The sequence below is a fragment of the Triturus cristatus genome, chromosome 3_1, assembly GCF_964204655.1.
Source record: "Triturus cristatus chromosome 3_1, aTriCri1.1, whole genome shotgun sequence".
Classification (NCBI taxonomy): domain Eukaryota; kingdom Metazoa; phylum Chordata; class Amphibia; order Caudata; family Salamandridae; genus Triturus; species Triturus cristatus.
The window spans coordinates 899728687-900017044 of record NC_140583.1 but is presented as its reverse complement, the minus strand read 5'-3'; the positions used below and the strand labels follow the sequence as shown (position 1 = coordinate 900017044).

The 288358-nt window shown below is 41.1% G+C and overlaps 1 protein-coding gene across 2 annotated transcripts; it reads right to left on the bottom strand.

The window, feature by feature from the left end:
- Window positions 1–98405: 98405 nt before the first annotated feature.
- FIGN (fidgetin, microtubule severing factor) lies at window positions 98406–284147 on the bottom strand. Of its 2 annotated transcripts, XM_085645415.1 has the most exons (4): window positions 283557–284147; window positions 282718–282891; window positions 128032–128130; window positions 98406–102576 (listed from the first exon to the last, which is right to left on the bottom strand). In XM_085645415.1, exons 2-4 carry the CDS (start codon window positions 282740–282742, stop codon window positions 100364–100366), a joined length of 2337 nt encoding a protein of 778 aa, XP_085501541.1. In that variant the 5' UTR covers window positions 282743–282891; window positions 283557–284147; the 3' UTR covers window positions 98406–100363. The 2 variants fall into 2 exon arrangements, with proteins under 2 accessions (XP_085501541.1, XP_085501542.1); XM_085645416.1 differs by lacking the exon at window positions 128032–128130 and having other exon boundaries at window positions 98409–102576.
- Between the last annotated feature and the right edge of the window lie 4211 nt (window positions 284148–288358).

The following is a 288358-nucleotide window of genomic DNA, read 5'->3' as shown; positions in this document are numbered from 1 at the left end:
GGGGTGCAGAAAGAAGCAAGTGAGGTGCAGAAAGAGGCAAGAGAGGTACAGAAAGAGACAAGAGGGGTGCACAAACAGGCAAGAGAAGTGCAGGAAGAGGCAATAGAATTGCTGAAAGAGGCAACAGGTGTTGAAAGAAGCAAGAGAAGTAAGAGAAGTGCAGAAAGAGTCAAGTGAGGTGCAGAAAGAGGCAAGAGAGGTGCAGAAAGAGGGAAGACAAGGGTAGAAAGAGACAACAGGGGTGCAGAAAGAGGCAAGACAGGTGAAGAAAGAAGCAAGAGAAGTGTAGAAAGAGGCAGGAGGGGTGCAGAAAAAGGCAAGAAAAGTGCAGAAGGAAGGAACATAGGTGCACAAAGAGTCAAGAGGTGTGCAGAAAGAGGCAAGAAGGGTGCATAAAGAGGCAAGAGGGATGCATAAAGAGGGGTCAGAAAGAAGCAACAGAGTTACAGAATGAAGCAAGAGAAGTGCAGAAAGAAGCAACAGAGGTGCAGAAAGAGGCTAGAGAAGTACAGAAAGAAGCAACAGATGTGCAGAAAGAGGCAAGAGGAGTGCAGAAGGAGGCAAGAGAGGTGCATATACAGGTAGGAGAGGTGCAGAAAGAGGGAACAGGGGTGTAGAAAGAGTCAAGAGAGGTGCAGAAAGAGGGAAGAAGGGTACAGAAAGAGGCAAGAGGGGGACAAGAAGAAGCAAGTGAGGTGCAGAAAGAGGCAACAAAGGTACAGAAAGAGGCAACAGAGGTGCAGAAAAAAAGAAAGGTGCAGAAATACGCAACAAAAATGCAGAAAAAGGCAAGAGAGGTGCAGAAAGAGGCAAGAGTGGTTTGCACATCATTAGTAGCAGTTTAATACACACATTTAGCAATAAGTAACAGGTGACCCTTTTAGGTTTGCAGAGGGCCTTCCACCACACTGAAATACTTGTCGCTGCATTTTTGGTAGCGTTTGAGATAGAAACAAGGTTTTTTTTTCGTTCAAATCTGCAGATTATGCAGCAGATGATGGATTATGTAGCAAATACAGAAAATGTATAACTGTGCAAAAGTCGGTGCAGCCAAACAGTCACATAATTTCAGTGGCCCTGCTCATACCTATGACTAGGTCCAGAAGTGCTCCTCTGTGATTCCTTCCTTTTTTGTCTCATTGAGTTTATAGTTTGCTTCTATGGAAACAAAGAAGACTAAACCTGAGGTTACCACCCCACAACACAGTCTACCATACCACATAATTACTCTCCATAACACGTAATCTCACTCTACATAATTCCTATACACTAAATACCACATACTTTCAATCCACATCAAAGTCAAAGTTTATCCACATAATTTCACTACATATCATACCACATAATTCCACTACACACACCCTACATCCACTCCACTCCACTCCAAGAAACATTAGTAAACCACTTTTACATTTACAATGCCTAGCTCTAACTCTCGCACATGTGAAACTTATTACATTGCAAATGCTTCTTTAACTAGTAGTCACGTTTGCAGAGAGGTGGAGAAAGGGGGCTGGGCCTCCAACCAGCACTCAGGTATTCTGCTGTATAAGACTTACAGGAGGTACCAGAAGGGCTTCTTGGCTCCCAAAATCCCTCAGGAGTAAAGTGGACTTCATCCCCCAACCAGTACGGTGCCAGGACGTGTGTTTGCAGAGTGGTGGAAAAAGGTGAGCATGGCCTCCAAAGACCTCTTAGCAATCCCACTGTGTGGGACTTAGTGTAGTGGAGGTAACAGGAGAGGTAGTTGACCCTCCTATTACCTCCTGTAAGTCCCACACAGCAGGAATGCTAAGTTCTCATAGCAGGCCACACCTCCTTTCCCCACTACTCTGCAAACGTGTTCCCTGGCACACTCTTGGATGGGGATTAAAGTCCACTTTCCTGCTGGGGGTCCTTAAGGGCCAACTAGCCTACCTGATATCTCCAGTATGCCCCATATAGTGGGATTGCTGACAGGTGGACACAGGCCATGTACTCTTTGTCCACCACTCTGCAAAACTTGTAGTGTTTAGCTGAACTGCACAATCAACTTAAGCTGACTCTGACCATAGTAAATAAAGACTAACCCTGGGCGGAGTATGCGTTGTGGAGCTCCGCGCAGCTCCACGTAGTAAAAAAAAACCTCTGTGGAACTACACGGAGTAACGCTCCACAACGGTACCATCAGCAATATAATTCTTTTTTTTAAAACACCACTTACCTTGTCTTCTGCCTTCCCTGCTCCTCGCCGCGGTGTCTCCCTTCTTCTCGTGTCCTCCTCCTCATGTCCCTGTAGGTATTACATCTTCCATGAACTGCGCATGCGCAGTTCACGTATGGCGTAATGCCTACAGGCAGTGAGGAGGAGGATGCCGGAAGAAGGGAGATACCGTGGCGAGAAGGAGGGAAGGGTAGAAGACAACGTAAGTGGTGTTTTTTTATTTTTGGAATATGGGGCTAGCCTCGTACTCCGCTCTGCCACAGAGGCGAAGATTTTCCCAACTTCGCCTTCCAAGCCTACAGGCAGTGAGGAGGAGGATGCCGGAAGAAGGGAGATACCGTGGCGAGAAGGAGGGAAGGGTAGAAGACAAGGTAAGTGGTGTTTTTTTATTTTTGGAATATGGGGCTAGCCTCGTACTCCGCTCTGCCACAGAGGCGAAGATTTTCCCAACTTCGCCTTCCAAGCTGAGCGCGGAGATGGTGAATCTCCGCAAACTCCGCAGGCGGAGTGGAGTATGACACCCGGGGTTAATAAAGACGTTGTTTTGTATACTGTAAATTGCAGAGGATACAATGTTATTCAAACTTTAAATATGGGTTGAGAATGTATTCATATGATTATCCACAACATCAAGTACTTTTTCTAAATTACCTTGATCTACTTGCCTTAAACATGCAGGAGCTTCCATTGGTGAAAGTGTCCAAATTTCATTATATGCAGCATAAATTAACCTTTTAGAACGTGGAGACTTAGGACCTAACAAGAAATCTTCCAAATCCATGATGTACGAAAGGAGATAAATATGTTCTTTTACTACAGACATGATGGAATGTTGCAACCATTGCTCGCAGAACTTTCCCACAGAATGGATTGTAATAACCCCTGAGTGTTGAAACTGAATATACAGAGGGTCTGGTCTGCTAGCTTTATAGCCTTGCGTAAAGTTAACAAATCATGCATTATAACCATTTATGTCCTCTGGCCACAAAAATCACCCATTAGAACCTGAAAGTGTAAAATTGCATGTACCATACTATTGAGCTGTTGCTCAATGTAATTTACTAAATGTTGTCAGTTGTTAAAAGGGGCAATAGAGGCAATGCTGGGCAAATTAATTTCTTTAATTTTGGCTATACCCAAGCTTATAGTCTGCAGTATTGGCTTATTTAAAACAATCATATGCGTTGGAATCAAACTGGCATTAAATAAAATGTCTGTGCCCTGCACTTGCCAGTGTGTAGTTCCCCAAACTGATTTTAAATCAATAGCGTCTTTTCAATAATCAGAGCCTTTTAGGGCCTGTTGGGAAATTAATGGATCTGAAGAAATCAATTTTTTTTGGGTGTGCATATTTGTCTTAGCTTGTGATGGGGTGAGTTTAAAATAAAAGGAAACTTAGTATATAGGATTATGATGTGAAAAATATAAAAGCTTGTCAATACATGTTTTGGCGTTACCCACTGAAAGAGTTGGGCAATGTTTGCATTGTGTAAAATTGAAAATTGTGCATGGAACACTAGCTCTGTGTAAATAATAATGTGCATAGTGATGAAAACAAAACATATATCCATAATTAGCAAAGTTAAGGTACATATTTTCACTTTCAAATACAGTATAATATTTACGCTCTGAAAGCATTGAGGTAAATATTTTTTTTATAGTCAATCTTATTTGCATTTAAAACAGGAATAAACATAAGACCAACATTAAACAGATACACTGATACACAGACAATGTATGGCATCATCGTAATACCATACGGCAATTCATGGGAAAGGAATGAAGCGAGCAGGAGGACAGAGTAAATTCTTATACCAAGTCTACAGATGCATAAGTGTAATGTTATTTCTCTATTGCCCCCAACAATTTGCCTCAGACTTTACGATATTTAGCTGGGCATCCCATGGTTTTGTACATGGGTTTTTCTTGTGCTGCATACCAGTCACTCCTCTGCGCCACCGCGCTATGTTAGGCACAGCAGGGTTCAACCAGTTAACCGCTGTTTCTCTCTTGGACACCATCATGGCAGTGTGCAGAAAGAGTTTGTCGGCTCTAGATCCATCCAATCCCTCGGCAACACCCAAACGCACATTCAATTGCCTATGCGGAACCTCCCAGCCCAGGCCTCGTGAGCTCCCTTTCTATGGAGTTACAAAACTGTGTAATGACGGGGCGGAGCCATATCATGTGGAGGAAGTCAGATTGTTGCTGGTGTAACATGGGCATGATGCGTCTGGTCTTAGCCCTGTTCTGTGAAGGAGCTTTGTTGTGAGGTATGTGGCATGGAGATAATATATTTTAACTAGACGGAGCCTCGCGGAAGTGGTGATTGTTTTGGGTGTCAACAGTGCGTCCCCCCAGTCCTCTTCCTCCAGAGGTCCAATCCATCCCTCCCACTGGCACCTGAGTTGGTGTATTGAGGTGGGAGTACTGTTTGTTAAGGAGCGATAGATTCGGGAGACCCCACTCCTCCCCAGGTCACCTGTCATGATTTGGGCTTCTGGTGGGTGTATTCGGGCAATGCGGTACCATCTGATATGTGGGTACGGTGGGCGTGGCGCAATTCCAAATTCCTGTAAAACTGGGAGGGGCGTAAAGAATACCAGGTTTGTAGGTCTTGAAAGGTGCATATGTGATCACCCCCCATATGTCCCCAAGTTGCGAGATGCCAATAAGATCCCTACCCCTGAATCCTTCCAGGTTGCTGACCTCCTGGAGCCGGGTGCCCTGCCAGAGTGGTGTGTATTGAGTCAGTGTGTTTGACCATTGGATATGACACAGAGAAGCTCGCCAGGCCAGGAGAACCCCTTGCGTTACTCTGGGCAGGGATCTGGGGATAGCTTCCCCGTACATCATCCCTTTGATCTTAGATAGGCCCAGGGCATTCAACTCCACTCTATACGCGGGGTCCGACCTGCCGCAGTTGAACCAATTGTGCATGGTGAGCAGTCGAGTTGCTAAGTAGTACAGGTTAGTCACGCCCATTCCTCCGTCAAAGGGTGGGATCTGGCATTGGGCCAGAGCCAGGCGAGGTCTCCGACCCCCCCAGAGGAGTTTGGTGGCTAGTCGGTACATCTCTTTGAACCAGGCTTGTGAAAAAAGGAAGAGTGCATTCTGAAGTATGTATAAAAACCTGGGTGATATCATAATTTTGAACAGGGCTATTCTGCCCAGGGGGTTCAGCGGTAGTGTTTTCCATCTGTGGAGGTCAGCACGGGCTCTCTTCACTAGTGGGGTTACGTTCAGCGACCATGCGAGGTCAGGAAGTAGGGCGACCCAGATCCCAAGGTATTTAAAAGACTGCCTCCTGATGGGTATTGTAGATTGCCAGTCAAAGCAGGCTCTTGAAATGTGGAGGGGAACTAGGACATACTTGGCAGTGTTTAAGCGTAGGCCGGTGGCCTGCCCAAAGAAGTGCCCAAAGGCAGCGGGGTCTAAATTGAGCCGGTTCGGCCAGAAAGAGCAGAACGTCGTCTGCATAGAGAGAGATTTTATCCGTGTCCGCGCTGGGCCATTTCCATCCCATGATCCAATTGTCCGATCATATGAGGCAATCCAGGGGTTCCATCGCTAAGGCAAACAGGAGTGGTGAGAGGGGGCATCCCTGCCTCGTGCCTCTCTTAATAGGGAAGGGCCCTGACAATGCCCCGTTGACAAGCACACGTGCCTGTGGTCTGTTGCATAGTATCTTAACTAGCTTGCGGAAGTGTTGCCCCAATCCCAACTCTGCCAGCACCTCCTCCAGGTACCGCCAGTCTACAGAATCAAAGGCTTTCTCAAAATCGATGAGAAGGAGCGCTAAGTAAGGGGTCAGTGGCTGGTGGTTCGCTAGGGCCAGATGTGGTATCTGGGGCAGGGCCTGGTGCCCCTGGAAGGCATGAAGCCGCATTGGTCGGGGTGGACTAGTTTGGCTAGATATGGCCTTAAGCGGTTGGCTAAGACCGATGCGAATACTTTGACCTCCAAGTTATGAGAGAGATGGCCGGTATTCAGAGCAGTGCACAGAGGGAGGCTGGGACTTAGGGATCACCACGATGGAGGAGGCATCTGTTTCTGGTCAAAACGAGCCGCTGTCAACTGCCTCGCGTATACGTCTAGGATATGGGGAACTAGTGTATCCCGGTAGGCGGCGTAGTACTCCTGCCGGAGCCCATCTGGACCCGGGATCTTGCCAGACGCAAGGCAGAATATGGCATCAATAATTTCCTCCTGAGGTATGGGGAGGTCCAGATCCACTGTTTCGGCTGCTCTGTGGTGCAGGAGAGAGATATGTTCTTGGTGAAGCAACTCTGGGAGTGAGAGGCTGGGGAGCAGGGTGGTGTAAAGTGCAGAGTAGTAGGTGACAAAACATTAGGCAATTGCCACAGGTGAGCACTGAGTAGAGCCGTCTAGGGCTATAATTTCTGGAATTATGCGGTTGACCAAGGGGTACGTGGCCAGCCGATGAAGGATCTTCCTGTTTTTGTCCGCCCACCCATACACTCTAGCTACAGGGGACCTCCACAGTAGCCTGGCGGCCTCCAGGGAGGCCTGTCTGATCTCGTCCCTCAGAAGTTCCAGTCGCCTGTCTTGCGAGTCGGTTCGTTGCTCCAGTGTTTGGTTTTCAAGGAGGGCTGCTTGGGCCTTTAAGAGGGTTATCTGTGAGTCCTATGCAAGCCGTTTGAGTTTAAGCTGGCCTTTGTCAAAGCCGCGAATGGTGGCCTTGCTAGCCTCCCACAGGGTGCCTTGATTAGTGATAAAGAACTGTTTGAGTTATTTTCCCACTGATTTCTTAAAACCTTTATCTTGGAGGAACCACGCGTTCAGTCTCCAAATTGGATGCAGTATGTCTGGGGGTCCTTCAATCCCATCACCAGGGACGAGTGATCAGATATACCCCTAGGAAGGATGGAGATGTCTCTAATTTTCCGGCAGTCGAGGGAAGGCATGAAGATGTGATCCAGTCGTGTGTGTGTATGGTGCGCAGCTGAGGTGTCTGTGTGTATTGTCTGGGCTGGAGGTGCCAGACACTCCAGGCATCACAGACTCCCAGGGTGTTTGCCCAATTCATCAAGAGATGAGCCTGAGTGGTTCTGGTGGCAGACGAGGTGTTTGAAGTGTCGAGGACCCGGTCCATAACTGCATTAAAGTCGCCTCCGATTATCGTCCGCAGGCGTTTGAGGGTGGGAGCTAGCAGCGATGGTGGGGAGTATATGGACATTAGATTAAGGAAAGTGTCTCCTATGGTACCTTCTAGGGCTAAGAAGCAACCCAAGGGATCGCTAGTGGCTTTGGTCAACACAAATGGGAGAAATTGGTGTTGCTCAAAAGTTGCAGAGGAATTTACTGTAGGGTAGTGAGAGGAGTCATGGAGCTCCCCAGGAGTCCTTATGGCCTACTGTGTAGTACTGGCCACATGATGCAAATTTACATGATCAATTGAGACAAGTCGTTTGTCCTTACAGCCAGCAAAATTACGATTCTTCTACCTTGAATGCAAAGGATTGGTACCGGTGCATGGTAAGGTAGGCCAAACTCCATCTTTCACTGTAATCTCTCGAATTCTTTGAAAGTTCAGTAGACCATCATCCTGAGAGTCGTGTTGTTTCTGTAAAATAACAAAACATTAATTTATATCAAAAGATGTAACCCCTGCTACTGTGCCTGGACTGTCAAGATCTGGAATGTTTTTCTGGATGCCAAACAGGGCCTCGCAGGGGTTCTGACCACTTAAATATCATCTAGGAAGATTATGTAATGATCTCTGGACTCCATGTAAGTGATGGATCCAACTATGACCTGAATCAAATACTATAACTGTTAAGGATTGCTTTAAGTTACGGTTTTTCCTTTCGACAATTGAATTTACCTCAGGATCATATGGAGGGGAATAATGCACAGCAACGCCCAGGGGTCCTATGGTATCCCTGTAAGCCTTAGAGGCAAAAGCAGAGACCTGGTCCGATTGGAATGCAGCTGCTGCATATGTCCCAAAGAAGATTTGAAAATCTTTAATAACAGTGCGAGAATCAGCTAATTGCTGTGGCAACACCCATAGGAATCTAGAGCAGGAATCTACAGCAAGTAGAATAAAATTAAATCTACCATTCGAATTTAAAGGACTGCAATGATCGAGGTACACACATTGGACTGGTTCATTTGAAACTAAGAGGGATTTCTGCAGTGTACGTGCAACGGAGGAGCTTTTAACTTGTTGACAAATGTCCCAACTAAGGACAAACTGTTTTGTCTGTTTGCACAGACTATGCCACCAATTGTGCTTCTATGTTAGAGAAACTATGGCCACCACACCAGCATAGGTAGATGCTACATACTCATGGGCAGCTATTATTAATTCTATCCTGTGGCCTTGGTTGGAAATCACACAATCACCCACCCTAGGGATTGAACCAAAAGGAATATTTTGGGCACTTAAATGGTAGAAACATTTTGTTGGATATTTGTTAGGTAAAGTGGTGGTGCTGTGCAAACTATTGACAGCAGCCATAAGAATCTTCATCTACCCTTTAATAAGAATGAGTAATCGCAGCTACTATAGCAGTTTTAACTGCAGATTTGGCAGCTTCATTAGCCAATGGATTCCCTAACACGTGTAATCTAACATGCTGATGAATCAATGTGTATATCATATGAGTCCTTGGTAAACTGCCTTTAAGTTGTGCCACCTTTCCCAAAAGCAGCTTATGCTTTATAATATTCCCTTTTGAGTCTGTGAATCCATTCAGGTGCCAGTAATGTAAATTCTCATTAAATGACTGGACTCAATATATGAATTGCACACTATAAGTGTGGGGAATTCTGGATCCGTATTTTCTAGTGCCAGAATCAATGCTTTCAATTTCACCAGTTGTTCAGTACAATACAGAGTATTGGTATCTCGTGCCTTTAGTAGGCTGGGCTGAACCATCAGTATATATTATGGGCCTTATTTACGAGGAAATAACTCAGCACGGTTCCGCAATCCACTTTCAAAGCACAGCAATGCATCATATCTACAACAATATGACAGATCCCTGTGCTGCAACCTGCGCTGGTGCACAATTGGCTGCCATGTGCTGACGCAGGCACCCTTGCACCATGGTGCAAGAGTGCCTGCATTGTGGGGAGATTGTTACATAGAATGGAAAAAACGATGAGAAGTAAAAATCATTTCTCCTCGTTGCGCCTCCCTATTCCTCCCCTGGGGAGGCGCAGCATTCTGGCGCATTCCCAGGTTTATGATTTCTCAAAAATCTGGGAATGTGTCAGGTTCCATGGGTGCTGTGTGGGAACACACACAGCAACACCAATGAACTGCCCCTTTCACAGAAAGAGTTGCATGAAAAGGGGCCGTATTCACAAGAACACAAAAAGCCACGCAGGGTGTCTTTACGTGTCCTTGTAAACATGGGGCAGTAAAATGCGCCGCTGGTCCATCTCAAAAAGTGAATCACCCGTGGCGCAGGGGTTGTAAATATGCCTCTATGTGTGTATACTGGTCAAGAGGCAATAAATTACTAGGCATGGGTTATTCATGTTCATATTGGAGAAAGTCTTGAATTTGTAAAGTAGGGTCGAAGACATAGTCTACATCAGTAGCCATCAGGGAAGTGGCCCATTGCATCCATGTAGAATGTAAGGCTTTAGCATTAGGAATGCTAGCCTTTGTAACAGCCTATAAGGTTGGAATGAGAGTAACAACAAATATGCGCTTACCTTGAGCCAAAGATCTTTCCTTTAGGACAGGCATGTGAACTGAAGTCAATATTTTTTCAGTGGATGCAAAACAAATGACAGCATTAGAATATAGATATGAAATATATGTAATCAGCACCGTGTCACCTTCATTGAATGTGACATACGTGAAGCCAATGGCACCCACATTTAAATGGATTACCAAGTTTGTTTTGTTGACAAGGGTGTGTAAGTGTCTTAATGCAAGCATGTCCGTCTGTAGTGATCTAAGTATTTGCGTATGTTCTGATGTCCAATGTGTACTGGAAAAATCAGGGTGAATAAAATCATATAAAGGTATTATTTGTTGTGCATAATCTTGTAAATATGTTCTGCCAAAATTGAAGAATCCTAATAAGGATTACAATTTTGTAGTGGTGTTATAAGGCTGTAAAAGAGGACATTGCTCTAGGAAATGTTGTGCCAGGCTCTTGCTCCCCTCATTTGATAACTCATATCCTAAAAATAGTACACTGAGAAAGGCAATTTTTTTTATTGAATTTGAAGCTATATTCAGCATATCCCAAAACATTTTGATCTACTCTGGCTAAGTGTGTGTTTAAGTCATTTAATCTGTTAGATATATATCATCAACATAGGACAATGCTTCTGGGTCAATATCATGTAAAATTGACATTACTTGGGCATCAAACATTCCAGGACTGTTCCTATAGCACTGAGGGAGCCAACAAAAGTGGCGTTGTGAGCCCAGTGCGGAGAACGCTGTTAGTTCTCGGTTTTCAGATGCCATGTATTGGCAGAAAAATAAATTGGGAATATCCAAGGTTGTTTTATATTTTTAAGGACAAAGTGGTTCATTAATGCCATACTGTGTGAATTTAGAATTGCAAATGTGGTGTATAACTCTTTAGGTGTCTGTCATCTAAGATTATGCAATAGGAATTATCTGGTTTAGCTACCGGAAATACGGGATTATTCATAGGAAATTGACAGGGTTCAACTAATCCGTGGTGCTCTAGCTGCAAGAGAATTTCTCTCACAGGAGCCGTCTCTTCATGTTTAATTGGTTATTGTGGTTGAACTTGCAAGCTGGACCATATGGTTATCATTTCATATGGTGAGTCCTTATCCCAGCCTATATGGTTGAGGTATAATATGGGGAATTGTTCAAGAGCCCATACTGTGGCATTCACTTTTTAGCCTCTTCAGTGACAAGCACAGAGAAAGAAAGTAAAATTACCTCCTCTCCTTATGGAGCTGTTCTTACAAACTTCAGTGTCCAATCGACCTGTGCCAAGAGAATGTCATAGCTAAGTGATGCATTTTCTCAGATGATTACCCTAAGGGTCCACATTATGTCACCCTCAATCTGTATGTTTAATTTATAGAGTCTGCCTGGAGGGCCGATGTGCTTATCTGGGGTTTCAAATTCAATAAAGTTGTTAGTTTATTTTGCTTTCAGAAACTCTTGAAGATTCTGGCAAACTATTGTGACCTCTACCATACTGTCTAGCAGAGTCACTTCCCATTCCTTGTTCCAATAACTTTCTTCTTTTTGAACTGAGGCATTTGTTGTGGAAGTTTCTCTTCCTTTGTTATGATAACGTCAGACAAGCATTGCGAGTCCATTGTCGGTTTCACATAGTCTTCTTGTCTATGATCTGATGGTCACCCTCTCCCAGATCCTTTGTCTCATGAGTCCTGAAAGGAACGAGAAGATCATGCACTGATATCAGGCTGTTTTATTGTATCACAGCTATGTAACTTATACCATCAGTCAGAGGTCTCCAGTTGCAGAGATCTATCTGGGGATTTTATTTTTTGTTTATTTTTTTGTTTGCCCAGATGTTTTTAGAAGACTCAGTTGCTTGATTGGTATTGTCCTTTTCATAACTGCCTTTAAGCTGTGGCTTATTTGGTCTGGATTCCAGGTTATCTCAACCTATAGATGTATCAGGGTATAGGTGTTCACAATAATTCTTGGTAACTCGTGCTACTGGTCGACTACCACAACTTGCAGGAGATAATGATGAATGGCCAGTGCTGCTGCTTCCCCTTTAATGTTGCTTAATATAATTGAGGCTACTGTAGCAAAATTGCCAATTAATTTCATCGCCAAATCCAGGGCAGGGGCAGCCCTGTATTTCTTTTGAATCTGTTTTAGCACTTCAGGCAAAACAGCAATTGATGATATACCATGATTTATGGTATTGATTGCAGCAAAGACTGCACCCCAAGAGGCACAGTCATCAATTGGTGGAACCATCCTATGTGGCAAGCACATGGTGAGAATTCTATGTTTATCCTGTGTTCCTGTAAGGGGAAACACTGCTTCAAGCCGATTTGTTTTTGTGAAATCCAGAATGGAATTTCCTCTCTTCTGGTGGGAATCTTACCTGTAATAGCATTGATAGTTACCATATTAATTGTAGGTACAGCTAACTGTGGTTAGACAGCTTGAACAGCCCTAACTGGGGCAGTTGTTATTGTGCACATAACAAACTATGTTAAACATCTGTAAAGTCTAAATAGACCATTCTAGAGAGTGAGCAATTCACCCACATTTAATTGTTCTATATTAGGATACAGTGTGTAGCCTGCTAGTACTGGCCATATGGCCCCGTCATTGTTGAGGCGAACAAGTTGAATATTGTGTAATACATGTTGTAGTGCACTTTGGAACCAATTTTGATGTTCCTTAAATGATACTGGAATTTCTGAGTCATTATAAGCTCTGCATTGGCCTAGTAAGGCAGCATCAATGTACGTGTTAAATGTTTGTGTATTAGAATGTATTGATGAAAAAGTGACCCATGAGTAAAATACTTCATTTTTGTAGACTTTCTGAGCCTAAACCACAAAGGTAACATCTCCATCTACATTGGGTAGCCTATGTAATTTTAAATGTGCTGTAGCAGCAGGTCTGCAATTCACAGAAATATTAGTTAAATGTGCTATTGTATTGAATGGAATTCCAAGAGGAAATTACTATAGTTGGGCATCATTTTAAATGTTCAAGCTTAAATGACATACAGACAAAAAATATATCCTTCCTATAATGCTGAGGAGGGTTCGTCCCTAACAACACAGATTTCTCAGTTTAAAGGTGAACAGGGGACCTTGAGCACACACAAAAACTACTCAGGTGACCAGTTAAATAAGTAGCTGACCTATAAAAGGTGAGACTGCATATTAGGATGACAGAACTTCAGAATGTAGGGACTGAGTCCATGTACACCATCAGAGACTGTCGGTCCAATTCCTAGCAAGCTCACAGTGGCTGAATCAGTGACCCATAAAAGGGTAGTGCACCAATTATATAATACAAATTCATACTGTTACAGGTACAGCACTGATGCAATGATATGTGTAGATGTTAGAAGCAGGCTCCGAATGGGCAACGCAAGCACTAGGATTTCTTGTTCTATCTTGTTCTTTGTTGCTAGCCTTAAATGGAGTTTACTGATTATGTAGCGAAAAAGGCTTTCCTAAAAACATGCGACATGTACAGCATATTCTCAGAAGAATATTGTGCAAGCAAAACATGTAAAAATAACATTGCTAAAATTATGTCAGCTAAAATGTGTAAATTAAAAAACTGAACAAGAGAACCAAAGTGGGCTCAAGAAGGCCTAAAAACAATATACATTTCTGAGATTTTTACTTGGTAGTAACCTTGCAACAGTTTGACAAACCTCCACAAAACTTTGCAGATCTATTCCTTTTTCTACATTGGAAGATGATGTAAAGTTTTGAGGTGATTAGTTAAGGGGGTGCAGAAAATACAAAGTCTTGTGTAGTTCCTATGAACTTATATAGGATCTGCACGTTTAGACAACATAGACTTTGGGATTGGTGTCCAGACTGATTACAGACACCCACACCAGGAATGTTTGCCTGTATACCAGCTAGCTCACAGTGCCACTGTAAACTCCTCTCACCAAGGAGAGAATAGTTCTTGGCAACTATCGAACATGACAACTTTGTCCCATCAAGGATCGTGGAAACAGTACAGTACTTTTCGCTAAGTCAAGTGTGCTCACTTCATCTCAGAGATATGCACTAAAATAAATGGTGGGGACGTTTTAAATAAGTATTTATTGAACCAGAGTCATTCTACTGTAAAATAGGTGTGCTGACACAACCATAAGACAAACAAATATAAATGATTATAAGCACCAACTGAGTAAATGGATGGTAGATTTCTACCAGTGTTAAAAACTGAGACTATGTGCAAGCATATAAATACAATGCAGTAACAATGCGTACTTCTACGATGCAACCCTAACTAGATGTACCTAAGTGTATCTAGAATGTATGTAGGCGAGAGCCTAGAATCCCCCTACGATGAAGCCAACCCCACTACCTGAAGTGGGAGACTGTGGGACCCTGTCTTGGTCTCGAGCTGGATACCGTGCGAGGGATGTCAGACCACTGCGAGCTGGAATGTCTGAATTCAGGAACCTCAGCATCTTGTATCAGTGTGTCAGCATGGAAGTCTTTCTCCTCTCTCTACCCTGGCAAAGATGTGATGTATATATACCCAAAAAGCTACCCTCATGGAAATCTACATTGCTGTGTCATGTCGGCCGAGGATGATGGAAGGGATGACCATTCTCCATAGTTATTAAACAGAAGATGGTAATCTTGCTGTGATTCTGAGACTCCTTAGGCATAATTGATGAGGCTAGTTTTTGGGGAAAACCACATGGCATGTATGCAGCGCTTAACTAGGTAAAAGGTCAATACCAAAACCTGCTATGTAGTGTAATCGTACTGTGAATGTAGGTGAAGGGTTAGGGGACTACTCATGCCTATACTGGGGTGAAGCACCTTTAAAATATATTGGGGTACCCTATGAAACATAACACCCACTCCTCATCCGACCGGACGACATACTAAAAAGGGAATGGCCTTCTAATTAAGCATGTAAACATTATTAAAAAGAAGCGATTAAAAAACTTCAAAAAAATTCATAAAATCTCTAAAAATTAAACTCTAATAGTCCCTTAAAATATATTCATATACATAGTCTGAGACGCTGAATTTGTTTCAAAGCCATGGAGCTCCGTAATAGCATAGAAGGAAAAATCTTTTTGTTGAAAATTCCAAATTTTGGTTGTTTTGAAAAAGGCCGAATTCTTCCCAGCACACAGAGAGTCAAAAGTTTATGTGTCCTGTGTGTAAGACGCACCATCACTTCTGCTTGAGTTTGCAGACGACGGTCCCGGTAACACCTCACAGATCGAGTCAATTGAGCACAGATGATCTTCCTCAGTTCCCACAGCTGATGCTGGGGAAGCATTTGTAACATCCAAAGCTTGTTTGCCTGTAGTAGAGCCAGTATCCAGTCCAACAGGAGCTGAAGCATCCTGTGGTGGTTATAAGAATGCCAACATCAACATTAGAATACGCTGGGGACACTGCAGTACATGGACCGATAACGGGTCCAGCAATTCATCCACGTATGGGGCGCAAGCAATGGAAGTGCTAGATAGAGGTCAAACACGCATTAATAGCTACAGAACAAACAACGGAGCACAGGCAGAACACAGTCAGTCCAGACTGGTTGAAACGATAGGAACCAAGATTCGCTTAGCTCCCGAAGTTGAGGTGTGCAAAGATGGAGTACCATGTCATCACGGTAACATCGCCCAAAAGCATTTTTTCCATTTACTTGATGACTGAGATGTCCATTGCGTAGCAGAAAAATTAAAATCAGGATACCCACTATTAGTAGCAGGATTAGCGGAAGCCCTCAAAAAACGCTTCAGAATACGGAGTGCATGAAGGTTGGAATTACTCTGAAGATTGTCTGAAAGGTACTGAACAGACCAGAACCTATGGTCTTCAATAGTTGTAATATACCCTTCATATCAAACATGTTAAAGATACGCTGTACCATTTCTCCGAAATGGGAAGGGCAGTTAGTTTGTATTAAAATCCTGTATCTCAGCTGAAGTCCTTGCAACCTGGAGATCAAAAGTCTCTCATGCTGAGGTTAAAGGCATGGTTTCATTCAGCTCAGAGCATCAAACTGTATAAAGGAAACATTTAACAAAGGCCATAATGGCGCATCCCTGACTGTGCGGGTCGGTGGAAGCAATACTTGCATACAACAAGTAACCCTGGAACTTACAGTGACAAGACACGCGATATCTGGAAGCATCCAGAAACAACCTTCATCATTCAGCATTAAGTAACTCCCATTTGAGAGCAGCCTGAGCACTGGATTAATCACAGCAGCTGGGGAACCTTTCAAATGACACGGTAAGTTAGCTACTAAACCGTTACAGGCTCGTGTAGCATAATATCTTGGCAAATGAAAGATCCACTCAAAGAATTCTCACTGTCTGTACCTCTGAGTAATACTTCAGTGTCCGCGTTTCGGCATCTAAATCTATACTGTGATTCTCAAGATTCATGGATGACTTCCCTACTCACTGCTTCCTACCTGCCTTCCTGGTAGTATTCTAGGCAATACTGAAACTGGAAAGTTGTTACTGTTAACGGTATATGGCCATTAACTAACCATTCTGTGGACAGTGATTCTACCACGGTGAAAGGTAATTGGTCTAATTTTTCAATGCTCAGCATTGTATATTTTGCATCTCTTTGTGCGATTGCTTTTCAGTCAAATTATATGCAGAGAACAGAGATGTACTGTTAATTTATCTTCAGGGCACATAACCAGAGCGCAGGGACTGTAGCGTCCAGCTTAATAACATAATAGAATGTAACTGCGATTGTCCATGTTGTAAGATGGACAGGTCATGTTCCATTATATCTATAGCAAAGATACAACATTGCCCAGTAAATAAATTCTGGAAGTTATTGTGGTAATGCCATTGTCAACCGCAGCCAAAGCCTTTTCCAAGTTAATTCTGTCAATTTTGCGTAATCTCTCTGCAGCTTCCTGTTGGGAGGTTTTCCAAATTTCATTATAAACAGCATATGAGAAGCGTTTCTGACATGGCTTTCGGGTACCTAGTATAAAATCCCTGAGACCCATGTAATCTGACAGTAGGGACAAGTGTTGTTTCACCTAGGACAGTGTTGAGGTTCTTAGCCAATCTAGGCATATCTTCCCAACACAGTATGATGTCACCACCCCCTGATGTTCTTTCTTACATAGCGTAAGTCAAGCTTATTGATACTAAACCATTCGGTGATACCCCTGAATCTTGATTGACATTTATGTTGATAGGCCATACTAACCATTCCTTCCAATTGGGGTCTGTTGAATTGTATGAAATACCATGCATGATGTCATCTAGGGTACCCTCACCCTTTTCTGTATAATTTTGCCAACCCCCCAATTGTAAACGCGAGGGAATGCAATGTGTGTTGAAGTCCTTGATCTTGGCTAACCCAAGACAGGAAGTCTATTGCACAGTGTCATTTAGAAAAATCATTTGTTGCGGTATGAGGCATGCTCTAAATAGAGCTTCGGTTCCCTGAACCTGTCATTCTTTAGTCCCCCAGACTGATTTAATGTTTATAGTGTATTTTCATAAGCCAAAACCCTGTTCAGACAGTTGGGCAATAAAGGATGTAGAGTATATCTGTTTTGTGTTAGTGAGAGTACTTTTCTTTGCAGATGAAGGTGAAAGCATATAAAAATATGAGCGTAAATCTGATGTATTGAATCCAGAAAAATAAGCAAACGTTTGTGCAAATGGTTGTGAACTACCTTTTGGCGGTGTTGGGCAATGTTCCCATTGGTGGTATGCGAAAACATTACGCGGTGCACTTGTTTTATGCAAAAAATCATGACCATAGTGGTGGTAACAGTACATTGCATTACAATCAGAAGAGTCATCAAACATTTCATATGTTGAAAATGCTGCAGACAGTTCTAAATCAGACAATATATTATTAACAGTTTCAAAATCCCAAGCGTCAGAGTATGTACTTGAGGTGATGATATCATTTAAATTAGAACACATGTGGCATTTTTAAAAGTTCAGTGGGACCAAATACATCATAAGAAACTCTATCTAAAACTATTCTGTCAGGAACGGGAACTGCTGTAATGTTCACATAGGACAGGTCTCTTTGTTCACGATGAGATGGCATATGGGGTTTCAATACCAAGTCCACTTTTGATTCTGCAGAGCATTCTGGTAGATCGTGTCCATTCACGATCGAGGAAAAGACAGTCAATAAACCTATCCAGAAAAGTAGGAACAGTATACCAGTGATTATCCAGAGCTGTAGCTATGGTGAAACTAGATATGCCTTTTTTTTAAAAAAAATAGAAATGGTGAAATTGCTTTTTGCGGGAAACTGGAGCTGGCAGCGAGTCAGGTTCACTTGGATCCAGAGAAAAATTGTTGAAATCGATTGTTCAATTTCAATAGGAATGAGTTCCATTTCATTGTTGGAAACTCCATTACTTCTAGTTGTAGACTATTCAAATGTTGTAAGTCTATCCTTCTGAACTTCTTGTATGGTAGCGAGGGGAGAGCGGCAGCTACCCAGGAGCCCATGTGGCCTGCTATTTAGGATTGGCATCATAGTGTGGTTTGATCAGATCAATTGAGACAAATCTCTTTTCTTTCTTGCCGGCAAGAGGCAGAAGAAATACTGTTCTTGTTCCTTGGACAGCCAGGACAGGCACATGCTTTTTGTATAATGGCCCAAATTGTTTTTAGTCCACAATCTTTTCTCCGACCAGATCCTCGACTTTTGGGAAGTCTTGCCGTGACTGATTTCACTTTCCCAGTGGCTGTGCATTTTACTTGCACATCGCTGTGTAGCACCTGGAGTGCATTAAGATCCTGTAAAACAGCAAAAGGTTTATCAATATCAAAAGGTTTTTCATCTGCCACTGTGCTTTCATAATTGAGATCAGGTACCCACATTCTCATTCCAAATAATACTTCATAAGGGATGACACCTCCCAGGGAACTTCTTGGCATATTATTGAGTGACCTCTGGACCCCATATAGGTGATTGACCCAACTACCACCCGAACCTCATACCCTTGCTGTTAAAGATTGCTTTAAGTACCGGTTTTTCCTCTCCACAACCAAATTTCCCTCGGGATGGTATGGAGAGGAGTACTGCAATGCAACACCCAAATTTCCCACAGCTTCCTTGTAAGCCCAAGAGCTAAACGCAGGACCATGCTCAGAATGTAATGCCCGAACTGCGTATGTCCCTATGAAGACTCGCAAATCTTTTCTAAAAGTTTGAGCGTAAGCCGAGTGCTGCGGCCAAACCCACAGGAATCTAGAACATGAATCCACTGCCACCAAGATGTGTTTGTAAGCCCCGTCAGATTGTAACGGGCTGCAGTGGTCCAAATAGACACAAGCGAGAGGTCTGTCTGATATCAGTAATGGTGTTTGTGGTGGGCATGACATGGTTGAACCCTTCATCTGCTGAGATGTCGCACTTAAGTGCAAACACTTTTATCTGTTTGGTTAGACCTGGCCACCAATAGTGTTGTTTCAGTAATGATACAGTCACATTAACCCCAGCATGTGCAGAGCCCTGACCTTTGTGTGCAGCTAGAATTAAACCTAACCTGTGATCTATGTTTGGTATTACTATATCCCCCACTCGTGGAATTTGAGCATATGGAATATGTTTGGCATCTAACTTGTAGGACTACTTGAGTGGAAAACCTTTCGGCAAGGCTGTGCTGCTTTTGCATGAAGCAATGACAGCTACCATTGTGCGTCCGTCTGTTCTCATACTAGAATGAGTAATTGCAGTTAAGACAGGAGTTCATACTACCCTTTTGTGGATTCATCAGCCAATGAATTCCCTACAGCGTGAACGCCATCACGTTGATGACTCAGCATGTGTATCACGTGAGCTCTCTGCAAGTCTTTTTTCAACTCTGCCATTTGTTCGCAAAGCATTTTGTGCTTTATTGTGCAACCTTTTGAGTCTTTAAACCCATTCTAACTCCTGTAATGAAGATATTCATTGTAAAACTGGACACAGTAAAATAAATCGCACACTATGAGTGTGGGGAATTCTCAATCAGTTTGTATTAGTGCAGTAACAGTGCTTTTAATTCTGCAAGCTGTGCCATGCAATCTCCTAGTGACTGCATCTTCATACTGCTAGGATGGAACTTGTCGTCCTGCATACTTCTGTTTACAATCACACAAGCTGTGCTGTATTGCTGTTTACATCCTATGGCAGGTTGAGCAGAACCGTCACTGTACATAATGTATTCATACTGATCTAGAGACATTATTTCATGTGGGAGAGGATATTCTTGTTCGTATTGCAGAAAGTCTTACTTTTTAGTGTAGAATCAAATTCGTAGTCTACATCTGTCGTAGTGAGAGAATTAGCCCATTGTATCCATCTCGGATGGAAAGCTTTAGCATTTGGAACGCTTGCCTTTGTAACAGCCTCTAAGGCTGGTACTAGAGTTATGACAATTATTCATTTCCCCTGAGTCAGTGCTCTTTCTCTCACTACAGCAGTCTGTACTGCTGTCAGAATTTTCTCTGTTGAAGCAAAATGCATTTCAGCGATTGTGTACAAGTGTGATTTGTATGCTATGGGTACTGTTCGGCCTTCATTGAAGGTTAGGTAAGTGTACCCTGACTGTCCCGCTATTACAGGTATCACCAAATTTGTGGTATTTACACACGTGTGTAGGTGTTTTGAAACTATCATGTCAGCTTGTAACGAACAAAGTATATCTGTGTGTTCCTGTGTCCAATGTCTAATTGAAAAATCAGGTCTGATCAAATCGTAGAAAGGTTTTACTTTTTCTGCGTAATCAAAAGTGTATCTTCTGTCAAAATGTAGGAATCCCAAAATGAAGTTTTTCTAAGTTTCTGGGGGTTGGAGCAGCACACACTTCTCTATAAAGTTCACTGCTAGGCTTTTCTCTTTACTTGACAACTTGTATACCAAAAATTATGTTGCTCACCCTGGTCAAATGATCCTTTAAATCATCATTCATCAGATAAATATCATCTACTTAGGACAATGCCTCCTCATCCACTTTTTGAAGTAACTCTTTTACCCTAGCTGAGAACAACCCGGGGCTATTCTTATACCCTTCGGGCAGTCTACAGCATTAATGCTGGGAACTGAGCGCTGAGGTTGCAGTCAAATATCTGCTTTGAGGCGCTATATTTTGGCAGAAAAATTGATTTGAGATATCTAGTGTTTTCCAGATAATGTTTTTCATTAATGCGGCGCTATGTGCGTTCTGTACTGCAAATGTCTTTGTGCATGTGTTCAGATGTCTGTAGTCTAAAACTAGACAATATGAATTATCAGGCTTCATGATGGGAAACAAAGGTTTATTCATTGAAGAGCTGCAAGTTTCTAAAACACCTTGGTATTCAAGTTGATCTAAGATCTCCCTGACTTGTTTCTTCACTTCTTTTTTACTAGGGTACTCTCTCTGTGGAGTTGGAGTTGTTCTTACTGGGATAACATGGTGAGGTGACTCAGCATCCCATGGTTGTAATATAGGTGGAAGCAAGTGCTACTGCCCAATCCTGCGCATATGTATGTTTTAAGTGTATTGGAACAAGGTCGGAATAAGACAGTAAAATAACTGTTTCTCCCTTTGGGCACTCCATAACAATTTTAGGCCGCCAATCTTTTTCAGCTAAAAGGATGTCATAGCCATAAGTCAGGGTCTCCCTCCATTTAGAGTGTAATTGCATATAACGGGTGTGTGTCTCCACCGTGATATGTTCATTCAATGCCAGTGTCACCACAAATTCCATCAGGTTCTGGCGAGCTATTGTTACTTCTGCTGCGCTGTCTTGCATCATCAGAGCCCATTCCCTGTTCAGAAGTTGAGTCCTCAGAATTCTGGGTATGTCTAACTTTAAGACCTGCTACCTTCTTTTTAAATTAAGGTTTTGATTTTTGTTTAACTTCTTTTTTGATATTATAGTCCAAAGTATGCAGTGTGTCTCTGGGCTTAATCCAATTTTCTTGTCTGTGTTCTGACTGTCCTTCTCTCTCAGAGATTTTTTATCAATCCTAAAAGGAACAAGAGGAACGTGTATCAGTAACCTGATACCTGTCAGGTTTTTTTTAGGTTATCATGATTCCTAAGATTGTACCTTCTTTCGGGGGGCTCCTGTTGAGGAGACCCTCCCCTGGATTGTGACCCATTCCCTCTATTCTTTTGCTTTTTAGTGTCCCATTTCTTCCTGGAAGAATCAGGTGCTTGCTTAGTGTTGTCAGGACCACCCATGAGTTGAGGTTTTGTTGCTCCAGCTCCCAAATTATCTATGCTTAGTTCAGCATTTGTGTATTCCACAATTTTAGGTAACTCACGCTCCTGTTGTAAAGGAGTGAAGTCCCTCAAGCCTTGGCATATTACCATTGCTGCTGCCTCCCCTTGTATTGTTTCCTAATATAATAGTTGATACCTGGGGAAAAGTTCATAACAATTTCATCTCTAAGTTCAGAGCAGGTTCTGCTCCGTATTCATTCTGTATTTGTTTTACTACATCTGGTATTACTGCTATTGAAGGGAAAGCATGAGTTCTGGTATAGATGGCAGCGAAAACTGTACCCCAAGAGGTACAATACTCGATCTGGGGCGCTATCCCCATTGGCAAGCAGATTGTTAGCATTGTGTGTTTTTCTTGAGAGCTTGTGTGTGGAAACACTGCCTCTAGCTGTTTTATTGTCTGAGCTATACAGAACAGCATTTGCTAATGTCTATTGGGCATTTTACCCGTTTAGCATTTGTGGAGTTATTTTAGTTGTAGATCCCTGAATCTGTCCTGCTGGTGTAGCCCTTGTTGATTGAAGTGTGAGTGTTCTCATAACGAACTGTGTCAGTTTTCTGTAAAGTTGTATTATTTCTTAGTGTAGCGGACGTCGGTCTTCTACCGGCATTGTGTCAATGTCTAGGTGTGGTGTATAAGTCGCTAGGACCACCCAAGAAGCTCGGTCTCTGGTGAGCGGACCGAGTCTTACTTTATCTTTTGTATGTGGGAGGGCGCCTTTAAACCAGTTTATGTGCTCATTGTAGGTGAGCGGAACTTTAATGTCCTCGTACGGACAGTATTCCTGTGGTGTGTCATCTTCAGTGTAAGAATGAAATGTATTTGGGAGTGCATCTGCTGGTGGGAATTTAACCAATTATTAGAATACCTCAGTTCTATTTGATTTGTGTACCTTAATCACCAACGTTACTGTCCCACCCCGAGCTGTGACTCCATAGTCTTCTAGTTTTGAAGTAAGGGCAGTTCTGACATTTTCTAAAATGTTTATCTCGCCTTCTTGTTCTCCTTCCTCCCCTGCATTTGCAGGGTTGTCTTCGTCAGCCATTGTTGAGAAATGTTCAAGTGAACTGGGTTAAGGTTTTATGCACAATAGGAACTGTTTGTCCTTCAAGCTTGAATAAAAATTCAGCCAATATATAGGATATGAATACTTAGCTGTGGCGGAATATTTCCCTCCCACACCAGATGTCTCTGGAAAAATGTGAGGCGGGATCTCTGAGAAAAGCACGACTGATCTACTCAGATTTGACCATTAAATAAGTACCAAACCAATGTTGGTGGCGCCATGTCGTGTAGTTCCTATCAACCTATATACGATCTGCGCGTTTAGACAACATAGACTGTGGAATCGGTGTCCAGACTGATTACAGGTACCCCCACTGGGTATGTTGGTCGAGTGTATGGTTGTGATGTTTTAAAGAGTGTTGATGACCCTGTTATCCTTTTATTCTTTTATTGTTAGAGCGGTATTATGACGCTCACATGGGACGGTCGGTACCTTATACCAGTGGTGCCCAAATCTAACCATAGCACTTACCGTTTCTCATTACTTGCAGGTATTTCTCTGGGAGTAAGTTACGCAATATATTTGGCCTGATTACTCACTCAGACTGTGACTTTGCTCTACTCCACAAGGTAGGAGGTAGGGAGAGGGCTCAAGGGATCTATGTTTATAGTCCTGATAAAAGCCGGGGGCAACGCATTAGCCAGCCGAAACATGTCGAAATTTTGCAGATTGGAGGGGTAGTGGGTTCATTATAGCCCTGCGTACCACCATCCATTGGTTTTGCAAAACCTTTTTAATCTGACCAGGGAGTCCACAAATAAAGGGTAGTTTGGAGATCCCTGTGTTAGTTTTAATAACTTTCGTCTCTGCACCTTTTTTCCTCTGGATCCCACTTAGTTTTTCTTTATGTTTGTTTTGTCTCCCCCTCCCTATTGCTTCACCTCTGTCGTGGGCTTGCATGGAGGTGTGTTAGCAGCCCTATGATGAAGCATGCCACAGATTTCTGTGGGTGAGGGCAGTATTAACAACGTGTGTGTCTTGTCAACTTACTTCTATATAATAGCGACATATTTTGTATAAACCCATTTCTACGTGTGTGTAGTGTTGTATATCAAGAGGTCGGAGTGGGGCTTTTCCTCTCACCCCTTATCTATCATGTGAGAAATGTTTGCCTGTATACCAGCTAGCTCACAATGCCACTGTGAAGAGAATAGTTCTTGGCAACTATCGAACATGACAACTCTGTCCCATCAGGGATTGTGCAAACAGTACAGTACAGTACTTTTCGCTAGGTCATGCATGCTCACTTTATCTCAGAGAGATACACAGAAATAAACGGTGGGGACGTTTTCAATAAGTATTTATTGAACCAGAGTCATTCTAGTGTAAAATAGGTATGCTGAAACAACCATAAGACAGAAACAGATATATTTGATTATAAGCACCAACAGAGTAAATGGATGGTAGAATTCTACCATAGTGCTAAACAAAGTGAATACATCAAGCATATAAATACATGACAGTAACAATGCGTACTCCTGCGATGCAATCCTAGCTAGATGTTCCTAAGTGTACCTAGCATGTATGTAGGTGTAGAGCCAAGAATTCCCCAAGGCTGAAGCCAACCCCATTATCTGAAGTGAGAGACTGTGGGACCCTGTTTTGGTCTCGAGCTGGACACCCTGCGAGGGATGTCAGAACACTGCCTGCTGGAGTGTCTGCGTGCAGGAACCTCAGCGTCTCACGGCAGTGTATCAGCATGGAAGTCTTTCTCCTCTCTCTACCCTGGCAACAATGTGATGTATATATACCCAAAAAGGTACCCTCATGGGATTCTACCTTGCTGTGTCATGTCGGCTGAGGAAGTTGGAAGGGATGACCCTTATACATAGTTATTATACAGAAGATGGTAATCCTGCTGTGATTCTGAGAATACTTATGCATAATTAATTATGTTAATTTGGGGGGAAAACCACACTGCATTTATGCAGTGCTTAACTAGGCAAAAGGTCAGTACCAAAACCTGTTATGTAGTGTAATGGTACAGTCAATGTAGGCAAAAGGTTAGGGGACTACTCAAGCCAATATTGGGGTACCCTATGAAACATAACAAAAGGGGGTCCTAAAACAAATGTTTCCACTAATGCATTTTCAATAGACTTTTTAAACCGATGTTGCAGCAAAATGGTTGAACAGATTTTCATGAAATGTGGCAGGAATAAAGATTATTGTGTGGAAAAGGTTCTTTTTGTTATTCGATCTAAATTGGTTGAGTAGCTTTAAGTAATAGGGGAGAAAAATGTAGAGATAGATTGGCCCCCGGCATACTGCGGTACCTGGTGATGAAGAAACACAATTGAATTGGCTAATTAAAAGTCTTGCAAAATGAAAAGGTGGCCATGGTGTTCAGACCACACTTTGTCTTTATTCTATGTTTTATGGTGAAATATAGGTTGTTACACTTGTTTAAATGTGTAGGAAGAATTGAGGCAGTATAGCAAACTCCGTAGAGGTAAGGAAAAGTAGTTTAATTGGTTTATATATTTTGAAAAAGGTTTACGGAGTATGCTAAAATAGCTACAAAGTACTACAGTACTTATTAAAATGTAAAAAATGTATTTATATATGACAAAATATAATTCTACATAATATAGGGTGGGTCTTAAAAGAGCTTTTGTTGCTTTTTTAACTAAACGTATTTAAATAAGATTGTCAAGCCAAGTTTTAAGGTTTGAAATGAAAATATGGTTTATATAGGTTGTAAAATGTAAACCATTAGGACAACACAGTGATGCATTGGAATTCTTTATTTTCTAATGGAAGACATTTCATCAATCTCAAAGGAATGCTGAGACTACCTCATCTGAGTATTTTCAAACGTAGCAGCATTTAGAGTAGACCCCTTGCAGTTTTGTCTCTGACAAATATTTGAGGACACAAAATGTGCGTTCAGAAACAGACATTAAGGTGCAAGATATAATCAATCTTGAGCAAGCAAATACCATCCCATGGTTAACATATGCTAAGCAGTCTTTTACAACTTGGGCCTAGCTTTCTTGTATACATCTTGTATACATCTCCCTCAAAATGCTTATCTTTCTCTAAAACCAAGTTAAGAGAGGCCTTTGTTAATGAATGCGAACTAGAAGTTTTTTTTACCAAACCTTGCCTAGAGTGGCCACGGGACATGATTCCTATCTCTCCTTTGTCACTAATAACCTGCACTGATATTTATGAACTAGGATGTGATTTAGCTTTTTTCCCGCAATGGTAGGTTACCCAGTGCAAGCATATTACTTAAATTATTTATCGCAATGCCCTTGTGATGACTGATCCCCACAAACTATGTTACAAATTTTATTTTTCTGCAATTTCTATAAAATGTAACGAAAAAATGTATCCTCCCACTGGAAACAAAACTGAGTTTAACATTCCATTCTTCAGCCCTTGCAGTTAGCAATACACTGGAAACCCCTTTCGTCTGATTTATGATGGCAAACGTTTTATATTCAGTTCTGCAAACCAGGAAAGGTTCTTCAGAGAGGGGGGTTGTTTTATTGGAACAGTTTTAATAGATTGCTTTTAATTGCTTAATAAATGGCTTTATGGATGTTAATATAATAGCTAGAGTTTAATGTGGGATCGGGTAGAGCTTGCGTAGGAGTGGTATTGTTTACTTATTCGTCATCTTAAAAACTTGTTTTTACTATCTTATCCTTTGAAAAAGAATTGTCGGGTGGTTTTTTATACCCTAGTATTGTGCGTTTTTAGCGATGGATATGTTTGAGAGCTTCAATATTTTTATCAATTAATGAATCAAATTAGTATTTTAATATGTTTTTGCTTATCTTGCACTGTGTTTTCTCATTGAACTTTTATGCATTTATCAAATGTGAATAAAGATGATTGAAATGAAGTGACTCTTCCTCTAAATTTCCAGTCTAACTCAAGTTAAGTGTCCTATATCCTTGCTACCACAGTGGATATCCATAAAGTGAGAATGGTCACTTTTACTAACCGAGGAAATTAGAGAGAGTAACTGATTCCATTTCAAACCTCTTTCACTACTTCATGTTATTTCAACTTCTTTCTAATCAATTTTTTTCCACATCTGCATTTTTGGCATGCTCTCTGACCCAAAAAAGTAAACTGAGCCAAACAAGCCAAAGCCTAACCATCTAGCACATACACTGACATACACGTATGAGGAACACAGAGGCAGACAAACAAATGCATAAAGAGTTAGATGATTCACCATTAGGAATGTATATATTATCAATAGCTTAATTTTGAAAGGAGGACAATTATTGGCTTATATACATTTTGGGCTACTACATAGCACAATACTACCAAACTCCAAAATGAGGTAAGAAAATAACCTAGTCTGCAGCAATGGAGTTTAACAAGTATTTGAAAGGCATTTGAAACATACATTTCTGTTCACATGACAATGAAAAAGAATAGAAAACTAAATATGAAATAAAATTAAGAAGTAAAGCATTAATGTGATCGGTTATTAACACAAAGTGGGCTTTAAACACAGGCAAAAAGGTAAACTGTGCCAAACAAGCCAAAGCCTAACCATCTAGCACATGCACTGACATACACGTATGAGGAACACAGAGGCAGATAAACAAATGCATAAAGAGTTAGATGATTGACCATTAGGAAAGTATATATTATCAATATCTTAATTATTGTTTTTTTTAAAAAAAAATTTGTCCTCCTCTCACCATTAGCGTCTGCAATATCAACGAAAAGCCCATTCCGACCTAGGCACCCCCGGGCTTCTGTTGCTGCATTGGCTTTAGGCCAAAACAGGCCAGCTTCTTTATACGAGGCTTGGTGTAATCATTGGACCCAAAAGAGAGCTTTAGACCAACCTCATTTTGATGCCCCAAGATAAAAGTGATGACCAGATGTTTTGGTTGTTATCATTCAAATGTCTCTGGCCTAAACGAGCCATACTAAATGCAGCAGCCAACCAGTTCTCGTACAACGGGGGCCTAGAGTCTTTCCAGAGTTTACAAATCTCCCTCCGAGCAATTATGATCAGGCAGAAGAGTAAACCCTTTTGTACACTAGAAAGCGAACTTGTTAATTCATCATCCACCCCAAAGAAAACTAATGCTATGTTCAGTTTAAGCTTACATCTAAAAATAGCCTCAAGAGCGTTCTCCACGTTATTCCAAAATCCTCTTAAAGAGGTACATTCAAAGAATATATGTACATCATCCGCTTCAGCACACTCACATCTTGGACACCTCGCGGAGGAGCAAGGGGCAAATCTCGCTATTTTCTTGGGGGTATAATAGAGTCTATTAATGACAAAAAAATGTTTTTTTTTTAAGAGAGGCTGGCCTGACATACCTATTTAGAGTTTGAAGGGATGAAGCGTTCAAGTTGATAGCTATTTTGCCCAATACAGATTAATTCCAGATAGAGTGAGGTGGAGGGATATCTACATCATCAGCATCGAGTAGGCACCTATACCAAGAGTCCAACCTCCTTTTTTATTAACTTTGTATTTTGCAGACGGTGTTCAATTTCCCAATTGCCACTTATAAGTTCCTTCTCAGCTGTAAACCAGGAGCACAATTGCAAGTATTTAAATTTAGAGAAAGAACTGCCTATTTTTGATCTTAAAATTTCCCAGGGGAGAACACTGTCTGATGTTAAAAGGCTAGACCAGATCGTAATACCTGCTTTTTTAATTGGTAATGCAAGACTATCTTGCAGGCATAACGGTAACCCAGGAGAGTCCCAGATGGGAGCAAAGTCAGAATGATAACCAATCCCCCATCTCACTCTTACTCTGTACCATACATTTAATGCTGTTCTTAGACATTTTAGACGGACCTTCTTAAAGAACCTTGGTGCCCCAAACTTATATAGGAATCCGACCCCCCCGCCCCTCGAAGCTGACCATCACGCTCAAAATCTTCCCCCAGTTGGTTTCGCCTGTGCTAGTAGGCAGGGAGCGTATATTTTTAAACTGAAAGGCGACAGAATACCAGAACACATCAGGAAGAGCCAGGCCGCCCTTAAGGAGCCTTCATCTCAGCTTCTTCCAGGATAGCCTGGCCTTTATATTGGACCAAACAAAACTTCCAATTTTACCTTGTATCTTTCCTAGAAGTTTACTGGGGAAGTCAAGGGGAATAGTACTGAACAAGTAAGTCAATTTTGGCAAGATAACCATCTTGACGAGGTTTACCCGGCCATAAATAGTCAGAGGCAAATTCTGCCATCTAAAAAAGAGGTGGTCAATCTCCTTGGCTACCTTCCTCAGATTTATCAGAGGAATATCAACTGGGTTTTGAGCTATGGTTATCCCCAAATATTTTAATTCCTTGCTACACCTTCCAACCCAATTGTCTACACCCTTGGACATTACCTCTGTCTTAGAGGGGTTGACAAGATATCCAGAATACAGACCAAACTCTTCTAGAATAGCCTCCACCCTTGGAAATACCTCAGCTGGGTTGTTGGTATACACCAGCAGATCATCTGCATAAAGGGCTAATTTACAGCTGTAATCCAGGACTTGGAAGGGGGTGACTTGATTGTCCAGTCTCAAAGCATGAGCGAGGGGCTCGATATATATATCAAACAATATAGGCGAAATAGGGCATCCCTGCCTTGTTCCTCTTGTGATATTAAAACTAGATGTCAACGAGCCATTCAGGTGTATAACTGCAGAGGCACCCTCATAGCATCTAGTAAGCGTCTGAATGAACATTGGACCAAATCCCATCAGTCTTAAGGTTTCCTAAAGAAAGGCCCAATTGACATGATCAAAGGCCTTGGCTGCGTCAAATGCTCCGACCGTGGCATAACCAAATCGATGGTATCTATTAGCTGTAACGTTTGTTCCTGGATAAACCTTCCTGGGATAAAGCCCTTTTGATCTACATGGATCAGCTGCATGATTATCTTGACCAATCTCCCCGCTAAGATGCTCATAAAAATCTTATAATCAGCATTAAGCAGGGAGATTGGCCTATAAGAGTCCGCTTTGAGAGGATCCTTCCCCGGCTTTAAAATAAGGACAATTGTGGCCTCCCTCCATGATCTGGGGATCCTGCCATTGGGGCTATAGATGTAATTAAATAATTCACACATTCTGGGAACTAGCTCATCCTGGAGGACCTTGTAGATTTCCACAGGAAGAGCGTCTGTCCCAGCAGCCTTATTATTCTTGATCTTTTTTATATATAATTTAATTTCATCTTCCGATATTGGGGCATCCATAATATTTCAACCCTCCTCCGTTAAAACTGATAATGCCCTGTTCCGGAGCCACTCTTGGATATTCCCAGGACTTGAAATTGTCTTCTCTTTGTATAACTTAGAGAACATGGAAAGAAGGCACCTTTGCATGTCCTCCTGTTTACAGGAGGTTGCTCCAGTTTCATTGATGATCAAACTATTGATGTTATTCTTAGTCCGATCGGCCCTTACTTTCCATGCCAAAAGAGCACCCGCTTTTTCGCCGTACTCAAAATTTTCCATATTATGAGCCAACCACTGTGCTCTTATTTTGTTATCGAGCTTCCTCGTATACTCCAGGCGTAGACGTTCTAGATCGCTGAGGATCTGTATCAGGTTGGCAGAGTGACAATTCAATCTATCTCCTTCCAGCTTGGAAATCTCTCTTTCCAGAATCTGGAATTCCAGAGCCTCTTCCTTATTCTTGGTACATATCAGGCTAAGTGTCTGCCCACGCAGGTGAGCCTTGAATGCATCCCATACATAATCTAGGGAATTATCCGTAAAGTAATCTGTTGTTGAGTTTTTTAGGGCATCAATAATTTCAGAGTTAGACAGCATTGCCCTTTTCAATGTCCACCTGGGGTTGGAACTTGGCCTATTCACTAAATACGAGAAGGAAATTGGCGCATGGTCAGACAAGATGCTTGGAAGGACAGTCATATCAGCTAAGTTCTCCAACCTTAACCTATCGATGAAGATATAGTCGATTCTGGAACAATGGCTATGTTTTTTACAAAAAAAGTTAAACCTTGTTCTGCACCTCTTTTTGCCCTCAAAGCATCAACTAGGCCAAGCTCATGGATCATGTTGATCATAGCCCGATGAGCACGGGGGCAGCAACATATTGACTATAGTTAGACCTGTCCTGGAGAGGGTAAAGGAGAACATTAAAATCGCCTCCGATTATTACCGGGGTGGTGGCCTCTATTAATTTGGTCTGTATTCTGTACAAATAGGCCGGATCATCCGTATTAGGACCATAATATGACACTATAGTTAGATCGGCCCCCCAATGACCGACTGCACTATTATCCATCTTCCTGATTGATCGGTTGAGACTGATTTAATAACACCTCCATTGCCTGATCTAATTAATATAGCTACCCCCTTACTATGAGATGTCTGCTCAGAGGAGCAATAATGCTCGACCCATCTATACTTCCCGAAGGTAGCCTTACACTCAGAACTACTCAGATGAGTCTCTTGTAGGAGGAAGATCTGAGCTGTAGATTGCTCAAGAAATTTCATGACTAGCCTTTGTCTACGTGGACATCGAAGCCCATTGATGTTCCACGAGACGAATCTTATCTTAATAGTCATTATGTTTTACAGACCCTTCCAGCTAACCGGGTCTTAATCATATACTCTGGGAATACCCTACATCTTAAGACGCAATTGAGGATGAGAACTATTTTAGCATTTTTCTCCCACTGCACCCCCCTCTGTGCTCCCCCACTACCTCTCCTCACCTTCACGCCCCCTCCAAGTGACCCCAGATAACCCTCTCCACCCTGGGGAACCCTCCCTTCTTCTCTGGGCATAAGCCCTATGGACGAGAATCTCCTGGATGTGATCGTAACAAAACTTGACTATAAAGAAGGGCCCAATTCCACCAGTATCTATACGTATACTAGATAAAACTCTTTTTTTTTTTTGAATAGATGCCTATACCCCCCTATTTTGGATCTGCTCCATTTCCACTTCTTATTTTGTCTATTAGGTCGTCAGCATTCCCTATTTGGTGTATATTATACATGTGGTTATTCCACATGATCCAAAGGGATGCAGGAAACCTCAACTGGGCCTTAGCCCCCAATGAATTTAGGGTAGTCATTCTTTTGCCCAGCTCCCATTGTTTTGTTGCCGTGATGTGGGAGATATCTGGCCGAATGGAAAAAGAAAATGGCCTAGAAAAGGAGTTACTCTTAACCTGCCCAGCTTTCAGGGCCAAGGACAAAAAAATGTCCTTGATGGCTTATGTAAGAAAATTCACCAAAATTTTCCTTGGCCGGAGCTTTTCTGGGTTCCTCCTATATGGATCGCGGTGGATCCTTTGGATGTCAGAAGTCAAGTCTATTTCCGGTAGGTCTTTTAAGATGGTTGCCTTTAAGAGGGAGATTACAAAGCTTTGAATATAGCTCCCCTCTATTTCTTCGGGGACGTTTAGTATTCTCATGTTATTTTTTCTTGTGGGATTTTCCAAACGCTCCATATCATCCTTAAGTTCCTTGTTTTGCTCAACCAGTTTGTCAATCAAGCCTGAAGAGGAGTGTAAAGTGTTCTTAATCTTTGGAATCTCCACCTCGAGGGCGTCCGTTCTCATCGAGACGTCTTCGATTTTCTGTGCCAATGACTCACAAGTGGCTTGTATATGGCTTGGTTAGATTCTGAAGTTGTAAACCTTCTCCTGATGTCTTCTTTTAGACTTAGCAAAATATCAGCCAAAGAACCATGAGGAATCACAGTCGAAGAGAGGGAGGGTGTGGACGTCGGTCCGGCTAACTGGATCTCATATGTGGAAAGAGAGATACCCACCTTCTCCTTCACTAAAGGGGCGCCAGGGATGTTTTCAAGGTCGTCTAATGCGGAGAAGCTATTAGATAGCTCCACTGTAGGATGAACAACCACCTGGAGGCCCGAAGCCACGCCCGTCTCCCCTATTACACCCGTAACAGGAATGATAGGAGATTGACAATTTTCTTTAGGCAGACAATGGTCAGACGAGGTGGTAGTGGTAGTGGAAGTAGAAGCCATAATGGGTTTTTTATTCTCCCTATCGAGGGTGGAATTGGATAAAACCTTATAATAGGTCTTCAATGATGGTGTTATTCTGAGTATAGAAGACGAACCCCCTTTGCCTTTCCTCCTCCTCCCCCTTCCCTTACCAGGGGGGATACTCTCTAAGGTTGCTCTCCCTTTGTCCTGTTTAGTAGTAGCCTTAACTTCTGCAATCGCAGGGGAGGCTGAGGGGGACTCAGACAAATCCAGAATGAGATTGGGGGCTCTGTTGCGCAGAGTATAGCGACTAATATCTTAATTTTGAAAGGAGGACAATTATTGGCTTATATACATTTTGGGCTACTAATGTAGCACAATACTACCAAACTCCAAAATGAGGTAAGAAAATAACCTAGTCTGTAGCAATGAAGTTTAACAAATATTTGAAAGGCATTTGAAACATACATTTCTGTTCATATGACATTGAAAATGGATAGAAAACTAAATATGAAATAAAATTAAGAAGTAAAGCATTAATGTGATCGGTTATTAACACAAAGTGGGCTTTAAACACAGGCAATAATACTGAACAACAGCAACAACAATAGAGACTCTGATTACTGTTGGAAATCATACAGCTCTATGTATTCAAAGATATTACAGACTGAAAATTATACCTCATCATCTCTGTTTCTACACATGCCACTCCACTGTATGACATGCCACGCCATTCTACTACATTCCATACAGCAACACAAGACACCGCTCTACAACATGACACTCCACTCTAAAACACTGTTCATCATGCCATTCTTTGAGACGCCACTCCACTCTACTGTACAACACAACATTCCACGCTATGCAACTCCACAACATGTCACTCCAATCTACGACACACCAGTAAATTAAACTCCATGTTATGGCATGCCACACACACCACTCTACTACATACCACGCCACGGCACTCCACACCCCTCCACTCCAAGACACACCACTCTGTCAAGCCACTGCACAACACTCTACTCCACTCCATTCACTGACACTCCACTCAACAGTTACAGCACTCCACTCGATAGCACTCCACTCTATGACATGTGACTCTGCTCTATAACATGCCACTCCCCTCTATGTCCTTCCACTCTAAAGCCCTCTAGAAAACACCACTCAATGAGACGCCACTACACACTATGACATTTAACTTCACTCTATGCTAATCCACTTTACTCCACTCTATGACACTCTACTCCACTCTATGCTGTTCCACTCTATCACACTGTAGGACATTCCACTCTAAGAAACAACACTCTACTTCACTCTATGCCAATCCACTCTACAACATTTTACTCCACTCTATGACACTACATTCATCAACTCTCCTCTCAACAACACACCACTCTACTTTATGCCACTCCACTCTATGACAGTGGACTCCACCCTAAATACAATCGGATATCACTGTAGTGGTCTGTTATTAACTTAGCTTCTAGTATGAAGCCACAATAAGGCACATGTTCAACTTACCTTACACTTACCTTTCATTTCTATATTTATAGCAATTTTGTAGTTCTGATACATGAAAACATATGATTAATATTGGTACAACCTCTTTATCTTTTGGTAAAGTTAGTTCTGAAAAATAACTTTTTTTCTTTTTAAAATTTTTGTTTTTTTAAGGTCAACATAGCCAAAAAAAGCAATAGTCTCAACAGGAGTAGAATAAATAAACAGATTTTTTTTTAACTAAGGCTGTTGGGGAGGAAACTGGTGAGCCATGACAAGCTCCTGATGTATGGTCAGATCTCTCTCTCCTGCAGCAATAGCAGTATGGCATAGGAGATAGTATGAAGCAATACTGCCATACTGTTCAATAATTGCTCTATTCTGCCTAACAGATCTATTTGCACCACATTACCAGGAGCAGGTACTGATGCAGGGACAGATGCATCAGGTGTTGGAAGAGGTTACCAGTTTGGAATTCATCTTTTTTTCCCTTCAGGTGGTGATCAGAAAAACTCCTGCACAAACAAATCCTTCACTTTCTTCCTCTGTTCCTCCTCTTCATCCTCCTCCTCCAGCAGGATAGAATTTTCTTGTTGAGCCATTGCTGGTTTGCAAAATCTCTATGGTGGCTTCTGAACACAATACTGTCCCTCATGGAAGGAGTACAATCTTCACCTTTGAACATCTTAACTGAAATAAGTAAAAGGGGTGTACACTAACTGTATTATAAAATGGACTGAGTTCCAAGCCAATTAAATGCTTAAAATAAGAACATAAAAATTCAATAAAAAAACTAAAGGTTTAGCATTAGTTTTAGTTAGAAAAACTTAATGTAATATTTTTATAAAAAGAAACTACTACTCCTCAAACTTATATAATATCTGGGACTGACCAGGCCAATGCAGATCACCTTTCAGGAAGTCCCTCTTTTTGCATGATCACCCCGAAGGTTTTGGACTGATGCTGCTGGTTTTCCAACTCTGCGCGAGCACTAAGCCCTGTTAACCAGACCTCTGTAAAGGGTTATAACACTGGCACTAAGTATATGCTGAATTGGCTACCACCAATTGGCCCTAGGGAAGGTTGCTGTATATTATTAAGCAACTTTTAGAAACTTGCCACTCTGTTGCCCAGTCATTCCGGTAGTCTTTCAAAGATGATGGCCATCAGACAGCCTTCTACACTCCTGGGGTATAGTGCATTTGACTCTCAAGAACAGGAACAATAGATGCCTGCCCCAGAGAGGTGTTACCTCCCCCTCACAGGAAGCCACATGAAGGGTTATCCCAAAAGGCGAGCTTCAAAGGGGAAGCCACCTTTGATGGACAAACAGCAACCCACTTGGAAGTGGCTGCTCCGTTGTGCAGGTAGAGGGCTACCATGCTCCCCACACCAATTGAGGGGTGGGCAGAATAGTGCAGTCTGGGATAGCTAAAATACCACACATAGCCAGAGGTTGTTGTAAGGCAGGAGGGAACCTGGAATCCCATTGGCTAGTGGCTGCTTCATCCCAGAGGGTGTTCGCTAGGAATAAATATGGTGCACCCTGGTACAGAGACCTCAGATAACATCTGGACTGGAGAGAGGACTGAAGGACTGCCTGCTAACCCTGGACCTGGCAAGAGAAGTGGCACCAACTGCTAGATTTCACTTTCTATTCCTTGGGCTAGCAAAGAGAAGGCTGTGCCTGTGATGCCTGGCTCATGGAAAAGTTACTCCATAGCCCCTGACAGAAACTCCATGAGTCAGTCAGTGTGCTGATTCCATGTTGTAGCACCAGGGCCCTGAAAGCTGAAGTAGCCTGTTCTGTCAGGCAGTAGCCTCTTTCATCGAATCACCTCTGACCACCAACATGCAAAACAGATGACTACTCTTCAATACTCAAAAGTTGCACTCAAGTCCGTTGGATACAAGAGAGTCACCAGAGTGCAGATTGGTTGCGTAAGACAGACACTAGCCCTCACTTAAACAGGAATCGCAGGACCTTTTGCAACCAGAGACCATTAGTACATTTGTAACTGAGTTTCTGCTGGACCATGGAGGTCTTTGAGGGACACCAACCACTGTAACCATAGTCGCCCCCCCTGAACCGTACAACGAAGAATAGCCCCAGGAAGCCCCTTGCCATGCGCTCAATGTCTTCAGAATCAGGACTGCTCCATTGAAGTCTATGGTGGTCCATGCATCAAGTGTGGAACTGGATTTGAGACTACTTTGGTGATCAGCCAGCTGCGCCATAACTCTATACTGGCCACCAAGTTTAGAAAGGAGTTCCACTCGCGCACTCAGACCATCAGGATTCCATAAGAGTTTTGACAACAAAAAGGGGGTTTATTCAAGTCATAAACCCACCGTGATGCGTTTCACCCTCAAAAGGGCTTGTTCACACAGCGATGTTACAAGTTGCAAAGCATTACATACTCATACTGTATTAATACACAGGACTTGGTTGTATCATTGCCGTATTATGGTAGAGACCCAATTGGTGGGAATGGGCGCAACGTGTTGTATTCCACTTAGCGGTAGCTCAATGGATTAACCATGTATGTGCACAATGTTCCCTTGTTAGTAGGAAACAAGTAAGGACTTCTATTATCATTGCGTTTTAAAGCCATGATTAGATACCCTAATAGTGAGATATCGTATTTTGAGTATGCCTGACATTATGTTGTATGTGGGGCAGGCTATGACTGTATCATGTCTTAGAAATGTATTCATCCTGTCTCTGTGCAGGGAATAAATGGGACATGACCGGAAAGAGTCACTTTGTATTATCTTACAGAAGATACTTCTAGGTTACGTTGCTTTTTGCTCACCCCCTGTGTACTACCCCTAGTGCTTCCAAATAAACAATAACCACAAGATAAAAATCTTATCTGCATCTTGGAGTATAGCAGGAAGATGTGCGAAGAAATGGGTAGGGATCCCAATGCCACTGGCTTGAGACATAATCCCTTCATAATCCGCGAGGCCCCCGCCCTGCCATAGCAAACTGCAGTGTCCTGGGGTGTGCACCCCGGGACACTGCAGGAGCTGGCCCTGGGGGTGGCAGTCCCCAGGGCCATCAAGTGCTCCAGGAGGCCCCCCTCCCACCATTTACAAAGCCCCGGGGAGGTGGTGGTCCCTGGGGCTGGGGGGTCCGTAACAGACCCCCCAATTTGCATACTTAGTGCCCTGGGGAGGTGGCAGTCCCCGGGCGTGTGGGGGGGGCTCAAGCCCCCCAACAGAGGTTTGTTTATTAAAAAAAACAATGTGCCCCCGCAAATATTTTAGAAAAGCCCCAGGGGGTGGCGGTCCCCGGGGCTTGCGGGGGCCTTTGAGCCCCCCACCCATTTCATTCAGAAGCCCCGGGGGTGGCAGTCCCTGGGGCTGCGGGGGGGGGGCCATGAGCCCCCCACAAATTTTTTTGAAAAGCCCCTAGGGTGGAGGTCCCCGGGGGCCCCCGTTACAATATAAAGATTGCCCCCGGGTGTTGGCCCGCCCGGGGGCTAAATTATAGTGCATACCGCGATTTAAAAAAAATATATATATCTTTTTTGGGCCCTGGGGGTCCTTGTGTGAGTGTTTCTACCCTGCCCCCTTTTCGTGTTTTGCACGTTTGTTTTTTTCTTTTCTTGTGCCTCGGTTCTACCGAGGCACAAGGTGGCTGCCAACATTTCCTGGTTTGGAGTGTTGACAGCCAATTAGCATGAAGCTCGTGATCGGGAGGGTGCGCAAATCCTCCGTGCCTCTAGATATCGCTATCTTTATTTCTTAATTTCTCAAACACTACTTAACAGATTTACACCAATATTAAAAAGGTTGCTTTCTGAGCCAAGAAGTACCCTTTTGCCAAATTTGGTGTAATTCCGTTTAGCAGTTTTTGCTATAACCAGGTCTAAAGTTTCCTATGCAAAAATGATTTTTTGACCACTATTTTTTGAATATCTCAGGAACTACTGAACAGATTTACACCATTTAAAAAAAGACGCTTTCTGAACCAAGGGCTACCCTTTTGCAACATTTGGTGTAATCCTGTTCAGCAGTTCGGGCTGTAGCCGTGTCTAAACTTTCCTATGGGAAATAACATGGGGAAAACGTGTTTTAGGACCCCCCTTTTTTCTCGGCCCCCGCTTGACAAATCACAACCAAACTTTCAGGATAGGAGCTGACCGGAAGGGGCCATTAGTTTTGAAAATTTCGCGAAGATTCGTCAACCGGCGCCAAAGTTATTGGGAATAGAATGTTACGATTTTCCTATGGATAATAGGTCCTAACTATAACTACCTACTGGCGACCGCCAGTAGGTAATATTACCTACTGGCGGTCGCCAGTAGGTAGCTATAGTTAGGACCAAGTTTCCATAGGAAGTTTGTTTGTTTTGCTTATAACTTTGGCGTCGTTTGATGAATCTTCATGACATTTTCCAAACTAATTCCTTGTTCATATCAGCTCCTATGTGGGAAGTTTGGGGGTGATTCGTCAAGGGGGGGCTGAGAAAAAAGGGGGTCCCAAAACATGTTTTCTCCATGTTAATTTCCATAGGAAACTTGATACAAGGCTACAGGTCGAAGGGTTGAACGGAATTACCCCAAAACTTGGCAGGGAGAAGGGTCTTGGTCTAGAAAGCATGCTTTTGTTTATTTGGCATAAATCCGTTCAGTAGTTTTTGAGAAATATCGAAATTTACAGATATCGATATTTGGGTATTCTGCCATCTGATTGGCTGAGGCGTTACGAGCACGAACTTGCTGCTTATTGGTTGTGAGCGCTGCGAGCGGTTGCAACTAGGAAGTGTTGGCTGCCATTTTGTGATTCCATTGAAGCGAGTAGGGGAGAAAAGGGTGAAAAGAGTAGGAAACAGGAGGATAGGAGCACTTTAACCTCTGTGGGGGAGTGCAAAGCGAAGTATTCACAACTACTGGTCTGAAAGTGCGGTGTTGCTCAGAGTGACATGGTGCTGAGATGAGATGATGCTGCTGTGGCCGCTGTAGTATAACTGTAAGCAGTATTAGTATGCGTTTATACTATACAGGGAGTGGGAAGCGGGCTACTCAACCCAACTGGTCTGAAGACTCGGGGATTAAACCGTGAGCTCATTGCTGTAAAGTGATGTGCTCTGTGTACTATTTCAATGTAAGTCATAGTACAATGTTAGTATGTAATGATACTATAATGTAAGCATGTAATGTTAGAATGTAGGGCTGTCATGAGGGGAATCTTGGGGAGTTTGTACACGGTGCTGGAGAAGACGGATGCCTTGGTGTCTGGTCCTGTTGGTGGCTGTTTAAGCAGTCTTCTTTTCTGAAAAGAAGGAAGCACTCACCAAGATTTTGCGCTTGCTTGCGTTGTGCTGAAGACCAGTTTTCTTGGTGAATCTGTGTCTACTCATCACAGAGTCGTGTGCTGAAGTCCCTTTTTCTTGGTGAATCTGTTTCTACTTATTCCAGGGTCATCGGCTGATCGAACTATGTGATTCTACCTCTGGTAGGTTTTATATTTTTTGATTTTGGGCTTCCTCTGCCTCTTCACTACACTCTGGTTGCTGTACCACACGTGTGTATGTAGTGTTAGTAAGCGTTTATACTAATTCTGTAGTTATGCATTAAACAAAGCATCATGGTCCCATGGAGCGCCACCTCTCAGGCGTAGGTCATACAATGTCCCGGGGGTGCAAGAGCGGGACATTTATGTTTGCTTTTACAGGGCGGGAGCATTGCTTGCACCCTGTGATAGTAAATTCTTGTTTGCCTCATTGAAGCGAGAGGAGGAAAACCTTGTATAGTTTCAATAAAGCGGAACCGGATGGTAAAAAGGGAGAAAAAAAAAATGAAGCGGGGTCTCACCAGTTCATTTAAATGAGCCCACTGGTGGGTAATGTTCCGGGGCCAATCCTATTATTCTATTGCAGGGTCTCTGCAGCACTGGGGATCTTAATCCCACATGTAAATTAGGCGTGGGAGGGCACAGAGACGTTTCGCAGACTAGGGGATCAACACATCCCCGGGTATTGTTTACGAATTGTTCGGGAGGCTTCAAGGCCAACTCAAGACCGGGGATGGGCAACCTCCGGGGCTTTATTGAAATATGTAGGGTGGGCCTCGCCAGTCCTTGAAGCCTCGGTGGCCCTAGGCAGTGACTTATTGGTTCTGAAATCGCACGGGCAGTACTCATGGTGTTATAAAGTGATACACTCATAGAACTCTTGCCATTGTACAATTACCCAGGCTTCATTTATGAAATTGTCTGTTGGTTTATATTTGGTAGGTGCACCGGAAAATTAAACAAAATTTCCATTATAACCTACTATCAACCGCTGATTTTCACAATAAACTACAAGTGTTGTCAGAAAAAGAAGACCCATACACTCAGATATTTATTGGTAAAAAAAAAAAATAACTTTTATCAACGCAATACAAATAAATGGAAATGTAAGTTTATTCGAACAACAGTAAAACATGAAAGAAGTGGGTGGGACTCCTCTGGAAGCAGCGTACAAAACCTGCAAGACAAAAAAGAAACAAAAGTATGTGTGTCACGTCTAAGAGAAAAAGAAAGGTAGTGAGAATTAACAGAGGAAAGTGAGAATGGGACAGAGAGCGAGTGGGTGGAAGGGAGAAGGAGAGGGAGAGTAAAAAGAACAGAGGGAGGAGGAGACAGAGCGCCGGCCTACTGCACCCAGCCCTCACTGTTCACCTCTTGTCACCTGTGTGTCTGAGACACTGGGGTCCGCGAGAAAGAGTGTGGTCCAGCAAATCCTTAAAATGAAACAGAGATATGAATGAGGCCAGAGATTACATTCTTATTTATGGCAACATCGCTTGCCTGCACCTGTGCACCCAGGCTGCTGCACCCCAGCCCCTTTCTCCGCTCTGTGCTCAATTGCAGCTCCTGCGTGCCGAGGCTTGACTGCTCACCTGCCACAACCGGTGTGTCCAAGGACGTGCCAGTGCGAGCTCCAACTCCGGGGTGCCACTATCAGGGTGGCCCAGCAGGTCTCCGGTCGGGGACGGTGTCTTGATACCACGGTGGAAGGTGTCAGAATGCCCAGGGCATAATCACGGGGTGAGCACCTGCTCTGCCCATTTTGGCTCCACTAACCCAGTGTCTGAAAAGGGAGAAAAAATATAATGTTGGAAACGTCTTGAGGTAAATGAAGGTTTCTTTCAACGTTAATAGAGAACACCAGTTGAGTGCATCCTTCCTTCTTGAAGTACGATCTTCGAACTGTTAGTGGTAATCGTGAGTTGGAGTGCACGAGAATACACAAGGTTAAATAAAATTATGTTATGCCAACGTTCACATACAAAGGAACAGAGCACATGGTAGAAGCATAATGTACGGGTGTAATGCAGTGGCGCAAGCCTGTGTACATGTACATTTAGTAATCAGCTCACTACAGTGCCCCAAAAGCCAACGCCACGTGCCCTCTGGCTCAGGCCTACAGTACGGTCCAGCAGGTCCTTAAAATGAGACAGACATGTGACTGAATGAGGTCAGAGAACACATTATTAAGCAGGGCAATATCGCTTGTTTGTACCTTCGCACCCAGGCTGATGCACCCCACCCCTCCCACAACTTCGCGCTCAATTGCAGCCCCTGTGCACCCAGGCCCGACTGCTCACCTGCTGTTATTGTTGTGTGTCCAAACACGACGGGCAGCAGTGTTCACAATTCAGGTGCAGTGTTGATTGCGATGATGGTGTATGCCTTAAGGATCCCTTTTTTATTGCGCATTGTGATATGCGAGGTGGATGCAGCCTTATCACCTGAGGCAGTGTAGAAGAACTGGAACATGTGGTGTCGTCGTTATCCTATTTATACATACGCAAAGTGGGCTGGGCTTGCTTACGCCAGGCGAGCGTAGGGGTGTGAATAATAGTTCCGGGGACCTGGGCGTTGTTCAGTTCCTGCCTGGCCAGGAAGTGTACTTATGTGTGTTTCTGTTGCAGTTTTGACGTCGCAGAATGCGGAATTTACATTCATTTAGCTTGTACCGGGAGGGCGGCAACTATCACTAATGAGATGCTGTTTGAATACATTGAATGGCCAACATCACATGTCGTTGTCAAGGTAGTGGCTATGCGTAGACACGCATGTCAATGGTGTGCGGTATTATTGAAAGTTTTGTATCGCGAAGCGCACACATGTGAATGTGCTCGAATGGAGGGAGGATCAGCAGTGAAGCAGTTCCTTTGTGGTCGAGCTGCTCACACAACTATTGACACACCCACTTGGACACTTAGACACTCAATCACACACTCAGGTATGCACACACCCACTAACAAACACACTCACTCATGCACCCACTCAGAGACCGACATAGCCACTCACAAAGCCACTTACAATCCCATTCAGATACTCATGCACCCACTTACAGATCTGCTCAGACACATATACCCACTCATAGACGTACTTAGATACTTATGCACCCACTCACAGACCCATACAGCTAGACACACAGCCACTCACAGACCCACTCAGAGACAAATGCACCTACTTACAAACCCACTCAGACTAATGCACCCACTCACAGACCTTCTCAGACACTCACTCACAGACTGACTCACACACTCATAGAGGCACTCACAAACCCACTCAGATAATCTCACACACACTTACAGACCCACTGAGACACTCAGACACATATGCACCCACTCAGACCCTCACATATCCACTCACAGACCCTCTCAGACTCTCACACACCCACTCACACAACCAGTGAGACACTTATGCTGCCTCTCCTAGACCCACATAGACACTCACACATGCATTGAGACACTCACACACATACACACCCACTGAGACACTTGTGCATTCACTCTCAAAGGTTGCAGTTAGGAAGTAAAATTTAAAAACCTTTAAAATTCAAAGGTTATAGGGATATTATAGTTAGGAAACAAAGCAAAAAACCTTTAGAAATTCACTCAAAAAAAACAAAGGTTAAAGGGACGTTATGGTTAGGAACTAGAATAAAAAAACCTTAGAAATTGAGTTGCCATTTGCAATGTCATGAGTGATGTAATATGTGAGGTCATAAGCAATGCTTTGCGGGGGCATTAATTATAGTTCACTCAGCTAACTAGAACTGCTGAATTTCACTGGTTTTGCACAAGTGTAATCTGAGACTAACTATAACGTCCCTGTAACCTTTGTTTTTTTCAGGGAATTGCATATTAAATATTTTTGGTGGGGGCAAGGCAAGGGTGCCGAAACGTGTTACAGTAGAATAATAAAACACTAAAAGAAAATACGAAGTTTAGCCCCTGTGCCGGTGTCTAATTTGTATTGTGAAATTGGTATATATATATATATATGTGGAGGAGTGTGGCTCAATGGTTAGAGCGGCAGACCCTGAAGCAGAGTTCTGGCCAGGGACCAGGGTTCGATTCCCGCCTCGGCGGGGTTCAGGCTCAATTTCCTCGGACCTGTCTATTCTCGCCTCGGTGCCTATTCTAATCACGGGCCCCACGCTGCAACTCTGGGCAATAGCTTGCTTAGCCTCCACACCGGCCCCAACAGCGCTAAGGATGCCTGGCTTCACCCTGGGGCGCCCAGGAGTGGACACTTCACAGGGAAAGCCAGGAGGGGTTCCACAGCGGTATGAGTATCCGCGCCAGGAAACCGCAAAGGCGACACCGCAAGGTGGCCGTCTGGTGACAGTGCTCTCTATAAGTACCTTGACATTTACATTTATATATACATATATATATATATATATATATATATATATATATATATATATTTTCACCTAAAAAACCATAGGTTTCACACATGTTATAGTTAGCTGGACATTTCACTCGTAAAAAACCAATGAAATTCCCCCGTTATAGTTAGTGCAGGCAACTATAACTCACGCGACCGTAATCCTCTGCTGATGACGTCAGATATTACATCACTGTACTTAGACACTTATTTACCCATGTCTTCTTCCATTAATCTTTAGCTATACATATATTACAAATATTTATTTTTCATAAAGACACATATGTCATCAGTGATGTAATATCTGACGTCATCAGCAGAGGATTGCGGTCGCGTGAGTTATAGTTGCCTGCACTAACTATAACGGGGGAATTTCATTGGTTTTTTACGAGTGAAATGTCCAGCTAACTATAACATGTGTGAAACCTATGGTTTTTTAAGTGAATTTGCAAGGTTTTTTAAATGCTAATTCGTAACTATAACGTGTGTGAAACCTATGGTTTTTTCAGTGAATTTGTATGGTTTTTTAAATGCTAAGTTATCTATTTATTATTTTTTTATTTTTCAGGTTTTTCACCGTGCATGCACCGTAAAATTATTATTTTTTTTTTAATTCGCGAGGTGCGAGCACCCTCGGTTCGCAGTGCGTGCCGTGCACGCAGGGTGCGTGCACCTCGCGATTTTTAAAAACATTAAAAATAGTTTTTTTCTCCCTTGGGGGTCCTTCTGTGACCCCCTGACCAAGGCTAGGGGGTCAGGCACTGTCCACTCTGCCCCCTTGTCACGTTCTCCAACTTTTGTTTTTCACCCCCTCAGACTGCGAGAGACAAAATGGCGGCCGACACTTCCAGGTTTCGACCGATTCGAATGTTTACCGACATCTAACAACCAATCAGAATTGCGCTCGCGCACGGCAGGATGCGCGCACAGTGCGCGCACGGTGCGCGCGTATAGATATTGATATGCTTTTAAATGCTATTTTCTCAGGAAATACTGAACAGATTTACACCAGACCTGCAAAAGGCACTTCCTTGACCTTATGGCTACCTCTCTGCCAAATTTCAATTAATTCTGTTCAGCTGTTCGGGCTGTAGCTGTGTCTAAAGGTCCTATGGAAAAATGCATGGGGAAAACGCGTTTTGGGACCCCCCTTTTTTCTCGGCCCCTGCTTGACGAATCACCCCGAGACTTTCAGGGTAGGAGCTGAGCGGAGCGCCCCATTAGTTATGAAAATTTCGCGAGGATTCGTCAACCGGCGCCAAAGTTATTCAAAATAGAATTTTGAGATTTCCTATGGAAACTAGGTTGTAACTATGACTATCTACTGGCGACCGCCAGTAGATAATATATATATATATATATATATATATATATATATATATATATATATTCAAATTGCCTCGCGCTGCCACAAGAAGGAATGGCACTCCAGGTTTCTTTTCAATGCAAATTTAGTAGAGACTGACACATTTTGACCTCCCCAGTCTTTGTCTGAGTCATGGTCCAAACACGGATGTGCTCTATTTTTGTAAAAACCAGCAGTAATTGTGAAAACATAGAAATGGAAGACAGACCTCATGGGAGAAAGAATTGATTGCATTCTCAAAAAAGAGAAGAAAACATACTGCTTTTCCACTAAATCATACAGAAGTCAAATTATTTGGCAATATTCTACTAATTATCTGTGAAGAATGCAAAAATTCTAAAACGCTCCAACTAGGCCTTATTTAACCTTAAAAAATCACAGTTAGTCGTTCAATATTGCTGAAGAGGGTCAGTGCCCTTATCCATATATACTCTCTGTCTAGTAATCCCACTTGGTCACAAATATTCATATTCTCTAATTCATATAACAGTTTGTGATTTTTCTTTTTTTTTTAAACCTCGCAGTACTGTGTCACATCGCCCAGTAGTGGATCCACTCCTATGATACATGCTGTATCCCATAAAGTAAGTGTCTCCCTATGTACTTATCAACTTATAATAAGACAATAGAGCAAAAAAATAATTTGATCAAAAAAACTGTCTAACATAAATATAAAGCACCCCCTTGCCCCGTGTGCAATTCATTCCTATCTGTTCTGTACATGCGTTGCTGTATTCCTGATCATTCATAATGCAGACACAAGAATCCCTGAGAGGGGATGTTCCATCCAGAGATGGCTTCCCTAGGTAAATATGGAGTTCCTCATCGTGGTTGAGGCCACCAGGGTAGTTGCTTCCCAAACGGATTATGTAATCCGACTCCATTCTTCTCAATTTCCTTTCTCTATCTCTCCCCTTGCGTGACCTGGAATCCTGTCAATACCAAAATACAAACATTTTGAGGATACATTGGCAAAAGACCCATGTGTCAATTCACAATGTTTTGCCAGTGAGCACGTCATATCCTTATTCCTAACAGCACGAAGATGTTCAAGAATTCTCTTTTTCAATGGAAAAATGGTGCTGCCCACATACCTGAGACCACACATGCAAACCAGGACATACACAGCATAGTCTGTATTGCAATTCATAAAGTTGTGATTCTTGGAAGTTTGACCTGTAGGGAGCAAGTACTTTTTGATATTGGAACTGTTGACACACGCCTTGCAATGGTCACACTTGAAGAATCCTGGGTGTTCCCTCAACCAGGACTCTGTTTGGTTCGTATTTTTGCTTAAGTAGCTATGAACCAGAATGTCCCTCAGGGAGCTGCACTTCGGTATGTGATGTGGGGACTTGGGCTTACCAGTCTGCCGATGGTCAAATCAGACCTCACTAGGTGCCAGTACTTCCTCACTATGCTGTGAATAGCCTTAGACTCATGGTTGTAAGTGGTGATCAATCTCACTTTCTGTTTCTTTGTCTCTTTGGGTTTGGGCGTTAGTAAACTCTTTTTGTCCATACTCGAAGCTTTTTGTATGGCTGCTCTGATGGTTTTCTCTGTATAGCCCCTAGATCTAAAACACCTAATCAGTGTTCTCTTCAGCTACATATGCCTCCCTTGTGCTTCAGTTCCTCTTTGCTCTTAAAAGTTCCCTGTAGGGGATACTCTGTTTGAGATTGTCTGGATGGTAACTTCGGGCAAGTAAAATACTGTTCCCAGCTGTTTCCTTCCTGTGTAGTCTGGTAGTTATGGCTGCATCTCTCACCTCAATTTGTATATCTAGAAACTATATGATGTCTCTGTGAGTTTTGCTAAGGAATTTTAAATTCAAGTCATTGTTGGCTATGCTCTTCAAGAAAACATCCAATGAATCCTGTGGACTGTCCAGATGAGAAATATATCTATGTAACGAGTCCACAGGATAAGGTGCCCAAGCCATTCTTCATTTCTCTCATTCCAGATGTGCTCAGCCTCCCACCACCCCATAAACATACAGGCATAGCTTGGAGCAAAGCAACTCCCCATCGGGGTCCCAGTTACTTGCATATACCACTGGTCCTCAAAGAGAAAAAAGTTATTTTTCAGGCAGAAATGCAACATTTCAATTAAAATCATAGCGTGATCATATGTGGATAGAGGCCTATCCCTGAAAAAGTATTTACAAGCTTCAAGGCCTAGTTCATGTTCAATGCAGGTGTACAATGCCACCACATCCACAGTTGCAAGTATGTATGCATCCTCCCAAGGGATATCCCTAAATCTTACAAATAAAATCCATACTTTCACTAGAGTATGAAGGGAGATTGACGACATTGGGGCATAGAAAATGATCAAGGTAAATGGATAAGTTTTCAAGCGGACAGTTATTAGTTGATATAATTAGTCTGACAGGTGGATCTGTGGGGTGTTTGTGAACCTTGGGCGTGACAGGGTTCTTCACCATAAGGAACTCCAGCTCATTAGTACTGAGCATTCCTCCTTGGTGCCATCTGCTTAGTAGATTATGATAAGAAATTATTGTTCTGCTGTACTGGGCAACATTGGATCTCAGGTAGTCCCCGGAATACTCAAGTTGTCATTTGGCCTCAGCCCTGTATTTTGAGATCCCACAAGACAACATTCCCCACTTTTGTGTCAGAGGGTTTAATTACAAAGATTTCTGATTTTCTAAGCGCTCAAGGTCTTTCCTCTGCCCCTCTGTTAGATTACCAGCAAAGTGATTCTTGCCTTGTTTCCATATTTACATGAGGTCCTGTAAGATCACCTCATAGAAGGTGCCAATATTGTCATGTAGGGTCACCATATTAAATTTAGATTTTGGTTTAAAATCATTTCTACTTCTGCGGTTTGACGCTATCCCCATGCTACTCAGCAATTCCCTGTCATTTTCCCAATCCTTCATCCCCTGGTCCATTTCCCTCAGGGATGCCAAAGTCTCGATGTCCCCAGGGGAAAGTACATCAGCCACTGTATCAGGGGTAGCCACCAAAGCCTCCCTTGGATTCCCTTTTTCATTTCTAAGGGCATGTATCTTAAGGAGTTTCAATTTTCTCACAAACAAGAAAATGTCAATGCGTGTGCGTGAGAATTCAAAATTGGTGATGGGACAAAAAGACAAGCCCATTTTTAAAACAGAGCATTCATCGCAAGTTAGAGCATATGTGGATAGATTAACTATGGTACGGTTGTTCTCACCCATCATTACTTGTTCCGTTTGCTCTGCCATGTTCCTCTGCCACGTGGCTTCTCGCTGTCTTTGTCCTGTGCCTCCTCTCCTTGTTTTTCACCTCCGTTGTTTTCTCCTCTTCCTCTTGGTGGCTTCTTTTTCATAGTCTGGTGTTGCTGTAAAAAACGGTATTTCTCCAGTGTAGTAAAAGGCCCCATTTCTGCTGTTGCACTTCCACCTTGGTCCTCAGCGTCTGACTGGACATCTGAGCTGGATTCTGAGGTTGCAACTTCCTGTTGTCTCAGTGATTTAGTGCACCAAAAATCCTTTCTGGGCCCATCATACTTCTTCCCATAAGTGAGTATCCGGCTCTTGACATAGTAATTTTTATCCCGGATGAATTTCCACAGTTTTTTATTTTTAATTTTTTCTTTGTACTTCACCAGTGTGCCCTCCATTTCCTTCATAACTGTCTCAATTTCATCTTTGGACACATGTTTATCCAATGTCTCCTTTAGTTTCCTGATTTCTGTCCCCACTTGGTCCAATTCCACTGCTGCATATTTTGATAGTAAGCCAAGCATCTGTCAGTATGTAGATACCATTAATATGGACCATTCCTCCAAGAGCTTTGGGCTGGGGTTCTGGTATGTTGGTGTTATCAGGATTCTTAGACCTCTTGGGACCCTTCTAACCTCTATGTAGTTATCCAAGGAGATAACCTCCCAACTCCTATTCAACTCTTTCTTGCACAATCTCTCATACAGGAACAGGTCCTGCTTCAATGATCATGTCCCTCCTGTGTCACCAGAAGCCTCCCCCGTTGCTGTGTCCTCTGGGTGATTGCCCACCTCGTTAAAAACAAACTTTTTGCGACGTCCAGTCTCTTCCGGATTGCTTTGCACATCGTACGATTGTCGCTGTACTTTGGTTAGAAATGACAAAGTATCTTTTGAAATCTTTTTTTAAAATCCCTGATTCAAAACCTCCTGCCGCTTGCCGAGGAACAAATGTTTGTGTTCAGCGGTAGCAAAAGCCCTTCTGCCGTTCAATAATTGTTCTCGGTTTCCTGGTTACCAAAAAGCGTCTCTTCGGTTGAGAAGCCTCACTCCGCCCCATTCCTGGGGTTACGTTTAGCCTCTCAGTCCTGGGTTGGCGTCTTTGGTTTTTCTCACAAGTGAGACCCACACGGGGGGTCCGCAGTTACAACAGCGGCGGGAGCCGGGTGAGAATAGGGTGATGCAAATCACTCCTGCTGGTGAGGGTTCTGCGGGCGCAGGACCCGCAAAATATTCAAATCGCGTTGCGCTGCCGCAAGAAGGAAGCGCTCTCCAGGTTTCTTTTCAATGCAAATTTATTCCAGACTGATGCGTTTTGACCTCCCCGGTCTTTGTCTGTGTCATGGTCCAAACACAGACGTGCTCTATTTTTGTAAAAAACAGCAATGATTGTGAAAACATAGACATGGAAGACAGACCTCATGGGAAAAAAAAATGATTGCATTCTCAAAAAAGAGAAGAAAACATACTGCTTTTCCACTAAATCATACAGAAGTCAAATTATACGATAATATTCTACTAATTATCGGTGAAGAATGCCAAAATAAAAAAAATCACACCAAGTAGGACTTATTTAATCTATAAAAATCAGTTAGTGGTTCAATAGTGCTGAAGAGGGCCAGTGCCCTTATCCATATATACTCTCTGCCTAGCAATCCCACTTGGTCACAAATATTCATATTCTCTAACTCATATGACAGTTTGTGATGTTTCATTTTTTTTTAAACCTCGCAGTATTGTATATGTTTACATCATTTATAGAGCACATGGTGCCTGAAGGTATCACAGCACTGAGTAAGAGGCAGTATCCCAGCTGAGCAGACCAAGCGACTCAAGGATTCAGCTATATAAAGAACCAGATTTTTATCACTTTCCGGAAGTGTAGCTCATTTTCTATCATACAACTAACTGGTGGTAGGGTGTTCCAAAGCTTTGCTACCTTAAAGATGAAGGCGAAACCACCTCTTCTCATTTTTCTGATAGTTGGGACAGAAGCCAGATGAGCTAGGGATTCAAAGCAGTGTGCGTGCAGCTGCATTCTGCACCACCTGTAATTTCCAGGTAACTCCTCTGGGGCAACAAAGTATATGGAGTTACCATAGTCCAAACAAGGCAGTACCTAGGCATGTATCACCACTTGTCTTGAAGTCTGGGGGAGCAAGGTAGGATCTTGGTTAGCAGTCATATCATTCCAAAACAGATAGCTGCCGTTTTTGTGGCTTGTGCTTCCATGGTCAAAGTATTTTCAAGCCACATACCTAAGCTTTTTATGACCGATTTAGGGGTTGGAGGGGATACAGGGCCGATATGCCAGTCCAGACCCTTTTGGATGTTGGAGACATTCCTAAGGATCATTAATTCTGTTTTTGATACATTGCGTTTCAGGCTGGATATATTCATCCAGCTATCAACCAGCTCCATACAGGGTCCGAGATTAGATGTTAAAGTAGCCAAGTCTGTGGCAAGAGAAAGCACCAGCTGGCTGTCATCTGCATATGAGACTATAGAGATTCAAAGGTGGCTACATTATCTGCCAAAGGCATATATTAATCAGCGTGGGGCTAAATGAGGACCCCTGCGGGACCCCACAAGCCACCGCCAAGATGTTCGAAAAAATGTCTCTGTTAAAATCTTGGAATATTCATTCCTTTAGAAAGGAACCTACCCACTCCAGGGCTTTCCCTGTACTACCAGCCCAACCCATTCTATATAAATATATGTAGTAAATGGTATCAAAGGCCCGATGAGATCCAGCATTACAATAGCCACTGTTGCCCCGGATCCAATTTCTTTTTTGCCTCTTACACTACTGCCAGAAGAGCGGTCTTTGTAGTATGTTTGGGAAGAAATCCTGTTTGTGTCTGCTGTAGGATTGAGTTATGTTCGAGAAACTTCAACAGACTTCACCTCCACTTTGCTTAAACCTGGGAGCAGGAATATAGGATGAAAAGTATCCAGAGAGAACGCATCAAGATTTGGTTTCTTTAGGTCAGCACTGACCTTTGCTTGTTTCCATAGTAGACACCATGAGGCACATGCATCAACTATTTTTGCGAGCGCAAACGGTGCGATTCGCAAAAATCGTCCGTTTGTGCCCGCAAAAAGGGCATTTGCGATGCATGAAGGGTCAAGGCACTCGCAATTTGAGAATTCGCAATTAATTGCGAGTTCTCAAATTGCGATTGCATTTAAGGAATCGCAAATTGAGATTCCTTAAATGCAATGCATTAAAGTAAAATAATTAGCGATTTCGCTGATAGGGGGCGCAAATTACCATGAAGTTGAACTTCATGGTAATTTGCAAAAAACTTTGAAAAATGCACGAAAGTGCATTTTTCAAAGTGGTAGGTTACACATACACATGTCCTTTGGACATGTGTGTGCGCAACATTTGTAAACAGATCGATTTCAGGGGTGTCGTTTTGACACCCTTGCACCCTTGAAATTGCATTCTCAATTTGCGATTCTCTAATTGAGAATCAAAAATTGAGAACGTCCTCCCATTCATTCCTATGGGCCTCTAGGCCCATAGGAATGAATGGGGAGTTATTCCTTAATTGCGACTCGCAATTTGCGACTCGCAATTAAGAAATATTTAGAAATCGCTATTTTGTAAGTGATTTCTACATGCATAGGCTTTTGCGATTCGTTATTAGCGAATCCTTATTTTTCGCTAATAAGGAATCGCAAATGGCATTTTTGATGCATGTGCTAGTATTCCAGGGAGATATTGACTGATTCTAACAAAATACGGAAAATAGTTTCTTGCTCTAGTGCGAAAATTCTCTTTGGCGCTGGGTCAAGAGGGGATCATGATTTGATTTTCCCAAATAGGACCGTAAATTCCTCTGAAGAAAGAGGGGGAATTGAGAAAGGGAGGGCAAGCATACATTCTCACTAATTTTCAATGAAGTGGAATTCTTACTATATATATATATATATGTATATATAAAGAAAATAAACACACGTGTGTGCATGCACACACACATATATCTATATATATATATATATACACACACACACACACAGTTATATATATATATATATATATATATATATACATATCACCTCTGGCAGTCGGTAGTTATAGTTAGGGCCTAGTTTTTATAGGAAAAGCATTTTTTGACCTGCCTATAAATTTCCAAACAAAGGGCCAAGGTAGGTTCTCTGTGTCATGAAAAGTTTGACGGTGATCCATACGGTGTGGACTGAGAAACAGGGGTGTAAAAAAAGGGTGAATTTGTATTGTTAATTCCCATAGGGACGTGTTGTCGAACCTACAGCCCAAACCGCTGCACAAAATTACACTAAATTTGTCAGAAAGGTAGATGTTACGCAGATTGTGCTTTTTGCTATTTGGTGCAAATCCATCTGGTAGTTTTTGAGAAATTTAAGCTGAAAATTACAGATATATCTCTGCCGATGGATATTTCACAATGGTTTTGCGATTAATCGCAGATGCGCGCTCCACCTGGAATGCGGTGATTTGCTGGACACAACCTGAATAGAAAGTTGTGGCTGCCATTTTATCATTCTGGAACAGTTCCTGGGGCTGAAACTTTGTGTGAAAGCTAACATAAGGGGTCAAAGTGTAGATACTCTGACCCCAAGTTTGAGAAATGGGTGTGTTAGTGACACAAGCTGTGTCCAAAATAGATTTTTTTTATCGCGCACTGCAACAGCCAGCCCAGCCCCCCGTGTATCGTTGCGGGGATGTCGCAAGTATCACTGTGACACCATGAATATTGGTGGAAGTATAAAAAAAATCAGTAAATCATTATTGCACATTGTATTATATTGAGATTCTAATAAATGTTTTATAGAGTTATTTAGATAGTGATTTATCTAGTGTGATGGTTAGAATTAATTATACAGTTATCATTTTTGAATGTGGTGGTGGCTATTGAATTCCTGCTTTTGCTTTCTGTTTTAGCGAGGTATCCACCGGGAACGTTATTACCGACATCATTGCAATCTCTGGCATCACCTGGAAAATAGCTTTTAGAGAGGCTTGCTCTAGAAATACACTAGAAAAACATGAGTTTGAAGTATACAGTAATAAAAACCCAGTGTGTAAAATACTTTAATATGCGTGCATATATGCGTTTTACACTTTATGGAAAAGGTGCGATTGTCACAGTTAACGGCGTCGTGTCAAATTTGAATAACCATGAAAACGGAAAATAGGTTTTAAAAATGGATTTTAAAGAAACTTTGGGGCATATTATCAACGGCCAGCGATAATTATCTCTGGCCGTTCATAGCGATAGAAAAATTATCGCCAGCTATCGCTGAATATTATCGCCATGATAATGCTATATTTACAACGCATAGCGCTATGGCGATAATATTTCAGCGATAGCGGTGTTTTCAATGGAACATCGCTGGTTTTCCAGTGATTTTCCATTGAAAACAGCGATAACATTGCTGATAAGACCCTGTGGTCCTATCAGCATAATCCATATCCCATTTAAAATATGCCTTAGTCAGCAATTTAACAGGTGTTAAATTCCTGAGTTAAGGTTGAGGTAGCGCGATTTTTTTATCGCTGCACCTCCTTGTTAATATCGCGAAGCTGCCTTCACGATATTAACATGTGTTGTTTTCACAGCCACGCCTCTTTTGCATCTCATTAGCGATGCGAGGCAAGGCTGTGAAAAAACGGGCTCTACATCAAGGAAACACGCGCTAGCGTGTCCTTGATGATATTGCGATATAAATATCGCCGCTTTTCGCCCAAAAACGGACGCTAAAGCAGCGATAATTATATCGCCAGCCCTTGCTAATATGCCCCTATGTCCTAAAACATGAGTTTAAACATGTTTTTAACGAATCATGTATATAGTAATATGTGTAGCACAATGTTTGGAATGGATTTTTTTAGTTAAATGTTTTGGATAAGCTTGTGGGGGCTGAAAGTCCGCTTTTGTTTTGCGATTTCACAACTTATTCACAACCATCATGACGTAGATCAATAAAAAATAAAAAAAAGGATCTCTATAAAAAAAAATTACAATATTAACACATTTTCTGGTAATAGGATGTTGATTATGTGTATATGACAGCTACACATAAGACCGGATGCAAAGTTTCAGGTTACCTAGAAACTCCCTGTTGCCTTCGTCTGTAAAGTCCACTCCATTATTTCTATAAATTCCATGCATGTCAAAACGCAGATTGCCGTTACAGATACAACCCATGCGATGGTCTCTGAGGAATGCAGAAACAGTTTTATAAACATGTTTTTCTGGATTTGTCAATCTGTGGACAGAATTGATTTGACCACTTTCATTTCTGTCTTTGGCATATATTACAGTACACGCAGACAGTTTGAGGGAAATTGACAAAAGTTCTGCAGAGGTGTCTCTCATTAGGATTTCCAGCCCTACTTTAGTCAATGTGCCTAGGTCATTGCCACCACAGTGCACAATCATAAGGTAAGGAGCTCAGCAATCCTCAGTGGATTTAGCCAAAGCCAGAAACTGATGAAACGTTAACCCTCTCTGGCCAAACCAAGTAATCTCCACAATTGGCAAACCCAAGTCCCTGTTAATACCTCTGTTTTTTGCACCCTCCTTAGCCGAATAGACATAGCTGTGGCCCACAATCCACACTCTAAGCATTTTGAAGTGAAGGAGCAATAGCAGTCAGGAGAAGGCTGGAGCAGAATGAGGTAGTTTTCCAATTGACGAACAGTTAAATGGAGGTGCCTTTGTTTTTTTAAAGATATATTTCATTGGATGTTGTCAACATGAAAGTGATTAAAATTAGATAGTTTGATAGTGTGTTGGATGGCTTAGCAAGAAGTCCTATTATTGGTGGCTGTTTAAAAAAGAAATGTAATACAGACATGGATATGCTTTTGAATCTGTGGAATAAACCACACCTGCTGTATCTCATTTGGAAGTAGCATGTTCCTTATGGACTGTGCTGTGAACTTGTGACCTACCAGTTCCACTGGATTGCTAGGTATGCTGAGCTAGGAGTATATTGGAGGGGAAGGGTGTTAAAGAGACAGAATTTTTGTTTTAAAGTTAGAGTTATGACACAATTTAAGTAATGGTAATCTTTAAATTCCAATTGAGGACTATGTAAAACAACTGTTGTGCAGTATTTAAAAAAACTGAAGCTAGATATAGTCTCCGACTCCCGTTTGTTTTGCGAGTACTCGGCGATCATCGCAAACAAAATTGCAAGCATGCAGGAATCTTGTTTTGAAAGAGATGGAAAGGGTTAACAGGTGCTAAGCATTCACAAGTGGAGATACAATAGTCTAATATGAAAGACATTATTTTATTTGCTGCCTTTCTCATGACCATAGAGTGGAAAGTTGAAGAGGTTGCCATTTTATAGTTGCTTCCTATGAGAGTGGTGTACCATTCTTGTGCTTAGTTTTTACAAATGTTAACAGTGTCAACACAATCCAGAAAGAACTAAAACTACAATATAATCTACAAACTCAATTCACTGGGATGAATATAACTTTTTAATTATTTAAGAAATTTACATTCGAAATAAGGATGTATATGGGAGTTTGATAAAAAGAGTATCACAGTTATGTGAAAGAAAAGATATCAGATGCACTGCATCTGGCAGAGGGTGTGTGTTTGAGATGTTGGTACTGCTGAAACTTACCATGAGCACTGCTTTTAAAAATGACAATGTTTTAAATTTCAAAGCATCATGTGCAGAACAGACAGATTTATGTTATTTGCATTCTGAGAATTGTAGTACTTTTTGTCACATTAATAAACAGGAGTAGCACAGTCATCAATAAAACATAAGCACATGTGCTGTGCCTGTATATGAATAATAAAGTAGTAATACTTGTTAGGTATGTATTAGTGTTTGTCAATGAGGTTTTTAACTTATATGACTGGTTTGCATATACTTGGTTTGTGGTTGCAGATAGTTATATGTATGATGAGACTCCTGACTTTACTTGAAGATGCGGGAGCTATATATTTTTGGAAACATGGCTTGAAGGTGTTTATCTATTATAAAATCAATTATATATTTACATGGTGATTTATGTTCTTAAAGGCTGGATGAAAATGTCATGTATATGGTGAGGGTGGTATGTTTCTTTAAACATGCTATGTGTAAAATTGAGGAGGGTTAATAGTGCAGAATGTCTCTTGTGAGTTCTTGTGCTAGTTTCACTTGGTGTGTAACTTTTCTTTGAGAAATGCTAAATATATGTTCTAAAGACACAAAACAAATTTGAGAAATTATGTAGGTATGCCATTAAGATAAGGTTTTTTGCTATGAGAAAGTAAAAATTGTTGTTTTCAGTTTTAGAAACTTACTGATGTACATGCACTCTCCTAATCACACAGGTACTAATGATGTACTCATTGAACTACGCAGGCATCACCCATGCATTCACCCAATCACCCAGATAGTAGCAAAATAGTCTTGCAAATATACAGGCATAAACTATGCAGATATGGGGCCACGCATGTAGTTCCTACATACTCAGGGAATCATGCAAGCACTACCTATATTCTCAGGAAATTACCTAGGCACTTTCTATGAACTTATCCAATCATCCAGGGAGTATTATAGTACTCAACCACAAACACATGTATTTACAAGTTTTAGAGAGGAATATGAACTCTTTTAGAACCATCTGGTGAATTATATATGCAACATGTTACACACTGTTTGCATGTACTCGGAACAATTAGAGAGCTATATGCTGTGATACAGATAAATGTGCAGATCTGTATATGCAGTGTTTCTCAAAATTTTAATCAGACACATCTTAGTAAAAAAATTACTGAAACACTACATCTACCAGTGACACACTTAGAGAAGCACAGACGTAGCTTTTATGTTGTGTTTTCACATTTAAGGTATTGAGACACTGTATGTACTTTTACACTTTGGTTGATGTATATTTTACAGTTTACTACAAAAGGGATAAAGTGGTCTTTTAGCATGTATAAGTGAGACCTGAGATGTGGCACAGCTGTGTTGTAGGAGAGGGTGCTATAATATTAAAAGGTAAATGATAAATTACGTTTTTTGCTTTTTTGAAGTACATTGAAGTAAGTGCTTGTAGTTATGTAGCTAGGTTCATCTGTAGATTTAAAACTGCATCATAACATAAAAACAGTTTTTTATTATGTGTAAGCCAGTAGTAAAGTAGTTGGTACTTTGACTAGAATAAATATTCAAATATACTTATTTTTCTTTACAGAAAAATATCTACATAACTAAAGACAGAATGCCTACAAAAGCTCGAAGGAAAAGGGAACAGAGGCAATTATAGTAGGTATGCAGAACAGAACTGAGACACATAAGTTGCAAAATTAAGAAAAAGTGGCAAAAGAAAATAGACCTAATGGTAAGAGGACAAAGTCATTCTTAAAAATATATGTGGACATTTCCAAAGATTACAAAATAATGAAAATAAAATTCAAACTATGAGAAAGAGTAACAGTGAACTAAATCTATATAACAAGAATGTAACAAAGATGGACACACCTTAACCAAGAGACAGAAGCAATTTAAGGAAATCAGAGCCAGGATGTTTTGTAGTAGAGTAGTTAGTTATAAATCTACTGAAAACTATGAAAAAGTGTAGAAGAAAAAGAGAGGCACTAAAACAGAAAGAACAATGTGAGAGAGTAGTTGATAAGGCCTTTGCTTTGAAGAGGAAACTTTTCATTTTGATTGTAAATAGAATGAAGACTCTTGTCAAAATGGTGGTGTGCATAAGGAGACAAAACCAGAAAAAAGATTAGTGAATAGAAGTAACTTTTGTAGTTTTAGTGGAGAATGCATACATACTTCTAGCAAAGAGTTTCTCTTTTTTTTTTTGATTTCAAAATATCTTTATTGAAAAGTTTTATGAAACAAAACAGAGAAACAGTACAGGAGTTGGACTCAGGGCGCTGGCCCCCAATACCCATGACTGTGTTTCACCGGATCAGCGGATAGTTGTCAACAATAGACGAACACCATACCAGTGATGCCCCCCGAAACTCCAACTCCCGAAGAGGGGGAGGAAAAGAAAAGAATGAGAGAGAAAGGAGAGAGGGTGAATGGAGAGACAGAAAAGAGGGGAAGAGAAGAATGGGAGAGTTATCCGGCGCCTCTAGCTACACAATAAAATACCGTGATGCAACAACAAGTAACAATCTAACAGTAACCATGGTGTGATGACAATTTGCGACTTTCCTTCTAGAAAATAAAGTCATGGCGGCTTATGGGAAGCAAAGTAGTTATCCAGGGTAGACCAAATGTTCCTCGTGGATGATTTCCAGGGTGACTGTTGTAGGAAAATATTATCTGCTCCCCTGAGATGAATGACCCAGTTCATCCAGCACTTGTAAGAGACCTTGCTAGTGTCCTTCCAATTGGTGAGTATCATTTTAACTGCAGAGATCAACAGCAGATCAAGGAGATCACGATCCCCCTCCGAATGCAAATCCTCCTGTAAAAAAGCAGTTACCACGGATGACAAGGACCTAGGAAGAAGACAGTTAAATAATTTATACAAAAACAAATAGACCTTATCCCAGAAGGGTTTCACAATAGGACAGTGCAGAATAAGGTGAGCCAAATCCCCTTTGTCTTGCTTACAATTCCAGCACACATCGTCATCCCGGATCCCCACGGAAAATAGCCTGGCTGGTGTCCAAAAGGCTTTGTGTAATAGTAGGGGTGGGCGGAATTTGCGGAATTAACCTTCGCAAATTATCGCGAGAATGTTTAAAATTATCGCAAACAAGCAGAAATATCGCGAAGATGCGGAAGTTTTTTTCCGGCACGTTCGCGAGATTTTCTGCATGGTTGCGGGTCGCCAACTTACCCATGTGGTTGCTTGCGGGCGCGGCCATCTTGTTTTGAGTTGTTCTCGCGGTGCATGATCGCGAGAAGAAAGACGTGATCGCGCGACGCATGACGTCACTGCGGGCGCGAACTGTCGCGAGACAGCGCAAATGGCTAAAAACAATACAACATCTCATGGAGAACGCGACCGGATCAAGAAAACTTGTCAGCGAACGCAGGGATTCAGGTAAGGCGATCGCGCGCGCGCGAGAATGTATCATTTTACAGCGCGAGCAAGAAACAAATTATCGCCAAGCTGCGGAAACCGGAATTTTTGACATTTTCGCGCTCTCCGCGGAACGCAAAAATGTCAAATTATCGCAATTTCCGCGAACGAAACGAAATTTTTGCCCAGGCCTATGTAATAGCCAAAATTTCGTTTGGGAGAGGACTGGGGAAATTTTATTACGTGTGACTGATCTCCATAACTTGGGCCAAGCAGCGTCAGATAGCTGAGTATTAGACAGATCGTTCCAGTAGCTTACCACCTTAGAATTGAGCTTGGAGGATTTGGGGCGCAGAAGTCGGTAGATTTGGGAGACATGGTGACCAAGCCTATTAATTTTTGCTACAAAGTTGGGAAGCGAAGGGGAGCTGGGAGACATTCTGGATTTCGTAATGGCAGCCCTTACTTTCAGGAAATTATAGAATTCGATATCAGCCAAGTGGAAGCGGGTTTGGAGCTCCCTGAATGTCAGAGGATATGTGCCCTCCATCAATTGGTGTGGAAAAAAGATACCTCTTCTGCACCAAGAGTCAAGGAGTAAAGGTTCGCCATTATAAAGGAACTTGGAATTAAGCCAGAGTGACTCCATATCGGATCCCCTCATACCAACCTCCAAGGACCTGTCCACCTTTAAGAGAGCCAGTTTAGTGTTCCTAAAGATGGATCTGGAGTGGGTGGCAGTAAGGCGGTTGGCCGTGAGAACTGACAGAGGACGTATGTTCTGTAAGAGAGCCCCTTCCACCTCTAGCCACACCGGCGTATAGTGAGCAGGAGGAGAGACCCAGAGCAAACCCTGTCTCGCTAGGAAAGCATATTGGTATAAACGAAAGTCTGCAAGGTTAACACCGCCCATAGACTTGTCAAGCCTCAGTTTACGGATGCTGATTCTGGCTTTTTTACCACGCCATAAAAAGGACGTTAGAAGAGTATCTAGTTTGTGGTGAAAGGAGTCGGTAAGTAGCAATGGCAACATACTGATGAGATAATTGACTAAAGGAGTAACCATCATCTTAATAGTTTCAATTCTCCCCCACCATGTGATGAATTTAGGGGACCAGGTTTCCAGGAGTGTTTTGATTTTCTGCAAGAGTACCTTCTCATTTTGATACAGGGTTTCCAAGACGTTATTACCAAATTCAATCCCCAGGTATTTGATGAAACTCGGTTGCCAAGCTAACCCAGAGTCCCCCAGTATGTTGCTAGTACAAAAAATGTTCAGTGGTTTAACCTCCGATTTATCTCTGTTAAGTTTGTATCCAGAGTGCAGAGAATACTCTGCAATTGTCTCCATTAGAGCAGTAATGGAGGAGTCTGGACGCTCTGTAACAATCAAAATGTCATCCGCGTACGCAGCCAGTTTGACCCGGATGCCATTGATATCCACACCCGCAATATCCCTGTTAAGTTTGATAGCCTGAAGAAGGGGTTCTAACGCCAGAAGGAAAAGTGATGGAGACAGAGGGCATCCCTGCCTGGTACCCTGATATAGGGGAAAGGGTTCCGAGAGAGCCCCATTGACAGCTATACGCCCAGTCGGTTTTAGATAGAGTGACATAATCATTTTAATAAAGTCTTTACCCAGCCTAAAAGAGTGCAGACAGCGCTCCAGGAATGGCCAGGAGACTCTGTCGAAGGCCTTCTCGGCATCTAATGTGATGGCAATCGAGGGCACAGTTTTGGTTGCAGCGTTTTCTAGTACGTGGCATAACAGTCGTGTGTTGTCATTAGATAAACGGTTACGGAGGAACCCCACCTGGGAGTTGCTTATCAATTTGTGGAGGACCGAATTGAGTCTGACTGCGAGAATTTTGGCATAGATTTTGCAGTCAACATTTATAAGCGAGATTGGCCTATAGTTTTTTGGAAGAACAGGGTCCTTCCCCTCCTTGGGGATAACTACAATGTTTGCTTCAGTCATGGAATCGGGTGTATGTCCAGAGTCGGCCATATGATTAAAACCCTGCAACATCACAGGACCTAGCTGGGTTAAGAAAGACTTATAAAAGGATGCCGTGAAGCCATCCGGCCCTGGGGCTTTATTTTCCTTCAAAGATCTGACCGTCTTATCCAGTTCCGAACTACTGATTTTCATTGCTAGCATGGCAGAGTCGTCGTCTGAAAGGCATGGCAGATTAAGATCACGGAGAAAGGCAGAGCACTTCTCAGTGTCGAAAATCTGGTTATTTGAGTATAGGTCCTGATAGAATTGTTTGAAAGTGTCAAGAATGGCCTTGTGAGATGTGTGGGATCGGTTATTAGCGTCCTTGATGGAAGAGATTACGTGTTGATTTTGTCTATGCTTAAGGTATGAAGCCAAGAGTTTCCCCGCCTTGTTGGCCTCGCAGAGATTCAGTGCTTTAAATTTATTAATCCACACCCCCGCCCGTTCACTCAGTATCTTATTGTACTCATACTTCTTCTGTGTCAGAGTCAAGAGTAGATTGGAGTCATTCAAGGAGGCAATATGTGCGGACTCCAAGTCTCTAATTTCCCGTTCCAATTGAAGGAGTCCCTGGTTCAATCGTTTATTTATTTTAGTTTTTATCGCTATGATTGTACCCCGTATAGTGGCCTTAAGAGCGTCCCAGTGTGTGTTTATATTAGTGTCAGACACCTTATTGTGTTCAAGATATTCTGAGATGGCCTCCGTAATCTTTTTTTTATCTTCAGGATCCGATAGGACATCATTGTTAAACCGCCACCTTTTGGGAGTTTGTTCTCTGTGGCTACCGGTCAGGGTGAGAGAGATGCATGAGTGGTCGGAAATCAATCGTGGAGCAATATTAGAGGACTCAATGAGGCTGGTGTATGCACCGGAGACAAGGATATAGTCGATCCTGGAGTAAGAGTTGTGGGGGGGCGAATAGAAAGTATAATCCCTTGAGTCTGGGTGTTGGAGTCTCCAGGGATCTTTAAGGTTAAATTTTGAGCAAATAGAGGTGAGCTCAGCATGCGCGCTTGTGGGGTGATATTGGCAAGTGGACTGTCTGTCAATTATCGGGTCCAGGGGAAGATTGAAGTCGCCTGCCATTATTATCAAATCTTCCCGAGGGATACCATACAACTTGTCGGAGACGCCTGACCAAAAGGTGGGATCATCTGTGTTGGGCCCATAAATATTGATCACATGGAATACGTCTTCGCCCCTTCTCAAGTGAGTAAGCAAGAAACGGCCCTCATCATCCTGTTGGGAGGATTCTAGCGTGATGTTAGCAGATCTCGAGATCAAGGTTAAGACCCCTCGCTTCTTCTTAACTGCCGATGAGCATGCCAATTGCGAAATCCAGCTGCCCTTTACCAGATTATTGTCTACTTCGGAGAGCTTAGTCTCCTGTAGGAGAACTATATCACTTTTGGTTTTGGCTAAATACTCCAAGACCTTACGTCTCTTCACAGGGTGGGCAAAGAGTTTCTCTTTAATGAAGAAAGCTATCTTGAGGATAATAGATTAGTTCCTGCTATTGATTACAGAGGACGATGTTATGAAATGAAGAATTGCACTCCTATACCAAAAGAGGTGATGGTCAAATGTAGAACAAGTTATTGGAGAACAGGTACAAGGAAAGCGGAGTGAGGCACCTGCATAGAAATTGAATTGTATTAGTGTTTGTAGTATTCGACAACAATCCATTGATATATTAAGGAAAGATCCACATGGGGGGGCGTGAGTAGCCGCCTAAGATGGCGGTCGGACCTTGGTAGAGCTCTGGACCCTTGGGGGGATTTACTTCTCCTGCACCGTCATCCCCTGCCACTAACCGACTGGGGACATTGATATCGAGACGCCGGAGTCCCCAGCATAGCTGAGTGCCTTGAACTATCCTTGGGACCGCGATACGCCCTTAGTTCTGGACCAGGGCCTACTCGCCGCTGAGATCGGGCGGAGGCCGGGAACTGCCGTGAGGCGTAGGCCCGCACGCGGTATGGATGGCCCTGTGCGCTGCTGTGCGAGGCCCGCTTCAAGCCCGGAAACATCGAGATCCCCTCGTCCTTCACGGCGACGAACTTCCTGGACTGCCCGCACCACCGAGGGGCAGGCATGCTGTGAGGGGACCCCCCCCGTGTGGTGGCTGCGGGCAACCGCGCGGCCTGGTGGCGGCTCCGCCCCGGGAGCACCCGACGAGAGGAGGGTGACGGCAAGCTCAGGAGACTCATCGAGGGACTGTGCGGTGAGTGGTAGCGTTGCATTATCCCACACTGACCTATACACCTCGCCCATGTGTCCAGCGGTCGGCCGGAGTGCACGGCTGGATATTTCCTTTGGAACTTGAGGACTGGGTGGCTTGGACAATGTAAACACAGGCTGAAGGCCCTGGGGGCATTGCAATGAACTTCTACGGATTCGGCCTGGCAAGTGCAGTGGGCTTCCCCCTACAGTGGAGAGCGCCATCACACCAGAAGCCCTATACTTTATAGCGCTGACCCTCACGGAGCTGCAGCAGCGTAGTTCATGTCTCCCCGGGGTGGGGCCCTACACCACTAACATTGGGGCACCTCCAGGACTGGAAAAGAAGAGAAGGGTCCCGCTGAGCTGCGCAGTGCTGTACATGTGCAGGAAAGGACACGGACAGCCGAAATCAACCGGCGCTATCACCAAACAACCTTTGCTGTGCCACTAGCCATCGATGCACGACCCTCAGATCTGCATTGACCTACTTAATGCGGCATCATACAATCCAACCCTGCTGGCAGTCAACCCTGTTGAATGCGGTGGAGGAGGGGTTACCCTGTTGACTCCACCGTGAAAGGTGGAACCCCCCCTCCTGCTACTAGTCCTCCCTTCCAGACCACAGTGTTTCAACGACAACGCATATCCAACGTCTACTGAGGAGAAGACGGGACTTACTCATACAATTGCCCAGAACTTATCCGACAGCCCTCCAGCTCACCCACTAGACGGGACTGTACTGCGCTTAGCTGAGATGCCCACGTCATGGGTAGAGTCTGGGCAAAGACGCTGGAGGGCCAACAGGGAACAGGGCCCCCCTCCAACATGACAGAACTCTCCAGCCATCTTTCCTTCCCTAGAACAACGTCTTCTGAACCTACAGAGGGACCACCCGACAAGCTGGGCCTAATACTTAAGGAGATCCGAGACTCTAGGACGGCACTTGAATTACAGATTGGAACGCTCACCACAGGCCTTACGCTACTCAGGGCAGACCATGGTAAACTGGCAGACATGGTCAAAGACCACGGATGATCCCTCACAGACCTGACCCCCCGAGTTGCGACAAACTCATCCACCTTACAACAGCTACAACAAATGACAAGCCTCTTGGATTGGGTGGAAGATGCGGAGGGCAGGAACAGGTGCAACAATATACGCATCATTGGCCTGCCGGAACGCAGTGAAGGGGTTAAGGCGGCAGAATTCATGGAAGCATGGTTCAGGGACCATGTGGTGCCTGAGGGACTTTCTCCATACTTTTGCATCAGATGAGCTCACAGAATACCAACCGGACTGCCCAGGCCTGGTGCACCTCCTCGCCCTCTGATAGTAAAGATCCTAAATTATAAGGACCGCGACGTCCTACTGCAGAAGGCGAGAGAAAAAGCACTAATCCAATTTGAAAACCACCGTATATCGTTGTACCCCGACTATGCCATCATGGTACAGAGGCAGAGATCGTCCTACCAAGCGATACAGAAGAAACTTCAGAAAGCACAACTCAAATACGCACTACTATATCCTGCCCGGCTGAAAGTTATTTACGACAAGAAAACTCACTTCTTCGAGAGTCCAGCAGATGCCGAGGAATGGCTGGAAGTTATGTGCATTGGCTCTAGCCAGCTCAGCCACTCAGGCCTCTCTACGCAGGGCTCAGGCAAACTCCCTAAACTGGGCTCCCATCGATCCCAGAACTCCAACCAGAGCAAAGGTGGCGCTGGTCCGTCGCACGAACAACAAGGTCGTGACCAGGAAGGGGCCCTTGCGGTTGCCGGGTCATTCCGTGAAGACTCAAACAAAATCCCCACAGATTCGGAGGACAGCACTCTGAATTCAGACTCTGAACACAGTATAACTCTCTTCCCCACGATTACACCCCGGGCAGCAGACGACATAATTAATAACTGAACACTGCCGACGCATCTGCAATGATCCAGGAAATATTATTTGGTATTCGCCTCTATGGACAACATGGGCTCCACATCCCGGAGCCCGTCATATCCTTTTTCATAATTGTACATACAAAAATTACCACTCTGCTATAGCCTGTATATTAATATAGGGGCCCGAATTGTTTACTACAGTGATATGGATTGATTACGTCTGTCTAGATGCAAACTGAGCTATGTGTTTACGGGGACTCCAGACGTCTCTTACAAATGATTGGTTAAGACGGGAATATGGTCCTTGACAAGTTTAATTATAACACTCCCCCCCCGGGCAGGGTTCCGTAGAGCCACCAAGTTGCGGACCTTACTGTGACCATGACTAAGACTAGGGGCGGCCGCCTCCGCACTAGCGTATGCACCGTTATCTGTTATATACTTCTTGTGCACTATTGTTGGGCCCAGCGTAGTTCGGACGCTGAGCCAAGTTTTGTTAATGTTTCGGGGAAAGGGGACTCCTGGTCAAGTTTAGGCTACCGGCTCCACTTGAGTTGGAGCTCCACACTACACATGGTGCCATGCCCAGGACAGTTACCACTCTAGGGTCTTACAACCTGATCACATGGAACGTACGTGGGTTGGGGCGATTCAGAAACAGCATCGTATACATGCATATCTCCTCAGGCGTAAGACACATGTAGCATTTCTCCAAGAATCCCATTTAACTGACTCTGAAACACAAAAAACGCGCAAAAAATGGAGGGGACAGATCTACTCTACTAACTATTCGGCTTTTGCCAGAGGTGCGATCATCTGGATACGCCACGGGGTCCCATTTCTTGAGTTGGATGGCCGGGTTGATGACCAAGGGAATTACATCCTATTGAAAGGCATGCTAGATGGCTCCCTGGTGGTCCTCGGCAGCGTTTATGCTCCTAACTTTGATCAGGACCGCTTCCTGCATCAATTGGGAGCAGCATTAGTGGACTAGGATGGTATCCCCTGGGTACTGGGAGGAGATTGGAACGCTGTATTGGACACTGCTCTGGACAGGTCACATCCTCCCCTACATGGTACGAACGCTAGCAAATTGGCTGACTTGTTGACTACATGGGATGATGGATGGGCGCTCTCTGACGCATGGAGATGCCTCCACCCTACTCACAAAGAATATTCATTTTATTCTACAGTACATAGTCTCCATACCGGAATTGATAGGTTCCTCTGCTCTAGATCCAATATCACTCAGGTATGCCAGTCCACATATCTAGCAAAAACATTCTCCGACCATAGCCCCCTAGAGCTTACACTTAACTGGGGTAATGTGCCCACCTGGAAGTTACATCCGCAATTACTAGAAGATGCTCCATTTCGCACAGCCCTTTCCAACACTATAACTAACTATTTAGCCAAAAATTGGAACACAGCTTCCTCTAATTTAATCGAATGGGACGCCCTGAATGTAGTGGTACGGGGGGCTTCGATAGGACAGTTGGTGGGGGCCAGACAGGAGACATACCAATATTTACTGAGCATCGAACAACAGATGGACACACTTGAACAAGAGGCGGTGACAGACCTTGAAAACAAAGAGGCATTGCAGTCTGCCCGTATAGACCATGCTGAAACACTAGAGACACTGCGGACAATAGATCATAGAGCATTCTTACAACAGAAGCACACGGAAGCGGACAGGTCCGGTGCGCTGCTCGCCCACATAGTTAGGGATAGACCAGATCCACCGATCATAACCAGAATTCGTACACCTGCCGGGCATATAGTCCATACACAACGAGAAATAAACACAGCCTTTCATGATCACCTAGGTACGCTTTACGCATCACCTACTCCTGTGGAGGGCTCCTCTATAGCAGAGTTTCTACAGGATCTTCCTTTTCCGGTAATCTCCGAAGACATACGAAAGGACATAGATGGCCCCATAACTCAACAAGAAATTTGAGCTGCCATTAAGGGCCTGAATCGTAACAAAGTACCAGGAATTGATGGGCTACCAGTTGAGTTCTACCATGCACACTCGGAGACCATGGTGCCCACACTGGAATCAGTATACAAAGTTGTCTTTGAGGCTGGTCATCTACCACATTCCAGCATGCAAGCACTGGTCACATCGATACCCAAACCGGGACGTGATGGCTTAGAGCTGTCTAATTATAGACCCCTTTCCCTGCTAGTGACTGAATATAACATTTTAAGTAAGTCTCTTGCTAATCGCATACAGCCATATCTTAATACACTCATACACAGTAACCAAAGTTACCGAACCGTAGCACATCCCTTAATACCAGACGGTTACATTACATCATGAAGGCCACTCCACATGTTTACCAGTCTGCGGGATGCATAGCACTAGACCTTCGGCAGACCTTTGATTCCCTTTCCTGGGATTTTATGTTTACGACTTTGCAACGTTTTGGGTTCCCGGACACACATCTCAAATGGGTTCGCTTATTATACACATCCCCCACAGCCAGTGCACGCACAGGTCATTACATCTCCGATCACTACACTATCCATAGGGGCACAAGGCAGGGATGCCCGCTATCCCCCGTTGTTTGTTCTTGCGCTGGAGCCCCTTGCTATAACACTTAGAGGATTGGCGGATCAGCTCGGCATCCCCATTGATGGTGTGGACCACCTAATTTCCATTTATGCAGATGACATACTCTTGTATTTACGGGATCTGACAGCTGACAATACCCCTCTTCCCGACGTTTTTGCCAATTTTGAACGTCTTTCGGGTCTGGCTATAAAACCGGGAAAATCTACAGCCTACTTCTTTCAGGAAACACCATACCCAAATAACCTGCAGTTTGGTAACTACGCCATACCGGTAGCCCCCACCACCTTTAAATATTTAGGCATTCAAGTCTACAGAACGCATGCGGACCAAATTGAGGCCAACATAGTGCAGGCTATAACGGCCCTTCGGGCCAATGTGGTCTTCTGGTCCTCTCTGCCGTTATCGGTGATGAGATAGAGTCGCCATCTCGAAGATGGTGATGCTGCCTCGCCTATTATATTATTTTGTAAACTTACCCATTGTTCTTCCACTGTCCATTTTCAACACACTGAATACTATACTGTTGAACCTCATCTGGGGCACAGGCCGCAGATGACTGAGTTTGCGGAAGCTCCAACTGGAGACCCGAAGTGGCGGCCTGGGAGTTCCTGACTTCAGGGCCTACTATTATGCCAGTCAGCTCCAGTGGCTATCGTACTGGACTGCGGGGAGAAATTTGCAGGAGATTGGGTATACACCACGTAAGCTAGACTGGGGCGAGTTACACTCACTACTATTGCCTAAAGCCAAGATTTCTGTAGATAGCCCCCCTACTGAAGACTGCCCTACAGTGCTGGAGGAAAGCATTATCGTATACCTCCCCAGCGACCGCTTACACAATGAACATCCCCCTCCTGGGCATTCCCACACCACAAGGCAGACTCACGAAGGTCAGGATACAGGACTGGACAGATGCGGGGGTGGAGGACATTGGAGCATTCTTTGGGGATGGTACCATACTCGATCATGACTGCAGGCCACAGGTGCATCACCACACTTATACTTACAACACGCTACAGTGTCACATTGTATTAGGAACGCCTGGGCCCCACAGCGGAGTGAACCCCCACAACATAACCTGGTACACCTCTTATACTACATGGGAAATGGGGGGCACCTAGTCTGTTGGTTATACACGGGTATCCGGACACATGCAGCAGTCGCACCCACGTCGCTTAGAGCGCAATGGTCCGAGGACTCTAATGTTGAAATTAGAGACAAGGCCTGGAAATTCATGCTGGAACACCCCAAAACAGTGTCGCGTAACGCGAAACTAAAGTTCCTCCAGACAATGGTTGTTCATAGATCATACCTTACCCCTAAGAGGATTCATCGCATGTTCCCAGAATCCTCCTATTGCTGCCCCCGCTGTAAAGGAGATGAGGCGGACTTCCTTCATATGCTATGGTCCTGTCACTGCCTTCGAGACTACTGGGTGGGAATCCGCCACTCTGAGCGAAGTCACACAAATCCCGGTCTTGGAGGATGCTCTGAACTGCCTCATAGGCCTCCGTAGACGCACAAAGGTGCAGAAGGTGCGATTAAAGTTTTTAGACTTGGCCCTCATATTAGCAGTAAGAGCCCTCAGCATGAGGTGGAAGTCCCCCAGATGTCCCACGGTATCTATGTGGCAGGCTGACATGCTTCAGTGGGGGAAGGCAGAGGGTGCAGCTCTTCGCAGAGAGGAAGAGAGAGGACTGAGAAAGCAGCCCATTTCAATGGACTGGGAGGTAATGCTGCTTGAATTGGAATCACTTGACTTATTACCCCCGCAGGATGCCCCAACCCCATAACACACAATGGCACCCTGCGACTCCTTAGCTGAATGTTCCGAGAGCCAAACCCGTGCATTATAACTTGAGGACACTACAGTCCGTCGAGTGATACACCACTAGCATCCTATTTTGATTAATATGAAAGCTGAAGTAAGACTGACCAGGAGTCGGGGTTGGGCGGGCTAGGGAGGGAGGGGACACGGTTGAATAGGTTCTTATTGTTAATTGAAAATGTAAAGGCTTTATACTGTCAATCTCTGTGCTGGGACTACAATGTTTTAGTACCAACGATGTTATTGGAGATCATTGTCCTTCGTTTCTATTTATTGCATAGAGTGAAATATACAGAATTTGCATGTAACATATATGCTGTAACTATTACAATTACAAAAGACTGCCTCTGTAGGATACTCATTGCATTGTACAGAATGTCAAAGTCATCAATAAAGTGTGTTAAAAAAAAAACTCCAATTTTATGTCTAGGAGAAACAAATAGAGCACCTTTCCATGGTACTGTGGCAGGCGTAGGAAAGATTTGTGATGATGGGCAGTTTTGTTTCTTTGGTCCTGAGCAGGATCCTAGGGAAAATGAAGAGTTGTTAAGAGGAAGAGTTGCCGAACAGGACACAGTTATTACATTTGATACTTTTGAAAAAGAGATTACAAAATTTAACAGAGGGTGGTCTGAAAAAACAGAGTATGTTTGTATATGTTGTTGACACACTCTCTACAAGATTCAAACACAGATTGCTGACTTGTATTAAAAAAAATTATGTAATTACCCAGACATTACACACTCACTCACAGACCCATACAGACACTCACACACCCAGTCACCGACCTGTACAGCCACTCATACACACACTTTCAAAGTTTACAGGTTAGTTAGGAAATAAAATGAAAACTACCTTTGAAATTCACTGAACAAAACAAAGGTTACAGGGACATTTCAGTTGGAAATTAGCATTTAAAAAAACCTTAGAAATTCACTGAAAGAACCAAAGATTACAGGATAGGAAATATAATTGTAAAAACCTTAGAAATTCACTGAAAAAAACAAAGGGTACAGAGACATTATAGTTAAGCTCAAGTTTCACTCATATAAAACCAGTGAATTTCAGCAGTTATAGTTAGCTGAGCTTACAACTTGGCATGATAAGGGTAGTCTAGAATGGGAAGAGTATTGTTACTTAAAAAACGACCATCCGATACTTCCTGCTTTCTATCATCTGCCCAAATTACACAAGGACCCCACCAATCCACCTGGACGTCCTATAGTTTCTTCCAGGGGGAGTGTCTCGGAACATGTTTCCAAGTATGTTGACCATTTCCTTAGCGACTATGTCACCAGTCTGCCCAGCTATGTCAGAGATACTAAGGATTTTCTTAACAAAATACAAGATTTACAGTGGGATGAAGAATTTTTGCTCATCACCTTGGACGTACAATCATTATACGCCATCATCAATCATCAGCTGGGTCTGGATGCATGTAATCATTTTGTAAAAACCAGGCAAATTTGCTTCAGAGAACATAGCAAGAGGATACGGGACATGATTGAGTTTTGTCTCATTAATCTTTCTTTTCAATGGTGTCCTGTACAGACAAACCACTGGTACAGCGATGGGTTCATGCTCCGCTCCCAGCTTTGCAAATCTTTTCATGGGACGCTGGGAGGAAGAGGTGTTTTATGACCCTGTCTGTGCAGGATACCTTGAACATGTAATTACATGGATGCGCTACATTGATGATATGTTCATCATATCGAAGGGCTCTGAACTTAAAGCTACATCATTTATTGAGAAACTCAATGTTAATAACTACACCATTGTTCTTTCAGGGAACATCAGTAGCACCATGGCAGAGTATTTAGATGTCAGGCTTGACATCAAAGACAACTCGGTACATTCCACCCTCTTTAGAAAATCTACTGCAGGGAACAGTATTCTACATGCCCTCAGCAGCCACCCTGAAACTCTAAAATGGAGTATCCCTTATGGAGAGCTGCTGAGGGCTAGGAGAAACTGCAATACTGAGGCAGCCTATCAACTGGAAAGTTTACACATGCTAGAACGCTTTAGAGCAATGGGTACTACACAGAGCCAAAGAAAGAGCAGATGGGGTCAGTAGAGCTTCCACCATCTCAGAGAAACCTCCTGAAGACAGCAAAGATGGTGAGATTAACACCAGGATCATCATGACATACAATTCTGATTCTAACAATATACAAAAAATCCTGACCAAGAATTGGGATATTCTCAGATGTGATACTACCATTGGAGACAGTATTCCCATAAGACCTAGCATCACTTATAGGAAGGGTAGAAACATCAGGGACTAACTAGTGCACAGTGATGTTACCATATATCCCAAAAAACAAGAACATGGTCTCAAAGGCTTTTTCCCTTGCGGCCATTGCAAGGCATGTAGAAATAGTACATTCTGCAATAAGGCCAATTGCAATGGGGTTAACAAAGAAATCAGCCAATTTCTTACCTGCAGTTCCACCTTTGTCATATATGTGACTGGGTGTCCGTGCAAGCTCTGGTATATTGGCAGTACCACTCTCATGGCCAAGAAGCGTACACTAGAGTATTGCCGGGCAATCTCACATATTGATGAAAAATATCCGGTGGCCCGCCATTTTAGGGACAAGCATTTCTCGAATCCAGCACTTCTGAAGTTTTTCATTTTGGAACAGATCCTCAGCAATCCCAGGGGTGGTAATCGTGTTCTTAAACTCAGGCAGAAGGAGTCCAAATATATTGTGGACTTTCAGACCAAAAGTCCTGGCGGGCTGAACCACGATGAGGAACTGGCAATGGATTTGAGAGGGGAGAAGTAGTTTTTATGTCCGTTGTACTCTTGCCCTTTATGGAATCTCAGTCTCATCCTATTTTTTCCACATTTCATCTGTGCATGAGAAATGAAAATACTGCACTTTTTATCGATGATTGTATTATGTTGTCAGTTATTTATTGTTTTCTTTCTTTTTGCTTATTCACAGGAGGAAAGGAAGGGGCCCAGACACCGTCACTCACTGCTCACGGGCAACATACCCTTTTCCCCGTATCTTCACTGAGCATGGTTGACTGATGGGTACAGTATGATATTGTACAGAGACACATTATTGGACTTGTTGGCTCAACTTTTGTACTTTGATTGCCTCACCATTGAGTTTGGGGGTACTTGCCCTATAAACAGCTATTTCAGGACTGTCCGAGACTAGCCCTCTGCATCTCTTCTTTTGTAAATTTACGGGCAGTTGCCCTCCTGTTGGATTCTGGTTTGCATTGTAAATCCACAACACAGGGAACTTCCCAGCGCATTTCTAGATCGCTGTATTACCTCAATACATGTGAGCGAAATATTCAACTGGCGGACAGTTACCTTTCAGTTTGTCTGTTTGCATTGCAGCTCCAGAGTATAGAGAACTTCCCTGCACATGTGTGCATCCATTTTTAGATCTGTGTGTTATTTCAATACATGCGAGGGGACAATCAATTGTATGCGTATTATTCTGCGATTACATAACTTGAAGACAATTTTGGATAATTATCATTACAATATGTATTTCATGTGTTATACATTACATCTTCTTGGTCTTATACTTGCATTGGCAAGCAACTATACGCTATATTGTTGCTATATCTTCATGCATTCGTATCGTTCCAACATGTCCTCCACATTTTTGCCATTGAAGCTCGATTTATGTACTATGTCCCTTTCCGATGTCCATGATCCTCAACTTTATCAGTCACCATTGTGTGTGCATGAATTACACGTGAACAAGGCTTTGCAGTAAGCCGAAACGCATTGTGGGATTAAACATCTTTACGGAATTGGATTGTTGTGAAGTCCTTTGATTACTGAGAGCGCATTGATTGTGACTTTTTGAACATTTTACAGCCGACGCGCTTCGCCGGCGTATGCGCCACCTCCCTTGGGTCCCCCGCAGTCGGAAGGAGCACCGTTCTTTTGTGATTATATATATATATATATATATATATATACACATAGATATATTACCTACTGGCGGTCGCCAGTAGGTAGTTATAGTTAGGACCTATTTTTCTATTCCCAATAACTTTGGCACCGATTGACAAATCTTCGCGACATTTTCAAAACTTATGGCCCGCTCCGGTCCACTCCTATCTTGAAAGTTTCGGGGTGATTCGTCAAGCGGGGGCTGAGAAAAAAGGGGGGGTCCCAAAACATGTTCTCCCCATGCAATTTCCCATAGGAAACTTTAGACTCGGCTACAGCCCGAACTGCTGAACAAAATTACACCAAATTAGGCAAAAAGGTAGATCTTGGTTCAGAAAGAACCCTTTTTGTTAAATAGTGTAAATCCGTTCATAGTTCATGAGAAATTCAAAATGAAAAAAGTTTCGATATTTATGGCCGCGCAGGATCCATGCATCCTCCCGATCACGAGCTTTATGCTAATTGGCTGTCAACACTCCAAACCAGGAAGTGTTGGCAGCCATCTTGTGCCTCGGTAGAACCGAGGAACAAGAAATCAGTGAAACAAGTGCGCAAAACACAAAAAGGGGGCAGGGTAGAAACACCCTGAACCCCTAGGCCTGCTTAGGGGGTCCCACAAGGACCCCCAGGGCCCCCCGAATTACTTTTTTTTAAATCGGCAAAATCAGCGCAGGATGAGCGGATCCAGCCGAGAAAAAAAGAAAACAAAGCGCGGACTCCCGCGCTTCGTTAATATTCAGTCCCCGGGTGGGCCAAATCCCAGGGGAAACATTAGTATTGAGATGGGGGCCCAAAGGGGCACCCCAGCCCCGGGGACCGTCACCCCCGCGGGGCTTATCTAACATAATTGAAGGGGGGCTCACAGCCCCCCCAGCCCCGGGGACCGCCACCCCCGGGGCTTTTTTATGTATTGTATGGGGGGCTCAAAGGCCCCCCAAGCCCCAGGGACCGCCACCCCCAGGGCTTATCTACAATATTTGTGGGGGGCTCATGGCCCTGGAAACTGCCATCCCCTGGGGCTTGAGTTTTGTTTAAAAAAAAAAACCTGTGTGGGGGGGCATCGCGCCAGAGGCCCCGCCCCCTCCCTGCAGCACTCTGCAAACGCACCCCCGGCATGTTTGAAGATGGAAAACTAATTCCCCTTGAATACTGGGGGTCCCTGGGGGCCAATTAGCCCACCAGGAACCTCCAGTATGCGCCAGGGAGCTGCGTTGCAGAGAGGTGATGTGAGGCCACACCCCTTTTTACACCTGTCTGCATTGCAGCTCTGTGGCACTTAATGGAGGTATCTGGTGTGCTAGTTGCACCCCAGGGACCCTCAGGATTCAAGGGGAGTTAATCCCCCAACTTAAAACGCACCACGGGGCGCTTTTGCACAGTGGTGAAGGGAGGGGGCGGGGCTTGAGGTGAAATGTGTGCAAACACACCCTGTGGTGTGTTTTAAGTTGAGGAATTAGTTCCTCTTCAAACCTGAGGGTCCCTGGGGCCAAACTAGTCCACCAGGTACCTCCAGTAAGCGCCACGGAGCTGCGTTGCAGAGTGTGGTGAAAAGGAGCATGGCCTCTGAACACCTCTCTGCAACGCAGCTCGCTGGCGCATACTACTTATTTTTCCATCGACCTTGAGATATATATATATATAAAACATATTTAATTTTCAGAAAAACACACATTCACTGGATGATGTCATCAGTGATGTCATTTGGATGCCCTCAGTGATGTCATGAGTGATGTCACTGACCTTGTCATGAGTGATGTAATATGTGATGTCATCCGCAGTGCATTGCGGGCGTGTGAGTTATAGTTAGCTGAACTACGGGGGAATTTCTAGGGTTTTGTACGAGTGAAATGTCCAGCTAACTATAACGCCCCTGAAACCTATGTTTTTTTCAGTGAATATATATATATATATATATATATATATATATATATATATACACATATATATATATATATATGTGCCAAGGTGTATTGAAGAATGAGTGAGTGTATAAGTGTCTGAATGGATGATTCAGTAGGTGCGTGACTGATTGTGTAAGTGACTGATTAAGCCTATCTTACTGAATGCATGGGTTAGTGAGTAAACTGTGTAAATGTCTGTTTCAGTCTGTCAGTTCGTGTATAAGTGGCTGCATGGGTTGGTGAGTAGCAACATGACTGTCTATATAGGTTATTGGTTGGTTGTCTGAGTATCTGTATGGGTGCCTGAGTGTCTGTGTGAGTGGGTGGGTGGGTGACTCTGCATAGATGTGTGAGTGGGTGATTCACTGGGTGTATGGGTTCAAGAGTGCATTTGTGAAGGGCTGTATGGGTGGGTGAGTGGGTGGGTGTATGGGTGTGTGAATGAATGTCTCAGTGGTATATGTGTGAGTAACTACAAATGTAAAAGGTTGTTTATGTGAGTGTTGGAGTTTATAAATGACTATACATTAGAGGGAGTGACTGTGAGTGTGGCTGTATGGATGAGTGTGTGCTTTTATCAGTGATTGTATTAAAGAGTAAGTATGTGTTAATATTTGTATAAATAAGTATGGTGGTCTCTGTATAACTGTATAGGTGAGTAAATTGGTGTGATTGATTCTTCGCATGACTGAGGAAGTGTGTAAGTAAGTCTAGGGATAAGTGGCAGTGTGTGAGTGTATGTATAGGTGTATGAGTGCATATGATAGTGCTTTATTGAGGACTGACTGCACGTATGAGTTACTATATGGGTGAATGAGTGGATCTGTGTGTGTGCAGACCTAGGAATCACTGAGCAGGTATGTACTTTCTGCTATTGCTTTGTCTATGGTTTCGATATTGGTAGTCTGTTTTTTAGAGTGGGTGTTTAAAAGGTTTTATTAGGGTGTGAAGAGGTGTATCAGATTATCACGTGGATGATGTCATCAGTGATGTCATCTGTGATGTCATTTGAGATGTCCTCAGTGATGTCACTGACCATGTCATGAATGATGTAATATGCGACGTCATCAGCAGTGCATTGTGGGGGCATGAGTTATAGTTAGTTGAACTCACTCTAACGTCCCTGAAACCTCTGTTTTTTTTAGTGAATTTCTAAAGTTTTTTAAATGCTAATTTCTAACGATAACGTCCCTGAAATCTATGTTTTTTTCAGTGAACTACAAAGGTTTTTTAAATGCTATTTTCTACACTATGCCTACAGAGATAGGACATGTGAAGAAAGAGGAACAAAGGCACGGACAGAAGCAAGACAAATGAAGAAAGAGGCAGCAGAAGTCCAGAAAGACGAAGAAAGGTGCAGGAAGAAGCAAGAGAGGAACAGAAAGTCCTCCTGTGCACCCAACTTTTTGCTGACGGGCACTGGTGGTAACTGACTCTGACTAACCAGGCCTAGAGCCAGTGCTATGCTAAAAGACACTTAGAATACAGTGAAAACACCTACATACACTAGGGAACACTATGCGTTGGGGTACCCCTGTGATTAGCATGACCTCCTCTGTAAGTCCCTAGTACATAATAGGGCAGGGGGATTACAACTACCTCTAAGTCGGAGGTGCAGAAAGATGCTTCTTTAAGTAGTAGTCACATTTGCAGAGTGGTGGAGTAAGGGTGCTGGTCCTCCGACCAGCGCTCAGGAATTCCGCTCCGTAGGACTTACACGAGGTACCAGGAGGGCTTCTTGGCCCCCAAACTCCCTAAATTGGACTTCATCCCGCATCCTGTAGTCTGCCAGGAGTCGCGTTTGCAGAGTGGTGGAGAAAGGGGGCATGGCCTCCGAAGACGTGTTAGGAATCCCACTGTGTGGGACTTACTGGAGGTAACAAGAGGGATAGTTGGCCCTCAAGGATATCCTTGGGGGACAACTTCCCCTCCTATTACCTCCAGTAAGTCCCACACAGTAGCATTGGTAAGTACTCATACCAGGCCACGCCCCCTTTGCCACCACACAACAAACGTGCTCCCTGGTGCACTATTGGATGGGGAGTGAAGTCCCCTTCGCTACTGGGGGTCCTTTAGGGGCCAACTAGCCTACCACTTACCTCCAGTAAGCCCCACGCAGAGGGATTGCTGAGAGGTAGACAAAGGCCATGCCCCCTTTCTCCACCTTTCTGCAAACGCGCCCTCTGGTGTGTTGTTAGATGGGGAATTAATTCCCCTTGAATTCTGAGTGTACCTGGGGGGCAACTAGCCCACCAGGTACCTTCAATATCCGCCACAGAGCTGCTAACACGCCTCTTGGTGCACTGCTGCTCAGGGGATGAGGTCCTCAGGACACAAGAGGACCTCATCCCCCCACCAACAGTGTGAAGAAGAAATTCCCTGAAAATACCAAAGGCTGCAGGCACGTTATATTTAGGTTCACATTTCACTCATGCAAAACCATGGTGGGTGGCAATCCCCAGGGCCATCTAGGGCTCCTGGAGGGGGATCATGCGGCCGTCTTCCTTTCATCACAATTACCCCAGGGAGGTGGTAGTCCCCACTGTGGACCCCCTTAGTGATTTTATTTGTGCCGCGGGGAGGTGGCAATTATTTTGTTAAAAAGACCGTCAAGTCCCTGGAGGCCCCAACCCCCTTCTCCACCACTCTGCAAACATGCTGTCTGATGCACTGCTGGTTGGGGGATAAAGTCCCTTTAGGTCCAGAGGGTCCTTGGGGGCTGAAAAGCCCCCCCCCATTACCTTCAGTAAGTCCCACACACCCTGAGTGCTTAAAGGACTTCGGAGGCCAAGTCCTTTTTCTCCACCACTCTGTAAGCATGCCTGCTGGCACACTGCTTGTTAGGGGATTGAGTACCCTTGGCTCCAGAGGGTCCTTTGGGGCCAACAGGCCCTCCTGTTACCTCCAGTAAGTCCCACACAGTCTAATTGCTGAAAGGACTTCAGAGGCCCCACCCCCTTTGCCCAACACTCAGCAAACATGCCTCCTGGCCCACTGCTGGGTGGGGGATGAGGTCCCCTTGGTTCCAAAGTGTCTTTTGGGGCCAACTACCCCTCCTGTTACCTCCAGTAAGTCCCACAGAGCACAACTGCAGTAAGGACTTTGGAGGCCATGCACCCTTTCTGCAACACACTGCAAACGCTCCTCCAGGTGCAGTACTGCTGGGCGGATTAAGTCCCCTTGGCTGTTGATGGACCTTGAGGCCAAGAAGTCCTCAAGTTACCTCTAGTAAGTCCCTTACAGTGGTATTCCTGAGATATAAGTGGAGGTACCGCCCTCATTCTCAATTTTTTTTGCAAAAACAATTTTTATTGCATATTTTCAGTTACAATTACCTTTCATTAATTACCCTCATGCTGATGGACATATCCGACTTCCGGAAATCAATGTGTTATATGATCTAATTCACTGTCATCCAGATATTCTGTACCCATCAGCACTCCTATATGCATATTCACCCTCCACCCCCCCATGTCAGTGTGCCATAATACAAGGTATAAGGATGATTCTCTCTTTTTAAGTTGCTGTGTTGTTGGTTGTGGGCTACTCCCCACTTCAATAGTCAGGCTCAGTTCTGTAGGTAAAAGTGGTGTACTCGTTCCATCGCTTGTGTTCTACCTGGTACGTCTCTATTACTGCGCTTCCGCAGGCTGCTCAACTGTATCATCGTCCCCTACTTCATCCGTTACCCACCCTTGGAGCTCAACCACTAGTGCCTCCCATGCACATGCCATGTCCAGCGCCTTTTCATCGTTCCCCCGCAGTGCTAACTGTAGCCTGAACGTGCCCTCACTACATGCCCATTTGGTGAAAGTCGCTCTCCATCTCGCAAAGCTGGGACCAACTCTCGATTTCCAGTGCAGGGCGATTTCTCTTTTGGCCATAACTAGCCCTAAATCGCAAAACTTGCTCGTAATTTTTGTACGCGGAGTGTGGTGAAACCATAGCAGCAAACAAACTCCCAGGTCCACCTCCAGGTCCCACCCTGTCACCTGGTTTAAGCAATCAATAACCTCGTCCCAGTAGCGAATTAGTGACCCACAGGACCAGAACATGTGTTTGAAGTCAGCCCCCTCCTTCCCACACCGAGGGCATTGCGGTGTAGGGCCCCCGAAATACTGAAATAATTTAGCTGGCGTCAAGTATGCCCTATGCAAGGTGAAGTACTGCACCAATTTAAACCGGGCATTACGTGTGCTCTTCCAGGCCCGTCTCTGTAGCTTGGGCCACGTCAGTGCAGGGATAGGTTTCCCAATATCCATTTCGCATTTGTCCTTTAGAGCGTTCAAAGGGGCTAGGTGTTCTGTCGTCAGTCTCCGGTATAGGCACGTAATGGCCTTAATTGTGCCCGCTGCCATGACCACATATTGACATCCTGCAGCCGTCTGGGGTTCCGATAGTCCCGCGTTCCAGTGCTTCTGGAGACCTGCCACCAGGGCTGCGTGGAGTAGATAGTCTCCCCTCGGGATCCCAAAGGAGTCCCGTAGCCCCTGGAATGGCTGAAGCACTCCATTTAGGTACAGGTCCCCCACCATCTGTACCCCGAGGTCTTCCCAGTTAGCCAATCCCGACCAATCCCCTCCATGCGGGAGGGCCGTGCACATGCCTAATGGGATCTCTGGGGCGTAAGGGTGAGCAATGCCGGCCTTCCGTAGGCTTCGGTTCCAACACAGCCGGAGCGTTCTCTCTCCAAGAGTTAATTGTGACAAATCGAGTCGTTGCTGTAAGACAATAAAGGAAAGCACTTGGCGCGGGATCAGTCTGCCCTGTGGGCCTTCCGGGCCTCTAAACTCCCTAGCCACCGCCAGCGTGAGCCATTGTAACTGGGCAGCCAGATAATACCACTCGAAGTCGGGTACTGCCAGCCCACCCTCAGCTCTGGGCCGTCGTAGGGTGGCCAGCGCCACCCGCCTCCTGCCAGTTCCCCAGATAAAGCCCGTAACCATGGCCGTGAGCTTGCTGAATAGCAACGCCGGTGCCCAAATAGGGAGCGTACGGAAAAAATACAACAGGCATGGGAGCGCCACCATCTTCAGTAACGCCACCCTCCCCGCCACCGAGAGCGGAAGGGTGCTCCAGAATCCGATACTGCCAACCAGGCCCCTGATTGCCCTACCCACGTTCCCTTCCAACAGGCCTTGCTGGGTGTGATAAATATGTACTCCCAGATACGGCAGACAACTGTCCTCACAGCGTAATGTTCCCAGGGAGGGGGGAGTGCGCCCATGCTGTGTTATGGGGTATACACAAGTCTTGCCCCAGTTAACTTTCAGGCCCGACAATTGACCAAAGTCCTTCAGTAGAGCCTTGGCGCCCCGGAGGGCCCCATCCGCGTCAGCCAGGAATAGCAGTAAATCATCCGCGTAAAGGGAAATATAATGGATTTCCCCCCTTAATAGTAGTCCGGCATAGGCGCGTCCCATTCTTGCATGAGACGCCAGGGGCTCGACAGCCAAGGCAAACAGCAAGGGGGTTAACGAGCAGCCCTGTCTTGTTCCCCGTCGCACTGGATAGGGAGCAGATATTGTGGTCCCCGTCCGCACCCTATCCACAGAGTTGGTGTATAGCAATCTTGTCCATCGCATGAACCCATCCCCCAGACCGAACTCCTGCAGGACCCTAAACAAGTAAGACCGCCCTCATTCTCTAACACTCTATAAATGAGACTACTAGCAAAACAAATCATAGAAATTCAATTAAACTTATACGGTCACTTAAATAGTGACACACTCACTCCTACAGGTACTGACACACCCACTTATTTACCTATACAATTACTCACACACCCACTCACTCACCCATATAGCCTCTCAACTTAGCCACTCACTGACCCATACACTCTCTCCCACACCCACACAAACACTTACATACCCATTCACACATCCACACAAGCACTCCCACATCCGCTCACTGGCCCATACAGCCATTTACAAACACTCTCCAATACAGCCACTCACACAAAAAATTACTTATTCAAACAGCCACTCAAACAGCCACTCACTCACAGAGCCACTTACACACCGAGTCACTCACTCATACATCCATTCAGTCACCCACTCACTTACCCATAGTCACTATACACCCACTTACCCACCCAAAGAGCCACTCAAACTGCCACTCACTCACTCATAAAGCCACTAACACACCCACTCACTCGCTCACAAATACTGCCAATCATACAGCATGTCAATCACCCTCGCAACTACTCATACACCCACTTATATACCCATACTGCCACTTACACACCCATACACACAAGGATACATACAGTCACACACATAATGTATGTTGAAGTAGTATCACTCAGTAGTAGTTTACCAAGTAGAATAACTTTTTAGTAGGTTAGTATATAAGTTTAACACCCATAAACTCTTGGAAACACAGGCACATGGTGATGTCATCAGTGATTTTGTTTGAGATGTCATCAGTGATGTCACTGACCATGTCATGAGTGATGCAATATGGAAGGTCATAAGCAGTTCATTGTGGGGGCATAGGTTATAGTTCGCTCAGGTAATTATAACTGCTGAATTTCACTGGATTTGTAGGAGTGAAATCTCAGCCTGACTACAACATCCCTCTAACCTTTGTTTTTATCAGTGAATATATATATATATATATATATATATATATATATATATGAAAGAAAGAGGCAAGAGACAAACAGAGCAGTTAGTTTCACCTTACGCGTTTCAGGCACACGCCCTTGATCACAGGTGTCATATGGGGATTTTGAAGAACAAGCCTCTCCAGTGGCCGTTGCTCGACATATGCAAAGGCTCATGGTATTAGTAGTTCTATGCAGATTGATCCCACAAGTATGTTCTCCAAAGTCACAATTTCATAAAGTTTTAAAATCCAAGTGGATTGATGAGTGTCCCATCGCACATTGCCTCGCACTTATCCACCGAGCACCGCGCACCGAGCACCCACGGTTCGGCGTGCGCGCAACGTGCGCGCACCTCGCGATTTTTTTTTTTTTTTTAAATTGTTTTTTTTGCCCTTGGGGGTCCTTCTGTGACCCCCTGACCAAGGCTAGGGGGTCAGGAACTGTCCACTCTGCCCCCTTTTCAAATTCTCCACCTTTTATTTTAACCCCCTCAGACTGCGAGAGACAAAATGGCGGCTGACACTTCCTGGTTTCGACCGATTCGAATGTTTACCGACATCTAACAACCTATCAGAATTGCGCTCGCGCACGGCAGGGTGCGCACACTGTGCGCGCACGGTGCGCGCGTATAGATATTGATATGCTTTTAAATGCTATTTTCTCAGGATATACTGAACAGATTTACACCAGTCCTGCAAAAGGCACTTCCTTGACCTTATGGCTACCTCTCTGCCAAATTTCACGTAATTCTGTTCAGCCGTTCGGGCTGTAGCTGCGACTAAAGGTCCTATGGAAAAATGCATGGGGAAAACGCGTTTTGGGACCCCCCCTTTTTCTCAGCCCCCCACTTGACGTATCACTCCGAGACTTTCAGGGTAGGAGCTGAATGGAGCGCCCCATTAGTTTTGAAATTTTCGCGAGGATTCGTCAACCGGCGCCAAAGTTATTCAAAATAGAATTTTGAGATTTCCTATGGAAACTAGGTTGTAACTATAACTATCTACTGGCGACCGCCAGTAGATAATATATATATATATCTTCAACAAGCATGCTCATTTAAAACTGTGTCAAAAGGCAGCAACAAAGTGTTAAGTCTGTTTTTCTTTATTTGAGGTATGCCATTCTTTTCTTTTTTCCATTATAGTAATAGCATTGCCATATACAACAAATTTACAATAGAAAAACATTCATAAAAAATGTCTGCCTCGAACCAACACAATTGCTTGTTGTTTAATAAATACCACTGAAGCAAGTTCTACATTGGAAACAAGTTTCTCGTGTCAGAATGTATTCTTGAAAATAAATATTCATCAGGTACATTTACAATATTGAGGACTGTTTTAATAACACAGTGCCGACACCCAAGTAAATGAAAGGCAATGGCTTGCACTTGAAACGGTAAGTATGAGGACAAAAAGCATTTTCAGACCTCCGAGTTAATTGTACAGCAGCTTCCTACATACATATGATCAACCATATAATGATCCCATCAAAATAAAAAAAATCTGAGCACAAATACCTCATTTACTTTAATAATGTTCACAAATTATATGAATTCATTTTGCAGGTGATGGATAATTTAAGCTTTCATCATCTGAAGCTTGTCATTTTTTTCCAGGAGAAATGGATTGTTTCATTTTAATGAGGGCAATAATATTACAGTTAGTTTCAGCATTTAAAAAAAAAATGCATAAAAATGTGACTGAACAAGTAACAAAACAACTAGCAATCTAACGACCCAAAGAAATGTGTACCATTCCAGGGTAAGGGACTAATGAGGATTTCAAAAGCTTATCAAATTCAATGAAATTATCAATCCTAGCAAATCCAAATAACATTAAAAATAAGAGCACGCAGACATTTGTATTTTTTTCTGTTGAGAAATAGGGTCGGCTACCAAGGAATATTGTGTTCTTCAAAAGACACAGCAAACAGAGAAACGCAATCATTACCAGAATGTCATTGCACTTCTGTAGGGAATTGTTAGCGAGAGGACAGCCGGATGGTACTTTCTTAATGAAACTTAAAGCTTAGATTGTCAGGCATGCTGGATTCTCAGATGCAGTTCTAGGAGCTGAGGATTGTCAGTTCTTTTGAAAAATATCCACAAAATGTGGACTGCCAAGTTCAAACGCCCATTCACTGATTTAGTCGTTCAACCATTTCATCCGCATTTTATTGTTGAGGAGAAGATAGAAATTAGGTAAAAACAGTATAAAAAAATATTGCAGTCACAAGGAAATGCTCTATACAGTGGTTCATTTTTTAACCAGATTTGCTTGATTAAGGAGAAGCATGCAGAGCTGAACGAGTTATGGAATATTTTCATTTTTTCCGAAAAAATGAGAGCGAGATGTAGTTGTTTTGGTGTATATTACATTTGGTTGTAAATGATTTAACACATAGCCTCCAAACACTGTCTTTTTATGTAATTCAGTGCATAATAGCAGAAACTATTGGTGCCTAATAAGAGTACGAAGAACTATAAAATATAAAGCGTTCCTTTCATTGAAACGTATGAATAGAAAAACTCCAGCAGTTCACAGAGGACAATACTTTTAAATGCCCAATTAACCATGGCTGGACATATATATATTTAAAATCCAAAGAATGTTTCTGCAGAATCAAGCAAGGATTTAGCATTTTTTATAACATGCTGATAGTAAGAACTCTACAAACTCCTCCACATTGGTTAATTTCGGTTAGGTTCCTTAAAAACGTATTTTGTTATGAGAACTATTAATAGTCCATCAGTACACCCAAAAACTGTACTTTATCTTTCCTGCCACACTTCACTGATTCATCTTATCATTTATGTTGCTAATACAGCTCTGCGCCAAAACAGTCTGTCTGAGGTGGACTGTTCAAGGACAAATTCTCTTTATCAGAAAGTAATGACATTAAAAAGAAAAAAAGAAATAAATATATCCGACTTGTACAGTATGTAGCAGTGAGGTAGAAATGGTCCTAAAAGAAAGAAAAATATGACTAAGTAAAAACAAATAGTAAAAAAAAAACGAAATATGTTTTGCTCTATCATGCAGCATATGAGTTAAAGACATATCTAATACCCAGCCTTGGCATTATCCAGAACAATTTTATAAATATTTAACATTGTATAGGCCGGACTCATATATTCTTAATGCTGTGCCCAAGCTGACCCTCAGTGTCGACATTCTACATATCACTGAGACAGGGAGGTGAAATGTTCCTGCTTTTAGTCTAATTGTCTATGACAATTGCAGTGCAACAGTGCTTATGTTGTATTTTTAAAAAGTGAGAAATGCAGAGGGAGCTATTCATTAAAGATGCATATTCCTAATTCACAAAAATGTATTTGGTAGGTAGGAGATTGAATGCTAAGCAAAGGTTTGCCTCAGGGGTAAACTCCACTTCATGTGTTGCTTAATCAATAGTGCACCTCATATTTGCACACTTGTGCTCTATATTTCATATTTACTAATATGAATACTACACTGCTTTATGGAATACAGCATTAGAAGATTACACAACTGCTCTTAAAACACAGTATAGCAGTTACTTTTATTCAATTTGCTTTAGATTTGTAGAGTAGTACCTTTTTGTTTGTTTGATTGATATGGTTTTAATTTCACTAAACAAGACAGATTACTAAACTAACAGACTTGAGGTATAAGCACTTCTAAAATGCATTGTTCCCACATGTGTATGTTTGTACACGTCAATTTTGTACGCCTGGTTACCATGTGGAACACATCATATGGATGACGAAAATTATACAACACAACGTGCTATTTATTTCAGATGCTTCCATTTATATTGCATTTATGAAAATACTGTCACACACATATATTCACATTTGGGATAAACAGTAATGTGGTCCTATGTATCCTTAGTTATATTGCAGCTTTAAGAATCTAACAAAATCAAAAGGCAATGTTGGGCTTACTTTAACGCCAGAAGCCAAGGAAGGGCTGGTAAAATCTGAGGAACTAAATATTTATGGTAGTGTATCAAAGTAAAGAAAACATATGTAAGTGAATAGAAATACATAAACACATGCATTGAGAGGATTTTTTTAATGAAAGCTCACTCAACTCAAATGTATAGAGAGAAAAAGAAAATGTTCAAGACTTCATGTATCAAGGCTATATTATTGACCAATATTGGTTGTGGCAATAGTAAATGCCTTGTTCTCCGAAACTGTGGCCTATTACATCACCATAAATGGCACTGTATTATTATAATTTATGGTTACCTACTTTATATCAGGTGCATATCTTTATAAGATTGGGGATTTATTTCTTAGTCAACACAGTCCAGATTTTTGACCATTGTAAAATGGATAAAACACAAAACAATGTTAGGCTGTGTGGATATTTTTTGTCCAGTAGAAGGCTGGGGTCCAAAAGGCGTAGACCGTCCTCTCCCGTTTTGTAATTACACTATGGTTAATTAAAACACTTTTTTTGAGTACCTTCTGAGCGTGGTGCTGTGATCCTTCACCAAATCCGATTGTGGAACGGAGGAACTTCGAATATATATATATATATATATATATATATAAAATTCACTGAAAAAACCATAGGTTTCAGACATGTTATAGTTAGCGGAAATTTTACTGATAAAAAACCAATGAAATTCCCCCGTTATAGTTAGTGCAGGCAACTATAACTCACGCGACCGCAATCCTCTGCTGATGCTAATACTGTATTTAGACACTTATTTGCCCATGTCTTCTTCCATAAATTTTTAGCTATACATATATTACAAATATTTTTTTTTCATAAAGACACATATGTCATCAGCAGAAGATTGCGGTCGCGTGAGTTATAGTTGCCTGCACTAACTATAACGGGGGAATTTCATTGGTTTTTTATCAGTAAAATTTCCGCTAACTATAACATGTCTGAAACCTATGGTTTTTTCAGTGAATTTGCAAGGTTTTTTAAATGCTAATTCCTAACTATAACGTGTGTGAAACCTATGGTTTTTTCAGTGAATTTGTACGTTTTTTTAAATGCTAAGTTACTTTACGCCATTCGTGGCGTGCACGCCGACTTAACGCAGTTCGTTCCGTGCGCGCACCGTGCGCTTCGCGCACCGTGCGCGCACAGTGAGCACGCGGTGCCCACTTTACGCAGTTAGTGCCGTACACGCAAGGTGGGCACGCACCGTGCGCACATGGAGGACATATTATGCGCTTCCTTGTGATAGGTAATCTGTTAAATTTAATTTGTAAGTGATGACAATAATATGCCATGCACAGAGAGTGTTTTTTTTTTTATTAAAATTTTTAGCGTAAGCGTACGGTAAGCGTAATCGGCGAAATTTTCAAAAAATAAAAATTTACCGTTTTTGGCCTTGGGGGATCTTTGAGGACTCAACTAACATGGCTATGTGCATGGGCGCTGTCTAAACAGCCCCTTTATATGTTTTTTGCCTTTGTTTACAGCCCTCCCCTCAGAGTGCGAGAGAGAAAATGGCGGCCGCCGCTTCCTGGTTTCGACCGATTCGAATGTTTACTTAGATGTAACAGCCAATCAGAATCGCGCTCGCGCACGCCACCGTACGCGTACGGTAAGCTTACGGTAAGCGTACCGTAAGCTGGCTCAGATATATATATTGATTTAAAGGCTATTTTCTCAGAATCTACTGAACAGATTTACACCAAACCTACAAAAGGCACTTCCTTGACCTGAGGACTACCTCTCTGCCAAATTTCTAGTAATTCTGTTCAGCCGTTCGGGCTGTAGCCCTGTCTAAAGGTCCTATGGAAAAATGCATGGGAAAAACGCGTTTTGGGACCCCCCTTTTATCTCAGCCCCCGCTTGACGAATCCCCCCGAGACTTTCAGGGTAGGAGCGGAGCGTAGCGCCCCACCTATTTTGAGAAATTCGCGAGGATTCGTCGACCGGCGCCAAAGTTATTCAAAATAGAATGTTGCGGATTTCCTATGGAAACAGGGTCCTAACTATAACTACCTACTGGCGACCGCCAGTAGGTAATATATATATATATATTCACTTAAAAAACCATAGATTTCTCACAGGTTATAGTTAGGTGGACATTTCACTCGTAAAAAACCAATGAAATTCCCCCGTTATAGTTAGTTCAGATAACTATAACTCACACGCCCGCAATCCACTGCTCATGATGTCACACATTACATCACTCATGACATGGTCAATGGCATCACTCATGATATCACTGATGACATCATCCTTGTGATAGAGTGGCGGTCGTGCAAGTTATAGTTATCTGAACTAACTATAACGGGGGAATTTCATTGGTTTTTTACGAGTGAAATGTCCACCTAACTATAACCTGTGTGAAACCTATGGTTTTTTAAGTGAATTTTCAAGGTTTTTTAAATGCTAATTCCTAACTATAACTTGTGTGAAACCTATGGTTTTTTAAGTGAATTTGTACGGTTTTTTAAATGCTAAGTCATGTATTTATTATTATTTTTTTTTTTTTAAGGTTTTTCACCGTGCGCGCACCGTGCGCGCGCATCCCGTGATTTTTAAAAAAAATTATACATTTTATTTCACCCTTGGGGGTCCTTCTGTGACCCCCTAACAAAGGCTAGGGGGTCAGGAACTCTCTCCCCTGCCCCCTTTTCACGTTTTCCACCTTTCCTTTTCAGTGCGACAGACAAAATGGCGGCCGACACTTCCTGATTTCGACTGATTCGAATGTTTACTGACATCTATCAACCAATCAGAATTTCGCTCGCGCACGGCACCGTGCGCGCTCAGTGCGCGCACGGTGCGAGCGTATAGATATTTATATGCTTTTAAATGCTATTTTCTCAGGAAATACTGAACAGATTGACACCAGACCTGCAAAAGGCACTTCCCTGACCTGAGGACTACCTCTCTGCCAAATTTCAAGTAATTCTGTTCAGCCGTTCGAGCTGTACCTTCGACTAAAGGTCCTATGGAAAAATGCATGGGGAAAACGCGTTTTGGGACCCCCCTTTTTTCTCGGCCCCCCCTTGACAAATCACCCCGACACTTTCAGGGTAGGAGCTGAGCGGAGCGCCCCATTAGTTTTGAAAATTTCGCGAGGACTCGTCAACCGGCGCCAAAGTTATTCAAAATAGAATTTTCAGATTTCCTATGGAAACACGGTCCTAACTATAACTATCTACTGGCGACCGCCAGTAGATAATATATATATATATATATATATATATATGGAGCCACAAGTACCGGTAAAGGGACCCTTCTGTCACGGGCGGTCCGAGTCAGGAAACCGGGATTCCTAATATTTGAAGACCAACACTTTCGTATTCACGAAAATAAACTCGGACTCCGATGCTGCAAGCAGATATTTAATTACAAAGTGCAAGAACGACGCGTTTCACCAATACGGGACGCGTTTCACCAATACGGCTTGTTCTCGCTCGAAAATCTTAAACAACCGCCATGTTAAATACACAAAAAATAATTAGATGACGGGTTTACACATGGTGTCAGAAAGAATGTGAATTGGGCGGCCATCTTGTAACGGTGTATAATACATTGTAAATCCATTATTGTTGATACAAGTATTTACAAGATGCAGATATTCGCAAATTAACATGAATAGAACCGCACTGTGTCTAATACAAACATAATATAGGTTAAATAAATGTAAATATGCAAAATTCACGCAATCAAGATTCGTTACCCATTAGAAATTCGGAATCTGCCATGGGATTGGAGTGTCACACAGCACCATATAATACTGGTTGAAGCATGCCTTTATGATGTATGGCCCCAAAAAAAACACGACGATAAAATCACATCGTGAATGAAAATATATCATACATGGTCCCAGCGCCCAAGTGGGCGGAGCCCAAACGGATTCAGCCAATCACGGCAGATAAAGGGTAACTAAATGTACCCGATTGGGTCATACATCAAGCAGACAATGCTGCTCAAATAATTAATGGCAATACTAAATTTCGTGAATATACAGAGCAATATTCATTAGCGTTAAGTCGCCCAAGTGGGCGTTGCTACGAGACATCTTGTGCATCAAGAAGTACAAGCCACTAATACAGTCTACGTCCCAGTGAATATATGATGCTATGTCATTCTCACTGTGTCAATACAATGTAACAAACATTATAATATCCCTGATAAGGTTTAGGCTAAACAGTAATCCCCCAAAAAAATATAAAATCCCGATTGCACCCAAAAGTTATAACATCGTGTACATCCAAATTGTAATGAGACTGACCACCTTCCTCACAGTTCCTGACACACCGTCTGAAAAAGATAGATATGAATATAAAATTTAAAATGAGTCCATAACAGCTTAAGATAGACCACCTTGATGCTTATTCATGCAGATGAACAGATAATTCCTCGCTCATATTGAGTCCCTTAGGAGCAAGACTTTCAAAATCCACAATATAGCGGGATTCCAATTTCCTCAACAATAATTCTCGATTGCCACCTCTCATGCCTAAATCCACAGAATCAATCACAACCATGCGTAACCTGGTCTCATCTTGGAAATGTTGGTCAAAGAAATGTCTGGCAATGGGGTATGTTCTGTTGTTGTTACGTATTGCCCGTAAGTGCTCTAACACACGTTTCTTGGCTGTATGTTTGGTACTGCCGATGTACCATTTGGCACATGGGCAGATCAACACATACACACAATAGTTGGAATTACATGTGAGTTTCTTTTTTATTACAAATTCTCTTTTCGAGTTTGGTATCTGTAACTTGGCACAATCGGTGCTGTTTTTGCACGCTTTGCATTTCTGACAGCATTTGAAACCCCCTTCTCTGTTCCTGGGGTCAGTTACATTGCTAGTGATATAACTGCAACTCAGTTCATCCGCCAGGCAACAACTTTTTCTGAAAGTGATCTGTGGATTGCTACTCAGATCTTGTTTAAGATGTTCATCTGTAAGTAGCACATGCCAATGTTTTTTAAAAACTCTGCGTATTTCAGCCGCTTGGCCTGAGAAAGTGGTGATAAATCTAATTTTATCTTCTTTGGTTTCTTTCTGTTTGGGATAAATAAGTTCATCGCGTGTTTTTGTTTCTACCCTGGAAATAGCATCTTTCACAGTTTTGGCACTGTAGCCCCTTTCCCTGAATCTCTGGCACATGGTGTCCCTCTCTTTCTCATATGCCACTTTTGTACTACAATTTCTTTTAGCACGGAGCAACTCCCCGTAGGGAATGCTCCGTATCAAATTACCTGGATGGCTGCTCTTGGCATTTAAAATGCTATTGCCCGCTGTTTCTTTGCGGAATAATTTTGAAGTCAATTGATTATTAATGACTTCCAAGCGGACATCCAGAAATTCCATGGAGTTTTTGCTAATGTTTTCACTGAAATGTAGATTACAAGTGTTTTCATTCAATTTGTTAATGAAGACTCGAGCCGAATCTTCATCCCCACACCAAATGAAAAAAATGTCGTCGATATAACGCAGCCACAGGGCAACGTTGTTAAATTCCAGCATATTGGCAACCACCTGCTCCTCCCACCAGCCCATGAACAAATTCGCATAGCTGGGGGCGAAGCAGGTTCCCATCGCCGTGCCCTGTGACTGCTTGTAGACGACATCATTGAAAATGAAAAAGTTATTTTTGAGACAGATCTCTATCATTTTCAATAACATCTGAGAGTGGTGAAGTAAAGAGATGGATCTGGTTTTGAAGAAGTGTTGAATAGCCAATAAACCTTGTTCGTGTTGGATGCTCGTGTATAAACTGCTGACATCCAAAGAAACCAGAGTGTACTCTGCCTCCCAATGTATGCCCTCAATGATGGTTAAAAAATGCGTAGTATCCCTGAGATATGAGGGTAGGGCAACCACATAAGGCCTCAGAAAATAATCAATAAATTTAGAGGTATTCTCATATAGAGACCCAATGGAAGACACTATGGGTCTACCCGGAGGGTTTAGCAAATCCTTATGTATCTTTGGTAATAGATACAAGATAGGTATTCTGGGATGTGCACAATACAGGTAACTGAATTCTTCCTGTTCTAACAGACCTCTGTCTTTCCATCCCACCAGAATTTCTCTATATGTGATTTTAGAGTTCAATATCTCAGCCATGTATGATATATTTTCATTCACGATGTGATTTTATCGTCGTGTTTTTTTTGGGGCCATACATCATAAAGGCATGCTTCAACCAGTATTATATGGTGCTGTGTGACACTCCAATCCCATGGCAGATTCCGAATTTCTAATGGGTAACGAATCTTGATTGCGTGAATTTTGCATATTTACATTTATTTAACCTATATTATGTTTGTATTAGACACAGTGCGGTTCTATTCATGTTAATTTGCGAATATCTGCATCTTGTAAATACTTGTATCAACAATAATGGATTTACAATGTATTATACACCGTTACAAGATGGCCGCCCAATTCACATTCTTTCTGACACCATGTGTAAACCCGTCATCTAATGATTTTTTGTGTATTTAACATGGCGGTTGTTTAAGATTTTCGAGCGTGAACAAGCCGTATTGGTGAAACGCGTCCCGTATTGGTGAAACGCGTCGTTCTTGCACTTTGTAATTAAATATCTGCTTGCAGCATCGGAGTCCGAGTTTATTTTCGTGAATACGAAAGTGTTGGTCTTCATATATATATATATATATATATATATATAAAATATTTTTGCTCTCGCTCTCTGGCTTTACGGCACCTATTAAAAAGGTCTTAGAAAATAGTTTGTAGGGCACAGTGAGAAGACAACGCTATATTCTTAAAAGAATATCCCTTGCAGAATTAGAATATAAGATTCATTACACGTTCCACATGCATAATGGTAAGTGAGCACAGTGTAAGATTGCCATTGCTGTATAATGCGCCAACATTCACTTTGTTCAGCACCAATATTAAACTGCCAAGAGCAACATCTCACAGTGGCCCTACAGACAGCATTGAGGGATCAACATTTAGAAGTGTGCAGTGCATTACCTACCTTTGTCTCTGTGGACCTTAGTGCATGGTGAACAGAATGATGCCCTTTGTCAACGTAAGGGAGGCATGAACATAATATGATCCATCTTGCTTCTCTTTAGACACACCAATCAGTAGAATTTAAAAAAAAAGATTCTGGAATTCTCACGTTGACCAAGCGACAAACACAATGGAAGTCATTGCACATGTAACACATCCTGAGTGTGAAAAGGTTCTGTTTGATATGGCTGTAAACCATTTCTGTTTGATATAAGGTGCTATTTTATACCTTCTCAACTTAACACTGCAACAACTCAGCATGTAGGTATCCATCACATTCTAATAGAACACACTGCATGATAGGCTCATAAGGTATTTCACTGTTGGATCTGAGAACCACAAACTTCAAATGATGCACCAGGATTTGTCTGTGATAATAAAAGAAAACAAATCCGTGCTTTTTTGAAAATTATACATTCTGTTTGCACTGACATTATATGTATGAATACTAAATTTTAAATGTATTTCTCAAATTCACAAATAATTGTGGCAGCATGAAAAATGGGTTTTCTTAGTTCTACCACTGTGCAATAAACAGTATAATTTCAGAGGGGACAGACAACTTCTCCAAGGTTTTGTAATAAAGGTGACTAATAATAATAATAATAATAATAAGATGATTTATAGAGAGCCTGGTTACTCCATTCGGAGTGTCCCCACACTACCCCCAGTTCGACTGTATAACCGCAACATCCCCTTTATAACTTAGTTTAAGTCACTCTGATCACCCATGTAGTTGACAAGCAGCTTTAGTCTCTATTTATTTGTAAACATTGAAGATCTGAGGTTGACATGGACCCACTGCTATGTTATGAACATAAATAAAATGCACCATTTGGAAATCTACCAAAATGCAGGGTCAACTGGAACCTGATGTTTAAGTATTGTGTTAAAAAAAAAAAGTCGGTCTAGTGACTAATAGCATTGCTCACAATTTGACATTGAACCGGGAAGTGTTACCCCTGTTATCTCCAACCTCATTTTACCAATCAACATTCAATAAAACGTTTAAATAGGCAATTCGCTAGAAAGGTTGTATTTAATATTGAGTGTGCATATACAGTAAATGTTCCCCAAATGTTGTTTTAGGAATCATCAAAACAATGGAAAGAGACATTTTTGTGGTCCGTTTGATTAAACCATTAATTTGTAATGTTGTCATAATTGGGACAAACGTAGAAGTTGTTTGGGGATGTGTATACTATGTGCTTCATTACTCAGGACATTACAAAATCTAAATATTGTCAAGTATACTATCACAATTACTTTGATTTACACTAGGTTGTCAAATGTGTCAATTTATTTATTTAATTAACCTATTTTAGCCAAATAAATTAAACTAGATCAGTGGATGGGAGGGTTTGCGTTCTACAAGCCGATCACTGGTTTTTTTTCAAAGCTATCAAGACAAAGCTGATAGCTGTGATTCAAAGTGGTCAAACAGTGACCTCTATTAAAAGATGTTCAAAAAGGGCAGCAGGTGGAGGAAAGAATAGTAGTAATGAGGAATGTCAAGATGTACACCATAAACATGAACAGCAAAAAAGCCATCTAGTTGATAGTTGTGAAGCTGCTCAAACACAGCCAAAATAACCAGACTTTGAAAACATATTAACAAATGTAAGCTGCTTTATATTAAAAAAAGGAACTCCACCACAATCCATTAGAACAGGTAGTAATTTCAAACCTAGCCTTATTCTTGTTTTTTCTATGCATAAAACATCGTTATTCTTTGCATTTATTTGGTAAAGCTTCATTCATTTGCGACAAGCACTGCTTCTATTACTCATCTCTATGCGGTATATTATGTTCATTTAGAGAATAGCATTATTCTGATAGACTTATCAGTCGGTTTTCTGAGTAAATATTGATTGGAAAAATTATCTAAATGGAAGACCTCATTCAACATTGAATGTTTCCAACATTTTATGCAGATTTCTTTCCAGATTTGAGTGATCACATGTACACAGATGCACATTGACTTAAGTCGAGAGCTACCATTTACCGTGATTAAGAGCAACCCAATTTGTGAAACTTCACCCAAAGCTTGTATAATATATTGAGTGCATTTAATGCCATATTTTGACACTGTGAAAAGTAACCGTCATTCAGATGATTTCAGGTTTAACCATAATACATCATCAGTGTATGTTTGCAAAAGTATTACCTTAGCAAACACAAATACACATTTCCCCTTTTATGAGTACTTGGAAAATATGAAAATAAACACCTTTACGACTGATCAAAACAGTTTGAATAGCAAATATATGATTACTATGAGAGAACAACCATCTGAAAAGTTCATAAAAATGTGAAGAGCTTTGTTAATGTTATACTTCTGCCATACAGGGTCAAGCTGTTTAATTTTGCTTTCCTCTTTCATGTGAGTGAGAATGTACCACAAGACACAATTAGCACATATCCACCTACACAGGAGTTTGGGAGTGTAGACAAACACACACACACACAACACAAATCCCTCTCCTGGCTTAACCAAAGCCCATTCCATGGAAAGAATTTTTCTGCTTTAACTGATGCATTTTTGTGAGGGAAACGGTCCAGCGACCCTAAACCAAACTACAATGTGTGGCATAAGATCATAAATGTGAGATACGGGGACTGATTTAAAAGATGCAGTTTTCTGAAAATATAATTTCACCTTAATGAAATAGAAATTTGAGGGCAAATGTTAATGTTGACATGCACATTGATGTTAAAACAATTTACAATGAAATTAGACAAGTCTGTCCCATAAGAATAAACTGCACTCACATAGAATCATGAAGACAGCTTAGAATGCACATACCTCAATGCTGTCAGTGGTCACTGAATTTTAGAGAACAGCAACAAAGAACCTGTTGATATTCCATATTTATACATTTGTTTTAATAAAATTTCAGGATGTGCCAGATACCACAATTGAAAAAGCACTCGACCTATAAACTGTTCATGTTGACATTTGGCTCCTGGATCACTGAATTGTTGACACACTGCTTCACCAATATAGATGGCCATTATCTAATCCAAAGCAATTAGGCAAAATTGCCTTATGGCCAAGTACAGAGTCAGCAATAACAGCAAGACAATACTGCATTTGACATAGAGCGATACAAGAGTGATGGAAAAATCAGAAGGTTTCAGAATGCACAAGGGAGTAAAATAAATCTAGTGTTAGGTAATATTCTGTAGCAAAGGCTGTCTAATAAAGGTTGTTGAATCCATTCTTACTAACAGTTCCAGCTGAGAAATCTAACATATTGGTTTATTTTTTTTTTTTTTACTGGAAATTTTAAGGACTATTCAGTAGGCCCACAGAGCCTACTGAATAGTAATAATTCAGAGGTGATGATAGGAGCAAGCCATCTAGGCATATGCTTAAGTTATGGGGCCTTTCGTTATGACCATGCTTGTTTATTTTTTAAGTAAAATACCAAAGGAAGAATAATTTAAGGATTTGTATGTATGAGAGTCTATGTCCTGCTGCCATCAAATCACACTTTTTCCAAGATTTAATACAAACCTCCTATTGAATGGGTTGAGAATTGCACTGCCCAATAGATTTGTTTGAATTGTATGCATGAGGCCATGTGGCAAGTACATTTTTTGCATCTTAAAAAACAAGCATCCAAGGACAACTGTGGTGACAGCATCAAATGTTGGTATTTTGGACAAATAAAAAAGAAACAACTTTAGTTAAGGAGTTTGTACAAGTGAATGTTCATTATTTGTAGGTGGAAGGTAAGTTTAATTAGCAATGTCGGCTTCTTTTCTATCCCGTTCCTCGCCTTCTGTACATTGCAAATTAAGGTAAGCCTTAGACTGCTCATTTTTGTTGGTGTACAATACGATGTTTGTTAATACACCCACAATGCATTTTTTCTTTTACAATTAACATAGTATGCAATTTCATGATTAAGAGCGTTACAAAGAGCGCTGTATTTTACAAGTGCAATTATGGGGGAATTAAGAGTATTAGGCTGAGTCTTTGGCATTACTTCGTCTCAGTATACCACAACTTACTTTTTTTATTGGTATACATGAGTAACAAACTAAATGTCTTTTTTAGTTCCCCATAATAGATTTTAGTACAACATTTGATGATAATAAAAAGATAATGCTCCCCACCATCATTTTGGTGATATCTTTGTCGTCTTTACCTATCATGAGTACTGAGCAATGTTCCTCAGAAATTTTCTTTTACAGTTTGTGATAGCCCAGATTGCTGCCGGTATATTTTAGCATAATATAAAATTATTTTCATAGTTAATTAATATATTAATTAATCACAGGGTAATCAAGAGATTATTACAATCTGCATCGAAAGGAAAATGAAGTAATTGAAGCATAAAACAACCACAAAATTGCATGTCTGCTGCAAAGCATCGGAGTGCATGGTGACAATTGTTTCACAACTGCAAGTCAATCAATGCACTTGGTCTTTTGATTTTACTATTTGAAAGGCAGGCAATGGGTCAGCAAGCGGATTTTACTAAAAACATGCCACTACGGTCCTGTATTGGCTATAATCTAAATTAATATCAACGGAAAATCAAATTAATGTTTTATCAATTCTGGGTAACATTTTTAAAATGCTTTTCATGGCTTCCTTCATTCAAGGCACAGAATTCCGTGAGGATTTAAAGACTGACTTGAGCTTCATTTTGTAAAATGGTGCTTGGATGTCTTCATATACAATTTATTTGGTGGATTTGCTCACGAAATAGAACTTGAGCATCCATGGCATTTTTCATCTCTCACTGTGTCTTCGAAAGTAAATTAATACAGTATTGTGTGCAGAAAAAAAACAAGGACCTAGCTCATAAATATTCACACAGATGCTCTTTTTACATTTATTTCATGTTTTGTCGTGTACATTAGTCAACAGAAACAAATTCCAGTGCTGTTCAACAATTTTGGTACTGTCATTATTAAGCAAACAACGTTATGTTCAAAACTCGAGATCTTTCAGTGTTCATGCAGCAGAAGCTTTCGGGCAGCTGCAGCCAACATCGCTCCTGCTCGGAGACATCACCCAACATCAATCAACTGTCATGAATCAAGTGGCACACAAAACATAAAAGGATAAAAAGACTCTGCGGGGGCCAGGGAGAAGTGAGGAGAATGCCACGCATGCCAGCTACTCTTTAGAGAAGGAAGACACTATAGTATGTCTGCTGGCGAAGGGAAGGGTCACATTTATAGGACTTCTGGAGTGGACAAAGGAAGATGTGCCTTGAAACATATGTTGCAATTTGGTTTTCTGAGAAGAAGGGATTCCCTTTCTTCTCTTTGGATGGTTTTAACAAAACTGAGGTAGAGATGTAAGGGGACACACAGGAGTACACATTTCCTTCTCGTGTTAATAAGGACACTACAATACAATGTAAAATAATACTGAACGACTCGGAAGAATGTCCATGCAACATAAAGGTCATTTATGCAATTGCACTACGTAAGCAGCATCCCAAACACTGGAATCCAATCCACGGGCCGATTGTTGAAAAGTCTAGTGCATCCCAAAAGAAATCCAAAGTGCACGGTTTCAGGTTATACCAAATGCCAACACAAAGTGAAAATTTTGTCAAACGGCTTCCAAACAAATGTATCCCTTAGGTGCGAGGGAGCAAGATCTTAAGAATGTAGCAGAAATATATTTTTATTTCATCCCAAGCGTATTGATGGAGGCCATTAACATGAAAAAATGGTTTCTTTTTTCAATTAAAAAAAACATTCCACCGTGTTACACTAGACCCATTCTGTATACATTCAATCCCTTACTGCCTTCCATTTGTTGAGGTAAATATACATTTAAAAATAAAGTATCATTGGATAATACATAACTCAGCAGTACATAGTGCTTTAAACACATTCCTTTGAGGTACTGTACAAAACAAAATATAGCTTTCCTGAGTTTTTGCAGACAGAACATCAAAAACAGTGAACTATGGAAATTAAGGTCCAGATTAACACTTCCCCGTTTAAATTGTTCTTGACTAAACCTAGAACAGACGGGTTTGAGGAATACTGTTGCTAGTCGGATGGCAAAGAATCTGGTTTACGACGTCCCAACACCATTGTTCTTCTCTTTAGTCAAACAATGTTTGAAGTTAAAGCTCTTTATATTAGCACATGCCACCAATGTAATTGTGAGGCAAACAAAAACTAAAGCACCACTTCAGGCACTTGACAGCAACTAAATCTCAAGAACAGCAGAATGGAATCGACACACACAGTTCACATCCTTCTAAAGCCGGCCCAGTTGTGCCCCACTCCTTGGTCAGTATTGTCTTGCATGAATAGAAGCATCACAGTATGCTTCTTTTCACATGTGATCTTAAGACCAGCAGTGCTAGGGTGATGCAGGTTTCCTTCAGGTCTACCCTGACTCATTTTATGCAAGTTTACTCATGACTGCAAAGTACCATCTGCCATTTCAGCATGGCTAAAACGAGAATATATCCCTATGTAAGACGTTATGAGCGCCAACGTGATTCGCAATGATGATCACTGATTGCAACCAAACATTTTGTTCCATTCAATGTATGTATCAAGCTCCTTCTGGGATATGCTAGGCTGAATCTTGCAGAATGCATTTTCAAAGTCTTGATAGGTAACTGGTCTCAACTGTCCTGGCATTATGGCTGTGAGGTCTGTGGCTGGCATGGCATGTAGAGGCCCTACCACTGCTTCCTGGCAAAGGTGTGCCACATCCAGTCCAGAAAATCCTTCTGTGCGCTGGACAAGCAGGGCAACCTCTTTGTCATTCAAACAATAACTGTGCTGTGAGAGCAGCTGTACAATTATCTGGTGCCTTGCTGTGCTGTCAGGCAGTGGTATTAGAAGTCGCTTCATGAAATACCTACGAAGAGATTCGTCAATTTCTTCCGGTTTACTTGTGGCACAAATTACAACAATTTGGTCTTCTGCTGATGACAGCACAGAGTCCAGCTGCATAAGGAACTCAGTTCTCATTCGATTTATTGGACTGTGATCTTCACTGACTTGGGAAGAAAGTAGCATTTCAATGTCACTGAGAAAAATTACTGAGGGCTGGCGACACCTTGCTACCAAGAAAGAGGCGTGAACTATTTTCTCTGCATCTACCAGCCACTTTGTAACAAGTCCAGAGCCAGAAATTTTGAAAAATGTGGCACCCAATTGACTGGCTATACACCTGCCTAATAAAGTTTTGCCTGTCCCACAGGGTCCAAACAAAAGAATGCTCCTGGGCAAAGCAGTCAATCCATTAAATGCATCTGCTCTCAATACAGGCCACAAAACCTCCTCTTTAACAACAGCTTTGATTAGATCTAGGCCAGCAATGTCATTCCAGTCCACTGGAGGTCCTTGGTTTATTATCTCATTGGTTACAATGTCAATAAGGTGTGTTTCAGTGTTCTTCAGTTGTTCGTCCACAGAGTGGCTGGATGAGGTAGCTGTGCAAAGTCCTGGGCCTTGCACTGTATGAGTAATGAGCTGTCTATGTTCCTCACTGTGTTCATTCATTGCCGGGGAAGCATACTTTCCAAAGGACTCATTTGTTCTTGAACCCAGTGAATTTTTAGACGTGCCATACGATGGCGGTGTCAATGCCCTTGTGGACTGGCTGCTGAATTTCCGTTGCTGCTCTGAAGACATTAGCTGCTTTGTTGGTTTAAAAGCTAAGGAGGATGGCTCAGTACTTCTGTCAAACCCATTTCCCCTGTTTGAGATGCTGTTCTCAGACATCCTGTACATAGGGCTCTGTGTTGATCTCTGTTGGCTATAGCTGTAGTTTACATAGCTGGAGTCTATGTCTCTTTGTCCTGCCATATAGAATGCTTTTCTTTTCAGAGAACTTGCTGAACAATTTGTCAAAGCGGATGGTGCAATGGGAGTTAAACCATGATTCTGGTAGCTGTAACCAGATACAGTGGTAGGAGGAAGAGGCGTTGGTGCAGGAATTCCAGAAGGAAGGTACGCTGAAGGTGGAGGTGCACCACCTGGACTGTAGCCTGGGCCAACTGCAGTTTGAGGTGGATAACTCGCAGGAGGGTAGTTGTAAGAAGCAATATTGGCGGTCCCATTGTAGCCAGGTACCAGGGCTGGTGGTGGAGGATGTAAGGGGGAAGGATGGGATGAGTTTAGTGTAGTGGATGACTGACTGCCATAACCTGTATGCAAATAAGATCCATTATATCCTGAACCATATTCCTGAGATGGAAGTCCTGAATGAAGAGTGGGTACTGTATGATTTCCACAATTGCTGCTGGAATAACTAGGTTCTGATAGGTTGCTGACCACACCGGGTGAACTTCCTATACTGGCAGACACATCTGCAGAAGGCAGGGTTGCACCCACACCACCTTTATTAGCGGCAATGATGTCTGTAACGCAATTCATGGGATAAACTCCATCTGAATTCAAAGAGGTCTGCCAAGGTTCACTTTCATTTTTTCGACCATTGACTAGCCCAGATGGTGCATCAGAATAGCTGCTAAGGATCTGCCGATCAATCGGTCCTTCTAAAATTCCAGAATACTTTTCTGCGTACTTCTTCAGCAGGTTAGATGCAGTGAGGGCAGAGATGTCATCGTTGGCCCATGCATATTGATAGGTGCGCTGCAGGTGGCCACGGTAAGCTTCAACTTTATGGGCTGGGGAGCGGGTGGTCGACGTAATGTCAAAGTGCTGTTCTGGCCACTGGGCATGCTCCGGCGTCCACTGCATCTTCAAGCCTACAGGCATTGGGAATAAAAAAAATAAAGTCAGCAACTGTTTTGAGAAGTGCTTAAATACATATTCTATCAATATATTTTTCAGTATAATTTTATTAAGCAGCGTAGTCTTTTAAAATTAACAAAATATTTCTAAACACTGTAGATAAATTTCCTAAGGCATATTAAATGTAAGTACTGAAAGCAAATTAATGATAATTACATTAATATCATAAATTAACTATTAATAATGTACACCGCACGATTTAAAAAATATATGCGTGTGTAAATATATGTATATATTATTATTTACACAAACATACATATATACACACATATATATATATGTACATATATATATATTTTACATTTAGCTCATAGATTTGAAAAGCAGTTTGGGTTGGTTATTAATCTTAGCAAATCCCAACTATCCTGTCAGTTTAGATTACTATTTCGGTTTTTATTTTTTCCCCAATATAAAAATATGAGACACAGCTGACAGATCCCATCTGGGATACCTCTCTTATTTGGTGCTGAACACCTAGTTAGCGCAGTATAATGCACCCTGCGCGGAACAATATGACACAGACATTGCAGGTCATTCCATAATCCAAGTCTCATCTAAAGTGCTCCACGACAGTTTCAAATCTGCTTCGTGGAGTGCAGCAAAGCAATCTCCCAGGCAGCGCTCTGTCGCTTTCATCACACAAAGCCTACAACTCGGTATGAATTACAACTGGCTCCTTTCTGCCTCTCAGTTCTGTTGTTAAGGCTCTCAAAAAAAAAAAAACACAAGCATCACTTGTCTGTCGGTCTTCTAGCTTGCTGGTTTTTTTTCCCCTTGGCAGCCTCCAGGGTAAAACAAAATAAAAACAGTGCCAGGCAGCCTAACCCCAGAAAAGCACGGCAGCAAATAATGGCTGCTTGGAATCTTTGAAGGCGGAGCAGAGATCTGCACGCGGCCGTCCCTTTTCTACATGTTTAATTGCAGCGGTTTCATTTTCTGTAATTCGCGGCACACATTAGGAACACTTACTTACGCGCTTCAGGCCATTTCCCCTGCTCCTTCTTGGCTGTGCACACTGGTGTAGCCGTATAACAGGCTTCCTCTTAATTTCTCATGTTACTAAAGGTGGCTTTTACAAACACTGCCCTCTGGCACAGATTCTCGGATAAAGTGGCCCAGCCAGCGCAAGGCAAGCAGCACGAGCTCCCTTCTGGATGTCTGTGGTCTATTTTGACAGCTCTCCCCACCTCCTGTTCTCCCCCCCCCCACTCCTTTAGCTCCTCATTGCCTGTCTCTGGCATCTGACATGGCCAGTTTAGCCTGAATGGCTAAACCCAACGCAGCATCACTGGCGGCGGGGGGACGGCACGCGGATTCCCTTCTGACTCCCTCTCCCTTGTTTGCAAAACCACTGTACCAGACACTGGAAGTTAATTAGCAGGATGATGCTGTGCTAATTGTGTTAATTTACAAGGTTTTAGTCAAAGAGAAGCATGCCAGGGCTGGCACTGCTGTCATGCTTTCCACTAATGATTTAGAAATACCGAAAACAAGGTGGGAAGGGATTGCAGTAATTACACAATAAATGCCAAAGTAACGGGAATCATTTCCAACTACATGCCAAGGCATTTGCATACCTTTGAATTCGGATTTTTGATCACGCGCCTTTACTCGCAGTTTCAATTGTTATATTAAAAAAATCTGTTTTTATTAACCATTAAAACGCATTCCCCACTTTTTCCCTTCACGGCCCCACGCAGTGTCTCTCAAATGCGTACGTTTGCGTAATAAAAGCTCAGCAATTGCTTTGAAAACACACTTAAGCCCTTTGTTTTCAAGCAAGAAGTCTGGTCAGCAAATCAGGGACCAAAAGGGCAGCAGCAAACCACACAGAGAAACAGTCCCCGACAACGTGAAACAAAACGCATTCAAATTGATCTGGCACTAAATGCACCGTGACTTTATAATTACAAATAAAGGGACGTGCAAAATACATGGAGGCAATAACAGCAATAACACTTAAGACATAATCCAATCTTGCTTTACTAAATTACAAAGACAAAAGATTTTACATTCTGCTGGCAAACCAAAAGCAAGTCACTATTCACCAACTGTGAATTATCAGCAACTAACCCCGTCTGGTGCCAGGGGACTTACTCCAAGCCATTTAACAAGAAGGGTGAAAGAATGCGCCTTTAATGAAGGGCTGCCAAAAAGATACATCAATTCATTAGTCTCTCGCGTTATTTGTGTGGCACTATTGTTCAGTTCTTTGTCTGTTAAATACTTACTGAGCACAGAACATTCCAGCAAGCTTGGCGTACAAGGGGACTACTTCAGGCTGACATTTTAGTAGATTTATATAACTGCCAGGGCCAGGATTCAGGGCAAACCCCAGATACAAGCAGCAGTAACAGTTCCAAAGGAAGCAAAAGCAAAATACAGTAAGAATAAATCGACTGCAATTCCTTCAGAAAAAGGGAATAACATACAAAGTATATGCAACAAGTTCATTTGGAGCAGGGCGTCATTAGCACGCGCTTAAAAACGTTACCCCTTTGATCCACGTGTCACTACTTGATTTTCTGACAGCATGTGGAACTCAAATACCATCAACATTAAAGTCAAGCAGAATTACTGTCACTTTGTAGCAACTATGTTTGAGTAAATTGACAATAAACAACAAAGAATTTGGCTTCCACGGCATGTGCATTCTATCAAAAGGAGATGCAAACAAAAATCTCTTAATCTCATTTCTAAGTGATCACCTGCTTAGCCATCCTATCTTTTGAGAAGTCGTCTAAACACATTGATGTTGTGTTGAGGGAGCAAAGTAGGGCCAATCAACGCTAAAAAGAGGCCACCCCAATAAAGCCATATTAGCTTATCACATTATTCCAAGCACAATTACTGATGGAGGAGGGGCTGTGTGTGTGTTATGAGTCCACACATACATATACACAAGTATATATATATTCCCTAATTCCTGCTCTCTGAAGGATGTTGCAGGAGGGGCTGTGTGTGTGGTATGAGTCCACACATACATATACACAAGTATATATATATTCCCTAATTCCTGCTCTCTGAAGGATGTTGCAGGAGGGGCTGTGTGTGTGGTATGAGTCCACACATACATATACACAAGTATATATATATATTCCCTAATTCCTGCTCTCTGAAGGATGTTAGACCAAGATGCCCTCGTGACCAGCATATCACTATATCACAGCAGCAAGCCAGCAACTTACCAAGCAATCCTCGTGGCAATAAACACACACCCATTCCTATGTACATAAATACACAAATCCCACGAATTCCCCAACAATAGAAAGGAAGATCGAAGCAGGAATGTTTCCCGGGTTGTTGCATTACAATGGGTACAGTAAGACTTTCGTCAGCAAAAGGAATGCTTGCCCCTCACTTCTGCTAGTAAATAACAACGCAGGTGGTGCATAAAATCTATTTCCAGAACATAGGTTCAGTGAAATAAGTTTACTCTACATTGCTAGCAATTATTACATAAAATGGTCTTTCTGAATGCCTACTTGTTGTTGTGTATATCCAAAGTTACAAGCACACATACACATTTTGACTAGCTCACGATAATCTTGAAATTATGTTTATAAAAATGAACTGAGAATAAAACAATATATTTGCACTCACCCCCTAGTAAAGTGTTTTTCACATCACATTTAGAGCCAACAATCAAATACCACATTGAATAAGTAGACCCCGTAAACGAATGCCTTAAAAGCCTGCAGTCTAGAGCAAATATTTCCCAATTATCTCATTTAAATACTGTCAGATGAATATTCCTTTTAAATCACACTTTCACACCTCACGACTACAAATTACAATGCATTTTCATCAAATTACTTTTCCTTTTTTCAATCCATCGCATTTGCATAAAGTAGCACTTCCCACAATCATTAAGGCGTTCCTGGCTAAATGCTCCACAGCCAAGTACAGTTTGAATTCCCAAGAATCCACAGCTCCATAAAAGAACATAGAAAGACATTATAATGATATTACGGAGACTGGAAATTAGTTGCTAAAACCTGCAAATATAGGCTCTTGCATGATTAACTGCACTTATACAAAACAGGAAACAACAGAGTTAAATATACAGGTACATTTCATTGATACTGTCGCATTAACAAATATAACATAAGACAAGGCAATGGGAGGCATTACCGATATCCTGCATTTGAGTACATAACAAAATGAGAAAAGATGGTTAAGTCTATTGTATTCTGCAGTGTACATTACTTTAGCATAATATAAGCACTCAAGCTGAAAATGCATATTGTAATTTCATGTTAGCATCAGAAAGAATGATGATATTCGATGATCCCGCAAGCTGAGCTAAACAATTTATGCAGAGAATATGTTGTACTTTACGGTATTGTCGGATTACTTTCTACTTGAAAAGCGAACAACGAAGCTACTCGACATCAGCCAAGTGCCTCTGGCATTCACATGCCATTTCCACCTGTCCCCATCACCGCTACAACTATCCCCTCCACTACCAAGACCAAAATTGCACAGGATTGTAAACATTGTCTGTGGCAGCACCAGATCTAGCAACAGTGTTCACCAAATGAGTTACATTTTGCATGGAGTCAATTGCCATCAACATAAGGGGTAGAAATATAGCGTAATGTATGTATGAAGCTATTTAGGTATCAAATGCTTTTTGGTGGAAAGCTCTCTCCCATTAAAAACTGTCTGATATTTTTGTATGGATTAGGACACCAGTAAAACAAGGGATCATCTATTTTCTAGAAATTGGAGACTTTATGTGTACATAATTCAAACAATGAATATGCTACATATCAATGTAAGAAGGTGAAAAGGAGAACTACAATGGTACAAAAGTGTGGTCATCAGCGATATATCCATGTACCCTCCAATGAAAGTTTCTGTTATGCTAGTCACTGGTTTTGTCCCACACTGTTGTGAAATACAGTGTCACTGTTTTCCAATGGTCGCAGGGAGTATAACTGGTAACAGTGGGTGCAATACAATAGAAACTGGTGGAGCCCATCCTTACCTTCTATTTGCACAGCTCTAGCTGATGAGTCACTGGAGTTCTAGACCAGCATCTACAGCACAGCATTGCCCATAAGAAAGGTTGAATCAGTATGACTGACATAGAAGAGAACCAAGACATTTGTGTGCCTATTTCCATCCTTCCCTCGTGGACCTCTCTATGAATAAATACTAGGGTTATACCTCTGTCCACTTCTGACAAATAGTGACTGCTCTAGTCGGAACAATTGTTTACAAGCATCTGAGGGAAGCAATGATCTTAGATGCTGAAGCACCCTCTGTTGGAATGTGGGGCTTTGGAGCATCTCCCACAATTCTGTAAGTAAACCAGGCCTGTGATTGGATGACTAGAGTCTTTGACCTTTGTTTCATAACAGAAAATTGCCCTGTGGAGTCTTGACACTTCCTCAGTATGGAATCAATGGTAAACGCAAACATAGCATACTGTTGGATTGACTTTAACTACATGTTACTCTCGTATCATGGAAGTCCTAAATTCTCACAAGGGTCGTCAATCATACAGTGCAAAATGAGTAGCAGATGCTGCAGAGTTTTGATTTCAGATTAGGTTTTAGCTGAATAAGTGGGACTGGCCCTGATAATGGTGCTGATCAAGATTAGTAGTCTTTGTATTTGATTGACGCTCTAAAGACTTGGTGCTGTCAACTCTCTTTGTAAGCAATTTCTTCATTAGCAGGAAAAATCCCTTGGATCCTGCATATTTTCTTCTTAAGTTGGATAATTCTTTTCATCTAAAAAGAACTACAAACATTGATTTTCTTTCTGGTTTCAAAAAACAAACCAGAAGTAGTTTGTTCACACTGTGTTTCCAAATGGAACAGGAAGAACTAATCAGATGATTTCTTCTTGACGTTCAACTAGTCAGAAAACAGCCTCATATTGTCCCTCACCATTTGAGTATCAGAGTCATACAGAGAACATTTTATCACCTGTCTTCAGCAGCAGGTCTCCCCAAGAATACTTTTCTGGACAAATGTTAAAGAAAGCCTACAATATGGATGGAGAGGCAAGTATTATGCTTTGTTTCTTGCTTACTGAGCACCAACGCAACAAAACTGAAAAAAGCCAAAATGGCCATGAAACCAAGGGCTGAATTGCAGAAAAACTACAATATGTGAATTTTAGTGGCTCACTGTCTGCCTTCACAAACACCGTCATACTTCATCTCACATCTCAGAAGCAAGCACTGTAACTCTTCCTCTCCATTATTTCATGAAAGGTTCAGCTTCCAGAGCAATGAATCAGTCCTGGAGGCTGCAGGAAACACACAGAGCATCCAAGTGTGATTGAGAAGCCTTGGGCATGCACCAAACCGTAACAATCTCCTTAATGCACCACTACAGGCCCTGGTGCACCATGTGCTGCGCACATCTTCACTCTAAAACATCTGGAAGCCCACTCTCACATTCTGTCAGTGTATATTATATGTGTCTATGTATCTTTAACAGAATGAAGACTTAAAAAATAGTCCAGAAAACATTAATTTATAAGAAGAAATGTAGATTTTTATAATGCTTTCTCACTTATAAGGTCGTCCTGTGACTCAGTATAAAATAAAATTCTTAAAACTTGAATCATCCGGCCTGTCTGCAATCTTCAACAGTGTTTTCACGTTTCCAGGCAGTTTAATTTGGCTAAACCTATTGTAGAGCTTTAAAAAGGATGGCCTGAAAACTATTTACTTCCTCTACACAGAATACATGGGGACGAGGAGGAATTGCCTTGCTGTTACTCCTCAATTTTCATGGAAGCACATGCTCTACAATTGATCCTCTTTTAAATAATCATGGCAGGCTGAAATTGCTGATCTAAAAGCATTAATCATCCTGAGTGCTGTCATCTCCTGGCCACTCTCCGAAAGCAAGTTCAACACATTTACTAAAGTTGAAGAATTAGTATGCAGACTCTATATCATGCTCATGAGCAATCAGTGTGAGCAAGTCGACACGTAGCTATCGAGTGTGTGTCAGCACCTTGTTATCCTGATGAGCATCTCAGCCTCGCAGAAGTTCCTGGATTTCACAGTACTCTCTTACATCCACCAGACCTTCTGTACCAGTAATTCCTCATGCAGGAGCTTGTGTGTGTTCCTCATTAGACTTCTAAGTAGATCTATTGTCCAGGGATGTGGAACAAAAGACTTAATTGAAAGGTCTGCGAGATTCAAAACACCAAGTTAGAGCCTTTGACTTCAGAGGGACCAGAAGCAATATGATCTGCTATCTCCTGCATGAAGAAAAAAATTCATCCCTAATGCTTCTGATCTCCCTCTGAAGAAAGTTCTTTTGCTTGCTCAGCTGGGAACCAATCAGATCCATTTGGAAAAGCCCTCACATCTCCTGTAAAGAGTCACACAATTGAAGAATCCAACCTAAAGTTGTTGAAGTTATTGAGATGCCTCTTGAAAGTGGAGTCCGAAGTCTTTTGTTGACTCTACCATCACATGTGATTCGGTTCTTCCCTGTTGGCTGACATATATAACACATCAGAAAGGAGCCTACAATCAACTCAGTTGACGTGCATCTTTATTTCCCATGGTGATCATTTATCTGGAGCTAAAAGTTCCCTACAGAGCTTCCTACTAGATCTGCTGGCATCTAAATCTGTCATGAGATCTGGTCCACCTGCAGATGCTTAGTTTTCACCCTCTGCAGTGCCATGTAGTGCAGAAGGCCATGGGAAATCATTTAGATAAAAGCCAAAAGAAACTCTACAGTCCTTCTCAAGTCCCGTAGACATTCCATGATTAATAGAAGGCCCAAAGCAAGGAGCAGAGAGGTGCCATTTCCTCTGTTTGCTAATATTTACTTGCATTAACTTTGCTACAAATGTTGCAAAGACTGGAAAGAGTGTGCAGCAATGAGTTGTCACAATCAGTATCTTAGAACTGTCTGAGTTAGGAGTAGCTGATCAAAAAAATCCTTACATTTGTGAAAATGGTGGTTGCAAGATGAAGCGTGAATGCTATCCACAGAGTATGACAAGTACAGTCCCATCACCAGCCTCATATCCAGTTTCATTCATTGTTTTCTGGACTTGTCTGGAAGTAATGTGCAAGATGGCCCACAAAAGCAGGACCCTGGAGGTTATATGTGATCAGTCAGTAGCTCCCACAATACATTCAGATATGAGAACAATGGGTTCCCTACCCAGGCACACCTCTACTTCATCTTGTTTGATAAGAGTTTTGCTAACTGAGACAGGAAGTGGACTGTTACCCAACTGCCTGGACTTCGAAATATAAGTGAACGCTTTCTTCCACCTTACTAAACCCCTCTTTGGACACAGATCTACATGGACTCTGCTGCTGTTGGCGCTTTTAGTATGTGTAACTGAGTACTACTTGTTTTCCTCCATGGTTAGAAGGATAAAGATCTACAGAAGCATTTGCTTGCCCTATTGATTCCCTTGCCACACATAAACGTTTATAGCATGTCCAAGGGGTGAGAATATGAACATACAACCCCTAGAAGTCTACACTCCACACCAGGGATCAGAGAAAAATGCCCTCAAAAAGTTACTATTATTAAGCTTGCAAACAACAGGTGTGGGGTAACAAACATTGTGGCCAGACTCCCTCCTTGTTTTGATAAGCAATTGACCTAGATCTCTGTGTAAAATTTCAGCATGCTTTTGCCTTATAAATTAGTCTGATCAAGAAGCGCCTACCCGGCCCAGTGTGAGCCCATTGCCCTTCTGGGTTGCATTCTAACTCTGGTTGCTTCATCACAACGGGAGGTTCTGCTTGATAGTGAAATCACTGACCCAGGATCTCTTGGGTCCCCAGGCCATGAAATATCCCCATTTTAAGGGGCTGACATAACATACTGCAAACTAAGAAAAACTCTAAAACCAATAATGAAACTAATTTTCCTAGATTCCTTGACTACAGTTGTCAAGCTCTAAGGCATTTGCCATTTTGGTGTCATGTTACTGTTGCCTTGATATGAATTGCCACTCTACTCCTCTTTGTTTCAGCTTATCCAGACATAGACAGTTACATTACGACAGCAAAAGTTAGCTAACATAGCAAAGTGACTTGATTATGACATGAACACTGCAATGCTCCATCTAGGTTTTCATGACTGAATAGTAGTTGCATACGGTCCATATCTGCAATCTTGGTTTAAACCATTCCATAGTTATAGAAACGGCCTTGATATTTTGCTATTTTATTTTGTTTTTAAATTCAATCATGTTCTGATGCTCTCTACCACTTAGTGGTCGTGAATGGCAGTTGGTGTTTGAATGCAAACATCCTCAAACAGTTTTTATTTCGATGTACTAGTGTTTTGTCATTTTTACCACATGTTCCCCCAATTTACTCTAAATATATTGACATTTTTTGGAATACTATTCATGTGTGTAATTAAAAAAATACCAAATCTGATTGAATATTTGCATCAACTGTGAAAACGGAGCTGTGACGTAATTAGACCTAACCCAACATCACCTCCTTTGAGTTATGCTTTAAATGAGAGACATTTTCTATCACAAACTGGGTACCAAGGCCTTCTTTAGCTAGGAATATCTGCACATTTTGATAATGCTTAGTTGCCCCTGTGACTGCAAGGGTGGATAAATAGTGAGACAGTGCTTTTCATCAAGTTTTATGATTCAAATCTTGCTCGTGAAAGCACAGTCCTCACCAAAGTAAAATATTATGAAGAGCTAGATCACACTAACATTAAACTTTGTGGAATAGTTTCAAAAATTAATTTTGCTTCTGAAATTCCTATATTTTATTCCTCAAGCTTTAACCTCTTTCTTGCCTACTGTTTGCATGTTTTTAAGTATTATTTGCTATTATTAAATTCATTTTGTTTAATTGTACCGAAAATCAAACATGTAATTTGGTTCTTTATTGTATTGGAGTTGGACAAGCTTTATATTTATTCCTGTGTTCTTCCTAACAGAATCATTTTGCTTAATCACATCCTATCAACCTAGGCGGTAAATCATTTGATGGCCTGAAGGATGTCTCTCTGTTCTCACTGAGGCTAAACAAAATATTTGATTAGGAGCTTGATTTAGTGAACTTTCAACCCATCTTAATTTTGAATGGATTAAAAATAAAAAAGAGCACTTCCAAAGCAAATAGGTCTGGAATCTATAAAGCTAAACTTCTGGCTTTGCAAATGATTTTTTCCAATTGCATTAATGTACCCGCAATTTTGTCATGAGTGTTCTGTTAAAGGTACCTATTGCTAGATGGCTACTGATCTGCACACGTACCCGTGTGTGCGACAAAGTGTGCATGTGCCTGTATCTTGATACAAGCAGCCATTGTTCAATTACTAATCTAACATGGTAGGTATATAAAAATGAAAGATTGAAAAGAAGTATTTGCAAAGCATTAAAAAAGTGATCAACCAAGCAGCACTTTTCAGCTGGTGGCTCTGGTGAAAAATAAATAAAAGGTGAGAGCGTAATGAAAACAGAGTGCACATGAGAGAAAGGAAACATGTCCACTGAGTGATGAATAAAAAAAATTCCCCTCAAGTAGGCAGTGGAAGGATACAACTAATCCAATAAGAACACTGAGAGCGAACTATTCTTAGGTAGGACAAAAAAAGGAGAGTGTGAAGACATCACATGATAACTAAACAACTTAAACAACTCAGTCGTCCAGTGATGATCAAGAAGAGGATCTAAATCACACTCTGCGTATATTTTATGTATTGGAACCAATAAGAATGCCAACAGCTAAATTGGTCTGTGGCCGCGACCTAAAAAGGACGATATCTTCAAAGTAATTTAACACAAAACACTCTATGGAATGAAGATTGTAGTCGGCATCAAACATAAATTAATTATGAATATGCACAAATTGGGTAACAGTGAACAATGGAGAGAGTGTGGTGGTACAATAGTTCACTATACATTGAAGATACTACTGTGCATGAAAGAAAATGTGCAGAATGTAATATAAAACATGCCCTCTAGGTAACAAAGGACATATAGGTGTTGTTTTTGTATAGAGCAAACATAGCGAAGAACATCTATATGACAATAACATGCCAGTAATAGGTTTCCCTTGCTGCCTGTGATGCAATTATTTTATCACCTTCAAATTTGAGCCTTGTCAGCACCCAAGTGTATTGGCTTTCCAATAACACTTCCATAAATTGTCCTCTATAAAAAACAAAAAAACAGATAACCATTCGTGTGTGTTTTCACATTTGGCCTATATCAGTGATTGAAATGTTCTGATTTGTATTGTTTAGTGAAGTGAAGCAAGTATTGTTTTGTCAGTCAACCAACATTTATATTAGAATATAAAGTCTTCTCACTATATGTAGGGATGAAGCACATGTATTATTCTCCTTGGTATGTAGTTCATGACTCTTACTCTGAATACTTTCAGGAAATTCTGTTTTTTATATTGTTGGTTTGGGGTACATCCCATGTCTATATGTCTTTAGAATGAAGATAATGGTGTACAAAAACGCATGATTTACTGAATCACTCTATTCAACACAGACTATTTTCTGCATAATTCTGTATCTTTAGGATTTCTAGCACACAATCCGTCAGTGGAGGATCAAATAATATGCCCAGGGACAAGAAAACAACTGGACCATAGATAAGTGGGATGTCACTCATTTGTAGAATAGGACAACATCTCACAGTTACTAAGACAAAAAAAAACACCTGGATCAATTATCACCCAGATACCTAAAGGCACAAACATCCAAAACTCCCCACTGGAGATCCCTAGAATTGCACCAGACAGCAATATTTAACCCGGCACAAGTGGCGATCCTCAATAAACAAACTTCCACTACTGTCACCCTAGAGGGTGAACCCCTCAAATACTTCACACTCACAAAGGTTATATTTTGAAGGTTTCAAGACTCATACCATATACAGAACCTTCCCATAAGGAGTAAAAAGCACGCTCCATACCATCGACTCATTTCAAAATTTCACTCCAAAAGTCAAAGTTTATTATGCCAATACAATTTGAGTGATTTAATTTTACCTTGGGACCATTTGTTTTAAGCAGAACTAACGAAAGACCATCAAGTAATTGAAAATTAGACTCCCATCAGTCAAGCTGTCAAAGTTTAGGATGATGCCACTCACTAAAAATATTGCCCTATCTCTATCCTGAAACTCCAAATTTCCATGGCCACTTAGAGAGCGGCGCAGTGTGTGTGCTATCAGGGTGTTGGAGGACTGTTTTTCCTCTGAGTGCTATAAATTATGTTTGGACCACAACATTTTAACTCCAATGTCAATATGCAATAATTTTTTCCACCAAGGCCTCCATAGTCGTACAGAGTTTAATTAGGCTGTCCATCTGAAATAGTCCTTATTTACTGAGATCTGAAAGAATGGAATGTGGAAAAGTGCAATCATTTCGAGGTCAAGAACTCAGAATATGCATAAGGAAATGTTATACCTGCTGTGCATAATTGCTTTGATCACATTCGTACCAGCGATGGAAATGCACCTCTCTTATTTACAGTTCAGCACAATATTCTAATTAAATACAATAGCCATTTAAAAAAAGTTATTCCAACTGAGTAATGAAAAGCTTTTGGGGTATATGCAATTAGGTCAAAAGAGTATGATCAAAGTGATTGCCAGTATTCTCACATTAGTTTCTGCTGCATCCGTATCTTGCAAGTTACAAAATACTACTCAACATCTGCAATGCAGTTAAGGATAGACATGAACATCTTTACAATGCAGAAAGCACCCCACAGCACAGAATATCAAATGAGACATCTTTGATGTTTCTTCTGGATCAACTAAATTAATTCTGTAGGATGCTGCTACACCACCAGGATTTAAGATCATATTATCATTTTGAGACAACCAAGGATAAGGGATTGCTACAAGTGATAGAGCAGAGCAGTCCCTTAAAGCATCCTTCGGGATCTTGAGAAGAGATGAAAGCAGAAACTGTCATTATGGCCTCATCAAACATCAATCTAAAGTATACGGACTCTTTTGTCAGAAGTGGATGGGATGTTCTCATAGCACAAGGGGATGAGCAGCTAGGCAAATACACAGCACACCAATAAAAGGCGAGGTTGACCTCACAAAACTTGTACTACGGTAAATTTAGAAGAGATCTGTTTACAATTCCACATTAAGTTTTGCTTAGTCTACACTAGCCTTGTGCAATGTTAGAACTGGCATCTTTTTCCGCTGACCTTTTGCTTCTGACCTCCTGATTTTGACTGAGTGCTGCATTTTGATTTTGCTGGATTTAGAGCTCTGGGCACTTTATCACTGCTGATTAGTGCTAAAGTGTAAGTACTCCCTGTGTAAATTCTAATTATGATTGGTTATCCATGATTGGCATATTTGATTTACTGGTAAGTCCCTACTAAAGTTCACTGGATGCACCCAGGGCCTGCATCCATGTCTCAGACCTGCCACTGCAGTGTATGTGAATGTGGTTTTAAACTGCCACGTCAAGTGCACCCACTTACAAGGCCCAAACATTAACTTTCATACATGTAAGGCACCACTAAGGTAGGCCCTATGTAGCCCCATAGGTAGCGTGCTGCGTATATTAAAGGTAGGACATAGGCTGGTGTGATTTGCATGCCCCAATAGTGAAATACTGCCAATTTCATTTTTCACTATGGCAAGGACTATCTCTCCAATAGGCTATCATTGGAGCTGCCTTGTAACATTGTACACGTGTAACTTTAATTTGGGAAAAAATTGAGATTTGGAGTTTGGGTTCCCTGAACTCAGAATTTAAATACACATCTTTCTGTGAAGGTGGTTCTCAAATTGTGTTTGAAAATGCCACTTTTACAAAGTGGGCATTTTCTTGCATTACCATTTTGTGCCTCTACCTGCCCGTGGATTCCATGTCTTGCATTGACCCTAGTCAGTCACAAAAAGGGATTTGAGGTGTGTCCTGCATATCCTGATGACCCACCACCAGGATGATGGGTCTTTCTCAGCTAGAGTGGTAGGAGGAGTTATCCCTGACACCTGAATAGGGCTGTGCCTGTCCTCACACAAGGCTCTCTCCACCCCCGCAGTGTCTGGAACCAGGTCAGGTAGAGGCAGGGTCTTGTGCTCTACAAAGACTTTCTTGTGAAGCTTGCCTACTTCAAAGGCAGAAACTGGTGTAAGCACTTGGGCTATCACACCAAAACTTCAGAACACTTCTGGACTAAAAGGAGATTCGGCCAAGAAGAGCTGTAGAAGCAGTAGGAGGGGAACTGTCACTCTGCTTGATGCTGTGTTGTGCTGGCCTACAGCTTGCTGCTTCAGTCTTGGAGAGTGAAAGGACTAGACTTTGTTTTCATCCTCCTGCTCACCAAGTATCTCCAAGGGCTTGTGGGTGCTTTCCTCTTGTTAAGAAGTCCCGGAGCCATCAAATTCTTCATGTGCAGTCCCTGAACATCTCTGCTGGGCGTTCTGACCTACCAAGGGGTGGCAATTCCAGTTCTGGGTCTTTGGAGGTGGCTTCTACTGCAAAGAAAGAAGAAAATCCACACACCGGTCTTCAGCACCTGTTTTTCTGACCACAAGTTTGCCGTGCAGTTGAAAAACCAATGTATTGCCACAGTGCGAATGAAGAATCAACACAGCACCTGTGATGCAGTTCCAGAATTTCCACAACCGCAGTCCCAAGCTCCGTGTCTCTGACGTCCGAAATCCCCGCTCCGACTCAGATGCAGGCCCTGCTGTGCGGCTGAAGATTCGACACATCACCTGCTCGCAGATGGGGAAATCAAAGGTGCTCCTGTTTCGCTGCTGCCGCATCAACCCTAGCGCATCCAGATTTTCGAAGCATTGCACCTGTGTGTCAAGCCCTTCATCGAAGTTTCCTAGCAGTAAGGAACTGAGGCCGTGTTTCAGGATGCCGATGCATCACCTCCCTTCAGAGTAAGGAACAGATGCAGCACCTCCCCTGGGAGTAAGGAACCAACGCATCGCTTTCTTTTCCAGCACCTCAGCCCCCCTGCGGCTATTTGTGTCTGGGAATTTTGATGCATCCCAGGTACTTTGTGCTAAAAGTGATGCTTCCATAGTTTCCTATGACCAAACTATTTTAAACCTTTTAAAAGTGATACATTTGCTTATGTATGTTGGATTTTTGTCAACTTGGTCGTTTTACTTAGATAAAGACTTAAAGGTTATTTTTCTATACTGGTGTGGTGTCCGTTTGCAGTGTTTTCACTGTGTTACTGTGTGTTTATGTACAAATGCTTTACACATTGCCTCTGAAATAGCTTGACTGCTCGTGCCAAGCTACCCAGGGTGTGAGCAGGGGTTATCTTAGGTGTGCAAGCCCCTTACCCTGACTAGAAGGAGGGTTCCCTACTAAGACAGGGTGCAAGCCACTGCCAACTAGAGACCCCCATTTCGAACATGCAGCAAAAGAAGCACACCAGTAGTCTACTAGAAAACATTCTTATCGAGAAATAAAAAAGGCATAAATCATGGCATTATTTGGGACACACCGGTGCCAATGAAATGGCTGGTTTATTTATGTTGTCAGTGATCATAAAACCAATTTCTTTTCCCAGCCTTAGTCTTTTTGGGTAGTAAACCAAAATGGCAATATCTTAGCGTGAATCTGTAGCATCATACAATGACCTCCGCTGGATTATGAGCTGTTATGATAAAACATATTTTTTTCACTGCCTTCGATTCTAAGTAAAATATTTGCCAAAAAATACTCGACATGTATCAGGCATTTTTTAACTGGTAAAATCTTTTTGCAGACATTATCTGCTTGTTTTCCTTGTGTGAGGGAAATGTTAATGTGAAGAAAGAAAATGTACTGATTTACTTGCTACAGACAAGACCTGGAATGATGAGTAATACCTCACTTCTCTAATTGCCACAAATTGGATTTATTGTGGTGCCTTTGGAACTCTTGGTGCCTTAATAGCTAGCATGGTGGGAGGCTTCCATTAAAGAGAACATTACTCTTAGGTTAAGTTGATATTCCCATTAGACTTTTTCAAGAAAATATAGAATTGATTGCTATTAGTACGGTTTTTCTATGGTTAGGACAGAGCATGGGAAACTGATGTGCCATGAGAAGCTCTATGGGGCAACAGACATTCCATGCATTTATGTACCTGGAGTTCTCTGGTCATAAAAACCTTCACAGTATTAAAAACATGTCCATTTGGTGCCTGTTGCCTGAAGGATAACATGGTCTGGGGGTTCTAGGTATTTAGCACTGAATTGTTTTTGCGCACCATGCCACCACGCACTGTGAGTAGATACTCATCAAATTTGAGCAGTAAAAACCTGGCATAGTGAACCAGAGCTTGAATGTTCAGCTCATGCTCAGGAGGATTCTGCTGCTTCATCGATCTAACCATAGAACTTACAAGAATATAAGCGCTATCCCAATCACATTACAGAAACATAATTTATAACACAAAAGTGTTGCAGAGCTATCCCTGCATCTGAAAGAAGATAGCAAATGTCTTCCGCCAACTTCAAGAAAAATGACCACAGGCCTCCTGCCCTGAAATCACACCACTGGTCCCTATGCATCACCCACAAAGCTTACTGGGTAGGAGCACGAGGTACCATTTGAAATGACTTCTTGTTCTAAAAACAACAAAGGTCAGACACTGTTTGCTCAAAACCCAGGACCCAGACTGGAAACCAAAACCAAACCTGGCAAAAAGTTTCAGAGCGATCCTAAACTGCAAGAGCTCATGACAAGAATATTATCCATGGGGGCATCGTTGGGTCATTGTAGCCCATCATGCAGCAGAAACAGCTCCCTAGCTGTGCAGCCACCAAGACAAATGCCAGACTTGTTGAAATGCCACGATAGCAGAGGAACAAATGATTTGCCAGACCAGTTTTAATCAGAAACAATCACATAGGTAAAGCCTTTAAGAGTTCAGAATCAGCCCATAGAACTCTAAATCCCAAAATGAAATTATTCTGAACCCATTACCCCTTTAAAATGATTCTGAAAACCTCTCTCTTAACCTTTGATCTAGCCACAATGAGATCATAAACCTGTAGTTGGAGGAATCTAGACACAACAGCCTTTATTCCACAAGGACTCTCATTAAAAGCAAACCGGATATACGCTGTGGAAAAATGCCTAAATCCCAAATTTTCTTATTTTCATTGTCAGTAGACAACTTCTGAAAATGCAGCACAGCAGAATGTATCATATAACTAAATAATAATAAGATAATAATAAGGGAAAAAGGGGATACTTATTTTAAAAATTATCAACTGCATCCCAAGGGGGAAAATAAGAAAGCACAGTGCTTATCATAGCAATGCTGCAAAATAAAACAATACAAAATGTAACCAATCTACACACTCAACAATTTGTAAATCAACACATACTGAAGACTAATCTAATGGCGTGCAATTTTTCCCATCTGAAAATGATCTCTGATTTTTTTCAGTTTCTCAAGTCATCAAAGTTAAGCAATTTAAAGAAGTGTCAAGAAAGCACTGAAATCTGCAAAAAGAGACAACAGAGACTAAAGAGAAAAGATGAGACTCTGCACATCATGTTCTTATTAAGTCCTTGGCCTTCCATTTTTAAAAATCAGTTAAAATGCATCAATTAGCACTTCAGACGGGCATATCCGCAATTTGTGAATGCCATACTAAATGTAAACATGCCAACAAACGGCCAATGAATGGGACACAATTTCAAACCTATAATGAAGAAGCATAAGGCATGCACATACGGTTTAAAGTATGTTAAGACGAATAGCTCTACGAGATCCACCACCAGAAGCCCTTAGCAGCTGGGGTGCAATGTTCTTTAAGAGGCCCAGGATATGTCCCTGAAGAGGCAATGTTGGAGGTCATTCACCTCTGTGAACATGAAGTGGTCTGCTGGAGACACCAATCTCCCTGATATCAGCTCCTGTCCAAGCAACCCTGACTAAACTATTTCAAGTTTGAGAAACCCATTTACCATAAAGCAGAAGGTTTCTATGGGAAGTACCTAATCCAGAGTCTGGCCGGCTTCTACATACATAGATTTGAGACAGATCAAATACATGTAGAGCACACTCTTTGTCATCAGAACATTATTACGTGGAAATGGCACATAGATAATGTTCTGCTCTTTTACAGAAGGGACAAAATAAATGTGTTTCAAATGTGCCCTTTCTGCAGGGCCTCCCTGATTTTCTGGCCTTTTTGCAGATCTCTATTTTTGCTGGTTATAGAACTCTTGCACTTTACTTCAGATAACTGGTGGTAACGTGCTTGTGCTCCTCCTTTCAAGATGTTACAAATGGTACAACCCTCATTGGCATACTTAACTTGCATATATGTCCCTAGTAAATGGTACAAATTGACAACAGTATCCTGGCACTGTAGGTTTAAACTGCATATTCGACCTGTCAATATAATCCCTTTTGACAGGGCTAAACGCTCATTTAAAATTTTAATAATTTACCCTTAAGTTGGCCGTACATGCCCATACAGGAGGGTGCATTGTATTAAAAGTAGGACACAAAGGCTTTATGTTAAACATGTCCTTACAGTGAAAAGGCCCTCAGAGATATTATTACTGTAGCAGGGGTAGCTGTTCCACAGGAAAACATTGGAATACAATATTACATTTTAAATTTGCTATCTCTGCTTGGGAAACAACTACAGAGTTCATATTTGGATTTTTTCCAAATATTGTGTTTGTTTATGTGCACATATCACTGCCTTGCAGACATGCAGCTGTGGTACCATGAAGAAATACTTCTCATGTGTGCCTATATCGTGACATGGTTAATCTGTTGTTGAGGATGGCCAAGCTCTATGTTACACACATTAAACTTAAAAAAAAAAAACAATGAGAAATGATGCTCCTCTTTTACTTACAAGCTCCACAAACATTAGGAGTAGGGGAGATGGACAAGTATGAGTGCGGGGTCTGCTGCAATTCTTACATCCCAAAACTTTAACACCACACAAAGCCAAGAGCTTGATGAATTGGAGACTTTGTTAAACCTCAGTTTCACAAGGCATGTGTCCCTGAGGTAGGGCACCTCGCAATACATACAAACTTCAGAAAAAAAGTTAAGTAAAAGGGCCCACTCAATAATGATCAGCTGAGTACATGTATGGGTTTTATTACAAATTCAAAAGTTGCGGTACAGAATAATTGTAATATAGGGTCTTTCCAAATAGAGCATTCAGAGAAGTACAACATCAAAAATAATCCAAATCCCAAGTAAGAAGCAACATTAAAAAGAGAAACAGACAGCTTTCATGGTAGAATCAGAAAGCCTTCGGGCAAGTTCTGGCTCACCCATAAAATCGAGGTTTTATAAACACGATTTTCTCATATTAAATCACTGAAACTGCTAAATCATTGTGGTACGATCAGAAACGTTACATTCTCTGCAAATCAGAACACAGTTTAGTTTTCATTAAAAAATCATATTGCCTTTGCACCCAAGCACTATATAACTACATGAATATTGATTCTGCCCACTCTGTGCTAAAGCCATACGGGGATGTTGGCACAAACTAGATACATGAACAACAACAATCTATTATGAATGACTACCGCACAGTGAACTAACTAGAAGGACCTTGAGAGTAGCAGTTTTTTATGATCAAGCTAGAAAGACTTCTTCAAGAACAACAGGAACAGGTCAGTGGAAATAAACAAACATGATTGTACTTGACTGTATGTTGCAGAGATAGCCAACAGTGAACTGTGCAGGGGGGAGACAGAAAGACATTAATGTTTACAAAACATGGCTGCAAGGCCTACATTGAAGCTTAGTTAGCAAGAGACAGTATCAAAAGAAATTTGTTAAAAGAAAATAAGAGCACAGAATCAGTGTGAACATGTGTAATAAACAAGTGTAAAACTACATTCAGCATGTTATCAACGATGCACAAACATACGAAAGCACACAAATCCTTAACACAAGACTATCTCAAATGATAGATTATCATCAGTATGAGTCAACGGTTCTATTTGTCTACCTCTATTATTTTCTGCCAGGCTTCAGTGATCCCCTAAGGGCCTGTTTTTGAACAAAGGTACAGAAATTACACAACTCACCGGTGAGATTATATTGGTACTTCCTCTTGCGTGGTTTAAAGTGTTACTGGTATATGGAGTGTGGAGTATTTATATAATGCCGACCAATACATAATATTTTAACTGAAGAAACTTACTACCCCGAAAGATAGGGAGTGATGTGTAGTACATTGATTACTGGAACAAACGGGTGTAAATTGCATTTGGGTAAAGCATGTCATCAACATAGCTTCTTTAAAGGAAACTGGAGGGCATTCCTTTTTCGACTTCTTAGGCACACGCCTGACAATTACAGGATGGTGTTTCTTTCTCTTATTTACACTTCACACATTGGATCAGTGTTCAGTAAAACTGTTGGTATCACCAGAAGAGCGAGGACCCATCCTGATGAATGCCCATGACCAATGGAATAGCTAGCCTACTTGCCGTCCGTGGCAGTCCCTGCGGAGGTCGCTCCACAGCCGTATATAAGAGCAGGGCAGATGCTGGTGATGCCGAAGGTAAGAGCGTGGGGAGGGAGGCCTACCCCCCTTGCTACGCCACTGCCCATGACTCAGGGATGGGAACTTAGGGGCAGAAACAAGTAGGCACATTAGATGGACTATAGGGGAACTCACCACATCCTCGTGTGGCTAGAATTGTGTTAAATTCTGTGATGGAGGTGATCAATAAAATATTTTCAGTGACTATGCATTTCTTTACACGTTTTTAGTTCAAGTACTTACTACCAGAGTAGGTATGCAATGCTGATGCAAAAACAAAGGGCTATAAACAACTTTGTTAGAATTCATGTCAATGTGAATACAATCTGCCAGTTGGAATTACAAATAAAAAAAAACAACTAAAATGGGCTCCTTTTTAGCCCACCGCGGATCATGAAATTTATGGCTACAGATAGGAGTGACAAAATTATTAAACATGTTCTGCAATCTGGGCGAGTGTCAACACCCTTTTTATTTAAAAGTTCCAACCTGTAAATTATGTAGGTTAGGACCTAAAAGGTCAAAACACTAACTTTGTGCGCCTCCACTCACATGTTGCCAGAAATGATCCCAGTAATTTGTATGGGACTCCGTATTAATGGGGGGAGTTACTGGGGCAACTCGTTAATTTATTCTGCTCAGTTCCCTTTGTGAAATGTACTTCTATTAAATTATTGCAATTCTTTCCCATCTGACAATGTTTTCAGAATTTTGTCTGTTTTCTATGAATGTCGGCAATTTTAAAAGTGTCAGAAAAACACTCAAGTCCAAGATTTTAAAATGAAACTTGCATTGATTGCATAGGCATGCTGTTTGTGTTGATGCACATCTGATTCAAATAAATAAGTGGGCTAGAGCTAACCCCTCACTCCTCTGCAAAAAATGGGTTGTATCACTGACCTCTAAGGACTAAAGAGAAGAGAAAGGATGATACACATCTATTTCGCATGAACGTTTTGACATCCCTTTTATTAAATTAGCAATTAAAATGCACAGATTAGCACGGAGATAAGCATATCGGCAGTTTATCAGTGACAAACCAGTATACATAGGCTAACAAACAGCCTCTATAGGAAGCAGTTTTCAACCAACCAAACCAACCAATAATGTTGAAGTATAAGGCATACACATACTGACCCAAAAATGGATGCAACAACAGTATTAAGCAAAAGGGACATTGCTGGGTTCCTACCAATCAATATTCGGCAAAGTGGAGCCCAGTTTAACACTTAGGGGCCGATTCTGGTTGAAATGGCTCCTAACGACGTTCGGAGCCCTTCCGTCAGCATCGGAATGTGCCAGCTGGATTCCTTTCCGACTGAGCCATTCCGATGGGCATCAGTCAGAAAGGATCCCGACTCAGATTTCCGGATGGATGACGGCAGGCTCGGAAAGCCCGTCCGCTGTCCGGAAATTCTTCAGTACTCCCCTGGCTGCCTCTTTACAAAAGGGAGTATGATGGCAGTTTCTCACTGTCTTTTCGTGCTGGTCTTTCCGGCATGAAAAGGCAGTCGGAAACTGTCTTTGGGGGCCCCCAGTAGGGCCCCCATGGGTGCCAGGCCGCCGAATGGCGGCCTGGGGACACCTATGGAGCCCCTGTGTAGATCCCTGCACCCGGTGGCAGGCACCCTGGGGTGCCGGCCACAGGTTGCAGGGATGGACTACACCCCTCCATTGCACAATGCGGGCATGCATTCCGCCCTGAATGCATGCTCCCATTGTGTGGGATATGATTGCGACCGATCGTACTTGCAGTGCTCGGACCGACGACAGTGGGCCGGTCGGTCACGGTTCCTGACCGATGTCGGACGGACTCAGGTCCATCCGACATCGGAATCGGCCCCTATATTGATAAAGCATTTTTTTTTTTTATATAAAGAAGTTTTCAGTTGATTCTGAAATACAAAAACTTCCACCACAAACACGCACGATAATCCCTAGTAATTTGCAGTACCAATTATATATTATCATTCAACAAGTCAGTAATTTGCCTGATTTATAATTCTCTAAAAACCTCTCAAAGGACAGATTTTCAATATCATAGCAAGCTATAGGGAGAATCTCTACATATGTAATTTGTAAAAATGTGGTACCACTGAAACAAAACAAACTGAGTCACTCAAACATTTACTGGCTGAGGTCACTGAAGAGACTCCTTAAAAAGTTTTCTATAGAACATTTGGAACATATCTACACCTCCTAAACATTTTTTACTCTGATGATCACAACATGTTTTCGAGCATCATTTTGAAATTGCTAAAAAAAGCTTTATTTATGCAACTGGATGCGTGCAAAATTGAGGAAAAATTATCTGTTGTTTAAAAAATACATCTAAACAACACAGGATGCTTTCTTGCAACACTGCTATGTTTGTTTCAAATAATTAAAAACAAAAACTTAAGTCTGCCCATACTTTTCCACCAAAGTTACATAATTACCAGCTTCATAACAAGTAAAGGATTTGTGGCAACTATGGTAAGAAAGGTCAATATCATGCGATTATCCTTGGGTACATTTTGATTGCCTTAAATGACAAAATAATTTCAAATATGTAGGTAATAAAGAGATACTTGTAATTAAATTAATTAGGTCTATTATGAACAGTCAAACATTCAAGCACAATTTTAGCAAAGGTCATTATATAATATATTATCTTCGGATCCTTTTTTGAATAGGATAGAATCTACCTGACTCCCCGGCATGTTATCTTACTACACTCCTACATGCAAAGTAGGATTTGCGAACCATAACCTTTTTAGGATGTCCAACTGGACTGCGTGTCTCACACTGTCCTCCTTCGGCCACATCCAAAGGTTAAAAAAAAATGATTTGTTTTAAAATTCCACGAATATTTGGAGGTAAGAATAGCATGCATGCAGAAGAGTTATCTTACAAAGCTGCAAATAAGCAAGTTTCAATCGAAATAAATAGTACCTCTACAAGTTTAGATAATATGCGGATGTGCCCCCCCCAAATTCACAACATATGGCAGACGCACAATTCTACAAGTAGGGGGTAGGTATAGAAGAGTATATATAGGTAAGAAACAATACAGCAGTGCTCTGTCGGACACAGATTTAGCCACCTCAGAATAGAAGAGGCCTTGCCTCATCCAGTGTCTAAGTTTACTTTAAAAAATGGGGCCTTTGTGATGGCCAAATGTAAAATGTGGCTGGCTTATAGAGGACCGTAAAGGTGATGACAGGGTGGATGACCTAGAACTGAGATTATCGGTCAGCACAGAAAACCAATGAAAATTCCATTATAATACTTCTACCGTGCATGACCAGTGACCCACTTGCAAGACGGCTAGAACCTAGATCAGAATTACCATGCTGAAATCTGAAATCTTGACTTGTTCACCTAGGTTAGTTAAGTGCTGAGTAAGCGTCCTGGCTCCTTTCCATGGTAACGTACCAAGAGTAGAAAAAATGAGCTTTCATCAGTTTTAGACCCTCAACAAGAAGTTCTCTGGAGTGTAATAATAGTGTTGGGGGAGAGGGGTGGGCTGGTATGATGAAAATACTCTAAGGATGCAAATTGCTAGTATACCCAGAAATTTGATGAAAAAAGCTGACAGTCTGGTGCGGCAAAGACCGTCTACCATTGGCAAGCAGTTGAATCATTGGTTGCTCAAACTGATGTATTTCGCACCTGTTTGAATGCAGTCAATACCATCACTGGTCTAGGTGAGGATTTTAATAACCTCAGGAAAGTAAGAGAACCTCCTGATTCAAGAGAGCTAGACATCAAAGGGTTTAGCCAAGCATCTGAATTATGCCACTGTTGAACAGGATCTGGGTTGTTACTGGATTCTAATAGTGCTATGTACACATTGCACCAGAATATGAACAGGTAATTAAAAAAAAAAAATAAACAATGCGTGCATGACCTGATGGTTTTAAACACATCTTGAGGTAGTTATCTTCTTTCCTCGAGGAGCTTTTCAGCCAGGTTTCATATGATTAACACTTCAAAGGCAATATTTTTAACATTATATTTCTGTGATAAGATCTTTGCTTCACATCTTAAGTACTTCTTTATTTCCTCTTATTGCATAATAGGGCGTAGAATGTTTAAAAATGAATAATTAAGTATGCTTAAATAAATATCTGACCACAGGTTGACAGAGCAAGAATGTGTTTAAAGGTAACATTAAATGTATTTTATTAATCAATGAATGACTATTATACGGGACTGGACTTGGCAGCTAGGAGGAAACTTGCTTTGTTGACAGGGACTGTGAAGTACTATTAATCCTCCTTCAGCCGAAAGTTAACAAAGGTATTGCGTGTAATAAAATGTACAAGACTAAAACACTATCAAAAATGTAGCACTTGGCATCCTTGTCATAAAATTATTTATAATGACTAATGTACACAAGCTTCATTATTCAATGGGAGAGTATTCATTCACAAGAGCTGATGCAAGCTTGTTTATTGGTCCATGACTTTCATTTAAGCAGAATTGCTGCCATGTATACTGCCTACTTGTACTTTGGAAGTCTGGGACTGTACTTGTTTTAGCATGAGACATACTTGAAGAAAGGAGCAGTACCTCTTCAAACCCAGTTTCACATTTTAATGCAATAATAGGGACTGAAGCTATAGGTTCCATGATGCTGGAAGAGATTATATAGGTCAGCATATGAGAGTGTCTGGAAATGTGATAATTGTTGATGAGAAGCCGGTGTACGTCCAACAAAACCATGAAAACAATTTGGTAAGCACTACCATTTCTATGTTCCCATAATTTCCACCTAATAAGGATGACTCAACGCCAAGATAGATTTAGGATTGCAAAGAGGAGTTTCACCACTAAATCTGGGAGGAGGCCCAGATTATAAGTGGTTGCTTGCATCTCTGTTCCTGAGGCCAGCAGTGACCTGGGTACTGCGCTTTGTGTCAGGTTCCTCTTACCTCTGTGAGAGAAGGCAAGGGTGAAAGATCCATGAGGAATTGTTTGATTGAAGATCTTCCTCGTGTGTTGGATCCAGTTCCAGAGAAAGCAACGGAAATCTGTGAACAGAAAGTGCAATGTGTAAGGGGATGCAGGCATCTGAGACCACAGATGCAGGCCTCATGGGGAGTTTTATTTTTTGGACTACTATAATATATACACTTCCTGAAAACAGAATATAGATGAATTATCCTGAGAGAAATTAAGTTAATTCTATCCCTTTCCCTGTGTGCTTAGGCTTGTAAAGAAAAAAAATATCAACTATGCAGTCCCATTAATTTTTTTTATGTAGGTCGGTTTACAAAATGAATCTAAGATAGAGGCTTGCAGTAGTTGTCTAGGTCATGTGTCTGTGGCAATGGGCAGACTTCTTTTTAGATCAAAAAACTGTTAAGGATGCAGTGGCATCAGATGCTGAGGAAAGTAGCAGATTGGACTTATGTGCGATAAGAATAGGTGCAGACTTCTAGTGATGCACCAGCTTCGGAATCTCACTATCAGGATGTTGTATATTATTTAGTTTTCAAAGGAGAAAACAGAATTTGATTTTAAATGGCTTTTTGCAATATCTGTTAATAGTTAATCACAAAGGAAGTCCACATATCTGCCTATTATTACTCTCCCTCATTTGTTGCTGCTGTAACTTTACCATAGTTGATAACTTAACGTCATCCACTGGCATGCTGGCACATCACAAACTCGCCCTCTGTTTCACATTATACATTAATGTTTCAGTTTTAATGTCAGTACCACTTTAACCACATCTCTTTCTTTCACTTTTTCTTCTCTTTTCTTTTTTTAGCCAGCTCATCTCTACATAAGTCCTCCCACCACAAAGACTATGCTGCTTAACCACAACACCACAACCCACAAAAAGGTATTGAGAAATCAGGCACTTCCCTGTGCAGCAATGCATGTCTTCTTTTAGTGGCATTCCCTATTTTACTTCTCCCAGAAAACATTAGATATTCCCCAACAATATGGAAAGTGCATGAAGAGAAGGAGGATATCAAAAAAGCATTATCAGAAATAAAGACCGATGGCAGGCTGTGAGAAAATATTGTCTATTTCTTGAGCCCCCTTAATGCAGATGAATTCTACACTGATAGCTAGTCCATTTCTGCCTGCTCTTCCTTCCTCAAACTTAGATTGTTCCACTTACACCAGCTAAGTTACAGCTAGTGACTCCATCAGAAAAAATCTAGTCTTTCCTTGGAATGTGAACTTGAGCCTGGATGGTTCTTCCAACACCGCTATATTTAAATTTATGAATTAAATACGGTGAGTGCTTCTCCTCTGTAGCCATAGAGAAGTCCGCTCGAAAATAAAATGCATGTTTTTTGCAAGTACCAGGGTTTCCTGGCTAGCAGAACTACATAACTTATCTCCAAGGAGAAAGCCCACTAAATATATGAGAAATGAGCCAGCTGGGCAGATCACTTTTGTACCCCTTCCATCAACTCGGAGGCTTGTACATCTAATAAAGGCAAGATGTTTGAGCCTTTCTCCTCTCGTTAATCCCAACAACTTTTGATTGTAACAAATTTGTCTGTTTTCTGTATCCTCCAATTTAGCATGCACTTTATCAAATCCTTAGTTTTTCTACCGACACATGAGTCAACTCCTGGTACTTGAGAATATGCATCAACTCTACCTGGAGGAACCAATTTGACTTTCTCAAATATGAGTTTTGTCTCCCTGTGCAGATTTATACATGAATTAACTGTATTAATATCTTAAACTACTGAGCTACCTGAATTTTGAGATTGTTTCTGATTCAGAGAAGGAAATACTAGTCCCAATCTATCAGCAGTCCGATACCAAGTAAGTGCAACTGGCTTCATCTCTTGTAACACACATGAGGATAACTGAGAAGGTCCAGCTCTCATTCCACCAGCTTCATTCTCCTTACTTTATCTGACACCGCTTCTTTCAGAGGCTTTGGATATGGGGGAAAATGTCATCTAAAGAAACAGGGGCAAGATGTTGAAGCATCATTGTGTGCCAGTTTTTTCATTTCTTCTGTCTGTCTATACCACCCTGTCTATAGCCAGACTAACGTGACATTCAGCAGCAGTATTTATATAGGTCTAGAGCTCCAAATTGTCTTCATCCTGAGCAGGAACTGAAGTTGTTGTTAGTCAGTCAGAACTCGCATTATCTGTATAATTTGTCTCAAAAAGTATGGCCACAGTAGAGATATTACTTTAAACATATTAATATTTGGGCCTTAGTATTGTATGAAGAAATTTGGCATGGCACTCCTTTGGAGTGCACCATTTATAGCGTGATGGCTTATCAGAGAAAGAAATACCTTGGGCCATCGATGAACAGATTCTTTCACAAGAACTAAACGAATAACCTTATCACTGACAATTGTTATCACAGAGCTTACCAAACCTTTACCATCCTCAGCCTTGATAGCATGCTCACTTTCCGCTGAGGGGTGACGATATGGACTCCCCCGTCAGTCACTGGATGATTAGGCATTGTTTGTAAAACCAACCCACTCTACTGTTGATGCTGGGCCTGTTGCAGGCAATCCCTGCTCTGACCGCACTGGTTCCTACAGTGTAAAGAGGACCCATGAATGCTGCCCTTATATGATCGAGGATTGATGTAGAAACATTTGGGGCAACGGAGTAAGCATCAAACTAAAAGCCAGAGGTGCAGAAGGGGATGTTGAGCCCTCACATTCACAGCCATTATTGAAGACTACCTCATACCCAGGCAGTGAGGGCCACTCGGCCTCAGTACCTCACAGCAGCAACTTTATAGTCTTGTCACCAACAAGGATCCAGATGAAAGAACTCATTGCCATGGGGTATCCTTCAAACATATGCCCTCCTACCTCAGTTGGTGATAACCCAGTAGATGCCAGAGTAGTGTGGGGTACTCTTGGTGCCATTTTTTTCCCAGGGTCAGAAGACACGCACAGAGCATCAAGATGTTTAAGAAACCATTAGTCATCTTGTCACAATGCACCAAGCAAAGAACGGTGACCAGAAACAGCAGCAGCCGCCAGATGGCAAACAGACAAGTTATTTGTTATCCTTGAGGTTTAAGGGTAACCAGCAATGAGGAGGGTTGAGACGCAAGAGGAGACGTGGCCTACGGCCAGAGCTGCCAACTTTGCTCAAACATGGCACCCAGTTCCAGAGCGTTGGCTCAACATCCTGTGATTCTGGGCAAATCACTCGCGCTCGCTGGTCTGAGTTTGATATATATTATGAAAAGGCAGCAAAAAACAAGCAAGCGGATTCAGACACGTTTCTGCTGTTCCTAGCAGTTAGTTTTCAATACAAATCCCAAAAGTCTCTGAGAGTCCTACGAAGCTGCAACGAATTGGCCAGGGAATTGTCAGGCAATCTTCCATTGGGGCTGCACAAGGAGTTGGAGGCATCTTAGTGATTCGGTGACCATCATCATAACAACCGCCATACTATTACGTAATTGGAAGTATGTGGTACATTTACACTGCCTCCCCAAAAATATTTTAAACCTTTTAACTCTCATCTAGTAACCAAGAACTCAGTTCAATAGAATTTTTACAGAGTCCATAATTAAGAAAATATCCAGGACAGGAAAAGTGATAAAATATTTATAACTCTATTTATCTTTTACAGAAAACACCAATTCGAGTGACAAACTCAGTGGTGAGGTTCAATTCTGCTGAAAAATGAGGATCCTATAGCTAGCATTTTAACCTGATTTAACCTCGCCAAATAATCAGTTGCGGGAGAGGCTGTGCTAATGTGGAGAGTGACTGTCTCGGACAGAGAAGAAACCTAAATGTGCCCTTAAAAAAACAAAAGAAATATGATAATCGGCCGTTGCACTAAAATTGATAGATGCATAAAAAATAACTACGTCTAATGGAAGCAAAATATGCGTTGTGTTATTACATAAAACGATGAACATTTACCTGAAAATAGTGTAAAACAGGAAACAAAAGAAGGCAGATCTCACGAACAGTCCTACACGTATGGTTTGATAATTTTGTAAATGGTTTAAAGTGAATTATTAAAAAGACAGACATACTTTCTCCAAAAGAAAAAAAATATTACCAGTGTTGTTTAAGTATGTACCATTTTCACTAAGATGTATTACGGTAGGAAATGTCCTTTATTGTCCATGCAAGCAGCAAGCTAAAAGTGCGCAGCATAATCTAGTCACATCACAGCAATGCATTTTATAGCAAACTGTACTTGCTCAAGACCTCAATTTATTCCTGTGAAATATTTTGACCATCCTGCTTGCCCTCTTTATACATTGAATATCTACCATATGCATTCGTACATGGGGTTAATTCTACAATCATTTTACACGGGCACAGTCCATCTAACTACGTGAAGGTAAAGATCAATGTAAGAGACTCTGAAAAACACCGATGTCAAAGTTGACCCTAGACGATAAGCTAACAAGGGTCAAAAAAGCAAATTTATAGGTTTAATAACTGCCTGGCCTAGGCAAGAATGAACACTGCATTCATGCCCCTTATGAGTGCTGACTTCTGTTTATACCGACCATGCGACATCATAAAAAATATAGGTTGACACAAATAGCTTATTGGGATTAGTTTTTATATTTACAAATAAAATCCGACTTGTTTAAAAATATTTATTTGAACGGAATCTATAAATAAGCTTACTTGGCCAAAAATGTTTTCTACATTTGTTTACTCGGAATAACCATCAGGGATAAAAAGCAAGCATACAATGGTTAGCCAAAATAAAAGGGATTAAATGTTTCAGCCAAACAATTTTCCCTTTTCTTTATCCTATCTGGACCTTCTTTTTAATTTCTCCTGCACACTTTCCTCAGCACTTGGAGACAACCTCAGTGTGGTATAAAATGCTTTAATAAACCAGTATCATACAATAATAAAGTGTATTAATTCAGTGTCCTTTGCGTATATGTACTTTTGCTGTTATGCACTAGGCACATTGCACTTTTTATTAGTGTTTCTATTTCTTTGTACTTTTACATTTTAAAGCCATACTATTTATGAAATGAATGCTAATTGTACTTTGCAATGTTTTTCTTTATTTACCTCTTGCTCTGCTCAATAAAAAATAAAATAAATAAACCAGTATCATACAATAATAAAGTGTATTAATTCAGTGTCCTTTTCCCCGAGTCCAGTATATAATTTAGTCCAGTTAGGAGAAAATTGTTTTGATCTGATGTCTGTGCGGAAAGCAACCTATAAAATATGTCTCGATGATTTATAAATAAGCATTATTAGACCAAGGCCTCATTCCTTTGAAGCCCCGCCTCTTACTGCGGATAGGCACACTTAGCTACTATCTCCAAAGGACTACTTTGATTCGTCCCCCTGGATGCTGCCTGTACGATGGGGTGGGAACAAGAGAATGACAGCACTAACTGTGGACCATTACATCTGCGTTCATGTTCGTCTCATTACTGAATATCTGAGGTATACCTAATCAGTAAATCATAATATGCCCATATCAAATATTTGAAAAAAAACAGACATTAAAGTATTGTAACTTTAAGTGAATTATTAATGAATCATTCAATTTCTAAGGCACCAGGACACCAGGCTCAGAGGAGAAGGCTGTGAACCCCACACCTAGCCTACAGAGGGCAATGATAAGAATGGGGTGGCACAGGTAGATGTGTTACACAGGCCCTGCATTCAGCCCAGAAGGAGGCAATGCACAGAGTGGAATGATCCTGGCCAGTCCATTGAAGATGAAGAGTAGACTCATTATATTTCCGAGAAATAGCAAACACAATCAGCCAGCTGAAAGAATGTACAGAAGACTTACTAGCCTTCCTTGTAAGACACAGGAGAAAAAACATAAGTTCAATTTCTGTCGGTGGAATGCCTGGACTGCGTAGTGATAACTTCATCTGCTACCATGGAGTGGTAGAAGGCTGAATGCGATCCATGCATATTTTGGAACCGCTGTTCAATGGGGACATCCACTGGGGTAAAAGGAACCTGCCTTAGCACTTTAGACTTGTCATTAAAGGCCCATTATAAACCATCTTTTACAACTCCTTCCATTATTAGGATCATCCTTAGCCACCAACACTGCCCTCTCACTCTTTCCTTAGTCAAATTCCAACCAGGACGCCCCTCATGTGCTAGTTTAACTATTTGACTCTTAATACCTTCAGGATGCACCAACCGGTCATTCCTATCCAGCTTTCCATTAACTATAAACAACTCCTCTCTAACATGGCCAAAACAACTTCAGGACATCATTCAACTCACCATAACTTGGCCACACATAGTCCAACAACTCTTTTAATTTGTTCATCCCTTTGTCTGTCACTGCAGCTTCTCTCCATTTATGTTTATCTACAGCATACTCATACACCCGCAGACTTATCAACAGCACAGCTAATAACATGTAATCGGTAAAGACAATCAGCATTCCCTGCCCCAGGTAGTCTGTTGAAAAGCTGAACTATGTCCGTCTCCAGCACAACACTGATGTGTGCACCAGTACGTACCTCCAACATTTCCATAAACACAGCAAGTGTCACCTTCTACATTTCTAATAGGTAATTCTTCAATGCTTTCACATTCATTCATTCCTTCAAATTCAAGGTTATGCAATAACATGCCTCGTTTGCTAGCTGAAGACATCTTGTCACCACCAATGGCCATTAAATAGGAGTTTTTCCGGTGCTTTCACAGAAACGACGCCTCTCCAGTCTATGAAAAAAAGATGGGATACACTGTATGCAGCCATCACAAAGTTTTATATGAGTAAGAAGCTAACAATCTAAAATAATTATCTAATATAGGAAATAAAATAGTAATTTAGAATAATAAACATGACTGTTTCTCCAACTGGCAATGCCAGTTATTCCATGGCAAAACCAAAACCCATGTTAATAAGTTTTATAAGTAGTCAATTTGTTTTAGCCGCCTGTCACTTAAAGGTCTGCAGCTGTATTAATGTTGCACATTTGTTATCTCAAGACAGAGAAAATTCAGCTTGATTATTTTCACTTAACCAAATCAGTTACGGGCCAGGTATCCCAGTAGACATTGATGGGTTTATGCTTCCACTGGCCACCATGCTTATGTGATCCTTGCACATAAACCGTGATGATGTTGTCGCAATAAAGGAGTGTTGCTTGCACTGTGCAGAGCTCTTCCCCATTCATGCAGAGGAAAGAGCACAGGTGAGAAATTTAAACTGCTAATGCTGAAACAACCATTGAGGAGTTATTCAATTGATATTACTGAGAGTTATGAAAACAGCCATGATGAGCAGTTAGCATAACCAACCCTCCACTGTTAGTAATGGTACAGTACCTTGTGGAGTAGGTCTTAGTCGTCGAACGCTCCCAATCCTGCAATACTCAGTTCATGGTAATAAACGCTTTGAAAGTGGCATGTGTAGATGTAAAACGCCACCAAAATGGACAAATAGGTGGCACATATATTACTAACTCTCCTCAGTTAGTAAAAGTACCTTGTGGGTTCACAGTTAAATGGTGGTTCCTGAACTTCCTGATTAATATAAAAATCCAGGGATTGGAAGTGCTCTTTGGACTTTTCCCCCACCAGCTACTTGTCACCGAGTGTTACGTCCACTATTACTACACAAGAGAGCACAACTCCTGCATTATTGTCAACTGCATTTATTATTCTGCAGAGCAACCACAAATGGACCAGCCAGGAGGCTCCTTCAAATGACTTTCAGTGCATTCCATTGCCACCCTCTACACTTCAAATGAACTCACTACATTCTAGGTGCTCAAGTACAACCTATAACATGAAGCTGTCTGTAGTGAATGAGCCACTTTTGTGGTCTGACACCCTATGATGACCCTCAACCACCACCATTTTGTACTGACTTAAGTGTGTTATGTTACCCTAGCCTTAATGTAGGATGGGTTTGCATATGCCTGCTTCTCTTCTGTCCTGTAATCTTGCTGTCTTTTAGTAGAATAGTCTTGCCAAGAATAGAAGGTATGGGATGTTGAGGTGCAGTCTTGTGGGTGGTGGTGCACACATGTGCTCAATGTTGTATACTGAGGGATAAAGTCTATAGTGTTATTTGGTTTATATGAATTATGTGTTGAACTATTGCCTTTGACATGGCTTCATGTCATTCTGATTTCTGACTTTACCTTGCTTTATGGCAGTGCTGACTATTGCCTTTGACATGGTTTCATGTCATCCTTGCTTTTCTGATTCCATCTTGCTTTGGGCCTTTGTGTGCATGGCTTAATTAACTCCATTTTCATGACTGAAGGTATTTTCTGTGCCTGCACGAAGCTACAGAGGTGGGAAGGGCATGTTTTGCTCTTCTCCTGTTTTTCGCACTTTACTGACTAGAGGGAACTGGTTCTTATCAGAGGAATGTACATGGTCTGTCTCGGAGCCATAGCAAAGGCCTGATCAACCAATGCAGTGGCCTTGGAGCAGACTGGTACGGGCTCTCATGAGAACGAGGGGGCGAGGCTTGCTAGAAGCTTCGTTGTGTTTGAATTTGTATTAAAAAGGGGAGTCTACACTGGCCTGGTGGAAGTTCACGCCGTGGAGCAGATGTGTTGTCACGGAAGAGTGGAGGCTGGTGTCACCTCTGAGCGTTCACCCGGTTCAAGCAAAGGACTCCCCTTGAGCGAAGTGGGGTGAAATGATGGAGCAGTAGGTGAGGTGACTCTGCTACTAACTGTCTCTTGATTCTTTTCTGAATTCTTCCTTTCCTTCTTATTTTCTGATTCTTATATCCATACATATATATTTCTACATATATATTTGCTTTGATTGTGTATTTCAATCATACTATTGATATGTTAGAGTCTGCTATGATAGGTGCATTTGGCTTATTGTGTGGTGCTATTTACTAATAAATACAACCCAGATATACCAATTCGTCTTTTCCTTGTAGCAGGAGGTGTGAACTCTTCTTGGCCAAGTATTCTGTTGTAGAAGGATGGGTGAATTCCCTTCTAGCAGGTAATTGTGTTATAGGAAGTTGTTCTACTCCTGGCAAGTGATGTGCAAAGTATATTTCGATATATTGTTTTCTTGCCTTGCCTTTGGGGGAGTGATGAAAGTTTGCCCACCTTAGGAAGTGCAGTGTATATGTTATATTCCATAAGTTTGGAACTGATATTCTCTCCCTGGGAAAGTGAGGGTACATACCTTGGTCCAGGGGAGATCTGAGACCTTTCATTACATTGTCGAAGAAATAGGCAGGGAAAGACTGAACTCAATTTTGTAACTGTCCCCGATGAGGTCTAGCACATAGACTTGAATGACAAGCCTTCCACATGGTTCTAAAGATAGGTAGTCCCCATAGAGAGTGGCATTTGTGAAGTGTAACATAGTAATTCATGGAGACTTGTGAGGAAGTGGCAGAATGTTATCCTTTCCTTTCAGAAACCATGATCACATGACCACGAGCCACCTATATCCATGAGCTGCAGGAAGACAATTAAAATATCTCCTGACTTTCAAAGACCTTTCCTTTACTAAGAGACATTTTGACTAGAACATTTATATTCTGTCTTTAGCAGATCCACAGTAATGCCCAAATATTTGGACGGACTGTAGCTCAGTGAGTAGAGACTTCCAAGCTTGCTCCATCTTAAAAGAGCACATCCAAACTCAACTATGAGGAACATTTGAACTTCCAGAAGCTTCTGATTAGATACAGGGCATTTCAAAACAGACCTCAAATAGGAAGATCTTGCTGGTCCATAACCCCAATTAGTCCTGTGTAGTCAATTCCATTCAATATTTATTAAAGATTTGGAACTCCAATGAGGTCCACATAAAAAGATACATACAAATTATTACAAAAATATATTAAAACATGTGGAAGCACAGTAATGGCAGCAACTACATATACAGATTTTTCAACACTAAGCAGCTTCACCAAATATAGTTTGAGATTAGCAGCAAGATGATTGAAGTAACAAAACATATCCCGAATTGTGCAAAGAGCATTTAAGTAGCAGCCAATTCATGTGCAAAATACAATTTAAAAATCCAGCTTCTGCAGAAAGTTAACTTGAAATTAGCAGCAAGAGAATAGGGATAACAAAGCATATCCCAACATGTGCTAAAAAAGCAGTAGAGTTACATCAGATTCATGTGCAAAATACAATCCGAAATCCAACTTCATTAGAGAATCGAGTTTTAAAATTAGCAACAAGAAAGTGGGCGAAAAACAAAACATACCCCAGTTGTGCAAAGAGCAATTAAGTAGTAGCCAAAACATGTGCAAAATACTATCTGGAAAAGGAGAGAATATTAAGACTCCATAATAGGGCGACAGACAAAAGGGTAACAGTCCAATTAAAAGAATATATATAAAAGATTAAAATATATTCATAAACTCCTTTAAAAAGTTGAATAATTTTACACAGACTACTTCATTTTTCGGGCAAAAGAGAAAGTCACGGGCTGACGCTACATCTTTAACACCCTTCTGTAAAAACATCTGCCTAAGCCAGCAACAACGACTCAAAACCAAAGCTGGACAGACAAACAAGACATGATCCAAGTTCTGAATACTCAGATCACAAAAATTAGAAATGTTTCTATTTTTCATGTTCTGTGACCAGTTTACTGTTAAACCGTTTAAAGGTAAGAGATTCATGCGAAATAGGCTGAGCCAACGTCGAATTCCATGTTCTAGGTTCCAGGATAAATATTTCTGGGAAATTCTCGGGGAGCTTGTCCTGGTTATTATTTTTAATCTCTCTTTAGTATTACAGATTTTGATATCACTATTAAAGCTGAACTTCCCACTTAAGGTTTTTAAAGAAGATTTAAATTCTAATGGCGGGAGGGAAATCACTGATTCTTCTTGTACACAGAAGAGTTTTAGTGCCAAAGAAAAATCACTATATAGGGAATATTTCCCCCCAATACCGCCAAAGATGTCTTGACACATGAAACCTCTTTATGAGTAAGACTCACTATTTTTAACTGGTATCCCCAAAGTGAAACCCTGGATACACCTTGAATATAGAAATCAGGCCAAATTCCAATCTAATAGCAGCTGATGGAACTAACGTGTTAAAATTCCACGATGTATGTAAAATCTGGCCTTTGATCCTATCTAAAAAACTCCAGTCTTTTACAGGGGTTGATTCAACTGCATAAAGCAGGGTTGGGGGGATTTTTGCTTTAAAAACCGTCAACAGATGTGAAAAATGCCTCTGCCCATTGCAGTATAGAAAATGCGCAGACCAATCAGCGTGGGATATAGCTTTACAGGAACTGTGTTCGATATGAAGTTTATTTTTCATAATACTTGCTATTAGTTTCCGTAAGTAGAGGTATGAATCTACCACCTCCAGTTTTTCAAGACCAATTTGCCACTTAAAATTACTTGATATTCTAATTCTGTTGTATTTCATGATTAAAATGGTGCTTTTCGATACATTTATCTTCAAGAAATGAGCCATCTTGTCATTCTGTAATGATATCAGCTTTTTATTCAGCCCAAAAGGGGTTAGGTCCATCACTACTATATCACCTGCATAAAGGAGACATGCAAAAGGACGGCTGCCTATCTTTGGTGCATCTCCCTCTAACTGGTTAAAACAATCGGGTAAATCTGCTATTTTAAGGAAAATAGTACCGGTGCTAGTATGCAACCTTGTTGGAAGCCATTTGCTATGAGAATTACAGATGATAAGCCTTGGTTTCCTCCCATTAGCACCTGGCACTATGTTTGAGAATGTAATGCAATAATTAAGTATCGCAGGGGAGCAGGCAGTCCCATATTATGTAATTTTCTCAGTAATGGTCTACCTTATCAAAGGCCGTTGAAAAATCTATGAAGGCCGTATAAACATTTGACCTACAAGAGATTGTGTATTTCTCCTTAATTAGTTTCAACATGGAGATGTCATCAAGGGGGGAATGATTTTTCCTAAAACCTGCTTGTTCTATTGGGAGGACCTTCTACATCACCCATTCCGTTAGGTTATCGAGAATACTATGTGTGCTGCATCTAGTAAGGCTGTGTAGTCCCCCCTCCTTATTCAAAACCTCTGTCAAACCTTGAGAAACTTATCAGGTTTCAGCAGAGACTGTTCTCTGTATACGGCACATAGTTATAATACAAGAGACAGAAAAAAATCTGGATGGTTTGAGAGAAACCAATGGTTTCCAGTCGGAGAACGGTAGAGATATAAAATGAAGAATTTAGAGGTTTTTGGTGTTTGCCTCTCTAGTGAAAGGCAATCATTTTGGCGAAGTGTCACTCGGAAAGAAGCAGAATGGAGTTAACATTTAGTGTGTTTAGGGCTTTATTCATTAAAAAGCAATCATGCAAAGTAAAACAACAAAGCAGAGTTACCAGTAAATTCTTCTTATTTTGTCACTATTTGTAGAAATACTATGGCCAATCTAAAACAAAGCCATGTAGCTATGTGCAATAACTTAATGGATCTTCTATCACGAGATTCCTCACTTAAATAGCAGAGATAAACAGAATGCATATTGAGCAATTTAAAAATATATTTGTGTAACTAAAGCAACAAGCATTGGCATAGCCAATAGGTCTCGCCTTTGGGACCTTATAAGTGTTTAGCCATGCAACAGTTGCATAACTAAATATAAGGTCCCAAAAGTGAGACCTATTGGCTATGCCAAGCGGCCGTGCAGCCTCAAAAGTGAAAGTGATCGCCATCGCGATCAAACATCAAAGCGGTCGTGCGGCCGCTAAAGTGAAAGTAATCGTGGTAAAAGTGCCCGCGCACATGCACTGTAGGACTAGGCTGGCCTGGTAGCACTTTTTTGAGCCCTCTCAATAAGTCTCGCCAGACCAGCGCATTAGCTGGGTCAGGCGAGACCTAAAAATGGAGTGTATGTACAAAGTTGTTGAGGATGTAGATATTAATTCAATATGTATAGCATATTGCATCCTATCAAATATTTCTCTAAAAGAAGCCCATACAATCAGAACCCATAAGCCCATACAATCAGAACCCATCACAGAAATAAAGGTTTTCCAACAAAAGTGCTCTCATACGTCATAAATAGAATAAACGTAAACTAAACTGCATGAGGAATTTAGTGCAAGTGACAGATCACCTGAAATCAGGCATCCATGGCATGCTTTTGCCAATGTGTAGCAACATTTCATCCACTGCTTTGAAGTTCTTATTAGACGGCGCAAAAGAGAAACCAATAACTATAACAAGTTGTACATGATGCAGAACCAATTCAGAGTTACTGTTGGCTCACAGCAAGTTTGGTAAATAACCATATGAAATGCATCTTGAATGCAATAACCGGAAGATAATTCACTTTTAATTCATTGATAGTACAACAGCATACTTGTGTATTAAGTAAAATCAGAATTTAAGACTCTCAGAGCTCCCCCTTTAAACTGTTCAACTAACAGATAAATCAAGATTGTAATATACTATTCTAGTCTTTACCAATGAGTTCATACATGCAGAGCAGGATTAATGACTACTGAGAGCATAGGAGATGGTTCTCTTTTCACCTACTCATATGAGGGATGTACATGACCAACATGTTTTATTTTGCAAACAATATCTTGCATAGATCCAGCTTATTGTCCTAGCTGTAGTTCAGACAGTTTCCTTCTTTTTCTACAACTATTCCCATGTATAGTTATTCTCTGCAAATGACAATATTCCTTAGTGAGTAGAAGTTAGTGCTGAAAGTGTACACATTGTATAAAAATATTTTTTTCTGGAAAGCAGTATTCCTTAAGATCATATCTTGTAAACCTCACATAATTCTAACCGCTTTGCACACACCTACCGACAACTGAATAGTCTATATCCAAATAACGTCCGCCAGTGGAGTGCAGTGTACGTTTAGGATTGGATCTACTTTCAATGTTTGAACTCATGTTTGTAACTGTACCACTGCTATTTGGCTTTGGGGTATGTATTGATTTTATGGACAGGATTGATGTGGTGTGTCTTTTAGTGTAATAAGATCTTCAAATCTAGATCTTGGCAGATGCAGAGCCTACTGTGTGTGTCATAGGTTTGGGTCACAATGCATAACTATTTGTTGTCCCTACAAATCATGCAGGTGGAATACAGTGTGGATTGTGTGACTATATATGTCTTAAGCATTGAATCAATGCACAAAATACATACAAAACTGTTTGGTAATTCTGATCTACCTAACCTCTGCTTAAGTGGCTGGTATGGATTGGATGAATAGCTTACAAGTGTAGGCGATGAAAGGGGAAGCTGTGATGGCAGAACACAAAACAAATATCATTTTTGCATATAATTCATTTTGTGATGTACAATGTCAGAGCTTCCGGTACAGTATGAAATCTTTCAGAATGTCTAATAATCTGGTTTATACTGACCAAACAAATCCTTCAATAGATTATTTTCCTGCAGTGGAATAGGTTTTCTAGTTATTTTCCTTAGATTCCCTGAAACTGCCATTATTTTAACCCCTGGTGGCAGAAGTAAGAGATTGTAATCTAATTTCAAAGATATTGTCTTCCCGTATTTGCACAGATATCCAGAATAGGGGCACAGAGCATTTTTATACAAAAGGGTTATCCATCCCAACAGTAGCAAGTATTGATATTATGTCACCATCATCTCCTCCTGTTATGTAACTATTTTTTTAGTTACTCTACTATTTCTACTACTTGCACAAATGACAATGTATTATTACCTAGGTGGAAAAAACCTTTGCTTTGCATCCTTTTTGAGTTGTCATTGCACATGACAGCAACAAGGATATCTAGCATCCGATATTTTCAAAATGTCTTTAAAGGATAGATTTGTCCAGATAGAAAGGCTACCTACCACCTATAATGTACACAGCACCTTTCACAATCATATATTCACTCATTGCTTCCAACTTGTTATCAGATACTATCAACGCTTATGTGCAGACAATCTCAAGAAAGTCTCATTAATACACATCTGAAAATTTCCCAGAGATCTAATAAATCCGTTTTTTTCGGTAAGAAAACAAGTGTTTATCATCAGCACCGGCAGGCGTTAACATTTTTTTTTCATTTACAAAACTATAAGATAATATGATATTGGTAACTGCTTATAATGGTTCTACTTATGGTAATAATTGAAATTGTACAGCTTTATTTTTAATGAGATGGGTATATATAATTTAAAGCCTTATTAGAGCCTGTCTCTTTGTCTCGTGTATAATGGTTGATACTGTGTAAATTATCATTAATACATGTGTTCACGTTTTATACATTCACAAGATATTGAAACCTCAATTATGTCCGGAAGATAATTATAATAATTCTAGATTGCTCATAGTGCATCTCCTATTTAAAAGTTCAATGCTACAATGTAGAAAAAGGCTAAAGAACTTGCTAATGCTGGAATCCAAGGTGAACCCAGAGCTTCTTTAGGGAGACAGAAGAAAAGGTGAATGTATAAATATCAGGGTGGAAAGCAACCAGGAGTTAAACAGAGATAGTCGTATCTTGAAAGGTTTAGCAGCGTTATCAAAGAAATAAAAATAATTTTAATCGGACAATATTGCTTCCATCTCCACCCTCTCTGGATGGCAAGTGAAAACACAACAGAGAAAATATGTATTATGTACTAGTTAAAAAAATATTGTAAGGGTTTTCCCTGTGCACTGACCAAAAAAGCAATAAGGTAATATGAGTAAGTTTGTTAATAACTGATAAAAATATAGATTCTAACATACCCCTGATAGGAACCGGGGAGGTGCAAAGCCGGAATTGTGAACAAAGGCTCAGGTAAGCACTACATGTAAAGATAATGCATGTAACATTGAAATAATAGCAGACATCGATGGTTTGGTTCCTAAGTGGTTGCTTTTGCAATCCTGGTGAATTACGAGGATTTGATTTTAACTGCAGACTTAGTAGTCTATTAACTCAAGTGGCACCTATGGGAAACTACCAGCAGATAGAAATGCATCCTAACTGTAGAAATCAAAACACTAACTGATTACCCTTGCACTATCAGTGACAAACCAGGATGCAATGATAAGTCTGACCAGAATGCAGGACAAATGAACAATCTAATTTAACAGACAACAGACCAATTACGAATGTTTCTGCAGAGTTTGTACCATTCTTAGATGTTGCATTATTTAGTATATTGGGACTTCTTTTACCAAAATGAATGCTGTCATTCATGCTGCACCGTTTAGTAATTCCAGAAAAATCTCAGTTTAGATAAGAATCAACAGGCATTAAAATTTAGCTGAAATTTAGGTTGTGAATTAGTAAAACAAATTGTACAATTAATAGCTGTTATTTCAGAGAAGGACTGAAGACGCAGATCTACAGGATACTGAAGTCCAGCCAGGTTGTGATACTAATATCCCATCATGCACTTCTCATCAATAAAATGCATACAGCTTTACCATGGGTTTAAGGGTACTGCTATAAAGATGGTATAAATAAAATAAGTAAAACATATTATTTGCCCCCTGATTCCATTTGTAGCAAGCAGTTTTGGCAGTGATGATTTCAAAAGCCTCAACCAAGGGGAGAGGAGCTGGCCTAACGGCTAGGGTGGCCGACCTTGAACCCAAGGAACTGGGTTCGAATCTCGGCAATGACGCTGAACATCCTGTGATTCTGGGCAAATCACTTAATCTCCCCGTGCCTAACAAAAAAAAAATGAATGTGTCCTCGTGTAATGCAACTGGTGCTATGTAAAGCGCTCTCATGCCCGATTTGGGTCAAGTTTGCTATATAAAACTCTGTAAAATAAAACCAAAGTCAATATCATTGCATAGTGCAAAAAAGGCGTTAACCTGCATATAGAAAACAGTATGGAGAATAGCTGGTGGTATGGCTCCAGGAGTTCCCTGCTGCAAGAAAGCAGTGATCAGCAGGCTGATCCTGGAACGGCCTAGGCCTTCCCTCCTCCCTAAAGTCGGTAAACAGAGTACCATAAATTGGGCAAACCTAACATCTGATAACTACAGCACTTTGAAACGACAGGAGTGCAGTATAAGGCGCTATATTAAAACAAGGTATTATTATTAGCAACAACCCGTTGTTCCAATTACGTATGAACGTTTTTTAAAGACTCAAAATATTAAAGTTAATGAAATTCAACATGGGAGTTTATTTGTACCTTAGGAGATAAATTAAAGAAAATGATCAGATAAATGCACCTGAAGTAGTATTTGTAAAGATTGTCAGGGTCTATGGTGACTGTCAGTGGAAGCTCGGTTTCCAAAACATATCTATTGCCTTCTCCCTAAATATGGGTATGATACTCAAATCTCCTTTACAGCTCTAGACATTAAACAGTGCTAACTGTAATGCCCACATTCTAAACACAGATTGTTTCTCTCTCTAAAAGGGAAACATTTTGCCAAGTTAAGCTATTCATATTCCAGTTTCTAATATGCTACCAGTCACTCTAAGCACGCCGTTTTCTTTGTTTTCAGCAAATTTGTGTTTCTCTACCCTGACCAAAGTCGCACGCTTCAAATTTGACCTCATGTTTTCTTTCCAAACACGTTAAGAAGGGCGGAAAGGCAGTGCACAAACCAGAGCTGCACCGGCTCCTTGCAGCAGAGAGCAGACCTGCACCATTACTAGAGTAACCAAAGATGAGGGATGACAGCTTAATGACTTTAAAGCTTTTAACATTAACACATTTTCTCCAATTTGAGTACTAATATTCTAGCATGATTTAATGGGGTTAGCCATTTAATACAGTTAAATAACTCACATGTTGCACTCAAATTGAGTTTAACATCTATTAAACATTCACTTACAAATTTCAGCACGCCAGGGACAAATCACTAAGTTAATGCAATTTTACTGTAGAAGCGTTTGCATTTTTTAGAACATTTCTAAGAAAGGGGAAGGAAAGCCCTGTAAACCAGATATTTAATGCACACCAGTAGAGCGGGGTCTTTTCCCAAAACACTACGTAGACGTGGCAGTGTATTCTAAGCAAGAATAGTGGAGGCTGGGTGGGGTTTAAATTAAATTAAATTATATTACCACAACCCGATTGCGGGCCCCAGGGGAAGAGAGGTCAGCGGACTAGTCTTCCCCCGGGGATTTCGCGCAGTAGAAGGACAGGGGAGGAAGGGGTGGGATAAGGGGTGGGGTCGTCAGGTAGGGGTTAAAAGGGGGAGGAAGAGGAAGTCCTTCCTCTTCCTTTCCCCAGCGCCTCAGAGTGGGTTTAGCTAGTGGATCTTTGGCCACCCGCCCACCCTACAATCACGAGACTAGTTGGCGTGATGTTACGTTTAGCAGCGTGCCAGTTTAGGACGGGTTGTGTGTGTGTGGGGCGGATTGGGGAGGGGGGAGGAGTCCATGACGGGCATACTCACCCTTCCGGGGAGGGGGATACTGGGGAAACGTGGGGGTGCGTCAGACCAGTGTACGACGAATGGAGATGATGGTGGAGTTTTGGAAGAGAGTGAGGAAGCGAATGGAAGTGAGAAGGTTGCGGTGTGAAGTGGGGATGGAGTAGTTGGAGTCTTGGAGAGTATGGGATAGTGAGAAGTGTTGTTGTTGGGGATTGTTGGGGATTTGTGTTATGTTTTGGTTATGATTGTCCAACCCTGTCCTAATAAATGGCCTTTTACGCTAAAGTACCTTGCGTGGACTGATTATTGCGAGAGAATCATTTCGCACTGAAATTCATGAAATGACAAATTTGCTGTTCATGACGTTCATGGTTTGAGTCTGATGTGTGAAGGGGTGTTTGGATCCTCGGAGTAGATTTTACTGAATTTCTTCCTTTTGATGGCATTTCCTGTTTCTAAGAAAACCAGGTCTGACTCTCTGCACTGTCCATCTAATTTTCCATCCCCTAAATTGGTTTGCTTCTCGGACAATTTTCTATTCATTACTGAGCTGAAGGAAGGAATACAAAGGTGTTTTTTCACGCTCTATTTTAAACTACGTAAATCCTTGTAGTCAGATTCCAAAGCATCTCCAAAGGGTTTTTTGTGCTAGACAAGCCACGGTAATTGAAACGAAGTCTAATCATACTCATTACCGTTTTCAGCCATTTGCACGAGCAAAGATGCCTATTAGGTAACTGTGTTTAATAAACCAGCCTGTAGAAAAGCAACAGTAATGAGCTTAAGCGTGGATCTCTGGTGTAAATCTAATGTGAAAAGTGTTATTAGCACCGGATAGATTTTCACATTTAAAAGTGTCATAATTAAGCTGTATAAACTCGAGCTGTGATGTGACAAACTGCAAAGCGCACAATTAAATATAATATGCAACATATATATATATATATTTACTAGAGAGAGAGAGAGAGGTGGGGCGGGGGGCAGGTTGGGGGTGGAGTGAGAGAGAGAGAGAGAGTCGGGGAAAATCAAAGTCGGAAGTGGGGATGGTTGTTATTGAAACAGAGACATTCTCTTAGAAATCATGCATTGAAAGGACATTACACTTATGAATCAAAATCCATAAAATGAAACTTGCAAGTTGCAGTGAGCTATGCAGTTATGATTTACACCAATACACTTTTGGGGATGTCACACAATGTCAGAGAACTTGAAATATTATGTTTTAGATAACCTTACTAGTGACATCACAAATCACATCTTAACGGCAATCATCGATAACATTACTGAGGCAGAAAAATATTGCTCTTTTACAAACTGTTGACCTGCAGTACAGACAGAACCTTTGTTTTTCAGCGATGAAAGAGTAATGACAAAGCTCAAATGAATGGCTATGCACAGAAGAATGAGGGACAGATGGGATGAACACAAGTTGTAGCCATCGCAGAAGGCCATACGGAGAAGATATACAAAGAAGCTGTTCTGAGCACAGGGCTGTTAAAACAAAAGTAAAGACCTGTGTTTAAATCTACTAGTGACAACATACATAAGTATTATATCCATATTCTGCTGCACAAAACAGTTATTTATAGTTCTATTTGTGCTTCTTCGTCTGGCACTGCTAGTTAATCAATATTTTTCACTTCTTCTTGCCCCTTTCATGATATTCATAGTGACATATTTCCTAGAATAGAAATATCTTTTATTGCAGAACTGGATGCTGGCTTCCACACAATGCTGCCAGTGACTTGCAGCAGGGTATTCTAAAGTTATTTTTGCATTAGAAAAATGTGACAGGCATGAACACTTTTTTCAGTGCCTTGTGGTTTTACTCTCCGTCTAGTTTTTGGCAAAAGGTCAGAGCTTTTGATTAGTATATATTCACATCCTGCCAATTAGCAGCAATCACTGCATAGCTCCAAGTGGTTTCAAAGCTCTTACCTATGTTCTTTAAAGCATATTTAGTCCCCTAGCTATCCGGAATAAAACTTTCAGATATTTCCCAATGCTTTCCTGAACAACTCTTGGAGGCATCAGGTGAATGGGCGAGAACAACTAACTAAAATTATAACAGTTTAAAACGGAGAGTTTGGTGGTTGGATTCTGGTCAAGTTAATTAGGACCTTAGTTTACAGTGAGAAAACCGTTTGAAATTATATGGTTTCATCGTTTTCTCTGGACTCACAAGTAGTCACAACGGTAAATCTTGGCTTCTACCTCCTCTTTTTCTTAAAAGGTTATTCACCAAGCTACAGAAGCATATGTTGTCCAAGGAACCAATATAAGAGTCGAGTCTAACACGTATGTGTTCTAACAGAGTTTATTAGGGCCTACCTGCACAAACAATTAAAAGGATTCACAGAATTTAAAATATTGCTGCTAGGGCAGTTACCAGGCCCACAGTGCAGCACACATCTGGCATTTCAGTAGTTGCCTTGATCTGGACAAAATCAAATTAGATTTAAAGTTCTGAGTATGTGCTCTTTATAACCAGTTCATGAGCCCAACAGAACCTTACAGTCTGGTCTGCCAATGCCCACCTGGTTGTTTCCAGGCTTCAACATAATGAAAGGGCTGGTCAATTTGTTAGCATTTTGCGCACCTCAAGCATGTGGGTAAGTAAGCACTGGTATTCACATAGTGAAAAATCTACCAGGGAGTGTTTTACAATACTTGCCTTTGCAAGGAAACAATATACATGAAGGGTAAAATAAAGGCACAATTACATTTGCATTACATTTCAAATATTCAGGATTGCATTACAATTCACACGTTTACAAGTTAAGGGTCAATGTTAATAAGGGACATGGCTTGTGAAATTGGATTTACTGTGGGGTTCCTTCTTGGTAGTGAGACTCCAATATGAATAGCCACCAATAATTGAACAGGTTCAATGTTTCATTTTGAAGCATATTTGGCCCTAATCTTTGTCTTTACTATCTTATACTAAACCAGCCTCTTTCACAATTTTTTAAGTCTGTGATTAAAGAATGCTAATGTTCATAAAACATTTGACCAGTAATTTCAGGGGGATTTTCCATTCTGTATTACTTTTTAGCGGAGTCTGTTCTCCCCAAGCCAGCATTGCTCATGTTTCCTATTATTCAGTTCAGCTGCATTCTAAACCTCCTCTTATTCTCTGCCCTTTAATGGCGTTTCTCACCGAAAGAAATGCAATGTAAGCTTCCAGTATATTTCTAACACTCTCCCTCCCAACAGCCTCTCTTAAAACGATTTCCAGGCTTCTTTTCAATCACATACCACTATGCCACACTGCTGGTATTGCACAGGATAAAAAAATAGAGCTTGCAGTTAAATGGAATGATGGAAGAGAGCGCCCCCGACAACACTTTCAGGGGGTCTTTGGTATACTAATAAGTGGCAGCTAAACAGCTTTGCAATAACCTGCTAGTAAAGAAAATATTTCTTTTATAATGGGTATAGCTTCCATGCACATACAGTTATTTGAAGAAGTATGACTGAACCTTTCGAGTTTTAAAAAACTGTTAAAATGTGGTCATCTTGTCCAATTCAGAAACTATGATTTAATTACAGGTAGATCATTGTCCCCAACTCAAAGTAAGGAATAAAGTTTATCTAATGTGGTGTAGGAAGACAAAATGGTGCTACAGGAGCATTTGCACCGACAAATTTACCGATATAGATTCAAAATGTAATGTTAAGACTTAAGAGACACTCCCACATATGTAGTGGGAACCGGACAGAATACTAGAGCAGACAATGATATCCATTTTCTTGATTGCAAATTTCTGCAGGCCTTCGGACAGTACTTTCTGGGATGGAGTAAAGGGATGTATCCAATTATCCAAGAAGGTGATATTGTCACTAGTGCTACCACAGACCCATTCAGGTACCAAATTATGCTTACATGTAGAAACAGGCAATAGTAATAGCCAAATTATATCTAGATCTACTCAATTTCTGAATGGCATATATTAACAATTGTATCTAAACTACAGTAATGGAAATACATTACATTATATGAGCACATCCTTTTGAACCAGTTCTTTCACCAAAATGCATTTTCAATACATCATAAAAATGGCAACTGGTCATCTAGAAGGTACAGTCAACTTAATTGTTTTACTCACCCTTAAGGGAATTTTAACTCGTTTTCACAACTTAAAAAGAAAAATAATTTATATTCAAGTATTTGTTTTAGTCCCAGTGAGTGATCCTGAGTCCAAGCTAAAAAAAATGTACCTCTCAAAGATAATTTGATATACAACAGTACGAAGCGAGGGACACATTTCCTCTGCCCTGAGGATAGTGAGACAGGTTTATCAAAAATTACCGAATTGTTTACAAAGCTAAATCGTGAAAATTATTCAATCTGTTAGAGTCCAGATGTGTTAGAAAAACAATGCACACAGCCTTCCAGGTACACCAAAATTGGAATGATCATCTAGACAGTGCACACAGGGAAGACAGATTTGATCGATTTGACAAGCAAGAATTGCCAACATTGCAAAAGTATATAATTAACATTTTTGGAACAAAATGTACACATGGAAAGACACCCTACAGCACAACAAATTGGGAGGAAAAGACATAATGTAATATATATTTAATAATATGCATGGCAATCATCTATGGGGAATCCTTGATGGGCAGGTCAGAGTTGCACTCCTTAAATATAATTCTGGATGCATCACACCCATTCCCTTTCAGTCAGATTTGCTCGGGGCAAATGTTTGTGAGGGTCAGGAGGTGATGAGGATAAGATGATCCTAGCGTAAAGCACAAATTCACCTGTACAATGAGAATCACCAGCTGAGCTAATGCAAGGGCTCCCGGGTACAACCATATTACATCTTTGAACTTTAAAAGTCAGTGTGTTAAACCTGTATCTACCTTTAACAAAACTGTCTGCTCTTAAAGTATCCTGTCCCTCCTTTCAAATAACCTTGCAATATCCTTTGTAAACATCTCCAGGAGTAGAATATAAAACTGGAGAAGAGCCAAGCTGCAGACTTCTGAAGCTACCAAACAAACAATCACCAACCAAGCCAATCAGTCTTTAGGTTTTAGTCCTGACTAAACCATTAAATAGGCCTGCTTCCTCTATGAAATAAGGAACGTCATGTGTGATTTTTGAGTATAATTTTCTGATATAAAATAGTCCAGCATGCATTGCAATGCAAGAATTCCATCAGAGACAGAATGCTACACAGTCAACAACATGTGATGAAAGAGAAATACTCCTGCCGGCAGACCAAAAGCCTACTTTATATATATTTTAAAGAATTGGTCACAATCGCAACAGCTCTTTCAGGCAGCTGCGCAGTTAAATCAGACATAAAAAAAGACGGTAGAGTGTGCTAAATAATAATCCTAGCACAATGGTTACTTGGATACCTTCACCAAAAATGCACCATTAAAATATTCCTTTCAAAGGAATGACTAGTGAAAATGCAAACCTAGTGGACTTTTTCAGCAGATTTTTCTTAACTCACTCAGTGTTGTTTTTCTTTCGTGCTGCACTTAGGACACACAGTACAACAATCACCAGACATCAGAAAGGAACAACACTGGGGTGCGGGACACAGCTGTAAATACACTCCAATGTCACCCGAATTGCATTGAGGGCGATGTAGATGGCGCCTTTCTAGCGAGGCAGGACAAGAACACTAACCCAGAAGAGCCACTCTGCAAAAAGTGTAGAAAAACTCCATGGGGTAAGATTGTGATATAACGGAGTGTGGCAGGTACACGTGTGCTCTCAAATGTTGCAAACACACAACTTTAAGTGATGGAGCGGCATTTAAAATGTATAGAGACACAGACATCAGGACAATGGAGTGAAAAGATGAGGTGCTTGTGAAAGACAGATAACTTGATTTTAAAATTGACAACAAAGAGGAAGTTTGGAGAAAGCTGTGGGTACTTGTGTTCAGGAGGCAGTAGGGTCATAAAGAGACACTTATTTGTAAAGAATGAACAAGATGTCAAAACAAATACTGTGCCACTTAATGAACAGCATTTCGCTACATTTGACATAAAAGTAATACATTTAAAGGTACATTTTCGATGCAATTATATATGCTTTTTATTTTTTTACATAAAATCAAGAAACATTCTTGCACCCTTTCAGACATTTATAAAAGCTAAAGGGCACAAGTAATCAGAGCTTCTGGAATTCCTCCACACCATATTCACCATTGTATCAATTTCTTCTAATTTACATATTTGCAGTTTTGTAATCTTAATGACAAATCAGCAATGGCATATGGTTAAGAGATCGCCTGCCCACTACATGAAAATAAATGTCCGTTTTTAGCACTGAGAGGAAGGGTCACAATACACTGATGAAATCCATTTTCCCACCCTCAAATATGGACCTTTAGAGAAACCGGTAAAAATATATTTTCCCTTTTTACGAAACTTACTACCAACTATACTGCAGGTGCAGTTTTTTCTTGTTTGATCACAGTATCATTCCCTCCATCATACACCACTATCGATACTGTTTTTACCAGATGTTCTAATTTATATAAGGAGTTGAAAACCTTTTATGAAAATGATAACTAACAATGATATTATTAGGCTTGATGAAGCCTACACTTTGCCTATGGTATCCTTCTTGAGTTTATTTACAAGTATATAAACCAATGGATGGCCAAACTCAGCGTGCCAACAATTAGATTTACAGTTTTTTTAGCTGTCCTTCCACTGACACTGTCCTGACCCAATTAAAATGGTCTGATCATATGTGGATTCATTTTATTATTTTACCACCCTAACAAGTGTTATGAATCAGTCATGATCACAGCATATAGATATCGTGACATAGAGTTTTAAGTTTTCAAGTTTTCATCTTGGCAATTTCAAGCCAAGTATATTACTCTCTCGGAGCATTACATTTTTACATAAAAACGTGATGCACAATGGGGGGCGTAGTCAGGGCCAGAACAAGATGGCTGCTTACACCTGTTCCTCTGTGAGACCACACTCTCTTAAGAGCAGAGCTGTTCTGTGAGCTGGTGCACCATACTGCTGCAATAATACGGAGAGCCATGTATAACCTGGATACGCTGCTAACCTCCGACTGCAACAAGAAAGAAAATGCCAAAAGCCGGTCACCACCAAATGGAGATATCTGATTGACCACATGTGCAGTCACATGAAAGTCAGAAGCCGGCCAGGTTTTCTTTTCTTGTGGGACCTTGTTGATGTAACCACCTTATCTTGTCGCCGACAGTGCAGGCAATTATATCCAGTGATGATGAGCTGATCCTAATCTCTCAGCCTGCCTGACTTCAAAATGGCAGCTGAATGAGAAATGTGAAGAAAATGTAATTCCAACGCAAAGCTTCTTAATGAGATACTAACCGTAATGTACTACCCTCTTGTCCACATCTGACCGGAAGCTATCAAGTCTACATTGTGCCACTGTGAGCTAACAGCAGAATTTAATTTCATTGAGGAAACACACTTACCTTAGTGGCCTACCAAGTGTTAATCAGTTACACCTTAGCAATTTGAGAAGTTGGCCTGGCATATGCTGTCCACTAGTTATAGTGGGCACCTTGCACCAGTCCAAACAACCCTTATTGATGATAGGTTTAAAGACAACATTTATTGAAAGCTATCCTAGTGGTATCTATGGAGAGCAGCCTTCAGGCTAAGTCTTGAAGGAGTGTGAAGCAGCTTGGTTTACCAGATTATAACCTCTTGTATCACTAAATGAAAGGAGAACCACACAAGGTGTATATAACATATATGTATTCTAAACACTCACTACTAATCTCTTTATGAGATTAGAGTCCAAGGTACACAATAATACAGTTCCAAAACGACAGTAAATAGCACAATATACCATGGGCCCTAGGGGCGGACCAAACCATATATTAAGAAAGTGGTATAAGAACCACGACTTGACTAGACACAGTGCCTAGAGCATGTAGAATCGCTGGGACCCCAAGGAACCACCCAAGGTAGTGACACAGGAGACCCACGGGGGACGTTTGCAGTGTGAGAACACAGCCGCGAGCCCCGTGCTATTCTATGGAAAAGTCGCGGTTGGAATTTTAGAAGTATAGGACACTTAGGAGAGGACTTTCAGCAAACCCCTTTAGACTTAGGGGGTTCTAGGGCCAGCACCCATGGGAGCACCAGAGTACTCGAGTTACCTCACCCAGGGAAGCCGGGTGCATAGGTGTCAAATGGTGTCGGGAATCGTCGTTGATTTCAATGGAGATCTGCTGCAAAGTGCTGCTGCCGGGAAGGAGACGTGTCCTGTGTGATCCAAGCCTGGATCGACGATCAGAAGAACCTGAAAGCAGTGGGGACAGAGTCTGGGTGACTTGCCAGTGACCAGGGACACGACAGACGAATGCCCACCAATGTCGGGTGTTTCAGGTGCGACGAGTTGACGCTAGACTCTGCAGCCATGAGGACCAGGAGGCATCAACGATGAACAGAAGCTGGATTCGAGCTGTCCCATGAAGGATGTCGAGTGCTGCAGTGTCGGTGCCCAGATTGGACCCAACAAGCCTTGGCAACAGCAACCCACGCAGGAAGAGAAAAGATGCTTCGGTGCGGACCAGCAAGGTCCTGGGGGGTCCCTAAGCAATGGAGAGTCAGGGCACATCTGGAGCAACCAGGTAAGCCCAATAAAAGTTAAAGTTGCCTTCACAGGGACCCACCAGTCAATGGACCAGGGATCGCGAAGGGACTTCGAGAGAAAACACAAAGGGCCAGCTCACAGAGCACTCGTGGAGTGTAGGCGGGCAATCTTTGGTGTAAATGCTGCTCGGGGTCAGGGCTACAAGTAACTCAAAGCTCAGCTGCAGGAGTCGTTGGAAAGCTGATGCTTTTGCAAATGGTTGTGGTGTCCAGGGGTTCGGGTTGCACGGTCGCCACGAGGGATACGGGCCTCAGACTTGCTGTGGGCGCTGATCAACCTCTAAGACCACAGAAACCCACCTCCTGTGTTGCAAAATTCTTCAGAGGCCGGCAGGAGCTTCAGAGATGCAAACCAGACAGATGTGTCTTTGGTGCCTGCCTTACAGGGGAGTAACTCCTTTACTCCAAGGGAGATTCATCAGTCATCTAGTTCAATGTAGATTGTCTAAGTTCCAGGATTCAGTATCAGAGTTTCGTCCTGTTGCCAGGGGTTCCTATCTTATACCCAATGAAGGGGTGGGACAAACTCTAGGGACCCACCTATTGGAGGGTCAGGAAAGAGGGGTGGCTACACCCATTTCCTTTGTCCAGTTTAGTGCCAGAGCAGGGGCTGGTAGCCCTTACAACCGGTTTGAGCTGGACTATGCACAGGGACACCAAATGTGCCCCCAGTGCAGACTTCAAAGAACTCTTGGAGTGCACCCACCCAGCCCCAATACACTAAAGCCAGTATGGGAGGTGGTGCCACCTCCCTGTGACAGGAAACCTATTGACCAGGCATCCCCGGCCAGAGTTTCGTCCAGCAGCAGGAGGGCAGACTCTTGTCTGTGGCTGGCAGCATCCATTTTGTGATGCCAGGGCTCTGTTAGCTGGTACTGGGTATACCAGTGTTGTCATGTCTCTCCCTCTAGAAGGGTGGGATCATACTCCAACACCAGTTACTTGTGTGGGGGTATAATTCCAAGGTGTTTGACACCAAACACAACATGTTTCCGTGCAGCCATCCCAAAGTTAGCATTTACCGTTTGGTTATAATGCACTTAAGAGTATTTAGTTTGGCTGCATCACAAACAACCCTGGAAAAAAGGTTCCGCAGGCTTCAGAGGGGCTTTGCTCATGCATGGGCACCCTCTCACATAAAACCCAGCACTCTGCCTTCAGGATTATAAAGGCCTGCCATAGGGGTGACTGATAGGTTTATATGTGCAGTGATATGGAGATATTTAGTGAACCTATATCTCAGTAAGGGGTGCATGCACCACCTTTATCAGGCTGCAGTAGCAGTCCTGTGGTGTCATTTTGGAAGGCTCCCCAGGGGTGGCATAATACATGCTGCAGCCCCTGGTAGGCCTCTGGGGTACCTATGCCCTGGGTACATAGTATACCATATACTAGGGACTGATAAGGGTACCCCAGAATCCAATCTGGAGTGTACCTAAAGTACGTGTAATCAATTTAGAGTGGAAGCAGTTAGTCTGGGGTCCTGGTTAGCAGGGCCCCAGCCAGACTAAAGTCGAAGAACAGTGAAATATCAGCAAAAAGTGGGGGTAACTATAAGAAGCAGATCCTACTCTCCTACATGCAACCTTGCCAAATCTCCATTTATCAACAAGTGCACAATACCACATACTTAATATCCCCCAATAAAACTTGATCTATCTGCTGTACCACAATCCAAGATGGCAGACCTCACAAACCAAAACCCAAAAGAAAACAAAGATATCAAGGCTGGTCAGAAAAGATCCAAAGCAGAACCTCTGGCACTCGGCTCTCCTATAAAACCATAATCAGATCAAGCAGCCACCGTGAAATTAATACTGCAAAGACTTATGGCATACAAATTGAAATACAGTGACTGAGACAAGTCTTCAAAACCTTAACAAGTAGAATTTCCAAACACTAATTCAGGATTAGCCACATGAAAGACAGCTCATCCCAGAGCTAAAAAGCTTCCTATCCAATGAAGTCTGTGCCCACACAAATGAAGTCACAGCATTGGATGTCTGGAGAACATACAACCCTACAGGCAGTGACCTCACAACCTACTTACATCCTCATGGCTCCTTCTCTAAATTAGACTACTTAATAATTGACAGTCAACACCTCCAATTAAAATCAAACTCTCAAATCGAACTATAAATCGTTTCTGACTATGTCTACATAGCCATGGATGTTAAGCTAGAGAAAATTCCTGAACCACAAAAACAATGGAGAATAAATTACCTATTAGCGGATGTGCTGCCATCCAAACTACAGACATTTCTTATTACATGAATGAAAATAATATTAATGACATTTCTCCTGTGAGCTTCTGGCACACACTTAGTGACCATATGAGGCTCGATGATTAACATTATGGCAAAACAATTAAATCAACCACAAATATCTATTATATCTAGGAAAGAGAACAACAACACTTGAATATGTGCTAAGTCACACAAAAAAAATCCTCTGCACTCACAGAACATTAAAATCTAAAATATGAATATAATAAAATACTAATTCAAAAAGCCAAAAAATGGGTCACAGTTAAGAAAGTAGAAAAACTATGTACCAAAGATAAAGTGGGCCGTGGTTTAGCAAACTTAAAAATAACTCTCCTACCATTCCAGTTATTAAAAATAAACATGGCCATAACATTACAACAACCAAAGATATTTTTAAAGCATTTTGAGACTTTTATGAGCATCTGTATACACAAGACAAAATGAGCTCTATTGAAAACTGCATTTCTCACCTCAAAAATATTGCACACCCTACAACCAAAGAAACAATAATAGAGAATCTTGGTAAGCTGAAATCCTGAAAGCAGTTGGAATTCTGAAACCTAGGAAAGCTCCAGGGCCTGATGGGTTCACTGCAAATTCTATAAAACATACACCCAATCTATAATTAATCTACATCATAACATCTTTAATTACTGTGCTAAAACTGGTACCATGAGTGACACAGCAACCCAAGCCACCATAGTGGTAATACCCAAAGAAAGTAAAAGCAAGCAGATCTAAAATAAAAAAATTCTCATCCAATTTGCTTAATAAACCTAGATTGCAAGGTCTGCACAAAAAGTCTTGCTAATAGATTGGAACCTGCTCTGACCCATCAGATTCACTCTATTGTGCAGGTTTTCTCGAAGGACGGCTTGTTAGCAATAATATCAGATTATTTTGTCATATTCAAGAAAAGGCAAAGCCACTACACTCACCAACAGCAGCCATAGCCCTTGACACAGACAGGACTTTTGATAGGGTTTCTTGAACCTTTCTATTTGCTACCCTTATCAAATTCGACTTGGGCAACAACTTCATTAGAATGACGATGGCCCTATACTCAAATTCTCAAGCCTCTCAAAGTCAATGGTTCTCGCTCTACCCCCTTCACTAAATATGGACGAAACAGAGGTCTTCCCTATGAACATCTATTGCTCAGCAACAGCCATTGCGGGCACAAACATAAAATGGCAACAAAAAAAACCCACTAAAATATCTAGGTGTATATTTTGGTAGGGATCTCTCAGAAACCATTGCTAAACAAAAAACCTTAAATAAAATCAAAGACATCCTAGGACGATGGTCATGGAGATTCATCTCCTGGTAGGTGAGAATCAAACTGTCAAGATGATGAAAAGATACCAAATGAACTTTATAACTAGTATGCTTTCTGTTTGATTTTCTCAAGCATTCTTCCACTCCTGACACAAACTTTCTGTTGATTTCAATTGGAAAAATAGGATACCCCCAGACTTGGACTGAATAAACACAAGGGAGGTATACAATTCCAAGATGTTTCTAACTATCAAACAGCTTCCTCGTTCCAATAAGGTGCCTGGTGGTTATTTTTGGAACAAAATCACCTGCCAATATGACTTCTTGTTGATGTGGATCTCCTTAAACCTCTTTACCTTTTAGCCCTTCTGATGATACCAAAAATCAACCTTCTCCCAATAGATCACCCCATCAACAAAATTAAAACTACAACAAATGCCTAAAAAGTTCACACATTGCCTGCTTAAATCCACACTAGCCTCCCTAAGTCATAACAAACGCACTAAACATATTAAAATTCATGGGAAAACTATTTAGTGGGACAACTGGGCAGCAATTGGTATTAATGCAATGCAGGACCTTAGCATTGCAGACAACTACAAATCATTCTCTATGCAACAAACTAGCCATAACCTCTCCAATATGGATTTCTTTAAATTCCTAAAAGTAAAAGCACCAGCTCAAAAAGAAAGTAATATTTGCGTGTCTACTCTTACATAATTAGTAGGAAAGTCCATAAAACAAGGCCACATTGCATCTAAAGCATACGGACTACTAACTACTTCTAACACCGAACTAAAAACGAAGCATTGGTATGAAATGGAACAAAAGAATCAAAGGTGCAATGGGCAATACTATTCCATTCAGGGTGGTGATCCACTTTCAAAGGCAAAACTCATCCCCACTGTTCCAAACCAGATTCTGGTTAATACATTACACATTTTGGACACCCAGCAAACGTCATAAACTAGGTTTAATGAAATCCCAACAATGATGGAATTGTAGCTCTGAAACAGGTGACCTAGCAAATATGTTTTTACACTGCAAGTATGTTCTTTCTCTCTGTAATCAAAACAAAAACTTTTACAGGGTTGTGGAAGCAGACATCTGAATAATAGATCTCATGCTAGGTTACGTGAAAAAACTAATTTTGTCAGAGTGGAAATCTGCCTCAAATATTAACAGAATACTGGAGTCAAGCTATCCTGGTTGATGAGGGCTGAAAGCCCGAATCCGGTCCTACGATGCTTGCTTCCAGTCCAGGGAGAACCTGTACTGGGGTGAATGTATGACATTGTTCTGCATTCTGTCCATCAATTGTTGTTTTTGCATTTCTCACCCGAGTGGGACAGGTATGCCCAGACATGGGTCCTGTGCTCTCCATGCCACTGGAGTCAAGCTATCCTGGTTGATAAGGGCTGAAAGCCCTAAACCGGTCCTAGGATGCTTGTTTCCAGTCCAGGGAGGACCTGGCCTGGCAGTTTGGGCTGGACTGTTCCCATTGGGCGCTGGGTCAAGACTGATTTGCATATGGCTGGCTCCAAACCAGAATGGCATGGTGAGCAAAAAAACGATGGATTTAGGCCCAGATCTCTGTACTGGGGTGAATTGTTCTGCATTCTGTCCATCACTTGTTGTTTTTGCATTTCAAATCAAACTTAGTGGATATAGCTTTGCTTCACAAGAAGCCCCGACAATGACATACAATATTCCACAAACTCCCTCCTCCTACATAATTTCATTTGGGATACCTTAGATGCCTACCTTCAAACTCAAACCACCTTAGATCCCCTTCAATAACATTTTCAGTGCTCTTAACTGCTTCACTCCATGCGTATGTCCACAAACTATTAATTCTTCTTTACCCCACTACACTCTTCCCTATGCTCTTGCCAATGTTCTTTGCTCTTTGCTTCTCTCACCGTATCTTGGTGACATTACCCTTTACAAATGCGCCCTAATGATTTCCTTATGTAAAGAATGCGTTATTCTGCTCTAGTTAATTTTGCAAAGACTTCCATCTGTTAAATCCCATAACGAGAATGGTTTTTAGCTGACACTTAATTGTATTACATTGCTATACTGCTCCTCGTCTCGCCCAACAAGGACTTACAATGCAGGACTTTTCTTCCATTCATTTATTACTTTATTGTGACTTCTTAATTTGATCTCATCCAACTCAATATGACTATTTCTATCATCGTTTTGTTGTTTTCTATATAGTTTTTAAATGCAAAAAAGCGTTTTTGAGAGAGAAAAAAAAACTTCATACCTGATAGCTTGATAGCTATGGCAACTAGAGTTTGGATAACCATTAATTTACAGCAGTGTATCCTTGGCCTGCTCCCGAGACCAAAGCAGGGGAATGATAGGTTTTTAAGTGGGTGACACTTATTCTTGCAAACTCGGTTATTACTATATATAATTATTTCCAATGAATCCTTTTGAATTTTAATTTAAATAAAAAAAGTAGACAAAGGTCCTCTTCTCAAGTCCCAAATATTCATAGATCTCATCCTTTTAGCTTGTGCTTCCAATTCGCAGGAAGAGGTAAATACTTGAATGTACGTAATATATCTTGAAGCAGTTTTAGTCACGTTGGTTAGAAAATCTTTCAGAGCAAATGAGATTGTTTTAAGTTGATATAATTGAAGGTAAAGCATGCTCATATGAAGAAGAGATTAGGAGAATTCTGGAGATAGAATCATAGGTCTGTTCAAGGTTGTAGTATGTAGTAGGTCTCAAGGTAATATTTAATTCTGACACTGGAATGCCTGTGAACACTATTCCGACATAAGTTCAAACTATTCAAGAGACCTGAATTTCTTTGGCCGTATTATTTTTTAACTCCAAGATATGCAAACAAATGATGCAAAGTAGCAAGATTCGTTGTCTAATCTTAATCAACTGTCGAATGCTGAATCCTGCATTAATTATGGTAACTTATACCCCTTTGTTTCTTGTAAAACAGAATACAGTTGTTGTTGCCAAATACAACTGAACAATTAATGTTTTACTGAAATGTGGAATATTCCCTATGATTTGCAAAATTCCAACACAGACTCTTTTATACTGACAAACTACTAATCAATATCCACATTGAATTTAATATCAGAAATGACTAAGTCAGATTACATACGAACTACAATATCATTTCAAGAAATGCCCCGTTTTCAGAGTATAGTTTCAGTTTTATCCCCTGAAATGAATGAAAGCTCCTAGCATGTATAGCAGAGAAAGTTTAGAAAAATTGAAAGTCAGGGTTGCGGATATAAGCTCATTCTATTAACTTGGTGGCAAATGTTATTAAACGAAAGACATGTTTAATACTGGAGTGCCTAGATCAGCCTGGCCAGGTGAGGGGACTTGAATGGATTTTCTCCTCATCACCCAGTCCTTATCAAACGAGCAGAATAATGAGGGTCATTTAACCTCATCACTTCTTTCTGTGAACTGTTGAGGCCTCTATTTCAACATCTACATGATTACACTGGCCTTGGTGCTTAAGGATATATGAAGGCAATACCGATATTTCACTTAATTTTAACTAATTTTGCATGATGGTGCTCCCCAAAGCAGCTCAAGGTAGGAGTCTGTTTTCAGGTTGTAAAAATCTGGATTAAAAAAAAGACTCTGATAAAATTAAGTTCTTACCGCTTATCGTTATCATTTGTCAGGTTCAATGTTTTAGACCATTTGCTTTCTTCAGTATTCACAGCTTTTAATCATCTTTTTTTTATACTGTGATACGTCAAGAAATACCTTAAAAGATTGCAGTATTGAGTCAGCTCTTTCTCTTTCTGAATCCAAGTTTAACATTTGGTCTTTTCTACAATATTGCAAATTCTTAAGCTTTTTTGTGGCTTCCATATTGCGTAATGCTCCTGCAGAATACTGCAAACTTCCTTAAAGCTACTTTTGGAAACTGAAAGCTCTTTAAAATTGTGCCATTCTGGGCATTTGAAGGTTAAGAAACTTTGATCCCGTCTTGAATAATTATATGAATTATAATGGTTGTTTCGTGAATGACAAAAACAAAAATGTTAACTCTTCTATGGGCAGCTGTCCACAGGCAGTCGGCTGCATAACCCTCCAATCGAATTTAATCAAAACCTGTACACCGTAAAACCCCAAACTGGCTATCCTGAATATTTTTGAGCTCAGTACATTAAAGTAACATAAGCTAAATTCGGAAACCCTTACCCAATATGATTAGTCAGAAATGTAAGACCTTCCATTGATTCTTTGCAGTATGGAGGACTGATTATGCGCTCATAAAAAACTGTTATATGACAAATTTAATGTGCTTTACCTTGAACTGCCTTTCATTCTGTTTGACTATATTTATATTCTGGGGCGGCTCCTCCATGTGGGCGGAGGAGCGTCGCTCCACTGCTGTACAAGAAGCAGAAACATAAAATAGTATTATAAAGCTGCGAGAATGCAGAAGGGTTTGGTTGGTTCTGCTCTAGGGCAGGGGAGGAGTGGCTTACCCACTGCTGAGGGCACTGTCTGGTCGGCCCTCTGGGGCCCACCAAACCAGTCATGTGAACTCTGCCTTTTCTCCAAGTAGTCTGCATGCAGCCTACATGGAGAAAACGACCTCCCCATAGACCCTGGCTGGTCAGTCGTCCCGACCAATCACAACGCTGCCATTGCAGTGTTGTGATTGGCTTAGGGGAGGGGAGGGAGGCTGCCGGCTTCCTGTTCAGGAGAGGAGCAGGGACGACGCGGGACCGGGCAAGCGAAGGTATGTTAAGTTTTTTTTTTTTAAACAAGCCCCCCAGCGTGACCCCCGCCCTGCGAGACCCCCAGCCCCCCAACCGCGAGTCATGCCGACCATGACTGTTTATATTTTCTTGCTTATTTTAATGTGTGACTTATCAGTTCTTTCTGCTGGGATGTGTAGATTGATTTTATTCAGTTAGTTCTTCACTTTGTGATTGGGATGATGACTAGCATTTTATTATTTTCATAATTATTTAACGATATGTTAAGTCGAACTGGTTCCTTTCACCAATTACAAGCTAAGAGGCTGTACTTTGCAACCAAGATTATAACATTCTTTTTTTCACAATGGATCAGCATTGCTACATACGTTTTAATGTGTCATTTTATGCAGCTTGATCCTATGAAACTGCAAGAAGTGTATGTTCTAATCAAAATAAACACCGATGGCATGTCCTTTGTGGATTAATAGTGATTACTACTCCACTTATAAGCTAACAATACTTGCTGTCGGAGTTGTTCTTCCTGTTGATTTGATAAAAACAACAAAATGGTTACTTGTCACAACACTGTTAAAACAACAGTGAATGCTAAGCCTAAAAATATTCCAATCAATTTTAGAAATTGTAATGCTGGACGTTCATTTTCTGCCAAGTGGACAAACAGCTTAGCGAGAACTCCAATAGAACTCTATCACATACAACGCTGCTAAAAGCAATAACATTTATGACACCAACTCTTTGTCTTAAAACAAACCTAGATTTAGTCAAGCGTCAATGTATAAGAAAAGAAAACAAATGCTTACCCAATGCCATACATATAACAAGATGAGTAGCGAATGACATTTGAAGATCTCTAAAATATTGCAATTTTAAAAACTGCAAAACCAGTGGACAACCATGAAATATGAATAATACCACAGAGAAAAACAACGTGTTTCACTCGAACTGGGTGAGTAAATACCTGGATTCCTGAATGCAAATGTGTGCATCTGTTTGGGTTACAGGAGGCTCTAAACCTTTTCTCTACATATTTACAAACCATAGTACTATATTTTGTAGGTGTTTAATCAGTTTCACAGTAAAGCCTACTGAGCATTGTCACTTGTGGAAAATTGTCGTCCTACTAGAAATATAAATAATTATTTGTTGGTCTCAGGTGTTTGTATCTTTTTAAGAGGAGATCACGCCGTATCGCAACCATAAAATACAGGTATTAACCGATCTTCACACTGTAAAATTAAAAGTTAAATCCAGAGTTTACACAAGTCTGTGCATAGTTCCCAATTTATATTTCATTTTCTATATTCTGGAATCTGATATGTATATTCTGTGCCTGCACACTTTATGGACTGTAACATCCTATAAGTAGTGGATTCTACTCAGTATGTTTTAGTGAAAAAATGACGATTAGAAGGCCTCTCCAAATTGGTACTTATAATTGAGATCTTCAATGTAACATACAAGATGAAGATGGTGACATACGGTGTGCCTGAACTTAGTCAAGTAAAGTTGTTATGTTTCTTCGGAATAAAGAATCCAATTGTTCATATTCCAATACTTCAAAATCATAGAATGTCACAATTTCTATAATGAACAGAAGTTAGCTCTTTGTGTGATCTGCAGCACTCTCACAGCTATAATCTCTGTACCTACTTGTTATATTAGTGAACAGTCTTTAAAAAATGGTATGTGCTGTGTACGGGTGCGTGCAGGGTACCATGAATCTAAGCATTGGTGGAAATAATGGTGACAAAGCCAATTTAATATAATTATATCTAAGGAGAAGGCCTGACCAGCAGAAGACTGACAGATATTTCCATTGAGTGTGCGCTATAAACAAACCAAGTTGTAAACGTGTGTGAACACCATTTTCTCCTCAACTTTCCTCCTCCTTGGAGGAGATACTATCAATCAATAATCTCTACTTCTCATCCTGCAAAAACTGCTGGAATCAAGGCCTTACTTAATGAATTTACACACCATTCTGAAACTCCCTTCTGCCATCTGTGTTTTATCCTATTAAAAACATAAAAGCAGTTTCACCAGTTTATCTTGGCAATTAGCACAAACACATTTTATTTCTTTATGAAGGTAAACTTTAAACTGCATTGGGAGCATTTCTATCCAGATCTTTGCAGAAAGTAAGACTTTACAAGAACACTAGCTAATCATTAAAGAAATATTATGGTGGAAATATATTCACCCTGACAACAAAGTTTCATCCCCGTGAAGGAAGCTAAGGGCCATACCAACTTTATAGTGGCCCTGATAGTCAGGGCCCAAACAACTCAGCATACAGCAGCAATAGTTGCCCTGGATGCTGAGAGGGTCTTTGACCAGGTAGAGTGGTTATTTCTGTGGAGTGGATTAGGTGGGCTGGCTAAGGTTCTCAGAGCAATTTAGAAGGTGGATTCAAGCACTTTACCAATACCCCAGGCTACAGTTGCAATTAAGAGGTTCCATTGAGCCAGTTTTCATATCTTCGGGGGCAGATATCATGGTTGCCTTTTATCACAGAATCTATATATATAAGTCCATTTTATTATATTTTGCAAAAGATCACAAACATTCCCACAATAATAATTTATCATAAGATGCCTAATGTTGTGACCCAGGCTGACAACCCACCAGATTTATTGAGCGCAGAGTACCATTGAAACCCAAGCATCAATGTTCAGCACAACAACAGGCTATAAACTTAATACAGAAGAAACATAGTTTCTTACCATTAGATCAAGCAACAATAAAAGGCAATGTATGTCTCCCAGCTTCATTCTTTAGGAATAAAGCCATCAGGCAAATATAATAAACTTAAAGTCCCTTCTTTAAAGTAGCAAATTGACTACTTGAAAAGATGGGAAAAGTCCCTCACATTGATGGGGCACATCAATCCCACAAAATAATACTTTTGCCCAAATTGCTGAATCACTTTTATGCCCTACCTCTATACATTCAACCACTATTCTTTAAGAGAATGAATGCCATACTTTCAATGTTCATCTGGATGCATAAAAAGTAACCAAAATGAGAATGAAGTCATTTAGAACCACTCACTGCTGAATGGTGGCTGATCAATTTCTAATCTACAAGCATGTTTGCTATACATTCTTAGCAAAATGCTTAACAAAGTTGGGTCAGCATAATTTTTTTATTCATGTCTAACTTCATGGGTATTTATTTGAGTTACCTAGTCTACATTTTTTTCACATTGGATTAACTATCGTGAAATAGCTTGCTAGACATGTAAAATTCAAGGCTATTGCAAACCTTTTGCTTGGCTCAAAACAAACTAACTTTATAAAACCCCAGCTCTTCATGAATACCATGTGGAATAATCCATTAATTTCCCAAATTTTGGGTTTCAAATCTTTTTATTGACTTTTCAAATTGAAAATGCACAAAGTACACAGTATAAACACAGAAACAACAGCAAAAGGAAAAGAAATAAACAGATCGTATACAGGTGCATAATTATATGACAACCAGTGCATTAACAATTCTGTACTCCGTAATCGCCCAGATTTTTTACACCTCAATCAATTCATGTTTACAACTGTTAAACAAACTAGATCATCAAGATGTAATAAAATTATGCCAGAAAATCATGAATGAGTTTAGAAAAATAAAAGATTTACAGCAATTTGACACAGCGGTGCATTTGAAAATTCTGTATAAATATCCACAGTCCAGCACTTCCACATTTTTCCTGGACTTTTGTAGGGAATTAAAAGATCAGAAGGTCTTTTGGATGGCAAAATAGTCTAAATGGCTAAAGGCCATCACTCCAGAACAGATCTTGGTCACACTTGTGAAAACTACAAATATTACCTACTTCCTTTGAACAGTAAGACTTCAGCAATAACTTTATAATCTTTATTTGGTTTATAAAAAAAAAACTATAAAAGCAGCCATATCATATCATAAAATCGTAAAACAAGAAAAATCTACTATCATTAAAACTGAATTACATCACAAGAACCCTCATATCAATGTTGTGAACAGTAGGATCATAATTTCTGCAGCTTAGTACAAATAAGCCTTATCATTTGTATATGCAAAATACCAGCAACTAAACACATCCTGAAACCATATATTTCAAGCCTTTCGCACACACAACATTAATAAGTAGGTTTTACTGTAAATAACAGCATTAACATCTTTTAAACAGTCAGCTATTAACATGTCTTACAGTAATCAAATCATTTCACTATTAAAATAATAATTAAGACCCAAGCCGAATGGCGAATAATATTATATATGCCCGGTGCGGCCAAACAGACTATAGCATTATATTAGAAAAAAACTGCACTCCCCCCCCGTTGTCTTATGGTTCACCCGTCTTTGGCATACGATAACCATGGAACTCCTCAAGGCCCCCATCACTCTCACGACAAATAGATTCACAGCTATATGGCAGCCATTGATAAATCATTTCTCTAAAATGGAATACACTTGCTTTAATCCATCCAAACCTAGGGCATTGCAACTTTTCGAAGAAGATTATGCCTCCATACTGGAAGACGGACACCCTACTGCTAGTCAGATATCCCCTGTAGACAGCCCTCCACCTACTCATTAGTGTGCCTACTGTGCTAGCCTCCTCCTCACCCTCTCTTTCTACACTTGGGGGGGGCTCTTATTCTTTCTTCTTGTACTCATTGATATGTATCAACTGGACTCATGAATACACATGCAAGCGAAATGTTAAATGCTGTGATTCAGTCACAGAAACTAGACAATATATGTGTAATAAGCAGAAGACTTTTCAGTGAATGTCTGATATCAATATCCCAAGAGATTGTACCTCTCCCCATTGTTCTCTGCATTCTGTCTTAATGTAGACAATTTTTCGTTCTATTGCTAATAAAAAGAATATATATATATATAAAAAATAAAATAATTATTTCATAGGAAAAATGTATATTAATGTGCTATATGCAATAATAATCTATAAATGTTTTGCTACATGGGTGTTACAAGGTTTTAAAACTCCAGCAGCCCCCTATCAGAAGTACAGGATAATAGGTTATACCGAGACTATGTTGAACTACGAATATCCCACATTTCATATACAACGCCTGAGCACCTCCCTTTTCCAAATATGTTAGAGCTTTTCTTGCACATAGAACATTAAAAAAATAACTTAGCTAGAGAAGATCATACAGTAGCATGCTTTAAAATCAATCAAATACTATAATGCCTCCCAATATTCAAACAACCTCTCTCTTAAAGAATATGTCTCCTTACAATGCATGCGAATACATCGCATGCCATTACAACGTAGTTGTTACAATGACTGCGCTGGTACAACACGAACCAGTAAATCGCAAGTCATTACAATGACTTACTGTAGGGAGTGCGCTAGACTGAGGAATTGTATTATTTACTATTCCTACTCCAGTTTGAGTAACAGCAGGGAAGGTGTTGGATTGTAAATCCAACACCAGCACACGCCCTACAGCAATTCGTTGAAACGACTTGCGATGTAATGGTACGCGTGGTAACAACGCGGTCATTGTAATGATTGCATTGTAAAGGTACCGTGTTGTGGAGACAGCCTTGTAAACATTGTTTCTCCTCTTAAAAGTAATGGTTTTGAATACTGTTTCCTGTATACAAGAACATTTCATATTATTATGACTATTAGAGCGATCATGCTATTTGATTTTTGCTACCAATGTAAAAATATGAAAATTGTATCTGCATTCTAGAAACACAGGAGGATATCATCAATGCCAGACACAAAACACAGATAGGGTCCATATACTCAGAACTTGTCCAATCCTAAGCCCAACTGGGATGTTATGAATAAATTAGATAACCTTTGAACCAATACTGATTCTGATGGGACTTACCAACAACTGTAAACTGGATGTAATATACTTACCGATTTTGCAATTTTGCATGTCGAAGATAGCTAAATGGGCACATGAAGAACTGGAGTTAAACTATTTCATTAACATATACATTTTAGAAATCATTAAAGATGCTTTCATTGGATATAGGGACATTTATCAGAGAACTCTTTTTAAAACCTGCAAATTATTCAGTATATGTTAGAAGGGAATTGGGTGGATTATCTGTTGGCTGGGGACATTTATTATTTATCATACCAAATAATATTAATTCTTGACAACTGTGCTTAATAATCAGTGTGTTTCTGTGCTCTTTTGTTCAATACAAAGTTAAAGATATAAAATAAATGTTCACATATACACATTCAGGCCAATGTAACCTCAGTGCCACAGTGCCTGTCATACAAAATACAGAGAACTTACCAGTAGTGTAATATTTGTAGAGAGGTTGGTAAAAAATATAATCATATTCACTACAGAATCAGAAATGAAATGGAGGGTAAATATTATGGAAATTAATTATGGAACAGGGTGAGTTGATTTAGATTTGCTAGAGAGAATTTTTCTACCCAATAAAATGCAGACATTGCACCCGCAGAGTTAAAATGCCAAACTGGCTTTATGCTTTTTTGCAATTCTGTACAGGAGTATCACTCCTCTTTGAGAACTGAAAAGGACATTCTGCATTTAAGATGTCCTTTGCAGCAAAGTTGAATATGGGCCTACAACAGAATGAGAAAACAAACTGCTCTGGCTAAGGAACTGGAAATTCTGTCAGGCAGTAAAAAAACGACCTGATTTGATTTGGTGCTCTTTCATGAATTAGCCATTTGAGCTTGATTATTTGAAGTCCATAAGTGTTAATCAAATTGTGATTTAGTGATATTACATTTTCGTACTATTTTTCATTCATAGATACAATTAATAAGAAACAATCTAATGGAAAGCACTTGAAAAAGTGCCACATTCAAATGTATTGTGTAACAAATGGATTGGTTGATTTCAAGGACTATGTAAAGAATGAATGTAATAACATGGCAATCAATGACATTTTCATTTTGAAGTATGACAATATACAAGGTAACAAATGCCTGAAGAGTTAAAACCCTTTGAATAAAATGTGTCAGACCGTGAATTAGTTGCCCCAGAGTACATAGTATATGTCAAAGATGTAGAACCTCACACAATTGGTGCAAATCAAGTTTAAAGAAAATCACAAGTAGGATTTAAACTCTGCAGTGTGAGTACTCACTCGAGCAGTCCGTGGTTGTGTTACCTAGCCTACAGAGGCTGAAACCCTGATTTTGAATAATAGGTCAATAACACAGGCATGGTTCCCTTTTGGTGAGGTTAGAAGTAAGAGCCCAGATAAAATGGTAGCAATTCAATGATGCACAATAGGATCAACCAGGTTGTTTATGTGAGCAGTGACTGTTTCAAAGTCTTTATAAAAAGCCAATCTCCCAAATGCTCCACATGGAAGCAAACACCAAAACGAGTGTAATTCAGGAAGTAAAACAGTGGATGCAGATAGTGCAACCTTGGGGTCAAGCACTCCTAGCAAAGCATAGAAATAAAGCCAAACATTCTATGTAAAGAGATTAAAGAGAAGTAATACTGTGGAGCACAAACACAATATGAAAAGGAATATTAAGTGTGCATGTAATCAAATACATTTTCACAGATTTGCCAGTCATGAAACTCTACTGTTGCTTTGTCTACACATGGAGGACACTTTTTGTCATCATTTAGCAAAATCATATTGCATCCTGGTTACCGTGGTGAAGAGTGTGAATATATAATAAGTAGTTCCTAGCAGTGAAGCAGTAAAATGAATAGGTAACAAAGCAATTGCTTCTTGTATTACTTTAAATTGTATGTCACAGTGGCTGTGTAGCAGTAAGAAGAACTTTTGATTACAGAAAATCGGAAATGACATGTATAGGGACTGTTTATTTGACAGCCGACAGCTACAGGACTACAAGATTCAAACCAACAATAATATCAACCTTTCCAAAATAAACATGCAAAGTAGTATGAGCAGTTTACTCCTCGATACCATCTAAATGAAATCTGGTTTTCTAGATACACCAGCTAGGAAAAAGGTACCAAACTGTATCAGCACTGTGACTTAGTAAAATCCTTCTCTTTGCTCACTGCCAAATCCAGCTAACATGCATTTGAGGTACTGCACCACAGTTTAAACATTACTTTACATGAGATTAAAGGCCTTACTATGACTATGGGGGTCCAAAGGACCGCCGTAGTCGTGGTGGCAGTCCATCCACCATATTCTGTTTATGATGGTGAGACTGCCACAGAACCACTGCTACCGCTGGGGATCCATGATCCCAGGTGGTCTTGCAGCAGTATGAGGCCGGTAATATGCTGGCGGTGCCACTGTGGCACCGCCTAGCAAATTACTAGTTTCCTCACCACCACAGTTTTCATGGCAGTGAGCACACCATTATATGTGTGGCAGTGAGGAAACAATGGGGCCCTACAGGACCCCCTGTTGCCTATGCCCCATGGGGTGCATGCCGGGGGGCACATGTTGTGTCCTGCAGGAATGAACTGCCTTTTGTGCTGCCATTGCAGTGCTATTTAAAAGGCACTGCCATGGAACTGCCAAAGAACTGCCCGCCAGATGCTTTAAATTTCATACTCTGGTGGCCGGTCTGTTTTGGCTTTGGCGGTCTCAGAGCAGGGAAGCAGCTTGACGGCTCTTCTCCGAGACCTCCAAAGTCTAAATAAGGCTGTGAGCCCAAGAGTATTTAAGTTTCCCTTTACAGGGTGCTCAGATCCGAACAAGACATATTTCTGTCTTTGGTCATCCTACCCCTTCTTACACAAAGGGCAAGATAGCAATAAGTGATAATCTTTGAGGTCTGGACAGGTGCATTTTCATTAAAAGACCAATAATTTTTTAATAATCATTAGTTTCGATTGAATCTTAGCACTTTAACTTCACACTGACATTGACATCTAATACTATGTACAAAAAACATTAGCAAGTTACACAGAAAGACTAATAATCTACCATATGTGGAAGAACTAGTAAATACCACCTTCATCGCAGATAAATTGCAGCATCCAAATAATAAAAGCTGCAGTTAGAAATAGAGCTAACAAATAGAACACATTTTGGGAAATATACCCAGAAATATCACAAACAAACCTCAATAAAATGCAGTAACAGATCATGAATAAATAAGTATTTCACCTGAAATATTAATCCAGTTAAAAGAAGAATTCCATTAATTCGAAAAAATTATAGGCAGAACATGCATGTACAGTATGAAAGGCAACAGAAAAGGCTTAATGATAGCTCCAGACAAGTGGTTGAACATTTTCCGAAGGGTAACCACCACATGGCACGGTCTGAATGCATGAAAAGGCCTACAAAAAATTATAAAGTATTGAGACAGGGTGAGGTCAAATGTCTAGAATGATGAAATGGAATGATGGATGGTCAAGGCTGTTCTTGATACAGCATCACTCTTTAGAGAGGATAGTTACTGACTTTTTTAGGGACAGTCATAGTACTATAAGGGTTGTCAGTTAGTGAAAAGAGCTGGAGGAGGGTGGCTGCGTGTGGAAATAATTCAATTGGTCAATGGAAGTCTAGAATATCTTTGACTCACTCATATTGCCTTAAATGGTAGTGTCCAGAAACATCAGTTTAACAGTGTTTTAATAGATTACTGCCATGACTCTGAAAAACGTTTTAATAGACCACATATATGAATCTGAAAAATGTATCAGTTAAAGTTTATATTCCATTTTACAGTTCTACAAAAATGAAGAGCAAAGTTGTTCATTTTAAGGTGCTCCCCATGCTTCATGAAAAGAGTCAAAACATGAACTAGTCCACATCTGACCAGAGCTAGTGAATTATAATGTAACACTTGCTAACATTCCATTACTGTGGACTTTAGCTAATCCTGTTATAAAGGCATTCCTCAGTTGTGTAATATGTTTCTAAATGGAAAACAGTAAACCAACTGTTCACAACAAACATAAAAATGCCATTTGCACAAATGGAGAACACAATTTTACATCAAAAAGTATTTGAAGGTCTTCCCTGATAAAATGAGTTAACATCTAAATGCTTGGTCTAATCCAATCGCAGCTGCCCCCCACCTTGTTGGTTTCAAGAGTGGAGACCTTTTTAGACAAGACCATGGTAAGAAATTTCAAGAAGCACAACCTTCTATTTTGTTATTAGAGAGTCTTACTTTGATATGAATTAATCATGAGCATGCCGAATGCACACGTGAGTCTTATCATGTGTGAGTGGGCAGTATCCCCCTGTCACTTCACTAATGATACCTGAATTAAGGTCTGCCAACCTAAATACATATGTAACAATTGATGCAGTTTTTTGATTATTAGATGCTACAAAATCATGACCAACCACAGCAAGTCGAAGGATCAGTCAAGTGTATGGCCTTTATTTATTTTAATTTATTTTACATGCAGTCTATCAAGGCATTACATACAGAGAATTGTGGACCTGAAAAAAGCCTGTGGCATTGCTACTGTTGTGAGGAGGAGATCTATGATGAAGAATACCAACTTAGGGTGGGCAGGGCTATCTTCCTTATAAATAACTTATTTCAAGACAACACAATTGTTCCTCTTCTTGTCCTACCTTTAGGGTATTCATAGTTGTTGATTATTTTAACTAGGATGACGTGCACTAACAACGACAACCCCCTTTTTCCCACCCCTGTGTTGATCTGTATGACAAAGGTGTCTCCCTCAGTCATAACCAAGAACACTGAAAAAATATTATTGTGCAGCTGTAGCATTTTCTGCAGAAGGATGCATTTATTAAACTTAGTACATATTCCACCTCCTACTGCATAATTTAAAGAGTTCAACAAAAACAAAGTTAAAGGGTACCAAAGTGCCCAATAAGTTGTGCAATACAGTGGAACACCTTTTGAAAGGGTATCTGGTAATGTTTCAGTTGCTGATTGCTGTATTTGGGTTTCAAGTGGTAGTAATCATATGAAGACACTATTAAGGTACCCTATTAATGAGAGCTAGGGAAGGGCTTTTGCCTTCAGCTTTAAAGAAATTCTGACAATTCTAAGTGTTATTCAACCAGGGAAGATATAATGACTCCTTCCACATTGTGAAAATGTTTTATTTATTTATGACCTACCTTGCAACTCCACAGACATGGTTCTCAAAATCAGTTATTTCTAACTTTTTACCGGCCTCATGTTTTGAATCCAACAATACTTTCATATTACTTATTTAATGTACAGTACTGTTCTGCTGTGCTAATTCTCAAGGGAAGAGTTGGCTCTAGATACTCATAGAGTTGGCACAGAGTTGTTAGAGAGGAAACTAAATGTGAAGAATTTGCACTACCGCAGACATCAGCAGAGAGCATCACAGTTATGTGCGGTAAAAGAACTGTGCAGGCCAAAGTTGCACAATGATGCAAAACAGGTGAAGAGTTAACTAGGAGATAAAGTGAAGAATCAGCAAGGTCTTAGTTAAAGGAAAACCTGAGTTTGCAAGTCTAAAGGAATTTATGGTCACAGCACACAAGCACATATTCTGTTTTCTCAGTGATTGAAAATGTGACTTGAAGAATAAGGAAAAGAGGCTGAGTTTGCCAAGAGTATACAAAATCTTATCAGAAGTCTTGGGAGCAGAACAATAAATCACACACATGGGTATGAATTAAGCAAATGCATGGTTTGTTAAGCATTGTTGGAATTGCAATAAAGAATGTGTAAAGAAAATGTCATGAGTTTGAAGACACAGGTGATGTGATGTTTTTGTAACAAATATGCGATTTTTGAGTAATTTGTTCTTTACCTTTTTGTAAGATACATTGTAATTGCATTTATATAGCACATCGAATCGCTTTTCGGTGAGTAGCGTGCTTCTTTTGTTCATGTGACTATTTAAGTGGCTGCCTGCAATGAGCCATTTGAGACCAGCTGTGTACCTGTGTGGACATAGCTACTCTCCCTGCTGAGACAGTAAACCTGATTTTGCCTTGCCAAGAGTAGTATTGCCTTCTTTTTATCACAGTTTCCACACAACATTTGGCGAGCCAGATAGGAATCCCATTTATCTTCAACTGACTGCTGCTGCTGGAATACCGCCTAGCCCCACTGCATAGATTATTGCACATCTTTGAGAAGGTAAGCAGACACCGTGCTGCTTAAAATTCTGCCTATTCATGTGGACAGGCTGCACTCAGAGTTGCCATCTTTAAGGTGAGATAATGCAGACTCTGCTCCATGCTTTGTATATTTTATGATTTGTCTCTCTGCAATGGTAAACATAGATGTAATATAAATAAGGTTATCACATGCAAGATTGAGTACAAGTGTTGAACAATATTAAGTTAAGGTGTTGGGTAGGCGGTAAAGTGTTTATCCCAATATAAAGTTGGAAGTGATCAATGTGGGTGATTCAAAGTTGGGAGTACAACATTTGTTTCAATAGTTTGACATTGAGGGACGGCTGAAAGGCAGATGTCTCTAAACTTTACCGCCAAGTATGATCTGAACACTCAAATTACTGTCCTGGACCTATTGTCCAGAAGTCATTTCATGGTCTATGAGATGCATGTTTGAAGATTATCCTCTCTGGAGTGAAGTGACCAGTTGCTACCGATTTAGTTTAAAGTTTAGAGTCAAACAATTGTGATTACCATTTAGAAGTAGTTGAAGTGTTGATAATGTTGATAATGAATGTGCGTGTGTGCATGTAAATAGAAATGTGGCCACAGAGTGATGTTGCATATATAATGTTTAATATATGACTAAAAAGACAAATTAACACATTTCTTATTTGTGAAGTCTAGTGCAAAAATATAATAAATATTGAGTAGACAGGTAAAAGTTAGATTATAAAAGCTGCTAGGAATGCAGGGGCTATAGAGTCTCTCTTAAAGCACATGCAAAATACCTTACCAGGTGATCAGAAAAGGTTGCAAAATGAGTGCAAGGAATGGTTTAAAGCCACTCAGAAACATATCTATCCAGTAATGTTGAGACATTACAGAAGCGAGGAGCTACCTTAGCTTTGTAGTGAGTCTTTTGGGAAGTCTAATGACTATACACATACATTTACCAAGGTATTTATCTATTGGCACAGCTACAGGAAACCATAGTGGGATTTGAGAATCCTGAGATTGAGACTCCTTCACAATCTCTGAAGGGATCCCCTAGTATTGCCACACAGATGTCGAAACCAAGACAAATGAGTACTCCCAGACAAGAAGTAAAGGTGGGTGACTGTTTTCAGGACAATTAGAAGCACAGTTTATACTACATTTAGATCCAGCCTCTCCCCAGGAGGATTGGTTAAAGAGCAGGGTTCAGGAGACATTGATGATCAGTCACTTGTTTCATTAGAAACATTGCACCGGTTACAAAGAAGAGGTGTAGCAGAAAGGGTAGTTAAGTAGCAGATGTCTACTCCACAGCTGAGAGATATAGATGATGCTAGATGGAATGACGATGTAGACAGGGCTGTTTGTATGGCTCAATGGTCAGTATCTCAAGAAGAAATGAGGATTTCAAAAGGACATAGAATAATCTACCACCTTGTAAAAAGGAGAAAGGCAGTCTAATATTTTCACTAGAGAGTGTTCAGGAATGGTTATCACAAAGTGAGGACAGAAGAGACACTAGAGAGGGAAGGAGAGAAGAATATGGTGATAATTTATGAGGACAGATTCAGGAAAGTTGAGGAAGAATGGCAATTAGTTTAGAGTCAATGCAAAGGTGTGTAGATTACATGGGTGAAATACTTAAATCTCCAGAGACTAGGCACCCTACTTATGACATTAGCACTTGAGAAAGGCCCCTTATTAATCAGGACCACACGAAGGGAGCAATAGGATTGCCTAATCACATCAACACTAGAGACGGAGACAAGGTCATGTTCTCTAAAGCTAGAAGACCCTGAGCAACAGAGCTTGACCGGTTACATTTTCAGGGAACACATGACCAGCCAGATACCAGGATGGGAACTTATGAAGCTATAGAAGGATTGACCAATGATAGACCAATGCAGCCAGTTTAGTGTTCAATCAGTTCTCTGTGGCACTGATCTCACCCCTAGCAGGATAGTCCCCGAAGGAGAAAACAATTGGTACAGTGTTGAACCCTATATGGATAATTTAGCAGGATGGGCTGAAGGTTTAGTCCCACAGATGAGTCCAGTCCACAAGAAGGATCCTTTGACCCACATGACATGGCAAATTCTGAGGATTACATTCTTTATGGTGAACGCAATCTCCAACAGTCTGTTACTCCCATATATCAGATGCCCCTGATACGTAAGAGACCGAGATCACCTAGTTATGTTCCTTGGCCACAGATGGACAAGGAGGATCTTAAAACGTTGTTGCTGCCACTTACAGAGGGAGCAGGGAAAAGGATTAGATCCTTTGAAAAGAAAACTGCAGGCATCACTCTGGAAGTAGGGGACATAAAGAGTTTACTTAGCTCTCTTGTAGAAGATAAGAGATACTGTTTTCCATAAGGCTGGAGTGAGAACTATTACCCTCACTGTGACTAGGTATGATGGTTCCCTATTCAACTTAGTCAGGTCTGGGATCAGCTGAGGAAGATTTATCCTGATAGACCAGATATCAGGTCCCTCATGGCTCAATCAATTCAGCCGAATGAGGACACTGGTCAGTTTCTCTGCAAAATGAAAGGAAAATGGACACACACAAGAAGTAGGTAAGGGTTGGGAAGTAACGAGAGGAAATGCTGTGTTGTTTAATAAAGAAATGAGGAAGGAATTACCCTCTGATGTGCAGAATAAACTTGATAAAATAGTGGCTGGCATTGGAAACATTGGAAGCCAAACTTATATAGATACAAAGAAATACTTTTTTGTAACAAGAAGCAAGAGAAAGAGAGGAACAAGCAGGAGGTAACAGAGAAAGCAGCAGCCAGGTAGGTGCAGTAAAAGTTGGAAAAAAGGAGCAATGGAAGAGGCTGTAGTAGCAGACACCACTCAGATGACTGCAATGTATGTGGGATCAGTCCAGGGACCATCTAACAACAATACCCTCAACAGCAGGATAGTGTAATGGTACAAGGAAGTAGCAGAGCTGGATGAGAAGGAGTATGAAGGGGTGGGATAAGTCTCTAGAGGATGGACAAAACACATAATTATTTTCATGGATATTTCATTAAAGTATGAAGAACTAAGAGAAGGGATGAACAAAATGGAAGGACATGGGTTTACAGTCAGCCAGGGAATATAGTAGTGCAGCTGCAGTCAAACCAGCAAATCATATATGTACCTCAGACTCCACCGCAAAGTAAGCAGCAATGAGGATTGCCTGATGTGCAACAAATACTATACCACAGTAAAGTTACCAAGCACCCTCAATAACAACTCCATCTCAAAGTGGACATGGAGGTGTGATTGTGAGGGGAGGAAACCCCTTCAAAACAACTTGGGAGAATGTATGCAATGAAGGTGCCCATAGGATAGTTAAATGTGTCGGTATTGTCAGTGACATGTAGGCCATATGAAGAACCCACTCTAACATCAGCTATCAATAACAAGAGGTATGCATTCCTCAGATATGGGAGCAACCAGCTCTTGTTTTAGAGAGGGAAACCTTCCAATTTCTTATAGCTCAATGGACACAAAAGGATTCTCTGGAGTGGTAATGAGGGTTCCATTTACTAAATCAGTGGAGATGGAAATAGGAGGGAGGCACATTGATGGATGTCTGCTATTCTCTCCAGTTGCCCTAGCTAATCTATTGAGTAGGGGGCTTTTCGCTAAACAAAATATGACAATTCATTTTGAGCCTGGTGGAACTGATTTCCTCCTTCCAGGATCATGGCTGTAATAGTAGATTATTCTACTGGAGATCAAATTAGAGATTGACCCACTAACATAGAAACATTTGCCACATGAGTATATACAATAATAGCAGAAACAGCAGAGTTACTGAGAAGGGAGGCCCGGTTATACAAAGTGTTCCTTTTTCGGTGACAAGGGCAAAACTACTGAATACCTGACAATTAGTTGATATTGCGAATTAAAGAATTAAAGATAACAAGGACCTGTGGAGCAGGATATGCTTCCTTAAGTCAGACGGGAGTCCTGTTATGCATAGGAATCTTTTAGAGGCTTATATAAAGGCACATACTTTACCACAAGCGGTGGCAGTTGTGAATTGTGTGGCACATACAAACTAAAAGGATTTTGTATCACGAGGAAATGCATTAGCAGATTGGGCAGCAAAAGACACAGCTAGGCACACACTCCCCCCTGTGCCATCAGGTTCACAACATGTCCTAGTTTTAGTGGCCCGTTGTGCCTTGCCATCTGCATCTGAATTGAACACTACCACAGATATTGTTACAACTCATTATACTGAGACAACATGTTTACATCTTAAAGAGTTAGAGGAAGCTGCTCCTAAGCATGAGAAACAGCTATGGGAGACTAGATGATGCTCCCAATCAGGGGACGATTTAATCTATAGACAAATATCTATAGGTAAACCAGTGATGCCTCAGGCTTTACTTAAGATAGCTCTTGATCAACTGCATTCACAAGCCCATATCATGAGAGGTCATTTGTCTATGCAAAAACAAGATTAGTTTGTTCCCAATTTGCATGATATACTTACCATCTACCTTCATAATTGTACTGCTTAGCAACTATTTTCTCCCAATCCTACATTGAAGGTGATAAACTCTACCATACCATGACAACTAGGTCCTTTTAAAACTCTCCATCTTGACTTTGTGAACATGATAGACAGGTGAAACAACTATTGGTACCTCATAGTTGCCGTTTGTCCTTTTTCTCTTAGGATTGAAGCAGGATCTTGAGTCGATTTTAATGCTAAGTCAGTTGATAAGTTTCTGGTCTATGAAGTGATCCCTGGCTGGGGAGTTCCAGAAGGGATATGATCTGATAATGGTAAACACTGTTAGGGATAAAGCATAAACTATCTTCTGTTTATCATCCCGAGAGCAGTGGTATTGTTCAGTGCCTTAATAGACTGCTGAAGAATAAGATCAGCATATTATGTGCCACATTGCATAAAAATGGTTGTATTGCTTACCATTAGCACTATTCTCCCTTAGGAATACACCTAGCTCTGATCATCACCAGCCACCCATCATACAGTGACAGGGAGACTAATGAATATGCAAGTATCTGCCACTAGAAGTAAGTTATATGGAGAAAGTACAGCTGAAATTTTGAATGATGAAATGCATGTCTCTCTCTCTGAACGAACAAAAGCTGCAAAGTTTGTCTCTCTCTGAACTAACAAAAGCTGCAAAGTTTATTTCTAAACAGGTAACCAAAGAAAAGAAGTGCGCCAACGCGGAGGTTGCACATAGGAAATTAGATTTACGTGAGGAAATTTGGCCCAAGATGGAAGGACACACAGTTCGATGATCCTTTTCCTGTAACGATGGCCAGCCCCATTGCCCTCAAGGTAGATGGTAGCAAGCCATTGATACATCTTTCTGCTGTTCGGATGAATCCTGCATCATGCCAAGTACTGCCAGTGATGTAAATGGAACAAGAGGGGAGGGGGAGATTGTGACATATAAATGCCCCCACCTCTGCCTTAGGACAATTTTTTGAGCCTGCAAACCAAAAGTTATGTATTTTTGTTTTATTTTTTGTCTGTTAACACCATCATTTCAACTATTGCTTCTCTATAGTAATGTATATTTTAGCTCCACTAATTATATTGCGCAGCTGTCAAGAGAACAGTCTACTCATGCCGTGTCCCATATTATTCATACTAGATTGTTAAATAATATATGCTAACAACAATTGTCAGACATAGGATCAGAAAGCCCTGCATTCTGTTTTGTTTGTTCTTCAATTCCGCATGCCACAGGATCAGATAGATTACGCTCAACTACAGAAGTGCCCCCAAGCACAGCTTTCTGTCTTTTACATCTCTACCTGTGTAGGATTAAGGCCCAAAGGCAGGCAACATGTTAGTGTAGTGCAGTTTCTAGTTAATGCTACGAAATAGGACTCTTTAGCAGACGTTTTATATATCCTTACAGACAGGTGGGATATTAAAGCTGAGATGGCAAGAATGAAGAAAACAGGCCATCATAACACTGTAGAATGGATACAAATGGTCTTACGTTTAGGGTTTTTAGGAGTAACACGCCCACCTACTGAGTGCAATAGTTATTTAGTAAATCATTTACCCCCAGATTGTATTCATAGGCCAGGATTTAGAGTTACTGGATCAGTTTACGCCCATGATCAATGGCATTTAGATATTTCTTGTAGGGCCATGTCTTTATGGAATGGTACTGATATTAGTCAGGATGCAGTAAGAAAGTGAATGAATATATAGGATGATAATGTTGCACGATACACTTGGCTGGATAGTACAGTAAGTCCTCAGAGTCATGAGGTTATTGTCTGTTTCTTTATGTTTTAGAGGAAATGGCACTGTTAATGTAGGGTAAAATATCAACTGCAGTGCCATATAGATAATGTTGATATGCAGGGGAGCACCTCCAGCCTCACGGACTATTATTGGCACTGTGGAGAAATACTGTACCCTCAGTTATACACTCATTTACTGCCGAACTGGAGAGGCCTCTGCACACTAGTGACTTTGCACACCCATGTCTTGGTAGTTCTGGGAGTAATCTTGTCAATCTTACTAGAACACCCCATGAGCCATCCTAAGAATGTGTTACATCATCACTGAAAGAGAAGAGCTGCAGAATATTATGGGACTACCACTTGGAATGTTGTTCTACAAGAGTACCTGTTATTTTATGATTCTCAGTTATTCTTTGGAAGTATTCTGGAATTTGTTCAGGCAAAGGCAACTGCTTGATGGTTACAAATAACTAGATGGGAACTTCTGAAAACAATTAATACCACGAAAGACAGATTTAATGCCATAAAGGAAGAGCTGCGGGCCATGTGAATGATGATTATGCAACATTGTTATGTACTTAACCTTATGACGGCCATGGAAGAAGGGGTATGTTCCAAGATAGGACTGCTTGTTGTACTACCATCCTGGATGTCTACATTGTTAAAGGGCTTTATTGCCAGCCCTTGTGACATTATTGTTGATATGTTGTGACACTCAACTGATTTTAGAAGTTGTAGAAGGATCAGAACAAAGGCAGGAGGGATGTTTTCAGTCAGGACACCTACGCGAGCGGTAGATGCTCAGGGCAATATGTATCATCTTATACCTAGTGCATACCCAGGATTAGAGCCAGCAGTTGAAATATCAACTAGAGGGGGGAATGTTAGAGAGGAAACTAAAAGTGAAGAAGTTGTGCTACCGCAGACATCAGTAAAGAGTGTCACTGAAATCTGATAGGCATTGAGTATGCCCACAATCACCTCGTTGCCCTGCCCTTTGCCCTTTGAATTGACATGTAAATACAAAAACAAAGAAAACAATAGAGTAAGCCCACTGCTATTCACAAACTGCACTTCTTTCTGTACTAGGGTCAAAAGCAGTAGTAAATGTAAACCCATAGAAAATGGAGACAGGAACTTAAAATAACGCCCATAGGAAATATTGTTGAATAAATACAACTATTTTTAATACAAAATTTCTGTGTGTGTAAAGTTATTGAATTTAACATTAGTTTATAATTAAATATTTACATTTCTGATTAAATATAATTAAATAATATACTTAATGTACATTTTATTTCACATTAAAAAAAATCATATTTTTTAAAATAATTTCTTAACTATAATTGTCCCTGATATTCTACCATTGGGGGAAATCACCAGCTCGGTGGAGGAGACCTCTGCCACCATGCAAAAAGTTATGAGTAATAACTTTACACTTGCCAATCCTGGTGTAGGCGGCTTCCCTTTGTTGCGGGAAAGTAAGTCTGCACCCAGAAGTAACTTTACACTAAAAAATGGAGAATAGCAAAATGAAGTAAAGTTATTTCCAGGTGTAGTAGTAAATCTACAGTCTAAATTCCCCTTTGTGAATAGGTCCCATTATGTCATTCTCCACAAATATTGTTAAGAGGTGTGTGCAGGGCCGGCTCTAGGGCGGTGCGATCGGTGCCACCGCACCGGGCGCTGACTTGGGGTGGGGGCGTCATTTCTACAAGTATATTAACTTTTTAAAAGCACCTGCTGCCACGTTCCTGGCCTCCTGCAATTTTCAATTTGGGAAAAAGGGGGTCAATTAAAATGTCAAGATAACTCTGGTGATTAATCGTCTTCCTGGAAAGAGGACGGATGTTTGTGAAGTGGAAGTTTTGACCCGTCGTAAGGTAGCGCAGAGGGTTAAAATGCCTGCTGCTAAGAATGTGTACTATGCAGATAAAAAAGTGCATGTAATGTAAATAGGTCAGTAGGTTACTGCTTCTGTAAGAGAGCTCTGTTTGTAACTTGTTGTTTATAAGTCAAAATCCTAATATAGAAAGAACATTGAAGTATTAACTGTCAAAGAGCTGCATGCAAACTGCAAGGCATATGTTAGAGCTATATGTTTTTTGCCCAGTCTCTCATCATCCTAATCTTTTGAAAATGGTTCATTTGGGAAGAAAACCATTCTTATTGTTAAAGAGAACCCCTAACAATGATGTTATGTTTTAAATTCATAATTTGTGCTTTTCCAGAATGACTCAACCTTTATTGTCTACGATTATGGATGACATGTCACTCCTACACCTTGTAGTCCTGTCTAATGCAACATTTCCTATACACTGATTTACACAAATATGTGTGTGTGATGTAAAGTTGTCTGACACCTTACACTGGTATGAGCGGTGCTATGAAACAAAAATTATCTTAGAGACAGTGGTTATGGAGACTTGAGTGTCACTGTTAAAGGGTGCTAGAGAGGGAATCCGTGGCAGAGGTGGTCACTGGGGGGAGGGGCGCCAACAGACATTGTCGCACAGGGCGCCACCAGTGTTAAAGCCAGCCCTGGGTGTGTGTGTTTGTGTACACAACTGTCAGAAACTTACACCTGAGGGCAAATATCATTAGATGACAAAAGTATTTTTGCCAAGGCTAGATAGAAGTTGTCAATGATCGGGAAGTGGCAGCCATCTTAGTGGTACAACCATTCAAGACTCAGCCTCTCAGCCTTGGGTCGTTTACCCGTCCAACAAATCTGCAATAACACTAGCAAATTCCCTTCTATGCCATGGTGTGTGGCTACCTGCTAAACATGATCTGTGTCCTATTTTCTACTACTACTATGTACAAATGTGTGTGCTATGTTATTTCAAATTTGATGAGAAATAAGTTCTAGAATTATCTATATTTTGTTACCAAACTACGCTAATAATTAATTTTAAAAACAAAGTTATGCTTAAAAATATAAAATTTCATATTTACATTGAACACGTTTTAAATGTGCAGGCGTAACGTTGAGGGGTTAACAGTGGAGTGGTAAGTCACCCACAGGGCACAGCTTCTGTTTTCTACCTTAAGCAAAAGTGCAACACTGGCACTGATCTTCACAGCCCAGCACTTTATCTCCAGACACAAGCAAGCATGCACGTTAACACACAAGCAGGCCCAATGATAAAAGAGCTCTTTTAGCAGTATGCACAGGCATTCGAGTTTCCCCCGCAGCCAGTAAAACATACCTCAGCTTCTGCCGCGCTTTAAATGTGAACATTGTTTCCCCCGAAGCCAAGTATGACTCTAAACCCATTTTACACACGGTACCTGGGGGGATTTTAATAGCTTTTTTCCTTTCTCGGGGTTCTGGACGGTATAATTTAGTCCAGAAGAAAAAAAATGAAGAGACACTGCAGCGAAAGTGTTTCAAATAAACAAGAGGCAGCATATTTGCTCTGTATGCTGAGAGCCTCTATATATGAAGTGAGCTGCAAATGCAATTCCCAGATCCGCTGGCAGCGCTGAGAATTCTCTTGTTTCTTCACACTGGGGGTTTGCTCTTTTAAGCACTGCTCCTTGAAAGAAAAAGAAAAGCAATGAGAGGATTTCTAGTGACCCTGCACAGATGAATGAGCATGTCAATGGCGCGCGCTGGTCCAGATTTACCACAGAGAAGCCTCTGGTAGTCTCGGCTCAGCACCAGCCCCGCTGTAAACATTTGCTGGCTTAAATAATGCAACGGGACACAAATAAGAAAAAAAGGATTTTTTTAATGAAATTACAACAGTTCAGTGTTTTGAAAAGATGTTTGAAAGGCAGGACTGGGAAATATTCTCGGGCACATAAGCAGAGAACGGAGGCATTCTTACCAACAACAATGACTTCCCTCTCTCCCTCCTGTCTTCCCATAGTGCAAAAATCGTCTTCCGTGGATAAAGCACTTCGGGGGAAGTATCAGTTTATTCAGCATGACGATTCGATCTTTAGGGAAAGGGGTACTTAATGCTCAAAGTGCAAGCTGTTTTGATGTAATTTTGCATCCACGGCTTGGAAAAAACCCATTAGAATCAACTAACGGGCAAATTCGAACGCCACAGTTCTAAGCAGAGTTGTACCTCGAAAGACTATATTGCGACATATCCCCTGAACGACGCTCGCTAAGTTGAGACATAGTTTTGCGTATGCGTACGTGACACAATACGCATTTAATTAGCAGATGTTTTTACATATATGCACAATTTATCCTGCACTGCAATGTGCACTGCAGTTGCAGTAAGAGGACTCGCCTCAAATGGCATTCAATGTCTTTCCAATTTTGAAAATTCACCCTCAATTAAAAGCAAGCATTCTCAAAGTCAACATGTCAAGTGTTGGCTGCCAAACCTTTGGCTTTGCCAATGCTTGTTTTGTCACGGTTTTTGTAAAAAACGTATTGATGGAGATCTGCGGTGCCATCTCACTCTATAAATACCTAAAAGTAAAACCTTTTAGGGCCCAAAAAGCGCACGTTGTTATGGTAGTTTGTGGTACTGAAAGGAAGTACTTTGTGAGTAGGTGTGCTCCCTGTGGGTGAGCAGAATGGGGTCATTCAAAGCAAAATTAGCCAATGGCTTAAGTGGACTGATCCACTGCCCCATGCTGTAGTGGAGGTGAGATATAAATATGAATTACACAACAACAGACCAATGGATGAAGAGGGCTGGCTAAAAGTACTCATGCAAGATAATATATACACACACACACACACACGGGTACACTTATGTGTATTATTTTGGTAAAATCAAAAGGTCTTGGCTAATAACAGGCCTAAAAAATGATAGAGCCTAGGCAACATAAAAGGCAAGAACATGTACAGCTATACATACAAACATGCTTGCTTCTAAAGCAACTGCGAAGGATGTGACGCATATATCTTTGCATATTAGATGAAACCTCATTCTTTGATCCCGACACTGGTAGCAGGACAGCAGAACCTGTGCAAGTTTGACTTTTCACATCTTACAGATTCTAACATATGCTTCAAAAACGTTATTACATTGACTTTCTAAAACTATACCTAGTCCTGAAAGATATTCGAGATAAGGGAAAGGGAATATTTGGAATGGTGAAGTGATAACAAGACATGCAAATTGGAGTGCAGGAGGTCAGAGAGATTTCTAATGATAGGCCACAATGGAGATTTCTCAAGCTCGCTTTTTAGGCATCCTTTATAATTTAGCAGAGCTAAGGTCTCTGTGGTGGTTTTCATTTTATTGCATGGCATGGTTTAGTTTCTTTCATGTCGCATAAGTGATAGCTTGGAATGAAGCTTAGGAAATAGATGGCAGCTCACCTGTCAGAGAGCTTAATGCAGCTGGGTCTTCAGCAGAAAATGTCCTCGCCTGTTAATCCGTATCACAAGAGTTTACTAACACGTAACAGGTATCTCGCTAGGTGGGAAGTATAACAAAGGGTGAACATGTGCGCCCCACCCGTGGCCCATAAAAGGTTAAGCACTGATTAAAAATTGACTTATGCTTCTCTAGAATCCTCTCTACCTTTCATTTGTTGGCATATGGCAAATCCAAATTGTTAGAACACTAGAAAGTTCTGCTGTGCTCTTAATTTAACTTGTATTTAAAACAAAGGCATCCTGTAATTATAAAAATGGTAAGTATTTACTGTGGAGCACCGAACAGTCCCAGCATGTTCAAAAACCTAAATTAATTTCCTTAGGAAAGAAGGCCGTTTGAATGTAATGGCATGAATGCTCGAGAATATTGTCTGTAAAAGATTCCAACCTCTGCATTTCTATTATTTAATCCTCTTTTTGTCTTTTTTGCTTTGTGCATATGCTTTAAATTTATGAAGCGAGACCATGTGTGCTCAAAGTGCCATATGACCTTAAAGGTCCGTGACATGGGGGCGGGGCCAGGCATGTCCTCCTTTCCGTTTATAAGGAGGCATGGATATGTTCAACTCAGGAGGGCCTTGGCTTAGTGACATCACAACTTAGGTTTGGAAGACACATCAGTGCCACAAGCCATGTCAAGAGAATGGCATGGCCCGTGTTCCGATAGTCTTTCTGCCGCTTATGTTTTATTTGCCACAGATTTCCATGTTTTTTTAAAAAAAAGAAGAGATTTTATTGGCATTTGTCAAAGTAAACAGCACAATGACAGCACCTGGGGGGACGAATGAGAGGGAAGCATTTGCAGGGGAGGAAGGAGAGGCAGGGGAAGCAGCAAGGGGGGAACGAGCAGGAACAAGGTCACATGGTATACAATCCCAATCAAGACAAACACATTGCTGCTCAGAATGTCTGACAAAGAAACGAGTAGTAGTACACGCCCATAGTGTCATTGCAGGGCTGACAGAAGCACAAGAAAAGGATTACATAGACAGACTGTAGGAGGAGTGTTAAGATCTCCAGAGAGTCACTTAAGTAAAGACATTGGCGGCTGACCAATCTCTGTGCTTAAAGTAAACATGAAAAGGAGACATAAAAACACCAGGTGCAAGGACAATTGCTGAAAATGTGAAGACATTATAAAAAATATAGAAAAAAAACTGTGATCCTTGTTTTTGCCACGGTTACATTAGAAATGGTGAAGTAGAAAATATCAGTACTTTAGAGTGATTTCTCCTCCCTTTTTCAGTCATCTGCCTCAAGAAATGTAAAATTTCAGTAACTGAAAAAGTGGTAAAACCGCACCCTCACTGTGATTTTCAATTGCAAGTGTCCTAATATTAGCATACAAATCTATAAATAAACAAAAATACCATCCAGCAATTTAACTGCTTCTGCCAGATGTGCATTTTACTGCTTAATCACATTGCTGGTTTCGAGCCAGGAATATCTGTCTCAGTCTCAGTGAAATGCAAGTCGACCGTGGCATGCTTTATGGGTAATTTTACTCCAGCCATCAATCAATCAATTATACTGACATGATATAATTTCCTAATCATACTACTATTCATGCTTTTAAAACCATCATCCTCAGATATTCACATTCCAATGAGACACAAGTATAATTATTTAAATACAGCATAACATGCCATGTCTCCAGGGTTTTTCCATTTATTAGTTCACATCACATTTCAAATAATATCCACGTTGCAATATATTATACAGATACAGAAACGCTCTCTTTGCTCTATTTTGCAGGTTTATTTCCGGCAACAATTCATTTCATACCCTGTTTACAAGGTGTTTGCTCTGCACATTTCCAAACCAATAAGTAATGCCTTTCACTTTCTTTTTCGATGAGTAAAACAAGGCGAATCGTTTCTTATTTCTACTGTCAATCTCTATGTAAATGCAATAGCCACAACAAGGAATAATAATTATCTTACTAGGGAAGAAAGATCAGCACAGTTTTACATCTATTTAAAATTAATTCTCCTTCTTAAACACTGCATCACCTTCGCAAAATGCTAATTTGATTTCCAATTAACTAAAATGAATTTGGTTAATCAAGCTTTCAAAGGTAGAAGAAGCGAACTGAAAAAATGTCACCACAAAGAAGAAAAACTTATATGCAGTAACTATAAATACATGACTTAGTGTTACATTTTTGAAGGAAAAGTGTACACTGTGCATAAATATGAGAACCGATAAAGGGAGGCAACATTTCAAAATAAGTGTATGTTGCTGTTATCACCTTGGGTAGAGATGTGCCACACAAATGTAATCAAGTGAAGATTAAACGCAAAAAGAAGGAGGATGTCTTGTTAATTCACAATATATTAACAGTTGCATCTAGGTGCTATTTAGCCAAGAGAATGAAGTCCTCATTTAGCAGTCTAATAAGAGGAAGAATTTAAATCCATGCTTAGTTGTGGAAGGATATTTGATTTACCCACGTTTGACAGCAGATTACCTGTGAAATGCAGGTGATGCAACTTGCATATCATCAATAAATAGTGATTTTTAGGACTGTGAAAATATTCATTACATCCCATCAGCATTACTCTGAGGCAGTGAGTGAACTTTCACGCTTTTGCATGGGGTATTTGTAGAAAAGCAATGGGCGGATTATTAGTAAAGTCATGAAAAGTGCTCCCCATTCGATTGCTGGAAGTTGTGGTACAGAATGAGGGAGGCTTGGAACTGTGGGCAAGGGTTTGGGGCAAGTTTAGTGCCAATCGGTCTTTGACTAGTGAACAGCACTTGGCCATTTTAAATGATTCCTTAAACTATATTTCAACCAAAATTATGTTCCTGGTTAAAAGTACGATAGTGTTTAGTCAAGAAGAAATGGTTAAATCATCTTCCATGTTTTTTTCTGTTGCACCCAGGCCTAAACATCCTCAGTTAATGTGGCTATGACCATTCGAAATAACGTGGCAAATCACAATACAAAATATATCAGCCACATGCTAACTCACTTAAGAACTGAATTATCAGCCACATGCTCACTCACTTAAAAACTGAATTATCCATATCCAAACAACATAGTGCCCCCTCCAATCTCAAATGTAAACATTCCCAAAATGTAGGAGTATAATGAAATAATGGAAGGTATAGCAGCAAGCTGAGCAAGATGGTCTCCACTGAAAAACTGTGCTGCAGTACACCCACTCACGCTATAGTGACGACAAGAGATCACCAACTCAGTCAAAATAACAAGGAGAGTGTGTCACATAATGCAGTCCAATCCACTGCTCAAATTAATGTGATGTTAATTAACATAATTATACTTACCATCAGTTTTCGATTTTTCTTCCTCCCTTTCAAAAATCTTTTTTCTAAAAATGTTAACTCCCTGAAAAAGCCATGGTGTAAAGTCAGTGTTGACACCTTCTCTGGCCACTTCTTTCCATCAGAACTGAACATCTCAAATTCGTTAGACAGCTATGTAAGACAATTTAACACAATTGTTACGGCCGGCCTTGATATCCAACATTTCTCGCAGGACCACACCATCTGAACTATGGTATTCCTTGTAATTGAGAAACATGAAAAAGAAATGTTGAATTCTACAAAACCTTAAGACATTTAAGATCATCCAACTCAGTGGCCATTCTTTTACTTTTTTGGCCACTACCCATTGAATTTCTCTCCCTCTGGATATTCACTGGGCTGAGGATTATTTCCTGTTCAGAAAAAAACTGAAAACTTTGATCCTCCCTAACTAATACGCCTCTATATTCGATCTCTAGCTCTGCCCAACTGTTTTAGCAAATGGTAGTGTCAACACTGTGATATTGCTCTGGGGAGGATTGTTACTGCTCTACAAATACTATAAATAAATAAAAAAAAGAACATGGATAGAGCCTCATGGAGGCACAAATAGATCTATTCCCAGTCCCCTCTAAAAATGTAAATACTTTACAAAGAGATCTCCAACTTTTGAATATTCTTTTTAACAAACCAACAGGCACATGCATCAACCACAAAACCGGTCGCAAACGGGCAGATTCTCAGAATCAGCCCCTTTGCTACCGGTATTTTTGCATTTGGGATGCATCATCCCAAATGCAAAAATCGCAATTTATGGAATCTCAAAATAGCGATTCCTTAAATAGCGATTGCATTTAAGGAATCCCTAATTGAGATTCCTTAAATGCAATGCATTCAAGTTTAAAAAATAGCGATTTCGCTACTAGCGGGAGCAAATTACCATGAAGCTGGACTTCATGGTAATTTGCTAAAACTTAGAAAAATGCACTTATTTGCATTTTTCTAAGTTTCATGTTGCGCACACACATGCCCTTAGAGCATGTGTGTATGCAACATGTGTGCAGAGTTCAAATACATGGGTGCAATAGGGTGTCATTTTGACACCCTTGCACCCTAGAAATTGCAGGAGCAATTTGCGAGTACCTACTGGTACTCGCAAATTGCTCCCGCAATCTCCAATGCATTCCTATGGGCCTGGAGGCCCATAGGAATGAATGGGAAGCCATTCATTAATTGCGACTCGCAATTTGTGAGTCGCAATTAATGAATGTTAAGGAATCGCTATTTTAATAGCGATTCCTACATGCATAGGCTTTTGCGAGTCCTTAATTGCGATTCCTTAATATTCGCAATTAAGGACTTGCAAAAGCTTTTCTTGATGCATGTGCCTGCAAGAGAAGTAAAAAACACTCTCTATATTTTGTAAGGAATCAAGCTCCACCCACTTGACCTCACTGGGAGCCACTTTCATTTTGCTACAAAAAGAAAGGGACAGAGAAGGTGGTTGCCTCACATATTTTAAATTGTAGTTATCGCTGCTGTCCAGCAGTTATGTACATCAGCCAGTGTGGGCTCCTGGCAGCCTACTCAAACTCATACTAACTGTGTAGACCCTATAATGACACCATAGTCTGGACAAAGTCGATTAGAGCTCACTCCCACTGCTGTCCTCTACATAACATCGCCTACACCACAGGTCATCCACTTTACCTATGAGCTGCAACTCTGTCTTCCATGATGAAATCTTTTCCCTTCTCTCAGTGGAATAAATAGTAGGTTTGAAATTCATCCTAGTGAGTTTGATGAGTGCCGATTTTAAATCAATTACTCTGAGAAGTAAAAGCATCATCTTTCCAAAGACTCTTGTAAACAGCAGTCCATTTGTGGATAGGCTGCTCCTGTGCTTATGCAAAACAATTTGGAGAATGGTGTGCAAAAGATAGGCATGTTCAAAGACTGCTAATTGAGCAATTTGGCAAACCAACTACTTCTCTTTATTGTGTGCTATGTTTTTTAAAATTTTAACTGTAGGGCACTAAGGTGACAGTCAGTAACACACTTAGGGGCTCATTACGGTGGCAGGCGAACCGGAGTCCGCCCTCCATCGTTGCAGTGGTTGGGACAGCCCGCCAGTCATGCAGAGGTCCCACCACTGCAATTACGATGCACTTGCCAGTATGGCAGGAGCATTCCCGGCTATTTAACATTGTGGGCGGTGCTGCTGGCTGCAGCACCATACGCAATGCCAAAATGTGATGCTGTGCATTTCCCTGCACTACGTGGCAGGCACCACGCGGTGCCTGCCACGCAGTGCATGGGTATGCAGGGGGTACCATTGGTACCCCCCCAGTGCAGCAACACCGCCCCCAAATCCAATCCCCGCCACCCTTACATGATGGTTCCACCGCCATGGAAAGGCTGGCTGACGCCAGCATTTTAATCTGGTGGGCGATGCTTGCTAGGCACCGCCACCATTTCCCCGGTCATGTCCGCTCCACCAGGCAATCCTAATGATTGCTTGTGGCGGAAGCGTGGCGGGCGGTCTTTGCGCCCGCCACGCTTGCATAATGATTCGCCCGCCACATTACGTAATGTGGCGGGGGGAAATTGACTATCGGATTGCCTGCCACCGCACGGCTGGCGATTTAGAAAATTTCAGAGGAACAGTCAAATAAATTTTCTATCAATGAAAATATTAAAAGCAATTCATTTTGGCCCTTTGTAGCCAGTCCTAATCTTTTTTGCTTTTCTGCCGTGCAAGGAGGCATTTCTATCCACATTCATTTAACCTAAGACAAACCAAAGGAAGGGGTCAGAGGTATAAAAAGAAATTGGCATGCCAAATGTTTAGTACAGTGCAAAGATTTTCTAAACCTTCAACAAGGAAAAGAACAGGTAACTCACTGGCATTAGCTGTGGACCAACACCGACACACTGAGAGACAGACGGACACACACACACACACACGCACACACACGCTCACACACTTCCCTCACAACCACAGAACAGGAACAGCATTAGCACTGGGAGTGCTAGTTTGACTCCCTCACTGCTCAGTATAGACATGAGCAGTGAAGGTTTTCCTTGCACACATAACACCTGCACACTGAGATGTCAGCCCAACCAGCATTTTATTCACCCAAGGCTTAGCACATGAGAACTTGTCACCAGCCCGACCTTCCTCATGACCTGAAAAGGCCCATCACAGGTGATGCAGGTATTCCTGGCAGAACACACACACCCAACACAACCAAGCCCCAACCCAGTAGAAACAAGCAAACAGCGAATAGCATCGGTGACAAAGAACTCTGTACACCAAAAAGAGAAATCATTCTTGGTCTGCTTCTGAATATGCTTCTGTAATGCGCATTTCTCTGCTGTTTTAAGCATGTGCTTAGTGACATGACATGCATGGCTTATGTACTTCTTGCAATATCCTGATGTTGTTTTTAGTTGGCCTTTTTATGCTTGTTGGTCATCAAACAGCTAAGCAGTCCTGACATTCAAACTTCCATGACGTCATCAGTAAAGCTGTTTGATTGTTATCCTCTCTGACATGTGGCGTTGAACATGCCCATGTTACCTGCCCCCTGCCTACTCTTCAGCACAAGATCCTTGCTTGCCCTCCACTCGTTTTGATTTTTGAGGTTTGTAACTAGAGTGTACATTGTTAGATGGTGCTTACGTAAACGGTCGGGGGGTTTCTGCATTTAATCATTCATGACACGCTGCTGTGGGAGGCCAATTTGTCGATCAAGGTCCAGAAAGTGACATTAACCCAAGGTAGAAGTTATAGGAAACAGACAACAAGATGGGATTAAGAGATCTGGAGTTCTTAAGTCTCTATGAAGTTATAGAGTAATGCCGTTAGCTCCTTCTCCAAGATGGTCTCTAAGCAACGTCTTGTAAAAGACTAAATTTCCATAAAGGTTAGCTCATTCACTCTGCTTATGGAATGACTGTTCAAGTTACTCTAGGCTGAGGTAATTACTTTCTAAAGAATACACTCCAAGTGTTCACACTAGTAGTATTTGCCCGTTGCAACAGCAAAATTAAAAGTACACCATCAATAACACTGTTCAACAACGTTAGAGTTAAGCATGAAATATCTGTAACCAATCACACACACAAAAGTTCTCCTTTCACTGAATCTTGCAGCATTCCAGGAACCTCAAATCAGGGAGCATTTCCAAAGTAAAATGTTCTGGTGGTTAAAGAGTGATAGTTATAAAATGAGAAATAAGAATTCTATCTGTTTACACCATTACACATTGTATTAAATTAATCGGAATGCCCACTTTTGTGAATTACTCAATGGTTAAATATTTTACAGTATCATGTTCTATTTTAGCATCATTCCAGTTTAGGAAAATTCTGATCTTTCTTGACATTTTAGCCTGCATGCCATCTCTTGCCATTCTATGGTTTCAATTTTTCCAATGTACTCACATCTTTTCATGGGTGGTGAAAATGTTACTGAAATGTGCATTGCCTACATTCAACGCCATAGTTTGTATAAATTAGGAAAGATTATAAAGTAAGTGAAGGAATGTCACTAAGACTGCAGAACAGTATGTACTGGACAGCGCTAATCTAGAAAGTGAGATAAAAGGCTAGCGACATGTATACATATGGCAGATAGGTGGCACACCTTCAGAAAAATGGAACAATAATGTCCATACATGCAGCAGTGGAAATATTGCAGGAGGTGAACAACTGCAGCTATCTGCAGTAATGTAGTAATACATTCTGTCCAATAATAGGCTCAAACAAGATTTGAACTTGTATGAGATTACAGCTGCAGGTGTGTAGGATGTGTATGTATGGGTGTGGAATGTGTAGTGCGTGTGTGTTGAGTGTAGTGCGTGTGTGTTAAGTGTGGTGTGTGTGTGAAAGGGAGAGAGAGAGAGCCGAGGGGTGGAAGTGAGATCTGGCAGGCCTTCAAGAATTAGGAACATTACTTCCTACGGTTATAAGGTGGTTTTTCATCTACCTATTTACAAGGTAAAACACTGCAAATCAGGACAAGTGTATGAAGATCTTGCACTATGCTAGAAGGATGCAATTCTGTGATTCTATAGCGGACACCAACATATTTTTGCCCACAAGGTAAGACTGTAGATTGTACATGTACAGGGTGGAAGATTGAGAATGAGATCAGAGCATGAATATGGGCATTAAGAACGGGCCATGAAAAGGGATGCTGTTGAATATCTGTGCATGTTTCCAATGAGCTAAAGCTGTACGCATGTACTGAAAAAAAAGATAGGAATGTAATTATCTGCATGCAATTGTGCATGGCAAGCCTTGATTACTTGGGGGCTTGGAGAAAAAGATAAAGGATACAAATAAGAGCCTGAAAAGAAATAAGTGGTTAAAGCAAAAAAAACAATTCTAAGTTGTTAGGGGCCACAACAGTTTCTCAAATTAGAAATGCCCCATTTCTTATCCCTATCCTCTGGCAAGTCTGTAACCACATGTACGCGCTGGGATTCCTTCAGGCTGTTCTGATAGAGACTGAATCACATTTGTATATATTTGTATTTTACTGATGTTGCCTTACAAATAAACTTGCCTCTGAACAATTTCATGGTTTTACTTGCCACTTGCAAAAACGTTACCAGTTTAAGTGCAACTTGATTTAAACGGTAATATCATGATATTTCCATAGGATGTACAACTGCAACAATGTAACCATCGCACCGGTATTCTCAAGGAAGTGCAGTAGCCTTCTTCACTGAAGACCAATGGGAGTTCCAGTGGCGTAAGCAGCCTCAGTTCAAGCCAATAGTTAAAATAATTGCCCTCGCAAATCACGTTACACAAAGCAACCATCCATGGCAATTTGCATTCACTGCATGATAGCTTTAAAGATTTGATGCAAAACAGCGCTAAATATGCTAACAGGAACAATGCACCTCTTAACTGAAGGAGGCAGCACAAATTCTGGAGAAGTAGACAAACTTTCACACATGATCCTCCTGACGTCTGTTTACATTATGTATACATAGCCTTCTACTCCACACACCTCCTTAGTTCTTCAGGTTACTTTTGGGCTGAAATGCACATGTAAAGTACCACACAGTCCCCCATCCCCCTCCTCTACGCCCCCCTCAATCCCCCCACCTCCTGACCTTCCATATGAAACTAATTTAACTCATTTCGTGACTGGGAACTAGGAGAAGAATAGGGCAGATGGAGGGACCAACACATACACACACACACACACGGCGACAGGGTTATGTAAAGTGGTGGGGCTATCCAACATGGTCAATCCAAAATCAGAAACTATGTAGGACGAATTCTGCCCACGTTGCTTGCAAACATAGTGCAAAATACCACGTCCAAAGTCAACTGCATCTTTTGCGGTTTCTTTTTAATTTTTTTATTTTAGATGTGAAAAGTTCAACTAGGTATGAAAGCACATTAATCTATGAAATTTGAAAGCAAAGGTAAAATATTATATAGAAACAGGTACCATAGAAAACTGAGTCCTCAACAATATTCAACAAACAGCAAATCTCATGTTAATGTCCCATGTCTCATATGACTTTTTTCTCGTGCCATAAGGCACTCAATTAAACACTGTGCAATCTTATCCAAGTAAAAACTTTAAGGGTAAAGATTTTCCACGTTTTCATCCATAGCTTACATTAGGCGTATGCTACGTAGCCCTAAGCTCTGGATAGGATATGGCATAGAAATCATTAAAACATGCAAACTGATTAGTTCGCTACTGGAGTAAAATCAGCCCATCGGGAAAGGGATATGATCAAGTATGGAACTGACCTGTTCAGACTGGTTCAAAAAGGGTTCCTATTTTATGATTTATTTGGATTTTCTTTACAGCACACCTTCAGCATGTGTGATCAATGACTATACTTAGAAGCTGTAAGCACACTGGTCTTAACACATAAAACCCAGAAACTCACAAAATTGTAAATTAAATATATCTGAACAAAGTTATCTCCGAGTATCTTTGAATGCATACACTGTAGGTCAAATAATCAGGAAGACCAAGCAGGTAATGTGATTCCATGTCCAAAGTCACAAACACCCACAACCTTTCCATCATTTCCTATTAGTTTAGAGTTGAACAAAAATCTAATAGAGCTTGGGTAATGTCTGGGTGACCTTAGAGAGCAAACAAAGGTATTTATTATCTTTCAGGGGTTGACTTTGAAGACAAACAGACATCAAAGCATCACATCATTACAAGAATTTAGATAATGGCTAATGAAAACAACATTGTCAAGAAACAAGTAGCTCTTATTTAATAAGGTAATACTGTACGAAGGTGCTCATAGAAAAAGTATTGGTTCTAATTTGTGTTAACATGTTCAACAGATATAGGAGTAAGGTAGCTTACGTTGGGTACAAAAGTCAGTTATTAATATATTAACATAATAAATCACTGCCTTTCAGCAGAACTTCCAATACAAACCTGGGGACTAGCGAGGAACATGTTACATTTCTGAAGACACTGAAAGGCATCATAGGTAAGAAAGCAGGAAACCCTTATGTTACATATGAGACATAAGAAGATAAATAGGAATAATGAACATGAAGGTCACAAATGGGATACAATTTTCGCTATCGGCTAGTGAAAACTTTGATGCAATGTAAACCACCAGCTGCAATGTGTGCACTAACGATTGAGGCACCGCAGATGCAGTGAGAATGTGACAACCAATGTTTAGGCTACTGGTGATGGAGGCTATCCAATATGGGGGATACTAATGATCGGGGGTACTGGATGTGAAGGCGACTGAATTAGGGGCAATCTGAGAGGAATCAACTGTGAAATGTGCTCCCTGGCTACTAATAGGGAAACCTAAAGATGGAAGATCTATACACTGTGTTGATGTTATTTGAAATATAGACACCATCATATTATCCAATTGTTTTTGAAATACATTTTGCCTTGTGTATTTAATACACAAATCAAAGTCTATTCGACCACAGGGAAAAAACACCATGCTACACTATTTATGAGTTAGGAAAGCTGGCTGATTATAATTTGGGTTGGCTGAAGAGTATTAACAACAGATAGGATGCCAGGAGGATGAGGAAATACTAGGCTCCAATTATGGTTCATGAGAATCGTGTGAAAGCAATCTCGTAGCACTTTTAGGGGATTATTAACCTCGAAGCTGGTAATCAGTCAAAAACGTATCTGCGCACATTCATAGTGCAAGAGCGACACAAAATCCTAAAGCAATTTTTGTATCTGAAAAGGTCTGAAAAGACCATGGAGAGCACAACTTGATTGAAAGAAACATCATGGGGGATCATTCCCTGCTACAGTCAAGTAAGGGAATGGCCACCTAATTAACAGAATTACGTATGCTTAACTAGAACCCCATGTAGACATCTGCAAACTTCAACAATGCAATTAAACCATGCACACTGTTGCCTACATAAATATAATATGCATAGTATAGTTATAGATGTCCAGCAGAAGGAAAGCAGGCTGGAAATTCTAGGACACTAGTAGTCCCTTAGAACAACTTTGATATATCTTTGATGAGTTCTTTCTTGTGACGGCATTTCCCCATTCTTGCACCCCTATATTCAACTGAGTTATTCACAGCTCAAGAGACCTACATTATGTTTCACTAAGAGGTGCTATTTAAAAATAATCAGAAAATTCCAATTATCAACAAAGGATCCCTTAGGTCACCGGGTATCATAATTATTAATTAAATTGGGCAATAAACCTCATGCAATAGCAACACACTTGTGTTATGTCAATGAAAACGTTAGGAATTGGCTTTGAAAGGGAATTTTAGAGTATGGGAACATGTTACTGAAGATACACATGTCATTCCTCGTTCATTCCCTCACTTCAAATCCAGGATAAACATTTCTCAGCATCCATTACAGAGGGAAGAAATCATACCCTCATCCTTTTCATCGTAATACATTGTTTGGCATGCTACACTCTAATGTTTTAGAATAAAAGAAAACACCACTTTTGCAACACAGAAGTGAAAAAAATTGTGCACACACTATGTTAGTACTTGAAACAGTACAGCCAATCTCTTTTACAATTCAAACAGCATGTCCACAGATCTAAAGACATCTCCGATAAGTATCTTACAATGGATGTCAAATCATCCACCACAAATTAAAAAAACGCATCACAAGCATACCTTTAGTTGGGGGGATCTCCTGCAAATCATAAAGTGTCTCACTTGAGCTCATGGTTATCTTTCAATAAGCAATACTTAAAATAATTTATTAAATTGTCTAAATTACTTTGCTTTGTCACTAACCACGATGTCAATCAATGCTGGATCTTCTCTCAGAATTTTATACAGACCTCTACCAGAGACCACTGCGTACCACAGACAAAGCGATAATGTAGCTCTCCCCTCTTCACATTATTCACAGCCTCATAACACAATTCCCTACTATAATTCAATCAATATGACAATGTTTGGGTCTATAGAAGTTACATTTCTTTAAATGTTTCTATATTAGCCTTTCAATGACCTGATAAAATGTCTACTAGATGTCACCAAGTGTGTTTTTGCTTGCATCATATAAACATTTCTACATCAAGTAAAATCTAAATTTTTGGTGTGTATGCTATGAGTGTTAAATCGTCAAAGATGATTCCAGAAATCTTATGTTTCTGATATTTCTTGTTATTATTACTGTTGATCTCAGTGATAAGCTTGACGAAGTGATCACTAAAGTATCCATCTACGAACCAAAAAGAAACACAAGCATTATTCCTGCTTTGTTATGCAAGATTATGCATGCTTTCATTTCCTAATAGACAGCATTAACAGGCAAACGGAATCAGAAACTTTAATTAATATTAATATCAAATTATTTAGATCATTAGGATAAAGCATTTCTTTTCATTTTGCTATATATTTGATTAACATCATATCAGTTAAAAATGCAAGATTAGTACTGATTTTGTTTTATTAACCTAAGAGTGAAGAGGTCTAAATACTATTCATCAGTGAGCTACTTTGTTATTTATAAGACATTTTAGTTTGCGTACCTTATTAGAAAGAACATAGAGAAAACTGATGCATTCAAACATTGACGAAATCTGAACACTGAGAAATAGTTTCAGTAAGATATCAATGTAAAGAATATTGTACCTTCTAACATAACGATTGATGCTGATTGCATCATCTCTCATGGTTTCCAAAAACATGATAACTAGCATGTGTGCAAATGCAACACCGTCAGTCAAGAGAGATACTATGAGATTCAAAAAAATTAGTTTTTGTAACTATCCATATGAATTACAAGTAAAACGGGCAACTGTCCTGGAAACATGTAGAATAATAGCCTTCTTTTATAAATTGGCACTTCAAGATTTGCTGTAAAACATTTCCACTATCTCTTGAATTCAGGATTAAGAACTGCCCCACTAAATCACATCTGAATTACAACATAATCGTAAAACAAATGAAGTAATGCTAAACTGATTTCAAAGAGTATCACATTTAGTTTATGTGGTGTCTTTAAGCCCGTGAGAAGAATTAATAAGTGAAATCCCTAAAGCTAAAGTGTAAAAATGTAAAAGTCACATACTGAAATTCCAGCCAGAACCACTATGTTTGTTATTCCTCCAGACTGATTAAATAGAACGCATTTTCCTCTGAGTGACAATAACTCAAAGTACATAGAGATATAAATCCAATTCGCTCTTAATGACAAAATCAAATATTCCTACATGTTGTAAACCTCCTCCTAACATTGTTACCCTGTCTGCTTTCTGGTTTAAATGCCCATCCATCGTCCCTTAACCATGTTATGAGTTAGAAGAAGACTGAAGATGATTCTTGCAAACTAAATACACATATGATAAGAAAAGTGATCGTTCTGAAAGCAGCATAGAGTTAAGGTGAAATAAAAGCCAGAAAGTCACTTGTCAAGCCAGCAATTGTTGGCTACCTCCAAAGTGCAATTTAATTTTGATATCAATTATCTGAGAAAACTCTTTGATTTGAACTGTTTGGACATTTGGCGCAAAAATGAATCGTGGAAAATCTATTTCAGGAAAATATGGCAATTGTGCCAAGCCTGCAGGTGAAGATCCTGAAGGGTTTATGAATTAAATGAAAGTATTTCAGCATTGCTTTTTCTTGCACTTTTTAGGTCTCGCATAGGCAGCACATGCACCGTCTGTTTGAGACATGCTGTATCTACTGTATGGGCTTTGGGCACATCCCTCTCTTTTCATTGGTTCTTTTCTAAGCCTTTCTAAATCTGGTTCTTTTGTTTGGTGAATAGGCAACATTTGTCCCTTCTTTTGTGGTCTGGTTCACGCACACGGCAACTGGCCCTCCTACAGGTCTTATCTTTCCTCTGGATTTTGGGTTGTTGTTTTTTAGGGATGGTGAAACAACCCCACTTAAGGCAATGTGATTTTCGCCATGCCATCTCTTCTGCTGTCGCACCCACCCGCGACACTTCTGCTACCACTGCTGCTGTCAGTATGGTGCAGCGACCACTTCCTGCTCCTGGTAAGCATCCACCACATACCGCCAATGAGGTGTATGTTGGCTGCCATGTCTGCCGGTTGCAGATTAATTTATTGGTGAAGATGCTCTTCTTAATGCAGCAACATGACTTAAAAATCCTGGTACAGCAGGGGTGTAAATTAAATAAATACAGCTCATCTGTCACTCTATTTTGGTTGGTGTGGATGCAGTCTACAGGTGTCCACACTTTTAGAAGGGAGCATCAGTTCCTCTTAGTCCAAGGCCTGTGGAGGCTTGTAGAAGTCTGTATTGTCGATAGTATGCCGGCACAGCGCCAGCCTCAGCAGACCGTGAATGGCATGCAGAGCGGCCTTGGGGTATTTAAAACTCTCAACCTTACTAGCGGCACCCATTTTGTTTGTGGTAGTAGTCGTGGTGGGGTGATCTTAACTACAAAAGAAGAAAAATGGTCCATGTCCATCAATGGAGAAAATACAAGTAACATATTTACGCTGAAATCAGATTAGAAATTGTGTTTCGTTTCTGAGCTCCGTTCTGGTTTGTGGAAACATATATGTGATGTTTTAAATGTAACCAATTTTAAAAAAGTAATCTTTTTATATTTGAGATTACATGTATATGTTTTTATAAATGTGGGTGATTTCTCAACAGTGGAGACGGCAAAGACAAGCACAAACCATGACACATTTTTAAAGTATCCTGCAGTTTGTCCACAAATTCATAAAATCTCCCACACCAACTAATTTCTAAATATAATTGCCATTTTAATGCTGTTTACTTAACTAACTTAGTTGTGTTTCCATCTATATATATTTGCACTTTAGATACCGGTTCTAGGATGCTTGGTTCCAGTCCAGGGAGGACCTGGCTTGGCAGTTCGGGCTGGACTGTTCCCATGAGGCACAGGGTCAAGGCTGATTTGCATATGGCTGGGTTCAAACTGGAATGGCATGGTGAGCAAAAAAACGATGGATTTAGGCCCAGATCTCTGTACTGGGGTGAATGTATGACATTGTTCTGCATTCTGTCCATCAACTGTTGTTTTTGCATTTGTCACCCCGAGTGGGGCGGGTATGCTCAGACGTGAGTCCCGTGCTCTCCATGCCACTGGAATCAAGCTATCCTGGCTGAAAAGGGGTGAAACCCCGAAACCGGTCCTAGGATGCTTGGTACCAGTCCAGGGAGGACCTGGCTTGGCAGTTCAGGCTGGACTGTTCCCATGAGACACAGGGTCAAGGCTGATTTGCATATGGCTGGGTTCAAACTGGAATGGCATGGTGAGCAAAAAACCGATGGATTTAGGCCCAGATCTCTGTACTGGGGTGAATGTATGACATTGTTCTGCATTCTGTCCATCAACTGTTGTTTTTGCACTTTTAAATTGGAGCGCTGCTATGCTTAGGACATCACGTCACAGGGTTCGCAAAACTGCTCATAACAATTTGCATTTGTCAATTAATTCCTTGCTAATTTTGTGGCTTTTGCCGTGGTATTTACTTTACGGAGCTGCGGATTTTGGAACTAAGGAAATCAGGTTTGAGTCCCGGCATCGGCTCCACTTCCTGTAATTACGGTCTAATCAATTAACATCCACATGCTTTAAAAAACATGAAAAAAAAATTGGATCTGATCTTATATAATGTCATTTGGTGCTCATGTAAAGTGTTGATTGCCCTTTGTCCATGTTCCCGCTATATCAAAAGTGCAAAAAAGAAATAAAACATACTTTCAGAACTAATCAGTGCATCCTATTAAATATATGTACACCAATAAAGGCACTAGTTTATTTCTGAGTTTTTGAACATTTTGGTATGAAAAAGGCTGCCAGAGAAATGCAGAATTTCCCGCACTCTCACCGACACCACGGGTGGCATAGTAAATCTATTCAGGCACTCTCCACAACTTTACAGGGGCCTTTGATGAAGTTCAATTTAAATGGCTGATGATTAGTTCATTCCAAGGCCTCTAAGGGAGTGGTTTTATTTTAATTAAATGCATAGTTGTAGGTCTTGAACCACCTATCCAGAGATGTTTATTGCTAAATTCCATTCTATTATTCTCTTCAAAAATAAAATTTGTAAACCTATCTAGAAGGAGCTGTATACGCAGTGCCAGTAACACGTACTCGTTAGCAGCCTGGACAGTATAGTCCAGTTCGGATTCCAATATCACGCTTTGTTTAAAAAGTCTGAACAGAAAAATATTTATTTACATTGAGCACTTAGACAATAATATACTTTCTGCAAATGGTTCTCAGTGTTCTCTCGACGAAAAAGAACTAAAGAAGACAGATTAGAAGATTCGGCGATACAGACTACCCGTTGTACAAAAATAACACTTTAAATAAGTGGAGTATTCTGGAGGACAGACAGTTCCAAATGAACTAACAAGTTCAGCAGTCTACGATATGGACTAGAGCATGAAGGCACGCAAACTGATGATTATTCAGTACCAATGTGATCAGAAAAACTTGAAACCTATTACTCTAATATGGTTTTGAAGCCCTTAGGGTTCAAGACAGGGCAGGCCTTTTATTCCACCGGGCATTTCCCCAGTGTGCTGGAGCCTTTGTAAGTGGGTTTTGAAAGTCCAGGGCCTGTCCTGGTGCCTCTGTCACTTTCCACTTTCCTACTTTGCAGTATGCAAGGAGAGGTTTCAAGAGAAAGAGAGGGAGGGGCAAGATAGAGAGAAGAGAGAGAGAGGAATGGAATGAAAGAGATTGTGCTAGGAGATGAAGGGAGCAGGACTGGTTTGAGCATTTGTGCCAGGGCCGGTTTTAGTTCCCCAGTCCAGCCCCGTTTGGACTGGAATAATTAAAAAAAAAAAAACATCACAATAGCACTGTACGGTCTTCACATAATTGTGCCAAAACAATTTCGTATCAAATAAAATTTCAATAATCAAGGAGATGTGTTTGATAATATCATAGTATATACAACATTGGGTATATCAGATTGTAACTTCATATGACGATTAAATGCTATACAACTGTATGTAAGGTCCAATTTCAGCATGTGAAAAGAAAAAGACTTTGTGGCTATAGGGTTGATTATACTGCAACCATCATCAGATTTGACTGACAGTTCGCTAGGTTGGAAGAAATTAAAAGTAAAGGGGATCTTGAAGCGTGGATGCACACTTTCCTGAAAGGTACGATACAAGAACTGGTGACACACTTGCTATAATATATTCCCAATAGTCAGGAAGGTTTGTTGTCTAAGGAATAAGCATGTGATGAAGATGAAAGAATGATGAAACAAGATTTGAACAGCGCACAGTTACTCAAAGGAGTGCCCCGGCGATATATCGATGCGGTCCTCCAGTCAATCCTAAAGCGGCCACCAACAGAATGATTGTAACATTCAAGAAAACACTGCAGGCAATAATGTACAATATACCTGTGGCAGGGCAATCAGCATAACTCCTAATCAAGAGGGAGCTGCCTTGTGAGTGTTGCAACCTAACAATTTATGAAATAATAGCACCATATTTTCACCTTTCTTTTGGCACAACTTTTCCCCAAATCATTTTTTTTTTCAAAGCATAGCAAAATGACACTTTCCATTGCTGTAAAAAGCTGTCCTCCTATGGAATGCACTTTACGCTGAATATTGGGGAGTTTACTGATCAGATGTGTTTCATGTTGGCCTCCACTCTAATTATATTGTAGTAGACACTGATCAGGACATTACGTGTTTTAAAGTACATCAAATACAGGTTTTGAAAAGTGCCTTAGAAAAAGGCCTGGGATTATAATGTGGTTCAGCGTGGATTCTGAGGGTACAGCAATCTACCACTGACAAGTATTAAAGCAGAAGGTCACATCACAAGTGTAGTGTGGACAAAGGTGAACTGGGCAACTGATGAAATCTGTGGCCAAAGCGAAATTGCAATCTCTCAGCCTTATAGTAATAAAGTTACTGAAACGAAGCAATGTATTTTCAAAGAGAAAAGTCAAATGGAAAATATGGGTCCTCAACCTGATCGTGCTCAGTATTTGCAATAAAACATAAATACAAACTGCTGCAATATGATTAATGTTTCCATCTTGGTAGTATTCACTGTGTACTGTACACAAATAAGTAACGTTGATAGGAGACTAAAAAGAAGCAGAATAAAAATACTGAATTAAAGCAAAAACAATTCCTAATGAAAAGTACATAAGAAAATTCTAAAACTGAAAGTTGATAATAAGAGGTTGGGTCTATGACTGTTTATCCAGTTAACGAGTAAATTAAATATATCATTTAAAATAGATTTTAACACAAATTAGAAACCACTCTTCTTTGCATAGCCGCCAACTTATCCTCCATTACCAATGGTGATAAAAATATACAAAATGTCCCGAAATATTATCCACCTTTGAATTCATCAATCCATTTGGAATTTATTATTGACTAAGATTTGTGAACAGTATATTTATAGTTCCATAAGATGTAGATAACCTGTGTCAGCATATCATGTGGAATTTTGAATTTAAACCTTTAACGTTTTATCTAACAGAGAAATATTATGATTTTAACCCCTTCGCCGCGGCGGGAATTCCGCCGCGGCGCTGGGGGGTGCGGGGGGGCAGCGCGGTGGCACTGTGCTCATGACGGAGCTGCTCCGTCATGAGCCACAGTTGAGCTGTGCTCATGACGGAACGGTTCCGTCATGACTCCGCCCAGTTGCGTTGTCCCCCCGCACAGGCGGGGAAACAGCGCCGCGTGGGCGGAGCGGCCGCCAACGGTCGTGGCATGACAGATCCGTTCCGTCATGAGCACACGGCAACCGTGGCTCATGACGGAGCGGTTCCGTCATGAGCGGGGAAGGGGTTAACAGTCACATGACCTGGACATCACATGCTATAATTCAGTTCCCCCCAACAGTCACATCTACTGGCACACATCCAAAACCACCCCTAGACTGCACAACATTCCAGGCACATCACACCTAGCTTCATTGAGAACGAGCACCAGCCAGATTATGCAATCGTCTTTTGTTCTGTTAGTTGTTAGAAATCATTCATTGTAGCTCCAACTGCTGTTGCAGACTTGGATAGCATGCAGGAGTGCCCAGCCTTGGCATTAGATCAAAATGCATTGGCACTAGACAAACAAGTCCAAACCCTGAATATACATTAGACTGCACTTCTGAAGAAATGTCTACAAGGAGGTTGGCATAATATGGCTGTGAGAAAAGAGTAAGGTTAATTTGTTTACTAACCAATAATCTAGTAGTTATGGAACACATTCTCTTTTGGGAAAGGCCCAAGATCTCAGAATAATAACATAATCAATTGAGTTATGTTCTGACATACAGTGTCCATATTGTCAAAGGAGCTCACAGGCAAAGCTGAATTAGGCTTGCCAAGGGCAGATTGGTGATGTACATTCCACTGTCCAACATAAAGTGTTGCTTCTTGTAGAGGTGCTCTCTGCCTTAGTGATTGTGTGCACAGAAAAATGTGCAGCTCACAAACACAAATGAGAAATCGAGCATTTGCTTTTTTCTTTTGTGCAACTGCAATCAAAACCTTGTGTGAGCCCTGAAGGTTGCCTGTAATATTGGGTGTAGTGTCTGAACCCTCCTTTTAGGCGCCTCGGTATCTCCCCTCTCAAAAAGCCAGCATTTACGTGATACTGTACAAATACGGATAAGTATGTCCCCTGGATCTTTGTCACTCTCGACTATCATACCCTGGGCCTCAATTTTGTAGTAGGCCAAAGACAATAGGGCTGTAATATTGCCAGACAACCCCACAGTTAGGTAGGTCACTTGACCCCAGCGACCTTCTATGACCCTTAAAAGTACACATAATGGGCGATTGCTAAATCCAGGTCGCATTTCAAATGCTTTACATACATAATATTCTTTCAGGGCATTGTCTGCTTGCACACTTTGCTTTGCCAATGTAATGCATGCGCAGTAGCACAGAGATTCCCTCATTTGCATGGTAACATCCACCATTGCAGAGTGAGAGTGTGCCCACATTTTAAATGGGTGCCACTTGCTGGATTTGGCACCCTTTTTTGGCTACTACAAAAGAAGCATTGAGATCACCACAAAAATTCGAAAAATGTGTCCTGTGAATGCCAGACGGTACCATGTGGCATTTCACAGGCATCGAGGTCCAACTTTCATTTTTAAATAATAGTAATATTATTAATATTTCGGAACTATGAATGCTAAAGTTGCATATTGAGCTAAAGATCCCAAATACGATCGAAAAAAAATTAAAACATGGCACAATCTGCAAATAGTACATTAATTTACAAAAAAGGACTGTGTTTTTCTTCTTAGTATCTGTGTTCAAAGAAATGAAGCTCTAATGTATGAGGAAGTTGTAACGCCAGCCACTGCATGCGATAGTCGGCATCATTACTGGGAATAGGCAAATGAAACAATACCTTCACTGGGCTTCATGCAGTCCACTCTTCACCTTTGTGTTTGGGTAAAATGGTTTAAAGCATTGAACAAGGATAGAGTTACTATAACTAAAGTAAAAAACTCATCTTCAGCATTCTAATTGTGTTTTATGCGCTTTCATGTTACATCAAAGTACAAAATCAATACCATTTGTCCAGCGCACAGACAAAATGGAATCCATAAACTGTTCTTATTGAGTAATTAAATGCCTATTATCGTCATGAACACTGAGCGAGTGAATTTGATACTATAATGTTTTAAAGAAAATACTGCAGTGATTAATACTACTTCCTGATGCATTGAATTAAAAAGGACCGCCTATGTGCACTACAGCTGACTGCCGAACAGGCAGAAGAGAAGCAGTTGCCACTGCCACAATAACACACTAACCTTGAACTGAACTCCTCTGCTCAAGAAATTAAATGCTGTAGCAGGACTTTAAATCCCCCCACTTAGAACTCATTTGTGTTTCGTGTCACCTGCAGTTACTGAAGAGAACTCATTATCTTTAAAAAGGAGAATCTTTTATGTCATTTCTTTAAAATGGGAATCCTGTTTCCACAAAAACTATTTGGTCTGTGAAAGAGAACAGCATAATGGCACTAATCGAAAGCCGAGTGTAGTTTTCCTTCTAACGCACACAGCAATTGCTCCTGGGAATTTCAACAAAGGAGATAATCTGTTATAGAAGAAAATGAATGACTGCATTTGAATATGGATTGAGATGATTTATGATCATATTGATTTATTATGCTGGATTTATATTGAAAATCTCGTGCTTTTTTTACTGCCACAGTGTGCTTGTTTTTTGAATATCCATTCTGTAGTTTTTACTTTTGATTTTAGCTGCTATGATAGGACCTACTAAAGAGTACAAAAGATGAATTCATGGATGTGACACTTGCAAAGGGTTACCACATTTCACACTTAAAATGAGACCAAAAAAGAAAGAAAAAGGCCACAGCGGCTATAACTGCCCAAATGAATTACTAGTAAATTATTTGATTTACAATCCACAGCATAGTAAGTGCATATCTAATGGGGTATGTCTCTTAAATGAATGCAAAGCACTTTTTACAGGCAGAAATCTGGTGTTATTATAGGATGTTTTACTACTGGGCGTTTGCAATAAATTTAATAAAGTATTAATGAATGCGCAATATACTGTTTTGGTAATAAATCACTGCAGGAATAAAACTTTATCTAATATTAGCAGTGCATACAGACCACATATATGATAACTCTCTAAAAGCTGTATATGATCATTTTCTTTATACCTTCACATCGGTTTAGTTCAGATGCCTGAGATAGTCTCATAACTTTTCAAAGGCAGGGTCTGACATCCCAATGCCAGCTGCCACAGCTGCCATGAAATTATAAAAGCACCTCCTTGAGAAAATTAGCAACAGCCTTATAAATATTTAATGAGAGAGACTTTTTCTCTTTCCAACATCTTTTATGTGAACTTCTTTTAAAACAGAGTTCTAAATTTTCATAAATCCTAGAAACTCATACTCCTCCTTTACAGTTACACCATCTGGTAGTCCTGCAAGCTACTCGAATTTCCAAATCGATGAAGACACCAATGCCAGACTGCAGACCTTTTGTAGCTTTGTGCTACAGATCATTCACTGCAGTGCTTCAAGCTAATGCTGGTGAGTGCCAAGCATTGTGTAACCTACATCTGCCCAAAGACTTTACAAGATAGTAGCGCATGTGAAGGGACGGATTGATCCTTGAAATCTCTCTGCATTGCTCTCCCCATCCTAATTTTTGTTTTGCCCCTGTAGGTTTATCCCCAACAAGAAGATACATTATATGTGCCTAGTTTATATTCCTGGCCACGTTTATGCCCAGATGTGCATTTATCAGCCTCACATATCCTCTCAGGGCACAAAAATGGCCTCTAAGCCACCTCATTTCCCTATCAGCACAAAAAAACGTATTTTACGTGTGCAATGACCACTAATATATTAACCAATAGCTACATTACATGCCCAGTTATGTCAACAACTATAATCTCACTTAGGAGTGACCGGAGACGCCCTGACATGGTTCAACTCTTTTTTATCTGACAGAACCTTTCAGGTCTTCGACGGCACATCCCGCTCATCAACTCGCCCCCTGGGATGCGGAGTTTCCCAGGGCTCCTCTTTAAGTCCTACGCTCTTCAACGCATACATGAAGCCACTGGCTGAGGTAGTTCGTCCGCATGGTGTTAAGATCATCTCCTATGCGGACGACACCCAGCTGGTGGTCTCCCTTGCTGAGAAGAGCGGCCTCCAGTCGCCACCAGACCTAGCGGCCTGTTTGGAGGATGTAAAGAAGTGGATGATGAGCTCATGCCTAAAGCTAAACGACGATAAAACTGAGCTGATGATCCTGGGCCCAGCCTCCCCCGCCTCCATAGAGCTGATCTGGCCATCAAGCATGGGAATGGCCCCACCCCCCAGAGACAACATTAAAAGCTTGGGCGTCTGGCTCGACAAGTCTCTGAGCCTTAACACACAGGCAACTAAAATCTCAGCTACCTGCTTTGGCCTCCTTAGGGTGATTAAGAAAGTCCTTCCCCTCCTCTGTTCTGAGGCCAAACAGATAATTATACAGGGCCTCATCCAATCTCGTTTGGACTTCAATAACGCCCTTTATTTGGGAGCACCAGACTATACCCTACAGAAGCTCCAACGCACCCAGAATTGTGCTGCCAGAGCGCTGCTGGGAATCCCCCGGAGGACTTCGGTAAGAACCGGTTTAAAGACCCTGCACTGGTTACCTGTCAGGGACAGAGTAAAATTTAAATCACTCTGTATCGCCCACCAGACATTCTGGGAAACGGGCCCAGACATCAATCGCCCCCTGATTTCTCCCTACAGGCCCAACAAATCTCTTCGCTCTTCAACAGCATTTTTGGCCGAAATCCCCAGAATATGTAGAGCCAGAGCAGGAGGACGCTCCTTCTCGTATAATGTTTCCAAACTCTGGAACTCCCTCCCTCTGCAGCTGAGGAACAACCCTAACCTGACTACGTTCCGGAAACAGCTAAAAACCCTGCTATTCAATGCCTAAAAGTAACCTCAAGAGTGCTTCTTCTGTTTTTAGCGCCTGGACGCCTCAGGGCAGCTGCAGCGCTTTACAAGTCACATTTTCATTTCATTTCATCTCCAATAATGGAGACCTTCTAGCCAACATCCTCAGAGCATGGAGGTTGTTCTCATATTTATACGAAGAAAAGACAAAAAAGTGATAACACTGAAACAATATATTGAAAGAAGATAATAATAATACACTTGTCAGGCATTATAAACAAAACTGAAGAAATGAGGAGACGTGGTTTGAACACCCAAGATGGCGAGAACTGATCTTCAGCGCTCCTACACCAGGACCCAGCACCCAACATCACCTTGCAGGGAAATGAGTGATCTGAGTTTGGGACGAACATCAAACCGGAAGTGAGGAGCAGCCCCAGGGAGAGCGGGGATCCCAAGAGGGGAAGGTGAAGCGAGCCAATCAGCTTCCAAAATGGCGGTCTCTCACACGGCAGAGCAGGGAGCAGCTGGGGATCAAAGACGGATCCTGAAGAGGGCACTGTGGAGGCACAGGGTGCAACACCGAGACCCCTGGAGTGACTTAGGAGGCTGGAATCAACCGGTGACATCCTGGAGGGCAGAAGACGACTGCTTGGTGGGTGAGGAGAGAGGTTCCAATGGCATCGGGTGCCACCACAATCACAGCCAAAGTGAGGAGAGACCAAGGGCATGGAGCTAACGGAGGGGAGCGAGTGATGTAGAAGGTCCCCCCCCAAACCTGAAGCACTGAGATTGCTGAAGGAGAGGGCACCAATGGTGGAGAGAAGGACACAAGGTTGCACTCCAACGCCCACTGTTGAGGCATTTGGGCGGCTCAGGTGCCTGCAGGCGGGAGCTCCCGCTTAGAATGCTGAACCCATCTGAGCTCTGACCAAGGAGAAAAGAGGGAGACACTTACACCTTGCTGGCTGCTTTTGCCACCCCTCTTGGAGCAAGGAGGGAGGACAGGCAGTGGGTAAGGGTAGCCCACCAGTGGTGATCAAGAGGCACTAAGGAGACACAGGACTGGAGCACTTTTTGAACCTACCTGCTATGGTGACAAGGCCCAAGGAGAGGCGGAACAGCAAAGCTTGAGGTTTGCTAGCTGGTGGTGTCACTCCCCTTGAAAAAAGTTGGGGGGCAGGTGGGTTGGCAAACGCAAACCACTGGCAGTCACCACGAGGTGCTGAGACATAATGGCAAGGGACAAGGTGCCCCCTAAGCAGAGGAAGCTGGAGAATCTCACAAACCAGCTACCCCCACAGCACAGGCAGCAACATGAGTGGAGGAGGCCAAAGATGGCTCACAAGTTGAAAACAGAGGTGATCCTCCAGAACTTAGAAACCTCTCAGAAGAGCCTGGAAACTAAAATCAGAGAGGTGGGTTCAGATTTTGCCGTACATCATCAGGATCGAAGAAACAACAAAGGGAGACTCACAGAAACGGAAAACCGTATTTCACAATGGACGGCACAGTTAAAGGCTTTTGTAAAAAGGCACAGCAAATCACAAGCACGGTCTTGGATTTAACTAATAGAGCCGAGGATGCGTACTGCCACTCCAGCAAAAACAATTTGAGAATTGAGGGAGCGGAGGAACCCAGACAAGAACACTGGCTGTGCACCTTCCTCCTGGAGGATCAGTTATCCTCATGTTTTCTCATTGAGAGAGCACACCGGGTGTTGGTTTGAAGACCCCCCCCCCCGGGGTGCTCCACCCCTTGCAATTATAGATTGTTTTTTTAAATATAGATACAGACGTAGTGCTGCGCTTTGCTTGAACCACAGGCACCCTCACACAGGATTCCCAGAGAATCCAGATATTCCCAGACTATGTTAAGCTGTTGTGAACACAGTGGAGAAGGTATGAACTGGTAAAGTAAAAGACTGAAAGCTATGGGGATCAGGTATATGCAGGTATAACCAGCCAGCCTGAGAGTCATCTACCAAAATAAATCCCTTTTCTTCTATCATCCAGATCTGGCATAGGAATGGCTAGAGGAGAGACCGCCATTTACTGCCCTGGGGTCCCCACTTGCTGCATCAGCAACCCAGGAGAACAGAGAGGGAGAAAAGAATGGGCAATGACAACTCAAACATCATGGCAACAGAGGGCACACAAGGCAGAGAGAGGGGTCGTCAGCTGGGAGAATGACTCGAGAGGGAGTGGAGAATTTGGCCTTTGACACAGCCAATCGAGACAAGGACTCAGCTGAACAAGGGAATGCCTTCCGGTAGTGAACCCAAGTTTCTCAGGACTGACCAGGCACTCTACATTGTGGTGTAGGAGTAGGGTTGTTCAGAGGCCTTTGTAGGGTCTTGAAATTAGAGTTGTGTAGCTAATAAGCAGGAGGGATGACAGTCCATTCTGCAGTTGGGGAAGTGGGCAGTTTACCAAACTCATGATTAGGAGTAGTGGGGTGGGGAGAGGGATATAGGCAGTTTCAGACAACAGTTGTAGGCACTGCATACAGGTCCAGCATGGTAGGAAAGCAAGGGCATGGAAACCCAGGGGCCCCTGCGGTAAAAGACAATATACTACACGCATGGTGCCAGGGAAGGGCACTAGATGGTAAAACAGCTCAAGATATTATGTTGGAATGTGAATGGGCTGGGTAGCAAGATTAAGCGAGGAGTGGTGGCACAATATATCCGTTGCCTCTCCCCTGACATAGTATATCTGCAGGAAACCCATCTATTGGGAAATAATTGCCACTGTCTTCAGAGAGGCAGGCACACCTTGTTGGCACTCACAGGCTACATGGGAGGGTCAAGAGGGGTGATGATTCTAATTAAAAAAATATCCCCCATTTCAGGTGGAGAGGAAGAGGGAAGACCTAGACGGGAGATATGTGGTAACTTGGGGCAGAGGAATAGGCAGACACTATTGCTGGTGAATGTGTACGCACCACCCAGGCTGCAACGGAGACTCCTGGATGAGATAGGCCCTCTGCTGCTAGTCCAGTTAGTGAATCTCCATATCCTGGGAGGAGTCTTCAATGACGTAATGCGCAAGGACAGGGACAGAAGCACGGTGCCAGCCCCGTTGCAGCCTAACTGGCAAAATTCATAAAAACTATGGGACTGCTGGATGCATGGCATGCCAGACACCCTTCAGAGAAGCAATATTAGTTTCTGTCAAGAGTGCATGGGTCATGGTTCCATTTGGACTACGGGTTTCTCCCATTAGATCAGCTTCAGTGGATGAGAGAGGCAACTTAACTGGTAAGAGGCATCTCAGATAACTAACCTTTACAGGTTACACTGGGCCTGCAAGACCAGGGGAGACTCCAGGGTGGAGATTAGCAGAGTGGGCCCTGAAGGACAGAGACACTGTCTGAGCACTATGGGGGGGTGACACAGCAATTTTTCCCCAACAATAAGGGTACAGTAGACTCACCAGCTACACTCTGGGAAGCTTACAAAACAGTAGTGCAGGATAAGGCTAAAAAATAGTGGCCCAAAAACGAAGAAGTAAAGAGAGAGAGATGCAGAGCTTAAAAGAGAAGCTCCTAGTGCAAGAAAAGGACTGGATGCACACAGGGAATCCCGGTAGACACTTAGGGAACGCAGCGAGGGAACAGTAGGGCAACCTATAACATGATTCTGCCCGGAATTATTATCTCTCTACAAAAAGGAAATCAATCATTCAATCAATGAGGGTTTATAAAGCCCGGCTAATCAACTGATATCCAGGTGCTTGCAAGTCCTGGAGGCTTAAACGAAAAGCCAGGTCTTGAGGGTCGTTTGGAATTCTGAAAGTGAGCTGATGGTCCAGAGGTATGTGGGGAGGCTATTCCAGGTCTCTGCTGTGAGTTGGGAGAAGGAGCGTCCTCCACCTTCGCTTCGGTAGATGAGGGGAGTATGGGCAAGTGAAAGGGAGGTGGAGAGTAGTCTTCTCAATGGTTGGTGGAAGTTCAGGCAGTGGTTAATGTATGTGGGTACTTGGTTGTGTAAAGCCTTGTGTGCATGGGTCAGCAGCTTGAATTGGCATCTCTTCTGTACTGGGAGCCAGTGAAGTTGGCTGGGGTGAGGTGTGATGTGGGTTCGTCGGGTAAGGCCCAGGATGAGTCTGGCTGCGGCAATCTGTATGGTCTGAAGTCTCTGTGAGAGGTGTGTGATGATTCCTACATAGATAGTGTTGCCACAGTCTAGTCGGCTGGTAATGCGGATCTGTGTCGCAGAGTGTTTCATGTGTAGGGGTAGCCACTTAAAGATCTGCGTAGCATGCGCCGAGTGAGGAAGCAGGTGGAGGAGACAGTGTTGATCCGTGATTTAAAGATGAACTTGTTGTCAATAATGATTCCAAGGAGTGGTGGGAGGGAGTGGGTCCTAGGTCTGATGGCCACTAGGAGTCATTCCATGTGTTGCTGCTGTTTGCAATGATCAGTACTTCCGTGTTATCTGTGTTCAGCTGCAGGCAGGTGTTGTTCATCTAGATGGCAACATTTGTCATGCATCTGTGGAAGTTGGTTCTAATGGTGGTGGGGTCATCAGTGAGTGAGAGGATGAGTAAGGTGTCATCTGCCTTGGGAAATATGTTGTCACCATGGGATCTGATGAGGTTGGCCAGCAGGGTTATATATACGTTGAAGAGCATGAGGCTGAGGGGAGAGCCCTGGAGGACACCAATGGTGATCTCCTTGGGTTCAGAGGTGAAAGGTGGGAAGTGGGTCCTCTGGGTTCTTCCAGGGATGAATTAGGTGATCCATCCGAGCGTGTCTCCTTGGATGCCGATGCGATGGAGTCTTTCAATCAGTGTGTGGTGGGATACAGTGTGGAAGATTGCCGAGTGGTCAAGCAGGATCAAAGCTGCTGTTTCTCCTCGGTCGAGGAGGGTACAGATGTCATCAGTGGCTGCATCAGGACGGTTTCAGTGCTGTGATTGCTGTTTAAGTCAGATTGGGAGGCGTCGAGTAGCTGGTTCTGCTCCAGGTGTGTCATGAGTTGATTGTTGATTATCTTTTCCAGTATCTTTGCTGGGAATCGGAGATGGGAGATTGGCCAGTAGTTTTTGAGTTCACTGGGATCGGCAGAGGGGTTTTTGCATATGGCCTGACTTTGGTGTGTTTCCAAGCATCTGTAAATGTTACTGTGGTGATAGAGGTGTTGAGCCGGTTGATTAATTCCTGACCGATCCTTTGGTTTTTGAGGTTGAAGATATGGTGAGGGCGTAGGACTGTGGGAGCTCCCAAGTGGATGAATTGAAGTTTCTGTGTACGGCTGTGATCTTGTTGTGGAAGAAGTGGACGAGGGTTTCGCACAGCTCCTGTGAGGATATGATGTTATTTTCACAGGCAGTTGAGTTGGAAAATTTCTTAACGATTTTGAAAAGTTCCTTGGTGTTCTTGGCGCTGGATTCAATGCGTGCAGCAAGGGCTGTGTTCTTTGTTGCCCTCAACAGGCGGTGGTAGAGGTTTAGGGAGGTCTTGAATGCTGCCCTGTCGGAGGGGTCATTTCTGGCATGCCATCTCCTGTTTGACTGATTGCTTAGATGTGCCAGCTGGCTTTTTTGGAGGATTTTCTCTGGATATTGCTCTAGATAAGGACAAAGCTGTCTGCCCAATTGGTGATCCAGGAATTGAAGCTTTTCACTTCCTGATCAAGGTTGGTGGTGGTAGCAGGGTTGGAGGTGTTGAGGGTGTTTGCCCAGCTGGCCTCTGAGATTTTGTTCTATCTTCGGTGGAGGGAATTGGTCATCTAGGGGGTGGCGGTGTGTGGGCTGGGGATGCTGAAAAGGACAAAGGATTGATCAGTCCATGTGAGTTCTCAGACATGGCTGTATTGGACCCGGTTGCTGGAGGTGAAAATCTGGTCCAGCATGTGTCCTGTGCTGTGTGTAGGGTCGTGGATGATCTGGGTCAATTTAAGGCTGCTTATACAGTCAAAGAGGTGTGCAGTGTTTTTACCATTGGGGTCTTCGATTTGGAAATTTAGGCTGCCAAAGAAGATGCAGTTCCTGCAGTCTAAAGCTAGGGGCATAATCAAGTCTGCGATGGTGTTGCACAAGCTGGAGTGCGGGCCTAGAGGGTTGGTATGTGAGGGTGCTCCTAATGGTTGTCTTGTTGTCCGTGTGGAGCTTGAAGTGGAGTTGTTCCATGGGGTGGTGGTGTTGTGTGTGGTGATGTTGGTACACTATATCATCTCTTTCTGGATGATGGCTGTTCCTCTTCCTGGCTTGTTGGTGTGGTCCTGGTGAGTGATTTTATATCCATCAGGGATCGCTGTGGCAATGTCTGGGGCGAATGCGTGGTTGACCCAGGAAGACTGCGGCCTATATTAGGTAGGTCCTGGGGTGGGTGGGGCTTCTGTTGGCAGGAAGAATGGCGAGTGGGAAAACCTGGTTGGGAAAACCCCAGCAGGAATACCCCAGCAGCTGCAATGCCACTGGATCAGTCTGGAACATGCAGGAACTGGTGGCCACAGGTAAGTGCAAGCTAGTTGCTCAGGTGCCTCCTCTGGAATACAGGAAACTATATCAAACTAGGGATAAGGCAGGCAGATCACTGGCATGGCTGGGCAGTAGAGAAGGAGAAGCAAGTTGGGTGGCAGAGGTGAGAACAGAGGAGGGGAGCTGGCCCAGACAGATAAAAACTATAGCGGAGGCATTTGCTCATTACTACACGCATTATACACTGCAAACCACATAAGACCCACCATCAACAGAGGGGTTCCTTCAAGAAGGACCATCGATAGTGCTGGAGTAAGAGGAAAGGGATAACTTGGAAGCTAATTTGCTGGAGGAAGTGATTTAACTCCTTGGGGGCCATGAACGCGAGGAAGATGTTGGAGCCAATGGCATTCTAGTGGAATTCTTCAAACGACTGACACAGCTTCTTAGGCCACTTTTACATAAATTGTTCTGCACAGCCAAAGAGATAGGGCAACTTCCATTATATCTGAACAACCAAATTATAGTGGTAATACCCAAACCCAGGGACTGACGTGCCTCATACAGGCCGATCTTCCTCTTGAACACCGAGAGCAATAATACGGCTAAGGTACAGTGCACCAGGTTGGCTGGGGAAATTGCCTCTTTGGGGCATTAAGAGCAGATGCAATTTGTACCCAAATGTGCTACCCGCTTCAACCTCCAGAGGCTGCAGGTATGGTTAGACAGGATGAAAGTGAGTATGGAGCCTGGAGCGATTCTCTCCCTGGATGCTGAAAAGGCATTTGACTCAATAGATTGGAATTATCTCCAGGGGTCCTTGAAGAGGTTTGGGCTTGGGACCAAATTTTGGGAGTGGGTGGCCTTGCCTTACATAGACCCCACAGCAGTAATGAAGGTGAATGTATTAAAGCTGGGGTGGGGGACAAGACTCGGTTGTCTGCTTCTTTACTATTTGCATTGTACCTAGAGCCATTGGCAAGCTGGGTGAGATGAAGAGCTGATTCTACTGGGCTCCCATCAGCAATTGGAGAGTCTGAAAAAAACCTCTCTGTACGCAGACGATGTGCTGCTATACCTTACTGATCCAGGTATACCTATCCCGGGGGTTATCTCGATCTTCTGGGTTTTGAAGAATACTTGGGATATCATATTATTTGGGAAAAAATGACCTTATTCCAGGTAGAGGACAGGAAGGATCTGGAAGGGGTAACTAAGTGATTTTGAACCTTGAGAGTAGGGTTTAAGTATTTAGGGATTGAGATCACCACCAATGAAGGGAGATTCTTAGAAGACATTTTGGCCAGAGTGATAGAAGAGCTCAGAGTAGACACATACCTATGGGGTAGACTGCCCTTAATGCTTATGGGTAGGTGTTAGAGATGAGGGTCTCTAGTTTGCAGAGGTAGGTACCTTTGTCCAAATAGGGACCCTTGCTTCTAGTCAGGGTAAAGGGGAAACCCACTTTAGATAACGCCTGCTCACCCCCTCGGTATCTTGGCACGAGCAAACAGGCTTATCCCAAAGGCAATGTGTAAAGTATTCGTACCAACACTCACAGTAACACACTGAAAACACCACAAAAGGACACCACACCAGTTTAGAAATATAAAGTATCTTTATCTAAACTAAACAAGACCAAAATGCGAAAAATCCAGCATACACAGTTAAAAATATGACTTTCAAAATGTTTCAAGAACTTGTACCATAGAAAACTATGGATGCGTGACTTTTTACCAAAGTACCTGTAGATTTGTCAAAGATCACAAGCCAAACAGCCGCAGCGTCGGAAAACAAAGAGATGCAACACTCCTGAGACCTTGGGGAGGCGATGCAGCAGTCCCACTGCACGGAGAGGAAGGGTTGCATCAAATCCAGTCTGTATGGAAAATGATGCGTCAATTCGTCGTGACAGTTCCGGTTTGCAGGTGATGCGTCAGAAGAACTTGCCGCACAGGTACGATCCGTTGAAATCCGGGATGCAGCAGTGATCAATGCATCAGTGTAAAGCGGTGCTGTGTCACTCTTCTTCAGCTGTGATCCCTCGATGTGTTGATTCTTGCAGCGGCGACAGGCGCTGTGGCGGTTTCCGCAGTGGCAAGGTGATGCATGGAAATTCTTCTTGCGCCGTGGAGATGCGTCGGGGAAACAGCTGCAAGAAGAGCGATGCGTCAATTTCTGTAGTTCTTCAAGCTTCTTCTTTCTTCCAGCTCCCAAACAGCAGCAGCAACCACCAGAGGCCCAAAACTGGCAAAACCTCAGAGTTCAGGGGAGCTGGGGGTGAAGTCTTTGTGTCCCTGAGACTTCTGAAGAGGAGGCCAGCTCACTTCAGGCCCTTGGAGATCTCCTTCAACCAGGGGACACAGCACACAGCAAAGTCCTTCTCCTTTCCTTGGCAGAAATAGCAACTGCAGGCCAACCCCAGACACACAGCAAGGGCAGTACATCTCCTCAGTCTTTCCAGCTCTTCTCCTTGGCAAGAGTTCCTCTTGAATTCCAGGAATGATCTAAAGTTCAAGGGTTTTACGTCTAATACTTATACCCCAAAAAGTCTTTGTTCTCTTTGTGCAAGGAACTCTGAGCACAGTTCAAACCAGTTCTGGGTGGCTCTCTGCAAGTGCACAACAACCTCATTTGCCAGTGTGAGCCTTGGCTCCAGACACACCACAGGGGGTTGGAGTCAGCATTGTGGAAGGCAGACACAGCCCTATTCAGGTACAGGTGCTACTCCTTCCACCACTCCAAATGCAGATAAGGCCTATTAAGCCTAGTGCTGACTCATCCAGACTCCTGGAGCCACTGCACCTCCCCAGCCCCTGTCACTCCAAGCCAGTCAATCCACAAACACACAGGAAGGTTGAACTAGAAAATAGCCACTTTCTAAAAGTGGTATTTTCAAACACACAATTTAAAAACAATCTTTACTAAAAGATATGTTATTAAATCCCGAGTTCAGGGATACCAAACTCCATTTTCTCATCTTAATCCTATGAGAAGATATGCTTATACAATGTTACAAAGCAGTCCCCATTCTGTACTATGGACAAGATAGCCTTTCAATAGTGAAAAACAAAATTGGCAGTATTTCACTATCAGGACATGTTACACACATCAGTACATGTCCTACCTTTCACATACACTGCACCCTGACCAGGGGGGTACCTTGGGCCTACCATAGGGAAATCCTATGTGCAAGGAAAGGGAAGGGTAGGGCCTGGCAAGTGGGTGCACTTGCCAAGTCAACATGGCAGTTAACAAACTGCACACAGGCACTGCGGTGGCAGGCCTGAGACTTCTTTTTAGGGCTACTCATGTGGGTGGCACAATCAGTGCTGAAAGTCCACTAGTAGCATTTGAATTATCAGCCCTGTCACACTCACTTTACTAGGGACTTACTGGTAAAACAAATATGCCAATCAGGCAGAACCAATCACAATATCAATTTGCACAGGTGCAAAGTGCCCAAAGCATCTAGGCCAGCAAAAACATAATCCAGCACAGCATCAAAAACACAGGAAGTAGAGGCAAAAAGTCAGGGAAAACCACACCAAGGATGCCAGGACTAACAGTAGGAATTTGCAGTACATAATTATTACCCTAGCCAAGCTGCGGTACATTCTACAAAATACCCCATTTGAGATACCGGAAACTTAGTGTAATAATATCAACAAAGCAGTCCGACAACCCCCATTGAGTGAGGGAGCCTCGAGTATATCCCTGAGGACACTATATAGATCCTGTTATAATGGGGTTATTGTCCTCCCAACATCAGAATGTCCCGTAGGGCAACACAACTGCAGGTCATTAATGACAGGGGGGTTTACATACCATAGTGACCAGGAGACCCAAATTGAAAGGATGCAGATGGTGCCAGCCACTAACATCCATTACTTACATAGTAAACTGGACAGGAAACACCTGCCAAGGCTGAATGGAGCGACTCTGAAATCATGGGATGCCCACAGGGTGATTGGGTGGTATGAGAAGCTTTCAATAGACACTCAATTGTGAAAGGGGGGGCTCTGAAGAAGATCAGCAAACTAGCAAGGTTCAAGAAGTAGGATTTGGTGGGCATAGAAACCCTGGAAGACATCCTGCAAAAGGGAAAGCTGAAATCCTTTGAGAAATTGCATGGAGAATTTCAGTTAGACTCCTTCTAAAGATACCAATCTATACAGCTGCAACATTCCCTCTGGAAGGAGTGGATAATTGGGTCAGACTTCTGAGAGCATATGCCCAGAGAGGCTTCGGTGCTACAAGAGAAGATAGACCAGTGGCCAATGTCACAACTCTAGTGCACACTTACAAATCAGAAGGAGAAGGCTATCTAGGAGATGTAAAAGATAGGTTGGGAGACAGCCTTGATGCATCGTAGGGAAGCAAGGCTACAATTAGTGCAACTTAAAATATTGCACAGGATATATAATATCAAAGTAAACTCTTTAAAATAGGAATGGCGAGTAGCCCCAATTGTCTATGATATGTCGCAGAGGAGAGGATTTTCATACATACAATATGGAGATGCTCCAAACGTGGCAACTACAGGAGAGGAGTGATCAGGACGTTGGAGGTAGTGCTGGGCCTGAAGGTACCAGAAATACCTCAACTGATAATACTAGACTAGGAACACCTCAACTGGTAATACTAGGGATCCCTAATGATGTGGATATACAGCAAAAAGCCTTGGGATTTTGCATGTTGGGGTAATGGTGGCAAAGAGAGATGGGCCAAACTATGGGGAGGGGCACAGATCCCAACTGTCACAAGAAGAGAAGAGGGAATGGATATGTGTATGGCAGTGGAAAGGATGGTGTTTCAAAGCAGGGCATGCCCTAAGAAATTAGAGAAAGTGTGGGGACCATGGAGAGAATATTACAGGATTGATTTAATGCAAGATCTTACAGGAGCTGACGAAGAGCCAAACTGACAATATAATCCCCCTAGGATGGGGTATTGAGATGGGAGTGTCATCAGGATGGAAGATGGGAGACTAGCCTGCAGGAGAGACAAAGGGGACACGGAGAAGAGGGAGTAAGCTCTACTGCTTAACTGATTTAATCGGACCACATAGTATGTGGTGTTATGTGTCTTCAAAATTTAAATAAAAAAAGCTAAAAAAATAATAATCTTAAGAAAGGATACACCTGACGAAAATATGCATTTCCCAAAAGGAACAGTGTTAAAGTTCTGGTGGAAGTAACAGGTAGCATGCAGAGTGTCATTAAAGTCAAGGGGAGCATGGCCGAGGGGCAGCAATGCAGAGATTATGGTTGTTAGAGTAAATATGTAATTTTGACTAAAATATCAGACATATAATCTATGCAATCTTAATCATAAATTCCAAAAAAACAAGTTACTTTCCTTTGGTAATGCTCTTTCTGGTGGAAACTCGATCCACAGATTCTTCACCTCTACAATACTTCCAGATGCCATATCAGATCCAGATTTTTCAGCATAGCCCCTGCGTGCCAGTAGGCGGCATCATGCGGGTCTATGTTGACTGTGCTATGGAAGACACAACTGAATCGGAATTTATGCTTCATCTCAATGTGTTGATGTCAGTTTCTTTCTGTTCATCGTCTGCCCCCTCGGAATCCAAAAACAAATTGTTCGTACCAATGTGCACATCTCTAATTTGGGACCTTTTTAGATGGAGAGGAGTCCATTCCACAGAAGGAGGAGTCTGCAGGAGAGTGAGAAATGGAAGTTGAAAGGTTATCCAACAGAAAGACAATTACTGAAAGTAAATAACTGGTTATTCTAATGAACATTTCTAATGACAGATTCCTCACCAATAGCATAGATACAAAAGTAGTACATCCACCGGTAGTGGGTCTGTGGATTGACTCAAACCAAAAAGTCCTACCGAACCAAAAGCCCAAAATGCCTTTACCCTCGGACATGTCTGTCAAGGCATTAGTGCTTTGTGATAGTGGGTACTGATTCCCACATTGAAGACAGACAGATATCCAAGACTGGCACTTCTCATGCCAATGCAATGTTAGAAGTATTGGCCCTAGTGGAGTGGTTCCTAAACCCTTCTGGAGGCTTCTTCGCCATTGAGTAGCAGATTTTAATACAGAGGACTATCCATCTGGACAAAGACCATTTCTGCAGGACTTTTTCTTTCTTTGTCCCAGAGAATCCCACAAGGAACGGATTGTCCGCCCAACAGTCTTTGGTACAATTAATGTAACAGCTGAGAGCTCTTTTGGGGTCCAAAAGATGGAGACATGCCGCCTCTTTTGAAAGGTGAGGGGGCAAAGAACATCAGAAAAGCGATGGATTGCCCGACATAAATGGCAGGCACAACTTTCAGGAGAAATGCCACTCTAGTCCTTAGCACTAGTTTGTCCAAAAGAAAGATGGTGTAGGGTGGCTGGACTGACAGGACTAGAAGCTCACTCATGTGATGAGCTGAAGTGATTACAATGAGAAAGATGATCCTTAGGGTCGGGAGACACAGTAAGCAGCTGTGCAATGGCTCAAAAGGAGTACACATAAGGAAGGTAAGAACCAAATTAAGGTCCCACTCTGGCGCTCACAAAGGGTTGTGGAGGGGGAAATGCTCCAAACCTATAAGATAACAGGTTACTGGAACAAGGACAACTGGTTTGGAAAATGCAAATAGCTTGAAAGAGCTGACAGATATCCTTTAACAGTGCCTACAGCAAGTCTTTGCTAGGCCAAAGACAAAACAAAAAATGAAAAGTAACACAGACTGAGCGGCTTGCAATGGATCCATACTACGGGTGTCACACCAAGCCACAAACTTGCCCCAGTGTTCAGCATAAACCACCACTTTGTTTATGTTAATCGCACTTATAGAGCGCACGGTTACCCTGGGGTGTCCTGGCGCTAAGCACTGCCTGCTAGGGAACATGAAGGAGTGTGCTTCTGGGAAAAGAGCCATGTTTTCAGCCCCTTCCTAAAGGAGAGGAGATCTGGGGCATTCCTGAGATAAAAGGGGAGATCGTTCCAAGCCCTAGAAGAGCAGGTGATAAAGCTCCTGCCTCCTCAGTTAATTTTTTTAATGTGGGGACTAGAACTTGTTTAGCTCCTGCTGAGCGTAGCATTCTTCCAGTCATATTCTTAAATTCTACTCTGAAGAATATGACTGTGTGCATGTAATTGAGAAAGGATAGTGTGTCAGCGGAAGTGCAGAGCCCAACCAAATATTAATGGAGTGAGGCTGAAGCTGCATCTACTGTAGGGTTCAGCCTCAGAGATACTTTTTTAGTATTATAGTATCCTGGCATCTAAACTTTAATGAGTACTGCTGATGCAGGATTCTAAATATGCAGATACCGGAGGACACATGGTCTATCAACCAAAACATCTACATTTCTAACACTACAGAGATCTCCATCATTAGATCAAATGGAAATCCTGATTAGTCTCTTCTTTGTTTTAAAGTAGGGTGGTCATAACGTTAAACCTAAAACCTACAGAATGCTGCTATAACTCAGTCAGTATCACCATTCCTGCTTTCGATTTTTATACAAGTCTGCATATTACATTTATTTTATTTACTGTGCTATGAAGTCCATGGTTTCAGCCTTCTTTCAAAGTCCTTCTCGTTTGTTCTGCAGTGGTGACTACCATTTTCCCGAGTTTTGAGCAAGTAGTAAACTTCTGTACCAAATGTATGTGTTTTAAGGTAGAATCATCTCATCTAGTTCATATGCAGAGATCAATGTATCCTTACTGAAGTTATATTACATATAACCATTTATTAATTCATACCACAGCCAATGTTTAGCAATTCAGTTTCACATGATGAAATTATTTAGTAAAGTCAAGGCAGAAAGAACCAACTGCAGCCGTTGACTGAGGATACTTGTTAACTATTGGGTATTTTATTCACACATGGATTCCAGCGTCATTTCATTGACATTTTGATATAGCTAGACAAACAGCTATTTTTAAGGCCTAATGTGAATGCTTACCAATTATTAATTGACTAGTTCACTAAGAAGGCTGACATGTACTTATCTTACGTCAGCCAGTTTATTTGTCCCCAGCACTTTGTTCCTTAGCTGGATATTAAGTTGAGCTCCTTAGGTTGATGAGCACCATAATTCTATAATGAAAAACAATGAAAACAATGTTCATGTAGAAACTGCCTTACTTCCAAGTCTACTTTAATTATTCTACTCAATGAATGTTCCACATACTTCTTTTATCTTTTAATTTGTGTATTGAAAAATGCATATTTGGCTTCTTTATGGCCTTTACAAAAGTTCATTCAGCTAACAATTCAAATGACAAAATGTGCCTTTTCCTAACTCTAGGTTAAAATACCTTGTTTTGCCTTTTTTCAACTCGGAATAGAACGCCTTATTTTGGTTAAGATTTTATGTTTTTCCTGGAAGCCGCCACCTGTTTCTCATTATTAGTCAAATACGTTGCCAGTGTAATGCTTTCATGGTACTGTCTGAAGGGCCCAGCACTTTTCAGTTTACACTTATCTCTGTTTGGTTCTCTTACAGGTTCACATTGGAGAGCAAGGCACCATATATTCTCAGAGTAAGTTACTTATCAAGGGTTTCTTCCCTGCACCCATGGAATTAAGGAGGGATAATTTAGTAGTGAGTGCTGATGAAAGCCAGGTTATTATATTGTGCCTGCTGAAACATGTCTGCGGTTTTTGCAGAGTGGAGGGGTTGGTAACTCATTACAGGTTTCCCATACCACCATCCACAGGTCCTGGTGTGACCACTTTTACTATGGACAGTGTACCCAGTAATAAAATTGTTAGACGGGAATCCCTGTTGCCAGTTTAATCACTTTCTCTGCACCTATTTTCACTTGTGATCACCACATTAATTGTTGTCTATTTGTTGTATTGTCTTCCCCCTCCCTATTGCTCCACCTCCAACGTTGGTCTACGTGGAGGTGAGTTAGCAGCCCTATACTGAAGCATGACAAAGTTTACTGTGTGTGATGGCAGTTTTAACAGTCCTGTGTGATTTCCCGACTTTTCTGAATTACTGCGTTTTATACACACAGTTTCTCTTCTATGTAGTGGTTTCACCGTCTGAAGTACACCATCCTTTCTCTACTTAGTTTTCCAATAATATTTGTGCTTTACTGTCGACTTTCCCAGATGTTCTTGGACATTTTGCTGAAGTCCAATATCTTGATGTTAGTTGACACTCACCCGGGCTCTTTTACGGCTGAATGTGATCACTAACTACTAGAATCCACCTACTGTTCCAGCAATGTTCTCTTCTTCAGAAAACTACACCTTCTGAGGCAAGCAATTTTTTATTATGCTAATTATTTTGAAAGCTTCCAGTTAGGTTTGCTTCCTACAAGGAATCCAGGGATCTGCCATCACCCATATTTGACACATCCCATTGATTGAATGTTTGCATTAAAGTATCAGTCATGAACTCCTTGTGGCCTGGAGATATATAAAACTCTTGACTCTTCTTGTACCATCCAACTTCCTTTAATTAACCTAAGGTAATTTATGTTGTATCAATAACATTACTCTTTAAGAGAGATTATTTTTTTCAACGTCTGTTCTATGCAGTATGTAAATATCTGAAGTAGTTTTCTTTTTCTACTTAATCCAGTTACAGTGATTGGTCAGCTCAATAATGTAAATATCTCCTGACCACCAAAGAACACAGAGCTGGGATATGATAAATCGAATTGTGTTCGCCCGATATACATCCCACTAACACACTTTGTTTGTTTATTTTGGCTCAGACGTTCTTCCTATTGACAACAAAGTATTAAGAGTGTTCAATTTAGATCAGAGCAAAGCTTTACTGCAGTTGCTTAAAACAGACTGCTGCTTACCTCACATGCTTAAAGCTGCTGCTTTTAAAACAAACCTCACGCCATTGCCCAAGTCTGAACAGCTAGCAAATCAACATCTTTGCATTCACTTTTCATTATATCTACACCTTGTCTGCTAATGGAATCTGAGGCATGTCCAAAAACAGTGGAGGGATACTCTTGTTCTTATTTCTATGCACAAATCGAAATCCTCGACTTTTACTTTGGAAAAATGCTTGTTTTGGCAAACTTGACTTCCTTACAGTGTATACACTGCAGGATAAGCCCCTCTTTTTTTCTAGTTAGGCCACTATACTTCAATTTGTCATTAATGATTCGCATGATTTAGTTCTGATCCACGCAATCTGCTTTATTCTTGTTTTCCCTATTTCAGAAGTTCACGTTTACCTGCTTTGAGTAATTGTCTGATATCGGATGACTCTGCATCACCTCTCCATACAACTGTCCTCAGACCATCAATGCATTTTCTCTATATTTGTAGGTTCTTTACATTTGCCACTGGTGAATCATTTCATTCTGGATAGATCTTGGATTTCACCACCCTTGTTTAGCACTTATAATTCATAAACTCAATCATCCACAGCAGGGTTCTCCAAGGTCGGCCCTGGTGGGCCAGATCTGTGCCAGATTTGTAAGTTAACTACATTTATCTAAATAGAGACATGATAAAAATCTACCATGGATCCTGCCCACCAGGAACGACTTTGGAGAACTCTGATTTACAGCATCTCTCTGATACACTTGACAATACCTTTGTTAGAATTCGAGGACCACTCAGTAGGGCCTTTTTTAAACAGTCTTTGACACATTTGATAGTTATTTTTAACCCTGGACATAGTTCGCGAAGTAGCGCTACGCGTAGTAACGCGAAGTGCACCTTGCACTACGCGAACTGCGTAGTAGCCTGTTCGGGGATGATTGCACAGTGCCGGATGCTTACCCGCACTGTGCAATCATTGAAAATGGCATCTCGCACAGTGCGATCTGTCGTTTTCTGCCGCTCGAGTAGATTTTTTACTCGAGCGGCAGCTTTCTCAACGCGGACTGGTAGTTTCTCATCGTGAGCGGTCGCGAGCATACGCAACCACTCGCCTGACCTCCCCGCGTTGAAAATCTCTCCGGTAGGTTTATTTTCCACGCTCGCGATCAGCAACTTGATGTTGCCGATCGCGAACGAGGCAAAAAGTCTCGCGGGGATGTCATTTTGCTTGCTCGCGGTCGCCATCTTGACTTTGAGGACCGCGAGCAAGCGAAAAATGACCGCTACGCTCTGCGTGTTTGCACTGTGCTATGTGCAATTCGCGTAGTGCGAAGTAGCGCAAACTTCGAAAACTACGCGAGCGTAGCGTAGTGCTTTGCCCAGGCTTAGTTATTTTCACAAAGAATTTTAGTAGATGTAGTAAATAGTAACTGTATTATAAGATAACCATAACAAAAAAGGTCCTGTTACACATTTATTCTAGAATATTTTTGAGCATATATATTTTCAGTTTTATCAAAGTATGCACAGCAGTTGGAAATTTTCCATTGACCAAAGGATGCGTTTTCATAAACCAAGGTTCGATAATTAGAAATAAATTATTCACTTGAAATACAAGGTGGAAATCAAGTTATACTGCTCAAGTCCTCTTCCACCTCCCACACTGCTTGTGAATGTGGTCTCCCCAAGCACTCTACTGCAGTAAGACCACAGGCAGTACCTTAATATGCAGCATACATGTTCACAGCAGTCTACAAACTGGTTTATCATTTTATTTTGTCACAAAGGTAAAGAACGCATAAGCGCTAGAGCAATGAGGATTTCAGGTGCAAGTTAGCAAACTGCTTAGTAGATTTTCTCACCAGTTACAAGCAATAAATACATAATGCACAATATGTTTGTCAGAGAGCAAAACAGAGTTCAAGTGCCCAAATAGATTGGAAAAATACTGCCCCCACTTTCAGGTCTAAACTGGGCCTTCTACACATTATGATTTGTTGCAAAGACTCCTAAATCTCAACAAGGTGGCCTTGTTGAACACACCCACAAACTCAATAAGGTAGCAAAAGTGACCACCACCCAAAAAGCATAAAACCATGCTCATCACTAATTTTGCATCTGGTGAGGCTTGAGCAGGTTGAGATAGACCTAAAGTTAAGAATGGTGATATTTCTGATGTGGTGAACCTGCTGTATACCTTTTTTTGCCATGATTGCCAAACAAAGAACTCATAGTTAGACGAAGACAAGAAGCCCAAAGGACAACATGCTAGGGCTTAAACATTCTCTGTTCAACCATCTATCATGTGGAAACATTTGACTTCTACTCTAGATCCTGCAGGGAGAGAGAGGAATCACACATACATCATACCATCAGTACAGTGTTGCAGTGCAAATGAGACTGTCACTTGGCAAACATTATAGCAAAAAGCATTCATATGCTATTTGTTCATAAGGAAAGAACAACATTCAGGACCCCAGATTCAGATTTGATCATTACATTTGTATTTGACGTTGCTAAAAGGAGAAGGCAGTCTAACAAGCTAATGTGCTGTTAATGTGAACAGAAAAGGGTTTTTCAAAAAACAATAGGCATGGAATTGTTAAGGCAGTTTTATTGTCGATCTGACTGCAAAGAACCTTATTAGACAGATACCTTACAAACTTAATAGAACCACACATCCTACTTCTAACTGTTGTTCAAAATTAAAAATCCCCTATTGTTCATTTTGTAGACTACCAGTGCATAGATTTTCTGTAGACTGCATTACATTTGGGACACAGTCGCAAGTGAATTTGATTCCAAATCAGGTCACTTTTCTGAGACACAAGATGAACACAGAAGTATGAATTGAAAGTCTGAACCTGAATGGCAAAACAGCCTTTCTCAGTCATAGACCAGAATGGGTTTTGAAGAGGTTTTTCCACTTTGTGAAGGACTGAGTATTAGGCAAGATGATTGCTGATTTACCAAACTGAATGAAAATTAATCCTCTCTTTTTGACTCGCCTTCCCTTCGAAGGCTTACTACCACAGGTGTTCTTCCCTATGGTTAGACTGACCACCACTAACAAATAATCTGAGTTTCCAACCATTGCTACAGATCAACGTCGAAGGTAAGAGAGGAAAAGCAAAACCTAAAGGCTGTCCTCTACTGGTCTTTCCAATTTGAAATAAGGTAACAAATGTTCTAAATACAATTTGGCAGTGCTTAATTTGAGACAGTGGTTTCCAATGATCAGCACCAGCACTTAATTGTCAACACCAGAACTTATGATAGTCTGCCATAAGGTGGCGCTGTTTGTCTACTTTAGAGAAGAGCACAACAACAGTTGTTAGTTCATAATACCAAATGACTTATACCTGCCTCAAAAGAGATTCTTATAGCTTTGGGGTCATGGAACAGTCTGAATTGTCACACATTAAGGAGTGTAATGATTGGTAGTTGTGTTGTTACGGTCACTGGCAGTGCTGGTAGGGGCAATGGTTGGTGCAAGCTGCAGTGGTCACTTGACAAGGGCCCGGCACTTATTTTTAAACAAATTAAGCACTATGAATTGTCCAGTCTGAATTGATGTATTACAGGTATTGTTAATTTTTTGGTTTGCTAAAATCTGTGCTGTTAAATCGAGAGACACTCAATGCACAATTGCTCTGCTTTCCTGCTAGTGTTGCTTTGTGAAAATAATATAGGGACAGAGCGAGACACCAAGCTCCAATTTTGAAGTGTTTCACTACTCAAATTGATTAGCGGTCATGCTTTCCCAAAAATAGTTAATACAACTATTAATCAACATTTCATATCAAGTCTTTAAAACACAAGAACGTAACCAATAAATTACATTAACTTCCCATTTCAAAATTCTTCTACTGTTTCCAAAACTCTGGAACTTATTTCTTGAAATACATAAATGCTCTCAAAAACACCATTCACAACTAACTTTTTAGCACAAGTAATGCAAGAATGGATTACCAGATGTGCAGTACTAACGTTCCCATCATATTTTAAATAAATTTTACTTAAAAAAAGGATGTGAATAATTTTCAACCAACTTGACAAAATCCACAAGTCTATCGGAGTATACTCACTCGAATACCATTTGAGCTATTAAACTGCACAATGCGATGTTGTGATAAAGTAGTATGGACTGTGGAGTTTCAATCAATAAACCAATCAATCAATATTTGTATAGCGCGGCTAATCACCTGTGAGGGCATCCAGGCACTGGGTAGCAGGGTTCAGATAAAAAGCCAGGTTTTTAGTCTGTTACTGAAATCCTCAAGCAAGGGTGATGTTTACTGCACAGTCAGGCTGCTGCCTCCATTAAGCACAGCGTGGAGGGGCGGGGCACAAGGTGACATGAAGTGGGAGGGTGAAACTGGTAGAAAGGACTAGGGGTGGGCGACAATTTCCGTTCCGCTCCCGGAAATTGCGACAATTCGACATTTCCGCGTTCCGACCGAAACGCGGAAATGCCGAATTGTCGCAATTTCCGGGAGGGAACGGAAATTGTTGCCTGGCCAACCACAACAGTAAGCACTTACAGATATAAATAAAGCAGGGGCCCGAGTGGAAGCTCAAATTCAGTAACGCTTTATCAGCACAAAACATTAGGGAGCTAGGTCGAGGCTGGGCAGGTGTGCTTTTCCCCCAGGTCGTCGTCACTTACCCGATTCGTGATTCCGACTCGAGCGCAATCCCCGCGTAGTCTCCAGGAGGTTCAGTCTCCTCATCTGCTGCTCTGCTCGGTCTCTGGCCCATAAACAGAAGGCATGTGAACTGCATGGAAGCCCCGCCCCACACACCAGCGGTGGGCAACGTCTTCCGCCCTTTCCCCCACTGATGGACCTGGACAGCTGAGCTGACTCGAGGGACCCCAGGAACGTCGGCGCCGCAACGTTACAGACACACATGGTCACTGTAACGGCAGCGGCAGGCCGGAAGCACCAATTCCCGCGATCACGGAAATATCGCGTGATCGCGGAAATCGCGGGCATTCTCGCGAGAATTGGCGGAAGTGCATTCCGCCAATTCCGCCCACCCCTAGAAAGGACCGGATAGGAAGGAGCGAGCTGTGCCTAACAGCATGGTGGTCAGACAGGAAACCCGAGCAGAAGAGCACAAAACTGCTAAACTCAGGCAGAGTAAACTCAAGGCAAGTAAAAACTGAAGGTGGTAAGAAACTAGAAGCAAAATAGGTCTAAATAAGTCAATACCAGGCAAACACAGTGGACGTAGGCAGGGTCTGGGAGACCTGTTATGGCAAAGCTGATCAGGGATCTCCATACACACAGATTTGAATCCATAACTACATCTAAGTAACATCCACAATGGTCTGTGTGTGACAGGCCCCAATCTTCGCAGTACACATGATATTTCAGAGGAAAGGAAGGCTGGGTGATAAATCAAACAAAATCCACCCATTTAGAAGGTTACTGAAGAAAATCAATAATTGATAATGTTGATAAATGTGTTTTTATGGAAGGGAATAAGTGAAAGAGAAATAAAGTGGGATTGGAAGAGCAACCTTCTATGAAGAGCTTAATGCAAAACTAAAAGAAAAGTACAAAGGATCGATATGGAAAAAGGAAAAGGTATTTAGGGAACTTAACTTGTAGAAAATAAGTGGAGTGGCATGGGAAAGAAACAACTATGTGTGTGTTCTGATGGAAGCAAAGTTTCGGCTAAATGAAAACAACATCATTCATTTTAGTTCAGCTACCTTTAACTTGTATCCTCGAAATGAATAAGCAAATGAGAGCACTTAGAAACCATACGTTTTAATTGCAGGAATAGAACAATAGTGTAATGCACGCCAGTAGTTCCAGTTCACGACGGGAGCTGTGTATTGTTCAGTAAAATCTATCAAAGTTAATTGAAGAAAGAGAGGGAATGCACAGCTTTGCTGCCGTGCACTTGTACTGTACACCACTAGGGCATTCATCCTGTGCCTCTAAGAGTCATTAGCTGGAATTCCACTTCGTCTGGTTCAAACTGGGATTTGAACTTGCTCCCCGATGTGGTGAGATTCAGGATCTTGAGCATGCCAGACAGAAGGGTCATCACTTTTCAGCGATGAGGAGGATGGCCACCCCTTGGGATGAGGAAATATGGATAGAAAATGTAGCTGACTTCAAGCTTTCGGCATAAAAGCAGCTCAAGGATGGACACTGACAGGCAATACTGCTAAGATTCAGCTGGGACTCATTTCAAGTCAGAGACTGACACTCAAATCTTAAAATTACGTATTATTTGTGATGTGAATTCTAGCAGATAACACGCATGTGCATATTTTTATTGCACTGAATATCTGTGTTTGAAAATTTTCAAACATATCATGACAATCTGTAGATGTGCTCTCACAAAAAAATACAGATTTTGTAAAGAAAAACATTAATGAAGTCAACACAAAAGCAATGCTTGACTTTCAAAATCTAGAAATAATTCAATTTACTACATAAAATGGCATCTAAAGTCTTAGCAACATAAAAGCAGTGTCCCAGCTTGCCTTTAAAACTGTAAGAACTGTAGGGTCTGCTTCAACCAAACTGATTACATAAATTTCATTTTAAGGAAAAGGTAACAATCGTAAAAAAACGCACCTTCCGCAAACGGTAGATAGGAGTGGTGTTAATGTAATTTACTAACAGAATTATTTGGTCATATATTCATCCCATGTTACAACAATGCTTAGCCATCACTGATAAAAGTAAGAAAAATGTGTAGAGTTTTCAAACTATGAAACATGTCGGTTCTATAAATTTCACAAGAAGAGTGCCAGGTGCAGACAAAAAACAGGAAAATATATAAGATAACAAAAAGGGAATAGCTGGGACCGAGGTGTACCCCTGCATATAAACAATGATTTGTGAATTGTTGAACCATGTTGTCTAAATCAAATAAAAGGACTGTATTACTTGGTTATGGTGTAATGGTGTAACATTCCAGAATGGCTGAACTGAGATTAATGGAAGCCCAGCACCTTCACTTCCTTATGAATGAAAGAACATCAGTTCAATGATTTCTAGAAGGGCTTCTCTGCCATGGAGCTGATAGACAATTTCCATTATCACATGCTTCCTATTTCTTACTTGGCCATTTCATCATAGTTCATAATGTCTAGACAGGACCCATTGCTTAGTCGTATAGGTGTTTGGAGAAGAAAAAACTTCTAAACTCTTTTGTGGAAGGATATATTACAATTCTGAAGAAAATAAGTCCTGCAACAGATATTGAACATAAATACAGTTCTAGCTTAAATGTACTCTTCCCAGACACATAACTGGTGATATAAGATCTTGCATGTATGCACAGAATGTTAATCTTCAAACCGTATTTCATGAATTTCAGTTCCGACACACATGTAAGCATCTGGCACTATGTTAATACTCAGACAACACCCACATTACAGAGCAATTTTGGGTCATCTTAGTACTGTTTAATATTTCACAAGCTACATCACACAGCTAATTATTACAAGAGTATGTGGTCATATATCTGTTTTTTCAAAGAGGTATCCTCTAATGAGGTAAAAGGGCTCATTCAAGGTATCAGGGGATTCCCCTCTCACACTGCCCGCTACATTTTTTTACGCACGTTTTGGGTGGCTGATTAAGTTGTTACACTTGTGTTCCAAATATCCACCAACATATGCTAAGCCAACGGTTTCAAAGTGGGTAAAGCAACATTGTGGCCAGCTGCATCCATCAAATTAGAGTTTTGTGGGCATGTGGCAGCATTAAAACTAAAGTGTTCATGCTGAGCATTACATGAATGAAACAGTTAGAAAACGTTCCTTTCCCAATAATTGAAAATGATTCTCTTCTTGCCAGCTTCATTCTGTAAGAACCAGTACTGATTCAAGAAGTTGGTACGTCTGACATAGATCAACTTGCAAAATCTTTGCACCCAATTTAAAAAGAGTTAAAACACATGTATCTACCTTTCACCTTGCTTCTCACCTCCACACTTTGAGCCTCATTTATTATCCGAGCCATTCCAGTGAAAATTAAATGAATGCATGCCACATAGTAATCCTGGCAGCAATAAAGTTATGGATCAAGCCCCCAGTCAACACCGCCCAATGGTAATTATTGCTGGTCTTAAAATACAGCAGACAGAATATATTTTCAAGCATTTCCAGTGCAGAAAAATTCAATTTTTGAGTTACAGAAAGCACTACCCGCATATATAAATTTCAGGTGTCAGGATAGGGATCATAAAAAGTGGAGAAATATACATTTCATACAGTTCAATTGCAGTGCTATTTTGAATACTATTTTATTGATGCTATAGGACTGCAGTATTCTCTTTTTGAGTGGCCGTATTACTGACCTATTTTGGGTTAGGTATTTTTTATCTGTGGGCATGTGATATAAAAGTTCAGATCTTCCAGTACTGCATGTCCAACAATTTCTCAGTATGTAATACTATGCACTTTGTACTCATCTTCCGAGATTTAATTCTCTTCAACATAGATTCATTAGGCCTATCTCATTCTCCATGAATTTTAGACAGGTTAGATCTGCATTTTAATCTTTTTACTGCTTTTATCATCTAGTAATATTGGTTTCTATAATACACGGTTTTCGGCGGGAGTGCTGTATTGTTGCCAATAGTTTCCTGATAGCTTAAGGTATTGTTCTTTGCACATGTGTTGGTTTTATCTGGGAAAGTTATCATAATGTATATTTTGTACATTGTCATGTTTTTATCTTATGATCTGATTAATTGTACACACTTTAGCAACTACTTTACCCCATCAGGTATTATTATATTGTTTGCAGCATCTCCGTATGTGTGAACCTTGTTGGTTCTGTACAATTTTATGATTTTTAATGCAAATTCGAATAAGGTTTCTTGAACTGAGTGGCTCTGTCCTTCATATTTTGTGATTCTCACAACAGAAGAACACACTACCAAGAGTCACTACCGTCATGATATATAAGTTGGACCTTAACTTAACATACAGTGGTGTTATGCTAAGCTTGCATTAAATTAAAAAAATTCAATTTCCATATAAACAGAAACAAACAATTTGTGTTTGTGGGGGTACCATCACTATTATTTTTTGCAGAACCCTGGAATTGTGCCAGTTTGTGTTCCATTATATGTTCCAATACAGATCACAACTGGAGGTGTATACAAGTATATACATAGTTGCTCAACAACCCTAGCAATGTGACTGCTATGTACATTCGTCCAGCTGTTTGATTCTTTCTGCTACATAATCGTATACCTGGGCGAATGATAAAAGAACATAAGCAATATTTGAGCCTCAACACATCTGACCATGTTTTAACATTCACTGACGTAATACCTCAACTGAATTTACAACATCACATCTGCCAACAAAAGAAATATAAAAGCAGAAGTATGAGAATTGCTATGTGTTTGGCAGGAAATGCAGTAAAGATACTTCAACTGCAAAGATCCTATTTTTATCATGCATAAGCTAATATCTGCAAGAACTGGGAAATTAGTTTTGTGCAATGCAAAGTCATAGTTTTTCCGAATTTCCTCTGGTAAAACAGGAGAAACTTCAGCCCTTGGCAGAATAGGTTAAAACTGAAAATTTACATTCTTCTGGAAGTTAAAAACATGGAATTAGCTCAGTCTTTTCAGCAAAAATAAAACTTTACAATCATTGACCTCCATTCACCCATGGAGGTACTCACCTCTAGTACTCGAAACTTTTACCTGGTTCAGTACTTTGCAAGACCTGTACATTCCGGACCACATTTAACTCCACTTTGACAGCAATATCCTTTCTGGATCCAGTTTCTGTATTAGTGTGTTGTCTGGTAAGATCGGTATTGCATCTGTATAGACTCTTGCACAGTAATATAGCAATGGCCAATCTCATCATTGTATTAATTTGATCAGTATTCTTATAATACTGCTGGCAGTGATTTCACTTATGAAATATCAGTTTTCAATAAATTGTGCTTGTCAAACCTTCTCTCTGAAGTTTATTGAAATCATAAGGATATTCACAGCAGTTTAGTATTCATAGGTATCTTTTGTAGGTAAAAGTCTAAAAAGTATCACTACAAGTAACCCTGTTAAAGTGTTTGCGCATACATTCATTACAATTTGTCTGAAAGTCCATTTCGAGATCAGCGGAGAGGTATCTCGGAAGGAGCTCCAAGTTCGCTTGATAATAGAGTTTTACTCAGTGCAGGATTGTAGAAAAACTTTAGTTTTCACACACATTTGTCTCCTCATGAAAGGAGGAAGAAAATGTGCATGTGAAAGGGCTCACATCAGGAAGTTCATTCAGTAAAGGACATGATAATTCATGGATCCGCGCATTACTCCACATTTCAGGCCCAGGAACACATGATGGTCAGGAACATGTGGGAAGATTACATGGTAACTGTGGGCTTGGTATCTCACCCCATCTTCTCAGCCAGTCCAGAATAAGTACCTATGTATTCTACATTGTGCAGAAACCGAATATTCATTTTATTTTCATTTAGCACTAAGAATTTGACACCAATTAGCTACACCACATTGTTAACACACCTAAATTAACATTTCTACTGCCATTTAGTCACAAAAACATGAATCAAAAGTGGGTAACAATTGGGGACCCATTCACAAAGATTTGGCACTGCGAGGTGTTTTGACCGTGAGAGGTGTGATCCTGGCTTCCTAGTGAAATCCAGGAGTAAACCAGAAGTTACACTTACTCACAGGTGCAATTTTGTGAATCAGCCTTAACTAAATGTGCATAAATAACAAAATGTAGGATAAAAATATAAGTGTAAAGTAGTCGACTTCATAGTCTTTATTATAAATTGCAAATGATATGTTAATTTTTTTTAAACCGTAAAACAGCATGATTTAAATAATTACTTCTGCATGAGCTCAAGTCACTTACAGGGGGCACGTCAAATGTGTGTCTGTGATACATTTACAAAGCTTGAGATAAAATACTCCATGATAATTTCTAAGCAAATCAAAAAGCTGTGACTACAAAAACCACAGTTTGACTAAACTGTAAATGCATATTTTCCAGGAACAACTAAAATGTCACTTATGGAAACTGTCCTGTGATTTATAAGTTGTTTAAAAATCCCACTTAGTTTACACTGGCCACGATGAATCAGTAATTTCCATGTTTCTAATTAAAATGTAAACAGTGTAATGAAGACATCAGGTTTTTAGGCGGATGTCTCTGCTATTGTCACTTGGGGTATGGTAATTACTGGCGCAGATCTATGGATGCTCCTGACTCCTGTACACGTTCCGATTAAAAGCATTACTGTTAAACCTTGCTCTGCACTCCAGGGAATTGCGTATTGCAACCAGTTCCCAATTTGCTTACAGATGCAGACCTGCAGTAACCGTTTTAGCTAGCTATCTTAAAAAAAATCAAAATGTAGATTTATACCATTAAAAAAGCCATTTGTGTTACAACAAAAAAATAATAGGGTAGTTTTGCAGGTTAAATTGTTCCCCGTTTCACAATTATGCAAACGCATTTTATAGGAAGGTGTTACTCCATGGTTTGATCCAAATTCAAAATTACACATAAAAAGGCAAGCAGAGTATTCCCTGCAGAGAGGGAGACATGTGTTAGTTCAAGCATCAGTTAACACCTTCCATGCGTTTTATTCAAAGTCATGAGTCGAAGCTAACCATGAGCACACGTGAAATAACACATATATTTCATAGAAAATAAGTAACCAGCAATGATATAAGGCGCAACTGAAGTGCTGATGGGAAAATTGAGCCCTTGGATTTAAAGGAATATTGCTGACAACTAATAGCATCATTATTTCAGACTGCTTGTTAACTTCCCTACACTAGGTGGGTTTTGTATCCTCTAGCAGCTTATAGCACACTAACTAGCATTCCACATTCCCCTGTTCCCACTTCCCAGAGGAGACTGCTCTCATATGTGGTCACAGTTAGCTTATAATCCGCTAATTGTCAGATCTGTGACTGGCATTTCTAACAAAAACGGGTAGTGGAAAATCTGGTCATACACCCCGGCCATGTGTACAAATAAACTGCCTGACTCAAAATAGCCAAACACAACAGTCATAGAAAAGTGACCCATCTTCCATTCTGTCATGTAGATGACAGACTCTGATATGTATCTTTCCGATAATATAGACGAACAATTCGATATTCCTGGTAAAATTACACAGCCTGTAAGTTTTTATGAATTCCAGACCCATAAAATCATCTTTATTTTCAATGCCCTAATGTAGCCTTTACCTATAAAAGGCAACCATACCTGCTGAAACACACGCAAATATAAAGCAATCACATGGACAGCATAATTGTAAAATACACAACCACTAATTAATAATAGCATTTTATCATGAAAGAAAAATATCAACATAATTGGGATGAGAAAATCTCTCTGCTAAAAGAGAGCACAGGACAATTAAATTTAAAAAATAAGGCAGGACAGTGAAGTACACAGAACTGCACAAATATACAAAAATGCAATGTGGACAAGTACTTTAAAGCATGATGAACCAGTACGCATGCTTTGACGGGTGATCGGGCGGTGGAAGAAGCAGATGCATCATTAACAGCTTTTCAGGAGAAAAGGTACAATTGTTTGTATTTTAATATTGTTTCTATTAACTGTAAGGATAAACATTTGTGAAAATTAAAACAATTCTAGCCTTTCCGAATTTACAATGTATTTTATAAAGAGTTAGAAGCTTTTCTAAAAGTGCTAAACTGTATTTAAGATGAGGTTATTTTGTGCTGTCAACAAACTTTTTTCATATTTGTCAATCCTTCACCCACAGTGCAAGACAAAAATACCACCTTAGAACAAGAGAGTGGCTCATCCCTGGTATCTACTAGTTTCCGGGTACAGTTTTCCATATATTTTGTGCATGTGTGTGCTCCAGATGCTGTCAGTCAGAACAAAAAGCTGTCCAAGCAGACAATCTGTGCATCTGAATGTTGATCATGTAGGATACTAAGGAGTCGTGGGAGGGAGGAAGGGGGGTTGAGTGTGTCAAGGATCCATGGTCTTTCATCTTTGCAGTAGAGCAAACACATCTCTCAGTATAGTAACAGACAGCTGCTTCCACTTTCTAATGTGCCCTAACTTAGATCACTGCAAGAATTGTCAGCACTCCGAGAAACACACTGAGATAACACAGCCAGCTGCCAAGAACGGGGAACCGCACAGCTCAGAAGAAATGGGATTTGTTCCATTTGCATGATGCAGGCTCCCTTGGGCACCCTGCTTTCAAATCCACAGCACAAAAGACAACACTTAACATATTTGTTTAAAGATGACAACCTCATGTTGATTTCATTTGGACATAACAGTGTCAGGATTACAGATAAAGGAATATATTATACCCATAACAGACACTGACAAACGTATCCGTCAGTGAAACTGTCAGCCTCGTCTGATTATGCAGCCATTTTTCCATCCCCAGGGTGCCGTCCAAGTAGTAACTCTCCAAAACTGAAGGTCTAATTTTATTAAACCACATTTCAGCCTACTAAACAATATTATTTCTAAAATAGATCACTTTTATTGGAAGTCTCCCCTTTGAAAAAATCGAGTAGACACTGGGGAATTTATGAACTAAATGGATTCTTTGAGCTCCATTTGCTCCACGTTTCTTACCTTACACAGATTCAAAGGCTGTGATGAGATAAGTGAACAGAAAAACACTAAAGCGACCAATGAGGTTTACATAAAAACATATTTTGCAATATTTTCTTGACTGCTCATTAAAGTGAATACTTACTACGCAATGCGTACTACAACAACCTGGTAAGCAACAGTGAGAAAAGCAAGGTGTATGTATGCATAAATATATATATATATCACATACATTTCCAGGAAAATTGTAGAAAATAGCAGCACACCATTGTCCAAACAAATCGGTTCTTTATTGCTAACAAGAGTAACGCGTTTCAGCTACCTCCGTAGCCTTTGTTGAGTTCAAGTGACTCGCCCATCGTAAGCAACATAAACGATGCACTCTAATGAAAATAGACTAAATAATTCTGAATGAGGCCCGTATCAAAATTAAATACATGAATACATAAATTACAAATCGGGCTACCAATATTCTCTTAGTGTATGTCCTGAAAGGAAATACATTTGTGAAATGTAGTTGTAAAATTGTGCTGTTCTATAGACATAGAAAACAGACAGAGTACAGTATCTCCACATTTAACGTTAAACCAAGTGTGACAGTGTACAGTTCATGCAATCATCAACCAAACATAATTGAGATGACTTTCAAAGCTAGTGTCAGACTAAGGCCCAATTAATCTGTGTCAAAATGCATAAAATATTGAACACCTATACATTCAATACAAAGTACGGACTCATGATATTCAAATTAGAAGTCATAATAAAGTGCATAGCTGAAGGGGCAAGCAAACAAATATAAAGTGCTGTACAGTACAGAAATCAGGGTTTGTGCTGCCACCTCGATTAATCCTTCAAGCCTAAATTAATTTGCATCTAATATATGTAAAAATCACCAAATGGCTACTCAAAATCAAATTGAGAAATCCAACATGACACTGAAAATAAACTTCATACAATGGGGTCAGTACCCATTTTTGCATGGCCAATTTATAATGGATATCTCACTTGTACTCATTAGACGCTCCCCCAAATACAGTGCATCCTCAATTCATAAGGAGCCAACATAATAATAGTAAAATAAAACAATCATCTGTGCCTAATCTGGTGGGGCCAGTGCCCTGCAGACAGGTAACTAGTGGGGAGAGCTACACTAGGTACCCACCTCAAATTGTTACCTCTTCGTTAATATCTAATGTGGCTAGTGCCTGTGATTATAAATAAGTGGATACCAGAGAGCCCCTGTGTGAATGGTATCAATATGTATCTATATTCTCAGATCTATATTGGGGCGGCACACAATCCAGCTATAGATGTTAATCACCAAAGCAAGTTAGATTGATAATTTGATGATTTACACTATTACTTTGCTATTTGAGGGATAACGTTATGCTAAGGATTATGTCCAGGAGCACCTACATCAAAACACATATAATTACAGTGTAGAGAACTCAGTTAATTAACACGCAAGCTGAAATGTACCAATACACTTGGGTGCCTTGATTTGGGTTCAATCACAGACACAACATTACTTAAGATTCGGGCATGGGCACATTTGACAGATGGTAGTACTTTCACATAGTAAAGACAACCTTAAAACACAAATCAAAAGTGCTGACCATGTCTGTACCCAAATAAAGTACAGCAAGCAAATTTTCTTTAGAGGAGGAGTGTAGGATTTGTGATAATAAAGAAATACATCTTTTCAAATTGCTGAAAGTGGTTTACCTAGAGACAGGATTTTGTTAACAGCAGATATAGCGCAACTGACCTCTGAACCACGACAGTTAGGTAAAAGCCGATGAGTTCTTCTTCAGTTCTTACCGGTCCATCTGGAGTAGCTGGGGCAAAGGAGGGCTGAGCATAGCAAAGTTAACGTTCTTGCTTGAATAGGGCAGGTGTCTCCAACTAGTTGATTGCAAACTACCAGTAGCTCACAGACACTTTCATAGTAGCTCGCAGCCTTGAGTTCATTTTTAAGTAATCACAGGGTCACATTTTCCTTTTAAAGTTAAGGGAAAGCTGTGTTTACTTTACATTATTATCAACAGGATGCAGATACCATGGTTTGATAATGAGCAGTGCTCATTCACATTTATGACCCAGGCTGTGGCACAGAGGTGAACAACTGAAGCACTAAGGTAGTTCACTCTTAGTCTTTGTCAACTCCATGATGGAGCATGAGAACAAAATGATGTTTCTGAATACTTTTAAATGGGAGAAAATCAAAATGAAGAGTTAACCTAATGAATAAGTTAACTCTTCATTTCAATGTTCTCTGGTTTTAAAGTGCAGCATTTACAAACAGCAGGCCTCATGCACCCAGTGACCAGAAGACACGGTGCCCTATTTAAAACTGAAAAATAGTACTCTTTTTATCAATGGGAGAAATTTAAACTGAAAAATTATTTCTTTGAAATATTGTCTTAATGTTTTTCTCCACTTTTAATTAAGCCAATTATGTCTTAATGTTTTGTGATACATGTTTCTTTACTCTCAGTCACACATACACATATTCCCATTCATAGGCACACATGTTAATACATCCAATTAAAGACCACGCAGTAATTGCCGCAAATGGCAGTGCTCCAAGTCGAAATATTTTGTTCAAACCATAGTTGTTATATCTTGACATCTTGCAGCCTGTAATGTTGTCTTAGCAACAGGGTCTGCATTCCTCTAATGGTATCCATGGTGTTAGAATTCTGGGGATGCCAGGAGAGGAGTGCTGGCGGTTGAGGGCAGAGGATGTATCTGGGGGTTGTTCCTGTTATCTTACAATAAAGACTCTCTCAATCAATGTGGCAGCCGGACGTTGTGGTCGTGGGTGAGTTGGACATGGTTTAAACTCAGTGAGGCTTGGTTTGGGGGTGCCTGGTAACAATGTGAGAGTTGCCTGACCTTTTGGTTATCAGGCCTTAAAACTAGGACAAATTTAGGAAGGATGTCAACCTGAGTGGGAGGCATATTTTAAAGTAAGAGTGAGGACCTGGGTAATGATCAGTGAGGAGTTCTTTTAGTAAACATTCAAAGCTGCTAATCTGCTGTGACCAATGATAAGTGAAGGGTGATATCCTGAGTATCATGAACTGTAAATGATCCATTCCAATAACACTAGACAATATAAACACTTGGTCATCAACAGCCGTATTTAGATTGTCAAGTGGATGCTGGGGCCCAATCCTGACCAATTGACGATAAACTGTGCTCTTATCCCCTATTTATGGACTACCATGGGTGAAAAATTGCAAGCTTGTCAGGGACATCAGCATGACTGCTCACTGACCACAGTGACCATGTTCTTGTTTCACCTGGCAGTCCTATGAGTCCTCGTGCAGGATACAACAACTCCTATAAAAGCAAGATGGGACATTGAAAAATAGAGAAAGTTTCAAAGAATCTTTTGAAGCATCAAACTTGTTTTTGTGAGAAAACTCAGAGCAAACCAACATGGTTATCTAGGTACATATACAAATAGGTCAATGAGTGCCTTTAAAAAAAACACTGTTCTCAAGAAAGTTGTTTTTAGTGAAATGTGAAACAAAATGGTTGCAGTCCTCGATATCGACTTTAGACTGAATATCTTTACTGTCAGAGTCTTTGCTATGGAAATGGCTAAACCAGGCGTTTTGTTTACCTGTTATTACTGAAGACACTACTTTGGCCTTTATCAACTATATAGCCAGACTTAGAAAAGATGTGGAGGGAAAACTGGCAAGATGTAGATGATGGGCATGATTCACAAAGCTCAAGTCTAGGGTTACTCTTATATTTTACGTAGATTTTGAACTTTTTGTAATATTCAAAAAGTCTGTCAAGAGTACTCCTGAAAATTGTACATTATCAGGATTGCACTAATATGCACAACTAACTCATGTGGAAAATTCCACTTTCTTAAAATTATGTGAAATTGTGAATTGGCTTTTACTCCAGAAACTGTGAGAAATATAGAGTATTTCCTCTATTTGCGTACCTAAAAAGGCCACTATTAACTCTTATCTTACAAAGGTGCAAATGTTTCTCTTTGTATTTATGGGATAAGAAACTAGTTGAATATATTTTGTGGATTTCCACAAAGCTACAGGTTTTGGGGGGTTTAATGTTGTGTGAATCAGGGCATTGTGTCACATATTGATGTCGTACGCCTGTTAGTGACCAGTCCAGAAATTTAAATCCCTGTTTTTTCTGTAACAATTGAATCATTTGGAACAGAATGTTGATACCAAGTCAACTAATGACAATACAGTTCTCATGAGTCTTGCTCCAATATCCAAACACAAAATGCAGTTTATTTTGTAGTAAAAAATGTCTGCACCACATTTGGGGGTAATAGTTACACTAAGACCTCTTTTACCCCTGATTTTTCAGTGGATTGCACCAATTACAACGATAGCAGTCAAAATATTTTGTTGAGAATCAATATCTACATGGAATTTGATATTATGTTTTCATGCTCAAAATAGAGAAATATTTTTGTGTCTGAATATGCTCATTCATAGTCAAGAAAGAGGAAAACTGAAATAGAACATGAGTACAGTAAAGTGAGGCTCAACCATACAAAGGGACTTTTGTATTTAATTCCATAGTTCTCCATCAGGACAGCCATATTCACAAAGTGCCGAACATCAGACTTCAGAAATCCTTGGCGCTATACTTTTGGTACCGTTCCATGGCACATCATAAGGCAAGAATATTTGTGGATGGTCATTTAGCAATTTCATAACAAAATGATTGCCCTGATATATACTGATTTATAAAATGACAGATTTAGTAATAAACTAGGAAAAAACAATATAAAAATTCTGAAGTATTAGCAAGTAATGTAAGCCGACAAAAATATGCAGTGGCACAATACCATGACAAAGGGCCTTTGCAAGGGACCCAGTGGCCATATATGGCTTTACTCTTTTGTAATGACGCCCATTTTTCCAAAGGGCAACACTGTCTTATTAATTGAGGATAAGACATTATTATAAATCATATACACCGTATGTACATAAAAGGACATAAACTTAGATTTTGTTAATGGATTTTAACCAAAACAAACACATTTCTACTTAAAGAATTTTAAACATGAAAGAAAACGGCAGACAGGATGTTCAATTATACAAGCATTGGTAAATCCAATAGGTCTCACCTACGAGACAAGAGCTATTAGCTTTGTCAGTGTTTACCATATTGTACAGCAGCATGTTTAGCCATACTCTAAGTGCAGCCTGAGATCTATTATAGATCAGGTTGTGATTCAACAGGCCAAGGCTTTCAGTTACAAGCAAGGCGTTTCACACCAGAAGGCTCTAACAGCCAAGGCACTATATGTCTCTATTTTCACAGCTCCAGGCTCTTGTTTATTGCACGAGTGTGGTTTACTCATTACATAGCAAGAGTTCTTATTACCCAATGCAGTTGTACTGCTTTTATCAATTCACATAGGATTTAGGTAGGAGTCATCCTGTCCGGTCTAAAACCTTGAACTGCAATTTCTAAATATATCCCTGCGGCGAGAGCTTAACACACTGTCCTATGTTATAAGATAAAGAGAGGGTGCGAGGTGGGGGAGTGATACTCTTACATCATGAGTGAATATATTGTCATGCTATGTTCGTTTAGCACCCTCGGATGGAGCTGCGGTGTAGTCAGGCTGCTTATACTTATTTTTTTAACTTTCTAATAATTGCCAATGTACTCTACACAGATATAGTAGAAATCGGATCACAAGGTTGAACAGTGTTGTGCTGTAAGGCCCAACACAAACACTGGAATAAAGGGTGGTAGAAGGGAGCATCACAGTCATGTCTCCTGGAGGAGAAAGCATTGTAGCGAGTAGAAATGTAGAAAGCATAGGAAGGGCTCTGAACGTCAGTCAGTGGGGGGGTGGGTCTAACCATAGTGCAGAGAAAAGTAAATGAGGGAGAGAAGAAGGGAAGCAGATGAAGGCCCATGATGGAAGGAGTTAAAAGTTTTTTAAAACAAATGAAATGTGAATAAAAGAGGGAGGCAGTGTGATGAGGAAGGAAGAGCAGCAGTGTGAGGCGAAAGGAGCGGCATAGTGTGATGAGGAAGGGGATCAGTGGCGCATGGAGGAGGGGGGAGATGCAGCAGCATGAAGGAAGAGGAGCAGTAGTTCAATGAAGAGGGAGGGACAGTAGTATGATGCAGAGGGAGGTGCCGCAGTGCTCTGAGAACGTTAGAGCAATACTGCAATGAAGTGCACATGTTAATTTCTAATATCATAGCTGTCTAGCCAATTCATTCTGAAAACTGAAAAGGACGTTTCTGGCCCAGTTCACATTTATTCCATTGCAGGTGATGTCATGTTCTAATTTGTACATGAAGGTAAGCCCATCTAAGCAGTTTCAGTCCTGCTCCCTTGTTAAAGGCTTTCACCTTTGGCTCGGGCTTTTAACACTGGAGCAGGCCTTTAATGGCCGGTATAGCCCGCTACTATGGGATATAAGGCTATAATATATCACTCTGTTCTATTTTCCTGTACTTCACATTCTGCCTATAAAACTTTGCAGGTTCTCCCTCTTTCTGATCTCCAGCTGTGAAGGGGAAGCGAGAGAGAAGGAGGGTGGGGGTGAACAAAGGGAGAAGCTCATGGAAGGGAAGAATAAAAATGTGTACTTGAATCACAATGGAGCGACTAGCAGAAGGAAAGTAAATTAGTAAGTAAATCAATCAGCACTTGGTATATGCTCCAAACGAAAGAACAACAAGCGACACTGGCAAGCACTGGCCAGTTAGGAGATGACAAATTAGAGACAATGAATTCAACAAATAGAAAGCAACGGGAAGCCTCCAAACTCCTTATAGTAAATAATACTTCTCACAGTAACAGAGCATGCGCTGTCAGCATGCGAGACCTAAAAATGCAAAACAATTATTGCTGAAACACTTCGATATTTACTATGGCTACAGAATACAACCTAGCAGAGACAACTCTGCACCATACAACATCTCCAAAAATTACTTAGGAAATGTTTGCATGTCTGTACATGCCACTGTCCACATTGAGATTTAAAATGTAATCCAGGATACAACTGTTTCTTTAAGAGAAGCTGTCGAGGGGCTGGATTTTTTTTCCTATGAGCGACAATGTGAGATGGCACTTTGAATGGAAAAGAACTTCATAAAAGAGCTTCACTTTAGTAGCAGCAGAACAGTTGGCTCATTGAATAGGTAATGATCTTACTGCTTTCGCCAGTCATGTGGTTCCTAAACTTTGACTTCATAGCTCAAATCCATTAGAAGGCATGGGTTTTTGTGTGTGAATGGCTTGATTAATGAGGCACATCGATTCTCCAATAAAAGTGGCTACGTCCAATTTTTTTAGGAAGTACCCAACTAATGCATATTTGTACATTTCTATGTGAAACTCCAGATGCCAGGCAGCGTGTTATCCAGTGCCTGCATGTGGAGCCACAGCTTCCTCTATGTAACAAGCCCATCACCACATGTGACAGGCTGTGCAACGTCACCCCTTAAACAGTTAAATGGAGCATGGGCAAGGAAAGATCTAAAACCAAAAGAAAAGCAACACTTGTAAGTTTTGGAACAATGTGTGCCGTGAGAATTGTATTTAACCCAGCATGAATCTTTATCAGCAGCTGATTTTGTTTGCACTGAAATAAGTCCTCTCACATTTTGCTTTCACTGATGCAAGCGCTGTGATGCCTTCTTTCGCCATGAAAAACAATATCCCCTAATGATTTATGAAAGGCTATCAGTGTTACCATATCGCATGTCACCTTCAAGAATCCCACACAATGAAAGCCTAGTTTCCATGTCTTTAACAAAACAAATAAAGCAGCAATTGGTCTTAAGCCGTGGCATTTCACAGAAAACAAAATGAATATATTTTGCAAGCTTTGTACTCTGTGATCGCCTTCAAGGGCAACATCATTTGGCAAATATTCTCACTTCATAGTGACATTCAGAAAAAAAAAATGTTTTACAAATGTTTCTGAAAGGCCTATGTGAAATACCACCTCGCTCACTAGCCACAGCAAACATACAAGATACAAACATCTACTGAATTGAATTCACAAATACAAATTATTACCACAGTTGCAAACTGTTTATAGATTATTAAACTCAATGCACTTAAACTACCACGACATTCTCCAAATTGTTTTCTGTGACCACTCTTGGGTTCAGTGAATTATTTGAAAAGCTGTGCTGTTCACACTACATTTTCGTTGTTCACGATCATCAAATACACCCTATCGTTCTCAAACACTTTGCATAAGTACAAAATGGTCTTGCATGCCTAACTAAGGAGGAAAACAACTTACCATACATTGGTTTATCAGCGTAATGGCAATTAAACATTAAAAAGGGGGGAAGGAAACAGCAAAAGGGAAACTATTGATTATAATGCTAAGCAATGAAAAAAGGAAGATGAACTAGCCCCTTTGGCAAGGACCCCGATGGGTAGTAATATTAGTTTAGAAACTAAGCAACAACTATTTGTTAATAGTGAAGGTTATGCCAAGATCATTCTCTTGTAATTTCTCATTGAAAATTCATTCACCAATGGTAGTTCCTCTCACAAGTGGTGTGGGGGTGAGTAATCCAATTAGTGCATGGTTGTAATTAAGTTACAATATAATGAATAAATACAAACAAAAGCACAAAAATGCATGTGGGCATAGGAGAACTGAGGTTAGGGTTGCTGGCACTATATTACAGTAGACATGTAATTGGAGCAGTATTGTACATTACAAGCGCTCAAACTGCTGTGAGTCTCTCCTCATTCACTCACCTTGTCCACTGTTTTTAACCAAATATTGAATAAACCTTATTATTACTTAATCATACAAATGAAACATTTAAAATGATTACAAGATTATTAGAATTGGTTCAAATACTCTTTGGATTGTCACTGCCATGGAAAAGGGAATAACAGAAGTATAAGATGGCCACAGATAGATCACCATAGCTAAACAAAGTTCAACATTTAATTCATCCATGAATATCTAATCACTAGATCGAAAAACAAACACAGGTCATTGACAATTTTTAAAGATTAAAAACACTATGTCACTGCTACCTTTGAGCTATGGCCTAAAATAGTTTTTGCTAAACTTCTAAATTAAAATAATGCTTAATTTGCCAAAATTAAATTATTAATCAAAGGTTCAATGCAAAGCTATGTTTTGACAGGCTTCAGCATTTTTTAGACTCAAATTATAACTATCGAGATTAGAAACAGAATTCCAAACCCTGCCAATTTTCTACCAAAGCCCTATCTTCATCTCCCACCCATGACATTCACTACTTTAAATTTCTTTTACTTTCTCATTACGGTGTGTTTTTATTGGTTTTAGACTTATGGAAAGTGAATGGGCTTTACTATCTCAAGGTTACAAATCAAAAACACACACAAATGCGTACTACAAGCTTTACTGGACTTTTTTTGTTAATGGCAACATAGCACTTTTTCTTTTTTATTTAAAGAACAGTCTCCCAAGACTAAAAGTATTTGGACTTCTAGTCAATGTGCTAAAACAGGGGAGGGTCATTTTTCTGGGGTAACTGAGCAAACCTTGCAAAAAAACTGTTTCACTTTTTAATATTTGACTAATCCCACCACATCTACAATGACAGTCTGGCACACTATTATTTTTCTAAGGTTTAATGAGGACTTATGTATATTTCACACATCAGAATGTAATTGCTCAATATTAACTAAGTTTCGATAGACATAATAAGACATCATAAATGAAAGTCAAGAATGGAAAAGTCAAAGTGGGAACGTGCAGGATGAGCTTGTCTCAACTCTGGACACCCTTAACATACTTCTGAGGCACCTAAATACCACAAGTAAACAGGAATATGTAGGAGTAGCTGAAGTCTAAAAATTCTGCCTCCTGAATAAAGAGAGCAGAGATTTGAGGTCTATGATGGCCAGGCTGATAATGTGCCCTAGTTCTTCAACCAGAAAAAGGAGCTGGTCTTGTGTTGGTGGGTTTATGTGACAGACGTGTTGCTGTGGAAGGGGACTTGACCATGTGTAGGCTTTCCATTTGATTTCAATACAATGTCCAAACATGTTCCGCTCTCCTTGCGAAATGGGAGGAATTTCTGTGAGTCTGGAGAAAGATGTACTTGAGCACACATGTAAATTCCAAACATAAAGAAGGGCAAAGGTAATCTATCAGCATTACATTTTCCATTAACCCTTGAAATGGAACTCGAAGTAAACTTAATCTACTAGCAAGTCACAAGGATTCTCATCACATTACATCTACTATTAAGCAAGTACAACCCTTCTGCTCGAGTGGAGTATATATATTCCAGTACCAGTAAAGGGTGTAGGACCCTGTTTCAATCTCCAAATGAATTGGTCCTTAAGTTACATTTAGGAAATACCAGCGCGCCATAACAAGGGTGTATGAAGAATTCTGGAGTACCTGTATTTCTTTAATGCAACTTAAAGAGCAATTACTTTGGGGGATATAGATATATATGCAAACTCTTTTGGTTATTTTTTTTTCCTCTTCTACACATCTTCATTTACTCAGAATATATGCTAATGGTGATCCGAGACTCTGCTGTAAGGCAATAACATGTATAAGCAAGTGACACTCTATGCTTAGAAACACAATTTCTTAACTCTCACCCTTTGGGAAAGCCAGACAATCATCCCCAAAACATTCAAACTCTAGCAGCAGTTTTTATCCCAATTCTTCACCTCGAACAGCACTGAGCAGTTAGAAATTTGTCTTAGCCCTTAATTGAAAGAAAAATTCAAATGAAATCATATGATTTGTAAAAGGTTATGTCCACTTGAGGTTACTATTGGCCAGATATGACATCTTGATTTATGTTCTTTTTTTAACTAAGTACCAACACATGGCTTGATGCTTAACATCCAAGAAACCAGCAGCAAAGCAACACTAGATTACATTTTTTTCATTGTAACGAAAATGGTGCTGGTGTATTCTACCAACCAAAACTCCGAACAGCACATTTCATATTTTAGCCATGGATAGAGGAATCCCATCTTAACTAACAAAAACATGGCAATCTTTGCACAATGATAGAAGCTAAAGAAATTTAAAGTACCCCCCTTCCAATTGTTTATGCTATTCAATGTTTTGATTGTACCTTTAAAGAACAGAGATGTATTCAGGTGATCTTAATGAAACTGGCTCAAAATGGGTAAAACTTTTAATAAAAAGGAAACACTAGAATAGAAAACATTTATAACTGTAATGATTTCATGGGATGCACTGAGAAATCATTTTGTATTGAATACAATTAGAACATTAGCTGCAGAGGCCGAGTCACAAAGATTTGATACATAAATGTGCAGATACACATCGCTGGTGCACAATGTATTTCTTTCAGTTCACATGCACATCTGCAAATGAGGTGTACTGCAAACAAGTCATAATAAACATGCATCAATGTTAGTAATATAGAATGAAACTTGATCCTAATTTCCCTGAGTATACATAATGGACGGAATAGCTAATTTCTGAGGGAGTGTGGTTAGGAATATTGTTAATTTTTATGATTTTTCAAGCTTGTGGCATTTTTCCTGAAATCCACATACAAGGCAACAGTTTCCATACACATCTTGTAAATAGTTCACTGGTGCATATAAGAAAGTCCTCAGACATACTGTGGGGGAGTGAGCTCTCATACTGCCTAGAGAGTACTCCACAGAGGTAAACTGGCTCAAAAAAAGAAAACTGGCTCAAAACTGGTAGCTTTTAGTAGGCAGTAGGGCAACCCTTAGGAAGGTGTAAGCGGATGTGTTTCATATATAACAAAACCCTAAAATTATAAAACTTAGAACTTTTTAAGAAAACTTCAAAAAATGTAATACAATACAACAAACATTGGACAAGAGGTTCAAAAATTAATCCAAAAATAAGTGTCCGACAGAGAACGAACGCAAAAAAGCTTTGTATTCAAGCCAAAGTGGAATTAAAAAATATCCGCTCTGTGTCTATTTTTCCTTTCAGGGTTTCAGTAGGACCTAATCTCCTTGATTGGTTCACCAGCAATGGCACATACACAGGACATGTGAAGGTTTGTTCCGGTCTATCTTTGAACTTACTAATAATTTCAGAAAGAGAAACATTTGCATATCAACAAACTGGGGGCTGTACCCAGGAAGCCATCCCGGTCAGTCTGACCCACCATGCAGAATCCCTTGTTCAATTGCTAGAAATCAAATAGAAAAAAAATCAGGGAGGACCAGTCGGACAAATGCAACATCTGTACCAGTTGACAGCTTTAGGAATCTGATTGATGAATGGCCTTTTTAGAGTTTTCTGCAACACAAACCCTGTCACCTGACGCTCACAATCTTTTTTCTACCATCAGACCCTGAATCTGACTGCTATCTAATGGCAGTGCACATCACCATTCATGCAATCACATACTAAATACCAATAGCAGTTTCCAGTTACACATTTCAAAGAACAATAGTGGTTGCTAGACAATGATTGCATTGCACTTGAGCTTCCACTGTAATTATTCAATCAGCAGAGGCCATTCTTATATGCAGCACACTCCAAACCATGGTTTCTGTGATACTCTTGCCTTGGGAGACACTTGTCTCAGTTGACAGTTTCAAGCATATTCGGAGAGATTTTAATCGTTTTGATGATGCAACATATATCATCTCACATGAGTTTCCACACAAGTCTGAATTTTGATATGTTGCAATGAATATGGAAATCAACATCTCCAAGGCCCATTCATGCACTGTGGAATCAACACCACTTGCCATGTCCAACATTGCCCCATGAAGCTCTAGTTACCTACCTTCTAGCTATGTGTTGATTCTTCCCCCAACAATATACCAGTTAGATAGGCCTATGCTATCTCTATCAACATAGTAGCTTCAATACTTGTACAGTGTGGTCTTCCCTTGTCAATATTTACCAATGAAAGAGTCCTAGTGTTATTACTTGGCCTAGTGGAAGGCCTCTGTACAAAACATATTAAGGAAATATTAAGCTCTAAATGAGAAAAGGAGATTCTACCTGCTGACAAGATTGTGACTTGACTCTAGCTTCACACTGGTCTTCTGGCACTCGCAAATTCAGAGCCTTTGATAAAAGGCCACCAATAGAATTTTTCTGGCAATACTTCATTCTTGAAGCCCCTTTTCAGTGATCTTCTTCTATATTAGTCCCAGAGGTGCCATATCTCCTGAAATTGATAGTAATTGCCTCCACACAAGTAGTGCAGGTGCTCTCCATTCTACACAGCAACACACAAGTTAACTGGGATCTTTCAAACTGGCGAACAGTCTCTCCTTCATTTGTAGCATTTTCTATAATCATGGATATCAAATTTGATTTTCTGCCATTTTATTTAAGTGATGATTGTCATAACAAGTACCACCACCGTTCCCAAAAATCCTAATTAAGAATACACTTCTGCTCACCTTTGTGAGCTACAGATCAAGATCAATGAAGTCACTAAAATACATGCTATTCACTTTGAACTTTGGGAAAATACATCTTAATCCATTATTCTGAACTGACCCACATGCAAGAGACAGGGTGGCCTGCCCTTTAACTTATGCCTATCAATGGGCAAGTTAATAATATAAACGTATTGATTGCCTTGTGTCCTTCTGAGGCCATGACAAAACACCATTCCATTCACACAACAATAGACTCTGCTCTTGGGATATTAAAGCCATGAAGTTTTAGCAGAACACGTGTGACTGGATCCGATTAAAATGTCTAAATTCACATGAATCAAAATACCACTCATTCATATTAAAAGAAATGATGGATCTGCACTATTCAGATGGAATTTCTTACACTATGCTTCAATAGCATTCATCTTATGCCAGGAATGAATGAGTATAGCTTAGGTTCTCTGATAAGTATAGATTTTGAATTTTCACCATAGGTTGACATGGATTTCCCATACTTACTTCATGTCCTTGGGCGCTTCTTGGCAATACCTTGGTTCACCCATTTTCCACCAAATCAGAATATAGGAGTGCCTAAGGTATGAGTTGTGCAAAATATTAAGTGTAAACTGTGCTTTCATTTACCATTCTAAATCGCGCAATAATAATGTATCCTAAATTGTAGCTTTTTATGGTATAGGTGTGTTTACCACTAGCAAATAGCTTTTTTTGAACTGGTACCTTTACATCATAATTTATCTTTTTTAAATGTTATACAATGCATTAAGAGGAAGAGCAAATGGGTATTTTCATATTACATTTTAATAGCAACAATTTTGAGTTCAGTTTAAAATATTATAAAAGTAAACCAAGGATCTTATATGCTCTTCCTTGTAAATCTTCAATTTGTGCAAGTAACATTTATGCCAAGTATACACATAAAAATAATTATTGAATAAACATCTCAACCATCGATTTTTACAGAAATGCTTACACTTTGGATCAGCGCTACATACAATAACTTTGATTATGCCTTTAAAGGATTGTTAGTGTATAACAAGACAACGCATGCAGATTGTGATATCTCAATAATACCTTTCGATCTGTAGCAACATAGAGAGCATTGGCAAATACACACTGGTTTAAAAACATAAGTTTAAAATGCAACTTAGAACAATTAGGCTCATGCATTTAAATAGGTCAATATCCATTTTATGTGGGGATAGAGTCAAACTTCTGCCAATCAAAGTGCTTTGCAAAGTATGCAACCTCAAGTAACAATCAGGTAATCTTAACATGGTTCATTAGATACTAGGCTAGTGTTTATCTAAGCAGTAGGATACAAAAGTAAAGTTTAGAAATGTGTATAAAAGCGGAGGGCATGCTCTGCAGTCTTTGGTTTCATAATGAAATATCTTCAGCCTAGTGTGGATCTTTTGCATAGAGCAACATGGGTGAATAAACAGTAGATGGAGATACCTTGATTTAGCTACTTGTCCCACTAAGATAAGAATCAGCAGAGCAGTAGTAATTTATATGTATATAACAGATTTACTCTGCCACAGATATAGCATCAGTTGCACCTGAAAATTAATTAGATTAAATTGCAAGCAAGGTCTTACTCAAACTACCAACTGTATCAGTAGCCTCGGTAGTAGGAGCTACTGTTCTCAAAAATATAAATTTCCCAAATCATAAATAAGCCCTTGACTACTACAAATCTCTTGCTCATATATCACAAGATACATTCTGGGTGTAATTAAAGATATCTTACTCACTGAACAAAAGATATAAAAATGCAGAAAATGCCTGCTGAGAGGAATACTAAAATCAAGACAACCCAGTGAATGTAAACCATTTGGGATAGAGGTTCCCATGAAGCTTTACTACACCGATAGAAAGATGCCCTTGGCATAGATTGGATCGAAAATTTCAGAGAAAATTTCAATATTAGTAGCCAGTTGCTGTGTGACCAATGACTAAATTTTTGGCATACAAGATTCCCTATGATCCTGGTAAGTAAGTTTATCTTTTTGCCTCAAACCCAATTTATGCCTGTAAAGCGGAAAGGAATGGACTGGGTACAGGATGTTTGCCTGTTCCACCTAAATGATTGAGGAAGAAAAGCCTATTTTACTTGCACCTGAAGAGATGGAAATATACTGCCTTTGAGTTCAAAGAACTACGATGGTCCCACTATTACAAGAACTTCAACATAATTAGAGCCTATGGAGAAAAGCATGTGAGACCTCCGAATTGCCAACATAAATTAGCCCAAACCCATAAAAAAAGAGTAATATGATAGTGCCAACCCCTCCACATTCAATCAGAGAGAGAGCGATAGAGAGAGAGAAATGTTTTGTGGATCAAAGGAACAACTCCACAACATCCAGGGTAAGCCAATTAATCTGCACCTTGCCCATCATGCCTTCCCCCCCAACCCTCACTCTCCTGAAGCTCAAGCTCCCACTCTAACAAAGACTGTGATTTGTTTGGGATTCCTGGACCATTCATCAACCCACCACCAGCCCACTGGGAAGTAGAATGCAACATCACCTCTACATGTGAAAGACTGAATCAGGCTGGTCAACAAGCACTATACCAAACTGTGTCACACGTTTCTAGGCCAGAACCTGTTCTATGGCATCTGGTGCCAAACACCATCTCATTCAATCGACACAGTCTGCTATGCTAGCCTGACCATGGAAGGCCAACCAACAGTGAAGCATAGCTGGCTCTTGAAAACAGAGCTGCTTGCAACATAGCCCATGCTGCACCAAAGACCCATAAGAAACGGACCGTGTAAGCACCTGCAGAAAACTGACTTTTGCCACTGACTGTAGATATGCTATCATACTGTTATTTAAGACAAGCCCTTTACTATGCTCAATGTATTACTGCCAATGGAGACACAGTTTACTGCTTGTATGCAAGTTAGAATAAAGCAAGTGTTACTTGCTCTTGAATCTTGTGTGCACAGCTTTTTAGATCTGCTACAGTCTAGAGACAGCCAGTGAAACCCAACGTGTAATGCATTGCAATTGTGCTAGTTTTGCTGTGCTTTTGTTACCCTACAATTCCCCAGGAAAGTAAACCTCAGATGTTCATACCCTCTAACCCTGAACCTCAAAGCTTAAAATTAAGGGACTAACCAGATTCTTTGGCAAGTTAGTTGAATTGCTGTCTCTGGGTCTAGGGAGCACACATAAGACTTGTCACAATGTATGCCCCATAATCCCTGAGTTCCATAGGCCCAAGAGAACTGGAATGAAATGTCATTTTGTAAGAGAGAGTTCATTATTATGCCTAGTATAAATTATAAGTTGAGAGAAAACATGAACTTTACTGCACAAGAAAACATGACACATACCACTATGCATACCCCCCAAATACTATGTTATTTGCTTCACATATGCCACCCCTCATATGTCATAACATACAAAGGATATTAAATCCATCACATTGAGGATTCTGAAGCAGGATGACGCACATCTGTCAAGCATTGGACCAGGCGCCTGGATACTGCAACAAGAACACACCAATAGCTCCCATTCTACCAGGCAGTTGAAAACCATGATCTTACGATTCACGCACTGCAAGTTGGTCTGGGCAATATTTTAAATACAACTCTGAATGTTAAACAAGCTTTGAGTGATCTGGGCCTAACATGTGAGGTACCATCGCCTTCAGAGTGCTTACATAACCTGAACATCTAAGTATATAAGTGTCAAAAAAACTGGTGTTGCCGTATAAAAACTTGAATACATGCATTTTCTAGTGAGAGGATTGATTTATGTGTGTCAATTTTTTGTTACTTTTGTTTTTGAAATTATATTTACTCTCCACAATACTGAAATTGACTAGTATGTAGTCAGCAGACTGATCAAGACCCCGCTCCCATGTGGCCCATAGTAAGTGCCACTGGAATTATGAGGCAGGGGAGGAACAAATTATGCAGCAGGGTTGAGTAACTTATCTGGCGAGCAAAGGCAAATCATAATGCAGCACATTTAATGATAGCATTACTTCAATAGTTTGTCATTTCAACACTTGTTAAGTTAAGTGTTTGGGCATTGGTTCCCCCTCATTAGGAACAATTTAACACCAAAATATAGAAATAAGCAACAGAACGGTGACCAGTCAACCTTTGCAAAGGGCGTTCCACTGTCCTGCAACACGTGTCGCTGCATTCTTAGTACCTTTGGACCGTTTGAGCTAGAAACTATTTTTTTGTTAAAATCTGCAGATTATGTGGCAGATGATATATACGAGAGATGCAGCAAATATATAATTATGTGAAAATCTCCACGGTCGCATAATCACATAATTCCAGTGGCCCTGTCCACAGTACTTTCCATAGAGATTATGCTTCATATTATATATAAAGAAACATCTGAAAATAGGACACACAACATCAAATTTAAATGCACAGCACTTAATTCCTAGGAATTTAAACAACATATTTAGCATAACATATTTGGGCATCTTATCATATGGAGCAAAATAAAATCTAAAATACAATAATTAAGTAAGTTCAAATGTACGTTAATAATATATATTTTTTAGAACCTCTTCTAATGCGAGCTTAGTTATCACAGAAGATTTCTTTCCTGTTCTTATTTTGCTTTGGTCTCCTACAAAGAATTATTGCACTTTGTGGGAGATTAATACTTTTGCAACATTGCCAGTAATACCAGGAAAACATTATGTCCTCCCGCTAGTATAAATAGCCATTATCTATCCTTTGACTGTTGTAGCACTTAATCTAACAAGGTTTTGAGGAATTTCTCTCAGAGATTTCTTCAGTTAGCCACCAGCAGCAAACAACTTTTTAATAATTTAGAATGCTAAATTAATCTTAGTTGTACCATCTGACCTTTCCTCGCTTCACTTAAACGGAAGCTAAGGCAGCAGGAGCATATCTCAAAGACATCTAGTTCTGGTAAAATCACTTCAGATTTTATGTGAACAATTATGAAGGAGGTTTAATTTCAGCAAGGTTCACATAAAATGAATTCTCGGAATTCCAAACGATGGCCACCACAATGAAAGCAAAATTGTTCTTTAGTACAAATATAACACATACAGCTCACATGTATGACATGTTTTCTGTTCACTGTGCATTCTGATATGCCAGCAGAGGGTTGAGAACGGTTCATGTTATGAGGTGATCTCGTGAAAAGGATGGTTTAACCCCTTCCCCGCTCATGACGGAACCGTTCCGTCATGAGCCACGGTTGCCGTGTGCTCATGACGGAACGGTTCCGTCATGCCACGACCGTTGGCGGCCGCTCCGCCCACGCGGCGCTGTTTCCCCGCCTGTGCGGGGGGACAACGCAACTGGGCGGAGTCATGACGGAACCGTTCCGTCATGAGCACAGCTCAACCGTGGCTCATGACGGAGCGGCTCCGTCATGAGCACAGTGCCACCGCGCTACCCCCCGCACCCCCAGCGCCGCGGCGGAATTCCCGCCGCGGCGAAGGGGTTAACCTGAAAAGCCACATCCAAACACTGGGACGAGGAAGTTATGCTGTTTCGGAGAACTTGACAAAATGGTGGAATACACATGCGCATAATGCAAGTGTCTGTACAGAATATCTCCAAAATGTACACTGACAAAGGAAATAGAGAGTGCACAAGTAGAAGTGCACGCAAGGGCTTATCCGCTTCTTAAATCCTGGTGAGCAAATCAAAACGATAAATGTTTATTATCATCTGACCAGACAATCCTCTTGCTCTAAAAAAGATATGTCTTGTCCCCCAACTAGAGCTTAGAATAAACCGATAAACAGCTTGGGTAATTTGTGTACACGGTGAGAGAAATTAGGGTAAACGTAAGAAATCCATACAGGTATGAAAATGTGGGCCGGCCTCTCGCATACCAGACACAAATATATGTGCAAGTATAATTATATTATCGAGTTATGGCTGCTTTCTTTTTTTAGCGCTATGATATAGGGAAACTGCTCTTCAGAAGGAAAGGGTCTTAATTCTCGGGTATAGGGTAATTTGCTAAATTACAAGTCTCCATGAAGTAACAAAAAGCAGAACACAGTAGGCCTGTACAAAAAAGGAACAATGGAATCTTCTAGTAATGAAGTTAAACGGGTGCAGTGTAGGCAGTATTAACTGAACAGCACAATTGAAAGAGTTAAAACAAATCTATAATATAGGCACAAACAGCTACATTGAAGTATAAACAGAATACATTAAACAAGAGTAAAAATTACTACACCCAAAGCTTAAAACTGATCAAGCATATATTAAACAAAGCAGAGTATGATGTTAAATAATTGCTGGAGAGCATGCAGGCAAGTAGGAAATACTCAAAGATGGTTCATGTGGTGAAACATCATTTTTTGAGTACCTAAAATGTTAGCAGGTCCGGCTAAACTGGTGCTTTTATTAGCAAACTTGCTGGAACTGCACCCTCGAAAGGGGATTGGATTCTGGCAAGGTAAAAAAAAAGAAATCACCAAACGGTACATGACTGGGTTCAGCCCCACTCTCAGGATATGATAAAGCTTGATCCTTTTTGCACTAAAAACAGTTTATATTCGGCATGAAAATGCATCTGTGCCAGTGACCAAGCTAGAGCTACATCTAAAAATGATTTGCAACTTGTGTGGTGTAAAACAGACCCACAGATAAGAACAAACATTGGCAAAACCAAAACTCGTGGTTTTAATGTGCTAACATATGGTGATAGTGTTTGTGTATGCCTGTATTTGCATCTGTTAGTACATTAGCCTCAGACAAATAATCTTCTTTTATGTGACAACAAAAGACAGGACAATGGACAAAAGGCAAATGGAGGTAACAATTCAGAAATTAATGCAGGGAAAAATAGTTAAAAAGATGCATTGAAAGTCAATAGGGAAGACAGAGAACAAAGAACGATGGAGATGGCAATGAAAACATGCACACAATTTTTGTCCAGCACCACAGTGAAAACTCCAAAATAAAAGACTGCTTTCTTTATATTATACACTCTATGTACGAGATGAAGAATTGTAATGGTTCTGTGTCTATTTGAAATGCAAATAGTGCTCAGGCACTGCAATGCAAGCACTCCTTAGGAGGAGAAATAATACACTAGTCAATAGCATGGGATGAGAGATAATGATTCCTCTGGACGGAGACAAGGTCCACTCTATGCATATTTTAATAAACTGGTAACAGTAGGTCATGCAGACAGCTGAGCAGTCAAGCAAGATATAAAATAGCTAATTTCGCCAATGTACATAAGCAAAAAGTTCATTTGCCATCCTGGCAATGCCTTGTCCTGATGCACATCACAAGACTAGTGTATCTACATTCATTCATCTTAGAAGGGCCAATAATGTCCAACCAAGGAAATGTGCTCCATTACATAGCTGGGTGTTTTTGCAGCAGCCTGGTATTGTTAGTTGTCCTGTATAACTTTAAGAAGCAGTGACATAAATGGATAAGAAAGTATTTGGCATGCCTTGTACACTACTGTATTGGGTGTATGTCAAATAATTTCCTATGCTTGGACTGGCATGCTGACCAGAATAGTTTCATCTCCCTCACACACACATCACATACATGTGACCTTTTCTTCATCAATCACAACTTTTCAAGTCAGACAAGGGGCAGCTTTAAATAAATAAAATATACAGCCACATACATAGAGGGGCTTTGGGTCGGCCCCCGTCATCTATATTTCTGCTCCAAAGTCCTTTACATTTAGCTTCCACCCACCACAGCGTATATGGGGCAATGGGTCAGCCCGCTACAGCCATTGGCTTTCTTGCACTGTGGATGAAGGCACTTTGCCTGTTCATATGCGTTAATCTACCTAAAATGGATTGCACTTCAGAGCTAGGACTAGTGAGCAACTCCTTTTTCCATTTTTTTTTCACTGTTTATCCATTTATTGTGTGAGGTTGCCTGTGTGTTTAAACAATGCATATCTGCAGGCATAGTAATTCAAAGTCAATAGTACTTTTTCTGTGTGCCAATAAGTATCATATTTCTCACATTTCTAGACCTGTTCTAAGCACACCTGCCAGCTAGAAGGTACATGAGCTATTAAACTCCTACGAGAGGCTTATTTTTTTTAATTCAAAATGTTCAGTGAAAACATTTGGCTGTGGTGGTTAGCAATATCTGTTTTATTTTTATATTTGTGGTCTATGCTTTCAATAAAAAATTTAAAGAATAAACATCTCTTAAACCTCACCAAGGCTAGACCTAAATTTTTCCAACGCATGCTAAAATTGCCTTTGTAGTTTATCTCTTTTACTGCATTCATTTTATCGATAGAGGAGGCAATAGGTTTCCAGATAACCTCCAAATATCAACCTGTGATCACTGCACCCCTCCTATGAAATAATAAATAACGAGGGTTCAAACATGCTACTGTAATCTGCTGTGTTTGCTATGCTAACGGCTTGCAACACCCCTGGACATCGCAGATTAACATTTAGCACAGAAACATTCAGTTACCTCTTTTTAAAGATTTTATTAAAATACCAGTTTCTTTTTCACCATGCTTGCTGGATTTGAATCGTGCATTTCACATCACCCTTTTAAATACTACAAATACGTCCGAAGTTTGTTGAATTTTGTGACGACTCAATTGTTCTTACACAATCACCAAAAATGGCGGCTATTCTCTCTTCAATCATGTGGCCAATTTGACGGAGTTTAGAAGTTGAAGCCGTGTCATTCACTTATAGAATATGGACACAGTGCAACACACTCAGAAGTGGAGCTAGAAATGATGCAAAATCAGTTTGGTTCGGCAGTAGTACATACCGCAGCCAGCAGCGCGAAAATCAAAGGATTATAAGGTTAGCATTGTTTTGTACAAAACAAGCAAAATCCACTTTTTATAATGGTTGAATGAAAAGTAACCAAATAGATCTTTCTGCCATCGAGGACAAAAAGTGCTTTGCCCGAAAAACGACATGCTTCAAAGCGCAGCAACATTTCAATATACAAAAAAATGTATATATATTTTAGATTTTGTTTCGACAATGTCACTAAAATACGTAAGACGTTATCTGCCCGAAAGAGTTTGTTTTTACCAATGTTCCATTTTAGAGAAGGGCATGTGGTGTTCTCTAAATATAACTTTCGCTTCTCTTCTTTGACACTTGTGTGTGCAAATTCTTACTTCCAAAATTAACGGACCACTGTCAGTTTGCACAGTAAAATATTTTTTCAAAGTGAGCAATTTGTCATTGACGCATTAGAATTTGGAAATTCCAAACCAGTCGAACATGCATGTGGCAATTTTGGACTTAAAACAGCCTTCGGCAGACCTCGCCTTCTGTGGTAATTATTAAGTAAATTAGGTTCTCCCGTGGTCAGCGCACTTTCAATTTAGGAGGGCAAAGTTCAGCAAATGACCTGTAATGCATGAAAAATCTTTGGTTGATGCATTGAAAACCAAATTGTATACAAGCAATACAGCTTGTGCTGGTTCTGCCAGGTTGCATACCTCTACAATTAACTCAAACGAGACTATTTGTATTAATAGAAGTGTGTAAGTGACCTGAAAGCACACCAAGCATAAAATGCACAAACCAGAGAAAAAACATAAATGGCTATTGGGCTGTGCATAGAATCCTGCATGTGGCTGGCACATGCACAAACGGCAATGCTTTTTAAACCCGTGCTACAGATGTAGCATGCACTAGAACACAGACGAGGTGGCGTTTGTTCACTTGCTGTGCTGCACTGTGAAAACTAGAAAATATAGGTAGGTTTAGAACGATAATACTGGCCTAATGTACTCGATAAGACTTAGCTTGCATTCTTCACAACAAGAAGCAGCAGTAAATGCACACCAGTTCTGATCATGCCCACCACTGCTTCACAGGGCGGTGTTATGTACACACTGTGACAGTGTTAGTGCTTCCCTGCTGCTACCTGCTTTTGAAACTTGACCCATCTCAGCAGTGGGCAGCAGAAAGCGAGCTTCTCTGATACATCTGCTACCACCACACACCACCACTCCCATCTACATCCACTCAGCGCAAAACCCTACTTCACCTCTGCGGCACCCCTAGCAGAGCCAGATTATCCTCACTCCTCAAAGTGTAGGAATGTCTCATGAACGTATCAAATGTTACTGTGTACAGCCCAGTGTTATGGATACACAGTCACGAAAACAAGACAGTTTGTATTTCATTGTGCATACTGACCGTCTATGGCAGAGTGGAAAGCGGAGAATACTGCTATAGAAGATTTGGTGGATAATGGCTTATATGGTTGGATACCCAAAGTTATGGGTGCACGTAAGCAGAATCTGGGCGCACAATTACTTCAAATTTGCAAAACGTGAATTTACACTTGCAAATGTACTAGTCTGTGCATGCTACACTGATCAGTACTCAATATATGTGAACATTATTTTCCAAAGGCATGTTTTGGATATTTGATTGTGGGGATGCCAGGCAAATAGGTTAACACAGAACATGATATTCACAAAACTTTAGCGTGCACATTCCCACTCTGGAGAGTTTCACTCCTGTCAAGATCAGGAGTAAATCAATTTTCAGGGTGGAAATGGGGAGCGAACACCACCAGAACTCATGGGGGGTGTTGATGAAAGTCATTCTCTTAGAGAAAAAAATATGTTCACCGTGAAGAAATCAAAGAAATGTAAATCTCCACTTCTGCGTTTAAATTAACACATCTCCATATACCCGCTTACTAGAGAAATATGTATTTCCTATGTAAGTAACTAGGGTTTCACAGAGAATTTTGAAAATATCCCTGGAGGACGAGGCTTCTCAAGAACACTCAATGTATTTTCTGCCAATTTAAAAAAAGCTGGAAACATACATAAAGGTATAGGCCTAAGGAATCATATTTCTTTTTAAGAATCAAACTCGATCTAAAAGTGGAGGCATTAGTGTGTACATTGTTTACACTGAACCACAACTTTGCATGTAGAATCTGATGCAACATTAATAACTAAGGATATGGATAGAGCACAAATATATATTTTTTAAAACCTTGCCAATGCCAATGGGTTTCTCTGTATGTGAGCTATTCCCTTGGTCACTGTTTATAACCATGTTGCACAGCAAGCAACAACATAGGACGTGAGGGTGGGATTGGGCAAGCAACAACTGGGGTAAGCCAACAAAGTGGGAGGATGGGAATGGACAAGTAACAATGCGGGACGAGTGGGGACAAGCCACAATGGGGGCAAGCACAATGCAGGACAGGAGATTTGGAGAGGGCAAGCATTATCCCAGGACAGAAGGGGGACGGAATGGCCTGCAAACACATGCACTCTTATGGAGTGCTGCAACTAAAAGAATAAGAATTGGCAAAGCCAATAGGTCTCGCCTTTGCAAGATCTATTGAGCTTGTCAATGTTTTGTATGCCATGTTGCACAGCACGTCTACTGTGCAACATAGCTGAAAGTGGAGAAAAAAATAGCACTCTGACACAGATGTTGTTCACCGCATCATAACGCTTTTATTTTTTACTTTCAGCCATGCTGCACAGCAGCCACGCTGCTGTCCAACATTGATAAAAAATCATGGCCAAAGTTGATAGATCTTGTATAGTGAAGACCTATTGGCTTTGCCTATACTTGTTTTATTAGGACTGGTGGGGGCGAGCCAAGACAGACAGCGGGTGGAGGAAGGGAGGAGGCAAGTAACGACAAGAAGGGGAGAAGGCTAAAGCAATACAATGTGGGATGCATGGGGAGGGACAGGAACAACATGCCAGAAAAACAAGGAAACAAGTGCAAGTGATATGGAAGGAGCAGCATGCTGGAACATGAGAGGGGAGAAGAAATAGTACCTCAAATCACATCATGAGCAGCAGACGGACACAAATTAACTTGAATCAATCTGTGCATGGTACCTGCTCCACAGCAATGATCAGAAGTGATTTTTGGACCGCACTTACCAATTAAGGAGGCTGTATAGGAGAGTGGTGTGAAGCCAACAAATGGCAAGCAATAGGCAGGCTCCAATCCTTTTTTTATACAATACTGTCTTGCAAATGAGACGCATGTGTTAGCGCATGCAATGACAGGCTCGGCCCTAAAAGATGTTGCTCCAAAGGCGCGAGCAGTGGAAGGACACTGGTCAAGAAAGCTGTATGAGGGGCAAATACACAAAGGGTAAGTGAAGTAGGCAGGGTGACGACCAAAGAGAAGGAAGGGAATGAGAGTTACAATTAATCCAAATAATGGTAAACAATAGGCAGGATCTAAGCCCCGTAAACAAAACAAAATGTATTGCAGGCGACAATCATTTCTAGGTCTTATCTCAGACAGTTTCAAAGGGGTGGCACAGAGGTTAGAGAATGAGTGCTACAAACTAAAGTCACTGGAATATTTTGTTTTTTTTATTTCCCACACTGGTCAATATGTATTTAATTTGACAGCGGTTTGTTTAACCCAATCCCAATAATAACATAGAACATCAACACATAGTTAAAATCATACATACAGAATACATTTTAAAGCAGTCATAAAAATCACAATGTAACCCATGACAATGCACTAGGACTGCAGATTTCCTTAACTTAATGGCATTGGTCAAAATAATTTGTAGAAATTCCATTGGTGAACACACATTCACCAGTGAAATAAGAACAAACCTACATTTACACAAGTGGCTGCATGCTGTAATAAGATGATGAGGAAGGTCGACTGCATCATCATGAGGTTAGCAGAGGGTTGTTAGGCCTGGCCTGTCCCTCTAAAAATACCAAACCAAACTCTAATATTCTCCAGAAATGCAAGAGGACTACATGAAGCATGATATACGTATGCTTGCAGTAGGACTCAGCCACCTGGTATATTTGGGTTTGTGCTGCAATTTAACAAATGCCTTACATTGACAAGGTACCCCCTCCTAGCAAGAAAGCCAAGATCACATAACCTGTGAACTCCTCAAATACATCACCATGCTACCATGCTAAAACTAAACTGAATTTGAATAAGAGTTGGACCAACAAATATCTCCTCGTGACCCAGCATTTCCATAATGATTACAGATGCTTCAAATCTGTTCAACCCTATTCATGAAATCTTTAACTTCTGCTCCATCCTGATCAGTACAACAGAGTTGTGAGATTATCCTAGAAGACAGAGTATTGCCAGTTTAAATAAATGTACTGAGCAGTAATCCAAAGTGGCAGGTGGGGCAATGTGTGCCAGATTGCCTCAATGGCCAAAAGGGAATACAAACTCAATGCCATGAACGAGACTAGGGACACAAGAGTCCACGCTGACCTTCAAGGAATCGAAGCTGTGCACCATGAGTTACAATGGGCAGAGCCTTGGACAAACAGGCATTGCTAAATAGTAAGATCGAATATTGCCCCAAAAGCTGGGCAGCCCTCTCCCTCCCCCATCACCAACGGTGCACCACTAGTTGCCTCTTAGCATCGAACACACACTGGGCCCCAACTCCGATCACGCTCATTTTGTAAGCTCAGATATTTGTAGGAATACACAGTCTCTAATTTGTCAAAGTCAAGAGACAAATTCACTTTAACAAGCCTATTGCTGAAATAATCATAATTTTCTTCAAATTAAACTTAAGACGATTTCTTTATAATAGCTGTCCAAAAAGTGCAGGCTTCAAACCCCTTTGGCCACCACTCTGCAAAACTGCTCGTCTTGGTTACTTAATAATGTACACACTTCTGCAACACCTCCTTTCACGGACCATATGCTTCTTAAATTTAGTAATATGTTGACCACTTATTTAAATCACTCTCAAGGTGATCTAAGATTAGGGTTTCCTTGAACAGCACAATTAGTTATTGATGCAGAGCCAACTTAAACCCTGTCTGCATACCACAAATTATCGCCCAATTATCCTCAAAGCAATGAAAGGGCATCAAATAAATTGGAAACCTCCATTCACCGTAATGGGCACAGTAAGCTTGGGCGTACAGATAATCCAAACTGCATCATGTTCTTTAGTTACTTCGTCCTAGAAACCAACAGCAGACCAACTTTCATTTGATATCCTCTAAATGTATTCTTATAATGGCAATTATTTTCTTCCATGGCATTATAAAGATGAGTGTTTCACTTAATAATGGACAGTTATATATAAAGTATTAGTGCCAATGTCAGTGCCACATTAAGAACAACTCTTTAATTTCCCTGTGACGACTAATAAAGAATCTATGAATTCATGACACAGAGCGCCAACCCTTTCAAGCGCAATAGAAAACAATGTCAATAGGAAACATGTGGGTGTACCCCATGTGACTTGCCAGCCAGCTTGAAATAAAGTGAGGTTCTAGATTATCATTTCAGCCACACATGTGTCAAAGGATGTCCAATGTACCAACTTTCAACCCAAAGTAGTGAGTGCCTCAGTAAAGAGAATATGAAAATCCTCTAATGAAATATCAACAATACCCACCACTGACCTGGCAAAACAATGGGAAAGAATGCTACGGTGTAACTGCAAAAATGAAGAACACAAGTACAAATGGCAAAAAAAAATCATAAAGAGTACAAAATTCTTTACAAGTCTGTTCTAGCATAACCTTGTTTAGAAAGCAAAATTCTCCTTCTAAACCATTGTAATTCTCAACAGTGAACTCTAACAAGGCTTGTTAAAAACTGTGCAAGTGTCCATAATCACTGAGATGTGTAGAGCAATCTCTGGTTATCCCCTAAGAGGTCAGTGATAAAGGATTTAAATCTCCGACAGGGAAAGTTATTACATTCAGAAGCAACGTGTTCAAGTCTAATAACCAGGGAAATATCCCAAGCCTTTTAATTGAGCAAGATGCAATTTTGCACCTTGTCATCTGTAAAACACAATGGCCAAGGATTCATGTTTACCACTATACCATTAAAACCTATTTGGGGCAGTGAAACCTACTGTACCACATTAGAGAAAGGGCAAAAGTAATGCTGTGGGCAGCATTTACTTATTACCTCCAACAGAATAATCCAGTAGATTACAGAAGGAGAAATATCACTTGCCACCCAGATGTCAGATTTCAGCTGATCTACATTTTCAGAATACAACAGATCACAAGGAAAGGTAAACTTCCACCAAAACGAAGATCTGCTTTGAACTAATCTTAAAAGGGATGAACCTTATGAAGAGCTACATTAATGTAAAGTTTCAATCAAGTGGGATCACTCCAGTGATGATGGAAGATTATTTTCATTTTATCGAAGAGACACCTTTCTCTCCCTCTAGTTTACATTTTACTTCGGTTTGTGTTTTTTTGTTTACTTTCAACAGTAATTACTTACCCCTGTTGGTAAATTTGCAAGAAACAGCAGGAAAATGAGTTACCCCGTGGTGATAATTAACAATGGTAATTAGATACCACTCGTACTAACCTCAGAGGAGCAGTACTTTAAGACTGAGTTTTTATTTTGTATTTAGGCCTTTTTTCCCGAAATGGACCCACTATTTTCTGGCACGAATACCGTGAAGTCAATGCCATGGAATGACGCTTGATTCATAAAAACCTGCGCCTTCTTTGCTGTCATTCAAACATGCCAATATCGAACCTCTAACGCATAAATACAGGACTTCTTATGCAGTTGCCACAGATATGAAAAAATGCAACACTGAACAACCGCAACATGACAAACACAGACACCTTTTCAACACTTTCCAGTGTAGCTCCAGAAACAGGATAAGCAACTCTGTTTAATACCACTTAGAAACTGCCCTAGCCTAATTTCTATGATTCTTGAATGTTTTCAACACCGTAGATCGATAAGGTCTTAGTTGAAAGGCTATGCGTAATGCGCAGGTGGCTAACTCTGCCCTTCATTGCTTCGAACTTTGTTTTAGATCATGGTATATCTCAGACTTGGCCAAAACCATTTTACCATCCACTATACATTCCTCTGTATTCCAGAATGCCAACCGCCAGTCTCTTCCTGGCCAATTTAGCCCCCAGTCTATTCCCATTCAAGAGTCAGCATCCACTTAAAATGATAAATGCATGATTCCCACCAATAACCAGGGGATGCCTGTCTTTCATCAAATACTAAAAGGCATGCAAATGACTCCAATAAATGAAGACGCTCTAGAATAGTTGTGATATATAAATACCATGCCCTGGTATAAACCATTTATCCTTCCACTGAAATCCCAACAAAAATGTCATGTCAAAGGCATCTATATTTTATTCTGAACAAAATGCTCACGTCTTGAGGCTCAGATGATGTTCTTAGACATAGTCTCTATTATGTGCTAATTAATATAAACATCTACATTTCATAATCTTTTTGTCCTCGCTAAGAGTGGACAGGATTTAGGTCTAGGTATACTCGTGGCTTATTACTGTCTGATTCCATATGTCCTTCAGAACAGATTAACTATGCGACTGTGTAATATACAGTGAAAATGTGCATGTTCTCCCCAAACCCGGGTACTGTACTCCTGGCATTTACCACCTGCTCTTAGCAGGTGATAAAGGTCAGCACGGGCTGATGCAGGTTGGGGTGTTGGATTGGAAGGGTGTTTGTGGCCATGCCAGTCCATGCCCCATTGGAAGAAGCACTCATCTCCATCCCCCTCACACCGGTCTTGCTGCAAGTGGTTGGGCAGAGGCGGACCATGTCTTGACTCACCGAGTCCTGCACTGCAGTTTTACCAGGTGCAAATCCACCCCTGGTAAATAGAGTTCAAGCATATTCTGAGCTGGTAATCTCCGGTCTGGAAAACTGGACCACTTGAAGTATGCGTGAACCACTCTGCCATACTCATAATGAGGGTACCGGATTTCAAAGAAAATCTAGATAAAGTCTTTACAAGGGCATTTTCCACCCTGTTTTCTGACACTAGGGTACAATGAAATTAAAGTGCACTGGTCAGATCAGGCAGCAACACTAGTAGAATATTATGCCTTTTTGTGACACATCACAACTGATGTTACTGGTATGGACATCATTTCATACTTTTCATGTTTGGGTGTTTGATTATTCTTTGGGAGTAATTTACCCAGTTAGCAACTAATCTTGTGGATTACCAGCGAAATAACGTACATTTGAATTTGGGAATACGATTTCAAGAAGCAATGAGTGACAGAATGTGAGAAAGAGATAAAATCAGATCAGACTGAGAATGTATTAGACCAGTGTTGCATGCTATTAGCATTCCTTCATGTAGTCCAGTCAACCGTAGGAGAAGCCGCTGCCACTGATGACACAAATTTATTATAATTAAATGTTCGCGTATTATGAAGTTTAAAATTAGGATATTTACTTACAATATATTTTCTTCATAGAAAAAAAAATCACCTTGCACCCTGGTGATGGTTAAATACCTTTACAAATAATTTCTACACATGGAGAGATAGCATTGCAAACCATATATACAGATTCGCCACAAGTAACATGCTAATTATTACCATTTTTGAGGTAGAGAGGGGCATTGTGATGATGCACTTCACTGAAGGTCTCGCCTCTCATGAGGCCTGGCCACTCTCCTAAGAACCACAATATTACACTGTGCACATATATGGAAACAGCCACGTCATCCAATATCTGGTCGGATACAGAGACCACTTTAACCGAAATTGCAGTAAAAAAAACAACTGATAGTTCTTTGAATGAATGGATACACAATCTACATAATTAGAAAGACTCGTCATTCAGAAAATTAAATAAAAATTTAAAAACAGGTTTGAAGCCTGGCTTAATCAAAACAAAATTGGGAGCGCAATCCCCTGTTCACCCTATATTCATTATGGGACGTGTAAAAAACAGATTTTTGATGACCTGCCACAGCTTGCATTTCTTGCAATCAAAAACATGGTGTCCTATGCTCAATCATTCATGTAGAGCTTTGTATACAACTTCCTTTTGCCTTTGGTACCAGACACCGTCATGGGTTCTCTAACTATTAAGGAACCCTTGGGCAGTACATCATTCTCCGTTATTGTCCCTAAGCCCATTCATGGTGTGTGGCAACTTCACACATAGATCAGTACTACAGGTTAGGAAATCCATTGGAGCCCATTCATGGTGTGTGGCAATTTCACACATAGATCAGTACTACAGGTTAGGAAATCCATTGGAGCCCATTCATGGTGTGTGGCAATTTCACACATAGATCAGTACTACAGGTTAGGAAATCCATTGGAGCCCATTCATGGTGTGTGGGAATTTCACACATAGATCATTACTACAGGTTAGGAAATCCATTGGAGCCCATTCATGGTGTGTGGGAATTTCACACATAGATCAGTACTACAGGTTAGGAAATCCCTTGGAGCCCATTCATGGTGTGTGGGAATTTCACACATAGATCAGTACTACAGGTTAGGAAATCCATTGGAGCCCATTCCTGGTGTGTGGCAATTTCACACATAGATCAGTACTACAGGTTAGGAAATCCCTTGGAGCCCATTCATGGTGTGTGGGAATTTCACACATAGATCAGTACTACAGGTTAGGAAATCCATTGGAGCCCATTCCTGGTGTGTGGCAATTTCACACATAGATCAGTACTACAGGTTAGGAAATCCCTTGGAGCCCATTCATGGTGTGTGGGAATTTCACACATAGATCAGTACTACAGGTCAGGAAATCCATTGGAGCCCATTCATGGTGTGTGGGAATTTCACACATAGATCAGTACTACAGGTTAGGAAATCCATTTTGGAGCCCATTCATGGTGTGTGGGAATTTCACACATAGATCAGTACTACAGGTTAGGAAATCCATTGGAGTACCACGAAGAGAAATGTATAATAGCGTTGCTAAGGTGTGAAATGTATCGAGTAGTTAAAGGAAAGGCACAGTTAATAGACAGAATTAGATTATGAAGAGAGTCCTCAGAGTCCACTCTAACTTGCTTCCCATCTCCCCTTGTTTAGAATGAAGCCCTGCAGTAATTAAGACATTTAATAGAGGTGAAGCAAACAAAAGACTTCATGTGAGATTTGCCACTTCACATTCGACATGCAACCCACACGAGTGAACGACGTGGAGCGGTCTAGAACATCTGAGCAGGATGCAGTCATCCAATATTCAGGGTTTGACATGGATTGGTCAGCACATTATTTGTATTGCTTTGCCTGCATTAGTGCATCAGTGCAGAAACCATCAGCTCATCACAAAGAGTCAACACACAAATGATAATATTGCAAATGATGGACAACACACTTGCTCTGTACAATCCTATGTGCAGCAATATTTCTATACAAAAATAAGAAATTCTTAAGTTAAGATCAATTTTTACTTTATGCCCAAACATACCGAATTCCAGTTTAAAAAAAAAAAATGTAACTGTGCAAAAGGTGCAAAAGGACGAACTGTCTGAGGTTTTAACAACAATGATAAAAAAATGTAATTGACCAGATGCACTCCCTATGTATTTTAATGAAAAAAAGTTAAATAGTTTCTTAATGCTATTTTAGCCAATGTGTACACACACTAAAAAGAGTAACAATTTCTGAGATTTGGTGTACGGTGTCATAAACCCAAAATTACATTACCACTGAACTGCATGGGAGTTCATTCAGGCGCCTTTTCAGATGGAATCTCGTAATATTTCTGAGCTATTTTGTGCTATAACTGTTCATGGTGGAGCCATCTTTGAATGATGGAAAAATGAATTTTGAAAATAAAAGGTGCGCCTTCAAAAAAAGTCAGATATGTTTTGTTGGACGTTCCGGTATGTATAAGTTTTCACAAACAAGGGTGCTTGATTTTTAAATGTATTTCAAGAATCACAATGTGATCTCTTGTGTCAGGTACTTCATGGAAAAAAATGCCATTGCTTCCAGCACATACTATAAATGTCACCGTCTTAATGCCAGTGCTGTAGACTGGAGGCAACAGGCCCAGCAAAATGAAGAGGTGGGGGAGAGATTTCTCTGTGTGAGGCCTGGCCAGAAGCGCCTAAACGAGATCATTTACTGGACAGTGATGGAGACCCCTCCCACACACACGTCCACTGCAGGGTGGGGTCACTCCGCCTGTTCCACACACACGTCCCAGGGTGGGGTCACTCCGCCTGTTCCAGGACCTATTTTACATTTATAAATGTAGCCAATAACCCTACAGTCCCTAAAATAGGTGACACTGTATCGAACCAATGCCCCACTATGCTGAAACTTAAATTATGATAATACAGTATGTGTGAATAATACTGATGGTACCTTGCGGAGTCATGCTAGTCTGCAGCAAAAAATGCATTCACCAGCCCGTGTCTAATTAATGCACAAAATGCATTACATAAAATAATTATTTTCATTGCATTGCACACACTTACCAATAATACAGTAGTCATTTTATGAAAAATATATGTGAATTGTACAATGTTATTTTTAAAACGTAAACGCATGTTTTGTATACAATCACCGTAGTCTGACAGAAATGTTTCCACGTGTGTCTTTTCACCCAGATGGTGACAGGCAAGGAGAAAGGACGACGGAGGAAACTGGTTAAAGAACCGCACGCAGTACATAAGGTGCCAGCTCAAAGCAGGGAGATGCTACTGCATACACAATAGTGCCCCTGAGGTCTACTAGCCTTATGCAGCGAGACACTGAATGCATTGCATTGCATTGCAACCACCAGAACACGGGCCTGTCAGTTTCAAGCATTACAAAAGCAGCAACCAGAATGACATGTTCGGAAACGAGAAAAAGGCCATTGCTGCACCACTGTGTTCACACGCTGGTGTGCAATTAAAACACTCATGATGCAAGAGGGGACAAATGCAGGAAACTCAACGCTAAAGACAAAACCAAGAAGAAATAAAATAGAAAAAAAGTCTCAGAAAACAAAAAAAATGCACCTTTATTCTTTGGAGACCTGTGAATAATTAGGTGTATAAAAGCACATTGGAAGCATTACAAAAGAAGAGATTGGACAGCACTAAAGAAAAGGACGGTCCTCGTGCCCTACCCGCCTACAGTTCCATTCGGTAAACAAGCAACAACACTGTAACTGCAGAGTGGGCGAGGGCACGACGATGGCACGAGAGGGGTATCCAGGGGAGGAGCAGGAGGTGGCGGCATTGAATCAACTCTTCCACTCCCCTCTGCCCGTGGTCATAAGTGCAACCATCCTGGATGCTGTACTGTGATTCAAGGTGTCTCCGCAACATAAAACTAGGAAACTAAATACGTTTCCTTTCCAGCAACATTGCTATTGGGAAGCCTGGGTGGTCACAGGGCACATTTTAGTGTTTGGCTTGCCACTTTCAAGTACATTTGCACTGCTTTTCTTATGCTGTATAAGGTGGCATATTTCTGTTTACTGTACAAAGAGGACTTTTCTCATAAGTGTTTAGAGCATAACCAGAGACGCTTATGCAGGTTTTGTCTTTCAGGAGGTATACTTTCTATTTACAATATCAACCTCTAGGAGGTAGGCCTCCACCTACAAAGAGACTACTTTCTGTTGAAGATTGCAAAAAAAACCCTCTCGTCTTCAGCTGCATAAAGTCATTATACTTTCTGACCCCAAATCAACAACATGATGCTTTGCTTGTGAACAACAAGTGTTTAAATTATGGTTTTCCTCAGGAAGGGTATTTTTTCATGGATTTGCTGCTGAGTACTTTAAAATGTACTTCCTTGAATAGATGACTCCGGTGCAGCTACGTTTTTCTGACACTGCCATAGGTAGTATAGGGTAGAGCCACGAAAACTAGGGTGGAGATTGTAATTAATTGTGCACTTGTTGCATACATCTGGGTCTAGCCTAGAGGTCATAGGGCAGAATTCCAGCTGGCTGTACTCAAACTTCCACCACCCCACAATCAATAAATTGAGCGCCATTGATAGAGGTAATAATAACATGTTACTTCTGTGGCACTACATAACAGAACCAATGCATCAGATCACACATTAAAGCTGAATAGACTGCTAATCTGAAATTAATCTTCTGAAAATAACGTGGTTAGAATAGAAACAGGAAACTTGTGTGTATGCACATTAAAAAATAATAAAACACCAAAACAAAATGGTATGGCACAGAATCTCCACAACACAACCAGAAGAAAAATGCTTTGTGAGTTCTGATTGAATGGTTTCTTAATAAACCTGAAAATGAAGGACTAAAGAATAATCCGAGTGAAACGATTGGAGCCCATAGATACTTGGATTTTTGTGCGAGCGAAATTAAGCTCGAAGAGAAAGGATGTTTGCCAAGACATTCTCCTATTAATTTGTGTTCTGATTCAGGAACCCAAGAATTCAAACTGATGGCTTAACTCGTCACTAAAATCATTCTACTCCTGCATGTATAAAATATGAAAACATGCATCTGAAATCACATCTGTAACAGTTTCCTTTTCATTTCACAGTTTCACGAAAAAGTCAATCTACGGTGCTTTGTACGACAAGGAATTGTAACAAGAATCAATATTCTGTCATTCTCATTTACCCCAAGTGAACAAAGTTGAATAAATGCGAGAATTCTCTTGGCATGCCACATGCTTAAAGAACAAGATTTCCATGTGTTTATACTGCAGAATGTCACATAAAAGTTCAAATGCTTGGATCATATGAAAGTGACTTAAAACAAAGCATGTATAATATAATCTGTATTTTTTTTATATACACCAATGCTCGCCAAGTTTGCATATATAATTCAAAAGTGTGTCTACATTACCAGCAGTCCCACTTTCTGTCGATTGATATTCCACAAATGTCAAAATGTTGACTGCAAGGACAGTCTATAATTACCGTGATTTCTAGAGCCACCATTTATGTCAGAATTCACGTTTTGCTAATGCTTCCATTTTTTCCACCTTGTCCCCGCTAATGGGCTTCCACCAGTATTCTGCCCCTTAAATACCAATAGCCAGCATCACTGTGAGCATAATGAACACATTCTCTACACTCATGCAAGATATTTACATCAGAACCAACTTATCTGTGCATTATCTGAAGTAAAATGTAAGCATTAAAACAAATTCATGTCTTTCTGACATTCCCAGCTAAGACGCTTGGGCATTCTATGATACGAATGTTTGGTTTCATCTATTTTGCATGCTTTGTACATATGTACCACCAATACAGACATATTTTACAGAATGAAATCGAGAAATCTTACTGTACTACAATAAGAGCACTAGTTTTTTTCCAAAAGTTACGATCAAATCCTTAACAGAATTCTCTTACAAGGCTGAGCATTTCATTTCGGTCGGTGTACTGATGCCCATTCCTTTACTCAGCAATTATTTAGAAAATCAAACACCACTTCCATAAAGCTCTCTTCGGATTGAGTCTTAATTGGCATTACCACTTCAATGACTTCTTTGGTGGAATCGCACATTTGGTTAAAATAGATTGGGCGTCCTTGGAAACCAAAGGATCGACCCAATTTTTACTTGGATATAGATGAAACAAGCACTACCTAAAGTTGAGAACGCAGCCATTTATATAATTCTGTGCAAAATGGAAGACAAATTGCGCAAAAAATGCTATAAAACTGCACGAACTACTGTACTTCTTTTGCAGTTTATGGTGTTATCACAGCAAATGTATCCAACAAATTCCCATGTTCTGTGTGACGACTGTGCGCTAATACTTTCAGTCCTTGGTAGGCAAATATGATAATGCTAACATAATCTCCAGTATATTTTCCTTAGCAACCAGAGTATCTAACAATGCAACGTAACTTTACGAGCAAGAATGTCCAACTACCATCACCGAGGGTTAGTTATAGGTCAGGTTTCAGGACATCCAACATGAATATTCAGGAGATAAATTTACATCCATTTAAGATTATTGTATGTAAATTAAAACACATGAATATTCATATAGTTCATCCTGAAATCTTGAATGTTTGTTTTACAACCCTTGGGAACCAGGTTGCTTGGACCATAATGTAACATAGCGCCACTTCCTGGTGGTCAATGAACATAGGCGTGTCTCACAGTCTATGTCTGATTACAGTAAGTGAACTGTCAACTGTACAGTGTGGGTCTAGGAGAACTCTCAATTGATTTAGTGGTTCTCAACAAAATGGTAGGCATTTGAAACAACCACAATGGTGGAAATTCTGTCATTTTATAAACAGTTTATAGACATCTGCTCGCTCACGGCAAGTCTCCCTAGATAGCTGCAAGTCTGTTTTACTCCAGAAATGACATGTAAAGAGTGAGATATTAGGCAGAGGATTTAAAGTATAAAACAGAGTCTAAACTAAAAATGTAGGCATCACACAATGCAAATAATGTAAAATGATCTTAAGAGCTGCACTTTCATCCAATATTCAGCACGCAACAGGAAGCATACAGGTGTATCCACTAAGCCCCAATCTTGCATGTAACCTTGTACACACGAAGAATGTGCTATGTGTGCATATCTATATGTTAATAGAACATGCAAGGAAAACGTAGCTATACGCTCAACATAAAACTTTATGAAAACTTGCAAGGAAGTCTGATTTTTAATAAATACTTTGGAATGGTGGCCAAGAACATATTACAGAACTTTCCTAAAAATCATTTTTTAAAGGCTGTGGTACTGGTTATAGAAAATGAGGCACCTCTAATTTACATGCATTTTTGTGGAATTACAGCATAAACCATATTTGACAGGACAGCATTATTCGATTTTTAAAACAGTATTTTGCATACAAATCCCAAATCACAACCATTCTTCTGTGTGTTATTCCGGATAGCGTTTGCACAGCTGAATTCCACTTTAGACCCTTTCAGAGTTCCAACACCACATTTCAACTTATGATTGTTTTCTCACGGTCATGCTCTGCTGGTGAACTGTATGTGACTTGGATATCTGGGATGTGCTGATTGATCAATTCATCACGTCCTATTGATCGACTGTATGCTTGACTAACTCACATAAACATCTATAGGGCAATCGTCCATTCAAAAAATATTTATAAATCAATATACAGTAATCGTACTGTAATTAAATGTCAAAGATGTATCCATAAATTTTGCACTTACGGTGCAATGCTGTTGTGCAAGCAATATGCTGATTAAGCAAATATAGGTCAGGTATTGAATCTAGAAATTACAGAAGTTACAATCCTGTTAAAAACAATAAGAGTATTTCCAGCCCTGAGAGGTGGCTCACAAACACTTAACTATAACGTCCTTTTTACGTTTCCAAGTGACGAGTATAAAGACAAATTATTATTTCCACAAGGCGACCTTGAAATTATTAAATCTAGAGTCAAAAATAAAAACTACAAAAAATGTACAGTGCACCATTGGATGCCAACTTGCCAGAAGCTAAATTAGGTGTGTTCTTAGCTCCAAAACCATTAAAAACAAATATGAAGAACAGCAAAAATGTAAATAAGATGGTTTGGTCATCCCACAAAGGGAATAAAACCAATACCAACACACCCTAAGACACAAACAGGCAACAAATGTTCTCTTCAACAAATCCTCTCATTTGTTTTAAACTGCATTTCTTGTTGACAGTGTGACTGGGGTGTGCCTAATGAAATGAGATGCTTCTGAAAAAGCCTTCTTGGGACAAATTGTCCTTACAAGGGAACCCTTGTAGAAAGTAAGGTCTTGCAGAGCCTAGAAACCCTACAGACAAATACCACATCCTCTGAAGTATTTTGACAGAACTCGGGTCAAGACTGCACAGGGCTTGAAACTCCCAAACTGACAGCAACGGCACATATTTTGTTAACTATAGTGCAAAGATATAAGGAGAGGTGTAAGCTGTCAGCACAGAAGACGACGGCCCATGTTCACAGCAGAAGATGCTGTTATCGATCATACAAATGGCTCCTGTAAATGTCTTGTTATGAAAAACAACTCGCTGTAGGACTCACATTCGGCCCCACACATGAAATACCAGCGAGGCCTTGCCGCTTCCTTGTGATTCCTTAATGTCAAACATGATTAATTAGCAACGGTAGCATCTGTCTAAGGCGCAGTCATGCCACACTCTCTCGAACTATATGGAACACATCTCAGAAGAAACTGAATTTGCATACATTAGAAAATAAAGCCTTTACACAAACTGATCAAAAAGTTTTGTGTTTAGGGTTTTAGCATTCTCTCACAGAAAACGTGCTGCACTGTTAAACCTAAAGGGAAATAATGATAAAACTAGAGGGAAACATGAAGGGCATACATGTATGTTCAACATATTCTACAGCCACATAGAAAGAAAACCTCTCACCTGAACACATATAAAAAGAGGTTTTTTTTATAACCCAGGATGCAGTTGGACATTTTAACAGAATGAACAAAAAACGAATACTCCCGAGGATTACATCAGCGTCACCTAGCATTAGATAAATCTATGTTCCTAATGTCTTGCATGCTTCTTTTTATGAGGTGCCCTCCAGGCAAAGCAAACACCAGAACCAGAGCAGGAAACACGGATGCCGAGCACAGTGCGTCACATAGCAACGTTTCTGAAAAGCAGATTTTAAAACATTACACTAGATAAGGACTACAAAATGATCCTGCCATTGTGTATGCTCTACAGGAACATTCCATCAACTGTCTGGATGCTTCTAGAGTAAAATGTGAAATTTGCAAAACTTCTTGTGACAAGACTTGCTCGGCCATACTGCAAGATCATTAATGCACGTTTTGAATGTTTTACGTCATTCTTCTACAAAACATTCGTACACCCTACGGACTATAGGCTAATTAATAAACTGGGCAAATCAGTGACCTCAAGCTAACGCATGGTGATGCAAAGGTAAAAAAAAAATCATGTGTGTGGAGACTCCCCAAAACATACGCAATTTAAACTGCAGGCATTCTCCTGCAGCCATTGTTAAATGTACACATTTGGAACTGACATCATGAAAGCTGTTCAGTCACACCAGACCTGTGGAGGATGAATGTGACAAGCCCCCGCTCGACAGATGCGGCGGCTGATAAACTTCTAGTTTAAGGGCCATTGTAGCTTTCATTTCCTGACCACAGCACACTTCATTTGCAACCGCGGAGCTCACGAGGTGTAACTTAGCCAGTCCCATTTCTTCAGCCATAATACTGGGGTCTTTCAGGACGCATTCTCAAGCACCGCGAAATGAACTGCTGGATAGACGATGCGCGCTCAGTAGCGCCACAGAGCAGTTTTAGCAATTTTAGTAACTTACCTGCACCTAAGAAAAGCGCGCCAAGGTTAAAAACGACAATATGCATTTGTTTGCCTTTACATATGTCTCCAAAAACACTGATAGGGTTCATGGCGCAATATATTTTAAGAATGGATGAACAGGCACGTTTGTTGTGAATGTGACTATGTCCACCCTAGTCGCACAGGTATAACGGTAAGATGTCAGTGTTATTAATTATTAAGAATGTCCATCTTTGCTTGTTATAATCAAACCCGCGCTGCGTTAGCTCCAAACGCACGGTCGCCTCCCAGCTCGCGCCCGTCCTCGTCACATGCAACAACTCAATCTGCCCAGAATATATATTACAGCTTTAATATCGCGGAGGGAAAGCTCCCGCCCGGCAATCACACTCGCACTAACAGCTCCGGGGAAAGCAGCTCGGCCCTTATAACGTTTTCCAGGACATATGTGGTGCATCTAAATTAAAAAAAATGTCACAGCACGCGTCGCTTGCAGCTAACGGGCTCTAAAGGCAGAAGGCGAAGGCACAAATAGTGCATTTAACGCCTCGAACAATTGCATGAAGCACACACCGTGTCCGTCTCGGCTTTGCTTTCTGCAAGACAGAGAGCACTTCCCAACCTTTTATTTACTCCTCACAAACTATTGTTCCCTGGCCACACTGGCTAGCTTGTTCGCGAGACCGAGTCCTTGGTTGATCTCAGAGAAGTAGCAGCTCTCGGAATTGTACAGTGCGCTGCAAGAAACGCTGCCGAAATCCCCCAAGCTCCATTTTATCTGACCTTTTGTGCAGAAGAAAGAAGGGAAGGGCAGGCAGAAAGCTGTAAAAAAATATAGCAGGAGCCCTGACGCATGACTGCTTCATCCCGTCAGAGAGAGAAAAGTTGGACAGTAAATAATGGGCGCGCAGATAATGGACCGCGAATAGAGCCGATTCATCAGGGCAGTTTGGTCAGCAAAACAGGGTGCTCTGCGTACATGCATGAGTCTAAACGCGACGCCAAATCTCAAACTAATGAGCACACCCGACAAAGTTCAGAAAACAACTGTGTGTAATGCTCAAACAAAAAAAATACAGCAAACGGTAATCGGAGACAGGACATTTCAGCTGATAGTTAAAACATTTATGACTGCGCGAGCCTGTTTCTTCCTAGGTCGCCGGGTGTGCGGAATGCAGGCAGCTCCTTGTGTGAGTGGACATGTGCGTGTTTTGAAACATGCACAATTTGGGATTTGCAGTTAACTGCATACATGAATACACAAGTGAACATCAAGTGAAAAAGGACTAAAAACACAGAATAGTTGAACAGTCTGACAGCATACAGTCAGGGAAAATAGTTATTTTTAACTTTACATGCGAAAAAAGACACACTGCATGTGTGATATGGGTATTTAGAAGATGGGATGTCGTAAAGTGCCTACCATAAACGCTCGTGCTACTGATCATCTCTTGTCGGCGGCACGCGCAGCGGAATTGGATTTTCACAGGCTGGAATTCCACGGGTTGTTTTTCATTAAAGACACTTTTCCTCCTGGCGATCAGATGTCACTTGCCTCGAAATGCCGGCCCTTTAGTCAGGTACTCATTCAACCTACCTGTATGTGATTAGATTGGGAAAGAAACATCAACAAAAAGCTGGGGCAGGTCCTTTATAAAAAAAATCACATTTCTGGAGGAATGCAAGCACATGTCGATTTCGCTCATGTCACAGGAAACAACAGGAACTAAGGGGGGAGGCGACCGGATCAATGCATAGTATTTACGGTTAAATTATAGATATTTATCTCCCAACAACACGCCCACCACGCTTTGCTACACCTCCCTACATTTACACCAATCAAAGCTGCCTGCTTCCCCTGAAACCGCATGCGATCCAGTGACATTTCATCACCACCCGATGCAAACCAGCGCACCTTAACTTCCCAGACGCTTTCTGTGCAGGGTAAACGTTTGCAGTTTTTATTGACTTTGAAGTTGCCTTGGGAAGAGTGCGGAACAAGTCGCTCCGCCACTAGGATAACAATGCAATACAAGTATGATCCAATTTTGGGAACGCGCCGACCCCTCAACTCCTAATCACGCGCTGCACTCCTGCTGACAATGATGAAGCGGCCGGCGAGGCGCCCTGCACAGCGTGTTCGCGCTGCTTGTATGCGGCAGATGGCTCCTCCGTCCAGGCTGGAGTAAATGTGGTCTCCGGCTACCCGCGCGCCGTGCATTGTTGTGCTCACTTTATGGTAGCTGCCCCTTCCACGCTTACCTGGGCTGGAGTTGCGGGGGTCCAGGAGGAGGAGGAGAGCCCCGGAGAAGCCCAAAACCATCCCAAGTTTCTGGAGGGCGGACTGGCTGAGGGGGGGCTCTGAAGGATCAGGCACACACAGCGCTGGACTCCGGAGTCAGGGCTTCACCACCAGGTGGGGGCGAGGAGGTACAGGTCCGCTTTCCTGGCCGGTGTGTTTTGGAGAGGTGTTTTCGGGTGTGGTTGGGATGGGTGTTTAGTTTTTGTCGCCTACGGGTCCAGGTTTGGGAGTAGAGAACGGGTGGGGGTGGGGAGTCGAGCGGCTGACCAGCTGCTGCTCTGGAGCAAATGAGGCTGGAGGGGGCGGAGCGCAGAAGGGGAGGCTGATGCTAGCGGGCGAGAGAGGAGAGCAGCAGCTAAGCTCGTGCCCCCCACCTCCTTAACGTCCGTTCCAGAGGGGCGTCCCGGGCCCTTTGCGCACAGAGGACTGGACAAGACCAGCGAAGGGGTCCGCAGGGGGACCTCGCGAGCAGCGGACTGCCGGCGCTGCACAGGAGACATTCATCCGTCGCCAGGCTCCCAGTGGCGCCCTTAGGAAGTTCAAGCAGGGAGGAAGCGCAGTGCAACAGGAGGGGGAGGCAATGAGTGGTGCTCTGACAGGGGTGAGAGGCAGCCGAGGAAACTACTGAGCGACACATCCAGCGACAAACGTGGATGCCTACAATGTATCACTTCGGAAACAAAAGTAGCAATACGTTGACAATGAGATGTGAATTGTGCAGCAACATCTCTTCAAAAATTAAATCAACAGCCGCAATTCATTTTAATGAAGCCTTAATCCCCACTTGGAACAAATATGCTTCACAGTTTTCATTTTTACGCTAAACTGAGTGAATTTGGCTCACAAATGTATTGGTGGAACCTACAATTTCCACAAAATGTGCTGCTTTTTCAATTTTCAATCCTTAGTAATTTAAATAAAAAAGATGTAGAGATTATTATTAATCAAGTCAAATAAAATAGGTATTGGAGCGCATACTTTGTGAGGTGTACGTGTGAAGAAGACTGTCCAGACCAAATAATGGAATGGATTCATGACCCTCCCACACCTAGATTGTAAATATAAACCCAATAATCCCATGTAACTATCCTATCGAACTTTCACGCGCCACACAACAGCAGCTAGGCAATTCCGTAAATAAGGGGCTCTTTCATCCACCTTTTGGCCTGCAAGGATTAGCAATGTTGGACTAGTCTGTCGAGCACTCCGGCACTGGCAGATTGGGTGGCCTGAAGTGATTAGTGCGTGGGTTGGTGTGTTTTATGGTCCTGGGATGTGACCATAGAAACAGCCCACACACTGGCCTGTTGAATCGCCCATATGGCAGTGCGGGAATGCCAGAAAGACTGTTCCATCACTGAGCACCAGAGGGGTTTCAACGCGCTCCCAGATATGCTGAAGGATTTGGGAGCACATCTGCAGCCACTTGTTGATTTACTCTCTCCTGTGCTGCCATCTTTTGTCTAGCTCTGTGTCTGCAGGGGAACTCATGGGGCTCTGCTCTACACACACATCCATGTTAGCCCATTGGCCTGCCATAAATGCATGAATGCACAACTGTGATAAGATGCCCACCCAGCACCCTTTGAGTCCTATGTGGGCTAGCCATATTACCTGCCTCTCTAAGAACCCATCAGATGGCAGCCTGCCTTGCCCCGGGCAGGTAGATTAGTTTCTCTGTGGCCCAGGGTCAGACTGGGATAGCAAACCAGCCCTGGCAGTTAGGTCTTACTGGCCCCGGAAGTGGGGGGGGGGGGGAGCTGCGGGAACACTACTGCTGCGTGCACTTTTGTTACAAAGATCAGTTTTTGCAGCACTGCTGCAAAACTGTCCCCCAGTAACAAAACTGGCTCCCACTGGTCCAAAACAGGCCCCCACCCTTCCGGCTCACTGGGAAATGCTCGGTATCCGCTATGGCCAGTCTGGCCCTGCGGTGGCCCCCTTCACAATGTTTTCCGACCCTACGCAATGCAGAGCGGTGGGAAATGCATTCTGAGAGACAACATCCACTCATCAGACATTCCTTGTACCACCATGTGTTTGCTGGTTAGCATTCTAGTTACAACATGAGGCTTGGATTAGAATGCGAATGCTCCCAATGTCACTCATAATGACATTGGGAGGCTCCCGGTGACTGGAAGTAAAGGAGTCTCTAGGTGAAACCAAGAAGACAGAACAGCTGTTAGGTATTCAACTCATCTTTTTCACCTTCACTTTCAGTGAGGAAAGGTTGGAGTGAGCAACTGACAGCTCATGTTCCCATCATGACTTCTCACTGCCTGCTATTGCTCTACAGGCTGCCCTGTATCTCTGTAGTCAAACAACAGTTCCCATGGTGGTGTGGTACTGGGCTCCCAGTCTGGGGCTATTGATGCATGGCTGTAGTCTACTAGTACTTGTTCAGTCTTTCATTTTCTCGAGAGGGTGTTGAAGGGCTCCAGGGTGCCCCACCACGTCTCTGCTCCATGAAGTATGTCTCAAAATGAGAAAAGGTCTTCGCTGACCAGGCAGGGGAAATGGGGATGGGATTTGAGACGGAGAAAGAAAACAACTGATTTATGGTGAATGTCTCAGCTTTTGATTCAACCCCAATACCAAATCTAATTTTTGGCCTTGATCTTCATCACCTGATAGGACTGTCAGTGAATTAAATCAAGAACAAGAATTACAAAAAAATACTTATGAGATTCATTGTTTTTCTATTGTGTACATATCTTTTTCCTTAGACACCTGGCCACTTTTGAGGATCACTATTACTTGTCTTTAACTGTTAAGGGTCCTCTTGGCCCAGGATACACACTGCACCAACCCGCATAGCCTTAAACTAGAAACACTCTGTGTGGCAGCACAGTGCCAAAATCATTGATGGTGCCTTCAATGGGGCTGAAAATGCTGATCTCAGTCCACAGGTAAACCGAGCTAACACTGCCTCCGCTTTCGAGCTCCAGATTTACTAAGTATTCTCTTTAAAATTGTCTAACTAGGCAAGAAGCATGTACATATTTTGCAGACTCTCAAGAACGATCACAAGGCTTATATCCTTTCCAATCAATAATGAATTGTAATAAGGAATTTGCCTGTAAAATTCCGGAATCACAGATTTCACGTGCTTCTTACTCAGCTTGTCCATCAAGCATAACATGGTGGTCTTGTAGGAAGGGTATTTCCTTGCCTTTTTCTAAAAAGGTCTTAATAGGGAAACATGAAAAGATGGATGTTTCCTCTAAGCAGAAGGGTGCCTCATTCTGACAGGATTTATATACTTAGATATGGTAAATGGAGTGTGATATTTTTGACTAAGTGTAGACCTTTAAATAGAAAATAGTAAATTGGCTGAGGACAACCGTACCTTGTCACCTATCTCATAATTTGGAGCTGGTCATCTGTGCCGATTTGTCTAAAGATTTTGTCTTAATCTTGCTGTTTCTAGATTCTAAAGATGAATTTCTTGGACATGAGTGACGTTTTGCAAGACATCTTGGACTACAGGAACAGGATCCGGAAGTCAAACATTTCTAAGAAAACTCAATGATTAAATCCAGGTAGAGAAAAGAAATGGAGACAATTTAGTTGAAATGAACTCTGCAGCAGGAGGCAAACATTTCTAGTAATTCTTACAAGCAGAAGTATAACATCTTAAAATTTCTTTCACAGTTCCATTCAGTCTTTTAGTCTATCCATCTGCTGCATATAATATACAGAAGTTAATGCTCTGTGGATTCAAGTCTTTTTACAGAGTCACATCCAATTTTTTTAAATGTATTTAGATCCACAATCAGAAACAATCCAAATAGGAAAGGCATGAAGCCTAGAATATTAGAGTAAAATGCTTTAGCCGTTGCTGACACATAAGGAATTTTCAGCAAAGCTGAAAAGGGTACCATCTTGGTAAATTAATCGATTGAGATCGTTAAGGTGGTACTACCTTCCGAACTTGGTGAATCCACAATAAAATCTATGGAGATTATCTGCCTAGACCTTGTAGGCAACTCAGAGTTTAAAAGAAAGGAGGCCACCCTTCTTCTGGGGTTCTGCCTTGCTCTAAGGGCAAGTTTAACAGAACATAAATATTTATACATATCTTGCCAGAGGGTAACAACCAGATTTGCCTCTTTAATGACGTCTGTGGTTTTCATTCACACGACCAGGGATTAATGAATCATCATGACATAGCTGAAGCACCAATTTTCAAACATTCTTAAATGATATAAGCAACATCTTCTTGTAAACAATTAGCTCATCTTTAGAACTTATAATAGGATGGTACTTGTGAAACTGGTATTGATTGATATCTTTAATTTCATCATGGATTTGCTCTAAGAAAGTGGTGTCAGTGTTGCTGTCACAAATGCAGTAGGAGGAAGAATCCTTTCTTTGATTCTAAATTCCTTTCAATCTGGTTTTTGCCTAAAGAGGCTGTCAGCAACATTATTTAGATTTACAGGTAAATATGTGATTGAAAAATCATACTGATGAAAAAAAGGCCCAGCAAGCTTGATAATTGTTCTGGCATTAAGCCTGTTGAAGAACCTGCAGATTCTGATGATCAGTACAAACCAATACCTTGAATTGAGACTCTAGAAGGAATCATCCCCACTCTACGGAGGGTTCTTTAATTGCTAGCATTTAATTGAATTTAATTATATTCAGCAGGAGTACATTTTTGGAAAAGGAAGCTATTGAATGGTCCAACTATCAAGGCCTTCTTGATATACTACAGATCAGGTGCTTTAGTTTCCAGGACAACATATTTGTAAGTATC

Coding starts and splice junctions, on each gene's coding strand:
- FIGN (XM_085645415.1), bottom strand. CDS start 282,742: ATGATCAGTAGCACGAGCGTTTATG. Junction 128,131..282,717: donor CAGTAGCACGAGCGTTTATG/GTAGGCACTTTA, acceptor TTCTGTTCACAG/ATTTCCGTTGCTTTCTCTGG. Junction 102,577..128,031: donor CCTTGCCTTCTCTCACAGAG/GTAAGAGGAACC, acceptor CAATGCCTGTAG/GCTTGAAGATGCAGTGGACG.